Here is a 242,116-nt window from a genome sequence, read left to right as displayed (position 1 = left end):
AATGGTTAAAACCATTTATCAGTTCAGAATGGGCTAACATAACTAACTGTTTTATGGCAGTTGGTAGCCTAGAAACATGCCGGTTTCACTTCAGAAAAATGTCCCATTTTGACTTAATTTTTTGTTCCATTTTACCTGAATGTATTCAGGTAAACTGTGGTATTGTGAAAATATTTTGATTATAAGTCAAACAGTTAATTAAATATCTTTTTCTTTTCATTGTTTCAGCTGCAGTACTCTTATTACCAAAAACAGAAAATCAACATGCCACATGGTTTGCAAGTTATGGGACCAATGATTCTTTTAATCTTTGCCCCGCCCATCCTAGTTATCTCAGACCAATCAAAATGGTTGTTTCATGTAAAGGACATTTGTAGCAACAGTGCAATAACATGTTTGATGATTGGCTGCTAATATTTAAAGGTGCAGTGTGTAGAATTTAGAACGGACTTGGCAGAAATGGAATATAATATTCATAAGTATGTTTTAATTAGTGTATAATCACCTGAAAATAAGAATCATTGTGTTTTTGTTACCTTAGAATGAACCCTTTATATCTACATAGGGAGTGGGTCCTCTTCCACGGAGCCCGCCATGTTGCACCGCCACGTTTCTACAGTAGCCCATGATGGACAAACCAAACACTGGTTCTAGAGAGGGTCTTCTGTGTTTTTATGAGTTTCATAGCCACCTTAGGTTCTCCTACACATTTGGAGGGGGAGGGGTATTTAGTTGGTTGCAATCTGCAACCTCACCACTAGATGCCACTAAATCCTTCACACTGCACCTTTAAAGAGCCCAAGATGTAAAACCTTATTTGTCCCATTTTACCTGATGTCCCCAGTTACCTGACTTCACCCCATATTTACACTAAATTATCAATAATTAAATCATTTAGTTGCAACCCTAACACCCCCGCTACCCCTCCAGGAGCAGGCGTAAGGCTTGATTGTGTACATGTGTCTGTTCCCACATCTCACACTGAACACTGTGATGTATTCACACACATGTAGGAGTGAGTGGTGATGCTGCTTTTGAGTACTGACAGAAATATTACAATTCTGACTAAACAACCTGGTCTTTTTTGCCTTTTTTTTTTTGAAAAGGGGGCCGCTTGCTTTCTGTAGAATAACCTTTAAATTGCACACAGCTGGAACAGTGAAGCCCATGATGAGATGGATAACACGGGAGTGTGTCAGCAACTGTTGGAAAAAATTATCTGTCATTATTCAGTGTTAGGATTTGATATTCAGTGGGAATAAATGTTGCTGTATGTATATTTTCAAGTCATTTTACATAACTTAGTTATATTCAAGTGTACCAGTAAGCCGTGACAGCAGCACAATAGCAGGACCTTGAAACTAAAACAGCTATATTTACTCCTGCTTTTCCTACTGTAACTTAATGTCAGTACTAAGTTTTAGTACCCTACTTTTACTGCAAAAAGTGTAAAGTCACCCAACTGATAAAGGTGTAGATATGTCCAACATAATGGTAGTTGCTAATAATTCTGGGTAAATTTCACCTAGATAAATCTAAATTGACTGGCTCAAAACCCTGCGCTCATCATTTTATTGTCAGATTAAAGCAGTAAGGCGCCTTAATTAAAGAACTGATAAGTAAATAATCCATCCATCTAGAGGATCGCGGGGGAGCTGGAGCCAATCTCAGCTGACATTGAGCGAGAGGCGGGGTACATCCTGGACCAGTCACCAGTCAATCACAGGGCGGACATATAGTATACAGACACAGACAACCATTCACACTCACACCTATGGGCAATTTAGAGTCATCAATTAACCTAAGCTGCATGTTTCTGGTCTGTGGGAGGAAGTTGGAGTACAGGGAGAACATGCAAACTCCAAACAGAAAGGCCCCAGCTGCCCAATGGGTTCAAACCCAGAACCTTCTTGCTGTGAGGTGACAGTAGTGCTGACCACTGCACCACTGTGCCGCCCCAACAAACGAACAAATAAAAATATGACAAAGTGGAAAGTTCTTCTGCTGAGAGAAACCACCAAACATACTGTAGAATCATCAGGGAGATGCCAATCAAGCACACAGCTCTGAGAAGAGGTTTAATCAGGTAAATAAGTGAACACACCTGTGTGTACGACCCTTAACAGGTTTCAGCTTCTCAAATGAAATGATTTTCAGCTTCTCCCTTTTTATTAGATCACTGTTAATTAAATATATAATTGAGTTTTGGTCTGTTGGTAAATATTATATAAATTGATTAATATATATTATTACTGATGCGTTAGAATCAGCTGATTGAGGTGCAGCTAATTTTTAATTCTCTATATTAACATTATGTTTAACTTTATATTCTGTTGTAGTTTCATCTGTAACATGAAGTCATGGTGTGTTAAGAGCTCATCAAATACTTATATGTAAAATCTAAATCTGCAAAGGAGCTTCAAAGTACATACAGTGGAGTAAAAAGTACATTTGCCTCGGACTTATAGGATATATTGGATTGTAATGAAGTAGAAAGTACATCAAAATTTTACTATATTACAGTACTTGAGTTAATATATTTAGTTACATTCCACTCCTGTTTGAAAATGCCATCCTCGTTTTTGGGAACTAAAAAAAGTTTACAGATTATTTGCTTCATCAGGGGAAAATCAACAAAATACTACATAATAAAAATGATCATTAGTTGCAACACTATCAGCTACATGTCTGGTTTCCTTCTTTTTTGCCTGATTTCCTCGATTCAGAATCTGCTTTTATTACTTCATAGATCTGAATGAGATTCAGTAGAAATGGGATACGGAGGCTGCAGATGAAGCACTTGTAGGCAGCAGCACATCGCCTCCTTTTAAAATCCAATTAAGCAGCAGGAGTGAAGCCATCAGGCAGGTCCCAGCATGCACTGGGCGCAGTGGAGAGGAGGGGGGCGTGTCTGCTTCTCAGGCTGTCAGTGGACCAAACCGACCACATTAAAAAAAAATCAGTCAGCTTCTGCCTTCATTCTCCTCTCACCCTCCTCTGACATGACAGGGACACTATTTTAGGATCTCACCTGTTTCCAAACTCATCCAGCAGCAGTACCGGGGCCAGCCGTGAGAAGTGCGCATGTGCGTGTTTGATAGAATAAGTTTATGATCTGAAAGTAGCAACAACTGGAACAGCTGGTGGACACGAGTGTGACTTTTTCAAAAAGAGCCCTAACAAAGGCATCGCCTCCTGTTGGTGCTGTAGCATCGTCATCCACGCCCAGACTATACAGTGAGTCTGTGAGTCAAGACACACACAGTCACAGCCGGAAGTAGGCGGCTTTGCTTTCATAATATAAGCTTCGACTACAGTACCTGAGTGCTACTGTATCTTCACATCAAGACAGTTTAATATAGTTATTAGTAGAGTATAGTTATATCTAGAGGACTTTGTTAGTCCCAGTATTAAGTTGTAGATATCGGATACTCTGTAGTTGCAAAAACAGCTGCAGAATATCCAAAATATATAATTATTTAGGTAAAATAATATTATATTTTGTGAGTTGGGTGTTTTATGAGTGAGTTTATAGTAATTTTCTATGATTATGATCTGCTTTTTTTGTGTGTTTTTTGTTTTTAAACCTGAATTTCTTTCCTTTTTTGGTTTGGTTTGTGGACCACAGTCTTAACATATTTAGAAATAAAATATACCAAACTTAATCAGGGATGTAAAGTTCTGGAAATATTTACATTGTTGATGTTTTCACAGTCCACCAAAATGTATCAAGACAGAAACAAGCATTCTACACTTGACATCAGGAAATAGGACTTAAACACCAGAAAACTGAATCACATGAACAAACGTTTGATACATATTTTTCAAGAAGAAATCTTGAATTCAGATGGCTGGTATCAGGCTATTGTTTTATAGTTATCTTTATTATTTCTGTCAGGATTTAGTTATCGTCTTGTTTACTTTTATTATTGCTAAATCTATATATCTACAGTATGTTAGCCATTTCTTTACAAGTGCTTTACAGTTATGAAACAAGGCATTAAGACTACCATGTAACAAATTTTTACTTGTTTTTTGTTCCTGGGTAGTAAGTGTTGTTTCCTAATTGCTTAACAACCAGAACAGACAAACCAAACACTGGCTCTAGAGAGGGCCTTTCGTGTTTCTGCAACCTCATCGCTAGATACCACTAAATCTTACATACTGCACCTTTAAAGCAACGACGGCAACAAGTTGCAACATCCGGTGGTTGAAACCGTTTTACTTTGAAAGCTACAACCGGACGTGTGGTGTTGAATCCCGTGTAACTTCACAGCTGAGTGTCAGCGACACAGAAAAGCACCGGTCAGTGCGGGAGGTTCAGGGGAGAGAGGTGGAGAGTACAGCGGGACTGGAGAGCCTCTTCTGCGGGCGGACAGGGTTTCACCTCCCGCTTGTTATCAACAGGAGCTTCAGACCGGAGCGGAGCCTCCGTCAGGATAGTGAAGGAGTTTGTGTTGTTCTTTTTTTTGTGAACCGGGGGTTTCTCTTCACTTCACACTTAACGGTGAGGGGATTCGCTTTGGAGCCTCCGGTTCTCCCCGTTGCGCTTGTTTGCGCTGAGGTTACACCGGGGAGCCGTGCGCGTCAGCGGGTTAATACTAGAGGAGATTACGGAGCCGTGCGTGTGAATGGACTGAGGTTATAAGGCACCAGGGGGGAGCCGTGCACGTCAAAAACCTGCTCTGCAGCATCAGTAACACCTATTACACCGTGAAGCGGCAGCAGCATGCAGTGAGAGGAATCCTTTCAGATGCTTTCCCACACTAGACAGTGAAAGAGGAGGGCGCAGGAGGAGGAGGAAGAGGAGAGGGGATATATGGGAGATTTGTTGGGTTTTCATCACCCCGTCGTTGCAAACTTGTGTCCGGGATGGGGAAGGAGCAGGAGCTGCTGGAAGCCGCCCGGACTGGGAATGTCGCCCTGGTGGAGAAATTGTTGAGTGGGAAGAAGGGGATACTGGGCTCAGGCTCCGGCTCCATCCCTCTGCCCAACCTACTGAGGTAAGAAACCTCTCTGGTATCTCTGATCCTGCTTCCCGTGACCGCTACACTGTCCGGGGAGCCCCTCTGGGTGCAGGAGGGGATTCCTTGGGGGGTCCCCATGCGGCAAAATTAGATATAATTTAGTTTCATTATTGGTCATTGCACCAGAGATGAGCTCAGGAGCCACTACCCCACACACAGGTTCATTCATCCCAGCTGCAGCAGTATAGACAATATATTCAGTGCTGTATCTTCCCCATATGGTGTCCCTGAGACAAAAACCTTATAAAATGAGGTGATTAAGAGCTTTGACTTGCTGGGTTGCAACATGCTGCCTGACAGAGCAAGGAAAGGAAGTCTGTTATGCAAAGTCAAGAGAGTTATGTGAGGCAAAGTGCACTTTAAGGCTGATTGTGTGTTGCAGGCTGCAGGCCAGATATACATAAAGCACATATCTCATAAAGACAGTATTTCAGGACTGGTGGGGGGGGGGGGGGGGGGGGGGGGGGGGAGCCACCGCACACTCAAGCTCAAAAGAACACACAGTACCTTCAGCTTCACCATTCTGACAGTTGTCAAAATGTTGATTTCTGGGACATGAGGAGGAGGCAGAGTGATGCTTGGATGATGGAAGCATTCGTGAGTGTCTTTTTGCTTGTTTCCTGTGCAAGGAGTCACAGAATCACCATTCTTTATTTATTTATAGTCACCTTACTGGCATTTCACTGGTATTCTGGTATCACTAAATTGGTCCTATGGGGACTTTACTGGTGTTTTTGTGTTGCATTGTGTGTTCACATGATAGTTGGAAGGCCTGGTACACAGGATGTCCAAATTCATTCATGTGCATTTTTCTCAGAAAATCAAACCCAGACCACAAGATAATTAAGAAATACGGATTTCCTTAGAAAAGTGATGTGGATTCGTCTGCTTCTTGATATTTAAAAACATTTGCATCATCGCTTCTGGTTTCTTTTGTGAGCATGAAGAGGAAATGTTGGTCTATGTCATCATCAGATTAACAAGCAGCAAAAATGGTCACGGACTTTAGATTTCCCCTTCTGAAATGAGTTCCAAAAATATTTGAAACTGCAGAGTATCATACCTAAAATTAGATCAAATTGATTGTCTTCTTTCATTACAGTCTTTCAAAAAAATGTTTTAAAATCATCTCAGAAATTTGTAAAAGATTAAAAATCTTAATATTGGAGGTCAACAGCTACTTCTCATCCTGAGCTAGAACCTCAAAGGAACCACAACAGTCATGTCTGCGAGAACAACTTGCTGCTGAGGTGGTTATTGTCCCCTCCTCCCGCCCCTGCAGCCTCTCCTCCTCTTTGCTGAAGATGATGCTGAGCCAGGTGATTAGGAGATCAAAGGCAGGGTGGGTGTCCGGGTGGAGCACAGCCTCGGGGCCCTTGAGCAGAGCGTCTCACAACCAGGTTGAGGTCACACACTGGCAGGGAGAATGCCAACCAATCGTATACCGAGGGGTTCACAAACTGGAAACCTCTGGGGTCTCCTACGGGGGCCTTAAAGGGCAAAGGTTAAACTCCTTTAAAATAAAGAGCTTAATTTAAATACTATTTAAGAGTGAATGTATTAAAATGCAGTTTCTGATCAGCGTCTTGTCCATGCGAATGGAGAAAGGATCCTGCAGTTTTGAGTGAGTTGGCACACCTGCAGCTGCACAGTGCCAGGAAATACATGTTCAGATGCAACAACAAATGCAGTCTATTTTCTAACATTACAGTTGTTGTTGAGTATTTGCAGCCATCTGGCCTCCTCCATTAATACTGTCAGTCAAAGTTCACAGTGTCGGACAATAACCGCCATATTTCTGTGGGTCACCTCTGTTTATGACACCTGTAGTTTATGTCGTGTTTGACTGACTGTTGTTTAGTTGTGTCTGAATGTTTCTCTTCTTCTTTTTCTACACGTGAATTTCCTCTCTGAGATAATTAAAGTTGACATAAATGGTGGAACGGATCATGGAAGCTTCTTCCTCATTGGTCTTTGTTTGGTGGTTCCCAATTAATCTTTATATTAAAAGAGAAGTAGGCTTGCCACATACATCCCAGTTCCACACTGTATACTTGTTGTACTAAACAGGGCTGCAACTAGTGATTATTTTCTTTATTGATCAATCTGTTGATTATTTTCTTGATTAATCGATTAGTTGTTTGGTCTATGGGATGTCAGAAAATGGTGAAAAATGTTGATAAACGTTCCCCAAAGCCCAAGATGCAACATAAAATGTCTTGTTTTGTCCACAACCCAAAAATATTCAGTTTATTATCAGAGAGGACTAAAGAAACCAGAAAATATTCACATTTAAGAAACTGGAACCAGAGAATTTTAGCATTTTTTCTTAAAAAATTACTCAAAATGATAAATTGATCATCTAAATACTTGGCAATTCATTAGCTGTCTATTGACTAATCAATTAATTGACTAATTGTTGCAGCACTAGTACTAAATACTGTTTGTTACGATGTTTTTGTAAGTTTAAAATGCTAATTGAAGTTAACAAAGAAAGACAAACAGATCATCAAAAGCATTTTTTAGTCTGCACACTGACTTTTTTGAGTATATTTTATGATGTCACTTTTCCAGTATGTTACTACATGACTATTTTGGGACAAACATTGACCCGCCAGTGTGATGGATAGCCTTCTGTGATTTTGCAAAGATATTCGGTTCATTATATGAAAAAAAGAAGCATCAAATAGTCGCTTTTGAGAAGTTGGAACCAGTGAAACTTTGGCATTTTTACTTGAAAAATGACTGAAACGATTAATCGATTATCAAAATAGTTTCTGATTATTTTTCTGACTATCAACTAATCAATGAATCATCTAATCGTTGCAGCTCTACGTAGGATTAGAGTCTTACTGATACACACTTCCTGATTCGATGTTTGTCCTTCATGCTTTGAATCTGTGTTGATTAAAGGGACTTAATGGAAACTAGAAATCCAACTTGTCACTGTATGTATCTCATCTCACACACCCCAAAACTGTAAACACTGTGTCGCATAATATGTTTGCTTTACAAATTAGAATTTAATTGAATTTATTGAAGGACACAGAACACAGAACACTGAATTAATGTGAAGCTCACCGACGAGATTAAAAAGCGACACAACAAAGTTTCTCTCAGCGGAAAGAATGTCGCAGCTGTGAGAAATTAAGTTACAGTAGCTGAAACTTTTGAGAAATCCAAAATAGAAAGAAACACTAAAACCAGGCTGAGTTGAAGGGTGATGTTGAGGTCATTCAAATGCATCATGGGTGGAAATACTTGTGTAGGTTTTGGCGTTGTCAGTGAGTTATGTCTACTGTGTTACACACACTTGGCTTTTATTGGGTCAAGACACTGGCTCATGAGGAGATGTCTGTAAAACACTGGGTGGGCCGCACACATCTGTCCATCTGTGTGTGTGTGTGTTAATGTTAATGTGTGTGCCTGTGAGTGACCAGAAGTGTGACACACCTCCTAATGTATTTGTACATTAGCAGATTGAGTGAGTCAACAGGTAGGTCACAGCGGAGGAGTGTGTGCAAGCTAATGTTCTCCGGGAATCAATGCATAGTTTCCCATCTTAAGGCCTCTGAGCCATTCATAGCATTCCTAAGTCATGAGGTTCCTCTTTTCACTGAAAGAATCGCACTAAACAGCCAAGTGGGACGTGAACATGGACGCGCACCACACACACACACACACATACACACATATACTCTATATACTCTTTATACTCACATACACACATGAGTACAGGATGTAGAGAAGATGATCCTCTTGCTGTAATGCTGCAGTTTTTTGTGGTGTGGAGCACTGCACACGAACACACACACACACACACACCGGCGCGCACACACACACACAGAGTGGAAAATCAATACTGGATGATCTCATTGCTGTTTAATGGGTCATACTCTCTTGTAGATGACCTGTACTGTACATGATGACTGAGCTTTACAGGAAAATAAAATCAAACACTTCCCCAAAATGCTTTGACATAGTTACCCACATATCCAGCTTTTACTGTAGTTGGATGTCAGGGTGTATTTTGCTTTTTTGTGACGTATATTTCTACTGATGTAGCTGATAAATAATGACAGTGGGATATATCCAGAGGCTATAATGTTGTTTTAAAGGAAGGAAATTTTCCTGCGAGATACCAATATGTGAGATAACATCATCTATAAATGTCAGATGTTTCCATCTGTCCCTCTGAGCTTCTTTGTAGAGCATTCATATAACAACAACCATCATCTGAAAAGCAGCCAGAGACACAAATTTCTTGATAAACAGAAGCCTTAATAGACCAGAAGGTATTGCAACTTGAACACATGGTGGTAAATTCCCATTCAAAGGTCAATCAAGTTTTACGCACATTTCTGAGAATTCAATTAAATAAAATGTGAATCTGTACACGTTTGAACATGTTGTATGTTAGGTGAAAATACTCAAGAAGATGTGACGGTGTTACATAATTAAACGATCCAGCAAGTCATAGCATTGTATTCCCGCTTTGTATTTAAAGGAGCAGTGTGCAGGATTTAGTGGTTTCTAGTGGTGAGGTTTCAGATTGCAACCAACTGAATACACCTCCCCTTCCAAGTGTTTAGGAGAACCTACTGTAGTCGCAAAACTCACGAAAAACACGAAAGACCCTCTCTAGAGCCACTGTTTGGTTTGTTCGTTCTGGGCTACTGTAGAAACACGGTGATACAACATGGCGGCCTCCGAGGAAGAGGATCTGCTCCCTATGTAGATATAAAGGGGTCATTCAAAGGTAATGAAAACACAACAGTTCTTGTTTTCGGGTGAATTTACACTAATTAAAACAATACTTATAAATATTATATTCCATTTCTGCCAAGTCCGTTCCCCTAGATGCCACTAAATTCTACACACTGCACCTTTAAGATGTATTTTAACAAGAGAATCTGCCTTTTTCTCTCCTGGCACCAATTCCAATACCTCATCTCATGCTATCTGCCGATAATGAGCACCACACTGACCAAATTTTAAGTACATAAATTTTAAATGAGCATACTTCGCTATGTGGAACTTATTAGGAACATTTTTATGTAAGATAACAGGAAGCCAGGGATCCCTGAGGCACTAAAAATTTAGTTGGCAGCTTGCCGTGACTGAATGAATGCAACTGATAGCAGAAACACTGAGTTGTATAATGACATTGATGAAGAAACTCAACCCGTCTGGCTGATACCTGATCCACCTAATAAGGTCAATATTGGCACACCCCTAATTAAAATGAAATTTTCTCTCTGATCATCGTCAACTGTGCAGCATTTTAACAGCCGCCATCTGGTCAGCTTTGATTGCATCTTCTTTTTATTGATATGGCAAGTTGTCCTTCTCTGTTTTAGCTTATTTGCAATATTCCAGCTTTTTTAAATTTGTTTTAAACTTCTCTTGTTTCCACTTTGATCTTTACATACAAATAGCAAGTATGTGTAAAAACAGGTGGTGACAACCTCAGGCATAAAATGCACAAAATCACAAACTCATCTGGAGCAGCCAGGAACAGTCATGGGAAATTTAGTGCATTAGTATTGTTTGTGATTTCATCATAAAAAAATCTCCTGCAACACATTAAGCATTCAAAAATTTGATAGTATTTAACCCTTTACCACCCTTCCTTCTTTTAGGGGTCAGCATGAAAAATAAATGTTTGATTGTTAGACTCTTGCAATAAATTAGGACATAAAGTTTTCAACAGTTCTTTATGTTAATGTATAGCCAAACTGCTTTGACGTTAGGAAAACAACACATTTTTCACCAGAGTAGACCGAAAAGAGAAGAATCTGATCTATTGATTCATATATTATATGCAAATATTAATTCCATTTTTCATAGTACTAGCAGTCCTTGAAAGTTCCCCATTGTGCTAGTGATCTAGTGATGAAAGGATAACCGTGTTAAAGTATATGAACGCAGATTTTTCCTGTAAGCAGCTTTTCATACAGACTAATATTAACAGCGAGGATGAAATTGTGATAACAGTCCGTCATCATGCACGTCGCGCCCTGTGTTGCGTCTTACGGACAAAATGAGGATAGATGCGTGCGCCCTGACTGTGTGTGACAACATACTGACTGTGATGAAGTGATGGTGATTGAAAGCTGATACACACAAAGGGAATGACTCATGATACGGCAGATGGCGGCTGATCCCTCTTCTCGCTCTCGTTCAGGGGAAAGCCCGTCTTGTTTTTTGTTTGTGTGTGTGTGTGTGTGTGGCTAGGTGTGTTTAACGCCCTCCTCCTTTGCAAACAAACAACCTTGAAGTGGAGAGAAGTGACTCCCAGTGGAGACACACGCTCCTGTATGGACTCTGTTTTAATTGGCATCCTCACAGGCGGTCGTTTTCTTTCTGATATCTTCTCCTGCTTGTGTTGGAGGCTTTTTAACTGCTTGCTGTCTTTGTTGCTCACAGCATGGGGCTCTGTGTGTGTGTATGTGTGTGTGTGGAGTGACTGTGTCATCCAATGAGGATGAACCGCGAAAGAGAAACCTGCAAGACTCTTGTTGATTTTTCTCAAGTTGTTTCACAGCCACAACACTTAAAGCTGTTTTTCCGGAAACAGAAAATCAGACAACCAAAACTGAGTCTGGCCGGCTGCCTCTTTGTGTGTGTGTGTGTGTGTGTGTGTGTGTGTTTTTTGTGAGTCCAAGTGTGTGACATAACCAATGTCCTTGCATAACCACTGGCAACTTGTGTGAGAGTGTGTATGCGTGCGTGTGTGTGTGTGTGTGTGTGTGTGTGTGATGGAAGAGCAGTTTGGGAGGGCTGATGGGGGAATCCAGGAGCTCCATGTGGACTCTGAAACTGGGTCAAAGGTTAACTGTGGAGAACGCAAATCATATTAAGGAATGGATTAAGACGGACACACACAATTTAAGAACATCTGTGTGTGACCTGTTATTGCTCCATTCATAAGAAGTGGGCGATGGGTAAAAATCTTATGTAATTTTATATTTTAACAATAGCAATATACTGTGGTTAGCGCTGCACCTAATAATTTAATGGTTAAAATGTCAGAAAATTCCCCCTAAAAATGCCTTTTATAATTTCTCAGAGAAAAAGGTGACATCTTCAAATGTCTTATTTTGTCTGATCAACAGTTCAAAACCCAAAATATTCATCATCATGACGCCAGCTCACCAGCTAGCTCACAGATTTGATGCTTGGTAGACTCGCCTGCTGCACATAATGTTAAACTGACAGCTGGGCTGCAGGTAAACGCCACCGTTTAGCGGTTAGCTCACCTGCTAACTGGTAGCTCTGACTTCTGTTGTGCTGCAAGCTAGCATGTTGTCAGCTCGTGTTGGTGCCTTTTTTTTAACAAAGCATATCCTGCTAGTTATCTGAAATCACACACTTAACGCTTTTACACAACATCAACTGTTTGCTTTTCAGTTGTTGAAGTAGTTTGGTTGTACTGTTAGTTTGGTTTCCCACTGCAGTATCCATTTCAAACAAGGCCAAATAGACTATCACTACTTTTTAATGCAGTTTTGCACACCTGCTCTTATTTATTTATGGAATTGTTTGTGTTTTAAAGTAATTTTATGTGAGTCTTTAAAGGGTGTATGTTTTTATAATGTTTGTGAGCCCCTAACCTAAGACACATTTCTATCATGTGATAGACAATAAAGTTTTTTGAATCTTGAATCTTGAGTACTGTTCAGTAACTTGCAAAATAGTCTTACAAACCAACATGAAGAAGAATCATGATAGAGTTGCGGATCGTGATCCTGCCTGATATTTTTGGCCACCCTTACTTATGCTAAAGAATGAATCTTCTAGCTCAGGTCCAATTGATTGTAACAAAGTTTTTAAGACCTGGAAAGTAAAGTGTTTAAAAAGTAACTTAACACCAGGCTGAAAAGTTTCACACACACAGCATCACTGATGGATGTGGTGAGAAGTTTGCTTTAACCACACCCAACATTGACTACGTTTACATGCATAAAATATTCCTGTTTTTGCCCTTATTCCAACAAAGACAATATTCCTCCTAAGCTGTTTACATGGCTAATGAGAGTGAATATTCCACTAATATTCCCGTTTACATGCAGATGGTTTTAAGGGTTGCTCCAGTGGGAATGGGAATCACAAGATCTCCACAGGCAGTGAAGTAAACCAGGGAGGTGAAAAACATAATGAGCTGCTGCCTGATATTTAAGCGATATTGATATGACTGATATTATAACATGATAATTACAGGCACATCCGTTTCCTAGGTTGTCCCATGATGTTTACTACACTGCTGAGTGTTTTTGGTGCATCACACCGAGTCGTCACTGTCAGTCAGGATAATAACCAAACCCTCGATCCCCATTGTGAAGAAGGGTGCACTCTGTTTTTCCAGCCCGCCCTGAACAGCTCTCCACTCTCCTCTCAATCCTCTCCTCTGTCTGCCTTCCTGCTCCAGTATATGTCATTTTGTCTGCGCAGGGGTAAACAGACAAGAGGGGCGTGTGTCACAAACTGTGGTAAAAACCCCAATTGAGACACATATTCCAAATGCGCTGTATACATGTCCAAAGAATGCTCCTAAAACCAGAATAATACCAGCACATCCCACATGTCTTAATCGGAAAAAGCTACATTTGGAATAAGGCCTAATTAGGAATATCCAAACGAAGTATGCTGTTTACATGACAAGTAACAAATTCAGAATATTGTCGTGATGGGTGTGGTCAGGATTGTGCTTTTTTCACATTTAATGATGATGTACAAGACTACATTCGTACATCACTGCAGCAAAGTGAGAGGTTTAACCACTGGCAAAGATGAGGTTTTCAGGGAGTCTTTAAGTAATTGAATATTACATCATATTATTAATGTTTTATTGATTTATTGGCCAGTTCTACGTCTCACTGTTTTTGTTTTATTATGAATTTTACAAAAAAAAAAAACTTTATAAAAGAAGCAAATCCATTTAAAAAGTATTTTTAGTCACATTTTATGTTCCTAAGCAGTCAAAAATTGTGTTTCCTGCTGCAAGAAGAACATTTTTGTAGTAGGTTACAGTGAACATGGTCATTTTCAGACGAGGACAGCATGGAAACCTCATCCAGTGATGGAAAGTGAAGAGAAAAATTTGGAAAAAATGCACAAAAACCCCCCAAAATAAATGGTTTATCTCTTGAGTATTGCGCAATGCACTATGAATGGTATTTCTTTGGCTATTGCTAGATATCTATTGTTTTTTTCTGTTTCTCTCAAGATTTTTAATGTTAAGATAAGTACTGATAGTCCTGGAACACACTGGCTTTTTTTATAGGTACATAATGTGCACTGTTGGATTCATTCAGTGATCATTTTTTTTCTTAAGTTCGGGTTTAACAGTGGCGTCAGTGCATTGAGTTTGTCTGGAGCCAGACTGATCGGGAGGGGATGAAGGTGTGAAGTTGTGTGTGTGTGTGTGTGTGTGTGTGTGTGTGTGTGTGTGTGTGTGTGTGTGTGTGCATGTATGTGTGTGTGTTTGTGTATGTGTGTGTGTCTGTGTGTGTGTGTGTGTGTGTGTGTGTGTCTGTGTGAGTGATCAAACTCAGAGGCTTCTTACATCTCCATTAGGGTGTGGGCCAAGCTCTGTTGCAGCATGCTGCCAAGAAACTGAGACCTCCATACTCGCCAAAGCACACACACATGCCTCACACACACACACACACACACACACACACACACACACACACACACACACACACAAACACACACTTTCCCTCTCTCTCTTGCACTCTAAGCCTTTGTCTCTTTTTGTTTCTCTCTCAATCTAAATCTTTGTTTTTTGTCTGAGTCTCCAATCTCTCCTTGACTCTCTGTCTCTCTCTCTCCTCCCTTCATCCCTCCATCTGGTGCCCTGGATTCTCTGTCAATATCTCCTTCCTCTGGCTTCCTCTCCATCACTCACTTCACTCTACAATCTCTCTCCTCCCTCTATTCGTCTCCAGAGATGGACGATCCAGCCTCCCTACTGTCGCTCTTTATCGTTTTCTCCTCCCTCCGCTCCCTACTTTCCTCTATCTTATCAAAACCTTCCCTCTCCTCTCTCTCTTTCTGTCTCTCTCTTGCATCTCACACCGCACTACATCTGTTATCACCATGTGGGAGCATCATTTACCAGTCGTGCCTCTGGGCGTGACACCGGTGTTGGTTGACGGTGGCAAATGGGGAATTCGGGGAATCCACAGCTCTTCTGAGAACTGCTCTCCCTTTACAACCACAGCCTGAGATTTATTAGTGTTGGCCAGGTCGTGCCTTCTGTTAGAAGAGGAAATATGACAGTGCTGATGTCCCAGAAGAGGAGTAATGTAGTAGTAAATATATGTGTGTGAGGTATGACCTCCAGTTGTCAATCACAAACACACACAAAAGCCAGACTCAATTTGTTATTTCCAAAAGGATCATTTGCAATATCTGTAACTTTCTGAGACCAGAAATCCCCCATTCATTCCCACCAGGCCAGATGTACAGAGGTGAGAAATAGGGCTGCAAATTACAATTATTTTTTATGATTAATTAAGTTGCAGATTATATTTTTGATTAATTGATTAATTTTTGGTCTTAAAAACATCAAAAAATAGGGAAAATGTCTTGTTTTGGCCGATCAACTGTCCAAAATCCAAAAAATATTCAATTTATTAAAATGTAAGACAAGTAAAAGCAACAAGTTTTCACATTTTAGAAACTGGAACCATCAAACGTTTGGCATTTCTGATTGAAAAATGACCCGAGGGATTAAATGATTATCAAAATAGTTGCTGATTAATTTTCTGTCAATTAACTAATCAATTAATCGACTAATCATTGCAGCTGTAGTGTGAAAGTAAGCAGAGAGTTGAACTTCTCTCTCAAGCTCCTTTTTTTCATTTATTACACAACTGTTTTTGGCATTTATTGTGTTCACCCTCTCTACACTATGACGATTGAGGTACGCTAATCTCATTGCTTCATCTCTGTGAACAGCAAAAACCATATACTTCTTCAAAAATAGAACAAGTTGGGCCACGTTTGGTGGTCTTGGTCAGCCCAGGCTGTGGCCAGTAGACAGTATTGCTGCCAGATTTGGCCTTGATATGGAGATGCTGACTTGGCGGTGAGAATTAGCTACGGTTAGCTGTACTTGGGCCAGTTTGGGCTCTGTCCTTGGAGTTTTGGCACATTGTTCATTAAGAGCCTGGTAACAAGATGTGCTAGATTTATGTTGTTTGGCCAAGTATTTTTGGTCACCTTGGTGATTTCTTTGTTTTTTTTTCCCATAGAAGACTTTAGATTGTATATAAAGGAGGTAAATATACACTTCATTTTACATTTAAAAGGTGGACAAAGTGGATTTAAGCACCTTATCATCCATTTTTGACCTCCCAACCTCCACCCATTGGTCTGTGGTTTTGGTCATGGTCCATTTTCTCATTTGTAATCATACACTTACACCATACAAGATTTAACATACTTTACAGGGATATATACACAAATGTGTTTAGCTGAAAAACTACAAACTATGTAAACTGTTAATCTAAGTGTTAATGATACATTATATCAATAAATAAACCACTATTAGAAACCACTTAGTGTAGTGCCAGATGGATTTTTTTTTTTTTGCACAAAACAACAGATTTCTTGAACATTTTCACTCTGAATCAGTTATTCTTAACAGATAAGACACTTGAAATGCTTCTATAAGTGGTTTTATAAGTAAAATATAACGTAGTAAATTCAGTGTTGATCAGCTGATTGCGTAAGTCTGCAATGAAAGACGTAATTCATGCTGTTTATCGGCTAAATCCATCACCAGGAGAGTGTTGCTGGGAATTTCTTGTTAATTTAATTCTCTCATGACTTTCCCCTTTGTTTGCGTCAGCGTAAGTAGATTTTGCACACTTCCTGTTCTGGTCATGTCATGTTTGGTCCTGAAGACGCAAACATGTTGACACTGAGTGGAGGAGACACAGAGGCAACATGCAGCCAGAGGACGATGGAGAGGTGTGACGTCCAGTCTGTCACACTAATCTACAAGTCTGTGACCCCACATGACACCGCAAGTGTTGTGGAGACACACACACACATTCCAACCGGCTCCCCGTCCTCTGATAGATGGCGGTAGTTAATGAAGCGCTGCTTTTGAAGTAGATAAGATGTGGAGTGAAGAGGGCTAGAAAATGCTAATGCCATTATGTGGTTAGGGCAAAGGCTACGCTGGAAGGCATTGGAGGGAAGTTATGCATGTAAGTGTAAGTGTGTGATTCATGAGGCTGGACCCATGTGGGCTTTTGAAGTCTGATTCTGATATCTTTTGGAGTGAAACTGACAAGGCTGTGTTTTTTGTGCCCATATTCAGTATTTTTGAGTTTGGCCTTTTTCATGCCAAAAAAGCTCCCAGTTTTACATTTCACCAGAGTCTTCTTCCTGTCATTTAGGCCACAAAACTCACAAAATAATAGGCTACTTCTATAACCACCACTACTGCTTCTGCTCCTAATATTAATGGTGATACCACACATCCTTACAGTCCTGTTGTTGTATCTAAATATCACATTAAAACCAATCAATTAATGGATTTGTTTTTCAAACCAGGCCTTAACTATTGTAGTTTTTTCCCTCTTTCTTATGGGTTATGTTACATGTTACTAACTAGCTTATTTGATTTAGAGGTTGTGACACAAAGGCAAAGTGACAGTGATCATGTTGTTAGTTGTAAATTACTTTTGGCAACTGTGAGATGTGTCAGTGGATGTTAGAAAGGAGGCCTTCAGAGGTAGAGAGGGAGAATGTCAGAAAGGCTCGATGCACATCCACAAAGCTACAGCATGCAGTGATATTTTAGATAATATTGTGGTACCAATTTTGTGGCAACAGTTTGGATAAAGGCTCTGTCTTGTTTAAACATAACAGTGCCCCCCTGTGCACAAAGCCAGATTCATAAATAGTTTGACATGCAATAAGCTGACTTGCCCAAAGTCTTGACCTCAACCCCATCCAACACCTTCAAGATAAGCAAGAACGCCAGCTGTGAGCCAGGCTTCATCGCCCAACATTAGTGTCCAACCTCATTAATGCTGTTGTGGCTGAATGTGAGCAGATTCCTGTAGCCAGGTTCTATATCAGCAGATTAATACTGATGGTTTTAGGGATATTCAACAATCATATATGGGTGTCCACGTACTTTTATCCATGTAGCGTATACAGTCATGCCAGTCCATCATCTTTCCCTTCTCCACAACTGCTGTAGTATCTCGTCTTCACCATCCAGCTGCTGTGACACATGAATAAGAGAAACATTAAAGAGACACGAATGTGCATCATGAATACACATCAGCAGCATGCACAGACACGCACCGCCACACATATGAAATATACATGTGAGATAACATGCAAAATGAGGGAGGCGGACTGAGACAGAGAAGGCAAAGGGGAGCGATTTCAACCATATTGCACCGCATTGAACTAATTCACTGATAAAAAAAAGATCCAGAAACTCTTTCATCATTAGTTTGTTCAAATATGGAGTTTTCCCAATTATGCTGCACTCCCTCAGTCTATTAGTGACACACACACACACAGCTAATCACCTCAGATTAGTGTGACTAAACACCTCCCCAGCCTGTCACAGAGACTCTACAAATATTAAAAACAAATTCAGAGTGTGTATGTATGTTCTCTTGACATATGGATGCTTATGTAATTTGTCACCAGGTGTGTGGATAACAATGGCTGTGTGAGTGATGGAGCTGAAGGCTGGGTTTACAGTTTGTTTGTGTGTTTGAGTGTGTGTGTGATACTGGCATGAATCACTGCTTAAGTACAAATATGTCCTCCGGCAAGCTAAATCTAATTCTTACTCAGATCTGATTTCTAACAACAGACACAACCCCAGATTCTCATTGAACAGCAATGGTTAAGCTCACTAAAACAACCCCACCCACACTGGTTTCCTGCTTTACGGCCAAGGTTTTTAACAATTTTTTTCATTGAAAAGATTGAGCTAATCAGGAATGATGTTACTGGTAAGGCTGTGTCTCTGTCCTCTGATCTCCTCATCCTCTACTTATTTCTCATACTGATTACCAAACCATCAGCCACCTTTTTCAGTTTGATCCAGTTAATCCAATCCCTCTCATATTGTCACTAGCTCCAAACCAACCACATGTGTTCTGGATCCCATCCCTGGCATCCTCATAAAAGTCCTGTTCACTGTGATAGGAAGCCCTCTTCCCGACATCATCACTAAATCCCTCAGTTCCGGTATCGTTCCCACTGCTTTTAAAACAGCCATGGTTACACCCTTATTAAAAAGACACAACCTTGACACACAAACTCTAAACAATTATAGACTGATCTCACATTTCCCCTTTATGTCCAAGCTGTTAGAAAAGGTTGTTGTTAGCCAACACACTGCCCATCTATCCAGTAATAACCTTCTTGATGAGTTTCAGTCCGGTTTCACACCCAAACACTCTACCAAAACGGCACTGACTGAGGTAACTAACGACTTGTTAATTGCAATGGACTCTGATCTTTCATCTGCTTGATTTAAGTGACACTATGGATCATGACACCCTCCTACAACGTTTTGAGAACCTTATTAGTATCAAGAAGCAGGCACTTTCTTGGTTCCATTCATGCCTGAGTAATAGAACACAAAGCGCTGCATACAATAATACTATGTCTTCCTGTTTTAAGGTAAAATACGGTGTTCCACAGGGTTCAGTACTCGGTCCACTTCTGTTTTGTGTTTACTTGCTGCCCTTGGGTTATATTTTCAAAAAACACAACATAATGTATTTCTGATATGCTGATGACACACAAACCTATCTTCCTGTAACAGTCAACGATTCCTCCCAGCTGGTTAAATTAGATATGTGCTTGTCAGAAGTCCATCATTGGATGTGCTATAATGTCCTGCATTTGATTGCACACAAGACCGAAATGTTGCTTGTTGGTCCAGCTAGATTCACATCGCTTTTTCCAGATTTTTCCATTAATCTTGATAGCTGCATAATCTCTCAGACCCTTACAGTTAAGAATCTGGGAATAGTATTTGGTCCACCTCTTAAATTTGAGCCGAACATCAAGTATATAACACAAACTGCCTTCTTCCACCTTCGTGAAATAGCCCAAGTATGTCCCTTTTAATCAAATTCATATACTGAAATCCTCGTACATGCCTTCATAACATCTATAATAGACTACTGTAATTGCACTTTTCTCTGGCATACCTAAGACAGCAACTAAAGATCTCCAACTGGTCAAGAATGCAGCTGCCAGAGCCCTCACTAGGTCAAAAAAGTTGGATGATATAACACTGGTACTGATGTCTCTGCATTGGCTACTGGTTCACGCAAGAGCTGATTTCAAAATCCTCCTTCTTACCTATAAGGCTTTAAATGGACTGGCTCCTTCATATATCACCGGCTTTATTACTTCATATACTTCATCACATCCTTTACCTTCCCTTGATGCCAGTTACTCAACTATTCTTTGATTTAATAAGAACTCTCTTGGTGTTCGAGCCTTTGCACGCCAAGCTCCACTTCTCTGGAATAATCTACCACTGCACATTCGGGAGGCAAGCTCTGTTGATACTTTCAAATCCAGGCTGATAACACATCTTTTTTTCTGTTTACTATGACCTCTCCTAATTTCACCTTGCCTGATATCACACAGAATTGTCTACTCGTCACACTCAATTTTCAACAGAATCAGTCAACTCAACTTGGTGGAGTGGGCGGATTCAAAGGTCTGGACCCAGGCAAAATTTCACCAGCTGGGAGCCCAAATCATCGACTGTTTTCCTCCTTGACATGTCGCTACCCTAACCCTGTTACGGTTATATGATCTCTGATTTTAAAATTACTAACCTCAACCTTGTTGTAATATTAACATTATAACCTGTGTATGTGTGTGATTGCATGTGTATGTGTGTGTACTTTTACATGTAATATCCTTGTGCTTCTTTTCTCTGTTGTTTTTATTGACTCGTAAAATGTACATAGACTCTCTGAATGGTGTTTACTTTAAATAAAGTGAGGTTGAAGTTGATACCTACAGCACAGTAGCAGGGCTATGATGGCCTCTGTGATTGATTCCCCACTCGTCTTCTCCTCCCCTGCACTGACAGCATGTGCAGAGCAACCAGGAAGTAAATTACCTTGAGTGTGACAGCCCTACAGCCTCCCACGGGATATACGTTTCCCAGCAGGCTTCGCTGATGCCAACAGATTGCCTCTTGTTGTCTGATTCTCTCACAATCTCACATGTGCACACAGAAGTGGTGCACTCAGTCTGTATAATATGTGCTTCAGGCGTGTAGATGCAGCATCGTGAAAATATACTGTGTGGAGGTAATGTATTCAGACACCCATATATACTCCATGTCTGCCCACACATCGCTGACACAACTCATACATGTATGATTTAGTAAGCCAGTAGCTACTCGGGCATCCTTATTTATAGTTCAGGTCATGTTGTCTCTCCTCTTCGTCACTTCATTTGTTCAGATTGAATGTACAAAACAATTATATTCCTATGTGAAATTCCCTTTTATCTGCTAAAACCTATAGGATTATTGAAATATTATGTGTTCAAATAGTCAAAAATCTACAGCCATGCGAGGCTACTCAGCACAGTTTAGCTAAATGCTAACATGCTCATATGACAATGTTAACATGCTGGTGTTAGCATCTTTGGTACAATGTTTAGTTTAGCATTAGCATGCAAACATTTGCTGATTATTAGCACTAAACCCAAAGTACATCCTCTTCTTAAACTTCTTTTGTTGTTTTACATGTTAGCATTTTGTTCACTTCACATACAAACTTAGCTTATTTGAGTATATTAGTGTTAATGTTGTGTATTAACTGCCAGTTGTTGATAATTCTGTTTTAACCACATGGCAGATATGGCTGTCAGAAACCAATAACTGATAACTATGACCCAAATTACAACTAGGAGGCTGATGTTAACAGTTTTTCTCACACAACTGCTTGTTAAATGTGAACGCAGCATTAATTTCAGGTATAAGAAAGTATAGAACAAATTGAAATTTTGACCTTATGATGGCAGTTAAGGAAAAGTTATTACATTTCTGTACCAAATGTCATGGCAATCCATCCAAAAGTCATCAAGACATCTGACATGAAACCAAAAAACAAACAAAACACAAAAGTCAGGAGATCACCAAAGACATTCATCATATGGGGACCTTGGATGTTCATACAAAATTTGATGTTAATCCATTCAGTAGTTGTTGAGATATTTCAGTCTTGACCAAAGTGGTGGACTGACGGAGCAACATTTCAGTTGTCATTCTTGAGTTGTAAATGAAGACTGTTCCTGAGGTTCAAGCTAGGGTTAAGAGCAGAAGTTATTTTTATAACACAACTTGACTTTTATCCATCAAGATGAGTGGAGGTTAACTTTTCAAAATTTACTGTAGAGGCTGACCTGCAAATTCAAAAAGTTATATTAGTTTCTGGATGGGAAAAACTTTGAAGCTCAATATGTCCGACTTAAAATACTCTGAATGGAGCCTCATCCGGCGCCACAATTCACACCTCTCCTCCAGTACATTTCTAAGTCTATCACCAGCGTACTTTATCTTCTTGATAATGAGCCTCAATAACTGGGCGCTTTCCATAAGTCTACCTTGCTACAACCTCATCCTTCGTTTTCCAGTGTTCCCCTGGCCAGTGTGAAACTACGTGATGAATGAGTCTTTTTTAAAAAGATATCAAATATTCATCTGCCCCGAAACTCCTGAATGAAAAATTGAGAATATATCATCCACAGAGCGCTCATTTTACTTTTTCCCTACTCTCAAATTCAGAATTCACTTAGGCCTATCCCTGACAAGCATCGAGGCTCAGAAACCAGTCGGATATGAATTATCCTGCAGATTGTTTTATGCATGACGGTTAAGTGCGAGATTCCTTTGACTGATAGGAAGGCAAATCAGTATCCAAAAAAGCTTTCTTTGTCATGATTAGATTTGCCTGTGGTGCATTATTTTGGACCTTTACTAAGATTGGAGAGATGGGGGAGAAAACAGGGAGGATGACAGGAAAGGAAGGAAAAAATTTAGTTTAATTGCTAATCCCATTTACAATTGGAAGGAATTAGTGAGAGATTAAATTAAAAAAAAATCTAATGGGAAGAGGAGAAAAGAGTGAGAATGTTTGGAAAAAGAGTGTGTTTGTGTCTGTTGGGGGGAGGAGAAGGAATGATAGAAAGGTCTGCGTGTGAAGGTGTTGTGTGTCTGTGGCTTAAGGCTGTATATGATGCACATTCACACACCTGGCAACCCTGAGGGACAGGTCTGCAAATTAGAAATCTAACCTCCACACAACCTTTCTCTCACTTCTTCTCCCTCTATGTTTACAACCTTTCCAGTCTCCTTACATCATCTTTCACTTTTTAAAAAAAGCTTTTTGTATTATTCCCCATATCAGCCATGATTACAAATTAATTTAGTTTTTTTTTAGCTTGTAAAAAAATTTAAAAAATGGACCAATTAATTTTGAGATAATCCTTTATTTTTATCATTTATTTTGTTGTCGTTTTCCCTACAATATCTGCTCCTGGCTGCAACTAAAAGCATGATTATGGTTTTTATGGTTATATCAAGGTGGGAAATTAGCACCAGCCATCAGCCAAATGCTGCTGAAATATAAAAGTGGCTGGTAGATTACAGACACTAAATAAATTTACTATTGAGTGGCTGGTGAATTTGAACATTTATCTCTCAATGGCTGTTTTAAAAAGTTAATTTCCCAACCTGTTATATTTGAAGCACTTGGTTATGATGAGGGAAAGATTGTGATCTTGTTTATATGTTGAAAAAGTTGGCGCTGACTTGATGCACTCAGCCATTGTTGCTATGGAGAAGAACAATACCCCGAAATCAGTTGTTAATTTAAAACGCTTCATCATTGAAGTTGTAAACAATAGCCATAGTTGATAGTTAATTGACTCAAAAGTGACCTAGAAATTAAAAGTGAGGTGATTCACTCTCTTAGATTGTAAAATCAGTTTTCTCAACACCATAATCTTTAGCTTGCGGCTGCCATTAGCGGTGCATGTGACCAAATTTTAAGCTTTGGTTGTTTGGTTGTTTCATGCTGAAATGCACCTTGGGAGTTGTAGTTGACTTCTACCTCAAAATTTTTATGTACACAGTCTTGTACCCTCGACCCTCCCTCCCTTTTTACTAAAGAATCTGATATTTTATAATGCAGTTTTTCATCTTTTGCACTGAGGATTTAACCAGGAGAGTTTCATGCAGATCCGAACTGTAAAGGAGCTCAAACAGTGAGTCACATAAAAATGAATGGGATTCATACTTCATGAACCAGGGGTTGTCCAATCACATCTAAAGGCAAAAGTGTTTATACATGCTGTTAGATGATCCGACAAGCACTTTGTTTGAAGCATACTGAACCTAAATCTCATACAGGATGCAGGTCATGAACCTCGGTCTCAGCTGTCAAAGTCCTGAGCTCTGCACACTCAATGTATGACTTTTGTATTGTGTAAGGACTTCATAACGTTGCCAGTGAACATTATTCAAGTTACATTCCCTCCAAAACATATCGGCAAAGTAATTTAGTAGAAAACAATCATATTTTGTATCTCTTGAATCGATTGTTTCTCTTGGCATTATCCCCAAAACTATAAAACTGGCATTAATACAAAGCCAGCTATTGTAAGTACTTTCCTTTCCCTTCACCCCTTGTCCCTCCTTCTCTGTTTCTGACTCACTCTCAACATAACAGGGAGACACTGGAGTTCTGCTGAGTAAGCACTCTCGATTCTTGAACTAGTGAATACAGCAGACCCCCCTGCAGACTTCAACCTACACACCAACCCTTTGTGTATGTGCTTATGTGTGTGTGTGTGTAAGCCTGACTGTCTTTCTTCATGTCCTCTGGTGTCTTTTCCTTCTTTCTTTCTTTCTTTCTTCTTGTCTCTTTTCCCCCAACCTTGCCTGTCTGCCTGCTTGTATTTTTTCATTGTTGGTTTCATGCATTCTTCTCTGCCTCTTTGTTGTTATCTGGCAGCTTGTGTGTGTGTGTGTGTGTGTGTGTCTGTTCCCTGTCTGTCTTTCCGTCTTGCTTGTTGGCATCTCCACACAGCCAAAATGATTTTTATAGCTTCTCCCCTGTGTCTCCACCCCCACACCCCCTCTATTTTCTGTCTCTTTTTGAAGTGGATGAGTAAATGAATCTCTTTGTCTTGTGCTGTAGTGTAACCCCTTAATCAGGCCATTCACTGATTACATGCTTCACACTAATCATGTATGCGTGTGTCTGACTGTGTGCATGTGCAATGCCTTTGTGATGGTGCACATGTTCATGTGTGTGTCATTGTGTCTTGTACTGTATACCAGCGAGGGGCATTAGTTGACACTAAGCCTTCTACAGTGTCAGTCGTCAGCTCATGGTTCGGTGAGACAATCAGAGGTGCAAAAAAAAAAAAAAAAAAGGAAAGGAAAGCACCAAATCGAGAAAATGATGTGTTTACGGCAAATACCTGCTGTGCTTTCTTTTACCTGCCTGCTTGGCTGTGTCTGGGAATGTGTCTATTTGTGTGTGTGTGTGCAGCAGAGAGGAGAGCAATAGTAAGGGTAGCAGGCGAGGTAGGAGGGAGGAGGAGGAGGAGGAGGAAGAGGAAGGATGCGAGAGAAGGGGGAAAAGGGGTGGAGGGGCGTAGAGGGGAAAACCAATTATCGTCCAGATAACAGACAGGCTATGGATTTTCTACCAGGCCTCTTCTGCAGCTCTTTCATTCTGTTTCTGTCTCTCCATCTATTTTTTTTGTCTCTCTGTCCTTGTACCAAATTTAAATTCCTATTGAAGAGAGCTTTATTGACATGATAGAAAATCCCCTTGTTTGAAATTGTATGGATTCTGTAGTAAATTGTCTTGTTTTTGACTCTTCGTGTGTGGTCTAATTAACTACATAAGATGGGCTGTTGAAATGTGTCAGACAACAGAATGACATTTTGTCAATATGCCCCCCCGACTCTGTGAGTGTGTGCGTGTGAGTCACTGTGACCGACAGGCAGTCACATTATCTAATCTGCATTGTCATGTTGCCCTTCCGCATTAAGGGCTTTTGTGCCCTTGACAGTTGTAGTGCAATTTATAGCCTCTCAATGAGGGGTTTGAGATTTGATGCTTGTCTGGTTTTTCCTTATCTGTCCGACATTAACAATCAGAAATGTTCCTGCCTGCTTTATCATTCACAAACACTGCCAGTAACACTCTGTTGCTCAGACATTTTGCAGGGTTGGCTTTTTACAGTAGCTGTCTTACCAAGAGTTTGATAGCAGTGGTAGCAAGCTAGCTAAGCTAGCTAACAAGATAACAGCTTGACAAAGTTAGCAGTTAAATGTTAAAAGTAGTCTTTTAAAGTCCTCATTAGCTGTATATGTATTAATTTACAATTCAGGAGAATAAAAAACACAAATATTTTGGCATTAGGTGAACCAGTTTGTTTCTAGTTGGTCTCTGTGTTTGGCCTCTTTGCATTCAGCAAGCTAGTCGGTTTGCTTGCAAGATAACAGCTTGGCAATGTTCGCAGTTCAACGTTAAAAGTAGTCTTTTAAAATTCTCATTTGCTTTATATGTATTCATTTACAATTCAGGGGAATAAAAAACACACATGTTTTGGCTTTAGCTGAACCATTTTGCTTGTAGTAGTAGACATTTTTCTGGTGTAAACGCATCTGTTATTTGAGCATATTCATGAAAGAAATTAAAGTAATTATAATTTTGGATGTGCGATAAAATATCATATTATCATCATTGCTGTCATTGATGTGACATTTGCTTTCAAATTAAACTAATTAAAGTGCCATGCTACGTTAGTTTTATTTGAAAGCATCTCACCAGTCACACAACATCTGGAGCAAGTAGCAGTGCTTTGTGTTTCTCATTTACACATGCAAAACTCAGCGTAATAGAAGCTGCAAGAGAGAAAACAAATATGTTCCCAGAAACGAGGAGAAGATGCAGGATATTGTATGAAGTGAATAGTGAAATAAACATGTACAAGGAAGCTTAGTGGAAGGTTATTGAATATTTTCCAGCTGAGGTTAGTAACATTAAAGGGTCGGTTCACCCAAATGATAACTATCTAGCCATGCAGATTGCCTAATTTTGGTTTTATGGTTGTCAAAGTTTTGAGATATGTCTCTGCAATTTCTTCTGTTAGTTCAGTACAGAACAAGCATTGAAAAACAGCATTAAAACATGCCAGTTATCTCTTTGCACAAAAAAAAGGTCATTTGATTAATCTAAAAACCTCACTGTTCACTGTACTCTCTACAAAAGAGGTAGTCTTTATGAAAACTGTTGTTGTGCATTCTGTGTAACTTGACAAGAGAGTAAGAAAGAGATGGTGCCATCACTTTATTAAATTAACCTTTCATTGCATTGAGCACCACAAGCCTTCATTGTATTTGGAGTAGAAGCAAAATCTCAGACACAGATACACTCTCTTAAACCTTGACAAATAAAAAACCCTGCATGGCTAGACTGCCAAGATAATAGATGATGAGAAGTGCCTTCAATGTTCACAAAAGAAGCATACTTCACTTTGTGTCAATTCACAGTTTTAGCGATGTCAGTTTTTTTGTAAACACCTCCCAATACGATTGGAAAAACTGAACTTGAATCCAGACTCGGCCAAGTATTTGGACCGTTTCTGAAAGCACAGACTGTGTGTGTGATTTACAACAACATGCAGCATGACTCATTGTCCTCGCTGGTGTCTGTTTTATTAGTATTAATCTTTTTCCTCTTCCATTATTCCCTTTTTTTTTCTGTCTGTCGTTCTCCTTGGCTCGTCTCTCCTTATTCCTCTATCGTCCCATCTTTACAGCTGAGTCACTGTCCTCTATCTCTCTCTCTCTCCATCTGTCCCTTGGGCCAGCTGCTTTTAGACTTTCATAAACTCTTTAAAAGGTTCTGTCTCAAACATGCACTTGACCTCACTGCTCCTTGATAGTCTATCCCTGCTTTGGACACACACATCTATCTCTACACACAAACATTTGATTCTGCAGTGTTTACACATTTCATTTGACTCTGCCAGTAATGCAGCGGTGTTGGTTAAATGTATCAGGGTGAATGTCAGTGATATTTCAGGCTGCTGAGCACCAAAAGAACCTGAGAGACAGAGAGAGAAAGATCTGTCGGCCCTCTCATCTTTTAAAAAATGTTATCATACATTCCTTCTTACCTTCATCTTGCTGTCTGTCATCCTGCTCTGCAATAAACGAATAACAAGTAAGTCAAGTTTTGAGTGTAGTGGGATCTTACACTTTTGGTTGCAGTAAGGGCAATTTGAGATTCAACATTGTCCAGAGACATTAAACATGTATTGTTTTTGTGTGTGTTCAGATGAGTGACATATTAAAGGTAAAAATGGGTGGTGGAGAGCATTTTACAGCTGAAACTAATGATTATTGCAATGATTTATGAATTATTGCAAATTTTTTTTACATATTTTTATGTTACAAAACAGAAAAAAGAAAATCATGGCACTTGAGAAGCATTAAAAATGTCTGAATGATTACTTGATTATCAAAATATTTGCAGTTTAATTTTCTGTTGATCGGCTTATCGTTTAATCAGCTCTAGAGCGTTTCTAACACTTTGGTCCAAAGTCTCTCATAGGCGTGTTGAGATCTGGTGACTGTGAAGGCCATACAGTATTATATGATTCCCATCAAACCATTAAGTGATCCATCTTGCCCTGTATGGAAACTTTTGCATTTGTTGTGTTTATACACTCACTTATTCATGCAGTATTAAATCCCTTCCATAAACCAGCTTCTTACAGTGAACAGTGGGGTGCTACATAAACATTTCTTTTACAGTTTTGGTTATTTCACGGAAGAGATTTCAGATTGTCTGTCAGACGGTCTTTTCTATCTTTCTGACATCAAAAAGGTGATGTCAAACACTCCCCGGCACCAATCAGGAATCACACTTTAATTAAAGTCTAATGACGGCAAGCTGTCAGGTTGTTGCTTATATAGTTCAAGTCTTATAAACAAAAAAAATAACCTAAGGCTATTTTTGTTTTTAGCTTCAGCTTTGATTGATGCTTACTTAGTCATGAATATTTAATGTTATAGAGATACGTGTATGATTTAAATTTGTTGATGACCACAGTGGATCAATCTGTAAACAAAACGTGGACATATTACAGCATTAGCATTTATTTGGAGTCATATTTGAGGACACTTGATGAATGTAAATCTAATAGTCACTTTCCTTTTAGCTGTGTTTTGCTCAAATCCTGAGGGAAATGTCTGCTAAATGCTTCATTGTGTTCACTAGCGAGTCCCTAAATTGATCTGTTTGCTGTTTGGTGCTGGGTAGGTAATGTACAGTTGGTTTATCTGAGCTTTTTTTGGCTGAAAACAGCTGCCTACCACATCTGGAAACACAGTGGTTGAGAGTGTGCTGAAACAGTAAAGTCGCAGTCCATAACACCAAAACAATGAGCTGAAAGAGGCTAAAATGCTTCATAGTGCTGCTAAATTGTGTGACTATTCTCTGTGGGTTTGTCGTCTCGAGTGACTAGTTTCACATTAAACACCTTCATTTGATCTGTTATATATTGATTAGTGCAGCTTTAATATGTCATCTGTCTGGAATGATCTCAAATCTCACAGTAATCATGAAGGAAGATGAGTCAGCTCGTGTGTCGATTGGATTAGAAATTACTTCTACTGCAGGATGTCGTCTACTGGAGGATGTTGGATCGTTTAATGTGAATCTAGATTAATCCCTGAGACTCTTTTTTTTTAATCCATTTTGCCTTTGTCTTCAGTGCTAAAGCTTTATATGTTCACCATGTTGTAATGTACTAGTACTACTAAATGTACTGCTGTTGACAGTACATTACTGCAGTTTTGTACTAACAAGAAATGACAGAAGCCACTGACAGACGTCAATCAAACTGCGACTTTGAAACGCTACTGCCAGTTTTAAATCATCACATCAAGTCACTGGAGGTATTTTTCCATGAATATATTACTCCATATTTTGCTTTAGAAGCTGTTGCTGCAGCACAGTTATTTTAGCTTTTCATCTAAAGTTTTGCTTTACATTGTGAAACAGCCCTGCACGTTAAAAAATCAAGCACATTTTGTATGCATGCCGGCATTACGAAATATATCTTCATTTTGTCATCTTTTCCTTTGCGAACACACTACAGAACACCGTTAGAGTTGGATAAATTGAATGCAATTGGGACACAGATTTTTTGGATGAAAATGCTAACAATACCTGACTTCATGTTTTTGGATCTGCCAATAAAAAAGCTCTTAAGAACTGCTTCAGAAAATTCACTGCAGTGCTTCAGAGTGAATTTAATTACTTTACTTTGATTGCATTTCAGTTGGTATTTCACTGAGATAAAAGGTTTGACTTCTGTTGTGGGGTTTTCTTTAGACTTTTTACATTTCTAAGTTCAGGGAGAGAGATATTTTTGTATGAATGAGTTTGTGTGTGTTTGTTGGGATGCCTGAAGACGGGATATTTCTGAGAGTGTATATTGCTTATGGTCACGTTTGTGTTTTTTTTTGTTTTTTTTTTTTTTTCTTCAGTGCTGTGTGTGAACTCCAGACGGTCCCCAGTGTCTGACTGGGCTGTAAATAGCCATGGGAAAGCCAGAGAGAAACACACACACACACACACACACACACATACACACACTTATTGGACGTTTTCTTTTCAGCTTTCAGAGATTTGGCTTCTCAGTAAAGCTCTCTTTCTCATCATCCCTTTATTCTTTCCCATACCAGTTTGGTTCTCCTTTTCACTCACTCTCGCTTGCTTGCTTTCTCTGGTAATTAAGTGGCTCTCACTCTTTCTGACAAGGTTTTTGATGCAAATCCAAAAATCACACAGCGATTCGGTTCCTTCCAGTTTCATGATTTCTTATGAGGTGTTTTTCTCCGTCAGTGTGCGAGTGTGTCTGAGCATGTTTGTGAAGTGATGGTGGGGGTGGTGGGGGTGAAGGGAGGGGTAATAGATGGAGCTTTTTCACACAAGACTACCCTCTTTGTGTGTTTTCCAAAATTGCTTTTCTTGTCATATGTGTATGTGTGTGTGTGTGTTTGTGTTGACTCTGGGCAGATACTGTAACATTTCATTGGTATGAAATCTCGTTATTGATTGTGAGAGCATGCGTTTGTGTGCACTGGTGCTTAGAGACGCCAAGTGGCTCTGTTTGGTACATGTAACGATGCTGGAGTGTCAATAATGAGAGCACTAAGGAGACTCTAATAAAATGAAAATGCCCATCACAATTTCCTAGAGCCAAAGGGGACGTCTTCAAATTATGTGACAGTCTAAAACCAAAAGTGAAAGCAATTATTTTTCTGTTGATTGACTAATTGATTAATAGGCTAATCATTTCAGCTCTAATCATACATTATTGGCTGACTTTCTTCTTCCTGCCCCGACCACCTGCCAATCACAGCGCTGATTCCTCCTTCTGAAAGCTAATCTCTCAGTTGGATTCAGCTTTCCTAGTTTATCTCTAAATGCTCACATATATAATCACTTTGGGGATTAGAAAAGGTATAAGAAAATTTAAAAAATATATTTTAAAGACATTGTTTGACATTTTGGCTTCAGCTTAATATGTACCTGTCAACAATGGCTTGGAAAATAAAGGAGATTTTCCACGACCCCACCTGACCATAATTTTTACATTATGAAAAGGGTTTCCTCTCTCGTGATTGGGTTAACTAACCTTCCTTTGTTGAAGGGTGTTCAACAAATGAAGGTGATGATGATCAGTTGGCTGAAGTTGACTGAAAGTAAAATGACCTAGTGGATAGTAGGGCTGTAGTCTGCTGGTCGACTGGTCGATTAGTTGGTCGATATGCTCTCGTCCGACTAAATTCTCATTGGTTGAATAATCTCCGTGTTATTTTCATAAAGAGAATCCAGGACTAATCCATTATTTCCTGCGGCAGGAGGGAAAGACTAACAAATTACTTGTATTCAAAACACTCTTGTTGTTTTCACAACTTTGAACTCGCCCAACCTAATGGAGACAGCTGGGTCTAACTGTACTCAACGTTTACTTAACGTACTGAATGTTTACTGAATCTGTGTTTCTCCATAATGACACAACAAGAACCCCCGCCAGGCCAAAAAAACTATTTTTTTAATATTTAATATCCGAAATCTGACATAATATTGTATAATATTATCCGAAATAATATTTGAAATCGATAGCGTTTGGGAGTCTCTTTGCAGCGCTGTTCCGGTATGTGAGTCAACCTCTGTCATTGCCTGGGAAACTATTGGTAGCGTGGCTCCGTTGAAGAGTATGTTTGCGTAGCGAGTGGGAAAGAGCGAGGGGCAGAGAAGTGACGGTGGATGCGAGCGGGGCAGAGGACAAGGTCAGTAGTAAGTTGTCAGTCTGGCAGTAAATGTACAGTACAGACTACAGTGTGTCAGTTAATAAATGCTAAAATGTCACGTCTGTTGTTTCCCCAACTGCTGGAAAAGTAAAGGGAGTTAGCTCCAAAGTTAGCAACAATGGGCTAGCATAACCTGAAGACACAAAACAGAGAAATACAGAACAGAGAAATGTGTGGCTGCCGAGTTTACTGTGCACTCTGTCCCATTACATCATTTTTCCTGGCATCTCACCTACTTTGTTATCTGTTTTTCATGCTGTTTGTGGGCTGAATGACTGTCATGACTTGTCAAAAAGAAGAAGACAGGCACAAGGATGCTTATCATAAAGACAGGAAATGGGGAAACAGCTAGCCTGGCTCTGTTTAAAAGTAACAGAATCTTCCTACCAGCACCTCTAAAACTAATTAACACATTATATCTTGTTTGTTTAATCCATACAAAAACGGAAAGGTAAAAACAACATGTTGCAGTTTTACAGGGGTTATGTGATGGACTATTTCTTGGCCAGGAGCAGTGACTTTCTGAAGTAAAACTGCAAATTGTCGTTTTCAAACTTTGCTTTTTGTATGGATTAAACAAACAACATGCAACATGTTAATTAATTAACTTTAGAAGTGTTCTTAAGTGTATCTTTTTTTTACCTTAGCGCCTAGCTAGCAGTCTCCCCCTGCATCTGGTCTTTATGCTAAGCTAAGCTAACCATTTCCTAGCTTCATATTGAACTGACAGATATGAAAGTAGTATTAATCTTATCTAACTTGGCACTAATAAATGTGTTCCCCCAAAATGTCAAACTATTCCACTAAGTAATTTTGTTTTAGTAACCTCAGACTCAGTCTAAGCATCCCTTTTGCCAATCAAAACAAATAGTGAATTAGTTGCCTGCCCTGCTTGTTTCCAATTTAGATTCACTTGTTCCAAAAATGTTCAAAAAATATAATCAGCATCTTGAAAGTCAGAAGACACAAACAGTCCTTACAAATTCTTGAAATAAGTAGATTCAAGATACAAGATTCTTTTATTGTTACATCCCATTATACAAATATAAGAGAATAAAATTCTTGGGTTTTGGCTCCTCAACATCGCAGCAACAATAGCAGTAAAATAACAACAGAAATAGCAGTAAAAATAGTGCTAAACAAATACAATACTATACAAACATAAATAATGTATAGTGTGTGTAAAATGCTGTGCGTGTGTACTAAAAATAGTACTAGAAAAGTAGTACTAAAAATACAATACAATAAACATGTGAATAATATAAATAATGTAGTGTGTGTAAAATGTTGTGTGTGTGTGTGTGTGTAGGTCTTGCCTTAATAAAAGTGCATGCTTTATGTAGTTGTTTGCATGTTTGTGTGTGTTTGTGCATGCACATCTACATCTGCATGTGTGTGTGTGTGTCACAAACAGGCAACAGGCTGTCAGTGTCCATTATTCATAAGGTTGGTTGCTTGGTGGAAAAAGCTGTCCTGGAGCCTGCTGGCCTTGAGGCTGCGGTACTGCTTGCCAGCGGTACCATAGTCCGTGGTTGGGGTGGCTGGGGACTTGATAATCCTGTGGGCTTTAATGACACGCTGTCCCTTGTAAATGTCCTGAATGGAGAGAAGCTCACATCCACTGATGATTTGGGCTGTCTGCACGACCCTCTGCAGTGCTTTGTGATTGAGGTCGGTGCAGTTCCCATACCAGGCAGTGATGTTGTACCTTTCGGTTGTACCTCTTTAGAAGGCCTGTAGGAACCTGGGCCCCATGCCAAACCTTTTCAGTCGCCTTGGGTGAAAGAGGTATTGCTGTGCCTTTTTATATACAGTCATCTGCCCCACGCACAGCGCACAAGTTCACTGCCCCCCTCTGCTAACATTATGGCGTTTTTCCATTGTTTTAGGGGTAGTCACACCGAGCCATGACTCGAGTCGAGCCGGCACGCTGTGAGTGTTTTTCCATTACACAGCAGGGCAAAGTAAAATAAGTTGTTTACCTGTTGGAGATGTGCTGGTTGTCTGCAGCTCTTCATCAAACATCATCATCACTGTAGCTGTTTCTGCTTGTACTATTCCTCCCTGCATTATTTCTAACTGATCTGCTGAACAAATAGCTCCTAATTTCTCCAGATGTTGTGTAGCCCAGTTTTTAGAGCTGCTAATGAAGCTCTGCTAATTCGGTGAGGAACACCTTTCATTTCCTACAATAAAAGTCAAGCTGTTATTTAGTCATTTTAAAGCTTTTAATATGAAGACGTAAAACAGGAAATGTTAGGTTTGCATCAGCGGTAACTTAACACAACCCTGATACAGCTACCCCTCAGCAGGCTTCTGAAAACTAACCAATCAGAGTGGTCTCAGGGGGCCTTAAAGAGACAGGAGCTAAAACCTGTTAGAGAAAGAGGCTGAACTAAGGGGCTGCATAAAGGGCCAGTATAAGATAATTGAGGAGTTTTTTAAACTGTGGATCATGCAAAGCTACTCTATTGGAGTCTCAGAATAAAAATATTGAGCTGGAAATTTGCATAATAGACCCCCTTTAATTGCCAAGTTGGAACTGTGCGTGGCCATGCAGTCATGGGTGTACAGGGAGTAGAGGAGGGGGCTCAGGACACTGTGCCCTCCTTTACTCTACCTGTGTCCTGTGCACAAAAGTAGATATAAATTGGATACAGTTGAACTTATCTCAGCCCCACTGGGAGTTTAAGACTCAGCATGAGATGAAATGACTTGTTAGGGTGAACAGCTGATATTCCTAGGAGAGGGTAAGGAATAGAGAGTGAAACAGTGTAGACGGAGATGAGGGGTAGCTGATAGAGGAATGGAGAGATGACAGAATCATTATGGTAATGCTCTCACAGTTGCTCTTTCTTTCTCTCATTCCTAAACTAAAATCTGAACTGCAGATTGCTGTTTCCCAGGCTGCTCAGACAGCCATGGCAGACATGCTGATAGTGACTGGCACCCAGGCCATTTTCACAAATGAATGGAGCTTTCACAAATGATCTGTCAGTCTTTCTCTGTATCTCTCCTTGTGCTCTTCTTGCTATGATGACATGTGTCTGTGCCTGTGGCTGGGACACACACATTGAGAAACACACACCAGTTACTACGCATGTCCCAACTGTCATCTGCCGCCTCCTCTCAGCGGGAGCGGTCAGCCTAGATCTCTGCGCTCTGCTTCATGAGGTGTGTTAGCTGGATGAAGGGGTCTCTGACCGTCTGTTGCTGTGGTGGAGGGCACCAGCAGGGGCAGGACCGGGCATCAGGCACCAGCAGGCACCAGCAGGCAACAGCAGGCCCCAGCAGGCGTCACCCTTCCTGACCCCGACCAGAGCCTCTCTGCAGGGCAGCTCACGTGTCACAGACAGGCCTGTTCGGTACATGGTCACTGACCAACATGCTGTATGTCCCTTTTACTTACTACACACTAGTAGACTGATGATACCAGTAACTCAGTAGTGTGATTAAAAACATTAAAGCTCAAATAACTCAGGGTTTTTTTTTAAAGGGGACATATCATGCACATTTCTAGGTCTATATTTATATTCTAGGGGCTCAACTGGAATATTTTTGCATGATTTACAGTTAAAAAAACTTCTTATTTATCTTATATTGGCTCTTTATGCAGCCCCTCAGTTCAGCCTCTGTCTTAAACAGGCTGTTTTAGCTCTCTTGTCTCTTTAAGCCCCTCCCATGAATATTCACCTGAAGTTTTGGTACTTTAACCATGTTTCACATAGACATCTGACAACATAACAGTATAAAAATAAAAGAAAATCACATCTGTTAGGTATTTAATACTTGTTATTACCTGTTACTGGAGATATTTGATGTCTTGTATAATCTATGCTGAAGACACATTTTCACTATGGGCCATGTGGTGGATGAAAAAGATTCATTTGAGCTTAAAATTAATTAAAAGAACTAGCCTTCTGTAAAGTTGTACTTCTACGACTAATAATGTGTGATTGTTTAATGTTTATTTAATCCTTGAGAAGACACACTATTTTAATTAAAGCATTCACTGTATTGCTGTTACATAACTGCCTTTTATTAGCTTGGAAAGTGGCTACTTATGTTGCTGCATGCATAATTGATTGCTATTTTCATGTTTATAGCGCTATGTGAGATGGATAATTATTAGTTATGTCTCATATATTGTATTATGTGGAAATTTGTCATTTTTCACCATCTGTCATACCATTTATACAGTGGTACCTCTCTTTTAAATATCTTTGGGCAATTGTAGGCAATTTTGCAACTGCTTTATGCCAAAATTGAATATTTATATGATTTTTGCATCAATGTATTAAGTATTTTTTCAGTGGATTGGCCAAAAACAGAGATTTTTGTCTGTTTCACAAACACTTTCTCCTTAAACCATATGATTTTTTAATTTAGTCTTGAATTCCTTACATGACCTCAGAATGCACCATAGTCGAGATATTATATTACTGAGACATATTACCAAACTTCGAATGACATTTGTAATATATGCACTGCAGAAAAACAAAAAAAGAATACCCTCTAAAAACTTTTGGAGGACATTTTAAAGCCAATTTGATACCATTAATAATTTTTATAGACTTTGGAGCAGCTTATCTGAGGCGGTCAGGCTGGCTAATGTAGTGTCAGATTTTAAATGTCTTCCTACAGTTGAGCTTTATAGACTCTGATGTAAGGCTCCTTATGAATTAGCTTTGATCTACCTCTTTTAAATGTTACGTTTCACATCACATTTATTGTTAATGATCTATATTTCCCTCTTTCTATATAAATAAAGATGATGCTTGTTGGCAGAATTCAATGTAAAATTCAAATGAGATGTTTTGTATCTGAGCTCTCACATGCATGTTTTGCAGCCCTTTGGCCTGCCCTGATCAATGCACTTCTCCTTTCATACACTCCTAGCTGAGCAGAGTATAACGGCTGCTCAGAGGTCATGACCTCTCTAATGAGCAGCTAATTTGTTGATGCAGTTCCTCAGACTGTGATGTCACGACAGCAGCCAGGCAGTTGTTTTGCTCTGCTCTGCTCTCCTACCCACAATGAGTTAGCATATTTCACTGAATGTGTGTGTGTGTGTGTGTGTGTGTGTGTGTGTGTGTGTGTTTGCACGCCCAGAAGCTGTTTTGTCAGCATATTTGTGGTCGTGTGGGAGTTTTTAAGACATGAGGTGCATCTTCATATAGAGAATATACTGAATGTGTATGTGGATTTGTTTGGCCATGTGTCTGCTAATATCACTCTTTACAGCACGTAGTCATTTTTCTAAATAGAGTAGAGTCTAAATGATTTAAAAGTCAACACTCTTTGGCATTTGTGCTTATAAACATACTCAAACAATTAACCGACTATCAAAATAGTAGCCAATTAATCACAATTAATTGACTGGCTAATCGTTTCAGCTCTAGCAAGGTTGCAAGCGTATCTTATGAATATTTTAGACTGTTGAGTAGTATCACCCTTAATCATAATTTAACTCTTGTTTGTGTAACTATAATGGATATGATTAATTTGGATTTGAATTAAAATGTCAGGTGGCATCTCATTCAGAAGGTCACAGTGTTGTCTTAATTGTTGAAAGAAAAGTGTATTTAATTAATAAAATAAGGAGCTTTTAAACTACAATGTGGAGCATTTTCTTTGGGAATTGCTGTGATTATTAAACTGAAAAAGCTCCAGAATCGTTATGACTTTTATTAATGTAAGCATCACTTCAGCTGATCTCTGTTTCCAAGGGGTTAGGTTTAATGAGACTCCAATATTTTATTAGTTAGACCTTTCTCGTGTGTTTGTTTTAGCGCTCTGGCAGCACAGGAGAAGGAAAATTTTGGCTGAGGCTTTTGTTTAATGCAAAATCCATAGAGAGTTTATACTGGATGTGTGCATCTGATTAGGTTCAAAACGATCAAGGGCAGTGTTGACAGATACAGCCGATGGTTTCCAGCCCAAAAAGTGCTCAAAAAATGCCAAAATGAACAGAAAACCGCCCGAAATATATATGAATATTTAGTTCAGTATTTTAACCGTTTCCTGTACCACACTTAAAAGCAACTACCACAGCAAAAACCCTGATAACATAAGGCTGCTTTCACATGATGAGTCTTCTTTATTTGTAGTTCAGCTCTGCCATAAAGTAGAGAGAAGTGCTCTTCTTCTTCTTTTTCTTCCTCTTCTTCTTCTTCTTCTGTTTGATGGTTGGCAAACAGCTTTTAGGTGCATTACCGTCACCTTCTGGACTGGTGTTTTTCCCTCCTTATAAATAAATGACATCATCAAATTGCTTCGCTGTTAGTTAGCTTTAACCGTGGCTAACCTGACGGTGAAATGAGAATATCCTCCACATGCTTGTTCATAAGGCGACTGTTGTCTTTTTGCAACACTCATTTCCGTCTCATTTCAGGCAATGACATGATAATACTTAACCTTATTTGGGAGATTTTGGGTAACGTTGCATAACTGACAGATATCGCTCTTTGTTTGGGCGTTGTGGTTAATGTCATGGTTACATAACGCTGTTGTGTCATTGTGACTAGCAACCAGTGACTCTGCAGTGGGCGTGGCTGTCAAGTAATGTCATGATGACTGAGGGGATGGAGTATATGCACTCTCAGGTTTTGTTTCAAATTAGCCTATAAAATGTGTTTGTAAACTGCCAAAGTGAACCCAAACCAGCCCAAATTTTGTTCACCCACCCAAATCAAAAAAAAACACCACTGATCAAAGGATGACTTGTTAAAATGCAAGGTCGAAGTTGTTGTTGAAAGAAAATTTTTTTGCTATGAAACACATCAGAAAAATGCTTTTTTATCCAACCAATATGTGCTTCTTGATGCCAAGATTTAAGTGTAACACTGTAGATAAACTACTTTGAGAAACCACTGTGATACAGCAAAACTGAATACCCACAATCCTTCAGAATTCCCCCACAATCCAAAGGGCTCTCCCTCTTTCCTCCTACTGTGGCGGTGGCCAAGTGCTGCTCAGCCCAGGATTTTATCGATCCTTTATGGAGGAGTCCTCTCTGGCAGCTTCCGTTGTTGCCCATGAATCATCTGGGTAACTGTGTGGTGCATCAGCCTGCCTGGCACTGTAATACGTTTTTTAAAAAAAAGATGTGCAGGAAGGTGTGTTGATGGTACAAACTACACTGAGTTTTCCTTCACATAACCTCCCGCCCTTTCAAGTTCTTTCCTTTTTTCAAGCTGTTACTGTAACGCTGAGCATGAATAAATGCTCCACCAGCTGGCACGATAGCAACTTAACACTCCCATTAATTTGAGTGACAAAAGAATTGATTACAACTGTAATTTCCCTGTTCGCACCAGCAATATTTTACTTTGCGGCAGACTTGAACAGGCAATTTAGACGCTGGAGATAAAACGAATCAGGCCTTGAATGAATTATTATTTGACTAATTGCACGAAAAGGGTGGAAGAGCGATGACTGTGAAACAAAGAGAGATTTTTAAAAGGATAGAAAAGTCAAGCAAGGAAGGCAGTATTGTGATGGATTGTTTTTACGCTGGTGATAATAGTGGAAAGACTGCTAAACTGTTGCTTTGTTCTTTGGTTTTCCACTCTCCTCCTCCTCTCTTCTCTACCACAGTGCTGTTAGCAGATATTCACTCTTAACATGAGATCATCTGCAGTGGTTCTCATCAAAGTCCAATTTTACGCTGTGAAGCAGAAAATATGAACTGCTGGCATCATCTGGAAGCCAGCATGCACCGTCTGTCGCACGCTATCTACTAATGAAAACGAGAACCGACTGATATTTAGGAGTAAAACGATTCACATAAAAATATATCAGCTGATATATGTTTAATTTTATATTTATACATACCTAAGTGCATATATTGTATTCAGTTTGGTTATTAAGGATCTTTGGTAAAGGTAGAACAGAACAATGAATGCACTGCTTCACACTTTCCACTGTATTATACAGTATACCACATTTATTTTTTTATTTTAGGGCTGCTACTTAATAATTGTTTCAATCATTAATTCATTTTAAGATTATTTTCTCAATTGTTTGTTTATAAAATTTTGCAAACAGTGAAAAATACAATTTCCCAGAGCCCAAGTGAAGTGTTCATATGACACTTTTTGTCTGACCTACAGTATAAAACTCAAAGCTACTTAGATTACTATCATGTAACACAACGAAAAACATCAAATCCTCACATTCAGAAGCTAGAACCAGGAAATATTTGGCATTTTTGTTTAAAAAAATGACTCAAATATATATTTAAATGTTGCTGATTCATTTTTTGTCTTATATATTAATCGACTAATCATTTGCGTTCAAATTTATTTGTTGCGTATTGAAACATTTGCCAATTTGTGATATGAGAAGTAAAAAAAAACAATGTCCGTCATAAGTTCCCCAGGGTGAAAGGTGGTGTCTTCGAATTATTTGTTTTTAATCAACCAAAGGCCCAAAACCACAAACAGAAAACTGAGAAAACCGGCAAATCCTCACATTTGAGAAAATGAAACAAGTGAATCTTTGGTACTTTATGTGCAAAATAACTGAAATGAAAAGACAATCGATTATGAAAAAATTTGTCCTTTAATTTTCTGTTGGTTGACTAATCATTTCAGCCCTAGTTTTATGCAGAATTTGATATGTTTGATATGTTATGTTTTCAGACTTCATGATCTAGACCAGAATTTTAAAATACATTTTAAAAATAGATTCTGAAAAACGCTCAGCTGCTGAAAACGCCTTTGTAATAATGACCCACCAGAGGGACAGTGTGCAGTCCTGCAGGTTCATAAAAGAGTGTTAAATGTATGTATCTGTATCTGATTTCCCAGTTCTCCTTGAATACCAGCCACCAGTGCAGGCTGAAGAAATTCAGATCTGTTACTCTCTCTCTCGGCTCGTTGCTCTGTGCTGCATTACACTCCATCTCTCCCGCCTCCTTGCTCACTGTCACTTTGTCATCCGTGGCCCTCACACATCTGTCTGGTTGTGATAATAGCTACCCCTGTCAACAAGAAGCAGGGGAGGGCAGCAGAACGCCGAGGGGCCTCCGCAGCTCTCACACAAACACACACACACACACGCTGCACCAGCCACACTGCCTCAATTAAATTACAAAACGTGTTCCCCGGCCTGATGATTGTGGGATCGGTAAATGTTTGTCCGCTCAATGAACACTTGGTTGCTGCCCGGAGCTGGAGAGTTAGTTAGCATGCAGGATGTTCATGGAAGGTTGAACAGGCGAGTGGGAGCAAGAAAGGAAGCGGAGGATGAGAGGAGAAAAGAAAGAAGAGCGAGAGCTACTAGATTGAAATCATTGCACCACAGTCATCACCCACCACTTTCAGTCATTTTCTTCCTGTCTTATTCTCCAACATGCACACAGTTTTAGATATTTTCCTAAATACAACCACTGACACTACTTCTTGGCCAGTATGGACAGCAGGAATGATTACACTGACCAATAACCCTTTTAATGTGGGTATTGTTTTAAAATAGACTTTAAACACAACTAACAGTCTGCAGACAGTCTAGCAGCCCTGTGAAGCTCTGCTTAGGCACAGTGGTGCTTTGAGCTAAATGCTAATATCAGCATGCTTGCAATAACATACTTACATTTAGCAGATTATGTTCACCATTTTTACCCCATTGTAATTTAGTGTGTTAGTATGCTAATTAGCACTAAACACAAAATGAAGCTGAGACTTGCAGTGTTTGGACATAAACAACAAATTGAAACTTTGACCTCATGGTGCTGCTATATAAAAGTCAGGGGATCACCAAAGTTAACCTAAACTCATGGTGGTGCTAGAGGAAAAGTCAGAATTCCACCAAAGTGGACCAAAGTGGTGGACCAACATTTTCATGTGGCCAGCGTGGCTAAATATCCAAACATAACCTTTACAAGAAATGTGAGACTCTGCTTTAGACTGAACTGCTCAACATAGACATTTTTTACAGTGTGCAAAATCTGTAAGCGATACCATCCATCTTCATTGCTTAGCATCCCTGTGGGTCTTGCTGAGTCACATATTTCAGGTCATCTGAGTGTGTCAGAGAGAATACATGCGAACGAGTGTGTACCTTTTGTGTTTGCGTGCGAACGTTTCTGTGTATCTCGTTCTTTTTAGTGGAAAGGTCTTTTGGCGTCGACTGTGACTTCCTGTCCCGTTCTAAACCAGGCAAAATAGACAGGCTGTACTGTCTGCTCTGTGTCTCCCAGACAACCGCTGGGGGTGAAACTCAAGGGTAAGAGGGAGAGGGCAACACAGGGTGAGTATGCGAGAGAGAGACAGAGAGAGAGAGAGAGGGGTGAGTGTGTTGCTGTCCCGAGAATGTTTTGCTGCTGATTCAGAGGCCCAATATAGAACAGAACACTTGTGCTTTTTTATGTGTTGCTGCATATGTGGTGTGTTTGTACTCAGTTTTGAAGTCATGCTAGTGGCATGTTTCAAGGGATGGCAATGTTGATAGGACTCTTGGGTTTTTCCGAAGCTTATTTCCAGACATTGATGTTATTTTAACACTGAAGATAAAAATAATATGTAGAGCTTTAAAGGACCAGTGTGTAAGATTTAGTGGCATCTAGCGGTGAGGTTGCAGATTGCAACCAAATGGATACACCTCCCCTCACCCTCTCCTTCCAAGTGTGTAGGAGAACCTACGGTGGCCGTGAAACTCACAAAAAACACAAAAGACCCTCTCTAGAGCCAGTATTTGGTTTGTCTGTTCTGGGCTACTGTAAAAACATGGCGGGCTCCATGGAAGAAGACCCACTCCCTATGTAGATATAAATGGCTCATTCTAAGGTAACAAAAACACAACAATTCTTATTTTCAGGTGATTATACACCAATTAAAACATACTTATGAATATTATATTCCATTTCTGCCAAGTCTATTCCACTAGATGCCACTAAATTCTACACACTGCACCTTTAACTGATGATATTGAGGACTGACAACCTGAGTCTGTTCTTAAATGGCCACAATAAGGATAAACTCTTGTTATTTATGTAACATTTCATACTATACTATTGACCAAACTTAAAAGTGCTGTCCTGCCACCGTTACAAGTTTGTTTCCAGCCTCAAGGGGCTGCTAGCTTGGCTATAGATTTCTAAATCTTTATGTGTTCAGACAAGTCAAGGAGATAAAATCTGGAGCCCACTTAACACTGAAAACTGCCCATAAAACCAATAAAAACAACATGAACTGTGTAGTTAGTTAACTTGAACCAAATGAACTTTGTTACTGAGAACAAACAAAAGAAATGATGTAAAATGAGATACCCGAGAAATCTGATGCATTATTTCCTGTGTGAGTTTGTGGATGTATGTTTTTTACTGCAACCAGGTGTTAAATTATGCTGCCTTTACTGCAAACTGCCTGCCACAGATGGTGACATAGCAGTTTTCTGTAAGTGTATGTCTTTATGTATTTGTCCAGTGGTCACATTATGTCGCATGTGCATAATGTGACCACGTAATGTAATGTAACACACATTTCCTCAGACATCTCTGGGGAAGCACAGTCCATATTTCCATCCCCCTCTATTACGTTATACCGTAAGCCGGGAAGAATCCAACTCACGCTGTAGAGGTTTCCCAGCAGAGCCATGTGCAGCAGATGGAAGTGTATCATATGATATCGAGAATGCTCCGATACCACGCAGACCTTCCTTTGACATGAGATGTGGGGCCATATTATACTGAGCTCTTAATACACTCAGGTCACAGCCATTTACTCAGCGTCTGCAAGTTTTGACTCAGCATGTGTCTCAAATCCCAATACGGTCATGTTCATGCCGTCAGAAGTGGATGTACTGTAATAGCTGCTGTACAGCAGGCTGATTCTCAAAACAATTATACGCTGACTCAACATTTGATCTAGTGGCCCGCCACTGTTCACTGCATGAGTATTTTGGCTCGCTGCCTGTACTATTTACTGTAATTGAGATTTAAAATGCTATAAAATCTGATTATTATGTGCTGATTTATAGTCTCAAAAGAAAAAAAAAAGAAAAACACAGCCAGGTTGTAAGCAGTTGGAAATCAGATGAGAATAATCAATAATAAATATAGGTCAAAATCAGATCATAAAAATAACACTAGTGTTACAAATACATTGCAGTTTCAGTGTTTATTTTCATTGATATTGAATGAATTGAATTAATGCAAAACCTTGCATTACCTTCAGTGACAACATTTTTATTTAAGTCCAAGTCACCATTTTTAAAACAAATATCTGTGCACTGCAATTGGTGTGGTTAAGGTTAGGGAAAGATTGTGTTTAAGAGCAAATAAACTATGGTTAAAGGATATTGTTTTTCTTACTGTTGAGCCAAACCAACAATGAATAGATCCACTTACAAGTATTGTTTGTGTATCCAAACCTGATATATGTTATCCCTCTGTGCCATAGACCTCAGTTTTGTCCAAAAATTATTAAAAACACATCAGTGAGCCACACCGCTGCACTTGGTGACATGTTCCTTCATTACAACGATTACGGTCACGTTAGTTTGTTTAGAAATGGCTCCAAAGACTAATAACAGCATATTTCAACATCGTATTTCAGTCCCTAGAGAATAGTTCTGTGTAAAGCAGATGCCACTGCGTATGCGCAGGAATGCACCTCTGTTTACAGAGTGTTGCTAGCTTGTTGTGCTACATATCATAATTTCTTTTTTGTACTACATTGTAAATTTCTCAAAGAACTTCACTACAAACTCTGACTTACTTCACTGCACTGAATGTTGGCACTTGATGTACATGGATGTAATTCCCAGGGATACAGGAAAGATCTGTTAAAACTAATCAGAGTAGTTTTCAGAGACACTATAATTAGTAAAACACAAAAATGAGGAGCTTAAACTTGAAATAAAGCAGCTGATGACTCGAGGGTTTCAGGCCCAGTACTTGCTTTAAGTGACTAAAGCTTTGTTTTTTCTTGTATGTTAAGGGTTTACAGCGTAGCTACGGACCATATGCTGCTCCTTAGAAGCATGAATCTGGCTTAAAGGACCAGTGTGTAAGATTTAGGGGGATCTATTGGCAGAAATAAAATATAATATTATAATATTCATAAGTATGTTTTAATTTGTGTATAATCAGCTGATAATAAGAATCGTTGTGTTTTCATTACCTTGGAATGAGCCCCTTATATTTACATTAGGAGCGGGTCCTCTTCCACGGAGGCCGCCATGTTGCACCGCCATGTTTCTACAGTAGCCCAGAATGGACAAACCAAACATTGGCTCTAAAGAGGGCCTTTTGCGTTTTTTTTGCGAGTTTCGCAGCCACCACAGGTTCTCCTACACGCTTGGAAGGGGAGGGGGAGGGGAGGGGCATTCAACCTGGTTGCAGTCTGCAACCTCACCACTAGATGCCACTAAATCCTACACACTGGTCCTTTAAAGTTAACGCTTTCCCTGAATGACCAAATGCTGTTTTATAAATAATAATGTTGCTTTCCAGAAACTGTGGTCTCTCAATTTCAGCTTCTATAACAAACTTAAAATGTTGCTGCTGCACCAGAAACAAAGATATCTAATTGATATATTCCATCAGCTGATTTACACCACCACTGTGACAACTCTAACCGACGCTGTTAACCTGATTGTGACCTGAGTTAGTGAACTGAGACAGTAAGCCGGGGTCAGCCACTTTGCAGGCTCAGGAGAGGTAATATTAACAACTGTTGTTAGAGTGAGGAGCTGCTGGCAAACGATCTTTAGCCGAGACTGTGATTGATTATGTTTGTTGCTTATGTGTATTTGGCTTAGCTGCACCACATCAATCATTAATATGGATCAGTGGACTTGAGCTATGCAAGCAACTGCTTGAAGTCACATATCCCCACTATAGATAGATCTTTTTCCACTAACATTGAAGATGCAGGTGTTTCCCTTTAGAATAAAGCTCAGTCCACTGTAAAGATCAAGCATTTTTCCCTCCTGGTGAGCTCCTGTGCTGCATACGAAATAGGTCATACTGTATGTGCTCTGTAAAGTACAGTATGGAGCTATCCATGTGTGCATGCATTTTTCATGAGCGTTGCTGTGTGTGTGAGAGATTTGTGTGCTCCTGTGTGTGCTGCCTCTTTCTTTGAGCAGAGCAGGGACGTCTTCCCTGGAAATCTCTCGGCGTGTTTCTGCTCCTCGGTCTTTAATTAGAAAGGGCAGCGAGAGAAGAGAGTGAATGGAGGAGTGTTGGAGAGCCTGCAGGGCTGTACAGCAAACCCAGAGAGAGAGGATGGTTGGAGGTAAACGAGAGTGGAATTGAGAGCGGGGGAGTGATGAGCTGGAGGTAGAGAGGGAAAGAGGATCATAGAGGAAGATGGAGGGAATTCCCCATACCAAGAGGATACACACAGAAGCACACACATTTTTTTATCAGCAGTTGAAGTTGGTCGATGAGGAGAATAGCAATAAATAATCATAGACGACCTACCTGGTTTGATTCCTTAAGACACAGCTGTGCGTTTTAATCTGTGGCTCAGCTCACGATACTTCTGCTGATCAGCTTATCTTTGTGACAAGACTGGTGTAAAAATCTGCATTTTGACCAATTAAAGACACAGAATGTATAAAAGCTCAGTTTTATAAAGCAGCTGAGATTAAACTTGAATGATTCGTGTGGAGGATTTGGGGCATTGCAGCTACAGAGAATAATAGATGTAAGTAAAGATATGAGTAGAATTTACTTTGTAATTTATAGTATTTAATATCTTTGAGTTTTAGATTGTTGGTCGGACGAAACAAGCAACATGAATACGTCATCTTGGGCTTTAGGACATTGTGATGGGCATTAAACCAAATGATCAACAGAATAATTGACAGATTAATGTATAATGAAAATAATTGTTAGTGCCAGCCCTAATGTGACTCACACTTCCAGTAAAGGTTGAATATAGCAGTTGGTCTTTGATTTTTTTTACTGGAAAACAGTATTAGACTCAATGATAGTGATTACAAATCACAAAAATGATAAGATTCCATAAACAAGAGTTCGGCTGAAGGTTTGTAAAAAAGTATCAAAGAAATTGGATTCACAAAATTATAACAGAACAGAAGAACTTCGCTGTTAGGGTCACAACTAACGATTATTCATCTGCCTATTATTTTCTCAATTAATCGATTAGTCCTTAAGTCTATAAAATGACAGAAAATGGTGAAAAATGTCACTAATCACTGATCAACCTCTAATATCATGTTCTGTCCACAACCCAAAGATATTTACAGGTATTACTGTCATAGAAGAGCAAAGAAACCAGGAAATATTCACATTTAAGAAGCTGGAACCAGAGAAATTTTTCATTTTTCTTTAAAAATAACTCAATTATCAAAATAGTTGCTGATTAGTTTTCTGTTGATCGACTAATCAATTAATTGACTCTATTCAAAAAGTCCTAATAGGAAGTACAACGTAGTAATGAATCTAGTCCACAAGATAAAAAAGTTACTCAGAATCATGTATAAAGAACACTTTAGCCTCAGTTAGCAGTAAACTTCCAGTGTCCACATATATTTTAAATTCCTTGTACAGTTACAGCTATCGAGACATTATACTGAAATACAGCCTGTATAAAAGCTTGTTTTTTTGCACTTTGGGGAGACTCACTGTGGATACCCATAAACTTTAAGTGCACTGTTGTAATGTGAGGGAAGCTGGGGAGAGTGGGGTCAAAGGGAGGGAGAGGGGGGGTAACTCAAATGGACCTTTGTCTGTGGGCATATTTAGGCTAAAATTAGCCTGTTTATGTGATTTGCAGCATTCCTACAGGCATAAACACAAACACATGACATGACGGAGCGTCTCAGCGCAGCCCTGTGAGGCGAAACTAATCAGAGTCGACCGCAAACAACTTTGTGCAGATTGCTGATTTATTGTGGTTCATTCAGTAACAGACTCTCTATAGATCTCTGCCAAAGCTGTGTGTGAAGCAGAACAAAATGATGACAATAATGTTTGTATAAGAGTCCTATGAGAACTCATGACGTGTTTTCAAAGTGAGTTCACATCAGACCATTAGTGCATTTCTGATCTCTTATTTCAAATATTTAGATCATGCACAGATCTAATGTCATGAAATGTCATGATAGGACAAGTCTGATGAGCTTAATAGTTGTGAGGTATCATTAAATAAAATAAATATGAAATCAAAGATGTGGTTGTAATAGCCGTCTTTTCTAACATATACCATTGAACAGAACCTCAGTCATGCATTCATCAATGATATTTTGGTGTCTTAAGCAAATTGTAATCTAAGGTTTGACTTTGAGAAAAGTACATTTGATCTAGTCGATCCAACACTCCTCTGTTCTATAACACTAACATGCATCCTGGTAACTGGATTGTATTCAGACTTAGTTAAAAACACATAATGTTTAAGATAATTTTCACTCAGTCCAGTAATTTAAATGGTTATTGACCCCTTAAAGTGGATATGAAGCAGTCAGTGAAGTAATTTACTGAAAGGATTTAGACTCTAATCAACAATTATATGACAAACATGACAAATATAAACATATAAAAGAACAGAGAAACTGCGTTTTATCTTTTGTGGCAAGTGCGCCGCCATCTTGCAGTATTTATAACCTGTTGCGTCACAGGTTTGGTTGGACTGGCTGAGATCCACAGATACAACAGTAGAGACAGTGAAAGATAAAGACTGTGGAGCCACAGGACAGAAGAAGACCAAAAGGAGGCCACTATTGTGTTGCTCCTGGACGTACAAATGAATTTTATTGGGTTAAAGCCAAGGACAAAAGAGTCCATTTTCATAAACTTGCTGCTGAAACAGAGAACAGCTGGCCAGCAACACTGAAGAGAGAGAGAGAGCCCTCCAATGGGCACTGACTCCCGGAGGAAGATTACATAGAGACTATTTAGTTGGACAAGTTAGTGGTTTGCCAGACCAACAGACTGAAGGCTGAAGTTGCTCCATGTGTTTTCAATTTTACCGCCTATAATGTGTGTTCTGCCGACCGCCCAACATACTCTGACAACAGCGGTACAGAGGGACTGGATACATCTTTCACTCCAAACAGCAGCACTCATGAACACCTGTTGCCCAACCTAGCTTTTCAGTATATCAGTCTAGTTTAGCTTTTGTCTCTTAGTGAACATATATTTTAGATACTGTCAGTTGATAACTAGTCTCAGTAATTATTATAGCACCTAGTAAAAAACAGAAAAATTGAAGTAAAACAAGAATAGAATCTAGAAATTAATAAAAAGATTAGAGCCCAATGGAACCAACCAACCCCGTTACGTAGGCAATGACGTCACTCCAAAGTGGTGGCTAGCTAGATAGCTCGGTAGAAATAATGAAAATAAATTTGTCATATCTGTGGTTTTAACAACTTTTAAAAAACCTGCTTTTAGGCAAATGTGCCAAAACACGCACGTTTCATGTCCCCTTTAAAATAAGGGAACGTTTGTTATCAGTTCAACCAAAGAGGGGTTATGACTTTGTTTTATTTGGATCATGTAAGAGGTAAATATTAAGAGATAAACTTATCTAGTAAGGGCATAAAGGGCATAGATTAGAGGCAATTCTGAAAAAACATGAACATAATTTTGTGTAGCTGAAATATGTTTTTTCTGCTTTATCTTCTTAATCATTTCACGACCCCTCACATTTATCTTGTGACCGCTTATGGGCGTCCCAGCCCTCGACCTCAAGCCTCAAGAGGTAAAGAGATGTACATTTAGCCATGTTAACACAATTTACACACTTAAAGCAACGAGGAAGTACACATACATTAAACTAGGGCTGCATCTAATGATTATTTTCATTTTCGATTAATCTGTTGATTATTTTCTACATTGTTTGGTCTGTGAGATCTCAAAAAATTATGAAGCATGTAGATCACTGTTTCTCAAAGCCCAAAATGACGTCCTCAAATGTTTTGTTTTGTTCTGTTCAACAGTCCACAACCCAAAAGATATTCAGTTTACTGTCATAGAAGACTAAAGAAACCAGAAAATATTCACATTTGAGAAGCTGGAATTAGAGAATTTGGACATTCATTTCTCAAGAAATGGTTTATCAGTTATCAAGATAGTTGGTGATTAATTTAATAGACAACTTATCAATAAATTGTTGCAGCTACAGTAATAAATAGATTGTCAGTGGGAAAGGTTGAAGAATGACGTTTACTCATTTTTAGAGAACGTGAACATTAGAGGAGGAAATAACATTTACTGAAATCAGACCACGTGAAGACATCAGACCTCCAGTTCCTGTTGAAAATGAATCACTGTAGAGATCATTGTCATAATATAACTTATTGAACTTCACATCATGTCAGATAAACATCACTATGGGAGTTTCCCATGCTGTCCCCCCCCCTCCCCTTTCTACCCTCCTAACAGGGGCCAAATGGGCATTTCCCACCATGTGGTCGAGTCTACATATGTGAATCTGTGTGAAAGAGAGTGAGTTAAAAAAAGATGAGGAGGGAGAGTGATGCATGCAAATTGGTCAAATTTGCCTCAAATTACTGAAACTGAGTCAAAAGCTTCTCTCTGGGGTTTCTCTACTTACTTGGTTGAGTTTCACTATTTGGGCCTATGTTTGTGGGTGTTTGGCGATCTACTCAAGAGTGTTTTAAAGTCTGGTAACCACAAGAGCATATTAAACACAGCAACAGCCAGCTCTCTTTGATCCAGAGTGCTTCATAAATACCTTTTAGGCCTTGTACACTTCTCCTCTTACAGAGATTTACTGAAGCATGGGGACTGATAATGGCTTAATTCATGGAGTAATATGACTCTCTTTGCTTTCTCTCTTTGTCTCCATTTTTTTTTCCTTACGTAACAGTCTGCTGCCTGTACAGACATACAATCATAATGTGAAGTTTTTGTTGTCTTGCTGAATGCGTTAAGTCAAGCAGTGCAGTTTTTACGCACATCGCTGTAAGCAAACAGTCTTGTTGTGTCCTTAATAACAGTAGAAATGACCCATTTAGGCAGCTGAATCTGTTGTTTACGAGCTTTAGATGATCAGTGTTTTACTGGATACATTTCCCCTCCATCTACAGTGGCCTTTATAGTCTTGCCATTCCATGTATTTATAGTATGTGTAAAAACTGCAGGGTTGTTTGCATATATAATAACACAGCGTGCTCACACTGTGTGTGTGCTCTGCATGACTGTCTCCACTCTGCCTCGATGTGGCTCGCCATAGATTTATATGTTGGTCTGTAATTGGCCCTTGTTTCTCTGCACCTTTTTTCAGAAGCATCTCTCTCTCTCTCTCTCTCTCCCTGTAAGCGTGGGGATTTGTAATGACGGAGCAGGCAGGCTACGCGTTATGTGTGTGTGTGTGTGTGTGTGTGTGTGTTGGAGTGTGTTCACGTGTGCGCATGCGATCATTGCCGCGTGCGTGAGACCGAGAAGTGATCATTATGACTGGGCTGTGTCCTTGTTTTTCTCTTTAAGCGACCCTGCGCACTTCAAATTACACCGCGCTACTTTGGGATTACAAGTAGCTCTCTGTGTGAATCAGGGCAGAGTCGTTTGTTTCTTCTGTACTCGCCGTGTCTCTTGTGCATTTGCAGGTGTGTTGCAGCTCAGCAAACTACAACAAAAAGACTGCTGGAAACTGCAGTATTAGAGATATTCAGTCATGAAATAAATGTCTTCCACAGCACACCGGTGGCCCCTGATACGCTGTATTACTGATTTTTCCTCTGTAGTGGTGAAAAAGTCTTTGTTCCCTTTCTTTCGCAGCACCATTCACAATCACAGACAGCAGTTTTTTCTTGCAGTGTAATCACTTGTGACACAGTACTAGTAATGGTAATGATAAGCTTTAATCCTATAGCAAAAGCATTAAATACAGGAATTTAAATTTAAATGTATGAAATATAATTAAAACAAGATATACAGCACATGTATGGAGGATAAAAAGACATGAGTTACAGAGAATATTCTACCAAAAGTACAGCTTCTTGCTAGAAACGGGATATCCACTGACATGAAGTCCAGTTTACTCGTCATGAGAAGAACTCTTCAGCTTGTTTTAAAAAGTTGTATAATTTCTTTTTGCTTTTGAGGAGATTTCGAAAGTGTGATATCATCAGGATTATCATGGCCCGGCTTTGGAGAGTACAGATTTTTCTTAGCAGAAAGCCAGCATTACAAACCGGGTCATGGAGTTTGAAAGGATGTGGGGCATTTTACCAGGCAGGCAAATTCTAACAAAAGATGCTACTGCGCTGTGCTTGACCCAGACTAGGGACTAAAATGTCAGGATATCTCAGTCTCTGCTCTGTCGGCTCTAACTGTTCTTTTTTTTTAATGTATCTCTTGTAAATTCCCCAAACTTTGTGCAAATTAAACACTAACTGATTTTGATCTATGCCTCAACAGAAACATGACTGAATTGCTGTTATAACATGCTGGTCAACAATAGAGTCAGCTTGTTGTTTGTGTGAGGACCATTTGTACTCATGTCTCTGCTTATTACCTGGGGAACAGCCTGAGGTGTGTGTGTGTATGTGTTTTCAAGGACGAAGTCGAGAGAGAGAGCAGAGCTTTTGTTCAAATAGGTGTACATGTATGCAGGTGATGCAGCAGTGAAGACTCGCTTTTCAGATGATTTGTTTGGATCTGTGCAGCTTGCTACAAACAGCCTCTGAGCTGCAGAGGATGAACGATCAGGTCCTGAACAGCACTGGCTGTTTATTCACTGTAGGCATAATTGGGGCTAAATTAATTGCCTCTCATGCGATAACCTTCTAGATTGAATGAGCTTCTCCCTTTCCAGTTCTGTGTTGGCAGGTCCAATTTCAAAGCGGTTTTTAACTCAACCTTTGGAGAGGATTAAATCCGTCTTAATCTGATTTAATGTATTATTTCATATTTTTTCTCATTGTAGGGACTTGTGATAAAAAAAACTTATAGAACAGAGCATAAATCACCCCCCAAAAAATAGTCATTATATTTGATTTAGCCTCTTGTGTTTTGAATAACAGGCCATAATTCAAGAGGCGCATTGATTTGGTGGACTGTTCATCCTCAAATACTCAATTTTGGGTGCACTCACAGGTGAATATAGGTGCTTGTGTCCATGTGTTTATTAATCTGTCTTGAAAAATCAAAAAAAAAACAAACAAGTGCAGCCTACACATTTACAGTTGTAGGTGTGACAAGGATGCCAAAATCTGAGGAAATCTAGGACAGACAGAGGCGAGGAGTGAGACTGATGCAGACAAGAGAGGAAACAAGTTGTTTTTATGCTGAACCGAGACAGATTTCAACCCTCTGGTGCATTGTAAGCGACATGCCACTCGCCGTATGTATGTACACACACTCGTACACGCACACTTGGCAGGTTTATAGACATTCATGGAAGAGCTATTTTGATAGAACTGATAAATCGCACCGGGCCTGAGAGTCTCATGTTTTAAATACCTTCTCGTGGTGGGTAATTGCATGCAGCTGTGTGTGTGAACACAACTTGGCAGCGCATATGCATGCATGCTCTTTTTTGGGTGTCCGCGTGTGCGTGATTGGCATGTAGGGAAACAGCAGCAGCTAGGATGGGAAAAACTTGTGAAAGAGATTGTATAATTTTGTAAAAAAAAATAAAAAAAAAAAGGGCAACAGATGGAGAGAGCAAGAAAGTGACTGAGATGGAAGTAGACTGATAGTGAGAGATGCATTAACTGTAAGTATCTGCAGGACACAGAGGTATTTACATGGAAATAGGGTTCAAGTAATGAGCTGTCGCAATCAGTGAAGTTGGCAGAGTGAGGGCTGGGCATACAGTGTGTCAGCTGTGGCCTCGTGGGAGATTTTGTTCTACCTCCTCTGCGGGATCTCTCTTCTTAAAAGTGACATGAGGAAAAACAAAAGACTCATTATATTTGCAGACACATCATATGAATCCCTGCTTTGTGTCCCGAAGACAAAAACCATATGTAACTGTTTTGTGTTTACAGTACTTCTTTGGTTTGAGTGATCGTTGCGGTTCATCAAAGCATTGTTTGAGCATTAGCCACTTCTTACTTCTTCACAATTGTCAAAGCAAGTAAAAAAAGGAATAGTTTGATATTTCGGGTTCCGCGCCTGTTGGCATTCTCGCGGAGAGTGAGATGAGAAGATCGATACCTACTTTCATACCTGTCTGTTCAGTCTGATGCAGGAGCCAAGAGATTGTTAGCCTTGTTTAGCATAAAGACTGGAAGCAGTGGGGGAACGGCTAGCCTGGCTTACTACGTGCTCAGACAGAACAGGAAGCAAATTTTAGATGTAGTGCAATTACGCACAAAGTCAATAAAAAGATGCACTTAGATGCAAATTTGCCCGGGGCAGCATGAATTGACACATCTGAGTTTCAACTTAAGTGAAAAATTCACACATATCCTGGGGCTTTATGAATCTGCTTCAGTCTCTGGTGAGTTCTGAGTTCAGTCAGAGGCTGAACTGAGCACAAATACACAGACACACTTACAGATAACTTATAGCTAATGTATAGTTGGTATTTTGGCTGTTAAACATAAACATAAACAGTTGAAAAAAGCTGTTTGCTGAGCCCGAAAACAACACAGATGAGAGCGGTGAGAGTGAAACAAAACAGTAAGGATTGCCGGCCGGAAAACCAAAACAATGAGCTAAAAGGTGCTAAAATGCTCGGTAGAGATGAGTCGCCTAATTCTGTGTGGGTTCCTCACTATGAGTGATCCCTTTCACACTACACTTAGTTCCATCCATGCATGTTTTTCAGTCATGTGTCTATATGAGTATATCATCAAGTCAGTGGGATTCACCCTCTGGGTACAATCAATATCTGTACAAAATTTCAGAGCAATCCATTTATTAGCTGTGGAAATATTTCACTGTATAAGTGACAACTTTGACCTTTTGATGGCACCGCAGTAGATGAAACATGCATTTGAATTATACTTGTACCTGCCTACAATTATCTCCAGAAATAAGGATCTCCTCCCACCTCTCTGCGCGGTTGTTGTGTGTTTCACTGTCTATTAAAGTCTTGTTTACCTGCGCGGTCCTGCAGCAGCAGATGTGTGATCCTGCGGTCTGACCGGTTTAAAAATGGGATGCGGCAGTCCTGCTGACAGGCCTATTACACCCTCAGAGGGGAAAAAAAGGGGAAGACTCGCGTGCGATGAGGAGACACAGCTGTCCAGCACACGAGCACTCAGCTTCCTCAGCCGTGTCAAAAAATCTTTACCATAAAATTTACAAAAGAATCCGTAAAACACTTTAGGGATTCTCAGTAGCAGTTGTCGTTAATTCATCACAGGACAGTTGCATGGCAGGTTGGTTGCCATGGTGAAACACACACTCATGTGCAGATGAGTACAAATGACTTTACAGTATATTTATCTCACGTGAGGTCAGTCGCTCATTGTTTAGAAATTTGGAGAACTGAGTGCGAGAGATAGAAACATGGAGAGGTTTCTACGTAAACCAAAGCCTTGTGTCAGACCATATATAGCCATGGCTCCTTGCTATAACCCTGATGCTGTATACACACACACATACACACACATAAACACACCACCTTCACCGGATAGATGCTCCGCGGCACAGCAGAGCTTTAGTCATCGCAGATGTGGTTTAAAATGTTTGTAAGTTTAACACAGACACTGAACAGCAATGTAAATGTTTGGTTTACAACCAAGCTGAACTGTTTTCTTTGTTTCTTCATAGCGCCTCTGAGAGCTGTACCGAATTAAACACTTGTCTTTCAACACCTTTCCTGCTTTTCATCATCCCGACTACCCCACTGATATCGTTTTATCATGATTTCCACCGCACCTGCATGGTTAATTTCCTCGCGGCAGAGTGGATAATGAAGATGGACTTAGTGCGGCTGTAACTAACCTAATGAGTTGCCAGATGATATTTAGCCTGAAGTGACTTGCAAAATCACTGCACTCCGTGTTTGGTAGTTTTGAAGCAAATAAGCCTGCCGTTAAATGCATTCACCGAGTCGGATTGACCTCAGACCTAGCAGTAAATTATCATGAACAGAGCAAACATTTAATACGGTTTGTGGATGCCTGGCCTCAAACATTTCTTTTTTCTGAAATATTCAGAAGGAGCTTTTGACAAGGGAAATGAAATAAAGAGGGCAGGTCGTGATGAAGGTTACCGGTTCAAAACCTCAGACTGCTTGCTTTCATGATTCTGTTCATTCCTCATCAGATGAGAAATAGCTGCCTCTTGCACTAGATCTGCAATGATTAGAAAATAAATCAGCATTTTTTTGTCTGATGTGACAGTAAACTGAGTATCTCTGGGGATTAAACTGAAGTAATTCAACAAAACAAGCAATTTGAGGACATCATCTCTGAGAAATTATGATGGGAATTTGTTTTCGCTATTAAATGACAACCAGTTGTTTGAATAATTGAGAAGATAATCGGTAGATTAATCAGTAAAGACCTACTTTGCTGCTCCCTGCTGTTTACTGATGTGAGTAAATGCTGGGCTGCAAGTAAAAAGTTTCTTTTTTTGAATAGTTTGTTGAATAGTTGAATAGTGAAAAGAGCTCACGGTCATGTCTTCAGATGGCTTGTTTGGTCCAACCATCAGTCTCAAGACCCAAAATATTCAATTGATGAAGGTATCAAACAGCGAAAAACATCAAATCCTCAAATTTGAGAGCCTGGAACCTGTGAATTTTCAGTCATACACTTTGCTCCAGATTGAAATATCTCAACAAGTATTGGACATTTACCATCTACCAGATTGGATTGCTATAAAAATCTTGCACAGACATTCATAGTTCCCGATGGAAGAATCTTACTGACTTTGGTGCTCCCCTGACTTTTTACTGGAGAGCCACAATGAGGTTGACATTTGTGGTTTTGAGTGAAACGTCTTGCTAACTATCGGATGGGTTGCCATGAAGTTTGGTCAGTCGTGGTCCCATCAGGATAATCGGTTGACTGTGTCTATCAATCGGCTCATTATTTCAGTGTGAATCTCAAGTTATGTGTCCAATTTAGTCTCATGCATATTAAACATGCATCAGCGTGTTTTATTTCCCGCTATCCAGGGTCAAGACGGTGGGTCTGAAGAACTTTAGTAGAGTTCTCCTCATTTGATCTATAGTATAAATGCATCAACTGTCTCAGGCCACTCTATGGATTAGTTACCCCATTTAGATAGAGATCCAGAGCCGACGTTTCCCCATCCTTAATGCTACAGATCTGGGCTGAATCAATGCTCGGCCAGATGGATTTGTGGCTGGCTGTTGTTAAGTGGAGATCTAAGGCTTTCTGTCACTTGCTTACTGTGAGGAGAATTGCCTTTAGGAAGACACACACTCCACCGCACAATCCAGTTCATACACACACTTACGGATTGTTTGTAGCTCTCCAGATTGTGACTGATTGGAAAGGCTGCAGTGTAAATCAATAGCGGCAGCGGTGATGCAGACTGCGGCCATTTCTTCACCTCCGCTTCTTGCCGTTTGATTAAAGAGAGAGGAGGAAATGTCATCCGTCTCCCTTGCTCGCTATCTCTCTGTCTTCTCTTTCTCTGTCTGTCTCTCATTGTGTCCACCAGGTTTCTGTACGTCTTGGTCTGTTTCTTAACCTGCAGGCTTGTTTTTTCTTTTTCTTAATGTCTTTATGTCTTCTCATAATATCTGTTAGGGTTGAATGATATGGCGAATGATTTGAAATATGCAATTGTGATGTAATTTGCAATTATTTTGCTGTAAGTAACAAATTTATGTCACTTATGTGTACTGTAAGTCACCATAGCTACAGAAATAATAGCCAACTTATCTCACGTTAGTAAAATATTAAATTAGTTGTACTCTTGACATTGTCGGTGGTTTTCTGAAATAATCATGACATTAAAAAATGGCATTATGTTTATTGATGACAGATACATTTGTCCATTTATGGTGATAATAAACTGCTGGTTAGAGACATTTTAATGTGTAAAAGTACCATAACTGTCTTGAATCCTGCAGACCTTCATTCAGAGCTTTAAAAACGGATTTGATGAGGTTAACTGGGAAATTCTGAAAACAGTTTGATATTTATCATTGTCATTTATAGCTGTCAACTACTAAACCACTTCCTGTATGTGGCGCGATCAGCAAGACAATTTATTTTAAGAAAGACTCACTACACAGTCTTCTCTCTCTGTTTTTAGCCATTGGAGTTATACAGAGTTGTGTTTAGAGCATATTAACCAAACAGCAGCACAGAGTTGTGTTTTGTTCTCACAGAATTACTGTTAATTAGCTACAGCTGATGGTTTTCCAACTACAACTTGTATAGCAACACTTCAGAATGACAGATATACAGCATACACTTTTACATAAGCAGATGAATCAGCCAAAACATGTGCAGTCTGATCAGTATATCAGGAGGTCTGTTATTTAAGTTATAATTTACATGCTGGTTCTTGCAAATTGGACTCAAAACTGCAAAATCAAATTGATATAAATACAATAACTAACTAATAAAGTAACTAACTCTGGAAATACAGTAAGATGTCCCCATGCTGACTTGCTTTGATGGCGGTTTTTGTGCAATTGGAAGAAAGAAACTCAGCGTTAGGTGTTATTCAGAAGAGGGTGCTTATATCCTGCCTCCTTTTATAGCGTCTAATCTAAAGTCAACTTCTGAAAACGGTTTGAAATTAAGCCTGAAGGACTCTCGGGTCTCCGTCGTCCAGCTAAACCCCTGTAAAAAAAAATAATACCGGAAAGGTCACAGGGGTGTTTTTCATATAAAATCGCTGCAAACCTTGGTGCTGCTTGTGGGAAAAAGATGCCGGTTCAATGTGCATTCAGTGTTCAGACGGCCCGGTGCAGAATGTGGAGAGTCAGCTCAGGACAGAGGAGGGATGTTTCCATCTCTATTTAAGGTGATGGGCTGAGAGAGAAACTTGCCAGATTGTTTAAGAGATGGAAATAGACAGACTGCTCTGTTGAAGCTGTGTTTGTTTAAGTGGAACGTATATATTCAGCTATCTTCAGACGGTTGTATCATCTGGATGTCAAACCCTCTAAATGTATATCTTTAAAAAGTTTCTCTCTCTCTGACGTGCTGCATGAGGAGAATTTAGTCATATTACAGTAGAAATGTTCTCTCTTCCTTTCCTCGCTATTTCTCTCTCTTCTCTCTTCCTTCCTCTGACCCACCCTGCACTCTCTCATCTTCAAGTGACATGTCAGTTAATGATAAAGGTCAGAGGTCAGGGACATCTTGGTTCTCTAAGTACAGTTTTTTCCCACAGAGGAAGCAGAGATTGATTTGTGGTGTGGTTTCCTCTGAATTCTGAAAAATAACATTATATTATATTGTATTGTCTTGTCATGTCTGTTCAGTGTGCTTAATTTCCAGTAAAAGTCCCAGTAAAGTGTGTATTTTGGTGTGTGGGTATTTCACAGTTAGTTAATAAATGAGTCTGAAACAAATGTAGACATTAGTCTTTACTTCTACTCGGCCATCTGTGGAGGGAAAACCAGCCCAATTAGTGCAGCCCGATCACACTGACCTGGATCCAGATCCAACAGCGGCCCCAACATCCTGTCCCATATCTATGTAGATGTACATACACTAAAAATTTTACATTAAAAATACACTATCTGATTTTTTTTTTTAAATTTAACGTCACTGACCTCATGTGTAGCCTCTCACAGTCTCCCACTGTGTAACAAACCCTCAGGACAACCAAATGATCAATGATCAAACCTCATCAATAGACTCACTGAATCCGGGGGGGGAGTTGTGCAGTTATTGATTACGTGTGTCTTGTTTTAATTATTGGTGAGTGCGTATGAAAAGAGTGGGGTCAGCCTCGCTGTCACTATGCTAGCATGTGTGTGTGCTTGACCCACTGCCCCCCGACAGCAAAACCTTCATGTTGTGTTGTGGACCAGAGGTCAGTTTGACCTGAAGATAAATTACTTCCTGTGATGGCAGCGTTGGCCTCTTGACCTATTGAATGTGTCAGTTGATGTTTGCTCCTCTGAGGGCATTTGTCAATGACTGACTGGCCTGCCTGCATATTCATTCATATGCACATAAATACGCTCTGAATATGTATTTATACAGCGAGCAGCTTCTCTGCATATTTAAGGATTTTATGCTCCGTTCCTTCCACTGAACACACATTTCAGCCACACAACACATTATGCATCATTTTGTACTATATGTACTGCACTAGTATCAATTACTCCAAAATAAAAATGCAGCAGGCTTTGCTGCGGTACGTGCTAATAAATATTTATCAGGTTTAGGTTTATTGACAACACTTCAATATATTTTAAAACGCAACATATCAGATTTTGTCAGGCATGGAACGATTAAGTCCTTGACTCATTTCCACCATTGCTCCTGATGTTTTTACAGACTTTCAACCATACAGGAAGATGTGGACAGGAGTTCATCGTCTGACATGAAGAAATATTACAAAACAAGCACCATTCTTAGACAACTGAATCCAAAGAGCAAATGTTTTTAGGGATGTAAAAAAGACAAAAAGGCAACACAGATTCACACAACATCACATCATAAGAGACAACAGTTGTGTGACGCAGTGTGATAAACAATGAATAATAATGTATCTTTTGTTTTTCAGGGACAAAAAAACACTCCCGTTTGACATCATGTGTTGACTCTTGCTGTAACGTATTGTGGAAATGGTGCAATATCGAGGTCCTCTGGTGTATTTAACACAAAATTTACTACAGTAATTTTGGTGTTTAATGTTTGTTTCTTCTGTTTTGTTGCCTCGCTTTTTCTGCTGTAAAACAGAAATGTTGCAGCACCCCAAGGCCCATCCTGAAAAGAGAGATACAACATCTTCAGTTAAATTAAATTTGAACAAACTGTGTATTTTGGTGTTTAACCGTCTTCACAAGGACACCTGGCTTTAGTTTGGGTCAGACCTCCGGCTCTTACATCTGCTTGATTCACACAATCAGCCACAATCTTAGAAAATGATGTAGCCTTTCCAGCTATAGTTCTTCATTTTAAAATTTCATCATATCCTCTCAATGTGGTCTTAAACTGAGAATTTAAGTTGTATTTTGAGGGTTGTTAACTAGAACAAACACCCACTTAGGGAGAGACATCCAGCAAAGGAAGATTTATTTATGTTTTCCAGCAGCTATAGACCTAATTTGCTAGTTGGGTAGATTCCCATGCCGACGGGATACTACAGCGTATTCAAACGAACAAAATTGCCAACAAGTATTTTTGTAGAGGGCAGCTGTTTGCTAAATATGCAAAACAAACATATGAGGCAATTTTACAAGAATGAGTTCAGCAAATTAGAGATTCGGCAGAAGATGATAGGGTGAGATCAGAGACAGAAGTGCCCCATCCTGCAGTTCTGACGTCTCATATTTACTGATAGATTGTGTTGTGTGTGTGTTTACAAGACTGAAAAAGGAGGATTTGTTGTTCATCAATGTATTCAAGTATGTCTGTCCTCTGTAAATCTTCACCAACACAGTAAGAGACCGTTTAATTTGACACACTGGGAGTTCTGTCACAGCCATATCAGTAATACTATGGATGAACTTGTCACTATAATGAGTGTAGAAATGAAGCTGTAGAGTGACAGATCTCTGCTCCCTGTGACAGCGGCGCAGGATTGCCTGTTGAATTGTGTAGGTGTGAATGGGATTTTCCTCATGATGTCGTGGGAATATGAGGTGAAAATGAGATGTGCTGTTATATTGGAGGTTACATCATAACCTGGGGGAATCTCCCGGCTGTATGATGTGTTTGTGGTGTAAAGCTGATATACTCTGTGTAGGTCTGTTTATACAAGGACCCGACTGAGATATTGACAGGGCCGATATTATTGGTACTGATGTTGGATTATCGCGGATACAGATGGGTGACAAATTAAAAGAAAAACCTCATACGTGGAGTTTTGGAGCACTAGTGGTGCTACAGCGTCTACGTTTTGTTTGAACACGAGGACACACACTCACAAGCATGTTTGCACACGTACAGATGTACAGATTCATACACATCCTGCCGACGGTTTCACACTATTCCACTGATTTACAGGCGTCAACATGCCAAGAAGCAATATGCTACTAAGTAAACATATATTAGAGGTGCAATTGATTTCATTGTAGATTAATCTGTCGATTTTTTTTTTCCTGATATAATCGATTAGTTGTTTGGTCTATAAAAAAGTCAGAAAATAGTGAAAAATGAGGATCACTGTTTCCCCAAGACCATGATACAACCTGAAATGTCCTGTTTTGTCCCGACCGACAGTCCACAGACTAAAGAAACCAGAATATTTTCATGTCTAAGAACCAGAGAAACACTCAAAACACTCAAAACAATGATCAATATAGTTGGCAATCAATTTTCTGTCTATCAACTAATCTATTAATCGACTAATCATTGCAGCTAAAAATAAAATACATTCAGCTAGGCTTGCAACTAATGACTAGTTTGATTATTGATTAATCTGTCAAATATTACATTGATTAATTGATGAATCATTTGGTCCATAAAATATCAAAAAACAATGAAAAATCAAGATTTTCTTTAACATCAAATTTGAGGAATCTCGGCCAAAAGTTAAGAAATTCTAAAACTTTGAAATATTAAATGATATGTCTATCATAATTTTAGTAACATTGGTGGTATTGGCCTCAAAAAATCCATTATCTGTCAGGCTGCAGTTCATACCATGTCAGTATAAGCACATGGAGGAATGTGTACATGTATGTGTGTGCATGTGCGTGAGCCTAAGGCACATTTTAAGCATGAGCACCCTTTGAAGTGACTGGTTTGTCATATAAGAGCATCACAACTCAGTTGCCTCTGTAGTCTTCTTTGAAGTAGTCGCCCTCTTTCTGCTCTCTCTCTCCCTCTCTCTCTGTATTTGCAGGGCGTTCACGTCCACTACGCTTCTATCTCATAAAACATATGCATCATATTGTTTGCAGAATATATAGATGTACCAAAGAAGCAACTGCAGATACAAGAAAGAGGGAAAAGGTGAGAGACACAGAGAGAGAGAGAGAAAGAGGGGGAGTGAGGTGCCTGATTCTCACTTCTCTCTGCAGAAATGTAATTGGTCTTTTGAGAGTTTCCACACACCTTGCACTATAATTGTCTCTCTGGTTGAACTGATCCCACCTGTGACACCACACAAACACACACACACACACAGACAGACAGAGTTACATACACCTTATCCATATCCGCACACCTGCTCGAGACATTAGAGTGTAAAGCAGAATATTCATGCCCTGAAGCATCATGGGGGATGTGCTGTCTCCGTGGGAGTCAAGGTTTAAACATCAAAGGCCAGCTCCTGAGAAATGTGCAAAAGGGTGCGAATGTGTGTTTCCGTCATCTTATAGGTCGTATCAGTTAGTGAGCTCTTGAAATACTGCTCTTAATCAGTAAGTATCTCTTCTGCTTCATGCTCAAAACAGGATATGAAGCGAGCCCACTTCCTGTCTGGCGTTATCTGCTCTGATAGAAAACACACCTCATATTGGTTCCCCTTTTCGATTTCTCTTGAACTTAGAGTTGTCGAGTCGCCTGTTTCTCTTTGACTTTCATTTTATTAGGTGGCACTGTGTGGCGAAGGTAGGGGGGGGAGTCCCGCCACACACACACACACAAAAGAAGTTTCCTGCTAAAAAGAAACTACAAAGGTTTCCCCAACTCCTTAATTTCTCGTCCTTTGAAGACAATGCTCCGCTTTGATGTAGCCTGAACTTTGCTGCAACATGATGCCAGCTTTAATATCCGTGGTGAAGCGGCAAATGAAGGCGTTCATTCCGAAATGCGCAATGAAACGTTTGCATCCGAAATGAGAAATTTTTCACTACTTGAAAGACATTTACAGGCCCTCTTTTGAAATTACTGATAAAAAAAAAATACACACTTCTAAAGAGTTTGGGAGTAATTTTAGCTCTTGTTTGATGAGCAACAACACTTTAAATCCTGCTTTTCATTATTCAGTTACTTCAGGTGATGTTTTGTACCAAATGGAATACATAGCACTTTAAAGTCTGGTCATGGATCTTAACTTCAGCTCGTTTAGCTTCAATGAAAATGCTAATAAATTTCTGTGTGAAGATTTGGAGAAGTTATACTTCTCATCATGTCTTCAATTGACCCTCTGAGTATCAAAAGTCTCAGCCTTAGTATAATTTTAGTTTAACTGATTCTTTATTGCGAAGTATACTTCCCTTTATTCTACATTCAACTAAAACAGGTTGTTCTTTTTTTGGTTTTCTATTATATCATGTCAGTGTAGTCCTCAGTGTGCAGTGCTGTTGTAAACTGTCAGACTGTAACTGAAGGAGGGTTCAAACAGAGGGCAGCGTTGCTCTGCATGCTGGGAGGCCTTTCATGACGTTTGACCCCTTTACCTTTCAGCGCTTTAATAAAAAAAAAAAAAAAAAAAGAGTTGAACCTCAGCGAGTCTGAGACAGAGGGGAGAGAAAGTAGCTTTTGAGGAAAGAGATTGAGACACACTGACACACAAAAACACTTGACTGTTGTGTAATGTCAAGGAAAAGGCAAAGGGCTTTCCTGTGCATTCCTGCAACTCCTGAGGTTAATTGGTAAAGACGTCATCTGCATATTTAATCCACCAAGAGGCCGCATTCCTACAGCAGCAACTCTCATCCATTATCTAATCTCAAGTTCCCCACTAATTCTATTTAAACTCTGCTGGCTGGCTTTATGCTTGCACTGAAAGCACAGAAAACAATAGAGAACCGATATGGCACCGAACTGAGTTTGGGAACATGGCAGAGCAGAGCGGAACAGCTGCGATAAGAAATCGGGTCTTGTTAGGAAGTGATTCACTCAGTTAAAGTTGGTTGTTTTCCAATATGCTGTGTTTGTTTTTAAGAAAAGGCACAGTCCATGTGTTTTGTTACTTTGTGGCAGTTTGTAGCTGCAGTGGACACAGTAAATCTACAGGTCACAGACTGTTTTACTGTGCAACAGTCAATATAAATGTCATATCTGGTACAACAGAGTCAGTATATAGGTCTCTACAGGAATACTAAAGGAGTATTGTGAGAATATAAAGGTGTTGTAGGAAAGAGAAATACCAGGAAGCCTCACTGTAAGCCTCTCTTCCAATACTCTAGTAATATGATGTTTTTCTTTCAGCCCAGCTTCTCCTCGTTTGTGTTTTTTGAAATGTGGATGTTGATGAAACTTATTGCAGTTCATGAGGAAGTAGTCCTGCAAACATTTTACAGTTTTACATATGTTGATAAGACAGCCTGCGTCAAAATGGAACATCTATGTAAATACGCTGTAGCTTTTAAACTGAGATGATACCATAGTTATCTGTATACAAAATTATATGATATAAAGATACAATAATTGACCTTTTGGCCACTTGGTCGCAGAAATATTCCAAAACAAGTTAACAGACTTACTAACTGACATAGCATCAGCGCATTAAGTGGCTGTTAAGTGGCATTAACTATTTCTATTTCTATTTACACATCTATCACATAAAGGGAAACATTAGCATTCATTCATGTTTCTTGCCACCTGACAAATATAAGTCCAATGTTCACTCTCCTTCAAGCTCTGTTTTAGTCTCCACCAACTTATGAGAAAAATATCTGGCTCTTTAGCAGTTAGCTGCTAATGCTAGATGTTTGACATCACTAGCTAGTCACTAAATTTGTCTGTCTGCAGTTTGGTGCTCAGCAGGTAGCCTACAGTGGTTTTATCTGAACTATTTTGGCTGAGAGGGCTTGAAGCCTTAAGTTGCTGCTTATGGTCGGCGCCATCTTTTTCGTTTGGAGCAAGAGAGTCAAAGCTAAGTCTTCAAATCTTATTACAGGCAATAATTTCCAAAATAGAAGACCCAAATTTAACAACTGAGACCATAATGCCTCATAGAAATACATTATTGACTTTTGAGAGAAGTTGACTCTTTTTGAATGGAATTCAATTGGCGCCACCATCTAGTGGCCGTCGGTGTTGTTGCACTTCTGCATTGGCTTCTGCCTAAAACCATGGTAGTTGCTGCTTGGGTTAGAACTGGCGCTCATGAGAAATGTGAGTCTGAACCATATATATATATAGTAAGAGTGCTGTAAACCAAAAAAATGACCTAAATAAGGCATTTCCGGTGGCCCCCTTTAGATGTAGTCATTTAATTCATTGTTAAACTAACATGAACGATATTGACCAATGGAGCTTGAGTTTTAAATATCTTTCCTGTGTAAACATTTTACAAATCTTTTGTTAAAATCTTATCAAACCTTGCTTTGTTTAATCCACTCAAGCAACCATCCACAAAATGCTTTCTGTGTGTTAAAGCACCCACTAGCGACACCCACTGCTGGTGTCACTCCAGACACTTACGTAACACTGCGCTCCACGACATGGGGAGGTGTCGTGGAGCGCAGAAAGAAAACACAACACCCTGTACAGCTCTGGCTCACGGACAAGGTTTACACATTCCCTCACAAAGTGGCCACATATTTGTTTACAAGTGCAGCTTTTTATGGAGGTGATGTATGACTGCTATGTTTGTGCATTAATACGGTGCGTTTGTGGGCGTGTGGGAGAGGTGGATTGTGTTTCGGGCCACGCAGAGCTCTGCTCACATGAAAGACTCTTTGTAAGGCAAGTTTTAATGAATCTTGTGCAGATTTGCTATTTGAAGGTAATAGCACAAGTGCATATGTGTGTGGGTGCGTATATGTATGTTTAGGTTCAAGGTTGGGTTTGTTAAGAGCTATCTGACATAGAAAACAGCTTAGGAGAGTATACAGAACATCAGCTGTGTTTTCATCCAAGTGGTTTATGTGATTAATGAAGTATTGAAGAACTCTCAATGGTGGAAATATATATTATTGATAAAAAGAAAAAGCTACAGAAATGCATCTGTTGATTAAAGTTACTGGGTGCAGGACTGAATGTGGCTGATTGAAGTGACTGAAATGAAGTGAATCACATCAGAAAAAAAGAACCGTTGGAAAGAATATTTAACTGTTTTGTTGTAGCCGCAACAGAATCTAATCTCACTTTTTTCTACAGACGAAAGGACTGATTATTTGAAGATTTCTTGAATTTCAAGTTACTTTCTGTTACTGTATGTGTGGATGTGCACACATCAGCTTCAGCTTCACCCTGGATGTCACTTAAACGTCAGACATCAGACATTTCTGGAAACACTTTCAATTTTTGTAGCGGATGTAGGGCTGCAACTAACGATTATTTTCATTATCGATTAATCTTACGATTATTTTTTCTGTAAAATGACAGAAAATGGTGAAAAATGTCAATGAATGTTACCCTAAGATGCCTAAAATGTCTTGTTTTGTCCCGACCAACAATCCACGATCCAAAGATATTTAGTTTACCATCATAGAAGACTAAAGAAACCAGAAAATATTCACATTTATCGAGCTGGAACCAGAGAATTTTCGCATTTTTTGTCTTAAAAATGACTCAAAACACTAAATCGATTATGTAAATAGTTGGCGATTAATTTCCTGTCAGTTGACTAATTGATTAATTGGCTAATTGTTGCAGCTCTAAGTGGGTGTTTTTGTCTTTGCGAAAATCCGTTTGTTCGTGTAAAACCAGCAATTTACTGAAACAGGTATCAGTTATAATCCTCGTCGTATTTCTGCCTCCATCATCTTTTGGCTTCCTGCCGTCTGTTGTCTCTCTCCTCCCTCATCCTCTGTCAGTTTGCTCTTTTTAACAACCCATCCAACTGGTTCTATAGGTCAGTGCTGAAAGGGGTCAGCAGAGCAGTGCGATCGATACGGTCAAACACACACAAACACACACACTCACACAGTGTGTAAATGTGACCCAATAGAAACAAGCTTGTGCTGTGTCTGTCTGTCTGCGGTCTCCTGCCCTCCGACCTGTGTGTGTGTGTGTGTGTGTGTGTGTTAAGGTCGATGTGTGTGGGTTTCTGGGACATTTTTTGGACCAGAGTTAGTTTTATTTCATCATTGAATTCAGAAAAATAAAAGGTTCTGTATCCTTTGCCGAAGCAGACTTGCTCTATTGATCTGTGTACACTGTGTTCTGTGTGTGTGCGCGCGCATCCGCCCTTTAATACCACATTTAACACAGGTTTAGTGTTTTGTGCGCACGCACCCGCTGCGTGTTTCCACTGACCTTGATCATTGTGTGACGTCTGTCAAACCCAATGAATGTTCTGTTGCTTGTGTTTGTTTGCCTGCAGCTTCTTTCAAAAGGAAAAATTCTCCATAAGACTCAGAAGCTATCAATGAAATGAAATTAAATGAACATTTGAAAGGAAGCATTGATATTTAGGTCTTCATTTCTCATGATAGCTCTATTAAAAAAAATCATTAATCGGGGAGAGTCTTGGGTGTGACTTTAATGTTTTTTGGCAATTAAATACAGTCCGGCGCAGTTTTAGAGGCTAAAATAATAAAAAAATGAAACAGAAAAATGTAATAATGCATATGAGAAACTGATGCTGTCTTGTCTACTTCATGCATCTCAGTAACAGATATTGTGACGCACAGATTTTCATTTTGAGACTCTGCTCTCCATGTCAGAAAGCCACTGTATGGGCTTGTCTTTATTAAAAAAAAAAAGGTAATAAAGTCATTTCTAGAAGTTACTTGATTCGGCGCTGCAGCCCAGAGCTGCACAGACTGGAATTCAACTAATTAGTACTTCTCTCTGACGCGCTTGGAGGAGTTCATGTGAAAAAGAGAGGTCATATAATTATAGCCCTGGGAAAACCCTGGGCCGTCTGTGTATAACAGAGAGTGTGTGTGTGTGTGTGTGTGTGTTTGTGTGCATAGCTGGGTATCCTCATGAGATTCAGTTTTGTGTGGTTTTATTTGCATGCTCAGCCTTTTGAGAGTTGACCTCACTCACTTGCTTTATTTGCCAGTATGATGAAATAGGACTTAAACTCTTCTGGCTTTTGCTCCAAATAAGAAATTATAGTTCTCGCCTCGGGACCCAAAAAACATTAAATTAAAATTCCTTTGTGTTAAGAAACAACTGAAGAAACAAAAACCCGAGCCTCCACCAAAAGAAAAACAATGAAACAAACAACAAAGAGAGCTCCAAAATCCTCGTTATACAAGCTGTAAGCTCCTACTGCTACAGGAAACACCAATTAACAAATCAATTAACTCACAAGAGATATTTGTGTGTTTTCAGTAGATAAATCTAATAATTTAGCGGCAAACAAATCTCATTAAACAGCCTGAAGAGATAAATCCTCAAAACAAAACATCACAACCCCCCCCTTGACATGTCCACACTTGGCACCTTCCACCAGTGAGGTGAATCCTAATTGGTCAGGTGTGGTGTTGCAGTTCCTGGGTCTGAAACAGAGCAGGTGCAGCAGAGAGGAGAGGGAACAGATTCAAGCGAATTGATTAAATAAAGATGTTAAAATGTCCAAAATCTGTGTGACCTAATAAACAACAGTAAGATCAGCACGTGTTATTCAAAAAAGTGGCATGTAGAGTGTGTGAATCTCAGTCTGAAGATGAATTCTGATGTGTTTCTGTTTCTCCTCAGCATGTGGAAGGGCCTGAACGTCAACTGCACAGACAGCTCAGGATACACACCTTTACACCACGCGTCGCTCAACGGACACAGGTAAGACTGCACACGAGTGTTCATGTATGTTTGTGGAGAGAAATGAATATAGATATTTTTTAACCGATCAGTCACTTAATCCAGGAGACAAATAAGCCAGAGATGACATCTTCAGATCACTCGTTTTGTCTGAACGGCAGTTAAAACACCAAAATAATATGATACGGTTGCAACTAACAATTATTTACTCATCTGGTCGATAAAATGTCAGAAAATGGGGAAAAATGTTGATCACTGTTTCCCCAAAAACCCAAGATGCAACCTTAATTGTCTTGTTTTGTCCTGACCGACAGCCCACAACCCAAAGATATTCAGTTTCTTATCACAGAAGACTGAAGACACCAGAAAATATTCACATTTAAGAAGCTGGAATGAGAGAATTTTGGGGGTTTTTTTGTCTTAAAAAAATGACTCAAAACAATGAATGGATAATTAAAACAGACTATTAATTTTCTGTTGTTCAACTAATCATTGCAGCTCTAAAAATATCCAACCAGAAAATCAGCCAATCCTGAATTTTAAGCTGCAAACATTTTGTATATTTGCTTGATAAATGACTTACAGTAAACAATCACTCATCAACAACGTCGCTGACACATTGTCTGCCCCACTCGACTAATTAATCTGTGGGAAGAAGTGGGGAAAAATTAGTCAAGAAGGTTAGTTTCTCCTTTGATTTTCTTTTTCTTTTTCATGTTGCTGCTGTTGATTGAAGACAAAATTGCACCTTTTCAGGAGGAAATAAATTGTCTTCTGTATAAACTGGTGGGAATGCATTTCTGAGTGAATCTAATGATACTTAAGAGGGTCTCATTAGATCAAGGGTCAATGATTTAAGAAACCATGTTAATTAAAGTTAATGACAGCCACTAAAATTGAATTTGATCGCATTAAAATAGTCTGGCTTGCTTCCAGGGCTTTGACACATTAACTGTACTCTCCAGGACCACAAAAAAAGGTGATTGATAATAGTTTAAATCATAAAACTGCAAACAAAATATGTCTGCAAAGGAGTGAATGTGTGCGTGTTTTATGCGTCTGCATCAGACCTGAAGCTTAGCTCTCTTTCTTCACCTGGGCCTGCTGAGAAATCCGTTACACAGTGTGGATTAGCTGCAAACCCGACTGCTGTCCCAGTTTGGCGGAACTGAAGGATTAGTGCTGTGTTTTGGGGGCAATTATGTGGATTTCCTCCTTCAGATCAACTGGTGAGGAGAGGAGAGAGGAAAAATGCAGCCTCAAAGTGAAAATTAGGCCGCCAACAAAAAGCTGCAGACGAGTGATTTAATGTTTAGGTGGGAAAGTAAAAATAAAAAAAAAAAAGAACCGGCAATTATAGACAGAAGAAACATGGCGACATGCAGCGTTGTATTCAGAGGTTTTCTTTTTTTTTTTTAAATTCAGGCTGCGTTTGAGATCATTTTAATTATGTGAAGCCTCATAAAAAGACCTTTGGTGATGCATGCAGGCTGAATCCAATCATCAAGAGCTTGAATATTTTCATATTTGACCCGGAGGTCCTCCCAGCGTGATTTTGCTGTATAACTGCCACTTAAACCTGAGTGACATATATAAAAATCTAATAAATTATTGAAATTAACAAAGCAGTTCATTAAGCATCTCGGTTGCCGCTTTCACCCCCGCTCCTGAGAGAGGTTCTGCCCTTCTCTCTCCTCAGTTTCTCCCCCCCCCCCCCCCCCCCCCCCCCCCGACATTTTGAATGCAAATGAAAGCGCTTCACCTTTCCTCTTCAGAGTGAGGTGACAACTTCAGCTGGAGACTCGCAAATATAAAATAGTATTGCTGACATTACTCCTCAGCAGCAGCAGCAGCAGCTAAATGGGTTTCCGGAACAAACTGCAGCTCTGTGATGTGTCACTTTATCTAGTTGTGTAATGGAGTTTACTTTATGAGGAGGAAACATGGAGATCTCCCTTGTAAAAAAGAGGTTTTCGACCTCAGCGGGACTCACCTGGCTAAATAAAGTTTTCAAGGAGAATAAAAATAAATGTGATTACGTAGCTGTATGTTCGTGTGAAGGCTGCAAATCTTGCCATTCAGTGAAGCAAGAAAACACAAAAGTAGTCAGGACAGCAGCATGGAACAATGAAGCAGAACAGAAACATCCCTAAAAAAACAAACAAAGATTGTTTTTGAATATCAAACATGTCCAAGCGATCCAAGATTTGAAGGCAAGGCTTATGTTTTCAGACAAAATAGCTCTTTGTGTGAGCGCACGCAGTAAAAACGAACACGGATTTAAATGCTGAATCCTGTGTTGTAATTGGGGCTATAGAGAAATAAAACGCTAAGTCGTAAATGACAGAAAAGCACTCTTGCACTCACCTCTAGTGGTTTAGAGTTTCCCTTTACGCAGCTGAGCTGATCACAGCAGGTACAACAAGATGTGAAGTCTGCAGTTCTTTTAAAGTGTCGACACCGTCTGAAAACAGCGCTGACTATGAGAAGAATTTATTTAACCGGTTAAAATATCACCAAGGTCACAGTTATGTTTTGTTATGTAGTCTGAATAAGCAATCCAGACAAATATTCAGTTAAAGTTATTATTTGTGCAAAATGCTGAGGAGTTGCATTAAACTCTCAAGGAAAATGTGACTATTTCATATATGGATTTCAGGTTTTATCGCCCAGCTCTGCTTCCCTCCCTCCCTCCTCCCCTCCTCATCTGTCTATCTATTGATCTTAGTACTTATATTTCCGTGTCTTTCCGTCTCTCTCTGTGTGTCTCAGGGAGGTGGTACTAAAGCTGCTCCAGTTCGAGGCGTCCACGAACGTGGCCGATAGCAAGGGTTGCTTCCCGTTGCACCTGGCCGCCTGGCGGGGCGACGTGGACATCGTCCGCATCCTCATCCACCACGGACCCTCACACTGCCGCGTCAACCAACAGGTAAACTCCCATCACTATCCCCTTGAAGATCTTCAAAAGGAGGAAACTTGTCAGAAATTCTGGATTTTATTAAAACGTCATAAAGTCTCTCCTCGGTCCAACACCCATACACAAGGTCACAATCCTCATCCTGAAATGGGCTTTACTGATAAACAGTCTAGACATGCAAGGAAGCAGGCAGGCCGAGGGGTTAAAGAGGCTGTCCTTCAACTGGAGAACTCTACCCAAGTGTCCTTCGGCAAGACGGTAGACCTTGGCCTGTGATACACTGTGTTACAAATAAACACAACCAAAAGATGCTTAAAGTGGACGTATCATGCACATTTCTAGGTCTGTATTTTTATTCCGGGGCTCTATTGGAATATCTTATTATTTACAGTTCAACACGAAACAACCTTAACAACAAACTCTATGGCCATGTGCGGACAATCTGACATCAGCTTGATGGGGAAGTAGAGTTAACATCGCAAACAAAGCGTGGAGAGAAGGCTGAAGTCCTGGCTTTTGACTTGCAGGGAGCATTTTTACGCATAGTTTACACATCTGACATTATAACAGTATAAAACTGACAGAAAATCACAAAAATGAAGAAAAATTACAGGCTCCTTCTTTTGCAGTTTACTCCTCTTGACATACTAAAAAGCTGCCAGCTGTGACCTCTGTCTAATCTTTTGTAGGTCAAAAGAGTCGTCCTTCCCGCTACTGTGTTGCTATCTTCCAGACAAAACTCAATACGCACTATTGTCTCATAGTACATACACCTTTTCCTCTCTGAAGACACCTTATCAGCTGTTAAATGGTGAATTGTGGCTGAAAGAAACACCCTTCCTATTTCCTCTGACTGTGCCAGAACAGGAGAACTCTGCTCTCTTCTACTAAATTAAAGTTGAGACCTTCACTTGTATTTCTCAGGGGCATGTAAACCAGCGCTGCCACAGGTTGACTCGTTATGGCTCCTGTCCAACAGAGCCGATCCCTTTTTTACAGTTTTCTAGTGATCTCTCTCTCTGACAGCGGGGGTGAGCGTTTCAGCTCCGGGAGTATTCAGCATGCCACTGCTGTCATTCCTCATCAGCAAAAATGACCGTCTCTTCCTCTTTCTCTTTCTCTCTCTCTCTCTCTCTCTCTCTCTCTCTCTCTTTTTTTCTATCCATCTCTGCTTGCGGCATACAAATGATGTCATGGCTTGCTGATGTGCTACATTTCTAAAATGAGAATAAGGCACACAGGAAGTGGTGTTTAATCAAAAGTGTTGTTGGTTACAACTTTTTTTCCCCCCCTACCCCTGATGGCGGTGTTGTAATGGACCCTCCAGGTTATTGGAGCGTTATTTACCCTGCCTAATAAGCACATTTTCCTCTGTCACCATTAGCCAAATCATTTCCCTCCGAGAGTTGTTAAAGCCTAATTGTTTGCCGTGATAAATGATGTCCCTTGCCCCTGAAATGAAGAGATTTGTCAGCAAGTGAGCACGGGTAATTTTCTTCCTTTTTTTTTTTTTTTTTTTTAACCCTTTCAATTATTTGTTGAGCTGAGCGAGCTGCTGTGCAGGAAGCGTGGACACACACACAGATGCTGATTGAGGAGAGTCTGTGCATAGATGCTGACTTCAAAGTGCAGTCAGTGTGTGTTTGTGTGTGTGTGTGCTCTTTGTTTTTTGAGAGAGACATTGGGGTTTGATTGAGATAAGTAAGGGTTAAAGTGAACAAGCTCTCCTGTTTTTAAACTTTTTCAGTTTGGATACATAATGATTTCCTACGTATCCTAGAATAACTTCCAGCATCCCGCAGTAAAAGAGCTTTTCTTGACTATGTTGTCAGAGAGACTTGCGTAGCTGCATAAGGATCATTTTATAGTCGAGGGAAAGTTAACAGCCAAGACGGACCGATGCTGTTGTGTCATTCCCAGTGGTGCAAATAAAAAACAGCATAGAGGATGTTTACCTTGCCAACATCTGCAAATTTACAAGCTGCGGCTTCTTCACAGTTTGGTCTTATTGAGTCACAGTTTTTCTTGTTCAGTGGATACAGCAGTGTTGAGGATTTTGAGAGGATTTTAATCATTAAATGCACAATACGTCATTTCAGCCACTAGGGGGTCTCTCAATCAAAACAATAACAAAAGACAAGAGTGTGATGACTGTGTGAAGTAGCAACGGATCATGGGAGTTGTTGTCTTCATTGTTAAACAACCAGCTTCTTCAGGTTAGGATTACTTCAGTGTTCATTCTTCAGGATGTTTTAGCTGAATTATCCACAGACGTCTCTTCCTCTCCAGAACAAAAGGACCCAGTGATTAAAACAGGTAAAAAAACACTGACTAAAGCAGTTTCATGTAAAAAATCAGTGTTTCTCTGACGCTGTTCAGCAGACACAGGACGTCCAGGGGGGCTGTTAGTCGAGCTGCTGCTAACAGCTTGTTTCTCTGATAACTTAAGATCCTTCATCCGATTAAAACATATAGTTAAAAATGACCAAGATCTAAAAAGTTTATCATAAAAATGTGGCTTAAAACTGAATAAAAGTCCATTTATAACAGTTTCTGTCAAACAACCACAACGCCGATGTATTATCTTGTATGCGTATACTCTTTGGTAGACGCCATTGTAGTGGACAAACACAATGCCGACGTATGCATCTTGTGCGCTATACTCTTTGGTAGAGGAGGTAGGACGCCGTTGACATGCAACCAAATGAAACAGGCAGTTACCTTGATTAAGATTACAGATTTCTCTGGGATAATGTAATTACACAACTCAACAAAATATATAATATAGGTCTAACTGTTTTTAGACATTTTAATATGGATTGGTTACATATTATAGCTTTAAGTTTCATTCATTAATTAAACCTGTGAACAGTGGTATTTGTGCAATATACACTGATTAAGTAGAAAATGACTCTCTGGTATTCAAATCTTACAGAAATCACCAGGTTGGACTTGAAAGTTTTGTCCACGTTTGTTTAAATCTGTGAAACTGAAAGTGGAACGAAACCTTTTAATGTTTGTACTCTTCATCTAATTACACTGAACTACACATTACTCGTCTCTATCTGCATCGCCACATACAGTATCTTGTTGATCAACAAGCAGCTGGAGACGACTGGTTTTATCTCCCCTGTTATCAACATTTTCCATCTCTTCCTCTGCATAGTAAATATTGGTGAATGTGCTAAGTTGCATCATAGGGCTTCAACTAACAACTCTTTTCATTATTGATTAATCCGTTGGTTATTTTCTCAATTAACTGATTAGTCGTTTGGTCCCAAAGCCCAGGTGACATCTTATTTTGTACCAACAAACAGTCCACAACCCAAAGATAATCTGTTTACTATCATAGAAGACAGACAAAAAAGAAAATATTCACATTTGTGAAGTTGGAATCAGAGAATTTAGATTTTTCTTAAAGAAAAAAATGACTCAAAACGATTATTCAAATATCAAAATAGCTGCTGATTTAATTTCTGTCGATCGACTAACCGTTGCAGCTCTTCTACATCAGCATACTTTGGCTTTCTGTTGTGCGACAGAAAGCCAAAGTATGCTGATGTAGAAGAGTGCACACAGACACAGCAACACGCAAGACATGGCTGCTCCACTGACACTCTTAAAGGTGCACTGTTTATTTTTTTCCTCTGAATGCTATTAAGACACATTTTTACTAAGCACACCATTTTACAGAATATTAGTAAAGTGCCAGATTAATTTTTTTGTGCCTCTTTAACTTTACAAGTACTGAATACTCCTTTTTTATATAGTAGTCTTTGCACTGATGGCATTGTCTTCTTGTTTACAGTGTCTACAGTTGTTCTCAGTTTGCAGGCATAAATCTGAGAACAAGATTTATGGAGTGTTTGTGTGTTTACGATGCAGTAGCTCCATATTTTCCCACTGTCTGTCTTGTCTGCAGTAGAGAGCAGAGCCTGCATACATTAGTCAGGGTGATATACTGAGTCCCACGCACGCACACACCCATCATCGAGACTTAACAGCAGTTAGCCATTGGCTGCACATTACCCCGTTCTCAACGATATTACTCTGCCCGTGCACACCATTACTCGTGTCAGAGGTCGAGAGCGCGCGTCGCAGCTTGGTTTTATCGGGTGACTCTGGAGCGGGAACACTCTTTCTTTTAATATCTATTGTGTTGTATGAGACAGAGAGAGAGATTACAAGGTAAAGAAACACAACATTTGCGTTCACCTTTCGTACACAGGGTGACAAATAGCGACACGAGAGTGCGGAGCGGAGAGCAGGAGTTGGTTGTAATGAGTGTGAAAGGTCCTGAGAGCATAAAGAAAAAAAGGTAAGAGATTGATGGAAAGAGAGGTAATGGAAGGGTGTAGATAGGCCAGTTCCACGCTGCAGCCGGTAGAGGATTGTTCGAGGTTAGTGGATGTTATTAGTTGGCGGTAAACCAGTTCCAGCCCACTGTTTACAGCCTAATTGGTCCCAGTAGTTCCCCATTCACAGCTGTTTTTGTTTATTGTGGGAGTGTGTGTTTGTGTGTGTGTGTGTGTGTATGAGAGGTGGAGGTCTGACATGAGAAGATGATTATACATACTGCGTGTGCATCTTTATGTGTGATTATGAGCGAGACAGTGATGGATAGTGAAGGACCGCTTGTTTACTCAAGGCTTGCACTACGCTTGCAGGGCCAAATGTGTCGAGGTTGAGGCATTGTTTGTTGTGATCTCTCTTTCTCCCACTCAGATTTAATCATGAACTGACACTTTACTTTAAGTTTCCACCTAAAGGGAGCAGTTAAGACTTCGCCTGTTTTTGCAGACAGCATCCATCACCTATATTGTTCTGAAATTTACTGGAAATGATGAGAGAGGTGAGAGAGCCTGAGCTTGTAAAATAACTGCTTTCCAAACCTCTTTTGTACACTTTGATTTCACATTTCTTCATTTTTCGCCTTCATGGGGGAAACATCAGCATTCAAAAATATGATGGACAAGCTGTTGAGTGGCACATTCTATTATGTGGTGGTCTGTTCATCTGTCTCATCTGACAGAAGTGCCCTTCTTCCAGCACTTGTTCAATCCTTACAAGGACCGTTTTGAAAACTCTCCTCTGTGGTGCATTCGAGGGTGCTCAAACGTTGTATTCACATGCTCTGCCATAGATGGGAAAATCAACTTTAGATGAAAATCAATAAGCAATCATAGATCACATGGAAAAGTGAATGTGAAATTGGTTTTTTTCTTGCATTAATAAAGGTTGCCATGTATATAACTGTGTAACAGACACATTTATTGGGAGGTTTCAGTCCTTTTTTAAAGCAAAAATTCCTGTTTGCAACTGCACAAATGTGAGAATTTGCAGTTTTTTAGTATCATAAATGATAGTTGAGGAGGCAAAGAGATAGTGTGTGCACATCCCATTCCATATTTTTTATTTCAGGTGCAGGACAACAAATGAACACTGGATTATAGCTCCAGTGACTGACTGAAAAAGCCTGTGAGGTTGAAACATTGCCTTTTTCAGTCAGTAATAAAAAAGACTTTGGGAGCTACAACCCAGTGTGTGAACACAAAATGGATTTTTGGGGTTTTTTTTTTACCGTTGGTTGAACAAAACAGGCAAAACAGACCAAGTCATCTTTGGCTCTGGCTCTTACAATCTACATTTTTCACTGTTTTCTGATATTTTTAAGCAATTAATTGAGAAAATAATTGGCAGATTGACTGATAATGGAAATAATTATTAGTTGCTGCCCTAAAACACGGTGTTCACAGCAAAAATGAAGACACTGACTAATGTCACGTTTCACTTGAGGTACTCGCCCAGAGCAAAGTTGGATTCTAAGATTAATTTGCTTGTGTCTGTAGCAGTGTGTTTGTCCCGCTGATGGAAAGCAGGTGTGTGTGTGTGTGTGTGTGTGTGTGTGTGTGTGTGTGTGGGAACCATTACACAACCCCTGTGCTGCTTCTTCTGTATTGGACTAGTCAATTTAAGGGTTATTCTGTGTGTGTGTGTGTGTGTGTGTGTGTGTGGGGTGGGGTGACTGATTAGGTCAAGTATGTCCCCCCTGTGCTGCAGATACATCCCAGGAATGTTTTCTTTTCCACCAACAGAAAGACGGAGGGTTGTATCATTCTTTTCTCTCTCTCTTTGTTCTCCCAAAGGAGGATAAAAGCGATCATAAGATAATGAGAGCGACTAGAAGGACCTTCTTTGTGCTTCAAGTGTGTCGTATTTTAGTTTTTGCACATGTGTGGACACATCTATGCATAAAATACCTCCTGGAGGCTTTTCTGCGAGTGCGAGCAAGGCCTCCTGGGAGCTTACAGGCTGTGTGAACTAAGGCAAAGGTAAAACGTCAGGAGGTCGCTCCTCTGCTGCGTATTTTCCTCAAATGTCTCGCTGTGTTTCTGCGAGTGCGTATTCATCTTACAGTTTTGGTAGTCCCTATCATGCACACATGTTGCTACCACTCGGAAAATGAAACCATATGTTTCCTGACGGTCGACATGTGAACACAGCCTCGCCGCGCGCACACATGCTTCTATGAGAAACCGCCTTGGGAAAGTCTTTGCTCGAACATCGCCTCTCGCCATGCCCGCTGCTGCCAAAACACACACAGTCACACTGAGCCCATAGGATGTTTTCTTATGAGTAATGCGTTTGAAAAAATGTTGTGTCATATGTTTTCCACAGCCCTGTCGCTCTGTCAGCAGCGGGCTTCCCAATTAAAGTTCAGTAAAAGAAAAATGATTCATCTCGCCGTAAGTCAAAACAAACTACAGTCATGAGTGATTATTACAAGCCGAGAGCAGATTGTGTGTGAATGTGTTATTGCAGGATTTTCCTTTTGCGGTATGTTTTGACATTAAGCTAAAATATGGGGTTTAATTTACCCCACAAAGAGATTCTTTAGCTTGCCAACCCTTCAAGGAGGGCAGAGTTTCGAAACTGTGGAGCTGTTAGGGATTTTATGTCTCGCTCAAGGTCACTTTAAGTCAAGTCGGTTTAATTTATATAGCGCCAAATCACAACAGAGGTTATCTCAGGGCACTTAGAGCACACAGAGCAGGTCTAGACTGTGCTCTTTAATTTACAGAGACCCAACATTCCCCCATAAACAAGCACTTGGCAACAGAACTCCCCTTTAGCAGCTGACAATCCTGTGCAAGACGGGATCTGGGTCATTCAGGCCAACATCCCCCAAGCACCCGCATTGTTCTTCAGTCTGATGTAGGACTAAAAGCAGTCTTTTGAATCTTTTGTGCTTCTTTTTTTTATTCATAAATGTCACATATTTAGCCTTTATGGTTTTGTTTTCAAAGGCTCAAACATGTTCAAGGATAAAACGTGTTATAATAGTGTACGAAGTTTAACAAGACTTTTCATAATATGGATTTTCAGATGAATAAAGCTCGTTTCAAATAAAGCTTTAGATAGATAAAATAGCAGATAGATAAAATTAGCAGCAGCAGAGATTATGGTCTTATTGTGGCGTCATTACGTAACTGACAAATCAACACGAAACGATGTCCGCACACTTGAATACAGACACATTATGTAAAGCTGAGATTAAAGATTTCTTTAGGATTTAGATTTTATTTAAATTTCAGTGTCTCCTGCTGTTCTGTGCACAACAAAAAGTGTGTGTGTGTGTGTGTGTTTCTTGGACTTTGTTGGGAGTGTGAGAGATGGATCAATTGGCAGTGAAATGTGCAGCTCTGCTTTCTTCTCTCTCTCTCTCTCTCTCTCTCCCTTTCAGTGTTTTTCCCTTCCTGCTTCTCTCATCTTCTCAGCCCTCTTTTACATTCACTCCTCTTGGCCCGGGGTACTTTATTCACTTTCCATGTTCACACTCCTAATAACTGCTCCTCTTTTTTCCTCCCCTCTCCATCTCTTCCTCATGGATTACTATCCTCCTACCACCACAGTTTTTTTTTTCTTCCTTCTCAGCTTGTGCCTTTTTTAAAACCAAAAGTAAGGAAAGGCATTGTTGTCATCTCTCTCCTTCTCTTTTCTATATACTGTATATTTTTACTTGCTGAAGGCTTTTAGTCTAATTTCTCTTAAAGAATATGGTATATCACATGCCGTATACATTTAAATAGTCCATATAATTAATACAAGACGAGCAAGAACAGGGAAAAAACGTTTCACCTTGCGTGTCTCGTCTTTTTCATTATCTATTTACTCAGCCCTCCCCAGGCAGCGGCTTGAGCTGCTGGGATTATGAGATGCTGTAACGTAGACGGAGCTCATCCTGCATATCAGTCCATCAGCATTAACGCGGTGTATGTTCAAACAAACACCTCTGCGCTTCACTTCAGCGCCGGGCCCGCCTGATAAGGCTTGCTTATTTGCATGGATGTAGCTGTTTGTTTTGTCCAATGCAGATGAACTGAGATAGAACTGATAGTGTTTATCATGAGAGGTTTGTGTGCGTGTATGTGTACAGGTGTGTGTTCTGTAACACTAACAGTTCACAAGTAAATTGTAGAGATGCCGCTCTTATAGCTCAGTAATATCATAAAAGAAATAACTAAGAATTCCTCTTTAACCTCTAATAAAACCCGTGCGGCTGTGTCTGTAGAAGGAGTTAGGGCAAGCTGATACTTTTCATTACGCAGCCTCTTTATATTTGTGAGCGTTAAGTGTGCATCGGCGCCGTACGCCGCTGAAAGAAAAAGCATTGACGTCCATTTATATGGACATGTCAATAATGTGCTGCCATGCCTGTTGATGTGGCATTAGTAGATGGCCGTTGCTCAGAGCCCAATCAGCAACAATACACCCAGTGCTAGATGATATCGGGGAGCTGTCAGAGGGGGAAGCGTAATGGAAATATATAGCGCCACTCGGAGAACACGGAGGGAGGATTTTCTCTCCTTCTCCCTCTCCTCTCTCTCTCTCTCTCTCTGCACCTCCTCTGCTCTATCTCCCTGTCAGTCTGTGTCTCTGTTCTTCTCTTTGTCACTCTCTTTCTGTCAGGGAATTGCATTTTCCCCTATCTTAAGCTGCATGCGTGAGGCGCAGCGGATTGGAATGACAAAGCTTTATTGTCCGTTTTTAAGGCTGCAGAGACAGAACGTATCCATATCATTCCCATATTGAGATTTATCACTCAGCATTGGTGTGTGTGTGTGCGTGTGATTGGTTTGCGTCATTACTTCTGCGTACTTGTTTCGCGTTTAATCCGAAAATGTGTTTATCACCCCCGTTGTCGAAGGTATAATCTGTGTTACAAATGTAAACAACCACATGCTCGCTGATCCGGAGCTTTCGATCAAATCGCACAATCTTCCTGAGCGTGGAAATATAGATGTTCAAATATATATTTTCTCTCTTCTCGTCCTTGTTGGTTTAAAAGCTTAGACTGAAAGTTCATATTTGACTTTGGAAAGAGTTTGCATAACAGTCTCACCACACAGTCTCACCACACAGTCTCACCACACAGTCTGCTCAGTAGCAGCTCTGAACACAGAGATGAAAACTGCCGTCACTCCTGAACTGATTAATAGTTCCTTAATCCCGATCCGAAGGTCAGGACCTCAACAAGGTGTCAAGATAGATGTCATAGATGTCAGGGGTTGCGAGATGATTAACAGGATAGAAGAAATATTTAAATATATCAGCAAGAAAAACTATTTTTATGCATCAAATAATTGTGGTTTTTTTGTGGAAATTAATTTGCTTAATCTTTGACTTTTCTTTAGTGATTCAGGCGTCTAAAAATTACTCAAATAAGTCAATTGGAGAAGTAAACAACCCGTAACGAGGAGCTGAAAATAGAGACGTCAATAAATACAGAAGTAAAACTGCTCTGTACATTCAGTAATGACCATGCAGTATATTTGTTTGTGATTGGCCGGTCGCTCAAACACAATTCCAGTCAAAAGTTTTATGTCAGTGTGCCATGCATATTATCTGCAGGTAACCATAGCAACCACAGTTATGCTTCAAACTACATTCATTAGAATATTAAAACAGGAGCCCTGAAAACTTGATATCAAATCTTACATATTTCTAATTTGAGAAGCTCAACATCATTAGTTATTATTTAGTAAGAGTTTTATGAACAATCAGAAACTCTTTGTCAGGATTTTGTGCTTGTGGTTTGGTCAGATTTTGATTCAGATGTTACTACTGTGAACTCTGATTAATGTGTGGTAGAGCTGCAACAATTTTTCGATCAATTGATTAGACAATGGAATGAAAATTCATCAGCAACTATTTTGTTAATTGAATAATCATCATTCCAGTCATTTTTCAAGCAAAATTGACAAACATTTTCTGGTTCCAGCTTCTCATATTTGACAATTTGCTGTTTTTCTTTATATTTTAAGGTTTAGTGAGCCAATTTTTTAACATTTCACAGACTAAACAATTAATTGATTCATCAATAAAATAATAAAATAATTGTCAGTCGCAGCCCTAATGTGTGGAATTACTTTAACTAAATGAGTGCCCACTTCAAATCAGTATGAAGAGCACAAACAAGAACAGATCTCTCAATTAAAATAACCAAAATCGGTCCAACTATGACAGAAAATCTTCACATTCATAAGTTTGAGGTCGACAAAAATACATCTCTCGGTTTTCAGAGCCTTTAAGTGGCCATCGTAGTACGATAATGCACTCTGAGCTGTCCAAAAATGCAAAGATAATGGAGTCTTACCTGCATTACATCCATTATTCTCTGATTATTGTATATAAATATACCAGTAATTGTTGTAGTTATGCGTCTCCTGTTCCTGGATGATGTAGTTGTATTCATTCTATAATAGTTTAATCATCTATTCTGCAGACTCGTTGATATTCTATACTTGATGATGGATGATTGTGCTGCATCAGTGGTAGTTAGGTGGAGGTTATTACACTATGATGAAGACAGTATATACAGTAGATTAGATGAGATGAAATCCACATGATCCTGCGGGGAAACTGAGTCACTCCGGTGGAAAACGGTAATATAGTAGAATATGCACACAGGAACGGAGCAAATGGGCTTTATTAAACATAATGCAACCAACAATTACACCAGTAAACTGTGATGAATGTGAATTACAGTGTTCATAAGTGTGTGTGATTATTGTGCTCACACTACAGTGGAGCCGCTTCCACTCTGCCATGAATGGAGGGGGTGTGCAGTCCAGGGGGAGAGCAGACCGATCTGATTGGCTGAGGAGGAGGGAGAGCTCTTGAGCACATTGTGGTGTTTTCGCTGCTAGATCACGTGTGTGTGTGTGTGTGTATATGTGTGTTATTCGCACATACAGTATCTCTTCATCTCTCTCACTCACTGCTCAGAGGGGTAAATGAAAGCAGGGAGAGGAGGAGGAGGAGGAGAGAGAGAGAGGGAGAGAGGATTGGTTGTGGCTCTGGGGAGAAAAAGAGTAGAGAAAAAAAAAAAAAAAAGGCATGAGATGAGATCTGAGCAGCCGAGTGTGGTCGTAGTGTTTTGGAATTTCATCATGGAAGTTTGAGAGGTGAATTCGAGGCAGGAAATGTGAGCGGATTTGATAGAGGAATGTGAGGGGGGGGGGGGGGGGGGGGGAAATATATGGGAATTTTTACAAAGGAGTTGCACCGCAAGAATATATGGAAATGTAATGTGAAGCACAAAATAGAGAGAACATTTTCAACTGTTGATTATATTAAAAGGTCAGCCTGTACATGCTTCCATTATGTACTGAAAATTGATTTGCAGATTTGCTCTCTTGACATATTGAACACTGTAAACTGCTTCTACTAATTTCGGTTGCAAGCTCGGTCTCTTATTATTTTCCAACTCCATACTCTCTGCTCAGACCAGGGACTCAGAGGCTTTATTACAGAACTCATGGACTTTATAATAAAGTGACTGTACATATATTTACCCTTAAATTTAAAGCTAGAGCTAACACTAACCCTTTACTGTCTAGTAAGTAAAAGGAGGAGAGATTGATGTCTCTAATTAGTTGCAATCAGGTTTTGTTGAGCTACTCTTTCTTCTCCTACGTTATCCTGTAGTTTGATCCTGTCCCCTCCTGCTGTCTCCTTCCTTTTGTTGAGTCTTTCTCCTTCTTTGTTACAAAGTTACATCACCTCTCCTCTCTCCTTGTTAATATCCACAGAAGCCTAAACGCGTAGGGACAGGATGCACACTCTTGCATATGTGTATATCACGTGTCTACAGTAGATGGTTGCCAGATTATCGGTTTTTAGCCTCACAGATTTAATCCCTGTAGGCTCGCTCGTGCTCTCTCTATCTCCTCCTCTCTCTTCTTCTCTTCTTTCCCCTTGCATGGTTATCCATCCTGTCTCTCCCTGCTTCATGTGTGTCCCTCAGCCCAGTTTTCCAGTCATTACGGGGCTGTTTCCATCCAGAGTTGCAGGACCCCAGGGACCACCAGGGGCCCCCAAAGAACCAGAAAATGGCCACAGTTCCTCTGAACATTAGAGCCTCCCAAGTTCAAAATAACCTTTTAAAGCACAGAGACTTGATTTCAGGGATACTTACTATTCAGCAGGAATTAATCTGAACTTCATGTCGTTACAGAGACTTTGATAAATGTTATTGTGAAAGTTATTGTGAAATACTGCAATTTTTTTCAAATGTGATATGATTTGAAATGATTTGTTCTGATGGTCCCACCTGATTTACTGCACTTCTCTGCACTTTATTGATTCACACATGGTATAATTTCAACTTCAAGCATAAAAGGCATCATGGCAGAGATCTCAGTACTTTTCCTTTTTTTTATTTAATCAGCACAGCCTGATATATGAAGCCTAAAGATCTGTTAAAAGTATAAAAGACTATATTTGTGAGCGTAACAAAAGTAGCGATTTCATCTCTCTTTATATCAACACATTCCCCCTTTTAAATGCATGACCTTTTAGCATGGGTTCAGTAAAATAGTAGTAAAGATACTAAATAAAGATGCTAAAACCCATTAACCCAAGAAAATCTATCCATCTAAACTGCAGGTAATTACAGACACATTAGCTGAAATGTGCAGATAAATGTCTCCACACACAGGATCTATGTAAACAAAGAATAAACAAATCAATTTGCTGCCCGGAAAGTAACTCGTGACATTGATTGGAAAGAAACAGGAATCATGTGATGCATATGGTGGTACACTAGATGCCTGGCAATCATCAAAAGGTGGATTAAAGAAAATGAAAGAAGTCAACATTACATAACTTGTTCTGTATCTGCTTATCGGCCAGTCGAATGTAAGCCGCTCGATCGGTGAGGGTGTCGGACCACAAAGGTCCAGAGTGTTTCAGGAAACATGGTTTTGGTTTTGGTCATTGCCGCTTCTATTACACAGACAGGAAGCCATAGATTTCCCCTGACAGCTCTCACAAACCCGACACGCTTATGGAATTTGTACATGTCGAATGATATACTGACCGAGACATGTGCTTCATATGTGTGTGTCAGAAATGTCTGCGGAGAATGTATAGCTTTCCCTCTTGAATTTCACCTTGTGTCAGTGCCGCGATAAATAAAGCTAACTGCTTTTTCCTCCTCCTTCTTCTTCTCTTCCTTTATATCTCAATCCTTTCACCTACATTTACCCTACTTCTAAATCACCACCTTCTTATTTTTCTACACGACTAATCGCCATCAATTTATTTTCCTCTTCTCGTCAAACCGTTTTCATTCACCTTTTTTTCCATCCTTTGACACCTGCCCCTCTAATCCTCACATTTTTACCTTTTATCTTCACTTTGACCTTCTCTGCTGCCTCCCTGCACCCTTCCATCTTTCTTATGTCATGTTTTTCCCCTCTCTTCATCTGCCCCTGCTCTTCCTTTATCATTCCCATAACTCCGACATCCACTCCCGCTTCTCCTCATACACTTTTTCCCTCTTCTCTTATCCCTTCCCTTCTTCAATCCTCCTTCATCTTCTGCAGAACCATGAGAGGGAAACAGCGCTTCACTGTGCAGCTCAGTACGGACACTCTGAGGTGGTATCGGTGCTGCTTCAGGAGCTGACAGACCCCACCATGAGGAACAGCCGACAGGAGACACCTCTGGACCTGGCAGCGCTCTATGGACGACTACAGGTCAGTGAGAATGCTATATATTTGATTCCTGTATAAAATCATGAGCTATTGGTACATATTTTGCACTTGAGAGGCCAGTAGTTGAGTGCTGTGTTGAGTTGGTATTTCTGATGTTTCAAAATGATCCTATGTGAGTTTTTAAAAAAAAAAAAAAAAGTGCAGAGCATCTGGTCTGTAGCGGTTAGTTATGGGTAGTATATTCTTGTAACAAAGCATGCATTTTTTTTTTTTTTTTTTTTACAGATGTTCCTTATGAGAACAGATGTTTGCCACTTAGATTCACATCAGTAGCCTGCCCTATTTCATATAGTTATAGGCCACTGATTACTGATGGCATGCTGATGCAAACGCTTTGAAAACAATTCCTCAAAAGAAAGATATTGTTGAAATTTTGTCAGCGTCTATCATCTGAAAAACATGCCTTGAAAAAACTGTCCAGATAACAAGTCCTCTTGTCAACAATCTGTTACAATGCTGGCCTGCCCAGTAGTGATTTTAAATTGACTTCATCTTTAAAGCCTCCCTCCACTCAAAAGTGTTTTTCTTTTTGTTCCTTCAGTTGAATGTTTGAGCTTCACAGTGCAGAATGATGATGATACACAGTTTAAAACTAGAAGGCTGCAGAACGTGGAAAGTTTATCTGTGTTCACCTTAAATCTGAGTTTAGGGTATGTACCTACAGTAAGAGCTGGATTTGTGACATCACAACTGGTTTGGAGCCAATTGTGGTATTATTATATGTCTTAAAATGTGTTTAACAAAGTTATCAATGCACAGTAAAATGCCAAATGCGTCCTGCAGACAGGATAAACATGAAACATCAAAAACAATGTATATAAAGTGACAACATAACATGCTACCTGAAGTAAATCCTGCCATCACCACCCAGTTCCATCATCAATAGTCAAAACATCATCGCCATCATGAGCCCGTGACTGTTTACCACCCAGTGTTATCTGACAGACTCACGTTCAGCTGGCACATTCAACAGTTTACTGGCAAGAAAGATTAAGGAATATTTGGCCTTTGATACTCTACATCTCCACCAAGAAGGGAGAGAAGCTCAGTCTCCGAAGAGAGGATGGAGAGGATGCTGCAGAGTGATATGATCCTTTTAAAATGGCTGAAAGCGTCATACAAACACCTGCTGCTGGCCGCTATACAACGGTGGTGCGGCCCCAGTAAAATTTGATTTGCAATGAGACTTTTAATTGCAACTCCATTAAAATTTATTCAAACAGTCAAAGTTAAAGTCATACAAGGTGACTGAAGGGGAAAACAGTTGTTATTAGTGCTTGTTATGTGACGATGAGCTCCATCAGAAAAAAGTTGGCAGGGTGGAGAGGCTGGTGAAGGATCATATTTTTGTTGCTGCATGTCTTACTGGTAAGCAAAGCAGCCTGTGACTCTATCTGCACCTTCCCCAGGACAACAGTAGGAGCTAGCGCAGATAAAGGCCACAGCAGTGCACAGATAGCAACAGTGCCAAAGTGGGAGTAGCTGTTGATTATATGAAATATGGTGGATATATGGAGAAAAAAAAAAAAACAAACCTCAAATACTTTCTGTACTCCAGGCAGGTACACATTTTTAGAACTCAAAAATGTGACAAGTGATACAGACAGACAAGCCGCACTCAAACTGAGAGGCGTATGCTGCAAATACCTACCAAAGTTCAAACGCAATCACACATTTCTCTCCGCTGAGGTAGTGAGTAATTGCAGTCAAGCCATACAGGTTTGTCTTGAGTGTGAATGAATAATTTATGAAAACGGCACGGTATTTCTCTCTCTCTCTCTCTCTCTCTCTCTCTCTCCCTCTCTGCATAATGATGAAGGGAAATCCCTATGGTGGAAGCTACTTGCTGCATGGGGATGTAACTAAAGCAGGGCAAAAGTTTAGTATATACACACATACAACACAGACGCACACCCACACACTTTAAAGGATGAAGCTCGCGATAGAACGGCATGTTTAGCTGAATTATTAAAGACGTGATCAGACGAAAGGGTAGCTCCACTACTACGAGTCAAAACAAAGGATAGGAATCTCCTACTACGCTCAGCATGATTGACATCTCTTTTTAATGCAAGAACTTGCACTAGGAAACAAGCAATTTAACAGACCCACGGTATATATATTGAGTCATGATCAGTCGAGAAAAGAACTAAATGATGGTTTTCCGTCTCTCCAAACTTTTGTCACAGTTGGAACAGCAGGTCTATATATGCAGTGTTATTTGATTCTGACATGATAACAACAAAATATCCATATTTTTCTTCTCTGAAAAACCTCAAACTTTACAAAAAGATGACCAATGGCCCAGTTTCCTCCTGAAGTTTTCTGTTTCTGCCGTTCTGTCACTGACATGTGGCCGTCTTTTCTGCGCAGGTGGTGTGCATGCTGGTGAGCGCTCACCCCAACCTTATGACCAGCCACACTCGCCGACACACTCCGCTTCACCTGGCTGCGCGCAACGGACACCACAGCACCGTCCAGACCCTGCTCGAGGCGGGCATGGATGTCAACTGCATGGTAAGAAAAATTAGCTTTTTGTCGGTTTTGCCCTCTATCAGCGTCCAAGGACTCAACACATTTGTGGCACAGATTATAGTAGCCTGTTACTGACAAAAATGATAATAAAATACGCAAACATCGCCTTTTGAGTTGCTGTTTTAGCTTAGGCCAACCCAGGTTTACAACAAGAAACACACTTTATTTGAGGTGAATTGTCTCTAAGATTTATACACGTGTGCACATTTATAAAGGCAGAAACAAGATGAAACAGTAGGTGCAACTTCTTATAAAGAATCGAGTAATAAAGTGGGACTTCTGAGAGTGGAGAAGGTGACTAGAAAGGTATTTTTTTGTCCACTTTCTTTCAAAATCTCTGTGATTCTGAATCCTCTCTCATCCCTGCTGTAAGTGAATATTTTAGATGCTGCTGTCTCGTGTTTAATGAAAGAGAATACAATAGTTTGCCTTTGTTTTTTTTGTGTATAATCCGCTACAGGTGTGAATACTTGGCAGATTCTTGTTTTGAAAGTGTGTGTGTGTATGAGCCTCCATTCTTGTGTATCAGAGAGCTTGTATGTGGTGCGTGCCTCCCACGGTGTGGCGGTGGGGAGGGATGAATAATTGACTGGGAGAAAAGACTGAGAAAGCAGCAGCAGCAGCAGCAGGAGGAGGAGGAGGAGGAGGAAGAAGAAGAAGGAAGAGGAGGAGGAGGAAGAGGACAGGGTGTTCCTGAGAGGTCCTGAGAGTTCACCGTCTTCCTCTGTCTCCTCCTCTTCGTACAGTTTCAGAAACAGAAATAGAAATACAGAGTCGCTGACAGCATGCGGTGCTTCATCACTGCTCGGTCTCTGTCATGCTTGTTTGATCTGCTCCGCTCTTCGTTCATTTACATTCGGTCTTATTGTGTATTCTGGACGATTCAAACACAGCTTTGTCCCGACCCTTTCTGGGCCATTTGTTTTTCTGTGAAGCCTTGTCAAAATGTAGCCACGCTTTACTGAATACTTCAACACTGTTTTCATTCTCTAGAGACAATTTTCTCTGACAAACCAAACTATTTGACTGGCTTAAAATGTTAAGTGTAGAGAATCAGCCCCTTTCTGTACTAATCAGTCTCCGAAGACTATTTCAGTTGGGGTTTCATCTTATGGGAGCCACTAAAAGTTACTGCAGACTGCAAGACTTTCCTCTCAGTATTCTGACAAAAAATCACAGTGTGTGTGTACGTTTGTGGGTTGTTTTTTTTTAGCTCTGATTGTCATCTTTCATCTTAGTCTAATCTGAGGTGCTTTGGCTGTGATGAAGTCAAATATGTTTATGACGTCAAGATGTGTCTTGAAATCCCTCAAATCTTAAACTTTAAGACCGGTTGTGATAGGCACAAATGGAGGAATCTCTACTGACTTGAGGGTTTTGGTCTCAAATCTCAAAACGTTATGTGGGACTGTGACAAAGGTTGTGTTGTCTGCACTAGACATAAGTTTGTTATTCATGTAATACTCAGTCTTTACAGATACTGTAATAATAACTCATCATATTTATACATTTGTAAGCATTACAATTGCTATATAAATCTGATAATATCAGATATAATTCAATTAAAAAGTTGGATACTTAGCTGCACTGGTACAAACAATTATAGGCATCAGCCTTGAAACAGACTAACGTCTGGGCTTTGCTACAAAATAACCAGCTGGTACAATGTCTTGTCTGACCACATCAGAAGGCTAAAGCGTTGATGCATTTTCCGAACAGCCACACAAAGGCAGTTTGAATAGCCTGTCGTCATAGAGAGGGATGAGACACGATAGAGACATGTTAATTGTAATGGAGGAAATTTTCTCTCCTGGAAGGCGTTCATGTTGTTGCACTCAGTATTGGAGCTAGAGAGAGAAGTTCAAACCCTACTACTTTCTCACCTTTACACATTTGGCAAATCACAGAGCGAAGTGGGTTTAAACGCTGGATATTTGGTTTCGAGAATGTTGCAAAAATCGTGGGACACTGGCACAGCAAAAAGCAGGTGTGATGTATATGAATATCCTGGCACCTAAAGGGTATACAGCCATGCTAGCAGCTCTGTGAGGGTGTTGTAAAGCTGCTATAACACTTTCTATTGTTACAATGTTAAGTTAAGTATTGGACAACTGGATTTTTCTCTGACTTTTTGAAAGGTCAGAGAATCGCCAGTGATAACAATTCACCCCGAGGGGACCGTCAATGTCTGCACCAGATTTCATGGCAATCCAATAGTTGTTGAGACATTTCACTCAAAGTCACAAATGTTAAACCCTTTTGGTAGCGCTGGAGAACAAGTCAGGGGATCACCAAAAATCTTTATGATTCATTCTCTGCAGACTGTGAATGTCTGTACAAAATGTAATGGCAATCCACTCAATATTTGATGAGAGATTTCAGTCTGGACCACAGTTGTAATAAGACAATTCTCTTCAACAGTCATCTTAAATTTTGCTCATTCTGATTCACAGTTTTGAGCACAGCTGTGTCGTATTTTTTGTTGCCAAATGTGAACTCCTGATTTACTGGAGTTGCTTTGACAACTACACCAATGTATTAAACATTCTTGGAGGAACTGTACATACAACATATGTGTCCTCCAATGCAGTAAAAAATAAACTCATGAATCCACAGTTATGCCCCTGAATCGGATATTAACCTGCTGTCTGTAAGGGGTTTTTGTTTTTATACTGAGATTTTTAACTCCAGTAAGCTCTGTTAGATGATCATGAAGGATTGATGGTAAAACAGCTTCAAGGCTTTTTCAGACTCTGTCAGAGCCTCAAAAAGCTTTTGATTCTGAATCAAGTAACAAGACAGTTCAGATATTGGGGAGTCACAGAGACAAATCAATATCAGAGTTTGCTCAACAAACATGAAAATAAAATCCTATAGTTCAACTTAAAGCCTTTGGAAAGAAAACTCCCATCTGGTGCTGAATGATTTGAATGACCTGAATGTTCAGTTGTAGCCAGTTCATGATAAAATTTGACACTTCTATTGGTGCCAGTTTACGATCTGACTCCATGTTCATTTTCAACAATAACATATGGTGTAACAGATGCTGTGTTCTTCCTCTCCCTGACCATGTAAGTGCAATTTTTATACTGTATATGCAGCCTGCATATGCATGTAAAATGGGTCTGTACAGTACAGTTAAAGGCTGAGGAGGGTCTGTGACTGCAAGAAAACAACAAAATCTATTTAGGAGAATATTCTGTCACACTGTGCCACTGCCCACCAGGATATGTTCAAATCTGTCACATATTGCGATGGCAGTTTGGAGAATTTGGTTGGCATCTGTGTGTGTGTGTGTGTGTGTGTGTGTCTGTGTGTATTTCATCTCTTAAAAGACAAACAACTTGACCTGTTGGATATGGGAGTCGTTCTGGTGCTCTCACAGTGAGGAGATGCATGACTCAGCGGCTTTGCGCCAATTTTCTCTGCCTTCTGTCCTTATTACAAGCTGGTTGTGTGTGTGTATATGTGTGTGTGTGTGCATGTGCGTGTGCATGTGCTCTGATCTGAGGAGGAGGGCTGTGTTTCTCTGCAGGGATTTGGCCTGAGGCTCCATGTGTCTAGTGAATATGCACACTACACGCCTTTGATTTGCCTCGTCTTGTCCTGTATACACACTTCTGAAAATTTCTCTATCTCTTTCTCTCGGTTGCTCTCGCTCCCTTTTCTCTGCCTAGTGATGATGTGCACTGCAAACCTTTGATACCTCAAATCTCCTCTTCAATTCACTCTTCGCCCCTGTAAAGCTCCCTTTCTTTCTGGCTGAAAATATCTTTGCAGAAATCTTTTTCTCTTTTTCTTTGTTACCCCTTTACCCAATGACTTGACGAAACTATTGGCCACCTGTCGAGTGAAATCGTCCTCTGTGCAGGTTACATCAGAGGTGCATTAGAAATGTATCTCTTTGGGCCAGTATGGACAGGAGCAGTGATTACCAAAAGCAAAACATGTGTCAATGTTCAAAAGGGCACCTGACTCTGAACAGGATTAAATGCAGGCTGTGGACTCAAGTTGTACAGTCTAGAAGTATTTGGGCATTTACAGCCTTTTTGTTATTCTGTGCTTCAGCACATTCAATTTTAAATACAGTATAGCAGCAATGATTAGTCAATTAATCAATTAGTTGTCAATTACTTAATTAATTGCCAACTACTTTGATAATCGATTAATGGAGTCATTTTTTTGAGGAAAAAAATGTCTAAATTCTCTGATTCCAGCTTCTTAAATGTGAATATTTTCTGGTTTCTTTAGTCTTCTGTGACAGTAAACTGAATATCTTTGGTTGTGGACTTTTGGTCGGGACAAAACAAGACATTTGATTACATCATCTTGGACTTTGGGAAACATCAACATGTTTCATCATCACCATTTTTCACCAAACAACTAATTTATTTATTGAGAAATAATCAACAGATTAATTGATAATGAAAATAATCATTAGTTGCAGCCCTAAAATAAAGTAATGGATACTACATTAAAGTTCTAAGTCTCGGCTTTAATTTTAGTGGGTTTTCATCATATTCATCAAATATGATTTTGTTTGACTTCATATTTATCTATCCAATTACTTTTGAACCTCTGGGCACTATGTGTTAAAAAGGTCTCTATCTCCTGAACAGTTCTTTCTGTATTGATGTAAACCTACTCAAATTACAGCTGAGACTTGGCACTTTAATGTAGTATTGATTACTTTATTTCAAATTGAATGTGTTGGAGCACAGAGCCTGAAGGATAAAAAATGTGTAACTGTCCAAATACATCCGGTCTGGACTATATATGGGTTTCCTGTGTGTGTCTCTGACTCGCTTGGCTGGATTGGGATAAACACTGCACGTCTTTCCTCTCTCTCCTCTCTCTGTCTCACCGTAGTTTTATCTGCAAGAAAGCAGTGTCTGAGCTATATTGACAGTACAGAGTGAAAGCTGTAGGCGGCTCACAGATGGCCACCTTGTAAATTTTCACCAATGGAAAGTACTTCCCGTGTGTGTGTATGTATGTGTGTCTTAGAGTAGGAGAGAGCGAGAGAACGATAGTACAGGTCAGTAATTGGAGTCAAGCCATATAGGTCTGTCGGAGTGTGAATGAATAATTTATAGAAGCAGCACAGGTTCTCTCTCTCCTCTCTCTCTCTCTGTCTTTCTATGTCTCTCTTCCCTCCTCTGACTGTTCCCATAATAATGAGGGGAAATCCATATGGAAGAACCTGCTGCTGGGCGGGCAGGTAGCCAACAGAGGGCAAAAGTTTAGTGAAACACACATATACACATGAACACCGTAGATTGCCTTTTCTTAGCAGACAGAGCATTTACATTCGTAGCAGCATCAAGGAGGACTGCTGCATTTCTGCAAGAAACAGAAAGTCATCTGCCTTTCAATGCCCGGAAACCTTTAGAGTGAGAATCGCCTTCCTCGTTTCCTCATGACATCACTGCATAATCACCATGGGAAACTGTAGGGGAAGTGGTATAGAGAGAGCCATAGGGGGGTGAGGTTAGGAGGGCAAGTGGGGTGTGTGTGAGTGCGGAAAAGGGGGTGGATCATTTCCTGCACTCCCACCTCCTTTCACTCGCATGTGGGTAAGAAAATCAACTCTCCAGGTTTGACTTCCACAGTGTTTTATAGTCGGTGAAGCTGCAAATTCAACCACTCATCTGTTTTCTTTTGGGGATGTAAACCTGCAATATTCTCCTAAGAGAACGGGACCTTTTGACCTTTTGGCATATTGCCTCATTTCTCCATCACTCCCTGCACTGCGGGCGATGACACTTTTGTTGCAGAGGAAACAGAAAAGCTACAGTAAGTTTAGCATTCCCTGCAGAGGACGAACACGTTGATCTGGTGCATTGTCGCGTTGAGTTGAATTTCCCGGCCACGTATCAGCAGACCTGGCTGCCTTCCAGATAATTTGTCTTCATTAAGGCCGGGAGTTTGGTTCAGTCCAGGTTTTAATCTGTGTCGTCAGGAAGCCAACCGTGAAGGATACGACGTATTCAGCATATGTATGTTGCTGCAACTGTGAGAGTGTGTTTATTATCGTGGCACACATGGTCAAGTTCATGTATTCAGGGTGTCTAATGGGTAGTTTTTGCTTCCAGCAAGGTGTACAAAGCAGTATGTTCAGTTTGTAATTGAGACATATAGAAGTATACTGTCCCATAAAGCTATATAGCTGTGGCTGCATGAGAAGCAAAAGAAATTATACTGGTATCAATGAGGAAAGTATAACATTTAGTATTATATACTGTGTATCTCCTCTCATGACCTTTGACCTTGAAAGCACAGAAAATATTTTTGTGTGTTCGCCATTATTTAGTGTTGTCTGCATGTCTTGTGAGACATATTTTACCCTATATAGTGGTCTCATATTATGCAGAGTGCAACCAATGGTCGCTAACTGAGGGCTAACTACCATCATGCATTGCACAATTACGGAGAAAACAGCTAATTTAGACTGTTTTTATTTTTATACGTAACATTGATAACTCTTGATAAAATTCCCTGTATAGTGTGTAGTGAATAGTTGCTAATTTTGGACATAGCCTTAATGTAAAAGGAGATGGTGAACAGTTATCAACACTGAAACTTTGAAAAACATAAATGGAAATGTGTCGGGGTTATCTCAGCTGCTGATTCTACACTCTGCCTGAAACTTATTACACCTAATATTCACTAGAATTACAGTTTTATATGTTTGTGCTTTGTTTACATGATGTTGTAATTAATCCATAATGTAATTCTACTTCTGGTCCTTCTGTCTACTCTGTGTATACTATATCTATTGTATGTCTGCCCTTTTTGGAACATTGATGCTTTTACTCTGTTGCTCTTCTTGAAGTTTTCTCCCTCTTTTTTTTTATGTTAAAGGTTTTTTTTTTTGTTTCTCCTAATAGAAGGTCTAAAGGATAAAGTGTTGTACAGATTGTAAAGCCCTGTGGGGCAAAGTTGTGATTTTGTGCAATAATAATATCACACTGAATTGATGCGGTTACCTTTTTCTTGATAATGTTCGTATAATGTACTTCTTGCTGACACACCAGATTAAAATATTTGGATGTTCATACACTACTTTGTGGCTTTGATTCTGGGCTTTATAAACCACATTTACTTGACCTGAGGTGCACACACAGTCCCACTACCCATTTCTTAAAGAAACAGGAAGACAAAAACTAAAGTAAGATTTTGGAAAAGAAACAATAACATACAAAACGGATATTTGGAAAAAATTATAATTACTGTCTTATTAACAGCTTAAAGCCATTATGTATAGTATTTGAAAATGTCTGACTTTAGCATCAGAATAATTTGCTATATCACTTTTACACACGGTGGCTTTAAATCCAGCTGTTTTTGTTCTTATTCCGCCTCTGCAGGGTGATTAAACAGCAGTTTTTTGGTATTGTGGCTCCCAGCTGTTAAAAGTGGGCTTGGCTTGTCAGAGTAATTGTCTCTCTCATCACTGCTGATCCAAGATGAGGCACTTACCAGCCCCCTCCCCTCGCTAGTTTCCTTGTGTTGCATCATATCAGTAATATCCCCATTTGTAGCACCAGTGGCTGATACAGGCCAGCGTATTGTGAGGGAAACTGGGATGTTTCCAGACCGGCTCCCGCTGCTTGTGTAATGGTTTGAAATTGGCCAAGGCTCGCGCTGTTTGTAGGCGGGGGAATGTAATTTTTTTTTTTTTTTTAAATCTCATTGAATCGCTTTCGTTTAACTGCCAGAATGAAAGAGAGATTATATCAAATCAAAATATTGTCGTCATTCTGCTTTTTAATCTCTATGCTTTTCATGGGTAATGCCTTTTCGTGCTCCCAGTCCACGTCTCTCTCTCTGATGTCTATTTTTGTCTCTGTTTCCAATTGTTAAAGTGATGGAATATTAACACACACACACACACACACAAACTCTCTGTCCCTCTCTCTTTCAGACTGAAAATGGCAGTGCCCTCCATGAGGCCGCTCTCTTTGGGAAGATGAATGTAGTTCGACTTCTGCTTGACTCAGGTGGGTCTATAAATGTACTCTGGCAAAACAAAAACTCTGTTTTCTTGTGTGTGTGTGTGTGTGTGTGTATGTGTGTGTGTGTTTCCCTTGTTTCCCCTTTGTATTCTAACCTCCAGCTAGATGCACCACATGTTTTTTTTTCTCCAGATTTTGGGTTGAATGTGCCCTCAGATGAACTCCCAGCTGTCTGCTGCATTCTTTCACTCTGTTATAAAATCCTGGACTTTCAGCTTTATTATGGTTTTGACCATTTCCTCCCTTCAGTCCTATTAGTAAGGAGAAAGTTCAACAGGATATAGTAGCTCATGTTTAATTTTGATGATGTCACTCGACTCAACTGGATCAAGGGTCACGGTGACAAGTAGTAACCAAAATTAACTCATCTTCCTCTTATTTGATGTAGTCACTCACATGGGGAAGTTGTGCGTGTGTCTGGTTTTCTCACTTCATGAAACAAAACCATCAACATACAGGTATTTAAAGCAAAAGCTAAAAGTAAAAAGGGAAAAATTTACATCTTGGACATTTTAACTCCTTATATTCAAAACAGATAGAGTCTGGATACTTTTTTCCTTTCATACGGCCGCCATCCCCACCCTCTTTCCTTTTGCACTTCCTGTTCCCTGGAGGACTTCCTATGGGTGGCCATGTTCTTTTGGCCTCGATTTTATTAACATCCTGGATCAACACAGGGCTGCACTGGTCTGTTCCACTGAACTTTAACCCCGAAGAATTCAAACATTGCGTGTCTGTGTGCAGCGTGGCGCTGGTGGGATGCAGGATGGGCAGCAATCCGTTTGTTGTCAGTCATGGGAAACGGTTGAGGATGTTGAAATATAAAGTCAGTGCACCAAAAATATCCGGTCATGTTTTGGATTTACTGGTGAGAACTGACGAATTTGTTTACTAAGCATCAAACTTCATTCTTGAACTTTGAAATAAGTGATTTGACACAGCCACAAGTCAAGGTCCACTTACTAGTTTTTTCCAAAACTTCCAACAGCATCATCTGATTACGCACACACGGATACTGAATACACATTTGCAGATTCCTGTAAATGTCAGTACGCACTTAAGAGGTTATTTTACACATTTACAAATCTGCTGAGCTGAGACACAGTTTTACAAGTCTCTACAAACATTTGCAAATAATATTGCTACAGTAGTGCCTCCATATCATACAGTCTTCATCAGTGGCTAGAGTTTGCTCAGTTTTCATGAAGGTGGATCTGTCAACGTGCTGTCATAATTTCATACTGTGGGACTTCTGGTCCTTGTTGGCTTAAAAGTTAAGAATAAATGTCCATTCTTCATTCATTTAATTTATTATGAAAGACAAGAAGAGTAAAATTCCATTAATGTTATAAAAATCACAAAAAAAGAGGACAAAATGCATAAAAAGCAAGAAGCAAAACCAGCATGTTACAGTTTAAATACAGTATACTTTAAATCTTAATCGATTTTTTTGTTTATTCATGTGTTATGGTGCACTGCAGAGTCAGCAGGGATAACATTTATTTTTCATGTGCCATGTGATCTACTGTATAAGGACAGAAAAGGGAGAAAACAGGGAGGTGATGGTGGACTTTGAGTCTAAAAAAAAAATCCCTCCAGTATTTTTAAATTCTCTTTAAAATTCACTTAAGTAGACTTAAGTGAATTTCCCTACAAACCACTAGGTTTGTGTGGGTGATCCGGGGGTTTTGAGTGTATTTGTGTGTGAGTCTCTGTTTAGTATGTTTGTCTTGTCTGTGCTAGAACTTGAGTTTGTGTGTGTGTGTGTCTTGTATATTCGTGTGCATCCATCTATGTGTCACCATCTGAGACTGCAGTTTAGCCTCGTCAAGTGTTGAGAGCGAGCGTGTGAACCTTTGTCCAGGGGAAACCCTGGTTTTAACCTTGATGAAAAAAGCATGTTGGCTGTTAATAAAGCTTCATGAATTCGTAAAATCCCACATTTATCCTCTGGTGACTGCGGCTCATTCATCTTTTGCTGACTGGAGTTTTGTGTCTGCTTGGGAGTGTCAGCAGATGTGGATTTCAGTCTGTGCGTGTACTGCATGTGAGTGTGTGGTTCAATGTGTCTGGGGTGAAGATGAATGTATCTTCTTTTTTTTTTTAACAAGTCTGAGTAGGTTAAACTTGTTAGACAAACTCATGGGTGTTGTGGTTTGACCTTTGCCCTGCTGTTCATGTACATCAATGCTTATACTGTATTATACGTGAGTGTGTATGTGTATGTGTGTGTGTGTTTCAGGGATCGACACCAATCTGAGAGACAGTCAAGGGAGGACAGCTCTGGAGATCCTGAGAGAACATCCTGCACCGAAATCCCAGCAGATCACTGCTCTTATCCAAGGTAAGACACACACACACTTACACATGCACACACACACACTTATGAGATGAATTTCACTTCAGAAATTGGGTTTGCGAAAAATGTAATATTCATATACAGTAAATGTAGTGCAACATAATAAAGATTAAGGACATAGTATTCACAATTTGCAGGTGTTTTTCATGCAGAGATTAAAAGCTTACAAGTACAAGAGCATAAACGGTGTCGGGTGTGTGACTGTAAAAACGTGCCGTTGTTAACACGTGGATGTAGAGACATGACATCGTGGCCGTTGTTTGCAAGTGGATGTGATTCTATTGAGAAATCTTGTTTTCCAGGAAGTTTATCTTCCACTGGGGGAACAATGGAAGCTGCTGCTGTACAGTATGAGTCCAGTTGATACAGTGCTGTGTAGTTAACATCCTTGATATTCTCACAATACAGTGTTCTTCCAAATCTCCTGCCATTGTCTCACTGGCATTTTGAATAAGATGGTTATCGATGGATTTCTGGAATGTGCAACAAAATGAATGGCTGTTGATTGACTGTTTTAATAAAGTATTTAGTTTTGTATGGGTAGACTATTGTAATTAATGATGAGACAGTTTTTATGTGTAGATAGAATGCTGTTTTTCCTGTCGTAGTTTCCCAAACACACCAATCACATACGTGCATATATATACGTTTCGTTAGGTGTCAGAACCCCAATTACTACCTGCAACGGTTATAAAAGATATGCAGGATGTAGTGCATCAGATAAGTGTGCATAAGTGTAATAAGATATTTAAATGTCACACACATTGTACAGCAACAGCAGGACTTCATAGCGTAGCGTAAACTCTTTATATATCTCAGTCAGAAGTATCAGGACCACCATTTCTCAAAGTTTCAGTTACCTCAGAGCTTAAAGCAGAAATCTGCTTAGCATCACTATGTGCAGTATACTCAAACGTAAACAGTCTGTGTTGAAATGTGGAGCTCGCAGTCTCTACTATGTGCAGAACGTGCATTTCAGGTTGGAAATGCAGTTATCACCTTTTAATCCACAAAGAAACGAGATTTCAAACATTTTTCAGTTGAGATTTTAGGATGAGAGGAAGGATGGTTCAAAAGAGTTTAAATGTCCAAAAATTGCTTTGTGCATAAAGATTGCCAACGGAGGTGGTTCAAAAACTGACCGAATTATATAAAAATACTCAGAAGAAACCACAGTATCTTAGGAGACAGGAGGAGGTGAACGTGCTTTTAAATATATTACATAATGTGACAAGGTGGAGGAGGAGGAGGTCACTTTGGTACACGGAGGTGGCGAGGGCGCATAAAGTCATACATTTTTCATTTTGTTATGACTTTAAAGTCCATCACATTAATCAAAGAGTGAAAAATGCACAACAGCATTTTTCTACCGAGGATCCACCTGGTCAGTCTATTTCAGGAAAAGAAAAAAGGTACAAGGTTTTCACTTTCTGGTCCCAGTCTTCCTTCATCTTCTGCCTGACGTTAAAATGCTTGTTTTGCTCTCATGTTTACTTCAGTGTGTTTTGTGTGTGACCGATGATTGTTAGTTTGCTCTTCAGTCTCTGGAGACCCAAAGATTGTCCGGATTGCACCTCCTAAAGACAGTGTTGTCCTGAGGTGATTATGAGGCTCAGTACGAACACTGTAATCTGTGGCTTGGAGGCCTTCACTCTATCGGTCCTTGTGTAATCTCTGGGTTTATGTTAGGCACGTAGTTACAGATGATTTAAGGGGAGCGAGATAAAACCTGACAGAGATGGAGGGGGATAGAGGGATGAGGAGAATATGTCAGAGCCAAAATTAACAAGGAATTGGTCTTAACTACTGTATAAGGCAAAGATAGAAAGGGGAACACAATAAATCACAGGAATGCAAACAAATTGACCGCAGCTAGAAAATAACAGACAAAATGTCGACATTAAACCAGGGAAAACACAGCGATGGAACAGCCCAGAGTAATTTAGTTGTAATTGGTGATTCCAGTTTCCTATTTCATGTTTATTGCTGAAAGAATAGAGGATTTATTATTGTAAAAAAAAAAACAGGGAAAAACCATCTTGACCTGCCCTGTTTTGATGCAGATGTTGGATGTATTTTGAACTTTTGAGTTCTCCTACTGAAATCCTGAGTAGTACAAATCAAAATTCCTCCTTGTGAGCTGAAATATTCTTAAATATGCAGTGAATGAGAAGAGTAGATGTCCGGAATTGAAAAAAGAGAAGCGCTCGTCGTCATGAATAGGACATTTGTTGCTTTTTAAATGTCAAAAATCTGCACGATAGTAGATATCAGTCAGGAATAGTCATCCTCGAAATCTCATGTCAGTGAACCAGAGCTTGAAACACAGATTTGGACTTTACCATAAAAAGGAGTGTGTGTGTGTGTGTGTGTGTGTGAGAGAGAGAGAGAGAGAGAGAGAGAAAGGACACAGCTGTGACTTGGTGAAAAGATCAGCTGCATGCCATTTCCTGTTGGAGAGGAGATGGAAAAGGACACACACGCACACACATACACACAAAGCGCAAAAGACCTGTTCACTCAGTCGTACCAGCTGAGAGGTTTCTTGCTGCCACAGGCGTTTCGTTATGAATAGATTCTCATTTGATTTAAAGCGCTCGATTCATCCTACTGATCAGATTCATTAGCGGTTCACTTTTTACTGCCTGGCAGCAACTGGTTATGTACTACAGTGCTGTAAAACTGTCAGGCATTCTTAATCCTTCCTTTCTGACTCTGATACACATTCCCATACTCACTATAATTGTATGCAAATGTGGTTGTGTATCATAATTATGGAGTTGAATAGCCAGGATTCATAGCACACACTTTCCTAAGAAAAGACTGTGACATTAACAGGGCTCCTCATTAGGACTCTGCAGGGAATCTGTCACACGATTTCACTGTGTGTGTGTTTGTGTGTTTTCAGCTCCTAATGCTTCATTCAAGCAAGTTTATTATCCAGTGCTTCTGCCTCCACACCTGATCCTGCTTTTTTTTTTTCTTCTAGAATAATTCTTCTTTTGTTTTTGTTTTTTTTTTATGAACAGCAGAGTGCTCTATTAGCAGAAGCTGTGGAGTGAATTTGCAGTGTGGAGAAAAGTGGGAATTGAATGCAGCACAAGCTGTTTACCATTCTGATGGTCATGCTATTATATTGATTGAGTGAAATGCCTCTGAAATGCTTTTTCTTCTGCCCTCCTCCTCCTCCTCCTCCTCACCACCACCATCACGTTCTCTGTCAAACTCTTCTTCTCCTCTCTCTCTGTCTCCTCATTCCCCCCGTTTCCCCCAACGTATTTTCACTTTTCCCCCCTCACCCTCATCTCATCTGTCTTCTCGTCTCACCCTCCATCTTCTTCCTCCTCCCTTCGCCTGTCTCTGTAGAGTATGTGACGGATGAGATGGAGAGACGGAGTATCGTGGAGGAGCCTGTTCGCAAGTGTCCCGTCCCTGCACCTCGAACCTCTGTCCCCTCGCCCTCCGCCTCCCCCTCCCTCAGACACAAGAGTGAGTACTCGCACGCACGCACACACACAGACAACAAAATGGCTTTACACTGAAATCGATCCTGAAACAAACATATTTTATTGTTTTCTCACAGAAAAAAGGATTTCCCTTTTAAGAAAGGGACAGAAACCAGCAGCAGAGATGTGAAATAGCAGAAATACATTTTGCATAAGGTTCAGAATACGTTTTAAGATATGTCTCAACATTTCCCAAAGAATCAGCATAAACAATGTATTCACACAAGTACAGAAAATATCCTTCCTGTTGGATGAAATCCAAGGGACTAGCAGCCCAGAGAAGGAATTTATCTTTTATCCACAATTCATTTCACATTGATTTCTGTGCAGTTTTGTAGATATTTTAGAAGAAATATAATTGGAAGTATCACTGGCTTTTTTTCCCCCTGCAATATGAACAAACAATACAATATAAATCCGGCCACGGAGAGCAGCTCCTTTAGTGGAGAAAAACTGTTATTACCTCTCTGAACAACCAGAGAGTTACCCTGTCCAGCGCTGCCCCCTGCGTTACAAACATGACATCGCAAGAGGCTGAATTCCTGCTGATCTGCTCTCCTATCTCAGTGACTGTCAGCAGATACTATAATTACCTTGATTACCTCAGAGACTCTTGGACGGAGGCGTGAGAAAGTGATTAGCGCAGTTAGCTCCTCGACGCTGTCTTGCCTGAACAACTCTGAACACATCAGCAATGTGAAGGGGAGACAGAGGGAGGTGTTTTGAAACCATTAGTTCTGTCTCTTCTTTTTTTTTTTTTGCCAGAGGTTGATTCTAGCAATAAATCAGACAAAGTGGATAAAGGAATCTAATATCCTGTTCCAATTTTTGTACTGTACAGTGTGTTTTGGTGGTGGGTGTCCGCCCTCCCTCCATATGTTTTCATTTAATATTAAAACAATATAATATGTAAATGTGTAATGCAGACTTTAGAATAAAATGATGCACTTTTTCAGTTATATAAGCTTATTTTTTGCCTTTTTTTTTACCAGTAATATGTGCTCTATCACTGATGCTGTAAAAGACTTCAGATGTATTTTTTCACTCTTCTCCCCCCTCTCTTTTCCTCCGCTCCCTAGATGATGCTGTGACGAGTGAGCTGTCAAAACTGCTCCACGAGATCAAAAAGTGCCGTGACAGGGACTACTCCTTCGAGGAGCTCTGCCACACCATCTCTTCCCACTCCATGGACAGCTTCGGCAGCGGCAGCGGGCGGCTCTCTGACGAGGAGCGCCCCGATCGACCCAACGGCACCCTGACTCGAGGCAGCAAGGTACGGCGCTCAGTTATAACAGAGGTGTTTGGTCTGTCGGAGAAATGTCTTCAAGTGCCTCTCGTAAAGTTCAGAAGTCACTATGTGTTACATATAGAAGCGTCTTTTTTTTTTGTTTGTTTGAAATAATAAAAATGAATTCAGGAGCAGTGATGTTCATTTAAAGCATGATGTCAGAGGTAGTTTATGTTCATTAAATATGCCAACAGAGACACAAGTTAGACAATGTGCTGAAATGATTAATTAAAGGTTAGGTTCACAATTTTTCAAGTTTGTATTAAAACAATAGTCAGATGCCCATATGAACATTGAAACAGACTAATGGGCTGACTAATTTGGATAGATGAAGCTTCCTATTAGCTTAAAATAAACATAGCTTTAAATAAACCTTTGCACCGAATGAGTGCTGTGGATTTTTTTCCCCCATCACTTACATTGTAAGTGCATTATGAATGCATAATGGTCAGTATGAACAGGAAGAATGATTACAGCAAGAAAAAACATGTGTCAATGTTCATTTGGGCTCCTGACTGTTGTTTTAAGACAGATTTGAAAATTGTGAACCCTTCCTTTAAGTAAATGATTAGATGACAGAAAAATAGTTAGCATCAATTCTGATACTCAATTAATCATTAAAGTCATTTATCAAGCAAAATTGCCAAAACATCCTTTGGTTCCAGCTTCTCAAACATGAAGATTTTCTGCTTTTCTCTGTGTTATATCATAGTTAACTTAATATTTTTGGGTTTTGGGCAGTTGGTTGGTTTTTTCAGACATTTTATAGACCAAATTATTAATTAATTAAAAATATAATTGAGAGATTGATAATTAAAATAACAGTTTTTTGCATTCCTTGTTGCAAAACTTTGTCATTCATGTGTTCAAGTAACAATTACAAATATTTTGTACTGGTTTTGAATTGCTTCTTGACATTGATTATCAAGATACCATAAACCATTTTGTAGGAGGAGCTGTTTACATAAATATCTATATCTATATAGATATAGATATATATATGTACTTGCCCTCTGGTACTTGTTCTTTAGTGTAAGTGTGATATTTAAAAAAAATCATTATTCTATATCATGTTTCCAAGCAAATCAATGTAATACACCTGTACAAAAACACCTTCATCTGTTGGTATGTTATCACTGTCATGCATATGGCAACTTGGCAAACACAAAAAAAACACTCAAGCAACCTGTTTCTGCAGCCTTTTCTTAGCATCCTCTATTTTTGAAAGACATTTCATTACACTACAGAGGGTCCAGATGTGCTATCGTACTGTATGTGTGTAAGGGGGGGGGGGCACTTCTTGGTTGCTTGTACCTTTTATTTCTCTACAACAGGGGGCAGTATCAGACAGACAGATGCCACCGAGCCGCTTCGTCTTATTGAGTATTCACATGTTGTTGCTGAAACACAACAGCTTCTGTTTGTTGTTTGCCTGAATTTGTTTAGAATTGTAATTATTGTTTGCGCTCAAACATCCGTTCACAGCCGGCCCAGACTTTTTTTTTTTTTTTTTGCTTTGACCTTGCCTCTTCCAATATGGAGCCTTTTTTTTTATATACTGAAATACTCACTTCCTCTCTCCACATTCACTCAGTCACACACAGAGAAGAAAACTGATTAGACCTTATTGGTTTGAAGTGCAGGCAGGTGAGGGGTGTTGGGGGGGATGAGAGGAGGGGGGTTGGTACAGTAGACTCGTATCAGCTGACCAGAGAATCACAGCTGCAGTTTATTTCTAACAGCCAGCACAGCATGATGTAGAGGCTCTGAGCTTTTTCAATTCCACCGTCCACGAAGTCAGACGCTCTACAGGACACAGAGGTCATTTATCACACTGACCCCCAACCCCACCCCCCGCCTGAGCCTTTAGACCACACACACACACACACACACACACACACACACACACACACACACACAGATACATACAGAAGCATCCAGAGAAATGCGATTGTTTGTCTCTGCTCCTCGCTTCCGCATCACAGAACGTCTGTTTTTATTTTTCTTTCTATTTCTCTCCCTTTCACTCACCTGCAGCAGCACACACACACACACACACACACACACACACACACACACACACACCTCAATGGAAGGAATATTGTGACACTGATCAATAACTAATCATTTTCTCCATTACTGTAATAAGCTCAATATGAAAGCAAGCCAGAGCATGTTTACAGACAGTGCAGCAGGCGTTAAAACCTGCGGAGTCGTACACACACACACGTGCACGTATGCACTTAGAGCACACACACACACACACACACACACACACACACACACACACACACACACCTCTGCTCACTTAGGCTGTAATTATCTCAATCCATCTTGTGTCCCTCTCTCTCTCTCTCTCTCTCTGTAAGTACCAATTTGTATTCTATTACTGACACTCTGCGTGTATGTGTGTTTATGTTCCCTCTGGCTGCTGTCTGTACATGTGGCCGGAGCCATTAATGTGATTCGCTGTGTCTATTACACATGAATAAAACATGCAACAGCGCACGCAGAGGAAGATTGCACATTGCGTCGGTACCCGTTGTGTGTAAAACGAGCAATAACGGAAGCGCGTGTATGTGTGTGTGTGCGTGCCCTGTATGCAAAGGAGTACATACAGGATGTGTGTTCATTAAGATTAAAGCAATATGTGTTTCTGAAAGTCGATGCCGCTGGTTTACAGACACTTTTTCTTCTAATGTGCAGGATTTTAAAATGAAATCATTTTCCAAATGAGCACCAGGGCTGCAACTAACAGTTATTTCCCTTATTATTTAATCTGTTGTCTATATTTCAGATTAAACATTCAGAATATTTATTTGATTAAGTCATCATTGTAGTCAGGAAATCATCACTATATTTCTACACCTGCTTCCTTCTAACTGACATTATCAAATGTATTATTTTGACCATCTATGCTACTGTATAGATGTAAATTCATGATGGCACACACTCACACATATACTCACACCTTTGCTATCAGTGAATATAATCCTCAGTGTTACATATAACTAACCGTTGTCTTTAATGTCTTCATTGAAAATTAAAGACAAATGTCAGGAAACAGACAGAAATGCCCATCATAATTCCCTAAATTCAAGGTGACATCATCTAATCACTTGTTTTGTCCAGTAAACAGTCCCAAACCCAAAATGTACTCAATTTACAGAGATATAGAAAACATCAAAGTTCAAAATTCCCATACAAGAGAGTCTGGAAGTAGAAAAAGTTTGGTATTTTAGCTTTATAAATGACTTAAATCGATAAATAATCGATGATCCTTTTATTTTCTGTCAATTGACTAGAAACACAGTCCCAGTTTTCCTAAAATCTTTGCAGAGTTGAAATGTCTCTGAAGCACAGTTAATAAAGAGAAACTTTGGTATTTTTCAACCTGGACCTTATTCTCCCATCTTTTTGTGTCCAAGTGACTAATGGAGACAATTTTTTGAAACTGGTCCAGTGTTGAATGAGAGCTCTTCAGCCAGCAGCCGCAAAACGGGCTGCAATGTAATCTTGTGGGGCAATCACACCCCGTCAGTGAAAAAAGTGCTTCTTTTTGCCACTGATAGGCTGAGATTGTTATTATAAGTGTCTGATAACATTATGGAAAGGACCATACATAGAAATAAAATGTTTTTGTTTACTTTTCGCTTGATCCGGTCTGTTTGTTATTGTGTCTCACCGAGTCTCACTGAAGGAGAAGTCTCGTTCTGAAATCTCGCAAGAGTTGAGGTGTTGTAGAAATCGTCTAAATATTCAGCAATGACAGAGTTGGTGAGAAAAGTGCCGGGAGGAGTTTGCTGCGTTGGAGTACAGAAAGCATAGCTTAGTGTTATCTAAAAGAAGTCAGTGGACGTACATTGACAGTGTGCTGTTGCCCCAGAGGATCACATTGCAGCCTGTTTCACGGCTGCCAGCTGCAGCTCAATACTGTTGTCCCCATTAGTCACTTAGACACAAAAAGATGTGAAAATAGGGATGAAAAATACCAAAGTTTCCCTTTTAAGAGTGAAGAAAAATAATATACATTGCATACATTTGTGTTAGGGCAAATTATTTTGGGGGGTTTACTTTTGTAAAAACATCCAAAAGTCTATTTATGTTAAGTTTTATCTTTAAATTTAAAAACTTGTCAATTGGATAAAAAAAATCAGTATACAAATATCTTGCAGCATAAACACTCTGAAGTTTAACATCAATTCATCATTCACATCGCTGTTATCAAAGATCAAACATATTTTTTTTACATTTATTTTGCCATTTCATGTGAGTGACTAATCAGCAGCTGTTTTGCATTTTGCACTTTTTTGCACTGTTTACTTTGAACTGCAACAAACAATGTTCTTCCAGCAGGAAGCAAAACACATTTTTTTTCTGTGTATGGTGACATTATTAAGGTGAAACTCACTTTAAACCAATCTGCCCTTTTAAAAAAGAAAAACAATCTGGGTATTTTCCAGTAAAACTCAATAAAAAACACGATGATGCTTAAAAATATTGCTCCAGAATCAATTGAGGTCAGGGGTTAATCAGATCTGTGCTTTCTTCCGGGATTTGAGCTGAGCCTATTGTTCTCATGCCTTCAAAAATATACTCACATCCTACTTTGGTTAAGTAGCAGAGATTCCCAAAATAGCAATCTTCCCCTTTAAGAGTTTTCCAGAGACAACTGATGTAATATTGATCAGTTATGCAGTCCTCAGTGATGAATAATGAATGCTGTCCTTTCTATTGAATATTGGCAGCACTGCCTGGGTGATATCAGATTTTTAATGAAAGGATATACTGTATCTGCCTATTGTTCATGCATACAATGCAGTATGTGAGGACTGCAGTCCGTTTTACATCAATCAATATTCCAGCGTTGCAGAGGTCTCTTTGCTATCTTGAGCGATAGGTGACCTTTTGATTTCAGCCTCATTTTCTGCCTCCATCTCCAGCCTTGCTGCTGGGTTTTTTGCTCTTCCCATCTGTCCCTCCCTCTCTCTGTATCTTCTCTTAGATTAATTTCTCACAATTTTTCCTCTTGCTAAAGCTTTCTAGCTCTTCCTCCCATTTTTTTTTAACATGTCCTCCAAGCTTCCTCCACTCTAAATTCTCTCCTTCTTTTTTTTTTTTAACTTTCTCTCCACTGTGAGACTATTTTCTTAAACCTTGCGTCTAAAGAGGATTCTCTCATCATGATCTCTCGGCTCTCTGCTTCACTCTCCGCCTGTCTCCTCTTATATTGCTACTGAAAGCTACATATCAGACACCGCGGCGATATTGCTGTGTCTCTGTAATCTGTTGTGACCTGCGTCCTCTGATGCATCATATGGTTCACTGAAATATCAGGTGGGCTGTATCTGCCCTCTGACACATCATGCCACAAAGCTCATCCACACACCTGCCTCCTGGAAGCCAAACAGCCCCAGGAAAGGACACTGTGTGCATGTGTGTTAAAGTTGTTCTGTTGTTCCTGAACCTTCCTTACCTTTCTCACCAACTCATTGGCCCAGAGTAACGCACGGAGCTGGAGTGTCAAATGTTTCAGGAGTTTTACCAAAGTGTCTGTCTGTATCTTCACATGAGGGAGTTTGAGACTGAATACTGCAGTATATTTGTGTCAAGAAATGTTGAGTTATCGACCTGCAGAGTTTTCTTTTTGCTGTAACCGAAGACTCCATATGAAATTAAATCACTAAAAAGATGCATAATGTGTTTATACTAATGTGGGTTCATTGTTTACTTTGACTCTGTTAACCTGTTTTTGCAGAATGTGCTGCATCTGTTTGCTTTTTTCTTTAATATTACCAACTTAAAGTGCCCATAATCAATATTAAATTACAATAATTAACAATAAATAAAATTACTATGTGTAATACGAAAGATCTCACTCATAATGCCTAGCCCTCAGAGATTTATCACCCAACTCTGCACTTCCCTTCAACTCAGAGCATTTTAGCATCTTTCAGGTCATTGTTTTGGTCTCATAAGCATCATTTCCAGCCACAGCAGGCAGCAGTTTTCAGCAAAACCGCTCTGATAAACCAACTGTACGCTACCTGCCCAAACAGCAGACAGACACAGTTAGCTGTAGACTAGCAGAATGAATGTGGTGGTGCATTTAGCAGCTTAAAGAGCCAGATATTGTTGTTGGAGACCAAAAAACGTCTCCTAAAAGGAGAGTAAATATTGGACTTACATGACCAGAAACAAGACTCCAAATAAAGACTCCCAAAAAATTCATCCTGATTTAACTTTGCCGTTGTCTAAAATATTACCCCTTTGTTTCATTTCCCAGTTCTTTGCTCTTAGATAATATAAGCACAGATGAATCTTGTCAGGGCACATAGATCCTCTGACCTTTGACCTCCTTAATGATTGTTATTGTATGTTGGTGATCTGGGAATTGAATCCTTCTCTACATTTCACAGCGGCCGACCCCGCCTCTCGCTCCGGCCCTGGAGGAGGACGAGGCAGAAAAGAGTTGCGGCCCCACTGGATTCTGGGAAGCCCTGACGCCCTGCAACGGCTGCCGCAACCTGGGCTTCTCCAGCCTGTCGCAGGTACACACACACACACACACAGCTTTACTCACTGAAATTACAAGCAAGTGATATTGTGCCATTGTTCCGAGCGAATACTTTCACTGGTTACCTTGGGAACACAGCGAATGAGCCTGGCAGCTCTTGATACTCTGTTCAGTATCTGTCTCTTTCTTGCTCCCATGTGTGTGCTGTCTATCTGCCATCTCCACATTCTTTCTCTCCTTATCAGAAATTTCTAAAAAATCTCCTTGTCTTCCTGTTTTTTTTTTTAAAGCTTCCACCTTTAAGACTTGGTTCATGAACTTTAAATGAATAACGTTCAACCGAATAATACCTGAAACAATGACATCACATGAAAGATTAAAATGAAATCTGGATATTTCAGCAGCAAGTAGTAAAGTAATACACAAAAGAATATAAGTGTGAATTTAAGGGTTTGACTCATATTTTATTTTTAGAAGGACAAAACCAGCAATGATTTTTCTTTCAGACAACGTGAAAGATTTAAGTTCAGAGTACATATATAATTGATATTTGGTATCTGATTTATGATCTCATCAATCCACATGAGCACACAGTACGTCTTATAGTTTATTACAATGAGACGATAACAGAAGAAACCAGAGTTACAGCCTACAGGTGGATGCTGGAGTTGAAGGTCTGGGCCCTGTTCTTCAATGGTGGCTTAATTAAATTAATTTAGGCTAACGTGCTGTTATCAGGTTAAAATAATCCTGTTAATTCTCATCATAATTTGGTTCTTTGAATGCAGTTTGAGGACTGACTGTTCCTTGATGAAGTTATCTTGATAAAATTTAATTGTGATACATCATCCGATCATATTAATGTATCAATATAGCATTTTCTCATCTAAAATCATAATTATTTCAACATTTTTTCATTGTGAATCTAAGAAAGTGAGACGTTTGTGTCTGAAAATGATGACTGGGGTTCACCTTAAAATGTCTTGGTTAAGATTCAGCAATAAGCCTGCACTTTTGCAGGTTTGGGCTTAAGGACTTGTTGCTCTGACAGCAGTTCCAGATGGATTTTAAGACGTCTTCAAAGAACCAAAAAATCCAGACTCATGTCAAATCATCAACATTGTAATCCGGATGACTGTAGAGCTAATAGGACTTGATGTTTCAATCCGTGTGGTAAGTTGGCACTCTGGGTTTGGAGTGGTGAAAGGGAGGGTAGGTACATCATCAGGGTCATCAGGTGGACACCTTCCTTCCTTGACGTGTCATTGATAAGCCTACGACATCTCGAGAGGGCTCAACGGTGATACCTGGCATCCCAAGTACACCCCCCTCAGCTCCATACCCTCCTATCTTCTTCTTGCAGCCCATTTGTTGTCTTTCCTTTTAATCTAAAGCCAATTGCTGTTTTTTTCTGCTACATTTGACAAGGACTTGATTGCTTGTTGGAGGGAGCGACCCCTCACCCCCATTTTTCAACAAACTGATCGCTGATAGCTGTAACAACAAATCCACTGCATCCCGCTTCTACAGGGAAAATCTTGGTCTTCCAGCCATTCTGGGCAGCTTCAATTGCCAGTTAATAGTTCTTGGTCTTTTTCCTCTCATAAGCTTCTTCAGCACCATCTTCCCATAGTACTGTCAATTCCACATTGTATGCCAGCTTGGCTGCTGTGGACCACAGGACCATTTCTGGCCAGATTGTTGTAGCCACAATGTCTGGGGGAAACACAAGCTTTTTTTTCCCCAAGTCCACGTCCATTTTCCAATCTCGAGCAGCCTGCAGAATGCGTGCAGCCTTTGATGTTATATGGTGCTCTAGAGGTTGGCCTGCTGGTACAAATAGTGTGAAGTGGACATTTCCTGCTGATGATGGTGGGAAAGCATTTGTGGTGGTTTGCCTCTGTTCCAAGATTGATGCCAGCTGTCTGAGAACTTGGTTATGCCGCCAAGTGTAACGCCCTTGAATGAGGCTCATAGTGCATCCTGTTAAAATGCGCCTTAGTGATGCAGGTGTTTGATAAAGGGAGCAAATATGGTCTTCTCCTATCAACATTCTTTCATTGTGAATCTGTGAATTGTGAATGATGGTTGGAGTTCACCTTAAAACGTCTTGGTTATGATCCAGCAATAAGCACTTTTGCAGGTTTGGGTTTAAGGACATCAACATTGTAATCTGGATGATCAGCATCATCTGCACCATTTAATTACAATGGGAATACTGGATATGTGTGTCATGTATGAGTGCATGCTTGGAGTGACAATAGCTGTTACTGTATCTACTCTACATGTGCATCTACCAATATAAAATCCAGGAAAATGTCAATAAAAATGTAGAAATGAAACTGAGAAGGTATGGATTACTGCGCAGTATTATGAGGATGTGCAAAATTGGCACTGACAAAGAAGATGGAAAAAATATACAGTGTTTAATATATTTATGAGCTCGGGGCCTACAGCAGTAAGTTGCACTTGAACAGATTTATGCATAAAATCTACCCATTTTATGAGCCAAAATAAAACACGAGTCTCCTATCCTCACTAACATAGACTCCATATATTTATCCTCCTTGTACCCCCCAAAAATATTGATGTTATGTGGTCAATTATGCACCCGCAAAAGGTGACAAATCAAAAATGTCTGTGCAGCAAGTGTATACATACATTGTATACATCTTTTCTCTTCCCCTTCTCCCTTTTAATCATACTTTTTATGGCTCTATTAGTTCTAATGTTTTTATTTTTAAACATTGTGTAACTTTTTTCTGTTAAAATCGGTTAAATGCCATGCTGTGTCTGAACAATGAAGACATCTTAGACGTAGCTCTACTGTCACAGCAAATGAGGAAAATGCTCAGGTTTGACATCAGCGAAATCCTGTTTTTATTGCCCTAAAGGGAAAATAACTAATAAACTCCACGAAGAGGAAGCTGAACTCTCCAATGTCAGATATTTTGCATCTCATTTTATAGGCATCCTGGGAATGTTATACTTACCCGATTGCTAAATATAACATTGGCTAAATATAACAGTTACTAATGTTGTGTTGCATGAGTTGTGGATATTGAAGTTTAATTGACTAGGGATCCTTTTTCACTCGTCACCTCTCCTGCCAGTGTGTGAAGTATCCTGTTGTTTTGACCGATTCTACAACAGTGAACAGTTCCTACTACCTCCTGCTCGATCTTTCCTCTTTCCTCCCTCCACCTCTACCCGCCCCCCCCACAGCCCCACGTGCTGTGTACATAAATGTGGTTAAGTGTGTGCAGATGAGGGTGTTTAGCGGTGAGATACACGCTGGCTCAAACAGCAGGACACCTGACATTTATAACACAACAGACCCTCTGTCTTGTATACTGGCAGCCTGCCTGACTGCCTGGCACACTGCCTGGAGAGGATCGCACCTGGATCAGCGCGTGTGTGTGTGTGTGTGTGTGTTGATGCCTGGGAAGAAAAAAAAACATTTTACATTTTAGTTTAAATTTTCTATGTTTGAGGACACCGTGAGCATGTGGGTATATACAACATTTTTGATGGCATCAGCTTCGGTGTGTGTGTGTGTAAATGTGCATCCAAATTTGGCATGGCATCATTTTGAGTTTGTGTGGGTGGCTTTGTGTGTGTGTGTGTGTGTGTGTGGGTTTAATAGAGAACGATACTGTAGAGGATGGGAAGAAGAGAGTGGGAGAGAAATGGGAGTTGTTATAGCATAATTAAGTTAGCACTATGCTAATTTGCCCTGTGTAGTTGTGAATAAACTGAGTTAGCATAAAGAGAGAAGCTGGTGCATTCCCTCTGAGAATGAATGGACCCAGTGAAAAATGTTTAGTGCTGCAGTTGTTTCCATCATTTTCATCTCAACCCTTTGTTCTGATCATCCCACATGAGATCTGTCAACCTAATTCTTCTTTAGCTTGTTTTCCACCATCCCTCTCTATCCCACGTTCATCTCTCCCCATGTGTTAATCTTGGTATCGATTGTCTGAGATTTTCAGTTTGTCCAAGCTGTCACTCAGGACTGTCAGTCAAAGGACTGGACTTCAACAAGTCATTTAAGAAAGATTCCTACACTAAGAGCCTGAGATTCATAACCTAAAAACTGCAAGTTAGATTGATATCTTTTGGATTTATGTAAAGCTGAAGAAAATGTATGTCACACACAATATTGGTTTAATTCATTTTTTAGTATATTATTTATATTGTGTAACATGTAACCGCCCTATTTTAAAGGCCTTTTCTTAATATGTGTGATAGAGTCCTACATGAATGCACAATTCTATGCCAAAGTTAGTTTTGGTTATTTCAGATGAGTAATTTTCTGTTCTTTTAGTTTTGACTATGCTTGTCAAATCAAATCTGATCTGATCAGACCACACACACAGTCTTTCGGAAGCAGATAAACTTAGTTTTGACTGATTTTTTTTTTTTTTGTTTGGCCACTTGGCCAGACTTACTGACGTGCCTCAGTTTGATATACTGTACTTGGTAGCAAACAGTTGGTTATTTACACATCTAGCAAATATGGAGCAACATTAACATGTTTGTCACCTGTTGATAGTCATTCTTCTTTTAGCTCTACTTTGGTCTCCACCATCTCATGAGAAAAATGTCTCTAGCTGCTAAATCCTTCATATGTTCACCTTTGTTTTTCTGCACTTTGGTGCTGCACAGGTAGCATACAGACAGTGTTTGCAGTCTGTCAGGAAACTATGCTGATAAGAGCGGTGAGAGTGAACCAAAACGGTAAAGTTGTGGGTTGGAAAACCAAAACAATGAGCTGAAAGATGTTAAAATGCTCCATAGAGCCTAGTGGAACTGCAGAGTCTCTTTGGATTCATCACAAAGAGTGGGGAAAAATACATTATAGCAGCTTTAATGTTAGCTTTAATTTTTGAAACCAAGTTCTCATGTGCTTTAAATTTAGTAAGTGTAATGAGGAACTCATTTGCCAGTTTATAAGGTACAAAGCTCTCAGTATTATGCAGTACAGTTCAACAGCTCCACAGACTACAGCCTCCAAAATGACCAAAAAAAGAACAATTTCAACATAAACCAAACATTATGACCCATCATGACAGTAGGATTTATTACAGAGGAGTTGTGTTAGCCCGCTGGGTGGGTGTGATAAAATGGCAAGTCTATCCTTCTGTATTTGTTTTGTGTCAGTGAGTGTGCACATGCCTAAGCAGGTGCACACACAATATTATTATTAGTGATTATTTGAGTGTGTGAGTGTGTGTACACAGTACACGTGTCACAGACTGTGCTTTGTATTAGATTAGCCAGAGTGCACTCTGTTCCAAAGTATGTCATTACTGTATGTCACATGTTTACGTTTTGTGTGTGTGCACATGCGGGCAGACGTGCCTGCATAAGGAAGCTTCCCCTTTTGTGAATTTTTGTAACCTACCATGGGTTTCCTCCCACCGTTGCCATGTGAGCGCTGACTGGCACCAAAGTTTGTGTGGAGGAGGTTTCCTCTGCGACGTCGACTTAGAAAAATAAGTTTAGATCTCGCTGGTGGAAACCTTGAAAGCAGAATAGAGAGAAATAAATGAGAGAAGGATAATGAACAAATGTAAGAAAAACACTTAGATAGATGGAGGTCGGCAGGGTTGCTAGGCAACACAGAAATTCATGAGATGTCAGACGTGGGATGTCCACCATTGACAAATCTCAGTCACCATCAGCATGGATGCGTCAGAGCACTGTGCACGCACAGGCATGCACACACACTTGCACACGTCAGCACTTCCTGACTGTCTTCAAGCTTCATTCCCTTCCTTTCACCTTTACTTCTTCCTTCCTGTTTTTTTTACCTCCATCTCTCTTCCACCACACTCCACACTCTCTCTTTCTCTAGCTGTGTTTTCATCTCTCGAGTATGTGGCTTGGTGACCTTTTTTTTTTTTTTCTTTTATGTGTTTCATGATCTCACTAGAAAAGGAGCAAGCAGATGTTTTGGGAGAAAGCTGGCTGGTAGATTTGACATTTCAGTGACACATTTCCTGTGCACTGTGGTTTTGTGCTTTAGGTAAATGAAATATTTAAATGAAAGAAGGTTAATTATAGCATTTGACTGTTATTTTTCATCCCACTTTCACTTATTGTTTTACACAGAATATTTACAGCAACAAGATGGTTGTCACAATCAGTATGCTGTTAGAGCTCATTATAAAACAGAGTAATGAAAACGTAAAATAAAAGAACTAATAGTAACATATTGATAATAATAATTATATAAAATATTACATCAAGAAGGGACAGGGGAAAAGAAAGGAAAATAAAGACATAAGTAAAACAAAAAAGATAATAGTGAGTCAGTGCTGTCTGTCAGTAGCACACTGTGCACACAGTATTATGCAGAGGTCACATTTCATGTTGTGTACGGGAAGGGAAGGAGCAGGCTCTACCAGTAGGCTATATCCTCTAATCTTTGTTAGGTGGAAAGTTAAACCTTTTGACACAATCAGAAAAGGGAGCCTCACTTTCAGGAATGTACTGGATGAGCCCTTTAGATTGAGTGTATTTTTTCCAGGTTAAGGAAGTAAAACATATCTGTAATCCAATGAAAGTGAGAGGGAGGATTTTTGGCCTTCCAGTTAAGCAGTATCAGTCATCTTGCCAGCAGGGTTACAAAGGCTATAGTGCGCTTCCTTGATGCAGACAGAAAGGAAGAGTGAGAGAAACCGAACAAAGCTGTGAACGGATTTGGTGCAACCCTTCTCTTAGATAATGTCTGAGATAGTTTTAAAAATCTCTGTCCAGCAGTTACTCAAGGCTTAAAGTAACTACTGGACAGAACATGTGTATGAGATTTGCCGGGAAATGCTGACAGCGATTACGTGCAGGAGAACTGTTATTCAAGATTTTAGATAATTTTAGATAATATTGGTGTAATGGGTGCGGTGCACAGTTTTGCATTGTATAAAAGCATGTCTTGCACAAATAGAAGAATTATGAGCCCGATGTAAAATATCAGACCATGGTTCATCAGAAATTTCTTCTCCCAAGTCTTTTTCCCACAGGGCCCTAATGGGGTTGTGGACGTATTTGGTGAATTACAAACCAGTGAAATTAATCCTTTAAATGGCTTGACTGGTGTCAAGAAGTCATCAAGGTGTGTGTCCATAGGTAAAGCTGGAAATCCAGTAAATCTAGAGCCGACAAAAGAACGGACTTGCAGATATCTGTAGAAATGTTGCTTAGGTAGTGAGTATTAATCAGAGAGCTGTTTAAATTAGACAAATACATTATCGATATATAGATCTTTAAATTTACAAATACCTAACATGGACCAAAGTAAAAAAGCATCATCTGCAAGAGAGGGTGGGAAAACGTGGTTTGAAGTCAGAAGGGCATTTAAGATTCCAATATTAGCAGCCCAATAGTGGAATCTCAAATTCGGTAAAGCCAACCCTCCAAGGGAGCCAACCCTCCCTTGGAGGGTTGGCTCCCTTGGAGGGTTGGCTCCCTTGGAGCCACTACACTACACTGAGTGAGTAAGACTGGAAGAAACTGGAACGGATATGAGAATCGGGGAGGAACACGCATTTTAACGGCTTAAAGTTAGCTCTGTAAAGGTCTTTCAATTTAAGCGTGACCTTGATTCCCAAATAGGTGAAGTTGTCATTTGTAATTTCGTAGGTAAATCTGTGTAGGGGAAATTGCTTTGCTGTGTGGTTTATAGGAAACATCTCACTTTTGCTAATTCATAGCTATAAATATGACCAAATGATTGAAGAGTGGCCAAGCTGGGTGGGATCGAAACAAGACAGGTTGGACAAGAACAAAAGCAGATCATCAGCATAAAGGGAGACCTTAACATTTATCCTGTATCTACAAATTCCAGAGATAGCAGGGTCAGATCGAAGGGCTATGGATAGGGGTTCAATGGCAATGGCAAATAGTAGGGGGCTTAAAGGGTAACCTTGGTGAGTAGAGCGAAACAGGTGAAAGAAGTCAAACTTCACAGCATTAGTTCTGACAGAGGCCTGGAGACATGAATAAAGTAATTTAATCCAAGAAATGCATCAAGAGAGATAAGTGCTTCCTGAGTGTTTGAAGTTGGGAGGTGATAAATAGTGCAAACACACATCTAAGATTAGAGAAAGAATGCCTTTTATGGATAAACCCAGTCTGGTTGGCTGAAATTATAAATGGAAGGGCAGATTCGCCTTGAATCTGCCCTTAGCTAACAGTTTCGATAACAATTTGAAATCTACATTCAAGAGACTTTGGTCGACATGAGGTACAGGGAAGTAGGTGTTTGCCCTTCTTTAGTGTAGGAGAAATATTTGCAAGCGTAAGGGTTTGGGGAAGGCAGAATTAAAAGATTCATTATGCATGTCTAAAAGTAATGGAGCCAGCTGATGCCAATTATTTGTAGAACTCTGATGGGAACCCATCTGGCCCGGGGCATTTCCTGCTTTGTAGGGACGACACTGCAGTATGAAGCTCAGAATTAGTTATTGGTTTCTTAAGTTCCTCACGAGCTGAACATTCAAATGATCAAATTATCAAAACTAGGAGAGGATGATATATGGTCAGAAGAATACAAAGACATATAAAATCGTTTGAATACATTATTAATTTCAAAAGGGTCTGTAGTTTTATCTGCGTCAGTCTGAATCTGAGGAATTTGATGAGATGAGGCCGTCTGACATAACTGGTGTACCGTGTTCACAGAAGGAAGACCTTGTTAGTGGCATCCTGTGACGAAAGATGTTCCGTATATATTTCCGAAGACTGAGAGGTGGCATATAAAGTGTAAGGTTAGGAAATGTGAAAAGCCAAGAAAGCTAGTTTCTTTCCTATGTTTTTTCTTATGCCTGGAAATTATTTCATAATTTCATACTAAATTTGAAAAAAGAATAAATTAAAGCCTTAGATAAAGAACATCCTCCCAACAAACACCACATAACTCATATTTGTGGTTGTGAAAAGTTATTTCTTTAAAGAAGAACACCACAACACATTGAAAGCATGTATTTGTATTTATTTTACTTATTATCAATCGATCAGCTTTTTATTCTGTCGATTTAATTACATTTTTCAGTACACCAAACATTAAAATTCTAATTTATTATCCTGCTCTTTCTCTTTATCTTCCTCTTATCTGTTTCTCCTTTTTTCCCCCTCTCTGCTCTTCTCTCTCCTCTCTGTGGGATGTGGTGCAGCTCTGTGTTTACAGTTAGTTCTTGTTAATGGCTTTATACCCTGTAGACTCTGCAGCTATAGACTGTCTTCCTGTCATCCTAATCTTCAACACACACACCTATGGCTGCTGTCATATATGTTTTCTCCTGAAATAGATTGACACACACACACATATGCTGCCCTTGAGCACATGAAGATGTTCTCTCTCCGTGTGTGTGTGTGTGTGTGTAGTCTGACTTCCCACTGGAGTTCAGATATCTCGTTGTCCTTGAGGTAAACAGGAAAAGGGAGAAAAGATTGGAGAGTGGAAAAGGAGCATCAATAAAGAAAGACCTCCAACAGGAAATACTATGTCCTGCGGTATTTGTACAGCATTAAAACACATCCCTACCTCTAGTGGTGGAGTGCTCTTGAGCAAGGCATTAAGCTTAAAATGCTTCCATAGTTGTAGAAATAGTTGTAGTGAAACCAGGTAAATGTATGTCATTATTTAGTATCAGTTTGTCAGGGCAATAACGGACAAAACATACACACAGGTGACAGTGAGAAAGGGAACATTTGCATTGTGTATTTATGTATACAATGATCAAAGATGGTGTAATAAGGCTTTTCTGTCACTGATATTTAAATAGAGCAAACACTGAAACAATTAAGGGTTTGCTCAGTTCATAAAGATCTTGCTTGTGACTTCATTTAAAGTTATTTTCTATATGAAACACTGTCTTGTGGTCCTAAATTACTTGTAAATATTTTAAGCTAATGATGTTAGCACACAGTTGCTGTTTCTTTCCAGATTCTCACTCCTGCGACATGATTATGGAAGGACAGGTTTGAAAAAGAAGCTGTTTTTTTGTAAATCTGAGCGATTTATACATAACTAACGCAGGTAATAAACTTTGTTGAGAGATACTGAGGTAGCGGCAGGGTGATTTAGAGTTACCCTACAGGGATCAATAAAGTTTAATTTACTCTGGAAAAGTAAATTTAATTTACACAGGAAAAGACCACTTCACTGTAAAGACCATATTTGGAGACCTCAGCGGGTATTAATGAAGACATTGTGGAAGTCACAGGCAATCACTCAGCGTCAGTTTAATGCTACAGACCATCTGATCCAGTCATGTGGAGGTTCAGCGGTGCTTAGTGGATTTGTCAAGGAGAATGACTTTGTGACAGATAATTTGGGGTCTAATGTCCCACTTCCTCCTCTTCTTTCTGTCCTTTCTTCCTTCACCTCACTCCTCATTTCTCTTTCTTTCATCACTTTCGATCTTTATTTCTCTGTCCGGCCGAATCGAACATCTACAGGTGATTCAATCTTTCCTTACAGATGGAAGCAGAAACACCAAAGAACAGTTTGAACTAGGTGATTTTATGTGTAAAGGTCTCGGGAGATGTTACATGAAACTAATTTTAACAGTCTGAGTGCGAAATGTTTTTTTACCTTTAAAAAATATGTACAAGACAGATATAAAGTAGATTTTAGTGGTTAAAATTACAATTATTAACAATACCTCAAAAGAGACAGTGCTTTTCCAAGTCAGCACATCACAGCATTCTCTATATATTTCTCTCCCCCTAAAACAAAGCCCATCAAAAACAAGGGCAGATCAGCTGTCATGCTGTGCTGTTAGCACATCAGTAAGGGGTGTGTGTGTATGTGCGTGTGTGTGTGTGTTCAAGGTTGATGTGAAAGCAATGGGGAAGCAGTGAGCATCTTCTAAAGCAATTCTCTGTATCATGATTGAGATATAAAAAGCAGAGCGCCGATAAAAGTAATAAATAGGAAGTTGTTTTTAAGCACCGTCAGCCTCCACAAAATGTGCCGCCTGGTACATAAAGAACAATAAGTGCCGTTTTATTCTATTAGACTTATTTAGTTTTATGAAAAGCAAAAAGAAGATTAAACAATCAATATTGCAAATATCTGGGGGAATATGAGATTATACTACCATTTATAGTGCAAATATTCTGTAGTTTCAATTAATTTATGCATCCTGAATGCAGCATACACTGTAGTAAAAAGTGTGTTCTTGCAGCATTAAGACAAATGTGTAGTATAGTTTGGAAATGTGGGTCAAAATAAATTCAACCGAACAGCTTTTTTTTGTAAAAACCAAGGACTTTTTGTGAAAATGTCAAAAACCAAAACAATGAGCTTTAGTACCGACAATAATGAATACTAGGATTGTTTTAGCAGAGGTTGTAAGCCACCCAGGTCATAATGCATCTCGTCTGATGGCCTAAACAATAGTCACACTTTTCAAATAGATGGTATTTACTGTGTGAAAAATCACACTGACTCTTTTCTATATTTGTCCAAACAGAGCAACCTTTTATTCTCGTGTGTTGAACATCAAACTGTGTCTATGAAGCATACTTATACCCCAACAGCCTGTTTAGGTGTTATTCCAAAGCGTCCTCCAAAGTTGTCGGGCTTGTAGTTAAACACAGCACCAGTGGCTCTCTGTCTGCATGCTTCTTTCTCTGGCTGTTTGCCATATCTGTGGGATTACGCGTGAAGCCAGGGTAAGCCACAGTTTGAGCTTTTCTCAATACAGAAGCCATCATGTTACCTTGCGAGGCAGCTGGATTCGCGAGATCACGTGTGTGAACAAACCATCTGGCGCGTCAGGGTTAGCCGTCGTGGGGAATGCGAGGGGTGTTATTTTCTGAGGAGTGACTGTCGGTGTCCCATGGGTGGCTCAGATAGCTGATTTCTCTGGGATTAGCCAGTCATGGAGGGAAATCCAATTCTGCAAGGCAATCCCCAATGCTCGCTCGTCTGACCAATGTGCACCTCTTTTTTTCTCTCTCTCTCTTCTTCTCTCTCTTCTTCACTTTCCCTGTTTCACTCTCAGCTATATCTCTCTTCTCATGTAGATCAACCAACTCTCCTAGTCTGCAACAGTTAAAGGAATAGTTCAGCATTTTGGGAAAAATTTAGTTGCTTTCTTGCAAATAACCAAGGGGAATCAGCTAGCCTGGCTCTGTCCAAAGGTAAAAAAAAATACACCCACCAACACAGGAATATAAAGATGTTGAACTAATATCTCAGTGAGAATGCCAGGTATGGTACCATCGCGCATGTTCAAGGACAAAAATCTAACGCTCACCGACCGCATCTGGCACGCTATAGCTTGAAATAATACACAGAAGTGATGGTTGCATGGATAAGCTTGTTATTCGTGAAGAAACAGATCCAACAGTAACTCATACTAAACACTACTAACCACTTCTTGTACGCAGCTCTGTACTTAACACACAGACATGAGAGTGTTATCAATCCTCTCATCTCACTCTCATACAAAAAACAGCAAACAAGAGCATTTTCCAGTGTTTTTCCCAGCGCTGTTTTATTGGTTAGTGTGTCCCTCCAGTTCTGTCCTCTCATGACTGCGACTCTCTCTCTCTCCCCCCTCATTGAGGGCCTCAGAGGGTCCATTGTCCTCTCTGGTGTCCACCCCTCCCTTTTCTCTAATCAAATAGCCTCCATGAGGAAATGCCAGCGAATTATAGCCTCTATTCATATCTGATGGCCTATGAACTTGGCGTACAGTGTATGAGGCAGCGGCTTGTGTTATGAGTGTACAGTAGAGGGTTAAACATAGAGAGGAAGAGGTAAGATATGAAAAAGTTCCTCGGAAGATGACCAAAGCAGCAGCACATTTCCTATTTGGGTTATCAGCCCTGCACACATACAGACACACACGCAAAGAAAAAGTACGTACACAAGCTGTCACATGATCACAGGCACACGTTAAGTGTATCTACTACTAACGCCGCACTGCACTGGATGTGAGCACACACCGTTAACATGCAATCCTTTGGTCACATGTGCAGGCGCTGTCACACACTCAAACGTTTAATCTGGCCTCTGCAGTTGGACGGGAGCTGCATACGACCTGCTAATTAGTGGCCAGAGGAGGCCTCTGTTTGTCTGCTCTCTTCCTGTCGAGCTCAGACACAAGTTTCTCTGTGTCCCTATCTCTGCCCTGATAGCGAGGGAGGGTGGAGGGAAATGAATGAAGACCGAGCATGTTTGTTTGTCAGAGGGGACTTCTCATATCGCACCGCATGGAGCCTTTTTCTCCCACTTTTTAAAGCCTTCTGACCCCTTTCTGAGCTGAGCGGGAAGAGCAGAGAGGATACATCAAAATATCAGGTAGCTAAACCTGTCGTCACACAGTCGGCTTAATTTAATCTGCAGATTTTCGGGTGCTCCTGGGCTTCACTGTGAACTTGAGACTGAGGGATTTCCTACCAGTGACTGTCTAGTTTGAGATCGAGTGTAAAGTAGTTTCTGCTGACGAGGGAATTGCTCAAACTTTAAGCTTTTTCGGATGTGTCTGAATTTCTATCTTAAGGACTTGTGTGTGTGTGTGTGTGTGTGTATGTGTGTGTGTGTGTGAGGAAATCCCTGCTCCAAACTCATTGCACTCCCACTTCCTCTGCTTCCCTTCCTCAGTACGAGCTCATTTTCCTCTTCCCGCTCTGTCTCTCTGTCTCGTGCTGGTCTCCCCAGGATTCGCTGAAGTTGACACCAACTCTAAAGTAAGTGTTGAGTTGGATCCTGGCTTCCCTTTTTTTATATCTACCTGTGTTGTTCTCCTCTCCTGTCATTTTTCTGTCTCTGTCTTTATCCCAGGCGATGGGTTTTGGTACCTCTGTCAGCTTCGGCCTCGCTCTTTCTCTTTCTGTTTCTTCCTCAGCTGTCGGGGTGAAAGCTGGAGTCATGAGAGATGATGTAGATGAAAAAGTAAGAGGGCAGAGCGCATGGTGGGAGAATTGGAAAAATAAATTTACGGTACACAGGCAGATAAAAGATGTGTTAAAGGTGATTCCTCTTCTTTTTGTCCTTTTAAAGATCATTTTAGGTGCAATCATTTCCTTGCTTTCTATTCATTTTCTTCTCTTCTTTTCATTCTTTTTACTTCTCCCTCTGGACACCACAGAAGAATCTCTTTCCTGAGAGGATTCGGTGTTTTTTTGTGTACTTTCTTCAGTTCATCTGCTAATGATGCTGCTGTACCCGTGGCATTTTAAAAACTTCATTTCATTGTTAATTAATAGTGATATCTTGATGATATCTATGATTAGTAACCTTGATCTCACAGCTGTCTTTCATAGTAAATGTAAGGTTTTTATGTTTTATTCTTAAATCGGGACTGTATTTCTCATGAAATCCAGTCACATCCTGCTTCAAAGACAATATCCACTGGTCGCTGTTTGATTACTTTCACTTGTCTCAGTGTCTGCCATTGTGAATAAGCACGCTAAACGCACGCTCTTCCAGCTTCGTGCCGTAAAGCCATCCAGCACATTTCCTGCCAAATCTGACCCAGTGACACAAGGCTGTTGGTACGTTTACAAGAATCCAGGTTACTCAGAGAAATCCGGTTACGCAGGAAATTGGACAACATGTCTACATGCACTGTAGTAACCTTGTTACTGTAAATTCATATGATAGATTTCAGGTTTCTGACCTGCCGTACACTCATTTTGGAAGCATTTGTTATTTTAACTGTGGTAATGATAAAATAAGCTGCTTCCTTTTTAAAAGAAACCAAAACAAACATACTTTATATTATTATTTTCCATTTCATCAAACTGTAGATACTACAAGCAATCTAGTCCACACATTTCATCATTTCCCACACCCCAGGCCACAAAAACAACAACAACAACAAAAAACAGCTCTTCAGTTATATACAATAAGCCAAAAAGGTCTATTAAACAGCAGAGTACATGTTTATAACAAAACATGTACTCTGCTCTTTAATGTGTTTTTTGCATTTTTTGTATTTTCTAAATCCAGGATAAAAGATGATGTTTTTGTTTTCCAGTGTTAGCTTGGAGAAGAAATAATATATTTGATCAAGCAATAAATTAAAAGTTGGAGCTGTCTTGTCTTTCCAATACAACACAATACATTTATATATGTATATATTTAGCAAAATAAATAGTAGTTATAAGTGTTCTCATTTTTAATTATCTAAGTTTTGATTTGGTGTGGAATTTGATAAAAACAAACAAGGATTGAATTGAACTTCAGTGAAGTTACATATTAATATGCTGCTTGCTTTACAGTGTGTGTCTGAATTTTATAAATAGTCAGAAGTAGATACCGTACACGAGAAATTTCTAATCCCCTACACTGATTACTGCAACCAGGTTTCTGCTTTACATGACATTTAAGAAATGAGATTCTTAAGGCCACGATGATTAGTTGATTTATTGATCAGTCAATGGACAAAAAACTAATCGGCAGCTATTTTGATAATCAAGTAATCATTTTCTTATCTTTCATGGAGAAAAAGCAAAACATTCACTGGTTCCAGCTTCTTAAATTTTATGCTTTTCTTTGTCATATATGTTTACAGTTTTGGACTGTTGGTTGAATAAAAAGAGCAATTTGAATACGTTACCTCGGGCTGTTTGAAATTATAACTGGCATTTTCCATTATTGTCTGGTATTCTGGCGGACAGTTTTCCTAGTGATACGCTTGTTTTTTTTATCAAAGTAAACGTGAAGATGATTCATTGCACCTTTAATCTGAGCTGTCAGATGAGTTTATAATTCATAGTAGAGGTTTCATGTCCCTGAAAGGAGCGGTGAATTACCGGCAGCTCTCTGCGGTTCCATCAGCCTTTCCTAAAGTTCTGCGAGCGAAATCTGCAGCTAACCAGCCTGTCACGTCAAATCAGTGTCAACCGAAGCTGGGCCACCTGCGGAGTGAAGGCATAAAGACTGGATCTCCATTAGCTGGTAATGGCGGTCTAATTGAGTACTGATGGAGATAGAAAAGGGAGGGGGACGACCAAGAGAAGGGGCTTTAGTTTGTTTGCCTTTAATAAAGTGCAGTGTGAAATAAGTCTCAGATTGAGTGCAGAGGGTGTGAGCGAGCGAGAGAAATCATCAAGGGGCTGATTGCTCTATCAGCCAGAATGATTAATTCGTTGTGAGGGTGCTCAGTGTGTGATTGATGGCCTAGTGCAGTCTGGGTAATGTAGTAGCAGATGATGACAGGAAGAGTAATGGCTGTTGAATGAACGGCGGTGGTTAGGAGCGGGTGGAAGGGTGGAAGGAGGAAAGCTTGAGTCATTGGGTTGGGGAATATATTTGGAGCGGGGTAGAAAACGGGCATAGCCACCACAACATCACCATGGTGACAACTTGACCACTGATCCCATTAGGAAGGGTACAACCAGGGGCAGGTTGCCAGGTGACACTTCAGAAATGATGATGGAGTGTTGCCTTATGGGGGAAAAGGCAGACATCCAGAGGCTGCGTCGCTGGAAAGAAATGTTTTGTCTCTTTGGCTGAAATGACGCTCGCCTCCGTAACCTTTTCCTCTGCTTCACATCACTCACTCTTGTTTTTCATTCTTTCTGGGTACACATCTGCCTTGGAGATAAGGGACTTCTTGGTCCTCGGTTCTCTCTCCGAGTCCTTTGGGGCTCAACCTTTTCACCAGCGCTGCAACAAAAGTGCAATCAGAAATTCTCCCTCAAATACCCAGAGACACAGCCCGTTATATAAAGGTCCCTAAGAAACATTTGCTTACATGTACCTCTCAATGTGAGGCTGAATTAATCACCTCCTAATGAAAAGTTTCCTTTCAGGCTTTAAGTCCCTTTTGGTAAAAATCATTAGTGCGTTTCATTTCAATGCAAATTACAATTCAGGCATTTGACAGGGACTCTATTCAGAGTGACAAAAAAGACACATTATTAATTAAGAAAAGTGAAGCAAGAACATCCTTTCTATTAATAATATAATAGCATAGTACCAAGAATAATAAGTGTCTCTTTGCTAATTTCTGTTTGTACATGTTGGGAGATATGTAACCTGATTGGAGCTGGATGGAGGGATGTAGTTCTGGTGGAGTCAGATGACATATGTTAGAAAACTAATATTGAATTATTTTAAAAGATTTTTTATTATTGACCTTTAGAAAAGATCACATATAGAGGCTGTAGAGAGCAAATCTGTGGATCTACAGGTGGTTGTTGAGGATCACACTGAGGTTATTGGTGGATGGAAAGGATTTTAAGACAAACATCTGTAGAATAATAACAGCACCCAGCTGAAATTGAGTCCAGGAGAAGCATACCTGTTTCCTCTTGTGAGCCAATTCTGAACACATGAAGTTTACAAGTTGACATTTTGCTTTTACTCAGAAGAAGTAACCCCTGTGTCAGCTTAATAAAACTTAGTAAGTAACTTCAAAAGGTCAGACATCTGACCGTTTTCTCCAGCAGTGGGTAGTGGAAGAAGGCTACTGTGTGTTTTTCCTGGTTTCCTTAAGACAGCGCTTTAAAGTTACTTTCCTACAAAAAGTATAATTATTTGTCTTTGTTTGGCAGTTTCACTAATTTCACACATTATCGCACTGTAAAAGACAAAATAGGTGCTGATTTAATAGATTTATTAGGACTTTTAACTCAGTTGCTGTTGCGTTTGAGGGAATTTCTACCACGTTTCCTCAGAGGTTGTTTTGTTCCTGTTTTTTTTTTTTTTTAATTCATTCACAGCATGTGATGAGACCCTGAGGCTGTTGCACCGTCGAGGGACAGATTTCAACAGAGCTCTCTGTCATCAGCTAAGACGTTAATAACTTTTGAAATAAGGCCATTGTATCTCATATTTTAAGGTTCTACATTTTTAAAACATATTTCTTGCACATTAATCCTAAAACTGATAGACTGACTTTTCTCACAAATTGCAGCAATTTCACTACAATATATTGTTCATTACAGGCACTTGGACACTTCACAGCAAGCAAATCAACACAAGATTGTCTGTGATTATCCTTAATCTTTGCCAGCCTTTTCTTGTGGATGAATGTGAGAACTTGAGACTGCTCTATTTTTTCCCTTTTTCGTTTCTTTTTCTACTTCTTCTTCTTCAAAAAAAAAGCTGCAGCAAAACCTCGTTGATCACAGTAATCACACGAAACAAAACCCTAAAATCCTGAAGGGACTGTAAAGAGACTCTACAATGAACTCTGAAGGTTTGAAAAGAAGAAAGAATAGTTCAAACTTTTTTCTAACCTTTTTTCATTTTCAGTTAGTGCTTTGAACAGTGCCCTAAATCTTTCACGATAATCCTATTGTGTAAACGTGGTTGGACTTGAATGATGCCCTCGAGCTGAACTGAGAGGTTACTGAACTGATGTGTTTAGTTGTTTTCTTTGTATTTCTAATGATTCACCACCTCATGTGGTGGACACCTTTGACCCTGGATAGACACACTGTTTGCCACACATTTGAAATTCCACATCGAATATTTAGTCTTTTTTGCTGAGTTGTCCTTCACAAATAACTAAGAAAATCAAAATGTCTCTCACTCGTACATCTGAACCGAGCGAGAGGCCTCATCACTTTGCTTTCCGAACACCTGCGGTTCCCGTCGGAGTCGTTCAAATCAAACATTTACACGTTCACGGTAGCGGAAAGCCATAAAATTGTGCTTGTTACAGGATGATGTGATATGTTAATAAATTGCCTTCACATTTCTCTCTTTCTCTCTCTCTGTTCCTCTCCCAGGATTCAAAGCGTTCAGCGGAGATCGTCACCTCTCCGTCTCTGGACGTTTTCCTTCCAGAGGATGAGGACAACCCCTACGAGTCCGTGACCACCGCCGTCACACGCAAACCCTGCTCGCTCGATATCAACCACGGGCTCAACGCCTGTCCGCGCAATGGTAGGACAAATGAGTGTCACATACAGATGATCCTATCCTCAAAAACTGAATTCTTCCTTGTCTGTTCTCCATCAACTTTTCTATCAAAAGTGCCTCTGTCAGGCAAGATATAATTTTATATCCTCATAGATATTATCAGGAGTATTGCTGACATCAGTTGGACTCATTTAATGATGAATAAAATCTATATTATCTTAGTTTTTGCATTTCATAATCTAAAGTTACAAGCATACAATTTCACTTTCAGTCCCCAAAAACCTCCCTCAGCAAGATTACTACTAATAGATTCACAGAGGGGTTTTCCAGCATGTCGACACACTATAAAAGGATTCATCATGTGTTACAGTAAGCTTAGTCACCTAACAGCTGACCTAAACCTCTACACAGTATATTTTAAGTAATTATCCAAACATAGTGTTGAACCAGAATTTTGTCCATTTGAAGAACTGGCCTAAATTAAAATCTGATAGTGGAACATATGGTGCCTTCAAATGTTGTCATGTTTACTGTGTTCACGAACAAGAGTCCACATGAACATCCTGCTGTTGTGATGTTCACAACTTTATAACAAGCGTGTTGTGTATTCATCTCAACTTGTCGAAAACATTTAACACGGGTTTCATGGCGATAAATAGGTGTGGAAAATGTGGCTGAGAGTGAGAGCAACATAGTTTAGAATATGCCTATAGCCACTGTTTGGATGGGATTTAGTTTTTTATGGAAATTTGGGTGATTATCATGTTTCCTGTCTGTCTCTTTTCAATAAGGCAACATACCTAAAAAAAATCTTAGAAAACAAACAAACAAAAAGTACTGCATGCTTTGATCAGTGATTTTAATCAGATCACATACAGTACCAGTTAAAAGTTTGGACACACCTTCCCTTTCCCTTTAATGAGAAACTGTGTCCAAACTTTTGACTGATACTGTATATTTGATCTTTCTTTCCTTTCCTCGGTACTAATTACAGTTCCAAAAACATGCTGTTTATCACTGCGCTTGTTGTTCCCAATTCCCAATCTTAAGTCCCGTCTGCACAGACTCCTTATCACCTAAATATCACCTTAACACAGAAACTTTAAACCTACTCTAATGCTACCGCTGAGGTACAACATATCAGCTTATAAGTTTGTTATGTCAAACTTGTTAGCAAACAGCAGCTTATCCAGCAGACACGGAGCAAATTAGCATTCATTTGAACTTGTTTCTGTTCACCTGATAAATGTCGGTCCAATATTTACTGCTGTTTTAACCCTGTTTTGCTGCTAAATTCTCCATCACTAAGTTAGTCATGTGTTGCTGAGCAGATAGTGTACAGTAGTGTATCTGAGCTTTTTTTGCTAAAAACAGCTGCCTGACACTGATGAGAGCGGTGAAACAGAACTAAAACAGTAAGCAGTAAAACCAAAACAATGACTAATGACCAAAATGCTCTGCATAGCTGACAGGAAGTGCGGAGTCTGGTGATAATTCTCGATGGGTTTATCACTACAAGCAATACTTAAATAGGGGTTTACAACTATTGCAACTGTTCGTTACTTTCGTTACTATTCGTCCTGATTTACTTTACTTTTCCACTGGCATCCACAGTCTTAAAGTCTGTTTTCAGTTCAGGAGTCAGTGTGAGCTAATCTTCAAGTGGATTCTGTTTGCTCATCAGTTGTTTGGTCTGCAGCGTTATATTCTGACAACCCACGACGACAAAAACACCCACAATGCGTTCTTCCCTTTCACTTCGCTCCCATAGCGATGCTACACACTGCAGGTTGTCACGGCAACTGCATCACCGGCTGGTGAGTCACCTGTATGTTACCATGGGAACTGCCTTGCTAGTGACACCCCCCCCCCCCACCCCCTCGACAGGAGCATAGAGAGGCTACTGTAGAGGCTTGTTTTGTGTGTGTTTGTGCATGTTGTCTCGTCCCACGTTTGGCTGTTTCAGCTTATCTGTGATTGGCTGCAGGATAGAGGAGAGTTGACCTGTCAAAACACAGTGTATAGTGTGTGTGTGTGTGTGTGTGTGTGAGTGAACTGGGAGGTTAGCTGCTTGTCTTTTGGAAGAAAATTACTCCACTGACGTAAGTGAGCAGTGTGGGTGTTGTGTTTGTTCTCAGCTTTCTGAGCGCTGTTACCTGGCCAAATGAGAGACAGACATAGAGAGAGAATTGACATGAGAGTGAGGAGGAGGTGAGGGAGAACTCAGGTGATACATACATTTCCATGTCAATGCTGGAAATGTCTAGGAATGCACAAATGCCTTACAGGCAGCAGATACTGTCTTGTTGCAGAGAGATGAAAAGGTGAAAAAGAATGTGAGACAGAGACTGGGCAGATTATACATTCAGTCGACTAAATTGGAGGGTCGTCTCAGGCTAAGCCATCTACACGAATGAGAATCTCTGACACAGCAGGAAGGAAAATCCTGGATTCCTGCTTTGAGGCCAGTCACATGTCCGTGTCAGTCACACGGGTGTGAGTCAGTCTCTCTTCATCTGCTTCTGAGAGGAAAGATATAATTGCGAGGAAAGAGAGATTGAGATGAGAGAAAAGAGGGAAAGGGGAAGAGCAGAGAGTATCTTGGTGCATTACACTGCAAAAAATGTTTTTTTACTCAATAAGTCATCTGTTAATTAGTCCTGAAAATCTTTGTTTTTTAATATACAAGTAGGGTGATTTTAAATAATATTTTTATACTAAATTGAACAACTTGTTTCATGATATGTTGTTCTTAGGATGAGCTGAAACTTAAATGACTCTGGGGAAGTTGCAGCAACAACACACAGTACTGCAGACAGATAAAATAAGATAAAAAAGAGATAAAAATAAGAGTATGCTAAAAACACAACTACTGATAAATAAATAAATAAGAATGCACAACATGTTGAGTCATTTGCTGTTACTAATGGCAGCATGATGAGTTTGTACATTATAGTTGTGACAGAGCTGAAGGAAACAAAAATAATTAATGAAAAAATGCCAAGAAACAAATGTAGTAATAGTAGTACAAATTAAGTGACAATTGTACAGAGATGTGTAATATGTTATAATACACTGCTGCAAAAGAATATTTAAAAAATATTTATATGCTGGAGCTGTACTGGAGTTAAAAAAAACCCTCCTTATTTATCTTATTCTGGCTCTTTTATGCAGCCCCTCAGTTCAGCCTCTGTCTGTAACAGCCGTGTCAGCTCCTGTTTCTTAAAGGACCCCCTTCTGATGAGCCCACTCTGTTCTGAAAGCTGCGTCTCAGCAGACGTCCAGCCGCACCAGAGGCTACGCAAACAAACAGCAGTAGTGGGAGCCCTAATCTAATCTGATCATAATCTGATGAATATGTAAGTGGACAACGTGAACAGCCTTAACAACAAAGGCTACGGCATGGACGGATGTTTATGGACATGTACAAACAATCTGAAATCATCACAAGGAGGAAGTAGAGGTAACATTGTAGGAGGAGAGGAGCATTTTACATATGTTTACCTCTTGTTTTAGAGCTTTGACCATGTTTAACAGACATCTGACACAATAAAAATAACAGAAAATCACAAAAAGCAAGTTATGTCCCCTTTAAGACACTGACCTCTTGTTTCAAGGTGGTGAACGCCGCTCCACATATAGCCGCTTTAATGACACAGGAATATGACAGCCATAATCAGCCATAATAAGTAACAAATGTCACATTTAGGCTAGTTGGTTAACCGACAGAAAAGGATTTCGTTAAATCAGCCGCATAAGAAACAAAATACTAATTTGACAGTCTAGGAGACACTCTTACTTATTTATAATCTGACAGAGCAGGCCGTTGAGTTATTTCTAGAAACTTCCCTGAAATATGTAAAGTATGTTTAACTCACCTCAGCAGATTTTTTTCTCTCTGTTTGAGGAAAAAAAAAAAGAAGAGCTTTTTTAAACAGAGCGCTGAGCTGAAGGATTTGTTGGGATGGATATTTTTTGCAGTGTAAGCCCTGCCTGATATCCACCTGTCCTGTGCTGCTGGCTAACTGTCTGCAGCTGTGGGCTGCGGCAGTCTCACAGTTGAGGACACGGAGCCTCTACGGCACTCTCTGAAGCCTCAAACAATCAAGCAGCTTTATCAAAATCCATCTGGTGACTGTCACTCAGCCACACCGCTACAAAAAACACCAGGGACCTGTTGTCAGTGAAACTGCACCCCAAACAACTTCCTGGTTTTTCATGTATTAGCTTCTTAGAAATCTCTTCCCCCTCCTTCACTTTTTATTTTACTTTTATCATTCTTTTCCTTTGGTCTTCCTACAGTTGTTGTCCTGAGATTCTCCACAACCTGTTAGAGTCACCATCCCACTTTTGACGCTGCTGTATTCATGAAATATCACATGGGATTGTTATGCACAATATCCCCTCGCACCATATGTCCTCTGACAACTGTCATTTCTGACAGGAAATAAATGGAATTCTCTTCTTTATAACGCAAAGCATGCTGCACACAGACTTTGGTGCATAATCCTACCACTGAGCTCTGTATATTAACTCAGGATTATTCTTGATGTACTGCATGGATTCCTCTCTGATGGATTTTTATTTGTTTCAAATGAGGAATCCATCTCTGCTACACCACTTGGCTGCGGACACATTTTGTATCCATATGTCACACGCATATATTTAATTCTGCATGCGTGCAGATTGAGAGATGAGAAACTAATATCTAAATGTCAACCTTGCAGGAACCAAGGAGAAGACTCGTGGTTTAGCTCATAAAACATGCTCTCTGTGTATTTTTATCCACACCAGTGGCGTAGCTGTAGGGACGGAAATATCTGTTGGTCCACCATTTGGTCCCAAACTGATCTCTGAAACAATTATTGATGTGATTGCCATGAAATTCTGCACAGACCATCAATGTGCTGGCATGGCTGCAGACTGTTAGTCTCATTATTGTATCAATCCAATAACAGCTGATAAATATAGAGGACATTTTCTTGGCGGAGAACAGAAATAAAAGAAAATGAATTTAGTTTATGAGGCATAATCTCTGCAAGTAGGGACCGTCGTTTCATGATTAAGTTTCTGATTATGTTAAAGTTTTTTCCATCACTTGCAGCAACTTAAACTTCCTCAAAACCTGAATGGAAAAACTCAACTTATTCTGCGAGACAAGCGTTGATTTTGAATGTAGAAATGCTTTTATCAACAGTGACACTTTTCTATGACATTTCTATGATTAAAAACATGTCATGTGTGATTCTGAAGTCTTGTCTTCGGAAACACGGTTAATCAGCTTTTTAATCCGTTCTGGCTGGCAGATTGCAGCGACACAAAAGCATTGCAGGTGAAGTGTGATCCTGGAGAGATAGGAAGACAGGAAGACAGGCGGCGGAGTGGCGAGGAGGGACTTGTGGGCGAAGCGTCGCAGCCCTACAGTCACGTATGAAGCAGACAGAGAGCGGAGAGCATTGCCAAGCGGTTAGAGCAAAAGTGCTTCTCTTCTACTATCGACCGACTCCTCCCGAGATAAATACACGCTTGTCTCTAGCTGGTAAACAAGCCGCTGCTGACGTGTGCAACATGAAACTACAAACCTGTGTGTCTGTCTGTCTGTGTGTGTGTTTGTGTGTGTGTGCATGTGTGTGTCTTCTGTGTGACTTCAAAGGTCCTACATCTTGTGCTGCAGAGCTCAGTGAACTTTCTTTCGACAAAATAGGTCAACACACAGGTAGAGATCCTAAATTCCACATTTCTGGGAGCAGCGCAGTGAAAAGTTATTTGCTGGATAGTTTTCTGCTTTTTTTTTCCACTGTAAAATGTATTCGCTGACCTCTTTACACCAGGGCTGATGGCATGTTGGCAGTGTAAGGGAATTTGAACAGTTTTGATCGTTTTATCTTTATAAACTTGTAAAATCTAGTGGCTGTTGGTTAATATAAATTGTCACAGCGATCTCAGCCGTGCTGCTCTCATGAATGAGATCAGATTAGCCGGTCACAGGTGCACACACACTGCGATACTGATACCTATAAGATTTATGTCTTTGAGTTTTTTTATACTCCCTCCTATATTAACTTAACCACCCTCAGTTCTCTCTAGCAGATAAAGCCGTGATGTTGATGCGTCTCGCCCCATTTGTCCCACTTGTGTTTGGCACCGGAGGCTTAGAGTGGCTAATGGCAGCAAGAAGTAACTCCAGGGCTTTGCTATTAAGAGGGTCGAAGCCCATTGACTTGTTGAAAGACAGGCAATAGAATGTCTTCCTCTTTGACAGCCAGAAGAAATCAATGCAGAGGACCTGTTTGCGCTTGGTCATACTTGCACAGTTTTGCATTTTTATAGTTTCTTTTTAGTTTTTGGAGTCTCTAGTTTAGTTTTAGTCAGTTTTTAAGATACTTGTACACCAGACAAGAGCGTTAATATTCTGTGAAATCCTCAATTCTGTTCAATGACAACATTTTTATAAACCTAATATATCTGCAGGTGGCAACTAAAAGTCTTGGGTTAGTAGGGAAAGATGTTTTTTACGGTAATAAAAGGTGAACTTGAATTACTGTGATGGGATATGATACATGCACATCCACCTCCCAGTCCTCCACATCCTTTAACTCGCCACATAAAAGTTAAATTACTTCTCAGACTGGCACTCAACATCAGCATTCGATGTAAATTGTGAGGTGTGGATGTAACTCATATAATTTTCTAAAATGTCAAAAAGTTCTTGATGCATGTTTCAATCTTGATAACAGAAATTTTTGGGTGAAATTTGAGTAAATACATAACCATTAGCTCAAGCCAATACCTAAAATTTTCCTTGCTGTGTAGGAGTTCTAACTTTGGTTTCTACTGCGCTTCCGTGACTTAAGGGTTGAGACACTGACTAGAAACTGCAGCGATCAGAGATGGTGTTAAGAGTTCAGCTGTAATTTGCCTCTACGACATAGAAGAGAACATTTGAGGCAGGTGCGCACACACACACACACACACACACACACACACACACACACACACAGAATACACATATGAAATGCTACTTGTCAGAGCAGCACAGGGGCAGAACTGGCAGCATGAAGAGCATGTCTGAAACTGACAGTTTTGTCTTGTTAGGCGAGTAGGAAGAGGACAGCTGATTTGAACGCTTGCTCCACACCAAGCGTTCCCTTAGACCTCATATACAGACTGCTGCTACATGCCTGCATTAACAAGCTGTGCAGCTGGCCTTGGTGTAAATCCAGGCATGGTCATGCTTTCTATAAATACACTCACACACACACATACTGTACTATGTATGCTTGGCATGCAAGGAATATCAGCAAACCTGCGAAACATTGGAGTAAAAGTGTTTCACATCTTCCCAGAGGTTCTTCCTCAGTGTTTTGTTCTCCCTCTGCACAAAGACACACATAAACCTGAACATATGGATGGAAACAGTTATGTATAATGCCCCACGGTTATTACATCTAGACTCTCATGCATGTGTGTGTATTCACCTTTGTATGAACGTTCGCATACAAACATATATTCCCATTGGCAAGGAGACCGAAACTGTTTCCCATGAGTGAGCCCGAGGCAGATCAGAAGAATGCGAAGGAAACACACACACACAAATCTCACATCAATCTTCAAAGCCTCAGTGTTGACAGGCTTATTTACTCAATAGGACCTCAATCTATCTATATATATCCTTCTGTTGCATCCTTCCTTTCCTCTCTTTTTCTCTAATTTTTTCCAGTTTTTATTTTGATCTATTTATGCCCACATTTAATCATTGATTCAGCTCCAGGAAGCTCTTTATTGTGTCTGCGTGTGTGTGTGTGTGTGTGTGTGTGCCGCTGTGTGTACTTGCACGACTCGAAGTAAAATGTATGGAGCCCGTCTGTCTTTGTTTGCACATGCATGTACAGTACACACACACACACATGAACACACACATGCATTGATAGGTGTGAAAGCATGCTGTGAAGCTGTGTCACTTTCCCTGAGGGAATTCTGTATGACTGGTTGCACGTCTCCGAGTCTGTGGCTAGACTGTTGACATTCGACATAAACATATGATGGGAGACGGCTTCATGATTCAGCTGTAAGAACCAACACAGATGAAGGTATAAGAGTGGAGAAAGGTGTATATTGGAGTTTTAAAGTGTATTTGAGTCATTAAAGGATGTTTCTAGACATTTGTTGTGTCTTTGAATGTCCTCCATGTGGCATACATCCTTGGTTTTCTTTCTCTCATGCTAGTATGTATATCGTGAGTGCTCAAGGTTATAAATATATCTACAATAAACCCCACCACTTCCTGTTGTAAAGAGGATGTTGTGCCCCTCCTGCTGCAGTGTCTTTGCATGAATTTCTTCTTTCGCCTCATTGAAGACGATAAATCAAAAAATCAAAAGGTTTTCTCCCAACAGATTTCCCAGTCATTATTATTTATCGCAGTTAAAAAGCTATTTACTATTACTTTGTAGGAGATACAGGACTTTAAAAGCCACAGTATTAATGCACTTCAAAAAACATAATCAAGAGTCAAAGATGCAGGTAAACAACAAACGAAAGCTCAAACGTGATGAGATATTGAAGGTTCAAAGATAAAACTGACTTCATACACATACTTCAAAACCAGCAGTTTAAATGCTGCTGACCGGTCGCACCAGAAATCAAAGCTTTTTGGATTCTTGGAAAGAAACCGAGGCTTTCAAGTCGGTGACACAAGCGAAGATTAAAATCCAGATTGGCAAGCATATAAGCAGGTCGTTAATGTTCCATTCATCTCTTTAGTAATTCAAATGAAATGATCCCACAGCAACAAATGAGCAGATGATCAAGGAAAGTCATTAGATTTTGGGGACAGCATCTTGAACAACTGAACAGGTACTTGAAATTGGATGTCTGTGAATTCGAACCACATCAAAGCTACTGTCTATCAAGGGCTCTATCTACCACTGAGGATACTGTGGTCATGTCCTCCATATTTTTTTGGAGTCTAGGACTAACTACAGTATGTTTAGACTCAGTATGTTTCCATCAGGATTCAGTATTTCTCAGTATTTCAGTGTTTGAGGGACTGACTTTATGTATTATGTCTGTATTGCATCAACCTCCATCTTGCACCTTTTGTAATGTATGTATCTCTCGAAAGGTGTCAAACCTGCAGGATTTTTTTGTCCATGTCCTCATCCATTAGTGAGAGTAATGATCCTGTAATCAGGAATCAAAAAACGAGGAGTTCATACATAAGAATGAAATGAATCCAAATTTGTGGGCCAAAAAAAGTCTGAACAAAACCATCTCATTAAATACTGGAGACCGAAAAGGGAAGCCACGATCTGAAACACCTTTTCTTAGTCCTCAACCTTAACAAGAAATATGACATCAATCTTTTGTCCTCTGCTGACATTTTTGCGAGTCTTAGACCACCAGGATCCTCCTCTTGTAGTTGATCCCTGCTGACAAGAGAGGGAGAGAACTCCTTTTTAAATACGCAAATCCTCCACAGCAACCTCTAAGCATCCTAGGAAACAAAATGTAAAGGTGTTTGCAGCTCATTAAATTACAAGAAGCTCTATCATTAACGGCGTCATTATCCAAAACATCATCAGCAGACGCACTTGCTTTCCTCTCTGTGGCTTCGTTCTTTCTGGATACATGATTTGCGGGGGCTATGATAAATCACACTTTGAACAATACTTGAAGTTAAAATACTTGAAGAAATACTGATTTTATTTCCGGTTTTTGGTTTAAAATGTTGTAATGGATCATTCATTTACTGTATCTTTAAACAACAATCCCTCCACAGCAAATATGTGACTAGTGATAGTGATGTTATACTCTGTGTGTGTGTGTGTGTGTGTGTGTGTGTTTGAAGTCCTGGCTGGGTTTCACACCACAATTGGATGATATTTTGGTGTCTGCTAGAATCCATGTAGGCAGGTAGCAGCTGACAGAGAGCTACCAGCATGTGTTTGTGTATCAGCGCAACTGACAAGCAGTTTGGGAAAGGTGTGTCGGTCTGTGTTTTTGCGTCTCCTTCGGTTGATTAAGACAGATGCTTTCTCCCTCTGAAATTTAATTTGAGCTTCCTCAGCACTTCACTCTCCTTTCTTCCCTTCTTCTTTTCTTCTTCTTGCACTTTTTCCTCCCCTTCCCTCTGTAAAATGATCATACGCTGGGGAAATTAGCTCCGACACTCGGTTCTGCACTCAACACACACACACACACACACACACACGTCTACTGTGTGTGAGAACCTGAGATAGACATCAACTACACTGGGCAGCTGTCATATTGTCCTGCTGTGGTTGTTGTCGAGGCTCATCAATTCACAAAATACACTCTCCTCACTTCTCCCTCATGCTACCTCTGTGTTATTGCCTGCACGCTATTAGGTGGAAAAACACTGCGTGACACATTAGGATCTCCAGCTGGCATTGAGCTGAACCTTCTTTTCCATTTCTCACTCAACCCAACATTGTACAAAGGCATCATTTTTATGCCAATATGACATAAAAGCTTGTCGGCTGGTTGGCAGTAACTTTATCCTTCTCCGAAGTGACTGAAGTGGCGGCAAACAGCTTCAAGAAAGTTTCAAAAAAATAATTCAGATGGAGAATTGGACTTGGATTATGCTGTCCAAGCTCTCTGGACTAATCTTATGTCCGTTTTGCTCTTCTTTTGTGAGTCTAAAACATGTTTCCAGCTACTTCGGTTGTTGTGGAGAAGACTGAAACGTAGCTGTGTGATGTGATATTGATCTATAACGTTCTGGACGAAATACTGCTGTTTTGACTCGCATTAGGGTGAGGAGCAGATCTGTTTAGCCATGCTACCAGCGTGGCTCTAGGAATGTCAATGTTGGATGGTTTGTTTGTCCACACTTTAGTCCAGACTTAAATACTGTATCTCAACAACTATTCAGATAACAGATTCCCCAAGAAACTTTCATGGTCCCAGAGGACGACTTTTCCTCTGGCACCATCATCAGGTCAAAATTTTAGGAATTAGACTTTTTTATAACCAAATACCTGCAGAACTAATAGCATTAGCCTCAGCTGTACTTAGTGTTTAGCGTAGCGAATGTTAATTTGAGCATGTCAGCTTGATAAAGTTAGCATTTAGCTCAAAGTCTCACAAAGCCGCTAGCGTGGCTGTCTTGTTGTCACAAGGATGAAATATTGTAATTCAACTCATTTTCCACAGTTTTGCTTGTTTTAGGAACTTCTAAAAGCAATATCTGGAACTTTTTTTAATATTGGAAAGTCAATATTAGATTAAACAACTTGTGACTAACAATTTGAGCAGAACATAATTCTGAAGTCTGGACTAGACTACAAGATATTAGGCAGGAAATGGTAAAATCCAGCAGATATTGGGTTTTGAGAATGAAAATGAGAAATTAATTAGTTGTTTTTATCACTGAATGTATCCAGGGTTATTCACAAGGCCCCAGTGGAAAGACTTGAATGTTTTTCTCTCCTACTTCTGTTTTTTTTTAGCTTTCTTAATACTGGAGGTCTGTTTGTAGCTCCTCCCTGATCATGCAGATCACGAAGCTCCCAAGTTATGATTGGTCGTAGTTTAAACTTGACATGTCTCTCAGCTAAGTCGTGGCAGGATCATCTCATCGTAGCGACCATCTCGGAAGACATAAATGTTATGCATAGTATGATCCTGGCATCTCCAATTTCTCCCCCTACCTGTCTCTCACTCTGTTTCCCTCTCTCTCTCTCTCTCCAAGGTCACTTGTCCCATGCACCGGTGAGTGAGGGGGAGCACGGTAACCATGGCAACTGCTCAACAGGCCCCACTCCAGACTGTTCGCCCCCCTCCCCTGACACGGCCCTGAAGAACATCGAAAGAGTCATCCGCCCACAGGTGAGTGCACACACACACACACACACACACACACACACACACACACACACACACTCGTGTTTCCATCACTTCAGAGGACATTACATTGACTTATATTCATTTCCTTGAGACTTAACCCAAACTTAACAACAACCACCACATGCCTAACCCTAAAGTTAACATAACCCTAAACTAACCTTAATTTTAATCCAAGTCTTCACCCAAGAACTAATGATTTACTTTAAGGGGACTTGCTTTTTGTCCCCATAAGGGAGGCGAGTCTCCACAACATGAATGTTTAAACAGACTTACGTCCCCACAATATGAGGAATACCTGGTGTACACACACACACACACACACTAATGAATGTGTAGCAAAGGCACTGGATGTATTATTGAACTTCACAGTATCCACCTACAAGTAGCTTAAACACCTGCACCCACCCACCCACACACCCACACACCCACACACACAGTGGTAAACATCTCTGTCTGTTTCTCACCCTGTCTGATTGTCTCTGTTTCATTTCATCTGCACTCCTCTCTCTCTCTCTGTGTCTCACTGTTTCTGTTGCTCTGGCAGTCACTCTCAAAGCACATTTGAGTTTGGTATATCAAAGTATCTCATTATGTTGGTGAATTTAAACATCATATCCTGCTTACAGGAAGCCAAAAAAAGCCCATGTCCTGGTTTTGAGAACCTGAATATGCTAACTGGGTTTCTGTTGGAAAAAAACTGGGATACTATATCATGTAAACACACACAGTTCCCCATCAATGTCTGCTATCAGGGATGGAAATTTGATTCAATTTCCATTCTCAGATTCAAAGTATGTCCTCAATCTATTCTCTATTTACTACAGCTGCTACCAGTCTGGTTCATATGTGTGTTTTCAAATTGTGTTTTTGTGTAGTGAAAAGTTAAGATTTGTATCAGGGCCACATTGTACGCAATTTTGTGTAACATTTCCAAATTTCTGCAGTTTATATGAAAAGTATCTTTGCACACCTGTATTGAGACTGGACACGCTGCATTGTTCTTGCTGCTCTCTGCACTCTCATTGGTCTATGGCAAGCGGCAACTACATACGGTGCAATAGTCAACTTCTCTCAAGAAATAGTGAGTCAATACATTTTTTCAATGAGTCATTGTGGTCTCAGTCTCTCAATTCAGGCCCTCTAATAGGTGTGCTTGTGGTCATTTTGGAAATTATTGCTCATTAATAAGATATAAAGAGGAATAGTAGCTTTGATGTCTTTCATGTGGGTGTTGATTGACAGCTGTGATTATGATTGAGTCGGACTATTGTCGCAATATTTCGGTAAGTTTAATGTAACTTGATAATGATATCTGCTGTGTCAGTTAGCTAATGTTAGCACAAGTCTGCACCGCTCGGTCTTACCAGTAAGCTAACGTTAACTTATTTGGAAGGTCCTGGTGCCAAGTGGAAAAGATGGTGCTAACTGTAAGCAGCAACTCTGAGCTTCAAACTGGCTCCAATGCAAACCAATGGGTGACATTACGCCTTGCTACGTCCATCTTTATAGAGAGTCTACGGTCTATGGTACCTCTGAACCTGTCACTTCCTCTTCTACCTCCTTAAAAACAAACTTGCGATAGAAAACATGTTTTTGAGTATGAAACAAGTAGAATAAAATAACACATACCGTGCATTGGCAATATGCAGCCATTGTGAAAGCTCTAAAAAAGAGACATCACATTTGACTTTCCCTTCTTTCTTCAACCTCAAGAGCAGCCTTGCTGTAGATTTTTCCCCAACGTGCCCACTACAGTGTCTTAGAGCCATTGCAGCTCTCGAAATGAGAAGAGTGCGAGTATGTTCACGTTAATTGCTGTGGACAGTGAACACATCGCTGCAGAACTCGTTGTGTTACAGTGTGTGGGAGCTTCTTTTTGACAAATTACTGCAGTTCCCTTACTTTTTCAAATACATAACTGCTTATTTGTCAATGTTTTGGTCAATCAATATTGGTCAGCTTAACTGCTAGCAGCCAGTTATGTTTGGTATAGCAATGGCCAAAAAATGAGTAAATCCTCCCTGTATTAGAGCACAACACACTGCAGTAATAGCCTGAAAATAAACATATTCAGATTAGAAAAAAATCAAAATCTCGTTAGCATACAAGAATAGATTTTTGTGAATCAATTCAGAATCCTGGAAGCTAAAAATCTTGGTTCTTACATAAATCCACTTCCCCTCATCCCATCTCCTATCTGTGCAGGAGCATCTTTTTCACATCGTTAGTGAAAAATATTCTGTACATTTTAAAGTGAAAGTAAAGATCTGACAGCTACTGTAAGGAGCAGGATATGTTTAGCATCACCTGACGCTCTCATCTCCTGTTAGTGGGGATCAAATGGAGAAACCAATCCAGCTGACTGTTCATATTCAGTTGTGTCCTGGCAGCCTTAAGCTAAGGTGGGTTCATCATCAGAAATGACTCATCACACTTGTGTGGAATCTAATAAAAATGCTGCGTTAGGATTATTTCAGGGAAGGAGCCTCATGGGCCTCCACTGAAGTATTAAAGAAATCTGCAATGAATATGTACAGTATCAGTATAATCGTATTAGAAGGAAAAACCCTGTTATTTTATATCTGAAATGCTCACATAACCTCAGTCTTTCTGTTGCTTCTGTGACAGAGTTGTACAACAACAGAATAGATTAATAGTACGCCACTGATCATGAAAAAAATCCAAATCAACATTCAGCGATTCAAATGCGACAACAAATGAACCTCATTAGTGATACTTGCAATTCATTTAGTCCTCTCACTTCTGTCACTGGGAAGATAGTATCAGACACACAAGTGCAGCATGAACGTTTCGCACCTTGATAATGAAAGGCAGTTGTTTTCTCAGTCTGCAGATAATGTGTGACTGCACGCTGAAAAAAATATTCGTCACGGCTTTTTTTGGTAATGAATCAAAAACTGTTAGTTAGTGTGACAGCAGAGCGACATAATTACCTTGTGAATTAACTTTTTTCGAGGTTTTTTTAATCAAGTGTGCCTTCCTTATTAAGACAAAGACACTTGCTTCCTTATTATTAACTTTTCTGAAGAAAATAAGAATTTTGGGGTTGATAATGACTCTAAATATCTCGCTAGGATGGACAGCCTCTGTAAATCCTCACAACTTTACCTTCTTTTAACCCTCCGAATGTCCTTCACTCATCTCAACACCTTCTCTTCCTCCTTTCACTCACCCTCCCATCTGCCATCATCACCCCTCATCCTCTCATCATGAGTCTTTCTCTGGCATGTTAACTAATGTGTATAGAGGGATCACATGTGGTGCCCAGCAGGCCTCCGCTTTGCTTGAAGCGCACATAATCAAGGAGCACCAGAGTTCAATTTTATAGCGCCTAATTAATTTTCTAGAATTCATTTCATTCTTTTTAATGCTCCCGCTGGCTATTTCATCAGTATACGCTGTACGCCGAACACCCGCTCTGACAAACACGCATGACTGTTGCAGCATAGACTGTATACAAGAGTCTGGGCTTCTGTGGTCCTTCCTGTTTTCAGTACTAGAATATTAATGTCATGCTGTCAGCCTTCCAGAGGGGCTTTCCAGTGAAAGTAAGGATTGAATTTCACTTTTGCTTGTTAAGACAGTGATGTTGCCATCTCATGAACAGTTATATAATGACATAATGTAGCTCAGTGGCTCTAGTTTGTGCTGAAAAACATATTTTACTCAGCTGCTTCCTCTATAATGTCACACATGTCATTGTGTATGTAGTAAATACGGCATTTCCTGATTATTATACTAGCAAACTGAATGCTAAACAAGCAAACTTATGAAGGATTTCAAAGGTTAAACTTCCAGTGAGCAAGGCAGTGAATGAACCCCCTACTGCTTCTGTTTCCTCTAATTACTAGATTCTGTTGTTGTAAAACATGAAAATAACCATTTCACTCAACAAGGATTAGTTAAAAAGGGATACTCAAGCATTAGTAGTGCAGTTCCACAGAGTTGACTTGCAAGTTACACATTAAACTAAAGAATGGTCAGAAATCGAAGTAGCATTGGTCAAGAGTTCCTGACTTTTAGTCCTCAGTAGGGGTCGAGCTTCAAAAACTCAGGATTCTACATTTCCCATAATGCAACTCGATAATATCATTTGTTAAACCCCTTCAAACGTCTTTCAAACGCTACACCCACAGGTTATAAATTTGCAGTCTCCATAAAATCTGTATCTCTATTGGTTTTAAAACATTTTACTATGTGATTTTGACAAACTTTACTAACCGTTGTCATCTTGATGTCCAGTTTGATCATGCCTTTCCCATATTCACCACTAATTCTTAAAAGCCAACACTAAATCTGGAAACTAGGAGTATGTAGATGTTTACAGTATGTGGCAAAATGTCTAGATGTCATTAACAAATGATAATTTAACTTTTTCCCATTGCAAATAAACAATAATCAGCAAATTAAGTAATGCAATTGCACTGGAAAGAAGTAGCGCTATCTCTTCCTGTGTATACTGTGATTCTCATTGAATTTAAGTAACTAATAAAGACTTGTTAGACTCAGTGACTTGCTACCGTGGCTGATATTTTTTGCAGCGTGTAACTCTCCCTCCCTCCTGTGACAAAGCTCCCCAAGGCTGTTACTGTAAATAAAAATGTGTTCTTGGTAATTTTGGTCTTTAGATTCAAGTTTAAAAGAAATTATTCAGCTCATGTAGCGCTAATGCTGCTGTAGTGTTGACTGCAAGCCAGTCAGTGGAAAAAAAAAAGAAACACATGATCACTTTGTAAAAGCGTGAAGAGATCACAGCAGCTATGTTGACTGGAATCCTTTGGCTTAGTGTCTGGGTCGTTTTTTTATTTCTTTATCCCTTTACTTCTTGTCCAAACTGTCAGCTGGACATGTTAGATCTCCACAAGCTCTTGATCACACTCACGGTCAGATGGGATGTGAAAAAGAGAAAGAATAAGGGAATAATCAAAGGGGTGAAAGGATGCAGAAAGAGGGAAAGCAAGAAGGACTGAAACGCACAATGCATCATGGGGTTATCAGTGTCGTACCCACTGGCTCAGTGTCCTACTTTGCTGCCTGCCTGTGTGTGTGTGTGTGTGTGTGTGTGTGTGTGTGTGTGTGTGTGTGTGTGTGTGTGTGTGTGTGTGTGTGTGTGTGTTTGCGTTTGCACCCACAAAGGCTGAAGCTATCTAAAACAATCACATGCTCACATAAGACGCAACAACACACACTATGCACTGTCTCTTCTATCACTTCTTTGTGTATATTGCATGTATGTATTATAAAAAAATGGGTCTAGAAATACCTTCAAAACAGTTTAATGATTATCAGGATTGTCATTTATCTTGCAGACAAATGGATTTTTAACTCTAAATCAAATGTAATGAATGAAACTGGTGCTGGTGTCGGCACAGCAGGGGTCCCAACGCAGAGTGCCCTGCCGTAAAAGTTTAATCTAGCTCAGCTTTTGCTTCACTATGTTGTATGTAACACATAGTGAAAACTCATATCCCAGACAGAAAACCTTATAGTAGGAACAATGTGTTATTGTGCTAATGCCACTGTTCACAATGAAATCTGAAGGACAGAAGATAAAGTTACTGCCGCTCCACAATCTGTGTTTTGACTTCTAATAGGCCTTCATCTGAGCACAGCCCTTATAAAAGTCTTGGTTTTAGGATTCAGATTAGAATTAAATTGAGGTTAAGATCAGGGTGAAGGTTAGGCTGCATTCAGATTGAAATCAGCCCTGCATTAAAACAAGGGTTGTGGACCTATTGTTTAAGGTAGACAATGAAATATAATCCAGGAAGTCAAGTTGGAGCAACAGATTAATGTGTTTAAAGATTTCTCAAAAGCTAAAACACCACACAGCGGCTTGTAATACTCACAGACAGGATTTTACAACTCTGGAAGGTGCAAATGTGTGAGTGTGTCTATGTGACCCGAACAGCTTCTCTATGTCGTTGTTTTCCAAGTATGACAGCATGTCATAGTCGGGCCACACGCACATGCACGTGGATTTACTTTACAGTATGCATTGCACACATACAGATCTTGTCAGACATGAGTACATTGTTACATATGTATGAACACATACAAGAATGCACACAATGAAAATCTGATAGAGCCCATAGCGTTCCTGACCACATACCCGCAGCCCGACACGTACTCCGAGCAGAGCGATAAGCGATAAGGCAGGGTAACTGGTTTCTGATGCTTCAAAGAGGTGTAGAGATAATAGATATTTTCCTCATACAGAGGTTGAGAGGATGCAGAGACACACACACACAAAGCACTTGATGGTAAACGTACCGAATACAACACAGCTGTCACGTAGGAGACAGCAGCAGCCTGTAAGAGGTTTGAGGCTCACAACCAGGTCCTTGTTTAAAACCCCTCTGTAGGATCTGTTTGAGGAAAACTGACTTATACTCTCCTCAAATAACTGAGGGTCAAGCTGCTCTTGAGCAAATCACTTAAGGAACATTAGACTCAGTCTCACCTCGATAAAAGAATTGATTTTAGTGTTTCTTGAAGAGATGGTTTGTTTTTACCAACATACACTAGTGAACTTAAAGGTGAGGTAACATCAGTGGAGAGAAATTTTGAGAATAACAATTAGAATAAACAAACCAGATCAGCCGAAAGATATACTTTTGAACTACATAGCTGGTTCAGATCTCAAAGTTCAAAACAGTAGAAGGGGAGTACTAGAAAACTTAAGTTCTATTAAAGGATATGGTTGGTAATTTTCTATATTTTTCTTATTGTCAACAAATCTCATGTGCAGAGCCAAACCAACAATGAATTGGTCCCATTACACCAAAGCTTGATATATCTTATTCCACTGTGCTGTAGACCTCCGTTGTTGTCCAAAAACTATTAAAAACGCACTAGGTGACATGTTCCTTGTCCTGAAAGAATTTGGGCACATTAGGTTTTTTAGAAATGGCTCCAAAGACTAGTAACAGCAATCACATTTTGCAGCCTCTGGAGAGTAGTTCTATGTACAGCAGACGCCACAGTGTTTGTGTGGGGATGCGGTTCTGTTTACAGAGCTTCACTGGCGATGATGTGCTACATATCGCAACCTCTTGACTTTATACTAAAGTTATTTACAATGTTCAATGTAGAAAAAAGTCAACTGAATCAAATGATGCATGTAAGACTAATATAAAAGTGTTGCTAGTGCTACTGTATAAATCCCACTGCGAATCAACACCTCAAGCTCACACAGGTGACTTTTAAGCTGCCTGCTGGCATAACATGGCAAGTAAACAAGTAGCTGGTCAAAAAATCTAACATGTAAGAAACCAAACAGACAAATTTTTATCTATTTTTCTCAGAAGATGGTTGATGAAACCAGGGCTAAAATGTAAGTAACTGTAACTAACATTCAACTGGTCAAGAAAATGACGCATTTAATGTAATTTTTGCTAACATGTTACCCAGAAGAAAGTCATAAGTAGATGTAGCAGTGTATAGCAAATAGTGCCAAACCATTAGTTGATTGGCAGAAATGTAATCAACAGTTCTGACAATCTGTCTGCAAAAATATGAAACCTTCTCTGTCTCCAGCTTCTCAAATGTAAGCTAGTTTTTCTGTTTAATCGTTTTAAAATGAGTATCTTGCCTTGTGGTCTCTTTTATAGACTAAATAATCTAATAAAACATCAATAGATTGACCAAAAGTAAAAGTAATTGTTTATTGCTCCACTAATATTAAGGCTCATAGCTGTGAGATAATCATTGTCTCATTAGCATTTCAATATATTTCTGAGTGTGCAACTTATTAAACCTGCGATGAGCCATTTTTTTCACCAGAAAACCTTTAATAAAACACGCACACAGAGAGATCACTAATCACTTTGGCATTTAGAGCTCATTAATCTGTTCACACTCGTCAATCAGCTAGCCGCTGAGGCTGTGTTTGTGCTGGATACACACACGCGCTGTCACTCGATGATCTCTCTCTGCTCCAGTCAGTTAATCTTCCAGCAAATTTCCTCGGATCTGTGTGTAACTACAGCACATGTACTATACAACTGTAATGAGTGTGACTCATTCACGCCGGCTCGTTATCGAGTCCACGTTGTAGGCTGAGCTAACACCGCACATAAACAAACACACACCACACGTGCACACACACACAATCAATCCAACAATCATGACAGCTGTTTGGCTCAGGAAAGAGGGGACAGGAAGCAAAAAAGAGGGAAAATGGAGAAACCATAAGGTGAAAAAAAAGATTAGTTTAGCTTCACTTACCTTGGTCAGCTCATTCTTATCACCACTTGTCTGGCAGCTACCTGCACTCTACCTGAGCTGATTTCCCAGCCAGAAGGAAGCCTGTGGCCCCGGAGGAGAGATGTGGGTCATATACTGTTAATTTAACGGACTCAAGCTAATGCTAAAAGCTCTCCAGTGGGAGTTATACATCTGAGCCGTTTCCTGCTATTTCCCACCCGTATTAAAAGGATTTGTAGCATTTAGATTATTTCAATAAATCATGCAGTTCATTCCCCTCATTAGTGGTGAGCCGAGCCTCTGCACTGCATTTCAGATTGTGTGCCACAACAGGTTTAGAGTGAAATCTGCTTTATTGCTCTATATGGCAACAAAAAAAACAGAACAAAGGTGAATTACTCTCAGTTCAAACTGAGCTACAGTTAAGCGTAGTGTCTCAAAATTGCAGAGTGGAGAGATGGCAGATAATGGGCGAGAGAGTAAAAAGATTATATTTTGTGTGTGGTAGTAATAACCAAAAACAAGCTGTTTGTTATGAGGTGGCAATCTTGAAAACAATATTTAACTGAATCCAGGATACAGACACCACAACAAGTGATTTAGATGACGACGAGAACTGCTGTTTTACTGTATATTCGAAGTTATGCATGATTCTACAAGTTTTCAAGCTATTTCTTCCCTCAGTTGTGTTTTTAGAAAGAGACTTATGTGGATTATTTAGTGTAAATGTGACAGAATTGAGACCAGAATTAGTGTCATGCTTGTCCCATCAAGCATACGTAAGGTTTATGTTGATATATTGGTAAAAGTGAGCTCTTGTCAGTCATCAGACGTGGTGGGATCTCTACAGAAGTCCATCGGACTACCCTGCATGTTAAAAAATGCCATTAAGGCGTACCCAGTGCATTAAAAAGTGCTGCAGAGGGGCGTGACAAAGCATCAGTATTTGACGAGTTGGGAGTAAGGGCGGGCTGGTACGCTTCATTTGCAATGTTGCCTCTACTTCCTCCTCGTGATGACATCAGGTTGTTCGTGCATGCCCACAAACAGCCGTCCATTCTGTAGCTAAGGTTGTTCACATTGTTCACTTGCATATTTCAAATTTGATTCTGGTTCGAGCATATCCAGATGTATTTGAGAAGAACTGAGCCACTATAAGATAAATTAGTAAATCATGCAAAGATATTCCAGTAGAGCCCCAGAATATAAATATAGAAATGTGTGTGATACGACCCCTTTAATTGAAAAGACTAAACTTAAAGAGATTATCCCTTGGAAAAAAGTTAGCACTAGATTTTTTTTTTACACAAATCAAGCATTAAAGCGGACTTACTATGATACCAATGAGTGCATCTACTGTACACATTTATCACGAGTCACTGAGAGATGGATTTTATTTACATTTGTTATAACAGTTAACAAAAAGGCAATAAAGAATGTGTTTAATCCAGCAGGCCAGAGGGATGAGAGCACTAAATAAGTGTACTTTAGTGTTTGTGGACAGAGAATGTACGTCTGGAGGGACGAGGGTGAACCCCCTGACCCATGAAGCATGTTTAGATTAGGACACTATATATGTTAATGTTGCTGAAATTGTCTCAAAGTGTGTCAGTACCTGAGAGGGTCACCGTTGTTGACTTTCTGCTTGAAGAGAATAATGAAAAAGATGCTTGATCATCACAAGAAAAATACAGAACAAATGAGAGCAAAAGCCAGAACGTGTCAGAAAGAAAGCAGCGATGTCAAATCATGAGCTGAATCATAGAATACTAGTTTAAAGAGTTTTTGGATGTGAGGAAAAAGGGGATTCGATGTTTACTACTTTTTATTTTTCCATTTTCTTGTTGTTTTTCCCCCTCTGCATGCTGATGTGTCATCTGCTCTGTTCTTCTGAGCTTTTTTTTTTTTTTTTTTTTTTTTTTTTGCCGTCTGAGTTTGTGTGTTTACATCCTTCTGTGGATGTGTGAGGCGACTGGAATAATGACAGAAATGTAAAAAAAAAAAAAAAGGATGAGAATGGAAAAAGAAATAAAAACACTTGCAAAACAAGACATGCGGTCCTCCATATCCTGCATCTGTAACTGCTAACAGAAGAGTAATTGCTCCAACAACTGAAAATATCAATTAGAACCATTATGATAATTACCTTTCAGTTTCCTGCTCATGTTAAATTGCATATTTGGTTTGCCAGTAGAGAAATCAATAGAAATGGCGGCATTTTTTTAAAATGGATTTATGAGTTTCATTCATTAACAGTGGACACCCTCATTTCCGAACTCTATCTGATCTGGCAGTCATGATAATTTTATGATAATTGATAATCATGTTATTCATAAATCAGCACTCGATTCCTCAGTTTCACACAGAAATGAGCAGTTTTGAATGCATGCAAGCAAACTCAACTGCAAAAAAAAACCAACAAAAAAAAAATGCATCTCACCTCGTTTTAGCTGAGCAATGACATTTTTAGCTAATGGGTATGTCATTTAGTAGCACTCAAACACACACACACACATTAGTGAAGTATTAAACAGCATGTCTTCCCCCAGGGATGCTGTGCCAGGCAGGGAAAAAGGTTTTTTCTATAGTTTAGTCAGGCACAGAGGACCTGCCTGCCTCTGTGTGTGTGCGCATCTGTGTGTCTGCGCTCATTAATCCCCTTCCAATCGGCCATGACATGTTCATTAGCCTGCCTTCCATTCGCATTGTGAACGCTAAGCCCCAACCAGAGCTACAGTATGTGTGTATGCTTTGTCGTATATGTGAGTATGTGTGTGTGTTAATGTGCATGTGCAAACTCTTAATAAGCCCAACTTGAGAGAGAAGACGCCTTCAGTTGTTAGAAAGAAGCAGAAGTCAAACACACAGGGACAAGACAGAGATAAGTGTCGCTATAAAGAGACGCTTAAAGGATGAATAGAAGTTGAAGTTGCAGAGTTGGAAGTTGAAGTCATTAAACATCGGACGGCTTGTTAAAGAAGACGCATGCGGCCTCAACCTCCCACTTTGAAATACCACAGAGTCACATCACAGCAGTTCCATCATTCGGGGTTCACTGCTGTTTCTTCTCATTTATTTTGGGTCTTTTTTGTTGTTTATCAAGCCTGCGGCAAAGTAAACACTACAGCTTCTGTATTCATGCAGGCGTATGTTCAGTTAGCATGATTTTGTTTCTCTTAGTTTGTGTTTCTTACGTCTTACACAGGTAAATAATGCTTGCAAATGTACATTTTTGGAATTCTAAAATAAATAATCATTTGGCTTGATTTAAAAAAAACAACCTATAGTGACAGTAAGCGTGTATCATGTCCCACTTCCTGTCCGGTCAGAGATTCCCCACTGGGCTCATACATCATCAGATTTATTCCCCGTCGACTTTCTGGGCTTTTGTGATGTTTTCTGGTTGATGCATTGGTCCTTTAAACTTCCCTGGATGCTGCTGCTGCTGCTGCTGTGGTGTTATTCCCTACTGACCATCTCGCCACAGAAAAAAAAAAGTCGATCTTACTGCAGCTGTAGTCGGGACAGTAGTGCCTAGTATCTGTGCCTCCTCTGTGCTCCTCCATGCATGACTGTTAAACATGAATTATTGTTGAAAATACAAAATTGTGTGTTTGAAAATGTCTCGGTGTGACTTCTGTTTGTTCAGTTATTTGCAGGACAAAACACAACAGACCTAAGTTTTGCTATATTTTTAGCATTTTTCAGTGGAATTTTCCTTTAATAGAGCTTTGTTTTCCCCCTTTGTGATGATAAAGGTTCTTCCACAGCATTCATTTTTTAACATTCAATATAAAATGTGAGGTGGTGTATATCAAAATAAACTGATAACTGGCAGCTTCCTCTTCCTCCCATTCTTTCGTTTCCTATAATACTAATCGTCTCCTTCCTTTCCTCCCTCCTTCCATCCTAAATTCTGCTTCCCTTCTGACTTTCCTTTCTAAATTTCTTTTTGTTATGACCATCACCCTTTTTCCCTTTTTTTACCCTACTATACCTGTTTCCTACCTTCTTTCATCCTTCATCTTTAATGCCTGACCTCCATCTTCTCCAGCTTGAAATGATTACCCCTTCCCATCATGTCCTTCGTCTTTTCTTTGTTCTTTCGTTTTTCTTTGTTATGCTTTAATTTTCACTCGCTGTGTCATTTCACCTTCAGTTTTCATTTTTCCTTGTACAATGCTCTTAATGTTTCATGCCCTTCCTTTGCTCAACCTATTTTCCTGTCGTTGTTTTGCTTTTGTTTTTCATTTCAGTTTAGTTGAGTTGATCTGAAGAGTCTTCAAAGCCCAATTTGAGAGCAGTGTGCATGGAAAGGAGTTTTCTCTCTCCTTCTCTGCTTTCACATCCTCTCTCTTTTCTCTTTCTCTGTTTTTTTTTTTTTGTTTTTTTTTGTGCCTTGAGTCACACATAAGTAAGCGAGCTTCTTGTGAAGGTTGTCCTGTCATGTGTCTGTCTCTCAATATTTCAGGATGTTATTTTGCCTTTATAGTTCACCGTATTGATCCACTTTGCTTACATCCTCTAGGTTGTGCACACACACACACACACACACACACACACACACACACACACATACACCAGCAGGTTTTTAACTGCCTGCGCTGTTAGTGAAGCAAAGCAGCAGGTTGTTGAGAGCTGCAAATGCCTCATTATGTAAGATGTGTTTACCAGATGCCAGTCTACAGTTTCACTTGTCCCCTGCTTTGCTTTGTCTCTTTGTCTTGCTCTCTCACTTAGCTGCAAGCAATCATCATCTATTCCTTTCTGTCCATATCTCTATTTATTACTTGTATATCTGTATTGTACATTACATAAACCACAATGACATCTGTATCGGTCAGGTGTCAGAATTAATGAGTCATGCACATACAAATACACGTTTTTTTCACTTAGGCAGACACTGCATTGATTAACAATTATTTCCTGAGGATTTACCTCAATCTTAATTATGTCGAATCCCAAGCTAATCCTACATTAAACCAAAGTCTTAACCTTCAAATGTAATAGTTTACTTTGTGGGGACCATCTTTCTGTCCCCAAATAATGTAATAATGAACATACTCACACTCACAGTCTTGCCATTTGTCTAAGGTAGATCAAGTCAAAGAAACAGTGGCATGGCAAATATTTGTAGAACAGAAGTTGCTGGACAAACCTAAATAAAGTCCCATGAAAGAAAACAGCAAAATAGTGTACGAAATTATCTAAAGAACAAGTTAAAAAGTGCTATCACATTTAAAAAGTTGATGATAATGAAACACACAGTAATTAACAATGGGGCTGCAACTCTCTTTAAGACTATAATATGACTGAAATATGACTGAAATGTTAAAATTTTTTCAACTCTAATCAACAGTATAATATTTAAAAGACACCAAATCCATAAAAGTGGAATCACCATATTCTGATTTTGATACTTTAGTTGAAGGTAAAAGAAGAACCATCGTTATTCATTGGAAGCATTTAACTGGCTGACATTGAATACATTTACATGCACAAAACATTCTGGTTTTTGCCCTTATCCCAAAAAAGATAAGCTGTTTACATGGCTAATGAAAATAAATATTCCACTAATATTCCCGGGTTTTCAGGGTTGCTCCCGTGGGAATGAGAATCACAAGATCTCCGCAGGCAGTGAAGTAAACCAGCGAGGGGAAAAATATTAGCGAGCTACTGCCTGATATTTATAAATGATATTGATATGACTGATATTGTAAATTTATAGTTACAGTCGTCACCGTCACCATCAAATTCTGAATATTGTCATAGTCGTAATAATAGTGGAATATTAGTGTGCGTGTAAAAGTAGTCATTGTTATTGCCAATTTGGTCTATTTGTGGTTGGGAGCAATGTATTTGGTTTGGTTTTACATTACTTTTAATGTATAAAATTAAAATGTATTAACGTCACATAAAAGGAAAAGCAAAGAATTAAAAAAGCAGATAAATCAGTTGCATAAATAGTTTTAGTTTCTATTTAATGATTCCAAACTCTCTTCGTGTCCAGCCCAAGCAGCGTACCTCTCTGTCCTCGTCCCTGGACGTCCAGAGGCCGGTCAACCACAGCTGCGAGCCCAGTGAGGTGAGCTCGTCCCTCGGCTACGCCAGCTTCAGCACCAGCCCCCCCGCCAGCCCTCCTCTCAGCCCCAACCAAGAGGACTCTGCAGGCTCCAACGACGACTGTCAGCTCACAGGTAAGACTCATGAAGCGGGCAGGATTGGGCTGAAGATAATCAATTCATGAGCATCAGGCCATGAAGGGAATTGCTGTGTTGAGTAAAGGCCTGTAACTGTCAGTTAGCAAGCTAGTTATCTTGGTCAGTAACAGGACAATAAGGGACGTCTTATAACTGTCTACCAAACCAAATGTCTCTCTCAAGCTTAAGTCGATGGTTTGTTTTTGGTCAGTGGTAGAAATTCTAGTGTCCAAGTAAACAAAGTTGAACTTGTTGCAAAAGATTTATGCAGATTTACTTCAACCTTGGGAGGAAATCCACTGATCACGGCAATTCCACTGAACTAAATATTGTCTGAAATGCTGGTGTGATGTTTTCGAGTTGTATCTATTGCTATTAAATACCAAAATGTGGTTGTCTTTTAGGGCCTGCTTTCAGATGGGACATTTCAGTGGTTTTACTGTATTAGATGATAACAATTCTTTGTTTGTAGATGAGGATCAAGTCTGTTTAACTGGAAATTGGGATGCAAACAAGCACTTTCAGGGGAAAACTCTACCGGATATCTCAAAAACTAGGCTCCAAGACATCATCAAAAAATGCTCTGTTACTCCTGCGGGGAGTCCCTTTTACTGTCAGCCCAGATGAAACACTGTTGGCTTCATCTAATGACGTCCCCCGTGCTGAGTTTAAAACTTTCTCTTCCAAGGAGCGCCCTGGTAGCTGAATGGTTACTGCGAATGCCACAGAACTGCAACATACCTGGTTCGATTCCAGTCAGGGTCCTTTGTTGCATATTGTGCCCGTCTCTCTCTCCCTCCCTGCTTCCTGTCTGCTTCTTCACTGCCCATTATCCAATACAAAAGAGGCAAAAATGCCACACACACACAAAAAGTTTCTCCTCCAAAAGGAATATTCTATGTAATGAACGAAGTGTTTTCACACATAAGTATCTCATAAGTAGGGCAATCACATCTTAAACATGCACATATGCACTTTCCAGTACTTTTACTTATGCTTGCATGTTAAAAAAGGAATGTAAATACTAAATAATGCAAACATGTTCATAAGCATTTTAATGTCACTGTATGTTTGCTAAGGAATCTGACACATTTATATATACATTTTTCTCTCCACTTGAACACCGTAGAAGGGCCTATCTGAGCTCTAGCTGTCCTTAAACCCCTTTTTTGAACCACTGGTTCACTGTTTGTAGCTCCTTGCCTTCATTTTCTTTGGTATTTCCTACTCACTCGCTTCTTGTTTTACCATAGCAATGGGATTCCTTGTTGTCATGGCAAAGCGGCGGCATTAGCGTTAGTTAGCCGGTGACGTGGTTGTGAATACTTCCTTTTCTCACCTGGGTTTCAGTCCAACTGTCCCTTCACACCCGCTGCTATCTGGCACCGACAGAAGAGGCAAAGCAGGGGAAGTCGACCAGGCGGGAGGCATTTTCTGTGCGTGTGTGATTCTGTTTCATCCAGGAGCAGTTCAGAGCCCCAACTAGACTTTGATCTGTATAGTGCCTCAAACGAAAAACACATTCATTATCAATCCACAGGTGCATGCACACATACAGACACACACACACATGCAGACGTAAAACTGAATGAGCCATCTTCATCTACTATTCCCATTGAAGCATTGCTGTGGTGTTTATGTAACAAGAGCGTGTTATGAGTCTGACAGTGATGTCTTCTAAGGACAAAGACTGAGGATGAATACTGATCACAGGGCTGGAAAGCTCTCCACTTTACTTTTAATACATTAATCATTTACATCAAAGTGAATATTGGGAGTGATAAATTGTGGATACATAAGAAGATAACGGCTTACAGGAAGATGTTCATGCTTTGATATCAATGCTGGTGTGAATGCAGTTGGTGACTGACATGATCAGTAGAGATTTTATCAATACTGGTACCATTAGCGGAACCTGTGACATGTTTTTATACCAAGTGTTACTTTGACTCTGTGCATCAAGGCCAAGCGGCAACCTCCGGGATTGAGAAATGAAGCCAACATGAAGTGCCAAAAACTGCAGTTCCTCGAATGGCCACTTGAGGCTCCAAAAAGGTCAATCCCCATAGACCCCGATGTTAAAATGCCCAACTTTACAGCAGGAATAAAACATGTTTAAACCCTGGTACAAAAACAGTTTTGGTCTCTATAGTTAATTTCCACGTTCATGAAAATGTACGGAGGGTGAATTTTTATATAACTCACCCCTTTTAATTTAATTAAAGTTATGTATAATTAAGGGTGTGGCTGCTTTGAGTGACAGGTGGGTGCCGTCACAGGCAAGTTACCACAGTGACAACATTGGTTGGGTAATGTAAACATGGCGTAGCCCCAGATTTCCAGAGTATAGCCATAGCTGTCGCTATTTCAGTGTGTTTTCTGTTCATGAAAGTTAACTGTAGCATTTTGGTCGCCTAAAAAAGTCTGTCTTCTTCAGCGTTTGGATTTACTAAAAGACCCTCTAAGGAGTCGGATGTTCAGTTTTTTTCCTGTAAGTACATTTTGTTTTAATGGTTTTAAGCTTGTTTTTTGCTCACAAAAAATTAGCATTATCAGAGTTAAACATAGACACTGTGCAAATGCACCGTGCTAGCAGCTAGCATTAGGGTCAGCTTCACCCTCTCGTCCAAATATGGTCACTTCTGGCTCCAAAAATCAGAGATGGCGAGGGTCAAAATGCAAACTCGAGGCTTCAGGATGAGAGTCCACAAACCAATATGTGACATCATTGTGGCTACATCCATTATTTTTACAGTCTGTACTCAAGGTCTCTTCAACACGTGAGCTGGTGGAGTGGACTGTCGCCACACTGACAGTGGCATAGTTGACGCTTTGCTCAGAAAATCCATAGCACAATAAATGTTTGTCATGTTGTTTAATTAAGTTGCCAGTGCTACTCCCTTCACACAGAGAAGCTGTCACACGCATGCACTTAGCTGTATCTCATGTTCCCTGTCGTCACCTACTCTTCCAAGCATTTTAATCTGTCCACCATAAGAGTATGAACATGTCATTGTAGGGAAAAGGTTTATTCCACAGTAGCCAAACAACGATTAAACATATTATGTTTGAATACAAATAGCTGCACCAGCTGCCCATAAATATATCTGTATTGCAGTCCTGAGCACTCAGGAACTATTACTTAATTAAGACTGGCCAACTTATTTAAATATCCCTCCCCTGTGATCAGTGGTTCATTTACAAACTGTTAAAACATTTGGACGTTTCAGACATTTTGAAAGGTTGCCTGAATAAGACTTAAGACTGCTAAAAGACTAGTGTTTAATGATTGATAATAACACTCACAATAAGAGTAAAAATAAGAATTAGAAAAAAGAAACATATACTGCATATATATAATAAGGTATAAGGATAAAAATGTAAAAATAAAAATGCCTGTATATTGGCCTTGACATGTAAATAAATATGTAAAATGTACACATAAATTTACTTTTATTTTTGAAAATTGTGTTTATTGTGGTTTTTTGGTACAATATGTAGTACAAAAAGTATAAATACAATTACATAAAAGAGTAATTAAACATACTTTTCAGAGACAGTAAAAAGAAAGAAAGGGAAAAGGATGCCATGGGATGTTTTTTTCAACAACAGTTCATGAGCTTACCCTTTTGAGATACTCAATAAAAAGTTGACAAATCAAATAAAACTTATTATATTCCCTCTTAGAGAATTTCTCCAGCAGGAGTTGTCACATCACATCATTTAACAGGGATAAGTGGGTTGGTGGGTTCCTCTGCTTCCAGTTTAATAGAATCAGTCTATGTGTTAACAGTGATAACAGATTATATTGGTTATTTGACAACTCAACATCAGAATATATATGTCACAATTACAACTACACAATAAACTTTTCTATACACTCGAGTGCAGATATGTAAACATGCAGGACGATGCAACGGATTCAGAGAACACGATGTGACAAAACAAGCACACCTGTTGATCCTGTGATGATTGTGCAGCCAGCTGTTGGTTAATTACAATCTTGCAAAGCTCATATTCATTTTCCTGGTAAAGTGAAAGATTGAAATATGACCAGCTTTACCTGACAGTGAAAAAAATAACAATGAAAACTTGCAAATCAGTAATTTTTCTTACTTTCTTTGGATTTGTTTAAACCCAACTGATTGACACGCCATGTTTTTATTCTTGGCAACATCTGAAAAATTCCCATTATATTTACTTGACACATACGCCTGCAGAAGTAAACACACTTTCCCTCACTGTCTTCTTCTTTGATGAGTTATTATAATTGAGTTTGAATCTCTGCCAGAACAGGTACATTTACATTAAGAATTTCATATACCTTATCACTACATTTATAGAAACACATTATATAAGCACTCACAACACATTATGGATACAAATTATAATGTATTCTAAATATACATGTACCTCTCTGTGTCTCTATATATGTCTCTTCCTCGCTCCCCTCGCCTGAAGCTCCAACACCAGGAATAGATTGGCACCCATTTATTTTTCCATTTAATTTTTCTCTATTTTTTTTTCCCCTCCTCCTCCTTCTTCTTCTGCTACTCTGCTCATCCCTCCTGCTTCTCTCTACTTATTAGCTTTATAAGGCCCATTGTGGGGTTGCCATGGTAACAAGTGGCTTACAGAGAGAGAGAGAGAGAGAGAGAGAGACAGAGAATGAGAGAAAAGAGGGAGTATATATGTATGTGGGTACAGAAGGCAAAGAGTCACAGAATTCAAAGGATGCCAGTGAAAAAGAGAGTGGGTGAGTGAGAGAGAGAGAGAGAGAGAGAGAATGAGAGTCTAACGTTACAGGAGGGGGTGGAGGTGGGGGGTGGGGGGGTGATGAGCAAAAATCAGGAAAATGGAGAGAATGAAATGTGTGATTTTCAGGGGGTTGGATAGAGAAATGAGGACAAGAAAGTGAAAGAAATTCTTTTTTTCCCCTCTGCACACCATAAAAGGCCTTTCCTTCCTTCCTCTCCACATCTGTCTCTCTCCTTATTCCTCTCGTTCTCCTCCTAAAAAAAAAAAAAAAAAAAAATCACCAACCTTATACAATAAATCGTCGGCCCTGCAGCAAAGTATGCAGGTGTCAGCCACCTGCGTGGGCAGTTGGATAAAAAGGGGGCCTATTTATAACCAATCCATCACTGGTGCTGCTGTTGATGCTTCGGAACTACGGTTTACGTAATGTTGGACATCACTGGTTGAAGATATTCCCTCTGTGCCCTCGGTGCAGAGTGCCAAGTGCGATGCAGTGTTATGTAAAAGCAGTGCAACTGTCGACGCAGTTGTCCTCCATGAATTATGCAGTGCTTCCTGCGACAAGTCAGTAACAAACAGGCACAAATCTTCAGGTCTGTATTTATTCATCTGGAAGGTTTCTGGAACACTTCACAGCTTCTTATACGCACCATGATGTAAATGAACGCGCAGCTTCTGCTCGTGATGTGCAAACACTGTTGCAGATTACATTTTCTACTCATTATGTTGTTTTTAATGTAATTTCAAGGGAAAGCCCTGTATTTGTCAACCTGGGTCTTTTCTCAGTTATGACTATTGCTCATGATAACACTTAAAGCTGCATTAATCAATAGCTCTATATTAATAATGGGTCAGTTGATATGTAACGTGAAAGGGGTCCCTTGTAGTGATGAATCCAGAGAATAAACACCCGACTCTACAGTTCTCCTTAACTCTACGTAACATTTTGACCTCTTTTAGCTCTTTGTTTTGATTTTACAGTCTGTAATATTATGTTTCTAGAAGAAGGAGGCAGCTTTTTTTTTCAGCAAAAAAGCTCTAAAAACCCCACAGTCCGCTACCTGCCCATCGCCAAACAGCTGGCGGACAAAGTTAGTGCCCAGCTGGTGAACATAGTGAAGTATTTAGTAGCTAATGAGGAGCTGGTGGAGACCAAAACAGAGCTAGAATTAGAGCTAATATTGGACTTATCAGGTTAATGTTGCTTTATGTCTGGTGTGTGAATAGACAATTGTTTGATGACGCATTCGCCATATCAACTTTATAAGATGATAATATGCCAACGTTGCCTTGCTTGTTTTTATTCAGACAGGCTTTTGGTTAAGCTGTTTGGATGGTGGCTTATTTCCTCATCTGTGTTTTGGAACTTTTGTACATGTTGCAGCATTTTACAGTTTTCTAAAAAGCTTAAACTCAGAATGATCAGAAATCATCTTATCTTTGAGTTCAACTTGAAATGAAAGTACTGTAATCCCCTGGAAATCCAATCTGCTGTTGCAGCAAACTGCATTGAGGAACTGGCTACAGCAGGAGTTTCTCTTTATGCACAGTAGCAGTCGATGAAGACTGAACAATGTGTACCTTGTCGTTTCACAAGACACAAAGCATCTTCTCAAGTTTGCTGCTCTCTCTCTGTAATGTAAACAAGCTAAATAGAAGCCTCACATCAATGAAAGAAAACCCGGTAACACATAACTCCCCATAACTCTTCTTTCTAACTTATCATGAGAAAATTAATTTCTCTAGACGTGTCTAGGTCAGCTGTGAAAAACATGACTACATACTGTCTACTCAGCCACAGAGAGGCTGAGTGATCGATGAGCTCTAACAGTTAATGAGTTGTAAACGCCAAAGCGATCAAACGCTCAGTCTGTGTGTGTGTGTGTGTGTGTGTGTGTGTGAGTGCAGCACAGGCTGTGTGTTTACTTGAAAGAGTTAAGTTCGTTAGACCTCCGTTGCTTAATTCAGTCCTTTGTTCTCAAATATCACACACTCCACTTGTACCTTGACATACGCTCACAAACACGCTCTTCTGCACAAATGCACAATGCGTCTGACAGCCTGCTGTGCTCGATCATTAAGTCACGCACAAAGTCAGCAGCGCTTTTGTTTGCAGCTTTAATTTGATACTCATGTCCTCACACACACACACATACACACACACAAATACACACACACTAATGGATTTTTCTTGATTTTTCATCTAATTGACACTTTGGCTCTGTCCTTTCTTGTCTTTGTTACACACGATCACATTTGAAGCCATTTCCTTTTTTGTGTTCGTGCCATAGCATGAAGCTTAACGTCATAAACCTGCTATTAGTGGCCCCTGATAGTTTCCATTAACATATTTAATTATGATTATAGCTTAACAGAAACTCACATGAGCACATCATATGATTTTTATAAAATGACAAATGACAGGAATTTTCCCTGCTGTTCTACCCAGGTTGAATGTACTGAATGCGTTCCCCTTGCAGAAGGCAGATGTGATCAAATTATAGCTCTCATCTTGTCACTTTTTCACTCGGGGTTGAGAGAGGGTCAATCAAGATTAAAAGCTGTTAAGTCAAATTTGATGGATGGGAAGACGAGAAAGGTAGAAAACATTTATCCATTTTCTTGTTTTGTTTCTGTTTGACCGCCGCTAACTGCACCCTCAAAGAGCTGGATCAACATCTTGCTGACTCGGAGCGGATTCACAGTCTCGTGTCTTTGGACGTTGCCGGTCTTTGTAGTGAAGTGTCGTCTCCTCAGAGGTGTAGTGCTAATTAACAGCACCTTAGATCACAAATCTTGTTTAGTTTTCACCTCATGAGCCGTGTTAACAGGACAGGTGAAGAAGTTTGTGAGTGCTGTGGGTTTGATGTGGGGGGGCGTTATTTTGTTTTGTTATTCCATGCTTGCTTATTGGCTCTAGGGTTGGTTGGTCCACCTCTTTGGTGTAAACTATTTGATGGATTGCCATAAAGTTGCCTGCATTCATGTCCCCCAGAGGATTTTTTAGATTCATCTAACACCACCAGCAGGTTCACATTTGTGGCTTTTAGTGACACATCTCCATAACTATAAGATGGACTGCTGTGAGATCTGGCAAAAACATTCATATGCCCCCTCTGCCAGCCTCACAGAGCCACTAGCATGGCTGTACACTCTGGTCCTGCGTCAACAGTACACAGCATGCACAACAAAATCAGCAAAGTGGATGAATGTTATTAACGCTTTATTTTCTTCATCTTCAAGTTAGCCATCAGCCCGACCTCTCCTCCTCCTTCTGCCCTCCTCTTTCTTTCCATCTCTCTCTCTCACCGTCTTTGTATTTTTGTTGAAGTCTCCTTCTCTCCTTTTGTGGTTTAGTTTTGGATGAGAGGACCGGAGGTAATGGTGAGTCATGTTTGGATGTTCTGAACACATAAGAGGCTCACACAGACGCTCTGACTGGGTTCAAAACAACAAAACAGAAGAGTAACAGAACTCGGTGATCAACAGCAGAACATCCTTTTGTTGATCACATTCAGCGGCGGTGATGAGGAGACTACAGGACCTGATTGGACAGAATGGTGCAGCTTTATACAGCACAGTAGTGTTTGTTTTAACAGATTTATATATCTGTTACAAACAGTAGTGTTTGTTTTAACAGATTTATATATAGTAAATATGGCTCTAGGGGTCATACTCACTGATTGTGGCTTTGATTGTCTTGGGCAGCAGAACTAAGTTGTTATATTGATAAACAGGCCCACATTGATTCTGAAACCATATACTAGCTGTATGATTATAGAGTGGCAGTGTAGACAGTTAAAGTAGACATTAACTCTCAATAGAGGATCTCAACTTTGATCCCAACACTGGTCATGTATCCTACTGGAGTGTCCCTGAACATAGAGGAAGAGTTGCACTATGACTTTGTAAAAAATGGGTTGCACCACAAGTTAATGACAACATAGAGCTAAATTTACAATGTATAATCTCCCCTGAGCAGGCCTGAGTCCTTCCTTATTAGCTGGTGTCATGGAAAAATGGTTAGAAGGATGCAAAATACTAATGATAGAAGAGGTAGAAGATTTTTTTTTTCAGTATTTACACTAGGAGAACATTGTCTGTGACAGGCTTGAACGCCGTAACATTTCATATAACACTGTTGCACACGCTGAGTATTGTGTCGTACACTTGCTTGGATTAGAGTGAGTGAAAGCAAGTAAAACTTTATGCTGCTTTCACTTGAGATCAGAATTGCCGCTGGCACCACTTGGTTGCTTGTAACAGAAACTTGTAATTGTGTAGGTGTTGTCTTCGGCAGAATCTTTTTTGCCAAAATGGAAATTTTTCAGATGCTTGTAAATGTTTTATTATTTATGCTCGTATTAATGTGTGATACAGCCTTCCTCACCTTAGTTAAGACCATACAAGTATAACAGAAGGGATCAATAGATGGTCACTGAATTATTAACGAGGTAAAGGATAAACACATGTTGTATAATTTAACTAGTTCACTTTTCTAATCTTTTTAATAAAACAATAAAACTGTTGTTGGATTTTCATCACTAGTTAGTGGTGTCTTACCTGAATGCTGCACCAGGTAAAACATCACAAGTCATATCGGTAGTAGAGATGGTGAAACTGAACAAAGTGGTGAGCTTAGTGAGCTTAGGGAAGTAAATAGTTATAATGTATCATTTAGAGTTTGCACTCAAACTTAAATATAATATAACGACTAAATTTGAGGTAAATGTGAATGAAATCACGTAAAGTAAAATATGGATTTCTTAATGCACTGTTTTATATCCACTAATGTTGCACTTTGAATAACATCTACCTTTTACAGTGTGATTTGTATAGATTGTCTGCTTTTATAACTCAATATTTTTAGTCCTTTGTTTCTAATTTGCTTGTTTCCATCTTGGTTAATGGGCTGTAAAAACATCAGGGTCAATGCGGAAATTGGTCCAGGAAACTTTCTTTCAAAAAGTCTAATGCTTTGTATTTCATTAATGTATTATCTATAAACAAACCAAAGCAAAAAGAGTAAAAATGCCCCATACATAATTTTTTGCACTTGAAGAAACACCGTACATGCTGTTACTAATACTACGGCTGCTACACACACACACACATTTCCCACACATACAACCAGATACACACAGTTAATCGGTGCTGACCTCATATCACACAACTAATTTCAGTGACGCTAGTGATAGACTGCCGTCACTCTCGACTTCAGGAGACTTCGAAAAATGGGTTACCGCGGGAGACGAGCCAGTTGCCGTGGCAATATACTCTGCATACTCAAATCTATCCATCAGACATGAAGCAATGCTCTCAACAGGGAGTCCTCTCTCTCTCTCTCTCTCTCTCTCTCTCTCTGTTCACCTCCCACGGGAGAGAGTTAATACTGACCTGTTTACACCTGTTAGTGTAATGCAGCTCTGGTCACAGACCTGAGGCTAGCTTTCAGCCTGCACGGTGACTCACATATAGAAAAAAAAGAGTTGACGATAGGGAAAATTATCCCTCATCAGTTTAATCATAGTCAGTAAAAAAAAGAGATGCAGGTTCAGGGATTATATATATTTATATCTCTGTGATGGCTTTCTAGATCTAAAGACATAAGACAGTAAATAATGACTTTATTTGTTATGTAATGCAAAATTCATTCACATTTACCAACAACTGCTGACCTGACTGTCATTTTCCGTGCCCTCTAACCCTTTCAGTCAGTCAGTTTTTGTACTTCTGTTCTCAAATTTTGTACTTTTGTACTTCCACTTATCTCTCAGTCTCTTATTATCTCTTATTAAATGTATTGCACATTATCTTTTTTTCAGAAACTATTGAAAATGAACAAACATGTAATGTGTTAAAATTTCAGATGAATACAGTATGTAGAATATTTATATTTCTGCATGTACATAGAATTGTGTAGAATTTCTATTAGATTAAATATGTATATAGAAGACATAATATAAACCACATAAGATATCTCCATGACAACTGAGCTAACTCCAGCCTCTAAGGTAGGCTGTGAGATGCAGTTGAAAACTCCAGAAAAAGCTAGTAAGTAGACCTTGAGTTAAGTCTTTACAACCTCTATAGGACACAATCAAAACATTTGCACAGGTAGTTCAGATCACCATATAACAATCAAGGAGGAGCTACAACCGAGTTCAATAGCTTATTTTACTTGTAGGAAGACGACTGTTGATATGTTGATTGACACAAGATACGTTTAACCAGTGGTCTCTAATGTAGTTCCAAATATTTGCAGCCCATCACAGGTTTCCTTTCTGAATTGTTTCAATTTTTTTGGGACTGAAGATGCAAAACTATCAAGGATTTCACAAGAATAAAGCTAAGATGACAAATGTATGTGCCAAAATATGTTTTGTTGTCCTTTACTATCTTCTTAATCATCTCATGACCTCTAAGACTTATCTTATGACCTCATGTGGGGTCTAGAACCCCAGGTTGGAAAACACTTAAACTGTGAAGGGAAAGCTGGCATTTACTGGGACTGATGGGGTTTAACATCACCTCCTAGATATAATTGAAATTCTTTCTTAGTTCTAGTTCTGAGTACTTTTGTGCCTTTAGCTAATGATTGTGACATTTCCAACAGCACTTGAAGGCGACGTTCCTTCATCTCTCACATGTAATTCATTAACACTCCCTCAAATCAAAAATCCAGACTTCAAATCGTCTCCTGTCACCGTCAATCTGAGCCCACCAGAGTCCTGCAGTACCATCTTGATGTGGATTTGTTCGAATAGCCCCACACTTACCTAGCATTAGCTCAGTGCCCGAGGCTCAGCGAGCTGATAATGATTTATCCAGGCCTGTGGTGCTTAGGAAATAGGGCTCAGTCTTTAATCTTGGGGATGACTGACAGCTCAGATATTACTCTGTACTTTTTAATAACAGTCAGTGCGCCGCCACAAGAGACGGAGCGATGAACACATCGCTATCAGATGTTTGGATCATCTCCCTGCCCCTCCTGCTACCACACACACACACACACACACACTCAGGTAGTGTGTGTAGTATTTATAGTGTTTGTGCATCTGTCTGTATACACATAGTTTATTTCATTTGCCACAGAAATGACAGTAACAATAAAGATGCAACAAGAATTATTTTTTTTTTTTTGTCTATTTCAGAGTTCAGTTTTGTTGCATTTAATGATGTTTCAGGCTATCAAAGATATTTAAATGGAAGTTTATTAGTGTTGTGGATTGGGTGGGTGGCTTTGCTATGACAGATCAAGCCTTACTCATTTCTTTTCCCTCCTTTTTTGACATATAACCTCCAGCTCTGTATCTCCACTCTTTCATTTCTCTTCCTCCTGTTCTCCCCCGTCATTCAATCCTTCATTCTGTCACTCCCTTATTTCTCTAGCCACTTTCAAAAGCCTCTCATTTGCTTCTCAGAGTCTCTCTCTCTCTCTTTCTCTGCCTGTCACTCACCGTTCTACGCTTCCCGCCCGCCCCCTCACTTTCCCTCAGCCTCGCTCCCATTCGTCAACCTTTCTTCTGCTTTGCAGTTTTGCTGTTTCGCTACAGTATGCATCTTCATAACTCATTTGCCCTTCCACTTAAACTTTCCATTCAGTCAGATAGCCTCCTTCACCCTCTCTATCTCCTTTCTTTTTTTTTCTCCCTTGCACTCTTGCTCACACCCTCCCTCTCTCTCTCTCTCTCTCTCTCTCTCTCAGTATCTCACCATCCACCTTTGCAAAACCCCTCCTCCATCTATCCTCAACCTCTTTCCTCTGTTTTCTCTCTCTCTGTCTGTCCTGAAAACCGGTGGCGTTGACCAGCGGTGCAGCAAATATCTATTAACGAGCAATTAAACACCTGTCCTTCAATTCAGCGACATGTGTGGGGGGAAATGCCCTTTCTCTTGTCAAGCATGCATATATTTTTCTCGTTGCAGCTGCTTCTCCCCACGGTTTCCTCTGAAAACTGTCTCCATTTTATTTCTTTTTTGCCTTCTACCCATTTTTATCTTTTGCTGGATTTAGATATGAAAGGCTTCATTTACAACTGAAATACACTATTCACCACTAGGAAATTTAATCGTACCTCTGTAAAATGATCACAGGCAAGAGTGTAAAAAGAGAGTATTTAATTTCTATTCCGGTGTGAGCTGTTAAAAGAGCAAAGCTGTGTCTCAACTCACTATGAGGTACTAGTTCTAAGCAGACTAAACACACTTAAAACGTTTAATTTTTGTGCTGTTGATAGACTATTATCTCGTAATACGATGCAAAGAGGAAAAAGAAGAGCAGCGGCTACAAAACATTAATGCAAATTCCAGGTAGAGGTGAGACAGCTCCAGGAATATCTTAGAAAACAGACAAACACAAGAATATGAGTGTTAATTCTTTGGATAAACATTTAGCTTTTCATAGCTGTTCACAGTTTAAATAGCTTGATATCCCTCAACACATGTACAGTATTGACCCTTTACATGACAGATATTTGGAGAAGTCATAGCAGGAAATGCATATAGGTGTAACTAATAATGTTAATTAATGTTAATTATGCCTGCATTCCATTTAGGTGCATAATTTCCAGGGTCCTCGTGTTGTGCATGCTGGCTTACTGGCATACTGTAGCTTACTGGGATACCTGAATGGAACATGTTATTGTTAATATTATTAGCAACACCTGCACTTTTCCTTACAAATATCTGCTGTGAAAAAGCTCTGTTGCATTAGTGCAAAACAGTGAAGTACATTGATTTGTGGTATAATAACTGCAAAAACTGTACAATTTGTATATATGTACTATATGGTTACAATACCATATATGTGATATAGAATTAGGACATAGCACAACTGTATTTATCTAACATAATTTTTTGCATTTCCCCTTTTGTACAGAGTGGTGCGGCGAAGGTTTGCAAAAGCTGTGTCTTAATTCTGTAATGCATATTGATAATATGGATAATGTACAATATACACATTTTCCTAGTATATCGTTTTTTCTCTTAGTATACAACAATTAGTACATTATATAACAGGAAATAATGGGGTGAAAGATGTCAATCACATTGTCACATTGGCATTCCCACTGCCACCTTCACAGAGGGAAATACATATGTTTTTCCTTGATTTAATTATTTTTTTTATAATAGCAATTTTGTTGGAGCTTAATATTTGATTTAAATGAATAAATATTTTTCTAATACCTTTTTTTATTCTGAGCTTTTCCTGCAATTTTTCTTTATTTGTGCATTGCACTGTGCAATACTGTGTCTTTGACTGCTGGGCCTTCAGGACACATCAGCAGTGATGAATTTCACTTCATTATTTTTCTATAAGTAGATTTAGTGTTAAGGTACACTGAATAAAAGCTCCATTTCAGATCTATTTCTCTCCCATCAAACCCTGCTGCCTGTCTTCCACTTCCACTGATAGGTGGGTGGATGTACACAGTTGAAGGTTTTTGCCTCTTGCAGTTTATCAACTTGGAAGACTTCACACAGCTTTGCATCACTAAGTCGATCAATAAAATGAATGGTCGGTGCCTTTATTGGGAGGCATTCATAATAATGAGAGCCATCGATCTTAAACTATAAAGAGTGAGTAAAACAATCACATACATCGCTGTGCTGTGGTTGTTTGTCAAGAGATGAACACAACTTATCCAAATACCAATCAGCTTCTGGGCTGAGCTTGTTACATGTCGCAACTCGTGTGCGTATGTGTGTTTTTGCATACTAGTTACGCAATAAAAAAAGCAGGTATGCAGAGTGATGTAGAAGCTGCTTCGCCATCTGATTCTTAGACATTTACTGCATTTCAGCAATAGCAGGGCGCTGCGTTAACTGTGTACAGTACACACGGTTTGATTGTTGCTTAGTTTGAGCTGATATTGCCTTGGATGCCCAGGTAAGAAACACTCACACACACACACAAACAGACTGTAGGCTCAAGATTGGATAAATAATGAAGGTTAAAACAACACACAGAGGAAGACTATTGATTGTTTGCAGGGAAAGAAGAAGAGAAGTTTTCTCCCTGAGCTGAGTTTCTGCTGTGTTATCCATCCTTTAATTTAGCTGACAGCACATTACTGTTCTCATCAACTCATCTGATTTAAGGTTTTACTTCTCTCTCTTTACCTGAAATATATTTTTAAAAATCCTCCATTTATGTAACTTCTTCCTCCTCCTCTTCACTCTCGCACTTGTCGCAGATATCTCCGCGCTGCTTCTTTTAATGCTGCTTTTTCCTCTTTTTTTTCCCGTCTAGACACACACACACACACACACCTGCTGATTTGATTGCCTTGCTTATCAGCCGTACATTTTTCCCCCCCTTCGCTCTCCTGAAGGCCAAAGACACTCAGCCGCCCGAAACTGGGAGAGATGCTGGCGCTGGGGCTCTTTGTTGCCATAGCGACCGACAGGCTCACCTGTTGCCAATGGTTCTCATCTTTAAAAAAGAGTAGAAGCATAGGGAGCGTGATTAAGGGTTGCAAAAGAAATTCACGACAGGGCTAAGAGAGTCATACTGTACAGGAAGAAATGATTGTGTCTAACAAAAATATAACATTGTGACTTCATGGTGCATTCAAGGTGCAGTCATAAAGTATGAATTGTTTGTGTTAGCCCCACTTACTACTACTACATTGTTTTAAATATCTCCAGAATATCTCCTTGTGTAATTACTCTGACCAATAATGTGTAAAATGTATATTTTTGAAAATAACTGCAGCATAATTTATGTAATAACTCATAATGCAGACAAAATAAGCAGTTAAGAGCTGAGGACAAAGGTCGACAAACTATGCAAATATGATGTTTTTTTTTTTCAAGCCACTTTGTCCCATTTATCCCATAAAATGTTGAGGATTAGTCATAACTTGAGCTTGTGTAGGAAAGATTGACTGTTTCAGTCCATGTACCACTTGAGGATGAGTCATGTTCTCAAGCCACATTACCTGAAGACAGTTAATACGTCTGTTTGTAATTTTAAAGAGTATAACAGCAGGCAATATGTGACATTCACATGACAATTGCCATAAATACTTTCCATTCGAGGACCAAAGTTAATATTATTCCACTTTCCATCACTTTTATTCCTCCATAGTGAGAGGAGCTCAAGCATCTCTTGTTTTAATCAATGTTAATGATTCCAGTTAGTCACTCTTGCAGGGTTTTCTCAGAAAAAGCAGCTGAGTGACTTCCTCAGACTTCCATTTTCTTACAACAGTCTGTTTTGCGCCACACTGCCCGGCGTGCGTCGTCAGTTCACATCATGTAATTGTTGAGTATGTTGTATGTATGGACAGTCATGAACCGCTGGCCAGTTGGTGGTTTGTTAATTTTTAACAAGGGTGAATGGCCCATTGGAGCACCCTGCTACCCCCACACCAACAACCAATTAGGAGACTCTCTCGCAAGTTATGTCATCATGCAAGTCATTTGTGTAATCCCTTAACTTTGTTTTCTCTGAGCTAGTTAAGGGTAAATGCAAAATTCAGTGGAAAAAAAAACAACCCTTTGCTGCAAGAAGTCAACAAAACTATTACCATCTCTTGCTAGGCAGCAAAGTTACCGTCGATCAAACTACAAGTTAGCTAGCTAGCTTACATCTATACCTGAGTAACAGGAGCCGGTTTTCATGTGTTTTTAATTGTCTGGACAGGAATCAAATCCAAGCTAATTTCTTTTTCTTTTTGAAAAATAAGCAAAGGTCAATCCGTCCTCCTTTTCTTTTTGATGCCATTCTGGCCACAAATTTGCAAAGCTGACGATGATGCCTGCATTCCTGTGTGCCTCTGACCTCCTCCCGTCTTTCCACCACTTTCCCCCCTTGGAAGCCCTCACACACGTAGGAGGAGAGAGGGAGAGGGGAGGAGGGCTTCTTTGTGCCTTTTTTTTTTTTCAGAGGGTAGCCTAGTTTTTTGCCCCTTGAACTGATTTTTAGGGGCATTTACTAAATTCTGACATATAGTTCTTACATTATATTGTCAAACACCCAATTTGCGGCACAAAGATTTGTGAGAACAGCAAAAAAAAAAAAAAAAGAAAAAAGTTAATGAGCACTGTAGTGCACTTTTGCTCCGAGCTCTGTTAATTTCTGACCCGACCTCTGTCATGCTGCTGCTGCACTTTCTCTTTCCCCTTGCCTGCTGTTGTGCTTCTCTAAACAAGAGAGTAAGACACCCGCATCCCGAACCCACTTCTGTATGGCTACTATATATTAGGACTGCAGGATCATATAGGCCTAGCCTAATTCTTGATATTATAATTGTCATTATGATTTTGATTTAATTGAGCTGCTGTTAGGCTAAATACATATTTTGTGTAGACATATTTTACTGGATGTGGACATTAAGCATTAACATTTTGACGGTATAAACTTTACCTGGAATTATGTAACACACATTACCTGCTCCACTCCCAGATTACACCAAACATCAATAGTAAAAAGTATATCTGTAGTCATGTCTCCCCTAAAATGTTTTGTTACAGAGGTGGTTTACAAATCCGTCTGCTACTTCAGCACCACGGACAGCGCTGTGGATTTATCAATACACAGCACAAATGAACTCTGGACAATGAGCTGCTGTATTCAGACATGGACTCAACTGGACATTACACAGACTTTGTACTGTGGAGCCGGTAAAATCCGGTATTTCAGAGCCATGGTCGGGGCCATAGATTCTAACTTGCAGTGACAGTTTTGATTACGACTGTAGAGTGTGCATTTATATGAGTGTTTGTTTCTATTTGTTCAAGTGGCTTTGTGATTGTGAGACTTTTGAGAGTGTGTTTGTTTGTGTGTGAGATACTTAGTGGTGACATTGTTTACATGGCCTGGTTCACAATCTTAACACACAGTGACAGGAAACACAGAAAGAGAGAGAGAGAGAGAGAGAGAGAGATTGGGGCTCGACACAAACACACTTTAGTTTCAGCTATTTATAGTATGTAAGGGGACATGAAACGATCAACAAATGACTGGAAAACAGAATGAGATTTGGAGTAGCCTCTTGTGTCTGTGTTTGGGATATTTGTGTATTTTTACCCACTGCTAGATTATCATGCTTGGCATTAAAGTGTACTGTGTCAGTGGTTTTGCAGGTTTAAGGCCATAAACTGTAAATAATGCACTTTTAATCAGCTCTAACCATATTATTGTGTTTTAGAAATGTATGGATGTATTTTCTCTTCTGTTTCACACATTTATTAGTTTCCCTTTATTTCCCATACGGTATGAAAATCAATTAGTAGAACTTGCTCCAGTGTGTAGTCATCACAATAAACATCAAGCCTCATCATTTTTTTTTTCTGCCAGTTAAATTATGAATATGAGATAAGGCTGTGCAGACTTCTTAAATCAATCTGTCCATAGAGGATAAGGCTGGTGTTATTCTATTTTCTCTTTGTTGAGAAATCTTCCCCACCCTGACTGTGGCAACAAGTATACTGGTTTCCTGCTGAATCTTAAAAAAATGGGTCACAAATATATAGTATAATATGGCTTATTGTGTATATATAGTTTCACAAAAAGGTTCAGTCATGTCCTAAAACAGCAGAACACTGTAGTTTTTAGGAAATGTTATTGAAATAGGAGTAAATAGTGCATTTGTTGGTGACTATTTTCAGCTGTGAATTAACACATATTGCATTGGTGCTCATGATGATGAAGGAATATGTCACCCAGTGTGGCTCATTAATTTGGTTTTTAACAGTTTTTAGACAACAATGGAGGAATAAGATATATCAGGCTTTGAATACACAGATAATACTTGATACTCACTTTATACTATGACAAAAACATTGTTTTTTGTCTTCTCGTAAGATTTGTTGTCAGAAATACATGCAGTACTTGCTAATATATTGCATACTGTATGGAAATGAATGTAAACTGATGATTGTCTGGAACAGCAGGAAAAATACACTAAAAATATAAGCAAAAATGAAGCAGTTTTTTTTTTTTTTTCAACGAATCATTATATTATCAATCATTAAATCCAGGTCCTCTAATAACTGTCTTTCTGTCTCTCAGTGCTCAGTTTTTACCTCTACTAATCATCCAAACTCCATAAATTTGGCATTTAGTGTCATTCACACAGTGTAAGAGGTTTTATTTGTGAAACTATGAATAAACAGGAGAGAGGAGCTACAACCTGAATGTCACTGGAACTTAATGTTTGCTACAATCTTGTAGAAGATTTATCACTACAGGTTTGAAAGTGGAAACCGCTCTGGTGGAGCGCAATGCATAATAAAAGTAATTCTCCTATTTTGCATCGTGTAATATGAGTACATCTTTTTAACATGCAAGACAATTTTTATGACCTCAGGTGTAACGTGTTTGCAGATGAGCATACACAAACTGACAGACGAGAAGTCAAGCAGAGACACACACACACATAGATGCATCTACAATTACACACTTTTATTACTGAGAATCAAAAGAAGCTTTCACCGGCTTCTCTTTCACCCGACTGCACACAGACAGTGAGTGGGCTTCTGAAAGCATCCCCCTAAAAAAAAAAAAAAAAAAAAAAACAGTCTGTCCCGATGAGTTCATGCATTCATGCACAAGTTCAGACACACACATACACACTTTTACACCCAGACAGTGAAGGAGCAGAGGTCTAAAATCCAAGTCAGGAGTTTCTTTTATTTCTCCTTGGAGAAACAAACAGCTTCTCTACAGGGAAGCAGAAGATGTATTGCCTCTCTCTTATCTTCTTATTTGCAGCTTTGGTTGTTTTGCTGTATTTGTTTTCTTTAGCCTCTCTCTCTCTTTCTCTCTCTCTCTCTCTCTCTCTGTTCTGTTGTTTATTTAGCGTTTTGCTCCAAAATTATGTGTTTTGTTTGTGCAGGGAGTGTAAATTTCTGATCTGTCTTGTTTTTCTTTGGTAGAGTAAATTCATTAGTGTGTATGATGTGACAGGACCGTTTTATGCAAATCCAGCACATGTGCATATAGCTTATCTGTATCATTTAATGTTAATCAGTAAATGCATTTTTTGTGTGTGTTTGTCTTCTTCACAGACGACGGGCCGTACCAGCGAGACCCGCCTCCTCCTCCTCCTCCTCTCGGCTCTTCCTCCACATCAAACGCTCTGCTGGACGACCGCAGGAAGAGCCACATCCCAGAGGAGTTCGCAGGCCTCCTTCATGGGTCGTCCCCAGCTTGTGAAACCCCTGATACGCCTTACCATCTTTACAGCCCCAAACCTCGCAAATATGCCTCTCCGGACGTCCAGAGCAGCCTGCTGCAGACCCCGGAGTTCAGCATTGTGATCGGAGGAGGACCCACTCAGGTCTACCCCAGGACAGGGAGCGAGTCGTCGCCTCAGAGGACCACCAACGACGCCCAAAAGCCGCAGGTGGTGTACCGGACTATCTTCCACACCAGGGTCAACCAGGACCAGGCCCGACCCCGGAACCGCGAGCTGGTGGATTCACAACGCGGCTGGTCTACACTGGGCCGCCCACCCTCCTACTCCTCCTCTGGCCAAAACGGACAGCTACCAGAGCTACGGGGGATCCAGACAGGAAGTGCAACCAAGGACAGTTCATTGGGTGCTGGCTACGAAGAGAGGGCTTGCACCCTGGGGAGGATGAGGTCTATGCCCCGCAGTGTGTTGGACCTGCAGCTGTCCAAGTCTCTGTCCAAGTCTGATTCTAACCTAGTAGCCGTGTCTCCCATACAGGTATGTTGTTTCTCTCTGTTAAGATTTTATTATACAACATATAATATGTGCGTGGTTTAATTCCAGCCGCAGACCTTTTATTGCATGTCATACCCTTCTCTCTCTACCCATGTGTCTCTCTTTGCACTTTCAACTATCAAATAAAATAAATGTCAAAAGTAAAAATGTCAAAGAAAGACTAAATCTGTGTGCAATCAAAGCATCGACAAGAGCATGATTTATAAAATAAAGCCCAGCGAGGGGGAGTTAAAACTTTAACGCAGTCTTTTTTCTCTGACATGGACATCTCTTCTGAGACGTTTATGTAAGAGCCAAAGGATAACATAAAAAGTCTCTTTTGTTGAAAGTTTCTCTTTTCATAAAAGTTTATGTCAGCGCCAAGATCTTATCAGATATTGTAAATATTCAGTTGTATCAATTATGCAGTCATGGAGGTAGTTTGCATCTTGCTGTATCATGCAGTGTGACTTCAGAAACCAGTTTAGAAACCAGTCCAACCAATTAGATAACTCACTAATCTGGGCCACAGTGCTCCCCGTTGTGCAGCACATTTCATGAGACTTCTTTAATATATAGTAAATAAATCATAAAGCTAAGTACATAGTCTGTTTGATGAAAAATGTTTCATTATGGATCAAACTTTGATGAGCACTGAACGGACTTGGTTATTCTCTAAACAGTTTTTAGCACTCAGTTGTTGGCATTTTTAAGGTTGAAACGTTGCAACCTTTGTATCTAATTGTCTGTAATTTATTCATGCCTGAAAACGAAATGGTTGGTTTTTGTCTTGTCCAGGAGGAGCACAGTTGGGGGTCTGGATCTCGGGGCCAGGGGCCTGGAAGTCCGAGCCCAGGAGAAGGTGCCAGTCCAGGGGGAAGACTGGAGAGAACTCCCTCCTTCACTGCTGAGTGGGAAGAGGTAAGAGGAGGTTTTTTTCTTGCCTTTTACAGCTTATTACCAGACATTTAGGATGAATCTAGATATTCAAGAAGGAGAAAAGTGGCCAATTTTACAGATAGCAAGAGGTAAATGTGTCATCTTTTCACCAGTCAGGTTACTCAGTCAGTATACTGTGACACTACATGTATTTCTGGAATAATAATGATTAAAACCAGCATGCTTTTTAAAGTGAGCTGTTTCTGCAGGAGACTGTCGAAACCTCTGCACCCACAGCAAGAAACCTGCTTCAATTTTTCCTCCCTTTTGAAATGCACCCGGCTACTACGATGCAGAATGAACCCGAGTGCTAATTTAACATGCTCCAGCATTGATTTTCTTCTTGTAACCAGCACTGGAGCTGCAGGGAAGACTCAAGGAAGATATCAGAGAGAAAGCAGGTTCTGTTATGGAAGGTAGAGAGTGAAGGTCGAGGGTGCTGTGTGTTTTGGTCTTGGTGTGTTTATGCCCGGGGCTTATTCGATATTAAAGGGTCTCTGACACAGATGTGATCCATTGACTGGACACCACTGTTGGATCTCGCCCCTTTATAAACACTCGGGGTCACAGACACATTAGCTTCTGCTCACTGCTCATCGCTCACAGACAAAACACCCTTTTACAAACCGATGCTTACGCGTACATACACCCTCTCGCTAGCGTGTGTAAACAAAGAATCATTTTTCACACCGCTTCTTCGGAGGAAAACGTACAGTATGTCCCATCACACATAATTACGAGGATGACTTAATTAGTCTTTCTATTTTTAAAATAATGCTAATGCATGTCAGTGAAAGTACATTTATGCATGCCTGTCCACATTTGCATGTACACGTTCATTAATTCCTCAACGCAGCTCATAACTTGCTGATGGTGATGAATTACCATATGGAATTTCCCATAATTCTCAGCAATTAAGGTGACCTTTCCTGTTTAATTGCATACTACGGGGAGGATGAGATAAGATGGCTTCAGGGAAATTGCGGAGTGATGTATGGGGATTTCAGAGGAAAGAAATAACAAAGTTGCTCTATTTGCAGCATATGCTCAAGAAAGAGTTGCATTAATAGCAAGAGACGAGTCACAAGGGATGCCCCACAACAGTCAGTGATCTCAAGATATCTATACTCATTAGTACTGCTGGTTTAAAGAGGTAGCTCAGTGTATGTTACAAATTTGTGCTTTAATCTGGTTTTACCTTGAAAAAATTGCTGAAGTGTTGAGATTGTGGTTATTTGGGAGGTAATTAATAGCTTGTAGTTAAATGTTACTACTGTAGTCATTCAGAAAGACTTTTTGTTCCACAAAAGAGGTGTTTAATCTATGAAACTAAAGCTGGATACAAGATAATTGGGTTTATATTATTTTCAAAGTTTTGTCCATTTTTTTTCTATTAATGATAACATTGTACTTATAACTAAGATCTGAGAATATGAAGCTGTACAAAGAAGGAATTTGAGCGTTCAGACAATCAGACAAGTTTAAACAAACGCCCAGGTTTTCCTAATTTAGTTGGAGAAAACAAAGGCAAACAGGAAAATTATTACCCAACCGTCCCTTGTAAACATTCATCATAGTTTACAGACTAATTTTAACCTACCATACTTAGCAGAGTTGTCCCTGCACGCAGTTTTCTTCTGCAGTGATGGATTATTACTGAGATTTTGGGTGTGTTTCCCTTCGGTTATAACTCCGACTAAAACGGCAGAACTTATTTAAAAAAACGTCTGATCTTCCGACTGTTCGTGTTTCTTGCCCCGTCTGACTTCCTCGTTGCAATGTTACTGTCTTTCCAGATTTAAATTACTTTGTTGAGTGCAGTGTTATCATAATCAATAGAAATTATGGACAAAACTATGAAAATAGGCCCCAGCTATAAGAAACTATAACTAAAATGGTTGCTGTAAAGTAGCATCAATTATTTTTTTCCTTCCCACTTGGTAGTAGCATAAAAATAGTGTACGACATTGACATATTATCACCTTTTTATGGTCAATGTCCAGCAGACATCCAGTAGACAAAGAGCATAATCCACATTTGGAGTTATATTTGTGTCCCCCCGATAATGAATATAAGGCAAATATTCATTCCACCAAGTCCTGAGAAAAATATCTGCTAAATGCTCCACTACAGGATGTTTAGTCTGTCTGTCATCTGGTGCTGGGCAGGTAGTATACAGTGGATTTATGAAAGCTTTTTGGCTGAAAAACAGGGCTGATGAGTCATAAGACTGAACCAAAACAGCCAATTAACCAAAACAATGAGCTTAAAGAGTTATAATGCTCTGTATGGCTGAGTGGAACTGCAGAGTCTGGTGCTTATTAATATTAAAAGTGCAGCTTTCAATCACCCTTGTCATATTTTCTTTACTAATTTACACTGACAGTTTAGCTTTTTGACTCTTTATACTCGATAGATGTTTATGAATTAATTCTTCGAGCTCAGTGACATATGTAGAATTTGCTACCTGTTTGTCTCGTGCCAAAGATCAGGCCACCTTCATGGTCCGTGTGCTTGTAAACAGTGTTTGCCTTCGTCAGACCTCGCCTTTTAAACGGGCCAGGTTTCTGTGACCCGTGATGAGCCAGCAATCTTGACAGTTGGATGGATGTGCAGGTCGTATAATTCAGTGATTAGCAGCGGGTCCAGGGTCAGGGATCACCAGGCGACAGCCAGCAGACAGACACTAATGACGCCGCTGTAGCTCTCTCCAAACCAGTCTTCCTCTTCCTTCATCTCTGCTCTGTTCTGTCTTTGTGTTTCCTGCTAACACATCTTACTCCCCCCCTCTGCTCCTTCATTCTTTTTCAATTCACAGGCGGGAATGACTGACATTCGGCGCGCTGGCTGGCGTAATGATCATGTTATGTGACACTTGAATCCAGAAACAGGGGTTAGCCTTATTACCGGGAAATGATTTTCCCTTGCACACGTTCTACATCTCTCTAACTTCTCCTCATCTCTCTCCCATTTGTTCAGATCGACAAGATTATGAGCTCTATTGGGGCAGGAATAAGCAGCGGATTGGACATCAAGGATGACGCCTCAGGTAAAATACGCAGGTTTATGTGAGTGTGTGTGTTCAGGAAAGAGAGAGAAACCATACATGCTAATGGAGTAAATCCTACTAAAACATATCCCCAGTTTATCACAATTTATCTGATTTTTGTAGTTTTGGGAACACGGTGACGTCACAATAACCAGACAAATGAGCAGTCAAACAATCACACAGTTTGTGTATAAGCCAACAGTTTAGCTATATATGTTTAGCCAAACAACTTCACTTTAGTTTGTTTAAACCAATTTTACACATGAGGATTAGCTCTTTGGCAGAAAGAATTCATAGAACTCTTGTTTACTCGTCATACTCATCACTGGAAGCTCTCAGCCTGTAAAAAAAACCTGTATATGGTATTTGTGGCTCAGGAAAAAACTTACTAAAGCCTGAGAAAATAACCAGTGATGATGTCATCGGGTAATATCTCTGCTTGGTGTTACAAGAACTTAAAATTTTTAACAGATTTTAACCTGCATTACAAGCTTTGGAGTGTGGTTTTTGAAAGACATAGTTGTTTATGAGCCATTTAATGAAAGACACTATCAAGATGCATTATGGGAATCACAGGATTCAGAGGTTTTGGAGTTTGACACATACTAGCAACTAAAAGTCAATTTAAAAAAACAAAACAAACAAAAAAAAGCAATAGAAAAATATAAGTATATATAAGAAAAAATATACTTTCATGCCCTGTCTGATTTTGTTGTAGCTGATCTGAAGCAAGTAGTTAATTAATCAAATAGTAGATTAACAGAAAATTAATGAGTAACAATTTTGATAATAAATTAATCATTTAAGTTTAATTTTTCATGCAACCCCCCCCCCCCCAAATCATCTGGTTCAAGCTACTCAGATGTGAGCAGTTGCTGCTTTTCTCTTTAATATCTTTGTAAATTGAATATGTGTGTGTTTTAGACTGCTGGTCACACAAAACAAGACATTTAAATATGTCAACTTGGGCATTTAGTTTCTGACATTTTATAGACCAAACAATTAATCCAGTAAATAATCTATGAATTTATCGGTCATGAAAATAATTGTTGGTCGTAGCACATGTTGTAGTCATGTTCCCCAAATCTCTATAATTAACTTGATGAGTACAATAAAATGATTAACAATAGGAATGATTGCCAAACCTACAAAAATAAGATACAAGTTATAATAAACTGTAAGTTTGGAAGAGTGTGTGTGGGTATCTTTGAGTAAAAATAAGGTATATCTTGACATTCTTGTACACATCAATCCCTGTTTTTTTTTGTTTTTTTTACCTGCATACGTTTAATCCTCCTCTACTCATCTCTATTTACTGCCTTCATCCACCTCTACCTCTGTTAATTCCCCCCATCCTCCACCTCCCGATCCCCTCCCCACGCTTTCTCTCTCTCTTTTCATCTGTGAATGCAAAGCCTCTGCTAACCATGGTTACCACGGGGAGAAATCCTGTTTGTGCCAAACCAGCTCTCCCCTCCACCAACGCACACATAGCCACACCACACCACAGCACAGCACACACACCACACACACACATACACAAACACGTACATATAGATACGGATGCATGCATACACTGTGTGTGGAGTGTGAGTGGGAGGGAGGGAGGGAGCATGGCATGCAGACAAAGACACTGGAGCTGTTGTGATGGCTATTATCAGCAGAGCGAGCCAGATATATGTAGAGAGGCAGAGAGAGCAGGGTGACGATCGACACCCTGAGAGAAGATAGAGACAGGAGGTAGACAGAGGAAAGTGAGCGAGGGAGCGAGGCAGAGAGAGAGAGAGAGAGGAGACGAGGGAGGAAAGGAGCGCTCAGAAAAATGAGAGAGTGAGAGAGAGAGAGAGAGAGAGAGAGGAGGCTGCAGAAGCATACAGATGAGAGTGGGAGTACTTGATAAAGAGAAATCTACAGCACAGGCAGCTCTCGCTCTTTCTCTCTCTCTCTCTATCTCTCTTACACACACACACACACTTGCATACACACACACACACACGCTCAGGGGAGCAGCCAAGCGAGCGCAACAGCTGAAAAAGAAAGCGGCTGCTGTGCGCTACAAACACACACACACACACACGGACAGTCAGTCGCTCTTGCTTGCGGATCTATACCTCCAGTCTTATCGAACAACCCATCTCTGGCAGGATTTTACCCCCAGGACGGAAGCTCTTTTTCTGGATACAACTTCATTCTTCAACCCTTTCTCATCTTCCCCCTCTGGCTGGACTCAGAGAAAGCAGCATCTGGCTGCCTTAACCCTAGTCAACCCTTTACCCGCTTGCACCCTTGCATGCTGACCCCCCCAACCATCCTCACCATGCCTCTAGCCTAGCCTCCTCTTCCTCCCTCTCCTCCTCCTTTCCTTCACCTTTTTCATCCCCCCCCACCCCCACTCCCACCCTGCCGACCCCCCATTTCCCCTCGTTCCCCTTCATTTTCCCTCCTGCTGCCTTGCCAAAAGACTCCTCAAAAGCATGGCGGGCTCCTTCGACAGCCACTTTGCCCGCCATAACATGATGTGGCAGTGCCAGCTGTCTCAGCCGGACTGCCGCTGCTACCGCGTGGACGGCTACTCCCTACTTAAGCGTTTGCCCCTCCACCCCCTCATAGGTCCCCGCTGCCCGCTGCAGTCCGTGGGCCAATGGCTGGACTCCATCGGGCTGGTCCAGTACGAGAACCACCTGCTGGCCAATGGATTTGACAACGTCCAGTTCATGGTAAGTGTTTTCACAAGTGTGCGTGGTGGGGAAAAGAGGAAGGAGGGTAGGAGATGTGTTGATGTTGGGAGTTTTAGGACGTGGAACAGGTTTCTTTTTTTTATCCCTCTTGTTTTGGCTCTTTTTTGTGTTTTCACTGTCTCTTCCTCTCTGTAAGCTCGCTCTGTTCTTCCTACACCCCTAGGTGTAGCTCGTCATCTTCATCATTTTCTTTGCAACGATTAGCCTGACAAGTTGTTTTTTTTATTCTTCAGTCTGATCTCTTTCGATTATTGGATTTCCTCCTCTCTGTATGATGTTCTCTGTCCATCTCTCTCTCTCTCTCATTCTTCCTTCCCATCATCACTGCCTCTCCTCACTGATGCCATGTGAGCTCCTCCTACGCACAAAGTCCTACGCCACATCTCCACCACAGCAAAAAAAAAAAATCCAGCTCCACCACGAAGCTGCAGACATACATGCTCATACTGCACCGAAGATGCTTGTTGAAATCACGCTTGTTCACTTGTGCATGCACGCACGTAGAAATACCGTGCAACCACCTGTAGCCTGCGGGGTCAGGATGCAACCTGATCTTCTCCTCTGTTTCATCCGATAGTCCTTTCAACTCCGGTGACGTAGGAAAGCAAAAGTCACCAGAACATTTCGCATTCATAAACACTTTTAATGTGGGTGTGTGCGTGTGTGTGTTACAGTGAGACTGATTTTCTCAGTGTTAGTGAGACTGATATTCACAGGAAGAGAGGGTGTGTGAACAATAAAGTAGGAATGAGGATAATAAGAGGGAAAGCGGAAAAGAGGCAATGAAGCCAAATCTACAGAAACTGCAGCAGAGGCAGAAAGACGAGAGGCAAAGCAGAAGGATGCTGACTGGATGACTTTATCTGAGTTGCGGATTGTCGCTTTTGGGTAAAAACCTCATATCTCCAAAATGGCAACTTTTGAAGACCAAACAGAATTATGCTTTGGGGTTTATCATAATGACTTAAAAGCAAAGTAGCAGCAGTATTGGAGAATTTAACCAACCAGTAGTGAAGAAATGTATTTCTTACAAGTCAGCTGTTTGAAATGAACTCACAAGTTGTTTCACTTATGAGGTTTTCACATTACAGTACTTCATTTTTTTTGTGTTGAGATCAGGCTTTACTTTAGTAAAATGTATTCATACAAGGCTGCAACTAATGATCATTTCCGAGGCTGAAGTGACGTCATTAAATTGCATGATATTCAATTTACAATGATATAAAACAGACAAAAGCAGAAAATCCTCACATTTGAGGATCTAGAACCAGAGAAGGTTTGCAGCTTTTGCACAAAAAATGATTCAAATTATTATTTGATTATAAAAGTAGTTAATTTTCTATCTTAACTAACCAACCGATCGTTTCAGCTCTATATTCATCTGACATCCTGTAGAAAAGACAGCTACTGTAAAAGATGCTCTTTCTTGACATTTAGTGAATAAACACTGTATGTAGGCATCTGTATGTGTGTTTATGTGTATGTGTGTGTGTGTGTGTGTGTGTGTGTGTGTGTGTGTGTGTGTGTGTGTGTGTGTGTGTGTGTGTGTGTTTATGCGTCCCAGTCCTCCACTCAGTGTGACCTGCATTTGTTCCTTTGGTTACCCTGGCAACAGGAGGAAATCACAGAATTTCTCTTGTTTCTTTCTCTGTGTGTATCTCCCACACGTGGTCAGTGTGTTTCTGTATGTTTGCTCACACTTCACAAGCATCCTCAAGTATTTAATACAAATTTATTAGTTGCCTTTGGAGCAGACTGAAAGCTGTCATTAGTTGTGCAAGTGTCAATGACACACTCATCCTCCTCGTGGCTTTCCTTTTGTACATTTCTGTACTGTCCTCTTTTTCTTCTCCCTTATTTTCCTTTTGTGTATGTCAAGTAGGTTTTATTAATTAAAGCTTTATTGGCTAAATGTTTTGATAGAAAACATGTTGGCAGAGCATATACATAAGCGAAGTAAATAATACAAGCAAAGAAAACATTAAACAGGAAGTAATATACTGTGCACATTGAATGGAAAAGCTACCGTAATTACTGCTAAAGTGAGAAAGAGTTACTGTTGAGTTGTTGTTAGAGTGTCTGGTAATGCCACCAGCATCCAGTAAATGTTACTTATCCCTTTTTAGAGATAGATTACAGCATGTTAAATAAAGTATTGAGGTAAATGACAGTATGTCATCTTCCCATAAGCTGTGCGATGTAAGATTAGTTCATAAAATAGGTTTTTTCATTCCTAAATCAGGAAGTATAAGGTTGCAACAAAGTGGACACCTGCAGCGATTGGTCGATTGACAGAAAGTCTGTTGGCAACTATCTGGATAATTAAATAATCGTTTTAGTCATTTTTAAGCAAAAATGCCAAACATTTGTTGGTTGAAGCTTCTCAAATCTGAAGGGATCTGAAGCTTTCTATGTCATACGTGACAGTAAATTGAATATCTCTGGACTTTGGACTGTTGATCAGACAAAACAAGACATTGAAGATGTCACCATTGGCTCTAAGAAGTTATAAAAGGTGTTTCTTGCTATTTTCTGACATTTAATAGACGAAACAATTCATCGATTAATTGAGAAAATAATTGTTAGTGGCAGCTCTAGTGCTATACATTTACACTTTTGCCTAAAGTGTCAACACCATGTCCATACTAAAGGAGTGATGCCAAAACTGAAAGACAAGTGACTTGGAGTGGGGGCGACTGTGGCTCAGGGGGTAGAGCGGGTCATCCACTAATTGAAAGATCAGCAGTTCGATTCCCGACTCCTCCAGTCCGCATGTCAAAGTGTCCTCGGGCAAGATACTGAACCCCAAATTGCTCCTGTTGGCTGTGCCATCAGTGTATGAATGCGTGTGAATGATTAGACTCCCTCTGATGGGCAGGTTTGGGACCTTGCATGGTAGCCCTTGTACCCATTCAGCGTATGTATGTGTGTGAATGGGTGAATGTGACTCGTAGTATAAAAGCGCTTTGAGTGGTCAGATAACTAGAGAGGAGCTATACAAATACAGCCCATTTACCATTAACCATTTGAAGCAGCAACTGAGAACAGCACCACCTTCATCAGGGTGGTTTAAACATTACTATCTTCTTCTTAAAAAGATTATAATGGATGGTTATTTTGTTTTTTATACTGTATCTATGGTGATCTATTCTTTTACTTTAGACAACACACTGGTGAAATAGCCCAAAAACCTTTGGTGATAGAGCATGGTAACCCTAACCTCTCCTAAAAACACACATTTTGTGGAAGTCTTAGAAAAACCTTTTTGATGTTTGCTGTGTATATACATCATATCTATGTTTCTGCAGCGGTAGGCGAGTTCATGAAGAAGAGTGTTGATTGCAGCAACCGTTAACGTCACACATCCCCTCTTCACATAATCAGTGTTTCTTCAGCTCAAAAAATGTCTCCATTAGAAATGTCCCCAGGTGAACCCTCCATTCATTTACACCCTTTTCCTCTTATACTGGCAACACACTCAAACACCCACATGCCATCATAACAGTGTACCAACGTATTTTACTCTCATTTGCACCTCATTTATAGATGTGACAGGTTTTGGCAGTACTTCTGAGAGACTTGGGGATTCTCTGCTTTCCTGGTCCTGCCCCTCGTCCCAAAAAAAAAAAAAAAAAAAAAAGTTTCTCAAAAGCTCAGTCGTCTCCTCTGAAATGCCTTTAGATACAATTAGTATTGTAAAGAGCTGAGATGAAACAGCCTTGGAACCATCACGATGACTTCAAAGTCCCTTTTGCGAGTGTGGCTCTCTCTGTTTAAAGTTTTTCTGGCGTCCGTCTTGCTTAGTTAGTAGTTTCCACCTCTTTTTGTTGTAAGCGAGAGGACAGTTAATGTTTTTCGACCTTGGGAAAACTCACTGTCTACCACAAATTGATATTAATGCAGTTGAGGCTCAGGCTTCTGGGATTTCATTGGTATTGGTATGCAGCATTCCCTTTTTATTGTTGGCTTTGGATCCTTCCAAGGAGAGCTTTGGGTCAAATTAATTTCAGCACCACTCAGTATGGGAAATCAAGTTAAATGGAAAAGACAAATGAAAATAAAAGCAATTTTTTTTTTTTTTTTTTTTTACTTCAAGGCCGGTTCAAGTTCATCTGTAGTACTGATTGGTTTGCAAATGAATTTGACCCCGAGTCTGATCCATATCGGCGTATGACAGCAAAAAGGCACCACGTAGTGTGCTGGGATGAACACGCACATAAACACAGTCCAGTCCAATCTACCATTACCATTTACCACTAATGGGGGCCATTTAGAGTGGGTGTGTCTTGTCACCTTAACCAGCCAGTAGAGGACAAGAGCAGTTAGATTGATGGACAAGTGGCAAAGAGGTGGAGCCGTTGTTATGGAGACAGCATTTAATATGAAGGGGCAGTGGATGGAGTCTAATCACAGCCTTTCTGAATGACTGTACGTACATGTATAATGTACAGTAAGTGAGAAAGAGAGAGCAGACAGAGCGGAGCTGAACAAAGAGAGTAGATTGATATAAAGAGATTTCATCATCCGTGTTCAGTGTGCCTCAAAGACCAATGAAATTAAATTGCAATTTTTTTAACGCCACAGCTTTGGTCCTTTGGATTTCTGTAAAAGGAAGAAAGGACTCTAAAGGGAGACATGTATATTTTTTATCATGATTATTCCCCCTGTCTGTTTTGAACTTTGGAGAGATGAGCTAGCTGTTTCCTCCGTCTTCCAGGCTTTTTGCAACAACAATATTATAAATTAAACATACATGTCAATATCCATATTTTGTTCGTTCAAAGGCGGCCCCTCTAATCCTCCTCATAAAGAAATGTATTATTCTGAAAGAGAAATTCTTATGAATATCAAACTGCCACCGATTTGGAGGCTCCTGCTTTAAGAGGAACTGCCTCTTCACATATGCAAAAAAAAAAAAAAAAAGATCAGTCGAACGCCAACAGGTTTGTAAAGAAACCGAAATGAATTTTAAATTATTGACTAAAAGTGCAAGTGAGGACGGGGAGGAGATGGTCTGAATAGTAAGTGAGAGAGGCAACAATATAATGAGAAAAGAGGACAGCTTCTTTGATAGCAGAGCAACGGGGAACAGCAAAGAAATGAGAGGAAAAAAGCCAAAGGGATGAACACAGGCATGAAGAGATACAATAGGTGGAGCATGACTTGTAGGACTTGACTAAGCCTGTTGGCGCTGATAATGTCCTCCGCTACCATTACTGAATATCACTTTTTAGCTCCATCTCTATTCTCGTCTCTAACCCCCGGATGTTGTGCATGAATTTTAATTTCTGCGTTCAGAGCGTTTATGACCCACTGTGGTGCTTTTGTTAAGCTGTGTGGTCCAAGTATCACAAGCTAACCACAGGCCACGGCAACTGTATCAACGCTACGGATGCTAAACACCTTTCACCGGCAGCATCTTGCATTGTTAGTGTTCATACCAGTGAAGCATAGCAAGTGTTGAGGAATTTATCATCCATATGCATGATACAATAACTGTGTGTACTTCCAGCAAACAAAATACACAATATAAGCTGTCAAGTAAATAGGGGGAAGTGAATGAATTCTTCTTATTATTATTACTGTCTCATTTATCCTAATTCTACTGATCCATCATGCGCATTTGAGAATGGCAGATTTGGGGCAAACATAATAAGACAGAAATGGAAACTGGACAAAAAAAGGGTTTGCAGAGAGAAAAGAACACACATTTAGGAACTCCATCTCTTTCTATCAGGAGCCCAACAGGGAGCAATTAGTCATGCCTTTGAAACCCCCCCCCCCACAATCTACTCTGCACTGACTTTGAGAGTCATTACTCGTCTGTGAAGTTGTGGCATGGTAACTCTGCTCTGCACTCTATTAATCAGCCTGGGAGCTGATCTATGAACTGCGTTCTTCTCACAGAGGTCCCGGTGTACAAGTCGGTGAGGAGAATGTGAAAAGAATTAAGTTTAGCCGCAGGATGAGTCCAATCAGCTGCTGCCGCCTCAGGTTTTGTAGTCAGTACTGGGACAGACTAGTGGAGCCCCGGAGACAAAGTTTTACTAATAAGCCTGCAGCAACATCACTCACTTGCTCAGGGCCTTTTTCTTTTTTTTTGCTCAAAGTTTGTTGACTTTTTAAACTTCCATTCATCAAGGCAAAGTTTAGGGAACCCACTGGTGAAATTAACTGAGAGTACAAATTAATAAATCTGTGCACACAGATTAATAAACTGAACTTCCAATATGGACTTATGACATCCATAATAAACACAGGTGGGTTAGATAGTAGAAAGGGAAAAGGTAACATTATTTCTTTATACACAATAAATAAAAACAGATTATAAAAACAATGAGAAGAGCTTTTCCAAGTGTCCAGTATGTTGCACATAAAACATAAGCCATTCAGAGCTGTTTATAAGACACTGTAAGTCCCAGTTGATTGTCAATGCTTAATTTATATATGAGGATAAAGACGTAGCCTGGCAAGGTCTTTTGAATTATAATTGGTGCTTCATCAGTGACAGTGGTATTATACAATGGCTAATAAGCTGTGACTTGTTTATCTCTAGTCTTGTAAATGCAGTGTTGTGTATCCTTGCCTGACAAATGTGTTGAATTAATTTACTGCCTCCTAAAACGTTTGCAAAGCTGATCTTCAATAGTATTTTTAAACCTACATTGTTAAATCCATGTTTGCTAGCTAGCACTCTTCTTCTTCTACAGTATATTATAGTAGTTATAACAACAGTTATTAGTCTGCGATTTTATTTAGCTGGTATGACAATTAAATAGTGCATTACATTACTTCAATGTTATTTTTTTTTGACAGAATTATAATACCCCACTTCTATTCTGAGCACCAGATCCATATTCTGGATGTCTGGCTTCACAATTCCCTTAAACTATGCGCTCAGTTTAGCAATCGACTCACATGCTTTATTAATCTGTTCGTATGGCTTATTGTTCCAAGCGCACAGATTGCTAAATTGAGTGTATGGTTATTTTTTTAATTAATGTGCTTAGATTTCCACACCAGTGTTTTTTTTTTGTACCACACGACCTCTGGGTTGCTCCATGAAGTTGTCTGACTGTGCTGTACTGTCAAGACAAACTACTTATAGAAGAGTTAAACATTTTAAGTCCACATTCCCTGAATAAATGGACATTTCCCTCCACTTTTCTTCTTCTTCCAAATCTTAACCAGTTTGTATACTGGGCCTGTTCAAAGCATTTTAGGTAAAATGTAAAAATGTGATAATAATCATCAGCCAAGATAACATCTCTCCTCTTATGGAGATGTATTGGAAAATGCAAGCAGATACAATCGGCAGATGCAGGACACAGAGTGAAATAATAGGAATTCCTGCATAAAAATGTACATTAAAAGACTACATAGTTGAATATTCAGTCTGTAATATCTTTCCTGTAAATCCCCAGCTGAATGATACACTGTAATTGTAGATATTTTACATTTCTTTCTATCACATAGAAGATTTAGAAAATTCAAGAGAACTATTAAGTATGTTGGCCTATTGCTTGCAGCAGATCTGTAGTCTCAAAAGTAAAGCCACCCGAGCAGAGATTTCTCTGGCGAGTGTTCTTCAGGATCGTGAGGGGGAACACTAAACGACAGCTATCTCCTGCCTAGAATTAAAATGTCACAGCCTTGGAGCAGAATGTCCTTTTTAGAGGGCACAATGATCCTCAGAGTCAACCTCTGGACAACGGTGAAATGAAGAAAGGAAAAAGCAGATGGGTATCTACTTGCTTGCTTTTTTTTCCTTGTCTGTTGGGTGTTTATCACTGTTAGTTTTGACAGGAAGGAGATGTAGAGGGTCTGACAAGTGTAATCCCTCAATCCTATACCAGAGTGTGTGTATGGATGAGCCTGTGAGACTATCTCCAGGCTAGTCACACAATCCCTCTACTCTTTCTATTTCTTTACCATCATTTTGTTGATAACCTTGCTTTACTTTTCTCGTCTGTTAAACGACCCTATTTTTGATGGTATCTCTGGTTGAGTTGGCCTTTCTCCCAGCTGTCAACAAACACACCACATCTCCTCCCATCCCTCCCTGCGTTCCTCCTTTTCCTCTAATTATCCATCTGCATGAAGACTCCCTCTCTCTGTCTCTCTGGAGGGGGGGGATGACTGATAGGTCTCTTAAGGTTTCCCATTGGATTATTTAAAGGTGAAACTGTATGATACCCATAAAGGCTAATGTGTTTGTGTGCCAGACTCTTAAATACAAACATACTGTCTGCCTCATTCTGTTGATTGTAGCTTTGCAGCTGATGTTTCATTACTTTTATCATTTCTAACTCATTTCCTCTATGTTGTTCCTCAGATTGTTGTCTTTGTTGCCTTAATCATTTGATCAAACACACTAGAGATGTTACTGATATGCAGCACTATTCACACAGGTGCTACCTAAGTATACAATTAGTGTAAGGACTCCACAGTAACTATACAATAACCAGTGGTATGAGTTCACTGATGTGTGTTAGTAATATCCAGCCAATCATCAGGAGGCACACACAGTTCTTCTTTAATTCTACATGACAATATTTCCATCACCTGAGAAAGTCAATTTGTTGTCAAAACATTGTCATGTTCTTGTACAATCAAATTTGTCTTTTAATGAATATTACACCCACAATTTGCAAATTTGAATAATGCATTTTGAACGCCACACTTAAATGGCAAACAAATACTTTCAATGTTATTTGGGGATAAAAAAACATCAGGATGGTTTTATTGGTCCCCTGGCAGCAATAATGTTAACGTTCACTGACCATACCCGTGGTTTTGCATATTTTAACCTGTTTACTACCACTCACATATAACTTTACATCACATGTAAACATTTTGCATAACCATGCAGCTGTTCACTGTTCAACACTGCCATTAGTTTGTATTCCTTTCTGTACAATATAAAATGTTTTGTAATCCATCTAAGTGAACCTTATGAATTGATATTATCGTTATAAGGTAACACAGTGCTGTTTTAAAATCATTCTGCACATAAAGTACATTTCTATGCAATGATACTGGATTATAATACAGATTTCAAGCTTCAAGAGTCTGCAAATACATTTTCATACCATATGGAAAACAATGTCTAAACGTGTGCAGCTGCAAAGTACTCATGATTTGTAGTTAAAGCGTTAAAACTTGCAAAAACACTTGCATGATCTTTTGAAATAAGTTGCTGATATCACAAACCTGTGCATCAGAAGAAAGGCTGACTGCATCTGTTGGTGTGTTTTGTCTTTGTGACAACATGAAAGCTAAATATCGATACTGTATTTCAATTCTACAAGAGAATTCCTATAAAAGTTGCGTTACAGCATGTGCAGCCATGCAGACACCTGTTGCATTGTCAGCTTTGGGTGGAGAAATGCTACATGATTGTTAACATTTACTGTTGTTTTGTTGCTCTGCAGGGTAGCAATGTGGTGGAGGACCAGGACCTGCTGGAAATTGGGATCCTCAACTCGGCCCACAGACAACGCCTCCTGCAGGCCATACGGCTGCTGCCCAGGGTCAGTACTGCAGCTAATCACACAATCAAATTACAGTAGAGTAGACATTCACAAAGACTGAGCTTCCTAATCTGTGGAGTGTCAGACTCATGCAAATTACATACATTCATGGTCAATTTTTTCACTCGCAGCTGCAGCCAATCTCATTCGTGTAGTATAAAACTCAACAAATCTCCTGCTCCATCTGTATTCCTGTGTGATATAACTCACACTCTGTGGGTGGTTGAGTTTCTCTCTGCATGTTATGTTGAATACTTGCACAAGCCGCCAAGGAAGGAGTTGGGGAATTCAAGGAGGAGATGTACTGAGCTACATTACTGTAGATCACAGCTTCCAAACCACATCAACTTAAATGACGCATGAAACCGCTAAATCCACGCTGTCCTGCATCTGTAAAAATCACACACACAAATTCATACATTTAGCAGTAGACGAACACTTTGAACGTCGGAAAAGGGCTTCTGCTCAGTCCCTCGATTAAAAAAAAAAATACTCTAAAAGGGTCAGAATGATCAGTATTGGAATAATACAATATTGGAATAAAAAACACTTGGATGGGAAAGTTTGGGTATGTTACAAGGGTCAAATACTTTTGTGTGCAATGAGACAGGAAGTAAGATCAAAGGTGTGGGACTGTATGGAGAGAGAGAGCCAAAAAAAAAAGAGTCTCAGTAGAGAGGATAGACTCTGAGCTCAGAGATAAGCAGGTTTCATAGAGACACCCAGAAAACTTTGATCTCCAGTCAGCTTTTTCCTCCTCTCATCTCCACTAAACTTTCCAAAAACACTGTATCTTTAAATTTTTGTCTGCCCGCTTGTCATTTCCAACTCATATATATGCGTTGACATACATGAGCAAACACTCCCCTTCAGGTGGAGGGTGTAGGATTTGAAGCTCCGTTAACTCTCTGAAGCTGCTTTTAACTGTCAAAATAAAAGTGAATGAATTATTAATTATCGACTACACACGAAGTAGCTCACCCAAGGCAATAACACCCTGCTGTTGGCGTCCCGTTCTGCCCTTTCCCAAAAGTTAGGCTTGTGTATACTTGTTTGTGCTGCTGAAGTATGAGAAGCAGTAGTATGAGCAGCATTAGCTCAGTATCTGTAGCTTCCCCACCTCTTTCCTACTGATCCCTGCTGAACTGGGGAAGGTATTTAACATGAATCTTTAATGATCACCATGTAGAATTCAGGCTGTTGCAGCAGAATATGGAAAGAAAATTGAGAAAATTAATTAAATAGAGTATAAATAGAATGTATGCAGCTGTAGCGTTATGTAAGAAATAGGAATGTAGGCTGTATTATAGTTGGCATATGTACAGAGTGTATCATTTGGATACCAGCTGTTCGTTGATTCAAAGCTCCAGGTCAAAAGTGGTGTACCATATGGGCAGAAAAACAGCAAAACAAATCGAATGTTTGCTCACACTATGAGTATATTTATGGAGAAAGAAGAACAAATAAATATCATGCAACATATCATTTGGGATTTGGGGAAATACTTTTAAGTCTTTGAAAGAAATGCAGATAAATAATAAGCAGTTAAAAATACAGAACTCTCTCCTTCCCGTCTGTACTGAAGGTGCGGCCTGTCGGTTACGATGGCAACAACCCCACGTCGGTGGCAGAGTGGTTGGAGTCGCTGGAGCTCGGCGACTATACCAAGTCTTTCCTCATCAACGGTTACACCTCCATGGAGCTGGTCAAGAAGATCTGGGAGATTGAGCTCATTAATGTGAGTCTTATTTTCTTTTCCTTCTTCCTGTCTACACTGCTGAAAAAATATCTGCGGTAAAGGATAAGGCTTGAAATATTATATCGTTGTCAACAATTACCATAAAAAGACCAAAACCAGCAATGAAATGATCCTACTGAGGAGTATTGTCTGTGCAGTCACAGTCAGATATATCATATTCCTCTGTCATAGAGCTCCATTGTTGTCCAAAAAAACACATCAATGAATCACACTGCTGCAAACACTATCCTGCTGCTGTGAATACTCACTAGTGCACAAAATGTGTATTCATCCGCAGCTGAAAATAGTCCCCCTACAAATGCATATTTTACTCCTGTTTGAGTTATGTTTGCTAAAAAAATATTTAGCCTTTTCTAAAAGTGAAACTATAAATATTTGTGACTCGTTTAAAAGATCTTTAGGAGGAGCCAATGCAGATTTCACTTTTAGAGTGAAACAACTTATTTTTTTTCAAGTGCTGCTATCTTGATACAAACTTAGTAATCCCTCTTGTGTCGACACACAGTGTTAGCTCTTGCTTTGAGGGAATTCGTGTGACAGTCGAATCGTTTCCTCACACAGACAGATTAATCAATCTGTAGGCAGAGGAAAACATGTTTATAGATTAAATGATTGCCTACGATGGAAAAAAACGGGGCGGCAGCCAGTCAAAAGCCGGGGCTTCGTGAAGCTGTGAATGCTCGTTGGTTGGTGTCCTCATCTTTCACCTTCATGATGGAGTGAATTCATATCTCCTACTCAACATATTGCACTACCGACCCATACATCAGTATACGTATGATCTTTGTCCTTTGTATCCAAACCAAGGCGAAAGGCGATGTGAGAGTTCCCTCTGTGGGAAGGATGCCGAGGCCATATCGTGCAGAATGCCCATCAGGCTTTTCTTCTCATTACTGTGCAATGCGTGTAGGGAATACAAACATGAAGGAGGTTTATTTTTGCTGTTACATCATTACTTAACTGCATTTTTTTTGTGTGTGCGTGTGTCAGAAGAGCTTTTGCTGTACTAGTTTGTGGTTTGAAATTTGCAGTAATAAAGAGTAAATAGCAGTTTTCAACCTGATTGAATTCTCTCTCTTTCTGTAAATATCACTCATGGTTGATGATAACAAGGTTTGACATTTTAGCTCGCATGTTGTCACAAGTATTGCAGGTTTATGATTCAATTTTTAACAACATAAAATCTGCACTAGAGATGGGATTTGCTGCAGCCTGATCTCATCGGAGTGATGTGCTCCTTTGATGCTCAGAGTGTAACAAAATCATGCTCGATTGCAGAGGGCGCCTGTCTGGCTGATTTCAATGAGAGAGAGAGAGAGAGTAGAGAGAGACAGAGAGAGAGAAAGGGGTGTTTTTCCTACCCAGCGGATGATAAAGTGATAAAGTGATGAGTGATCAGCTGGAGGAGGTGGAGAGGGAGTTATATAAGCATGTGGGATGCAAGATGTTTCACAGCGCTGGGGATACCGCCCACATGCTGCGCTTCACTGTGTGTATGGGTATGTGTTTCTGGATGCATATGTGAGACAGAGAAAGTGTGAATGCATGCTTACAGTATGTGTTTATGTATATGTTTAAAGCTATGACTCCTAAAGCACAAGCCATCCTATATATCCATCTTTTTTCCTTTTTGGACATTACAAGAACCTTAAATTATGCAATATGTGAAGCATATAAAATATACCACTTTAATACTTATGTGTAGACCTGCATGCATTTAAATAAAAACACTGTATAAGATATATATACTGTTTATATACTGAGAGAGGAATTTGTCTTCTGTGTGGGAAAAACCTGCTGCAGTGCAGATAGCAGCCACTAGAGGCTGCACTAGTACACTAAATACTTCTAGTCTGGGGCTAGTTTTCATGGTCTGGGCCCCAGACCATGAAAACTAGCTAATGGGAAAGTTAATGCTTCAGCATTCTGTGATATTTTAACAATATAATGTGGCCATCTTTATGGCAACAGTTTGGGGAAGGTCTTTTTCCTGTTTTAACATGACGATGCACTCATGCAAAACATGAGGTCCATAAAGAAATGTATTTTTGAGTTTGGTGTGGGAGAATTTTATTTTATGGGTCCCTTGGTTTTGTATAATGAACTGATATTTAGCTGTTAATTCACAGGACGTTTCCTGGAAAGGACACTGTAATGTGTGGTACTAATTTTTAGGAAAAACAGCTGTGGTACACAAATAATTAATTACAATTAATTGCTAGTGTAACCTTGATTAATTATTGGACATTTAACTACCAGAGCAGCCCTCAAACTACTGCAGCATACTATAGAAAAACATTAAAAGAAACCATCAAAGGAAACCTTTACTGCAGGCTATATTTACTTAAAGCACAGCTACTCTGCTCTCAAATTTATATTCAAATTGCTATGTGAGCTTCAGTGTAGGTTGTTTAAGTATGCACGATGCAGCTGTATTGGCTAAAATTTAAAATAATATATAATAAAAAAAATCAGGTCAGACACTATCAGCAGTTACATGCACTCTCTAGTTTAGCATACACAAACCTATAGCTATTATATAGAGGCAAGAACTGGACAACAAACTATATATATTTACAGGTTTGATTATTACTATACTGTATGTACAGGTAGTGCAATGAATGCTGAAATAATGTTACTCTATTTACGGAATTGGTTTTATATGCATATAGTGAGAGATTTGTGTACGCCAATGAAAAGATATTACGTACATGTTGTTGCGCAATGTTTGTTACACTACAATATATATGTAAAATATGTACAGTAAGATGATGTAGTATTATAAACTCAACACAATTAAGTAAACTCCGATCATTTTCTCAGAGCTTTGTCTCTATTTTACCTAGAATTGGTATCAAATTACATTGTTTTTTCCAAGAAACTTTCCAGGAAACTTGTTAGGACATTACTCATTATGCTGGACTGGCCTTCACAGAGTCCTAACCCGGACTCCCAGAGAAGTAGAGGCTGTTACAGCTTCAGTTTAATGCCCGTGGTTTTCAAATGAGATGTTCAACAATCACATGTGGGTGTAATGTCCAGGTGTCCACATACCTTTGGCAATTTTTGTGAATCAATCAATCAGTTTAAACATGTTGTTTATTTTATGGATTGTGTACAAGTGCATGTGAAAGAGTGTGTCTCTGTTGTACAAGCTGTCGTCCAGTGACTGCGTACCACTGCAGTAGTACACTGTCACTAAAGTAGTGTCTGAGGTGATGGAGAGGTCACTGCTGCACCTGAGAGAGAAGTGTGTGTTTGTGTGTGTGTGTTTGTGTGGAGAGAGACAGAGAAGTGGAGGGATGCAGTAAAGGACAGGTACATGTAAGAGAGAAAGGGGAGAATGAGTCTTTAAAAATAGTTTGGCCGCCGCTTTTATGTAATCACCAGATAATCGCTATGGGCAACAGATGCTGTGGTGTCCAGGGAGACAAAGGAGGAGCGTTAAGCATTGTTGGAGCATTTTAAAATAGACTGATACAAGTGTGTGTGTGTGTGTGTGTGTGTGTGTGTGTGTGTGTGTGTGTGTGTGTCTGTGTGTGTGTGTGTGTGTGTGTGTGTGTGTACACGCCTGGAGTGTGTGTGTGTCCTTTTGATGGGGCACATATGTGCTGGCCTGCTGTTGTGGGATTAGAGCAGCATTCTCAAAACACCTTTTAATCCTGCCTGTCCACACACACACACACACACACACACACACACACACACACACACACACACACACACACACACACACACACACACACAGAGGTACAATATACTGCAGAGAGAAAGCAGGTGCAGCTCCTCACACACTGCAGTGCATGTGTATAATTGTTCCTCGTCAGAGTTTATATCAACAGAGTAGATTGACTCATCTGAGTCACACCTGGTCCAGGTTAACTGTTACATTCAGTCAGCATGAAGGATATTAACGGATATTACCATTGTTTCTCTCAGTTAGACTAACAATCTAATCTTCATGTTCATCCTTTCTATAATTTTCTCTTTTTCTCATTTGGTTCATATATCATCTTCCTTAAAGTAATATATAAAAATACTCTAATCTCTCTTTTATTTATATATTTTTAATATTATATATTTCTTTAAAGGTGCAGTGTGTAGGATTTAGTGGCATCTAGTGGCTCTGTGGAAGAGGACCCGCTTCCTATGTAGATATAAAGGGCTCATTCTAAGGTAACAAAAACACAATGATTCTTATTTTGAGGTGATTATACACTAATTAAAACAAACTTATGAATATTATATTCCATTTCTGCCAAGTCCGTTCCACTAGATGCCACTAAATTCTACACACTGCACCTTTAACTCTGTAATATTTGTTATATAATTTAGGTAGAGGTCACCAATAAGCCCTTTGAGGCTTTCTTTTTCTCCGTGCACATTAATTTTCATTGTTATTTGTATGTCATTTGTAAATTTTAACTTGTGCAGATAAACAAAACTAAGACTCAGTGTTAGAACAAAGTTTGATGGGATAATAAACTTCCTGTTTCAACTTTGACCTGACTGTAGTTTATGTACTCACACAATTTTCCTGTGAAATGAGGGTTTAAGCTAACACCCAAAACATCTGGAAACTTTTATGAATGTTTAGTTGGGTCATTACTTTAGTGTCAGCCTTTGTATTCTCTTCTAAATAAATCTTTTTTTAAAATCTGAATTACTGTCTGGCTGCTCGTGTCTTTTGCCTGGACTGATTTTGTTTTAGCAGTGTCACTGCATTCTCAGATCTCGGCAATTAACTCGCTGACAATACGGTTTTATTATTACCAAAATTACAAAGACAGGTCCCAAGTTGTTAAAAAAAACAACAAAATAGACAACAACAGAATCATCCTTTAACAGGTGTTTATGAGCAAAATGAACTGAGTCACCAACAGTTTTACTCAGTGTACTCTATATAATGTACAAGTACTGTTGTGATCATTTAATTTTTTTTAAAAGCCACGTATGGTGGAATAGAAATTGAAAGTCTGCAGACCTAAAATGAAAACTCATTAAATCAAACCTTCTTACATTGAATCATTAAATTTAAATGAATAATTAATAGGCATTCATTATTAAAAATGGTTGAGTAAGTGTGCACACACTGCTTATAATTGGAGTTTTAACTAATCACATTCCACTGAATGTCCTGTGCTAATTTCCCTTCACCTATATACTGAAATGATTAAGAGATTGATTGATTAGTTGATCAACAAGAAAGTATTGACAATTCAGAGAGCTGATTAAGTATTTGCTTGCATACCTTCCTTTCAGACCATTGTAAATAAATCTGTGTGTGTGTGTGTGTTAGGGCAGCAGTTTTCGAACGTCTTTGTCTTTGGGGAGCTGCCATTTAAGCTGCTTTGCGCACCTTAATTTCCCCCTAAACCCAAACTAATTTAGAGGGCTGCGTGAGGTACTTGAGATTGTAATAATGGGAAGACATTATTACTCTATCAGCCTGCTTTTAATATCATAACTCCCTTGGTAAAATCTGTCAGCTGTCTCAAGTCAGTCTCAAGTCTGTCATAATCTTTGGTCGACGAGGCTTCAGGTCTCAGCCCAGGCTGTGGGAAGTGCTAGTTTGGGAACATGATAGCTGGATCTGGACTGGCACTGACACAACATGTCCTTTTTTTCTACTTTAATGGCTCAGACTTAATTACTTCAAGGCTGACAGTCAATCAGTGTGCAGTTTTTGACTTTAGGAGAAGTCTTGATTGCTCTGTTTAACACCAAGAAATCATAGTAAAAAACAATTCTCACACAAATATAAATATTTCCAGTATGTTATCAGTGATAGAGATGATAATACTCATATATTTGGGTTTTTTTTTAGGTGTCACTTATCTCTTTTATCCATTGATAGATGAACGGACCCCAAAAATACATATTCATTTCCCTGCAGTGTGTTGAGCTGCAGACACATCCTGTAAAAATCCACAGGGTGGCGCTGCTGCCTCTCGGTTCAGTCAGACCACCTTATCTTCAGGCAAGGAAAGTACAAAACAACTGCGTCAAGGCTGCAAATTGCTCTCGTTTCAAGTGAGTCCTCAGAGGGGCCCAGAGCGAAGCAATTACAAATGGATTTCGTTTTAGAAAGCCACAATCACGAAGGTGGAGTGCAGATAGTTTCTGGTCCTCAAGGAACAATTCCCTTAATGTTTTCTCGATAAGTGGACCCTGATATCACAGAGACAGCTGTGATATCAGGTGTGTGTGTGTTTGTGAATATGGGTTGTGTGTTCTTGGTTATGTGTACGTTGAAGTATTTGAAGTGAAGGTGGGAAGCATCTGATTGAAGGTCAGGGAGGAAACTGAAGGTAAGAGATCAAAGAAAGTCCCCGGTCCTGCATATATGTACCTGTTCCTCTAGATCAGACGACATTGCTGCCCTTTGCGATGGGTTGCATGTCTGTAAGGTGAGAGTAGTTCAATCAAAGGTTGGGAACCACTGCTCTATACGAGTGTGTACACTCGGGTTACCTGCATGTATGAAAGGGCTTTGTAGAAGGAGTTGGTAATAAAGATCAAGTTTTCTATCACAGTATATGAAAAACTTAATAATTAAGAAACAGTTTTATAGTTTCACAGAACAACCAGATGGGAAATGGTGTTCTTTGGGAAGTCCAGTTACTTACATAGTGGTTTATACAATGGTGATTCCCAGTGAGCGTTTTGATAATAAACATCCAATCATTAAGCATAAAATGATGTTGTATATGTCGCTAATGGCGAGTAGGAGCTAAGGATTAAATTTTATAGAAACCTTTTGAGATATTCAGCATTTTAGCCACTCACTTTTAGATTTTGGGTCAATTTTTGATTAACTGAGCAACTTGCGCCCACTTATAACGAAAATATGTTCTGAACTTGTCTCTGATTCAAGCCTCTTACTGGCTTTCTCTCCATTGTGAGGCTCATGGGTGTTGTATTTAAAGCTGACTCATACTTCTCAGAGACAAAGTTGAAATAATTCAAACTGATGGTCACACCATAAAGGTCCAGTACTGTAAAATTATCCAGGAAAAATGTGTGTTTCTAGGGTCGTTGAGGATGTCATTAAGTTAAACGAGAAGATTGATACCAGTTAACTGCAGTAAATATTTGACAAATCCAGGTACAGTATCTCATCACATGATGAAAGATCCTTTAAATCCAGTACAGAAGTTCTAGTCACTACAAGGACCTAATATTGCTAGATCTTCCCGACCCCTCTGGCTTGTGAACTTTTAAAGCGGAGCGTTGTCTTCTCACATTTTATACAGAATGGCTCCTTTCAGAGTGCCGTTGTTGAGCTGTAGCTCGTAAAGCTCATTTTTACGTTTTGTATGTAAAATGTTCACTGTAGAGTAACAAGCTGTCAGATGAATGTAGTGAGGTAAAAACTACAGTACTTCCCTCTGAAATGTGGTGCAGTAGAAAGTAGCATAAAAAGGAAGGCCTCAAGTAAAGAAGGCCTAACAATTGTATTTGAATAAATGTACTTAAATACTTCTATCTTGTTAATCTTCTTGGGAACTCTCAGATGTATCTTGTCACCATCTTGGAGGGGTCATGACCTAAAACAACCTTAGATATTAAAGGGGTATCTTGTTGGATAGATTATCTCTATACATAGATAAATCTTTGCCTCATTGTGCCTATCCCTTACATGTGAAGGCCTGTTAGTGTGTGTTCTTTGTGCAGGTGTGTGCGTGGGTGTAGGTGTGTGTGTGATTCACCTACAGGGCCTGACTTGTCTCTGCATTCCCCTCTATTATTACAGCATGCCATTTCAGGAGGTATAAGCACACAGAAATGGGAATGTGCTCTGAAAACCTTGAAATGACTAACTGTGTGTGTATGTGTGTGTGTGTCTCTAACTGTATGAGTGATCCAAAATAAATTGAGGACAGTCATGAGAGTTCAGCCTTTCTTCTACCGCTTGTACTCTGTTGCCATGACGGCTACCAGTTACCATAGAGACTAGAGATATGTGCTCTTGGTATAAATGAATTGAAATGTGATTGTGTATACGTGCATGGTGAGTGTACTGGATTGCCTTTTCCCCTCACACTATTCCAAATACTCTGACTTTGTGTGTGTGTGTGTCATTTTCCTATGTTTATTACCTTCTTTGTCACCTCTCCAAATGGACAGATTGTCTCGCATCCCAGTACCAGATGGTTCCTGCCTTCGTTAGAAACTGCAGGATTAAATCCTATATAACATACAATAATACCTACACACACACACACACACACACGCATGAAGTGAAGTGAGTACCACATGCATCCACAGTTCTGTTAGTTTACCTGATCACATATTCATGAGTTCCCACCTCCCCCGCCCCCAAAAAAAAGACGTCTGCATGTGTATACATGTACGTGTTCCTAATGTAGGTTTTCAAATGTGCGGATGCTTGTTTGACATGTTCAAGAGTGCCAGGATACAGTACGTTCACATACAGTATGTGTGAAAAAGGGAGTGAGTAGTAGATGGTGTTAATTTTCATGTGGGTGGATTTGCCTCAGGACTGCAGTGTACTTCAGTGTCCCTGCTCGCCGATATCGCTCTCCTGCAGCCTTATTTGGCGTTTGCGCTTCCCGTTGTAGTGCTCGCCGTGCTGGAGATGGAGTAGGAGGTGTCAGGAGAGAATGTGTGTGACCCCCCCCCCCCCCCTTGAACGCACCCTGAACCTGTGGCTCGGTAGTAGCTGCTGCTTCACAATCAGCATCCTTACTCGTTAAGTTTATAGATAACAACAGGAATGGATTAATCTCTCCTCGAGTGTTTATGTTTACTGATAAAGATGGAGTGGATGTGTTTCATAATTCTGGTTTGTGTTGTTTTTAAGTTGATTAAGGTGCTGATTTCCGTTTGTCTATACTTTAATGATTAATGTCAGCGATATACTGATTAGTTTTAATTTAATTTTCATTCAGAACTACATTAATAGTTAGATGAATTCATCAGTTTTCCTTTTGGTTTTACAAAAAACTTGTGCTTACTTGTGAAAACACAGAATTTCAGCTGTCAGAGGTTTGAAGTTAAAGGGTTTTCTGTAATTTAAACGCACTCCACTGAGTCAGGAATTCTTAGGCTAATTTACATGTCATGGGTCTCTGAATGTTTTAAAATAGTAAACTTGGTTAAATATGAACATAATAAGGGAGTGGATTTTTTTTTTCGTTTCCCTTACATTTTTCCTCAAATTTGTGGTTGCTGAGGCCCAATGATGTAGTGGAACTCCCTTCCTATTTCCGCATGTACCCACAGACCAACGGTAATGTTTGTGTCCCATGTCAGCCATGGTTGACTTGTTCATTCTGGACGTTTCTCCCCAAAATTCAAAAGAAATAGGAAATTTCAACTAAATAGTCAACCTCCGATTTTTCCTCCAATCTGTTGTGATCAACAGTAATGGATCGAATAGCTTTTAAGTAGAGATTCAAGTATGTCAGTAAAATTTCTTTTATTTTCCATTTAATGGTATATTTACTAAATTGAAATCTACAGTGTGGTTGTTTAATATTGTTTTCATAGTGATGAGACAATACAGAGTCATGCACTATCTGTTTTTATCCCACTGGATCACATAAGTAAGACCCTTGTGAAGACACAAATAGTCCGAATGACGTCGAGCTTTGTGGGTTGTGTTTCATTTATGTGACACTTGCACTCACACGTGTGCAAATATATATTCTCATACATAAGCACATGAGCATGCTCAATTTAAACACACACACACACACACACTCACGCAAGCTGTAGTGTTGTCCTAGTTGTGCCCTACAGTCAGCTGAATCAGATTTCAGACGTGTTTGATTTCTTACTCAGATAAGGCTGATGAGACATATGAGACTCCAAGACATATTCATGTAACGTAAGCCTGCACATTGATGACGTAAGAATGAAGTATATGAGGCCCAAAAGGAACATTTGCAAAAGATTGTTATCAGATAAATGGGAATTTCTCTGCTCTGAGACATTTCCTGCCAAATGTCTTAACTTGTCTAGCAGAACAGAAAAAAAAAAACCATGACGTTACAAAAAAGGGAGGCGTTATTTTGGGCATCTGAAAGCGTTCTGAAAGTAAAAGACCTGCTCATTTTCTACATGGCTGATGTTAGAGCGCTGCCGAGATTTGGACGGGAATCAAACGCTACCGGTTTAATCATCGATACAGAAAAAAGAGCAACTGCCTCAAAAAATATCTGGTTCTTTGATCAAATGTCAAAGGTACAAGCCTGTGTAGATCAAAATATGAAGAAAGTAGTTGAATGATGATCCCCGGTGAGCACTTCGATAATAAACATCCATTTATATTGTGTATGTCACTAATGGCGAGTGGAAGCTAACAGAAACCTGTTGAAATATTCAGCCTTTTAAACCAGCTCACTGTTGGATTCTGTGTCAATTTTGGATGACTTGAGCAACTATGGTGCAGCGTTTTGCGCCCAAATATAATAACAGTGTGTTCTGAAGTTTCTACATATCTGATTTGAGCCTCTTACCTGCAACAGTACCTGGTGTTGTACTATATTTAGAGCTTTTTAGCCACCAAACTGACTCATACTTCTCCAAAACAAAGTTGAAATACTTCAAACTGATGACCACAACATAAACCTATAGCATTGTTAAATTATCCAGGAGACTCATGTGTTTCTAGGTTCATTAAGGATATCATTAAAGGAACAGTAAGACTTATTCGCTTTCTTGCTGAGAGGAAGATGAGAAGATCGATACCACTCTCATGTCTGTACGATGAATATGAAGCTACAGCCAGCGGGTGGTTAGCTTAGCTTAGCATAAAGACTGGAAACAGGTGGAAACTGCTAGCTTGGCTCTGTCTAAAGGTAACAAAGGAAATATAATGTGTTAATCAGAGGTGTTTGAGGGTAAATTTTGTTACCTGAGAGTAATATAAAAGTGCAAGAAAGCGTATGAGTGTATTTCCCAAAATGTCAAACTATTCCTTTAAAAGAAAATTTTGAAATGGGAATACAAACTGGAGAAGAAATTCTTCCAGCACCTGCAGCTCCTCCCACTTTGCAACTAATTTTTTTTTTATTTATTCAGTTTTTGTCAGTGGAATTTTACATTAAGGTCATATTATTACAATACTGGTATTGTTGAACTCTTTCAATTCACACAGCACACAAAAACACACATTTACACTCCTTGTGAGCGAGCATGTCTCTGCACAGGCCCAGCGTCTCCATAGTGACGAGATGGAGAGGAGGAGGAGGAGGAGGAGGAGGAGGAGGAGGAGGAGGGGGTAATGTAAACTAGGTAGAGAGAGGGAGAGCGCAGGGAGAGGGAGTGTGTGTAGAGAGAGAGAGAGAGGGAGAGAGAGAGAGAGAGCGAGTGCTCAGGCAGAGACATGTAGGAGATGTAGTCTAGCTGCCGCAAGCTGAAGAAAGAGGAGGAGTTGGTGAGCGCTGGAAATCTGCAGAGTGTGAGTGTGTGTGAGAGAGAGGGAGACAAAAGCTGGCGGTGAGGAGGCGAGGAGTAAAGCTAGGAAAGCGTGGCTGAAGAGAAGAGAGAGGAGAGGAGAGGAGAAGAGGAAGACAGACGCACTTGTCTTGGACAGCAAGAAAACAACCACCAAGAGCAAAAGAGGGAGAGTGCGTGAAAAGAAGACACAGGAGGAGACAGAGGGGAAGCAAACTGAAGACAACTCATTTGGAATAAGTGCCGTCTTGAAGAGAGGTAGGTCAGGACAGGGAAGGAGTGATGAAGAAGAGCAATATCTGTGTAAAAAAAAAAAAAAAAAAAAAAGAATAAGAGTAGGATTAGAGAAGAGAAAGAAGAGATACAATAATGAGCATTGATCCTTTTGTTCTTTGCTTGCTGTTGTTTTAAGCATCTTTCAGCTCTACGCTCAGCGAGGTGATTACAACATACAACACTGCTGACTAGGCTAATTCACTGCGTGTGTGACTGTGTGTGTGCACATGTGTGTGTGTGTGTGTGTGTGTGTGTGTGTATAGTGCAGGAGTTGGTGATAAATGTTTTCGTGCATCTAGTGTGTAGGAGTCTGTCCTCGAGCCACTTGAGAGAATGAGCTCAGCATTGAGGCACTGAAGCATCGATTGTGCTTTGATAAAACACAAGTTTGCATTGAACTCTCGCTGACATCGATACTTGTGTGTACAGTGTTTGTTTTTCGTTTTTTTTTTAACGTTTACTCAACTCATACCAACATCCAGAGATTAGGCCAAGTTTTCAGGTTTGTACATGTCAAAAGACGAGACTCTAGTTCCACATTGAGTCAAGTGAAGCAGAGAAAAAAAAAAGCAAAAAGCTGTTACTACTACAGCTAAATCCACTCAATTACAACTGCTGGCCTAATTTGTGTCCTATCCTCATTTGCATGCATTTAGAAGATGGCGAGAGAAGTGAAATCTGGGACAAGACTGAGCAATAATACAGTAGTTAAATAGATGGATGTTGTGACGCTTCCAGTTAGTTTGGAAGAGTAAGTGCAGTAGGAGGCTGACTTCCAACACAGGATACATATTTAACTGATAATCACTATGTATGACAGAAACCATTTTTTTACCACCTGGAAGGCTACACCACCGTCAAATGACATATTATTTTACTCAGGTTTTAGCTCAAGTCTGGCTGGATTCATCTTGGTTGCCCATATTTGAACCAAGAATCGATCAAGCTTCCTTAAGTTAATATTTTCGAGCCTCTGTGGTGATGATGATGAAGAGATTCAAGGCAACAAAGTGAGAAATAAAGAAAAGAAAGTAAGTCAGACTGTACTGTGCGGAGAAGGAATGAGACAGGTCCCAGCAAGACGGTGGAGAGAAAAGTATTTTTCTTCTCTCGGCTGTCGGAAGAACAGGCTGGACCGACAGAAAAGATTGAGTTGAAAATCCTGCCAGATGCTCTTTACCTCAGACGTTGCTCATTCAATCATAATCCAGCCTCTTGTTCATCGAATCGCCACCACGGCGAGTTATTACAATAGATTCCCCTCCGCTGACCGGCATTAGTCAGTAGGTAGCCCCAGACAAACCGCAGCATGATGAATGATGCTTCCTGGACAAAGTCTTTTAACGTAACCGGGTGATTTATGCAAACTGATTAACTGAAAAAACATCTATTTTGGTTGTACTACCAAAAATTCAACTAGTTCAATAACTCTATTTATATGAGGAAGGGAGACTTTATTTTCAAAGTGTTGACATCTTCTTTTAGAAATAAACTGTCATTCAACAGGAGTGGTAGGCAGACGTCTGTTTATCTACACAGAATATAAGTCAGCACATCTTTTTTTAATCCAAAACTTTTGTCCTCATTGGTAGGTTAAGTTTAAATTCTTGGAATTTACGTGGACACGTGTGTCGCGTGTGAAACATATGAGTGGCGACTTGAATAACCTCAAAGTGAGAAGGGTATAGCTGCTTGCTTTAGGTTTGTTCTATCTATAGCGATACAGCTTTGACCATAGTATTGGATGCTTTTGATATTTGGCTACATTTACACCGCTACTCTGATGAGGCTTTTTGCAGGTTTTTTTGCCATGTCTGACACAGATCAGGAGGCGGCTGCACCAGCTCTTCGTAAACTCAAACTTCAGCAAATTATAACATAAATGTTACAAAGTGTAGATTTACACATCATTAAATTAAAACAGGTTGTAACGCATAAAGTAGTTCATACGTAAAGATTTGTTTTTACCAAATATTTATACCAAGTAATTGCCAGGCGTAAATGTTCTGTAGCTAACTGAACCAACTCACAGAGCTGACTCTTCTCTAACAGAGATTTTTAAGTACATTTCACAATAATCACTCTACATGTATATCTCAAATTACAAGATGTCATGCTAATAATGTCATTTAGGTTTACCAAAATCTGATATTTTCCATTTATTCTGAACTGAATGAGTACTACTACCTCTGACACACATATTTCTCCATGTAATAGTGACTACACTAACAATGAATTGGATTCACCCCCCTAAAACTGTTATTTTTGGAAGTTGTGCTACAGATTGTGGCGCTATTTCTTGTTTACATAGATTACTGCTTTTGACTGGATGGCCCAGCAACCAATTAACACATTCCTAAAGTCTTGTTACACAAATTTAGTAATATATCTAATATCCAATGTAAATGTTGGAAAGAGATTACCATCTAACACACCACTGGCTACTCCTGCATGTTTCTTTACTTGGACTGATTGCTGGAAACAAGTAGCCTACTTCAGTTTCTTAACTCAGCCACTCACAAGGAGTTCACAGCATGGTGCCATCCAAAGCTGTCCCTCAGCAGCTTAACATATGAACATATGGCTGCTACAAGTGTCCTATTAACCTGATCTTGTATCTGTAGCCCCCCCCCCAACCCTAACTCAAATAGTTTATGTACTGTATGTGACACGCTACACTGACTCTGACTGGGAACAGCTGTTGTATGTGAGCCAACCTCTGCAAGGTACAGAACAACATCAACATCATTGGACTGTGCTCTCTCTGCTGCTATGTGAACCCTTTCTGTGTTATGTCATATGGTAGCGCACACATCACACAAGCTGCACAGGTCACATACAAGTGATATAAACATGACTGACAAAATATCTCACCTTTACCAAATAACTGATTTAAGCATCAAGACCTGTTGGTTATGAAAGAATTTTCTTATTATTATATGCACAAAATTCTAACACTCACATTTTTATTGTGTTAGAAAACCAGAGGTGGATAATCTCTTTGAAGTACAGCCAGATAGTATTGCACACTCATGAACACACAAACACACACATGTTTGCTAATGTCATTTTTTGGGACATTACATAGACTTACATTAATTTTCTGGAGACAACTACTTGCCTAATCCTAACCTTTATCCTAATCTTAACCACTGACCCAAAAATCAGCTTTTTGCAAATTGAGGACACAGCTTTTGTCCCCAATTGGACAAGCCGTCCCCAATTAGCTGGTCTTTACTCTGAAATTTGTCCCTGAAAGTAGCCTATGACAGACACACACACACACACGTGCGTGTGAATTGACACAGCCTGGTGCCTTAGGAGAGCTTGTGCTCCTCTGCAGTGTGAAAATCGGTTCCATCTTGGGGCTTTGAAGTATTTATTAACCCAGAAAAATATCATACACCATTTCCTCTCTCATCTCATTGGGAATTCAATTCATGAGCTCCTCTGTGTGTGGTAAAAATCTGTGTGTGTGAGTGAGTGAGTGAGTGAGTGTATTCGCAGAAGACGAGCTTTGAGAGATCTTGTTTCAACCTTGATCCTGCAGCATTTGGCTGTGTTTGCACACACACACATACACACATACACACACACACACACACACACACACGCAGACACACATACACAGTGTGCTTCCAGTCATAGTTACAGTTCTCTTGCTATTAATGGAGATACATCTGTCTCCATGTAGGCGGGCTTATTAATGCATCACTCTCATTGGCTGCCTGTTCTCGTAGCACTGAAATGAGCCTTCCTATTGGTCCCTCTTGGACATCATTTTTGACACATCACCCTTAACTGCAACTCCCCTCCGCTCTCTGGTTGCCGGGCAACCAGTGGTCTCTGGTTTCCCTCCACTGCCCCCCACCTCAATGTGGTGTGTGTGTATAAATGTATGTGTGTAGGAGAAGCTGTGGTTCTAAACAGAGCAGAGAGATGATGCTGAAGCCAGGACGTCGCTGTGATGAACCCGGCTGAGCTTACGCTTGCTTGCTTTCTGAGGGGATATAGGCTGTGTTTCGAGCGTGTGTGTAATCCATTGAGAGTCCAGGCAAATCGATACTAATCATTCTAGTTGAAAAGCTCCACCTCCAAACAACACACACACATCAGGTGAGGGATGGAGGATGGAGGGAAGAGAGAACGAGGGAGAGGGAAGGTGGCTGGCTGTGATTAAGTATTCAGGGTTAGAAAAACGTCAATAATCAGGGTGAAAAATGAGCCAAGCGTTGTTGCTGTAAATATCCACGCCTTCACACACGCTGAGCGCTTTATCCACATATCCTCAATTCTTTTCTACTGTAACGCAAACCTTATTGATCAAGATGGAAGCTAGATTTGACTTTTGCCCTCTTTTATATCCCTTCTTAGCCCACAGATCCAGCACTGCAGCTCAGACACAATTATTGGCTGACATTAAGTCTCCAAGTTCTGTTTCTTGCACAAAGCCACTTAATATGACTGTAGTAATCTTACTACTCACCCAGGAGTGTATCTACCCCACCCACCCAGGAAACTTCTGACTAGCCATCAGCCAAATTCTTAAATTTTTTCAACATTATGGTCTAGACGGTGTTTAAAGTCTTCTCCACGCTGCTAGACACATAAGTCTGGGGGAGAATACTAAACCTCTTTTATTATCATTTAATTAATACATTTTTCTAACCTAGAAACAGTCCATTTTTTAGATATATAGTTCAAATAATATCATCCTGTAAAATTCCAACAGGTGGAATACGCTTGTAACCGTAGGACGTAAATTCCTCCTTGTGTCATTAAACCCCCCAAATTCCCAGAAATATTACAGGAAAACACAACCTCGGTGTCCTCGATGGTACAACGGCCCTATACTCAACCTCTACGATGGCATTGAGACAGACATGGGCTATTTTCTGATCAATATAACCGTTCGATTGACCTGTAATATATTCTGACCCAGGCAATTTAAGTAACCCTATGCCAGTGATTCTTTGATCTGCAAAAATCGATGCCGGGATTCTTCAGAGGGTTGAGGGCGGGGGAGCAGAATTGAACCCCAGTTGCTCTACTGGGAGATGTCGCCTGCGGGGATGCAGAGGTCTGTTGATATCACGGAAGTCACGACCTCATACTCTACAGGGGAGAGGTGACTGGTTATATTGACGTGAGCCCGGAGGAGGTAGACTCACACCGCGAAAGCTAACAAACAAAGACGGACCAATCACATGCAGTTGCCATGGCTGAAGAGAAGAGAAACTGTTTTAATGTACAACTGCAGAACCTCGTCTTTTATTACAGAGACACACGATTTATTCTTTCTGTCTATTTTCTTTTAGCCTTTCCCTCTGTCATCTGGATATAGCGAGAGGGGAGCGGAGTGAAAATAAGGACAGAGCGGTTGGGAAAGGAGGGATGTTGTGCGAGAGCAGATGATGAGAGGTAATTTGAGGTCAAGGGAATATGGTCAAAGTGAAAAGGGATATGAGGGCAATGAAAGGGGCGGTTAGGTGAGTCAATGTAGAATTAACTGGAGCAGAGAGTCTGATGAAAGCGTTTTTACTCCCTTCCTTCTCCATCATTAAAACTACGTGCTAGTTTGAGCACAGACAGTGACTGGACTGTTGGTTCCCTCGCTGGGTTTTCTGCTCCAGTGAGCTGACCAGCTTCCAACCTCCCCTCCAGTAGGCAACAGAGAAAAGGCTTTTTGTCTCCGACGTCCTGAATGAGAGAGGTCGTTGTTAATGTCCCAAATCACCGACAATTTCTACTGAACCCTTATTGTTGCACAGTTTTCTTTACAAAATGTTATTTCTTATCATAAACCCAGTGTTACTATGTGTTCTTCTTGTGTGTAAAGAGGTCAGTATGTTCTCGTGATTCTCTTGTAGGTTTAAAACACGTTTCAGGATCTTGAAAGCTGCGTCTAAGACAAGCGAGTTTATCTCGAACCCACTGGGAGCCGCTTTGCTTTTGCGCTCGTCGCTAAATTAAAAAGCTTGAAGGTGAAACGATTGACACGCACACACACACAAACGTTTTAATGGCAAAAGAATCAGATAATTCACAGTTTAATTCGTGTGAGTAAGGTGACAGCAGGCTACGCCGCGTCCTTCAGGCTACAGACAGGAGATGGCTGCGAGAGAGCACCACTCCGTTACCCGTATGTGTGGCGGCTAATCCGTTAATCAAGCCTGTTCAATCTGGGCTAACGGGACTGTTAACAGGATTAGTGCATTGATCGGCAAACACAGACACACACACACACACACACACATACACACAAGACACAAACATAGCGGCCCAGCCAGACACTGCAGGCAAACAGCGCCCCAAATCACCTCATACTACGGTAATAAAATCAAGACTGGAGGGTAAGTCACCCTCGTTGGATGCTGTAGCTGCTCAGCGGCACCGCTGTTACACTGCAGTATGTTCAGAGAGAAAGACAGAAACAGACGGATAGGGAAAGAAAAGTCATTTAGAGACGCATCAAATCATGTCACGTCACAAAAAATGTATTTAGAGACGGTAGGTGAGCAATTTTGACAGTAACTAAAGCCACTATGATACATATGTTCATGTTTTGTACGATATTGATACCAATCATACCAATATTAGATAATTCAGTCATGTTTATCCATACTTAAAATACCATAATTTTGAAAATTAGTATAAAGTTTTTTGCAAAAATCATTTTTCAGTCTACACTCCTAAGTCGCCTAGTTTCTGAAACCAGGACCGAATGTTTATATCTTACTGATCTTACTTCCAAACAGTTTCAAAACTTTGATATGAGCTGTAATGTATTTAAAAATCACTGTTCCACTCGTGGGACGCTAGCACTGTGTAGAATTTGTGACTGAATGAATACGGATATGTAATACATGTGTTGACAGATAAGACTCTCATCTTTTTGGTCATCTCGTAGAGGTACAATATACAGCAGAGTATATAACTGAAAGCTTAACCATGGTGTCAGTCTACCTTCAGACTAGTCTGGCAGTCTAGCAGTGTAATAAATATTTTACCAAGCATCTAACAATAAAATTGTAGTCTATTTGTTCACATTCAGGCACACTTGAAAGATAAAACTGATATTCTGTAGTTTTTATTTTAAACAAATCTCATGAAAACACCAACAGTTAACTGATCCTACTACTAAGTGTTGTCTGTGTTGCAATGGGTGACATGTTCCTTCATTGTGATGAACATGGACATTGTAGTTTATATCAGAGAGTCCAACATAAACCATCCTGCTGTTGTAAATACTTACTGGACTCTAGAGCACCAGATGTGCATCAATTTGCAGCTAAAAATAGTCCCAAACAAATACACTATTAACTACTGTTTGAGTAACATTTGCTTGAAACTACAGTGCTCAGCTTTTTTATGATTTTTTTTAAGGGAAACTACATATTTGTGACTTGTTTTTGAAGATATACAGTATGTCTTCAGTAGGAGCCAATGGGCTTGGGACAGAGAGCCACAGAGTAGGGAAATCTTGAAAGTATTGCGAGATGAGCTGACATCGTTGGTTTTGGTCTTTTTATTGGATTGATTGCCAGTAAGATATAGTTATCTTTAAAGAGAAATACAGACTATACAGACAAAATGGGTTAAATTAAGTTGACATTGCCGTGTCAGCATCCATCAAATGTTTGCTGCGCCTGCACAATACCTGCATAGACAGAAATGTCCGTGTCCGTTCAGCAATTTCTGTTTTATTTCTTTTTTTTTTTTTTTCCAGCTGACGTTGTGTAAGCGCTGTTGACACCCGGTTGCCTTATCAAGGTTATATCATCAGAGCTCACTGAGTTGATTTGAATAGAGTTAAGCTTAAATGAATGCGTGGTGGACGGCGATAGCGGTGAATGGAAAAAGGGGTGGAAAGGAGTGTATGCGGTGGTGGCTCAACACTTCCCTTGTCAGTATATACAGCTGCTATGAATATAATTTACATGCAAATGGAGAGATGCTGCAGTCAAGCATCACAGAGTGTGAGTGTGTTTTAACAATAATGGTTGGGTTGCATTTAAATTCTCATCCATTCAGGGATAACAATATAATCTTCTTCCCCAGGCTCTAAAACAGCTGTTTGAGCTGTTTGTGTGTTTGTGTGTATGTGTGTGTAAGTACACATCCACGTGCATGTAGATTTTTTTTTTTTTTTTTTCCTTTCTCTTTTTTTGGGATGAGTTTGTGTGGGTGACTGCTGCTGCGGCTCTGTGTTGCCATGGTGACAGTTGAACTTCAGGATGAGGTTGAGGCTTCTACCGTAGTTGAAGTTGATGCTGTTGCATAAGGCAAAGTGTAACACACACACACACACACACACACACACACACACGCAGATAGACACTCAGATACACTTGGTGCGAGGCGATTACCGTTGCTCTTTTCTGGAACGTGTCTGTATTGATGAAACAGGCCGTGTGAGGACTAGTGTCACGCTACTGACCCTCAGGAGACAGACACAAGTAAGAGACTGAATATTTCATGACCTTTACTGCATACTGTGAGAAATCATCCCGGCACTTTTGTATACTGTATAGTTAAGTTTTAAGCCCTAACTTTTTTTTTTCCCTTACAAGAGATCCAATAAATTCATCTAAAGTAAGTTAATATCACCTGTTTGTAATCTGACATTTTTGAACTTTTAGAAAGCTACACTGTAAACAGCACTGTTAGAGATCATTACTAGTAGAGCGATGCAACATATTCTCTAAAGCTCTTAAAAACTGCATTGGAAACAACTGTTTTAAAAAGTTAAAAGCATGATATTAAGACAAAATCACATTATTTTAATGCACCAAGTTTAGTGAGCCAATGTAATTTTAGTACAAAGAGACAGAGAGACGCTGTATGGATGGATCACTGATACTGTGTCCATTAAGGGCAGTTATTAATAAATTATAGCTGTTTTTGTCTTTATAACAAGTGAGTGAACTAATCTTGGGTGAAGTTATGTCACTTGATTGCAGTTTTACTATTTTTAGTAATGTCCCTAAATCAAACACAATATTCTATTTACCAGTGGAGCAATAACATCACTGTTATCACTCATTTCTAGAGGAACTTTAGAGGAAAACTATCATTTTTAAAAGTTAAAAGCCTGATAATGAGACAAAGAAGCGTTATTTTTTTATTACGTTTCATGATACTGACACTTGTTTATAGAAAAGATTTATGAAATGTCATTAGAAAAGAGCATTTTGGAAAGTTGTATGATAAAGACAAAATCATTACAGACTACATTTATTCATTCAAGTATAAATAAGGTACAATCCACGATAGATCAGGGAGAAGTCTTTGAGAATAAGTACTGTAAAGTACATAGCAAATGACTTTTTTTTTAAAAAAGAGAGCTAGAAAATGAGAGACAGGGTGAGAAAAAGCATATTGGACGAGTAAGTACTCTCAGAAAAAAGTAGGTCTTCAAGCCATTTTTCAAGACAGAAAATCACATGATGTTAATGCACCAAATTCAGTGAGTCAGTGTCATTTTTACTAAAGTACAGAGACGGACTGAGAGAGACAGAGGGAAGGAGACGTCCGGGTAGTATCTCTGACATTGTGCGTCCATAAAGGACGATGGAGAAGAGAGAGAGAGAGAGAAAGTGAGCTATGAAAGCCAGAAGAAGAGAGGGAGAATAAGAGGGGGAAAGAGTACAAATTGGTGGAGGGGGCACCGGGCAGCCATAATGCGCCAATTAGTTCCACTACCCGTTAGTCCCAGCTCTGCTCTTGGTTTCCCTTTGATCCATCTAATTTTAACAATTATAATACATTGTTTCCATGCAGAGAAGAACAGCGTAGGATGGAGTTTAACCCGTTGATAGCTGTTTTTTTCTAACATATCTCACTATTCAAACTGTCCTTTTTCCTCATTTACTGTATGATATGAAATAAAGTGTCTAAATTTTTAATGGAAACCATGAGAGTGAGCATTTTTGGGCTTGCTTGATAAATTATGCATTGATTATTTACATGCAGTTTGCATATATACACTTTATTATGCATGGGAAATGGTTTATTTATGTTCTGTTTGTGTGTTTAGGTTTATGCACACACAGATAAAACCAAAGCGTGCTCTTCCTACGCCACTGTTCCCATTGTACGTTTGTATTTTTATGTTTCTCCAGCAGATGTAGGGGCGTAATTGGTGCTGGAGATGATTAAGTATGTGTGTGTCTGTCTGTAAGTTGCGCTGACTCAAAGCAAGACTCATTACACTCGCAGCAAGGCCTCACATTGAGGCTAATTACCACCTTTTGCCCTGAAGACACACACGTAACACACTCACAAACACACATTCTCTCACACTTGCACATACCTTTATTGGAAGACCTCCAATGGCAGCCCCATAAAACCAGGCAGGAGTTTGTTGTCTGCTGGTGCCAGAAGGTGCAAACAACATCCCTGCAGAAGGCTGCCATGTTCCAGCTCGTCTCTTTAGAAAAGCCAGTAACTGGCACAGTCAGTGGATGCCTAGTGACCAGAGAAAGAATGAATGCTTTCATACAAGTCCAAGTGTGTGTGTGTATGCGCGTGTGTGTGTGTGTGTGTGTGTGTGTGTGTGTTTTCATCTCCCATTTGTGCCTGTGTAATGAGTGCCTGGGGAAAATCAATACATTATTGCAAATATGCCACAATCTCATATTGCTAAATTTGCATTTCATGACTGTCGGTACAAAAACTCTCAGCGCTCGCTAACAATGTTTTCTCAAATGATGCATTTAACGAAAAAACCTGAAAATATGGTGATAGTTTTGGTTTGTGTTGGAATTTGGTGTCTTGAGGTTATAGTGTATTAATCCCAGAGCTGTTTTACATGTTCATGGTAAATCCAAGTTAACTCTTCAGTCTGAATTCTGACCATTAATGTGATGTGGCATTTTCTTTTTGAAGCTGCGGATAAGAAACAGGTTGTGAGAAATATTATTTATTCACTTTCTTGAGTTAGACAAGAGAATCAAGGCTACTTTCATGCCTGTGCGCTAATGTGAATGAAGCTAAAGCCGTTAGCTTAGCATAAAGGCTGGTACCAGTATCCTTTTTATCATTTCTGTTTGTGTTCAGATTAAACAAATGAGGCTCAATGTGTTCATTACTGACTGATTGAACTTTGGAGAGACTAGAGAGGCTAGCTGTTTTCCTGCTTCCAGTTTATGCTAAATTAAGCTAATCTCCTCATGGCTCAACCTCCACACTTGACATAAATCAGAATGAAAGCATATTTTACAAAATGTCAAACTTTTTTAGCTGTTTTAAAGTCTTTTAAGTCCAAATCCAGTCTCAAGCTAGTTTAAAATCAGGTCTCATGTCGCTTAATCCTTCATTTAAGAAGAAATGATTAAGTCTTTCTGATCTGACAGTTAAAATGAGAGCATTTTCTTTTCAAAGCTGTGTTAATAGTATCTTTAGATAACTGAGACCACGTCCTTTCCATGCCTAATAATTCAATATTCAAGATATGTTGCTAGGCACGGCTTGCCTGTCGCTGGCTTATTTACTTTTAAATGCTTCAAGATTTTACTATGTCAAAGCCTACAAGTCAGGTCTTCAGGCAGTGAAGTCCAAGTCCTGATATTTGTGAGTTGAGTTTGGCTCGAGTCTCTGATAAATTCTTGTTATTCAGATACTTTGCTGCCTTAAGGAACAACAATTTGATATTAATTTGGCTGAACAGAAAAGATCAGAGTCGTAAATTACAATAGAATTACCAACTAATTTAATCAGTCTTTCCATGCCTGCCTCTTGATTATGTGTGTCTCTGCGTGAGTGTGTGTGAGTCTCATACAGGATACGTCACTGGTATGTGTGCATCTAACGTCACAACTAACAGCTTGAACACAGCTGTCCGAGCCATGTTGATTATGTAATAATAATAATAATAATAATAATAATAATAATAATAATAATGACATGATGTATGCATTTGCTGAGGGGCCTTTTATATCATTATGCATTCATTAGTGCTTCCCTGAGAGCTCTGCAGTGCACTCCGGTGTTTTACTCTGTGAAACTCCTTTTCTGGATAGCACTATTATCCTCTATTTGAGGCTGATGATGATGATGATGGTGGTGATAATTTGTTACCTTTATGCAGTTTTTTGATATAATCTAGTGTTATCCAGTCTGAAAGCCTTTGAACACTTGCTCTCTATAAAAGCTGTTTTAAATTATGCAAATGAGAGTAAGAGTCATCATTTTTTTTTGCTAGCGCAGTAGCTTTTGACCCAGCATTTCTTGTGAATTTGCAGAAAAAAACAGAACAAACACATCCTAACTTTTTGTATGCTACAATGTAGGGATGTAGCTAATGAGCCAATAATCCAAAAATTGTTTATAAAATGTCAGAAAATAGTAAAAAATGCCAAATCACAATTTCCCAGAGCCAGAGGTGACATCATCAAAATGTTTTTATTGTCTGACCAACAGTCCAAAACCAACAGAAATTCAATTTACAATGATATAAAATAGAGAAAAGCGGCAAATCTTCACATTTCAGAAGCTGGAACCAGCAACCAGTTTGGACATTTTTGCTTCATAAATGACCTAAATCATGTCACTGAACCTTTAATGTAATTTAATGGTTAATATTTTGTCTTTATTCAGGTATTGAAGATCAGCCTTATTGGACACAGAAAACGGATCTTGGCCTCGTTGGGGGACCGGCTACACGAAGACACCCCACAGAAACCTCCGCGGGCCATCTCCCTACGGGTGAGTGAGTCTCAGTGAGCGGACTGTGTGTTGTATGAACCATGATGACTCTGGGTAATATCTGAATTACTGTGGATTCGAATTACTATGAACTCATCAGACAGAGAAAAAAGCACTTGGTCCGTTCCCAGATGGCTGCGTATTTCTCTGAGGGAACTACAGCCTCCCCACTGCTGCTGTTACCGCCCAACTGATTACCCAAATCTCTCAGGCAGGCACAAAATGGCTGACCCACTGCAGTTTCCTCCCTGCCGGCATGTCCTGGATACTAATCACAACGAACCGGCTTTCCCTCTCCCATCGGGTCTACGCTCTAATGTCTTTATAATAGTATCTTGCTCCTTGTGTTTTTGAGCCAGGGGAGGCCCTCTGCTTCACGAGTTTTCTGCTCCTGCAAACATCCCAAACTGTCCGCTGTGTCTCAACATGTTCATGTGAGAATTGCAGTTTTGTAATAAGCCTCAAAATAAGTGAAAAAAAATAATCACTGGGGTTTGTTATTGATTAATCAGTTGATTCTTTTTTTTAGCTGAGTCAATAAAACGTCAGAAAATACTAAAAAAATGCCTGTCACTGTCTCCCAGGACCCACAGTGACGTCCTCAAACTGCTCGTTTTGTCTAGCCAACAAATACAAAGTTATAAAACTTCAGCTCACATGGTCCAGAGAGGAAAATGAAGAAATTCCTCAGAAAAAAGCCTCTTCTATTAAGTTTTCTCACATGTAATCAACTGAAAGTGTTTAACCTCTCAGGAGAAATAACTCACCTTCCAGTGTATAAGACAATTACACCAATAAAACACAGAACAGTCCTGATTCTTTTGTGAATTTTAGTCTCTGCTCAGCTTGTAAAACCTCTTAAATGAGCATCATTTTCAAGAGTCTAGCTGATGCTTTCACTTAAAGTGACTCACACTGAGCAGACACGGCTTGGCGTTGTGCTTAAAGACAGTCTGATGGACCTGCTGAGACCTTCTGGTAACTGGACAAGATCCTCGTCCCCAATTTTACAAAGCAATTTTCGATACGAGTACACAGCAGTGTGGCGACACCGTGGCTGAATAATAAAATGTGACAACGCACAGTGAATGCAATTGCCCTACTTATTGTACTTACAGCAGTGACACAGCACATTATAAAATGATGTGTGTCCCCCCCCCCTCCCTCTCTTAACTCCCCCGTCTGTCCCAGGAGCCCGGCGGGAACCACACTCCTCCCCAGCTCAGCCCGTCGGTCGGCCAAGCGGCGTACACGGCGGGGGTCCCGGGTGGATCTCTGGACGTGCAGCACCTCATCATGCAGGCGGACGCCCGGCGCAGGCAGCGCAGCAATGACAACTACTTCGAGGACGTGCCGCGATCCAAGCTGGAGCGACAGATGGCCCAAGTCAGCATGGTGAGGAAAGGGGAGGAGAGGATGGGTGGATGAATGGAGGCAGGGAGAGGAAGAGAGAGATGGACTCGAGGAGATTATTATGAATGATCATAGATATACATCAGACTGGCTTAATAGTTCAAGGAAGAGTCATGACGTTCTCCTCAATGTCAAAAAACAACAAATATTTACTCCTGTTTAAATGTTTGCTAAAAACTACAGTACCCAGCTTTAATGCTAGACTTATCCTTTATTAACAAATGTGTTCTTTGAAGTTCTCTCTCTGCTGTAATCTACTCATAATAGAAAAAGTTTGTTGGAACCTCACTGCTAGATGCCACTAAATCCGACACACTGGTCCTTTAACTAATGAGGCTTCAAGCGGTATCACATTTCCAATCAGGAAAAGTGGAATAAATCTTAATCATAAATGAAATATCACAGCAATTAACTGCTGATCTCTAACAGATACAAGATGCGAGCCAAAAATGTTTTATCTGCCTGTTTGGTTGTTGGAAATCCAACATTAATAATCTGCAGCAGGCGGACCATCTGACACCAGCAGCCATCTTTGCTTGTTTAGAGCTCCTATAAATTTTACGAATAAGGAAATTTATGCCTGAAACTTTGTGCGATAAAATGTTAAATCACAATTAACTGGATAAAGTGCAACAGTTATTTTGCTGTACTTAAAATCAGGCATAATCTCCTGTAATCTGTCTCTGATACACACACACACACACACAGAAGCTGCTTGTCATTATAGAAAAACATGTATTTTCAGCTTCTATATCAGATGATTTAATAGTCTATAGTTTTGCGTAAACAAGACATACAATTCATAAGCCTCTCATCATCTTTCCAGCCAATTGTACTCTCATCCAAATGCAAAATTAGAACTTTATGACTCCCAATCAACAACGGCACAATGACTCACACACACACACACACTTAAACATGAGCATGAGGCAGCAGCTGTGTTTTGATTCAGTATGATTAGGGTCTTTTTTGTGTCTCCGTGTGAATCAAAGAGCTTATCAGTGCAGACCAACACACACTTATGGTTACACCGGTGAATCTCTTCAGTGTGTGTGTGTGTGTCACAGTGGATCCCTGTTTTCTAGACATAACACTGTGAGGTGGCACTGATGAGTCAGCTTTGTCAGAATAGAAGGCAAACAATTAGAGAAAAGAGGAGAGATCTTTATTTTCTGTTTCATTACCCTTCTTCTCTGACTGTCACCACATTTTATGGCAAATGTTTGTCCTCCCAAGTCCTCCATGTGGCTCTTCCCTCACCTTCTGTTCTTTTCAGTTCCTCGTTATTTTGTGCAACAGCTGACTTCTTTCTTGACGCATCTTTGGCCTGTATCGCAGCACATTAAAAACTTGAAGATTTCCAGCGGAGTCCCTCACTGTGGTCAAAGAAAGTGGGAAGATTGGTTGTAATATTATTAAGCTGGTGTAGTTTAGCATAAATTTGGCTGATGCTGGTTTCTAAAGGCTTATCCCCAGGCTGTTTATCCAACATCTTTGCATCTGATTATAAGATCTCACCTCCACAGTCCCACGGCAACTTTCTAACGGGGATTTTAACACACAAGCAATCAGATATGGAAATGCACATAAACATGCACAGGAGGCCACTTCACACACACAAAGTCTGGCACAAGAAAAATCATCTGGTTTCATTTTTCAAAGAATGAAAAGACCATAAAACAAGCTTAATTGTTATCCACAGACATCTGAGAAGTATGCAGATGGGATTAAGGTATTTCCTTTGTTTAAAAGGTGAAAGCTTACTGGGTGAAAGAGAGGCGAGCAGCAGCTAAAGGTCTTAAAGTGAGCTAAAGTATGGGAACGTTTAGAAGCCGAGCATAATTCATCCGAGTTTAATTTCCTCTTGGATGTTCTGTGAAGCGTGTCCTTTGAAGGCATGTTAATGTTCATGTCGGGAAAGCTGTTACATTAAGAATTTACACTCGAGCTCGGCGCGCACACGCGTTTATCAGGCCAACGAGTCATGTCAACATGGGATACGCAGAAACAAGCCTGAATGTAATGCCACATCTTGTAAGCCGGTGTGATCCTGTCTCTGTCCTTACACGCTATTGGTTGTTGTTTCAGGCAGGCGAGTGGTGCGAGCCAATCACGTTGCGTCCGCCCAACGAGGCCACCTCGTCCACTCCGGTGCAGTACTGGCAGCATCACCCCGAGAAGCTCATCTTTCAGTCCTGTGACTACGAAGCATATGTGAGTCCACCAACTATATATGTGTGTGTGTGTGTGTGTGTGTGTGTGTGTGAATTCACAAATATGTGCAACTGTATGCTGGACTGCAACCAATAATTACTTTCATTACTGATTAATATGCCTATGATTTACTCAATTAATTGATGAATTGTTTGGTCCAATTGTTTGGTTTTTAATTTCCAAAAACTCAAGCTGATGTGTTCAAACTACTTGTTTTGTCCAAAACCAACAGATATTGGGTTTACTATCATAGAGGACAAAGAAAACCAGTAAATATTCATAATTTGAGAATCAGGAACCAGTGAATTCGTGGCATTTTTGCTTAAAATTTACGACAAATCAACTCTTATCGATTTATTTTCTGTCAATCAACTCACTGATAAATCAGCTCATCGTTTCCATGTCATCAATACACACTGAAGGTAATAATAGTAAAGATCAATGATACTGAACTCAACCTTTCAGGGAGTATCGCCTTCGTTATTCTCAGCACTTTGGTAAATTTAGATGTTTGCCGGTTACATAAAGGATGTTACATGTCCACGTTACCACGGATACGGCCTTGCACTTCTTTGTATTTTTATACAGCGTGCTCAGCAACCAGACTGCAATGATTATCTACTTGGGGCAGGTAAAACACTGCAGAAAGCAATTTGATGCTCATCCAAGCTGATGATACTGAAGGCCATTGGCTCTCAGAAATCCTGAGAAGGAAGGGAAGTGGGTATCTCAGAAATACATCCTCGGATTGGTGATGCAAATATGAAGACTTCTGGTGGATGAACGTTAGGAGATTAGGTAAGAGAGTGTGGGATAAGGAGAGGAAAAAGATAGTCGGAGAGGGATTGAAAATTCAAGTTTGAACAAATAGGATGATATAGGAAATCAAATGTGACGCTGAAATCAAATATGAATGAAAGCAAGAAGATGAGACGGGAGCAGTGAATAAAAGATCCCGAGAGCATGTCTTCCCCTCAGTTAAAAAATCTCCCCTTCTTCGTTTTCTCACCTCAGAAGATTGATAGCGAAAGTGTGGACCATTAGGTTTTCTGACAGATGTACAACTACACAGGCGGCGTGTTTGGGCGGATGGGCGAGGGGGGGAGGACGCGCGACGGGTGGGCCGCCGAGGGAAAACGTGGCGGTGCTTTCATGGAGCCGTTTATGACAACATCTCTAACGTTTCGCTGTCCCAGGACAACTGGCTCCAGAAAGCAGAGAAAGTGAGATAAATGAGCAGGAGCCACAACAGAGGGGGAGGCAGAGCACAAAGTGTGAATATTGGCAAGCTGAAGGGAGATGGAGAGTGAATAAGAATAAATTAGATGGATAAGACACTGATGAGAAGAAGAAGAAAGAGAAGAGTGTTTTGTGTTTATGTTAATGGAGAATGAGGGATGGTAAAAAGCCAAACAGGCTAAATAAAGGATGCATCAGTGCTGTTCTCATTTTCATTCGAGGCTCTGAGTAAACAAAAACCCCTTTCCTCCACTTTCAGCAGATGACATCTTAACTTCATAACGTCAGCTTTACAACCAGAGCTCCAAAGTATTATCTGAATATTATCAAATCCGTTTCCAGATGGTCTAACATCATTACTACGCTCTACATCGTAAACAGCCAGTGTTATCTCAACATTGAATCTCTTCTGTATTAATCTAAAAGCTTCTGTAGATACACTGAATACACCAGATATTATTGAATTCTTCCGGGTATTACTGTTATCAGTCTGTTTTGCACGATTACCACCCAAATTGTCTAAAAGATTTCAAAATTCTCAAACTTATGTTGTCCTTTGTGACTGATGTAAAAAAAAAAAAAAAAAAATCAGCATCATTTCATTCATTTTAAACCTGGACATTAAATGAGATAACAACACATTAGAGCTGCAACAATTAGTCAATTAATCTGCAACTATTTTAATAATCAAATAATCATTTTAGCCATTTTTTCAAAGCAAAAATGTCAAATATTTAGTTGTTGCAGCTCCTCATATGTGAGAATTTGAAATTTTTCTGTCATACATGATAGTAAGCTGAATATCTTTGGATTTTGGACTGTTGATCTGACAAAATAAGACATATAAAAACAACACCTTGAGAAAAAAAAGAGCAATTCTCTCTATTTTCTGGCATTTTATAGACAAAACCATTAATCAATTAGTTGAGAAAATAACCGTCAGTTGCAGCCCTATAACACATGACTTAGAGTTAAACTGCTCGCATCACTGTGCCAAAATAAAGCCTCTAAGAGCTTCTGGCATGGCTGCAGACTCTTAGTCTTGCAGACATCTGTGAATCGTATTTGGAACTTATGAAAGGCTTGTGTGTTTGTGTACACCAACAATAACTGCCACGGAGACATGGTGGACAAGACAGCAGTTGGCCTTGTGTGCAGCTGTAATATAATTTCTAAGATAACTGCGAGCAACCCCGCCATAACAGCGACTTAACATCGTTAGCTCGAGTCAAGACAAAGTACTAACAGGCTCAGACGATCTCTCTGTGATCCGCCGAGGACCAGACTGAAAATATGACTGAGACACAGTCTGTGCTACATTAAAAAAAAATAACTCATGGTTTGCCCAAGAGTTTCTTATGCCTCCACAATCAACTGTATCGCTAATTAAATGTATGATAAATCCTGTGAGGTAGATATTCAGTATTTTGGTGTAATTTACTGTAGAGTCAAACAGATGAGGTAAAAGATGTAAATATTTCTCTTCTAATCCACTAAAAGCCTTGTTAGGGGCCCACTTTTGGAAATAAGGCACCTTCCATCGGTGGGAAGGGCACCGCAAGGTGGTAAATGTCACACCCATTAAGTGCTCTAATGTCGACATAAACATTGTCCCTGTAAAACACTGTCACCATTAGTAGCTTCTTTATTAAATCAGATACTACGTGTGCAGAATGTCTGACCGCAAAGTGGCGTCCAGACAGACGGATCTGCCAGACTCCCGCGTTAATGTCCCTCCAGGAGCCTCTCAAGGTTGATGCACTGTGTGTGTATGTGTGTATTTAATGAATCTCCATGTCAGTGCAGTTTAATGTAAACAGGGCTTTCATAAAAATTAGTAGCAACTTCATAAATAATGGATCAAATGCATTTTATAATTAGTAAACTAAATGAATACATTTTACATTTTTATCAGTTTATTTCAGTAAGATAAAACAAATACTTCATATAATTCAACTAGAATATGACTGTCCCCGCTGCTGGACTGTGTCGCCATGATTTTTTGTTTTGAGTTTATTTGTCGAACAAACATTTCCTGGTTCAAGCTTTTCAACAATGAGCCCACTGGAGTGTTTGGCAGATATTAGCAGGTTAATAGCTTTGGTCAACAAGACTTTTTGTCCCCATACTTTCAGGTGTTATGGTAATAAAGTGATAACGTCAAAGGTATTAAGCCTCTATCATGTTGGATCTTTGAGTCCAATCATGATCAGAACACAGAGGACCATGAGTAACTTATTATGGCTGCCAGTTCAGACTAGTTTAAACAATTTGACCGTCAAATACAAGCAAGCAGCACACGTACAGTTTGGTATTTTCCTGACTTTGAAATTTGCTTTGCCCAATCTCTGTGGTACTGTGGTGCCCAGCGCTGCATGCACTATGAACTGCCGGGAGGTTGTTGGTTGAGTTGTTGGTGTTTTTTTTGTGGAAAATGAGTCTTAGACGTCTCAGAACCACCTCTGATTCTGGAGCCGAGTCACTCTGCTGCCATTTAGTTTAGATTTTATCAACAAGAGCAACTAAATACTTTCTGTAAATAACGGATTAATGCTTGAAATATAAATAAGTTATTTTAATTAGTTAGTTAAAGCATCTGTATTGTGTTTGTAAATGAATTTGGGTGATTCTTACAGTATCTGTTGTCCACAGCTGCTTTATACTGTATGGAAAGCTCCACCTTCAGTTCATTAAATCACTGCAGCGTCTGAAGGCAGCAGGACTGATATGTTGATAAATCTGCAGCCTGCGAGAAGTGGCTCGCCAGAGCGCAGTGCTGTTACGCAGGACCGTTCACTGTGTTTAGCTTCATTAAATCGGCTGAAACAGACACCACTCACATCAGACTGGTCGGTTATAACTCAATATTCTCAATATTATTCAATGCAAACGCTGTTGTGTAGCATTAATTACTAAACTATGTGACCATTTACAAGATGAGGCAGGCTACATTAGAGTTATGGCTGAAACAGCGTCAGTCCCATCATGACTATTACATCATCCAAAGCTGGATGTCTCCCCACCTCAAAACTCCAGCGCCACTGGCTGTGGTTAAGTATTGTGTACAGCCACAACCAGGCAGTGACATACTGTACCATCTATATTCCCTGTTGTGTATTTACAAAGCATGTGTTTGTGTCTTCTCCACAGTACCTGGGCTCCATGCTGGTGAAGGAGCTGAGAGGGACGGAGTCCACACAAGACGCTTGTGCCAAGATGAGGGTAAAGCACTGTCTAACACACTACTACACTGCTGCTGCTAACATGAACATGACTTGAAGGATAATTCTGATTTATTATGACTTATAAATCTCACTCAAGTTTACTGCTGAGATCTGGCAACACTGTTACATTGCTAAAAATGAGTGAAAGAAGCTACAAAAATAAGACCCGAGTTGTAATAAATCATAATTATCTTTTAATTGGGCTCTATTAAAATGAGACCAGTCGAGTCTGATTATACTCATAACATGCCAAGCCCCTTCTAGTGTGTAACCACTCGACATGAGTGCACGTGGCTGCACCTGTGGCTTTAATTTAATAAGTATTCTCTACAAAATCTGGGACACAGTCTCATAGACTGAGTGCCCTCACACTCACACTGGAACTTAAACAAACATAACATATTATGACGGTGGATTAAGTGTATTGAGGGATTTATTTTTAATATACTTGCCTGGTTGGCTCGATACCCGACGATCCCCCTTTTTTTTTTTTTTACCTCAAATCACCTTATCTGTTGGTTTCACTTCTCACTCCTTTTCTCTTCCTCTCCTTCTCTGTTTCTCCCTGGCTGTTAGCAGTCTCCCGCTATCCATGTCTTCTCTTCCTCCATGCTCATTCTTAACATATTTTCCTGTAGCGCTGACTCCCTCTCTCTCTTCTGGCCCTCAATTCATATCTCTCATTCTCATCCCGTGCTGCTGCAGTGTGAAGATAAATTTTAATATTCATGAGAGAAGCTTTCTGTTTCTCCTCTCTCCTCCTCCTCCTTTTTCTTCTGTCTTTATATTTTCATCGCCACATCAGAAGGCATCTTTATTTCTTTTCATTTCTCTACTCTCTCAGCTTGACACACCTTCGCTGTACGCCGAGGTTGTAATTAAGTGCATCGTGTGTACATCGCTTCCCAGCATCCCCTCCTTTCATCCGTCCCTCCATCCCTCCGCCGTGGAGGTACATGTGGATGTTTAAATCGCAACTTCACATGCCTCTAGCTGGGTATCTGCCAGCGAAACCGGGCGGCGCTGCCTTTGTCAGCTTTTCGGCACTACCTGATCCTGACAGAGCTGAACCGCAGCGGCAACACGCTGCGAGCGGGGAGGAAAGAACAGAACAAAGAAAAGAAACCAGATATGGAACAGATAGCTGCGAGGAGATTCGACAGGAGGAGAGAAAGGAAGGATGTAAGGAGTGTGATAGAAACGTGGATGGTGGGAGAAGGAGATGACAAGTGATGAAAGACAAGAAGTGATACAGAGAAAAAGCAGGAGAGAGAGGGACTGAATCTCACGTCTAGTTCTTTGAGTATATTAAAGATTTTTGGCAGGTAGAATGACAGCTTGGAGGGTGACGCAGACGTCGCTGTAAATCACACCATTCTCCACAGCACCTTACTGCATAATGAGTTTAAATATATGTAATTGAAACACGTTAAATGCCAGCATGTAATTAAAAGGCATGAGGAGAGATAATACAGTGGGGGCCCTGATATGGCTTAAAAGCTAATAGACTTATTGGATTTGCGGCGCTGAAGTCAGTCGGGTTTAGAAATGTAATTCAGAAGCGGTTGTTTTTTCATGGAGGCACCTTACAACCTTTGACCTTTGGAGATCATTTGAATTGATTCTAGTAATCAAGGAGGAAACCTACTGTTCAATGACTTTATTCATTCTGTTTAGATTTCCACGTTTTGTTTTTTTTTCTCACGTACTTGTAGACCCGAGGAAAGCTTCGCAGACATGGTTTAAGTCTTTTATAAAAACTTATTATTAAATTCAGTGGTGATCTTTACCAACTGCGATTCATTCATCTGGAACGAATTATAATTTTTTTAACCGTGGAGTGTTAAAAGTCCAAGAGTGCAAAAAAATGAGGGCGGTGCACTTTTCAATAAAAGGGATGTACGTTGTAATGAAGTACCTCAACAGTCATTGCTGCCTCTCTCTTCTTTCTGTCTCTACCTTTTGTGTTTCGTGCACTCCAAGAAGTCGACAGAACAGATGAAGAAAGTGCCGACCATCGTGCTCTCTGTTTCCTACAAAGGAGTGAAGTTCATCGATGCCACAAACAAGGTAAGGCTCGCCGCTCACTTCCTGTGATGCCTACTGTAAATAACACGTAAAAGGTCACGCTTTTGAACGTGAACCTGAGTGGCATTCAGAGATGTCGGGCAACGGCAGCGCTGACGTCTACTCCTGCTGCAGTCCGACTGATTTAAAACCATACAGTGTGAAAATCAATAAGGTGTAAAAGGGCAGTAATCAGTATGGAACAGATGAACTGAATGTTAAGAAAGATCAATAACAAACTCAGTCCAATAAAGCCTTAATGGATTGCTTTAAATGTGCTTTTACACATTTGTCTCCTCTAACCTGGGCTCATAAGGAGTTTTTATGTGACTCGGCTTATTCCTTCAACATCTGGAGTGACATTTGAGTGACATTTGTCCAGCGTGTCCAACTTCAAGACCAAAAAATTGTTTTTACGTCCGTGCATGTGTAAATAAGTTTGGGTTTCTGTCATTGAGACAATATTATCACACCTGTCTTGTCAATCCAAATAATAATTCACACTAAATAATCAATAATAGGACGGCAATAATATTGTCACAGAAATCCACAAATTACATCTGCTGCATTCACGCAATGGTGGCAAAATGAAACAACAGACTGATTGGCAGCCTTGTAGTTACACCAGAATAAACTAGTATTTGTAGGGTTTAATTAACAAGTACAAATAACTAATGGCTACTTTTAAATGAGTTGAACTGATTCTGTTAGTGTTAATACTGGTTTATATTAAAATATTACTGCCAGCCATGGAGCCATCTTTCCATACGTACCGTTTTGCAAAATTCACATCTGTTTTCTCAAAGTCCTCAAATCCTGTTGTTACTACTACCGACAATGTACACTGACAGTACATGTACATACAAAACACAGAATGATAGAAGGGAAGAAGTAATAGTATTGGTAATGAATCAATTAAAGGGATAAGGCACACTAAAAAGGAAATCATCAATCTGGATTCACCTCTTAGGGACATTTTTTACAAAAGTTGCAAGTGTCCTCAACTTATCTGCTGTTCCGGTGTAGGGAGTGGATTTCTCACTCATCTTACAAAAGCAATCAATAGGCCTATTTTTGTAGAATCAAAAGGCAAAGACGATACTGACCAGTATGACATAATGGGCACCTCACCTATTGTGTGTTATGTAAGTCCTCTTTGTTCTTTCCTCTGGTGAAATCATCTGCTCCATATTGATTTTTCACCACGATATTTTGTTGTGAAGTTTTTGATTTGCTGTCCTTAAAAACTCTTTTTTTTTGTATTCTGTTTGAATATATTCTAACAGACACTGCACTGCATTTGCTCTTTTCACAATTTACATGATTATGATTTGCATGATTAAATCTGTTCCTGTGTAATTACCACTGAAGAGGAGGTGTAGCTTAAGCAAAAACAGACCAGTAGTTGCAACTCAGTGTGAAGAAAACATTTAGCACTAAGCAACTTCCAACTTAAAAATCATGTTTTCCTAATGTTAGCCCTCACTGAAACTTTTTTTGGGGGGCTTTGATGTTCTACAATTCGCAGCAGTGAGATGTGCTTTAATTAACGCAAAGTCTGAGTGTTCTCCAGTGACATTACCAGAGGACAAATTCCGAACTCAGCAACTCCAGAAAACTCTCAAACCAAAATTATGCCACAGTTATTATGGTTTTGGGATGTGTGAAATGAGATGAATAATAAATCAGATTTGTTTTTCCATAGAGTGGCTCACTGGGGATAATCAACAGTCTTGCTTGAAATAAGCATTTCACTCTGCACCTCTTTATCTTTCTTCCTCTTTTTCTCTGTCTTTTGTTCCTGTTCTCTTTCTGCAGAATATCATCGCAGAGCATGAGATCCGTAACATCTCGTGTGCAGCTCAGGATCCAGAGGATCTGTCTACATTTGCCTACATCACCAAAGACCTCAAGTCCAGTCACCACTACTGCCATGTCTTCACTGCTTTTGACGTGGTAAGTGCTGAATCTTTCTATTTAACAGCGAACATCATACTCGGTGTGCTTGTAATATCGCATCGTATTCTCACGCCTGTTTGTCTTTGCCCTCTTATCAGAACTTGGCGTATGAGATCATCCTGACACTCGGCCAAGCCTTCGAGGTGGCCTACCAGCTGGCCCTGCAGGCTAGGAAGAGCGGCCACGGATCGTCCACGCTGCCCGAGAGCTTCGACAGCAAGCCCAGCAAACCTGTCCCCAAACCCCGTGTCAACATCCGCAAATCTGTAAGCATCCATGCCGCACCAGCCGCACAACCGTTTGAAGGAAAAATCCATCCTAAATGGAAAATTAACACCAGCAACTCCGGTTGTTTTCGACGATCTGGATTTGACGAATGTTGGTTTAAAGTGAAAAGAAACTGTGAAACCTTTTGAAAGGTGATGACTTCTTTATAAACTCGATCTTTTAGATGTTCTTTGCAAAACTGATACACACTACAGGATTATTTAGTTAAGAAAACTTGTGATTTAAGATGGATTTTCACCTCTCACCTTTCGACTCAGAACTCAAATTTAGCCGTTATATTTCCGCTTCTAATCAAATCTCACCAGCATCCCATTAACTTTCTGTCCCATTTACACTGGAATCTGTCCATAATTTCCATCCCTCTGCTCTGATCCGTCCCAGTCTCTCATCCCTGCTCATGTATGTAGTTTGAACTCCCAGTTTGGCTTACTGGTATTATCCTGGAATGCTCGTGTTCTGTGTGTTTCGAGTCTCTCAGCCCAGCGGAGGTTGTGCGGAGATGTGGGTGGATATTTGACCTGTTAAGCATCTGTTCGGTCTTGCTCTCCCTGCAGTCTCTTACACAAGTCAAGTCAAATTTATTTATACAAGCACCGAATTATAACAGAAGTTATCTCAGGGCACTTTTTCCATATAAAGCGGGTCTAGACCGTACCCTTTACAATATTATTTACAGAGACCCAACATTCCCTTATGAGCGAGCATTTGGCGACGGTGGCAAGGAAAAACTCCCTGTTTCTGGGCTGACTGATGAGGCCTGTTTGCATTGGGCTCCGGGGAGTCTCGCTTGGCTCGCCTCGCTGTGTGTGTGTGTGTGTGTGTGTTTGCATGTAAGAAGATAAAGAATCCTCATGTGGAAGGTTCTTATATACTGCAGCCTCGCACAAAGAAGTAATTTATTGACATTTCAGTCCATCAGAGCCTCATCAAAATGCTGTAGAGTGCGAGGGTCTCTTATGGAGTATGTATCTGAGCATCAAGAGTGTTTACCCCATGCTTTTTGTTGGTGTGCAGTACTCTGCTTTATGTAGGGCTGCTTATCATATGAGCATTTTCTATACTATATGATAGTGTTGAATCAGTACCAGTTAGGACTGCCTCTTACATCAAGCGTAAATGGTTCATATCATCAGTCGAGGAGCCAAGACTCAGACGTCATCTCGTCATGGCAATCATTGGACTTTTTAGCTGAGTCATTGTACACAGAGCAAGAGAACAGAACAACATGGCAGGCCAGAAACTCTTACAAACATAGTCTTGTCTCAAAATGACATAATTGCAAACCTCACTGTAATGGATGTATTTACTCCCTCGTTTCTGCTCTCAGCTGCAGTGTTGAAAGCTAGAGACGTCGGCTAAGCTACTTGGGAAACAGACTAAGTCTGCAACCAATGATTGTGATAATCCATTATTCCTCTGGTTATTTTCTAGATTAAATGATTCAGTGTTTGATTATAAAAAAAATGTCTGAAAATTATGAAAAAAGCACAATTTTCTAAAGTCTTCAAATTGATTGTTTTGTCCAACCAACAGTCCATCAAATATTCAGTTTACTATCACGTAAGACAAAGAAAAGCAGCAAATTATCACAATTTAGAAGCTGCAGCCAGGTAATGTTTGGCATTTTTGCTTGCAAAATTACTTAAATAATTCCTTAAATGATGATGAAATTAATTATTAAAATAGTTAGTTGCTTAGATTATTTTCCTATCCTTCACATAGTCCCATCTGTGACCTTAGCACTCGCATATATTACTCTGTGATTCGGTCAGTACGTAACAGTTGTTGTATTTCGGTCGGTCAGCCCAGCTTTATGTGACACTAGATACTTGTGTCCCACATTCTATCATGAATTTCTGTGTGTGTCCATGTGCGATTGTGTGTGGCCTTACTTCATGCCTCCTCCAACCACAGTGTCACAAAGTCTATTTGTGACCCTGTCAACCTCTCATTAACCCCAAAGAGAGCTTTAAAATAGTCACGCTAACCCGCTCCGCGCACGCTTCCCTCCTCCTCCGCCGCTGCCGCACATCGGCGAGCGCGTTTGTGTGTCTAAAGTGCCGGGCGTAGAGTTACGGTGGCTGCTATATCAGTGTGTCTGGACCAAATTTAAATCCACCAACATTTCTGTGAGTCATGGAAGAAAGATGGTGCTGGAGGAGAGGAGCGGTGGCTTCGGAGGAATGGTCTCACTTTCTAAAGTTAGAGTGAGATGTGAGACGGTGAGGAAAGACGGAGGAAGAGAACGCGTGCAGTATTTGTGTTCTCTCTCCTCCTCTGTGTGTGTGTGTGTGTATGTGGGGAGGGGTCTGTGCCTACAGAGATGATGGACGATGGCATGTGTAGACTCAATCTGCTGACTCCGCTACCGTTACATTAACCATTAATTGCCTTTTTCTTCCCTGTGTTCATATATATAAATATATATATATATATGTGTGTGTGTGTGTGGTGTAGTTAATGGCTTGTGGTGTGCAGCAGGGCAAAGATACTGCAGGATTCACTTAATATTCCCGCCACCTGCCAGCCGTAATCTCCATCTTGCAGCACCTCCCAAGCCTCTGTGCTTTAAAATACTGTTGCTTTGTTTCTCTGGCCCCCGAGATAGATCAGATATCTGCTTCTCCACACCCTCTCATTATCATCTTTATGGTGTGTGTGTGTGTGTGTGTCTCATGTGAGCACATCTGCTTGTAAATCTCCCTCAACATCCACTTAACTTGCCCTTATGAGTGTGACCGTGTCTGATGTGACTCTGTTGTCTTTGATCGGCATCGGCATGTTACTGTAATCTGAGTGTAGCTTTAATAAAGCGTAGAAATGCATTTCCCTAACCCTGTATGATGAGTTTTACCGTTTTCTTAAAACAAGTGAAAAAAGCCTGCCAGTGATGTGAAAATAGCTTGTTTCCAAGCAGCTGATTTCTTTCCAGGAGCTCTGGTGGCCAACTTTTACACCTGAATTTCTACTTTATTTAAAAACTCAACTCAATTGAGACTTAACTTGAAGCTTTCTCACTTCATTGGCAGGATTTTTCATCAATTTGGAGAAAAAAAAATGAGTCTGGCTTGTGACGATGCTTTTTGCAGAGTGATGCTTTGTACAGTTGCCGAGCCGTATTTATCTCGCTGCGAGTGTTGTTGCCATGCAGGAGCTGCTTTATAAATGTGCCGTAACATGGCGTACTCTTGCTTGAGTTTTGCTGTAATGCAGTAATGCTGCTGTCCCGAGCTGTTGCCAGGGCGATGACTTTGCTGCCATGTTGTTGCCATGGTTTTGCTTTGGTTTTGGGAGTGTTGTCTTTCCCTGTTGCCACGCAGCTACTCTGCCATCGCTGTGGTTTTTTTTTTTTTTTTTTTTTTTTTTTTTGCCTTGCTGCTTTGTTTTTGTTGTGTCCGGTGGCGTTGCTGAGCAGGCGCACTTTGACCTTTGTATGACCTCTGCCCCTGTAGGTCATCATGTCCCCTTCCAGCCGCTGGTCACTGGGCCACATTTACACCCCTCACCGGCCTCCTCTCCACCCTCCTCTTCCTCCCCCTCGACTCTTCCATCTTCCTCACAAAGCTCAGTCACAGGTCCTCCACGCTTTTCCTTCTCTTATCCTTTATTTCCACATGATTTTCCTTTTTAGTCAAGGAGAAAGCGGCATCTGTAAGTGCTCCCATTTTATTCTGTCGCTTTTATTCAACTGACTCTGCATCCGTGTGTTCTGCTGTGTTTGTGTGTCTCAGTCCTCCACAGTTACTTTCTTCTATCTCCATATCAACAGTCGGTCTCGCAAAGCCAACACACTTCATTTCTTTACAGCTAATATAAAGCAGAATACAGACCTTCGCTTTAGTGCCACAGTCAGATTTTATGTGCCCAGTGAATCGATTCGAACCCTGGATGGGTATACGCTGCCTCGTATCTGAGATGGTAAATGTATGAATAAAAAGTGTTTCAAGCAATAACAGTGCTTCAAAATAACTAAATGTTTATAAAAAAAATCCCCGAAAACCACCTCAGTCCTTTAAATGCCTGATTGAATGTTTTTATGAATGTTGTGCTTTTTGCTCTGATCCACACTCTGTCTCACTCATCCACATCTTCATCTCATACAGCTGAATTTTTTTTTTTTTTTTTTAAAAAGGGCCATCAAAAGAAGACTATTAAAGCGTACATAGCGTGCCAAGAAATGATTCAGTTCAAAAAGCGGTGGTACAGACTCCTGTTGCATTCTGTGTGCATTCATTTGGCACCGGCTTGGATCACAGAGGTTGTTGCAGTTTCACTAAACACTAATCACATGCTGGATGTCCCGTCCATCCTGCAGAAGAGCAGTCAGGGTGCTGATGTTAAACCTTTTAAGAAGGCAGACTTGATTCTGTGTGGTTGATGAATTTGATCCTGGTGTCGCTCTGGGCAAGTTTTTTTTATTAAAGGGAAACTTTGCTGATTATCAACCAGCATTGTATCATTGCGATGCAGGTTGTATATGCAAATGAACGATGTTTAACTTCCCTCCATGTTGAGCTACCTGCTCATTTGCCAGTAAAAGTCCGAGATCTGCCTTAGATGTAGTGGTGCCTTCAAGGTCTGTCAAAGGTGGTTCTGCCAAAACACTCCGTCTACCATGTTACGCTAGCGGAAAAGCAGACACTTAAATATCATACTATTGAATACTTTAAGATATCAGCATATTTGGAAGAAAACTAGTTTAATGATGTGAGGCCAAGTATCGCGCTGTGGAATCAAACACAACAGATTGTGGAGGAGAAAACGACCACCGGAGCTCCAGTCCAGCAGCCTCAACCGGTGACCGGTGAGGATCGTCAGAAAAAACAGAGACAGAACTGAAAACTTCATCCTGCAACGAACTTCGCTGTGCTTTGGTAAACCTGTATCAGACTTTGTCAGCTCTGAATACAGAACAGCGACTGTGTTACCTGTAACTCGAGGCCGCATTCAGCTTGAGCACAATCCAGTCCCAGTTCCTCGTCGTCATCCAAAATAAAATAAAAGAAACAGTGTTTGCTTGCAGTTTTTCACCTTTTCATACACAATCGTTTCCCTAAACAAGCTGAGATGAAATGGCAGAGGTTTTTTTGACCACCATCACTGGCAGCTCTGGCTTGTGTGCAACTCTGGGAAAGTTTGCGCTGATCCACTCCAGCGCGCCGTTTGTTATATGATCCTTGCACACCGGTACGATATATCCAGACTCAATGAGGAAAGTTGTTTTTTTAAACGAAAATGAGCCTCCGCAAAGAGATATAATACTTTGTCTCTGCTAACCAGCGGCTCTGCTGGATGGACTAGAAACTATTTATTCATTGAATTTACAGAAAATGTGCTATATCATGATATGTATCGTTATCAGGATATGAAATGATCTATCTGGATATGAGATTTTCGTCATATTGCGCAGCCTTAAGGAGACCTAGTTTTAAGAAGTCGTCATATTCACAGTGGTGAATTTTCCCTTTAAGCATGATGGTGTTGTGGTGTTGCAAGATTAAGAGTGTGTTTGTCCGTAATCCTGTAACCCCATAACAAGATTGTAAGGTTTTGCTGGGGTTGTCCGAGTGTGTGTCTGTGTGTGTGTGTGTGAGAGAGAGGATAGAGAACTGGATTATTATTATAGTTACTTTCAGTATTGTTGCTGTAGCAGTGTGTTGGGGGAAGATAAGAGAAACATAACTCTGTTAGCAAATTGCAGAACTCTGAGATTAACCTTGTTCACTCCAACAACACTGAGACACATACAGGAGTAGACCTTCAAGGTTTATTTAGATGCATTTGATATATTGTTGATATATAATTGGAATTACAGAACAGACAGAGCGAGTGTGAGGACAAATTTAGGACAAATTTATTCTTCAGAGTCGAGTCTCCCCCTCCCCCCCCAAATCATCTGAAAATAAACCAATAGATCAGAGGAAAAGCACCCTCGGCAACGAAACCCAGCCGCTTGATTGGTTGCCATGGGGTTATTTTTGAGAGCGATGTAGTTTGTTTGGTTTGTTTCTCAGCTCTGAAGCCACAATAGCTTCACACTGGCAGCAATAGACACAAATTCCCCTACCCTGACAATCAAAACTGCCAGGATGTACAGGAGCTGCATTGCTGTAAATGCAGCCTATAATTGCAATGGAACCGGAGCAGCAGGAGCTTGTTTTTATATGTCAGACTCTGAGCTTCTGTCCGTGTTCTCGTTTCTGCTTTCTCATCTGTCAAAAATCATCTCTCTCTCTCTCTCTCTCTCTCACACATATCCATTTATTTTCAATTACATTCATTACTCCGTATGCGGTACATTCTCCACCACAATCTCATTCATTCCGCCATATCTCTTTCTTGTTTTTCACTGACTTTATTAGCATGAAATTCTATCAGAAAATTGATCCAACAGTGTGCAAAATGTCGATTTTCAATACCTGGAAACAGCAGTTTGCGTTCAGACTCCATCATGTTGATGAATTGTTTGGTTTGAAAACATGCATACCAATAGAACAAAATCAATTTAGTAATGTACTATTTTCAAAATTGAGAATATGCAGCTCATTGAAAATCACTTGACCCTGCCTACCTCTCTCTCTGCTTTTCTTTCTGTCTCTGCTCTCTCTCTCTTTCTGTGTCAGATGGAGCAGCCGTCCATGGACCAGAAGGGCCACGCCAACGTGCCGTGGATTGTGGAACCGGGTCAGGAGGCCAAGAGAGGAGTCAACACCAAGTACGAGACCACTATTTTCTAACATACACCCGCCTTGTCCACTCCTGTGTGTGTGTGCCTTTCAGAGGTTGCCCTGTACCAGGGCCCCGCCCCGGAGTTGGGCACGAGCGACGCACGCCGCCGCGTCACCTCACCGGCTGAAAAATAAAAAAACAAAACATCCCGCCCCGCCCCCGTTAGCCGAGCCTGTCCACTGCATGATGACGTTTGGCGCTGCGCTGTCTCTCTCTTCTTTCTCCTTGTCTCTTCTTCTCTCTTTTTTGTTTCTGCTCTCCCCCTCTTTGGCCCTGGCAACATTCTCCTGCCTGCAGGGCTGGCGCATGACCTTTGAACCCAGGGCTGTGGTGCACTTCTCTGTCTCCACCTGTAGGGGGAATGGTCAGCTCCGTTTTTCCACTTCCTGTTTGTCGGTCAGTCAGCAGTCAACCAGTCGGTTGTTCTGCTTCCAGCTTCTTGTTTTTCTTTTTTTTTTTCCCCCCCTTGTTGATGGGTGCAACCGTTTGGCTTTGTCTCTCTCCTCCTGCCTCCATCCCTCGCTTTTCTTTTCATTTCAGCCCCTTTGTCCAATTGCCCCTGACAACTTGAATGAGATTTGAAACCAAGAATACTGCTAAGAGCTGTAACAGTGTTTTAGCTGTCTGTTGAGCCTGTAGTGGGAGCTGACAATGAGGAGGGCTGTTGTCTAAACAACTGGAGGAAAGTTCAGACTTCTTAAACATTTTTTTTTAATCATAGAGGAGAGCAGAACTACAGGAGAGGTGATGTAGCACAGTCTGACTTTGACTCAAACTGGTTCATCCAGCAGGCTACTAGAATGTATTTCAACTTTTTGATTCTTTATATTAGATTATTTTTTTGGAAATAATAGCAAACTTGTGAATTTCTTTGACAAACAATATTTTAAACTTGACCTGTGACACAGGAAGATTTTTTTTTTTGCTTTTATAGCATCTTTTTCAGCACGTGTGTGTGTATACGTTAATTATTTTAACCACATGGATTTTTTTTCCTGGCCATAAACCTTATTTTATTTGGGGGAAGGAAAAAAAAAAAATCTTATATGTAAAAGGTTTAGCATGTGGCTTGTGAGACGCATGGTGGCCATTTTGGATTTGCTGAGCAGGGGGGCCGGTGGAGAGGCGGGGTGTGAGGGCTCTCTCGATAAGTGATGTCATCTCATTTGCAGGGCAATGCCGGACGCTCATGTCTATTACTGTGGAATACAAAGAATGTAGCCAGCCCTAAACACGGACCTTGTCACACATACAATGCAAAAAGGACTACAATGGACCCTCTTGCTTACTTTTCAAAGGACTACAAACATGGATGCTACTCCACAGTGTTTAAGGTTGACTACAAAATTTTGACATCATTCATCTACATGCTTGACACAGTAAAAAATTGGACCAATAGACACTTACACAGCGCACACACACACACACACACACTATAGCAGGACTGCATCGCGACAGACGACGGTCTGCTCTGAATGTACACTTGTTTAAAAGCAGCCTCAACTTTCTGCAACTACAGTAGGATCTGTTTTATGCGCCCAACTGGGATGGCATGACCTTTGAACTTTTTGGGAGGTCACAGCATCTCCATGGAGACTGTGAGTAAAGGTAACGGACTATATGTGCTCGCTAAAAGGCACCACTGGGCATGTGTCAGTGTTGGAATGGGGATGGGTTCGAGGACGTCTGGCTGGATCTTGTTTATTTTTTATTTTCTTTAAAAAGGTCAGAAAATAATAGAGATATATGCACAAGCGTGTAAATGTGATTGGACTAACTGCAACACGCTCAAGATGCAACAGGTGTGTCCTGATGAGACGCAGCAGATAGCAAACCTACAAAAACAAAACAGCATCTGGCGTTTAAAAAAGAAAAAAAAAAAAAGTATTCTATTCGTATTGCCCGACATTTTAATGTTTAATATGAGAGTATTATATTACCATGATGATTATGATTATACTTGTGCAATTCTTGTCTACTGTTGTCTTAATGTTACATTATTTTTCTATAATATGCTGAGATGAAAACCTTGGGCTTGAGAATGATGGCCATCCTTTAAAAAAAAAAAATCTAAAAAACATTACCATACATGTACACAGGGAGTGAATGTTGCAGGTGGCTAGCTAACTCTTGTCAGGTCAACCCTCCATCATTTCTCATGGGGCTCTACTCTTATCTAGCAGATGTACTATTTTAAACGCAGTATTACTGTATTATTTGGATGAGAAGTTATCCAGTTATAAAATGTACATAGATATTTTGCCAACTCATTGTTCATACATGTAATGTAAAAGAGAAAAAAAAGAATAAAGGATTTGCAGTACGTGGCACTGGAAAGAAGGTACCAAAATAAAGGTTGAAGATGAAAAAAAACTAAGTGGTAGATTGTAGAGATTGTATTTTGAGTGAAAACTGAAATGGGTTATTTGGTGACATCACTGCTGACCAACTTGTACATAGGCTTGGACTTCCAGCACACTGATTTTTGTAATTTTGGCCATTATTTATATCCTTGTAAAGCACATGGAATAAAATATGACTTGTACAACCATTACTCATCCTTGAGATAAAGTGTCATAACTTCTTTCCTTTTCTCAAACACTACATAAGAGGTCTTTTGAGCAACATTAGCAAAATATATAAAAACATAAACAATATGCACATAAAACTCCTGTACATTCATACCTGGATACAGATGAAAACTCACATATACATAACTATGCGCACATAGAACTGAATATAAGCTGGATAACGGTGGTTTAGTGCTTAGAGCAGACTAAGTGAGGTTGAAGGCTGATGAGAATAAATGTGTTTTGAGTTATTTTTGAAAGAGTCGACTGAGCTACTTTGGATTTGGAGAGGAAGAGAAGCTCAGTAAGAGAAGGCCTTGCCACCTACTGATGTTTTATTCATTTTTGGAATAGTCAGGACCGGCATTTTGTGATCAGAGTCCTAGCAGGTATGACTAGGGGTGATAAATAGGATGGTGCAAGTCCATTAATATTTTATAAGTTAAAAGTAGAATCTTGAAGTCTGATCTAACATGTACAGAGAGCCAAAGTAATGAAATAAGAACAGGGGTAATATGATTAAATTTTCTAGTCTTGGTTAATATTCTAGCAGCAGTATTTTGTACATGTTGTAATCTGTTAATAGTTTTTTTTAAGTAAGCCAGAGAAAGAGTGTTATAATAGTCAAGCCTATATGAAACAAATGCATGAACAAGTGTTTCAGGATCAACCATGGAAAGAATGGGACCAATCTTGGCAATATTTCGTAAATGGAAATATGCAGCGTTTGTAATATCATTGATATGTTTTTCAAAAGAGAGATTAGGATCAAATAGGCCACCGAGATTTCTAATAAAAGGGTTTTGTGAAATTGTGTAACTACTTAAGTTCAAAGTGAGATCACTGAGTTTGTTTCTCTGAAGTTAGATGACATCCGTTGTTTGATTTCTAACAGCTTCGCCAGCTGTTACACTGAACCCTGAACTTGTTCTTGCGAGGTGTTCTTAAACACAGATAATTCTACCAATCTGTCAACATCTCAGGTAAACCTCAAATCCATAAACGTTTCCTCCATCCAAGCCGTCTGACGTCAAACTGACAGTAGTATCAGGTCGAGTCTCGTACCTCGTGTTGGATGTGACACCTGGTTGTGATGGCATGCACTTCAGTGCTCATGCTCTTCCAGCACCTTAACAGAGA

The 242,116-nt window shown here is 39.9% G+C and overlaps 1 protein-coding gene across 4 annotated transcripts; it reads left to right on the top strand.

Annotated features, from left to right (window-relative positions):
• Positions 1-4,185: 4,185 nt before the first annotated feature.
• On the top strand, positions 4,186-240,960 carry anks1b (ankyrin repeat and sterile alpha motif domain containing 1B). Of its 4 annotated transcripts, XM_042403120.1 has the most exons (29): positions 4,186-5,003; positions 69,997-70,077; positions 72,829-72,985; positions 86,866-87,018; positions 89,410-89,553; positions 97,499-97,574; positions 99,832-99,933; positions 103,315-103,437; positions 104,534-104,727; positions 111,162-111,293; positions 129,968-130,124; positions 141,820-141,956; positions 156,214-156,400; positions 176,183-176,847; positions 177,643-177,765; positions 180,763-180,832; positions 183,443-183,549; positions 193,005-193,103; positions 194,689-194,841; positions 219,166-219,273; positions 220,465-220,668; positions 222,775-222,900; positions 227,290-227,361; positions 229,347-229,433; positions 231,249-231,386; positions 231,488-231,655; positions 235,130-235,252; positions 238,301-238,392; positions 239,579-240,960. In XM_042403120.1, the coding sequence occupies exons 1-29, from the start codon at positions 4,873-4,875 to the stop codon at positions 239,625-239,627; spliced, it is 4,158 nt and encodes a 1,385-aa protein (XP_042259054.1). In that variant the 5' UTR covers positions 4,186-4,872; the 3' UTR covers positions 239,628-240,960. The 4 variants fall into 4 exon arrangements, with proteins under 4 accessions (XP_042259054.1, XP_042259052.1, XP_042259050.1 ...); XM_042403118.1 differs by lacking the exon at positions 235,130-235,252 and having other exon boundaries at positions 4,188-5,003; positions 229,350-229,433; XM_042403116.1 differs by lacking the exon at positions 235,130-235,252 and having other exon boundaries at positions 4,188-5,003.
• Positions 240,961-242,116: the final 1,156 nt, after the last annotated feature.

This window comes from Thunnus maccoyii, chromosome 23 (assembly GCF_910596095.1).
Source record: "Thunnus maccoyii chromosome 23, fThuMac1.1, whole genome shotgun sequence".
Lineage (NCBI taxonomy): Eukaryota > Metazoa > Chordata > Actinopteri > Scombriformes > Scombridae > Thunnus > Thunnus maccoyii.
Note: the sequence above shows the minus strand (reverse complement) of the source record. Positions and strands in the feature narration are given on the sequence as shown.

What these genes read in the sequence shown, in the direction of transcription:
- anks1b (XM_042403120.1), top strand. Translation starts at nt 4,873, where the DNA reads ATGGGGAAGGAGCAGGAGCTGCTGGAAGCCGCCCGGACTGGGAATGTC. An exon ending in GCATGGATGTCAACTGCATG is followed by an intron (nt 89,554 to 97,498) that starts GTAAGAAAAATT and finishes TCTCTCTTTCAG; the next exon opens with ACTGAAAATGGCAGTGCCCT. An exon ending in CATCAAGGATGACGCCTCAG is followed by an intron (nt 180,833 to 183,442) that starts GTAAAATACGCA and finishes ACCCCCTCATAG; the next exon opens with GTCCCCGCTGCCCGCTGCAG.